The following is a 234,477-nucleotide window of genomic DNA, read 5'->3' on the forward strand; positions in this document are numbered from 1 at the left end:
GCTTTTAGGTGGGTAGAACATCAAGAGCTAAGCTTTGTATGCCCAAATTATTCTTGGTCTTAGATAGATTTCATGACTGTCTAGCATTCCTCTTTGTTTGAGAGTTAACCACCCAAAAACACCATTATCCAACCACTTTATAAACAACCTTTCCCTTAAACCAATTGAGCTTGATTTATTTTCCATTTGCAAGATCACACTGATGTAGTAACTTTCAATATCAATTATTTATCAATCCACAATTTGCAATCAATCAACACACCAAGAATGCACAAAAGGCTTAATCTATTCTTAATCAAGTAAAAGGTTCTTATGCCACTACTTATCTAATCAAAGTCACTCAAATAAAGTAAACAAGACAATGCAAACTCAAGGCAAACAAACTCAAATAGCAAATATACTGGAAATCAAGAATTAACAAGAGAACCTTGGGCAAGGTAATTGACTTGGGAGATAGCTAATCAATCCTAGATGTCTAAGTAACAATCAAGAATAATCCTATGGCTAGAACACTAATGCAAATCAATTCATTTCCATGATAGAGATCCTATGCTAATCAAGTGATAATCAACAATTTCCAAAGGTAATCACAAGACAAACATGCAGTAAGAATAAGTTCAAATACCACTAAGCACCCTAATCATCAATTTCCATTGGCTAGGAATGCAAAGCTCTTGAAAAGTATGGTTCAGGAATTTCATCAAACACCTTGTGGGCATGGAAATCCTAAAGTCTAGATTTAAGCTTGATCAAGGCTATCTAGCAATATTATCACTAATCAAGATAGGAAATGCATAAAATAAACCCTAGACATCAAAGATCAACCATCTATCTCCCTAATCTACCAAGCCCAAAGTTCTTAAGAGATCTACTCACTAATCATCATGATCACACAAAGGAAAGAGATTTGTCTTTGTGAAATCATAATAAAAGCTTGTAGATTAAGAGATTAGAAAGCCAAATTGCTATTAAAACTGGAAATCCACCAAAGATTCAACAAAACCAAGTATGGAAAAGCTTAAGAACCCTACGTGGCTGCTAAACAAAAGATAAGATAAGAGATATATCTCCTTAATAGGTTTAGAGTATTTATAGTAAAGGAGAAAAGAACCTAGGTCAACCCAAAACAAACTGGGTCAAACCCGGGTCAACAATAAAACAGGATTAGTGTGAACTCCATCGGCCATGGTTCGGCCGAGTGCTGCGGCCGCGTGTGCTCGACCGGTCTAGGTTTGGCCGCGTCGCCTGGCCGCGTGTGTCTTCGCGCCTTCAGCACTTGAACTCCATCGGTTGAGCTTTGGCCGGGTGGTGTGGCCGCGTGTCTTCTCGCGCCTTGGTCGTCTAAACACCATCGGCCATGGCTTGGCCGCATGTGGTGCCCGCGTGTGCCTTCGCACTTTAGTCATCTAAACACCATCGGTTGAACTTTGGCCGGGTGGTGTGGTCGCGTGGCTTCGATCGGGGAGCTCTTGGCCGCGTGGGATGGCCGCTTGTGCCTTCGCACTCTCACCTTTCGGCAACTACTCCTCTTTGCAATAAAACAGACCCAAATGCTCCAAATGTGTAGGGATCACTCCAAGAACCTGAAAGAATAACAACTAGATGCAAATGCTCCTAAAACAACCTAGAATGACATAATTATGCAACAAGATTATGCAAGAACAAGGCTTAAAACCCAACAAAAACACAAGATATCAACTCCCCCAAACTTATCTCTTGCTGGTCCTCAAGCAAGAACCAAACAAAAAGTGAGAGAGAGAGGTTTAAAAATGGGATTCAGAACCTAAAGGCATAAGATAAAGGATTCAAACCAAAGTCCTTAGATGCAGTTCAATGGTGCTAAGATCAATCAAAGTCCTTACAAATATTTTTCTAGGCTTAACACAATGCATCACTCTAGTTCATCTTCTATCTATTGGCAAAGACTTGCAATCCTATTGAACATCTCTCTCACACTCTTTTTGCAAGAGTACTAAGTCAAACTTTAACAAAATTTATTTAAATTTAGTTAATTTTAATTATATTTTTTCGGGTACCCGGTAGTTCGGGTACTAATTGGGTTCTGAAAATTGTAACCCAAACCGACCCGAACCCGGTACTACCCGAACCGAACCGAACCCAAACATACTAAAATACCCGAATGGGTTCTATTTTCCATTACCCATTAACCCGAACCCGAACGGGTAATACCCGAATCCAAACGGGTAACCCGAATGCCCAGCCCTATCGCAAACGAGCACGCCGCAGACCCTCAAACCAGAGAGCGAGAGCTTCTGTGAGAAAACTGAGCGACTCAAACACTTTTCCTAATGTTTTTACATTTTAATTCATAACTTTTTCTCATTTCTTTAGATTTCTATCCTGTATTCTTTCTACTCTACTCTACCATTTACTATAATGCAATTTTCATTCTTATTTGTTGTTTTGTTTCTTGTTATTATGTTCGAGTAGTGTAGTAAAGTTTCTAGGGATGGGATAGATGATTTTGTGTTCTTGATCGGTTAGGATGTCTTAGTTTGATTGTATGTGATTGATAGATTTCTTTCTAGGTTGGTGTTCTTAATGATGTCAACAGACCGAGAGGTTGAGATTAGATCTAAGGTGTTTTACCACCGAGAGGTGTAGATGAGATGCTTGAATCAACCAATGCTAGAGGTTTACTCACTTAGCCTAAGAGATTAGATGAGTAAGAGGTTTACTGACAATAATGAATCGGATTTTAATGCCTGCTTGGTCATGTTTCTCCAACGAGAGTTGGGTAGGGAAGTGATTCAAGGTTGATTGTTTCTAGTGCGAGAGTGTGGTAACAAGATTTAGAGATTCATTGTCTAGGAAATATTTGTTTGAGGCATGTAAGGCATTTGTATTGGTCAAGAATGCTTAGGATTCGATTACCCCATCCTTAGAAGCTTTCGTATTTTAATTGCTTGCATTTTCCTTCATCAATCGATCACTTATCCGATCAGGTACACGATAACCTGCATCGAGTAATACCTCGAGTTGTTCATATCTCATTTGCATACTCGATCACCCCACCCGATCATGTACTCGAATGCTTGCATCAAGTGCTTAGGTCGTGTGATTTCTTGTTTATATTATTTTCTTTTATTATTTTAGGATTGTTAGAACAAAACTCTATTTGCTTGGCTTGACTTGTACTGTTCTGATCATATTCTTCCTGCTAGTGAAAAACAACCATTTGGATTGATAACCCTTTGTACTACAACTGCATAGGGAATTGATACCCTGGGTGAATCATTGAGGAGACAATGAACAATCAAAATGGTCCACTAGCTCCTCAAGCACAGACCAACATAGGAGCAGGGGATGCTCCATCTACTCACACTTAATGGAATGGCATTGTGCCACCTGCTGTGCAGAACAACAATTTTGAGATCAAGAGTAGTCTCATCCAGATGATACAGAGTAATAAGTTTAATGGATTGCCAATGGAGGACCCATTGGATCATTTGGATGAATTTGATAGGCTCTGTAGCCTAACCAAGATAAATGGAGTTAGTGAGGATGGCTTCAAACTCAGGCTTTTCCCATTCTCTTTGGGAGACAAAGCACACATATGGGAGAAATCACTCCCCAAGGAGTCCATCACCACTTGAGAAGCGTGCAAGAAGTCATTCCTGGCCAAATTCTTCTCCAACTCCAGAACCGCAAGGCTGAGAAATGATATTTCCGGCTTTGTTCAGAAGAACAATGAGACGTTCAGTGAAGCTTGGGAACGTTTCAAGGGATACACTACCCGATGTCCACACCATGGCTTCAGTAATGCTTCATTGCTGAGTACACTTTACAGAGGAGTGGTCCCCAAGATACGGATGTTGCTGGACACCGCAAGTAATGGTAACTCCCTCAACAAGGATGTTGATAAAGGTTGGGACCTAGTGGAGAACTTGGCTCAATCTGATGGGAACTACAATGAGGAGTACGATCGCACTATGCGATCTACAGGAGAGGAAGATGCCAAGTACAAGAGGGACATGAAAGCCCTCAATGACAAGCTTGATAAACTACTCAACTAGCAGCAGCATGTTCATGCCATATCAGAGGAAGAGCAGTTTCTACAACGAGATGGGGAGACTGTACAAATAGAGGATGTCAACTTTATCAACAACCAAGGAGGTTACAACAAAGGGTACAACAACTACAAGCCAAATCCGAATCTGTCTTATCGGAACCCAAATGTTGCAAATCCTCAGGACCAAACTTATCCATATGCAGTTCAAGGGAACCAGGTCCAGCAGAAGCCTTTTGTTCAGTACAATCAAGGTTATGCCCCTAAGCAGCAATATTCTGGAAACTACAGCCAACCAACTGGATTCCAACAGCATCAAGGCCAGTAGAACTAATCACAGGAAGCTGAGTTACGCGGCCTACTTCAGCAAATGATTCAGAATCAGGCTTCAGCATCTATGGACATCGCGAAACGGTTTGCAGAGATGAGCAACAAAATCAACTCAGGATACAATGATTTGAATGCAAAGTACGAATCACTCAACACTAAGGTTAGATACCTAGAAGGCCACCACAACAACCAACCAGCTCCAAAGACAACCAACTCCCAGGAAAGGCTGTTCAAAACCCTAAGGATTATGCTACTGCCCAAGCCATCTTCCTTGATAATGACTATGAGGATTACCTCACTGGGGACAGTGATGGTGAAGATGGGGAGGATATGGATCTCCCAATGATAAATGAGGCCAAGTACTACATATCCGAGTATGAACCCGAGCCTTCACCCGAGGAGACTGATCGAGTTGATGATCGAGCAATGGTTCGAGAATCACAAATGGAAGAACCACCCGAAGCTGAACCCGATGACCTACCCGATGATGATGATCGGGTGATACATAGAGTAGATGTTGAGATAAGAGATCAACCTCAACTACCTGTACCAAAGGAAGGGGAGTTAGAGGAAAGGTTCAACACTGCACTTGACATACAGTTGGAGGCGCTTGCAGAGCGTATGGCTAAGCGTAAAGCTCCACCACCTAAGCTTTTGCCACCACACAAACTTCAGGAGAAAGCTGCCAAGGAAGCATTGGAGAATGAGGTTAAGGAAGCTGTCAAGGAAATTGGGTTCTAAATTCTCAGGAGTGGAGTGTGCTTAGATCCTGATCTGCGTATTGAGGAAAAATTGGACGATCCTGGCTATTTTACTTTGCCATGCTCGATAGGACTTCGGATTTTCAAGAATTGCTTGTGCGGCCTTGGAGCTTCAGTTAGCATTATGCCGCTGTCAGTAGCCAACAAGATGGGATTTACCAGTTTTAAACCAAGTAATCTGTATTCGGTTCTGGCTGATAGAACCGTGAGGCATCCGATTGGGATCCTGGAAAATCTGCCTCTCAGGGTTGGAAAAGTGGAAGTTCCTACTAACTTTATGATCCTTGACATGGATAAGGAACCAGACGATCCACTTATCCTAGGAAGACCATTCTTGGCAACAGTTGGTGTTGTGATCGAAGTAAAGCAAGGCAGGATCAGAATAGAGCATGGTGAGCACTTCAAGACGGAGTTTGATGTGAAGAAGGGGATTAAGAGGCCAACCATTGATGGTCTTTTCCACTAAGACAAAGCAGAGAAAAGTCAAGCATCTTGAGGAGGTCAACACTACATTTACCTTGGAACCTGGACAAAACCTAGAGAATCAGTTGAACCAGCCTGCTATTGTGGAGAGGATTCCAGAACCTCCTCCACCTGGATCCCATGCTTAAGGAGCATGAAGAGTCAAGCTTAGTGACTTTAAACAAGCTCACTTGGGAGGAAGTCCCAAAGGTATCTTTTGTTTGTTTTAATTTTGTTTTGTTTGTTTTATCTTATTTTCTATTTTTGAATTTTCATTAAAAAAAAAGGAAAAGTAAAAGAGGAAATTGAGGAACCTGAGGGTCAACCCGACACCGTACTCGACGCGCCTGATCGTGTCCCTGCTCGGGTGGCGAGTGGAGTCAGAAATCCACAAGCCAAGCCCACTCTCGGTGAAGCCCACCAACCAAACCCTACTCTATTTAACGGTTTCGAACCCTTCCTCCTTAGCAGCTTCGATAAGTTTCTCACAACCCTAGAATTTTTGTTCTTGTTTCCATACTTTCTATTCTCTCTAAAACTCGAGTTTCATTCGATTTTCTTTGGAACTAACCCTATTAACCTCGAGACTTAGCTTTTTCTTCTCAAGAATTCGAACATGGAGCCAATCGCAAAAAGCTACCAAAGGAACGGAAGAAGATCAACCTCAACCGCTGCTACAACCGGAGGTGACGTCGTAGAACCTTGAGAGTCCCAAGGGAGAGGAAACGTTCTGCATTCCCAACCGCTGGCTGGACGTTTCGCTTCCCCAACCCGATGCTCAACCCGATCCGTTGCTCGAGTAACTGATCAAGTAGACCACCGAGTTCGCTCACTGAGTCTGATGGCGAGTGCTGTTTGCCGCTCTCCTCGACGTAGGGACCGGTCTGCGTCCGAGAGGACTGTTACCGACCCCATGGAGGTCGATTCTGATGCTGGTGGAGAAGAGCAAGGGGAGATCCAAACCTCTCGATCAAAGAGCAGAGCTGCGGTTGCAAGAGGGAAGAGACCGGCTTCAGAGAAGGCTGAGAGGGTAGCTGAGAGAGCAGCCGAGGAAGAGGATCGAGATTCGGAGGAGGAGAACCGAGAGAGAGAAGAGGAGCAGAGAGAGAGAACACGCCAAGCCTCGCGGAGGCTAAAACAGAAGGAGGTGGAGACTCCGGCAAAACTCTTCAAGGTTTTCCGGAAGATGAGCTTCGTTGGTATTCGATACCCTCACCGTGAGACAATGAAGCAGTTGGGTATCGCTAGAGATGTTGAGTTTCTGTTTGATATGTGCCACCTGGGCCATATGATGCGAGCCCACCTTGAAGCATTTGAGGAGGAAACGGTCCACTTTCTCTCCACTTTGAAGCTGCACTACATTGAAGACCACCCGACCCTACTACCCGATGGGGGGATCGGGTTCATCACCTTCTCCGTGAGGAACAAAGAGTACCGGCTCACTTTCAAGGAAATGGAGAAGCTGTATGGGTTCAAAGCTTGTAGTGGAGAAGGAATGGAGGTTAACAAGGAGGAAATGAGGTCCCTATGGCTGACAATAGGAGACAAGCTCCCCTACAAGTCCACAAGCTCCAAATCAGCTCAAATAAGGAGTCCTGTCTTGAGGTATTTTTACAAGTCCCTTGCATGCACTCTTTTTGCTAGAAAAGAGACTAGGAATGTGAATGATCAGGAGCTCCAGCTGTTAGATATTGCATTGTGTGGAGTTTTGGACAATTCTAGGGATGGTACACCGCTAGTTGGAGATGTTGCGGATACTAGTATGGTGTTTGTGCTACTCGATCAATTCCTCTATCTTAAGTCGTGGGCGATGAAGAAAAGAGAAAGAGGCGGAGAGATCTCCATTGGAGGACTGGTCACACCGATTTTAGTGGCTTGCGATGTGCCCTTGAAGGGAGTGGTACACGATCCTAGATGGCTGGACGTTGACTACGTCGTGCTGGCGAGATTTTTGGCCCATGAGAGGCCTAATGATATGATGTTGTTCAAGTTCGTCCACCCAACTGTCGGAGCTGCCCAAATGATCCTACCTAATGTCATATGCACCAAGGTTTGGCTGGGGGATAACATCGACTTTGCACCACCTTTGGAGGAGCTGTACAATCCGGAGGAGGAATCCGAAGCTAAGAAGAGAGAGGAAATCGGGCAAAGACAGGGAGATAGCTCGGACGATTTCGATTTTGAGGAGTATGTGTGCTCTCAAAAGCAACCGGTTGGAGTGAGGGAAGCCCACAAGAGGATCGGATGGCTGAAGAGGATGAACAAGTTTTTGGTGAGGAAGGTAAAAGATCTTACCGGTTCAGTAAAGACCATGGGAGGTCAGATCAAGGAGCTGCAAGACAAGGCAAGTTGTGCCTCAGCCCCTACCTCAGCATACGCACCAACTTGGATGGGGAGAAACGGACCGTTAGGAGGAACACGAGGACTGCCACCTCAAGAACCTCACAGAGCATCATCATATGAGCCCCAAGCTGAGGAGAACATCACGCGACCAGAAGCATCGCGGAGAAGCCATTCAGACGCCTACCCGATGCCTAACCCGATGGGATACACGATGCCTTATCCGATGCACCCATCGAGCACCCAATCGGGTGACTACTCAGGACTCTTTCCTCCGCCTTACCAGATGCCATTCACGATGCCGTATACGATGCACCCTGCGAGTGGCTACACGGGTGATTATTCTGGACCTCTTCCACCATACCCGTCATACTATCTGATGCCCTACCCGATGAGCTACGCGATCCCACCTTCGATCAACCCCTCGGATGCTGGTTCGAGTAAGTCGTCCGTGCGTATTTTTGAGCTCTCTGACGAGCAAACACCGGCACCTGCTGAAGCCGGAGACGACCCTGGCTACACGTTGGCGAGTATGGAGGCTGCTGCAACCTCCTTCTTCACCAACCCATAAGGTACCAATTTCATCCGATCTTTGTATATAACATTGCATTTAGTTTTTCTTTTATTTTGTGTGATTCTTGGATTCTTTTTCCAATTTTACACAAGGGACTGTGTAATTTAAGTTTGGGGGAGGGTTTTAGAATGTATTTAACTTTGTGTTTTATTTTTTTATTTCAAATTTTTGCATGCTAGTTTTATTCATTTGAGTCTGCATCTACGTGCATTAAAAACCCCAAAAAATTTGAAAAATTTACAAAAAAAAAAAAAAAATGTTTATGTAGTTGCATTTACATATTAGGATTGAGTCTAGTTTGTTTCATATAGGACTGTTGCATATGCATCTTAGGAGACAATGATTAAAACTACCTTGTTTAAAATCAAACCTTAGGATTGAAGCTATAGCCCTTAGTCACAGTTCATTGTTGATAGATCAATCTTTGGAAAAAAAATGAAAAATCTTTGCTTAGAACCTTGTGTCTTTTGAATGCTTCCTCCACTTGTTTGAAAATTGGAACATATCTATATTATTGGATTTAATTTGAACTTTAATTGTCTTGCTTATGGAATTTGAACACTTGCTCATGCTAACTCTAAACTCGGGTTAGCACTCCATTTTTACCAATCTTTTCGTTTAACCCGATTTGTTTTCCCTACCCATGAACCCAAACCTTTTTGTGAATTGTTGAGTGAGGCCTTTTTCATTGTGCTATAGGTTGTAAAACCTTGAGAGTATTGAGAATGACAAAGAACTGCCTCTTGATTTAGCTAAGTTAGAATTTGAACTAGCTAATAGATTCGGTATTGAAAAATAGGTGGTTAGAATGTTTATTTGGGGTTGGGATGTGGAATAAAAAAAAAGTCCCTAAGATTAGAATCAATTAGCTCTAACTCTCTAAGTTAAAAAAAAAGAGAAAAGATCTTGATATTGTCTCCTAGAAAGAAAGAAAAAAAAAATATATATATATATATATACATATTAGGAGTTTAGCAAAGAAAGAAAAGAAGAAAAAAAACAAAAAAAAAAAGAGCTAGAAGTTTAAAGTCTAAAACTCTAAACCTTAGGGAGTAAAAAAAAAAGAGTTAAAATCAAAGATGTGGGTAGTGTAATTCTAGGGGGTTTGATATAAAAAAAAATGAATGAGAAAAAGGTAGATCATCAATAGTTCTCAGTCTTAGATAGTTTTCACAACTGTCTAGCATTCTTTCTTTTGAGAGAAAACCACCCAAAGAATTTGTTTGAAACCACCTTACCAAAAAGCCTTGCCCTTGAAACTGATTGAGCTTGATTCACCTTCCATTTCCAAGAATTCGCCAAACACTTAATTGAATGTGAAAGAGATGTTCTTTATCTTTAGTTGGAGGTTGAACTAGATCGATGCATGGTAATAAGCATAGAAAAATATTTGTAAGTATGTTGATTGATCTTAGCACCATTAAACTATCTTTAAGGATTATAGCTTGAATCCTTCGCTTACCATATTAAGGTGATGAGTCCCTGCTTTCAAACCGCACCCTCCTACGTCCTTGCTAGAGGACTAGCAAGATTTAAGTTTAGGGGTCTGATAACTCTCTAATTTACATATTTTTAGAATCCTTTTTGTCCATATTTTGCATTGTTCATACCTCTAACTTAGCATTTTCAGGTCATTAACTGTAGGAATTCACTTTTAGGCTATTTAGGGTGTTGCATTTTTGCATTTGCATGTTTTGGATGAAAACAGGTGCTAAAGAGCCTAAAATGGGGAAAAACAAGGACAAACCCGAGCATGTACCCAAAGGAGCCATCGAGCTGGAAGAACAAGTCCGATCCCCAACACGATCCAGGAGGATCCAAGAGCAAGAAGAAAACCCGAAGATCTACCCGAGGAGTAACCCGACTTCACCCTCGTGTACCCCATCGAGTAGACCATCGGGCAGGTCTGGGAAACTAGGTCAAAGGGGTTTCCTTATATAAACCCCTCCTCTCCTTCCTCGCAAACGAGCACGCCGCAGACCCTCAAACCAGAGAGCGAGGGCTTCTGTGAGAGAACTAAGTGACTCAAACACTTTTCTTTTTGTTTTTACATTTTAATTCATAACTTTTTATCATTTCTTTAGATTTCTATCATGTATTCTTTCTACTCTACTCTACCGTTTACTATAATGCAATTTTCATTCTTATTTGTTGTTTTGTTTCTTGTTATTATGTCCGAGTAGTGTAGTAAAGTTTCTAGGGATGGGATAGATGATTTTGTGTTCTTGATCGGTTAGGATGCGTTAGTTTGATTGTATGTGATTGATAAATTTTCTTCTAGGTTGGTGTTCTTAATGATGTCAACAGAACCGAGAGGTTGAGATTAGATCTAAGGTGTTTTACCACCGAGAGGTGTAGATGAGATGCTTGAATCAACCAATGCTAGAGGTTTACTCACTTAGCCTAAGAGATTAGATGAGTAAGAGGTTTAATGACAATAATGAATCGGATTTTAATGCATGCTTGGTCATGTTTCTCCAACGAGAGTTGGGTAGGGAAGTGATTCAAGGTTGATTGTTTCTAGTGCGAGAGTGTGGTAACAAGATTTAGAGATTCATTGTCTAGGAAATATTTGTTTGAGGCATGTAAGGCATTTGTATTGGTCAAGAATGCTTAGGATTCGATTACCCCATCCTTAGAAGCTTTCGTATTTTAATTCCTTGCATTTTCCTTCATCAATCGATCACTTACCCGATCAAGTACACGATAACCTGCATCGAGTAATACCTCGAGTTGTTCATATCTCATTTGCATACTCGATCACCCCACCCGATCATGTACTCGAATGCTTGCATCGAGTGCTTAGGTCGTTTGATTTCTTGTTTATATTATTTTCTTTTATTATTTTAGGATTGTTAGAACAAAACCCTATTTGCTTGGCTTGACTTGTACTGTTATGATCATATCCTTCCTGCTAGTGAAAAATAACCATTTGGATTGATAACCCTTTGTACTACAACTGCATAGGGAATTGATACCCTGGGTGAAAACCTATCTATCAATGATCTAGGGTCTCGTTTGTGTGTTGATGGTTATGTTATTGGAACCTTGGATAGAACTATGCTAGGTTGTTAATTAATGTTATAAGTTTCCGCTGTGCATGTTGTTGGTTGTTGCTAGTTTAATGATGAATTGTGGTTTGGTTGGTTAAATTAAATAGTATGGGATGTTTAATTATATATTGTTATTAAAAAAAAATGCGTCGGGGTGTTTCAGTTTGGTATCAGAGCCCTTACGGTTCTAGGGCGGGTTAATGGATGGTTTAGAGTGGTTTAAGGGAATTTAATTGGTGGAAATATTTTTCCTGTTTCTTGGTGCATGATGTTGTGTATGGAAATTGATTATGAGTAGTTAGTCAATTTGTTTATGGTATAGAGTCCTAGTATTATCCTCTTTGAGCATTCAATGAGATTCCACGGTAAGATGTGTGCTTTGTGTGTGGTTTTGAATTGTGTGCTTAGCCTTCTGTTCTGGATAGTTCAGATGGTTAGAGGTGATGTTGTTGCTGGTCGTGGACGCGGACATGGTCGTGGTCGTGGTAGGTTATATATCATGGTTTTTACGGTTTTTAACCATGATATAACTGTGCTTTTTGAGTCTTTTGATTTGTTTCTAGGTTGTTTTTGAGTCTTTACAGGTTATCTAGGATTTTGGCACGGATGGAGCAATATGGAACAATTTGGATCATTTTGGAGCATTTTACCGAAGGAAATCAAGTTGGAGTCGGATCAGAGTCCTATCATCGATCGAAACCACTTAAAAGGGCATCGATCGACACTCCTATTTACCCGACGAGTGAACAAGAATTGGAAGTTTTACAAATTTTCCCAAAGTCTTCTACAATTGCAACATAAGCCTCTGGACGTGTTTTAGGATGTATATATATTATTGTTGGGTTTTAGAAACCCTTAAGTTGTTTTCTAGCAATTATTATTTTCCTACAACCTTGAGAGCTTTGGAGAGAGAGAGAATCTGAACTGCTTTGTAGAGAGGAATTTCTTGAACTCCTTTACTCTTTTAATATCTATTGCATGTTATTCAGAAATATGATTTGTTCTTCACTAAACATGTCTGAGTAATTTGCTTGTTAGGTTTAGGGTTTTTGACAGGGTTTTTATGATTTCTTAGATCTGAGATTTTTAGGGTTCTTAATCTTTTATGATCTTCATCCTTGGTTGTTCTTCACGATAATTCTTGATTGATCACCTAGAATTGTTATCTTAGGGAAATAAATTGATATGAGAATATAATCGTTTTCCTGATTAAACCATTGATGAGCAGAATTGTTTCTTACAAAGAGATTTGAACTAATAATTCTGTGAACTTATCTAAACCTGTTCTTAAAGCTGATTTTTAACTTAGAATTTTACAAAGAGATTTGGACTTTCTGGTTTTAAATTTAGATATTATTTGCAGTGAGAACTGATTTAATTTACCAAAAGTTTAGAGTTCTAGATCTGATTTTTATTGTTTGAACCTTAATTATTTTATTGATTTAATATTTCATAATTTCTTGAGAAATTCCCTAGGCTTAACTCTTTTGATTTTCTGAATTCACAACACTTTAATTTAAATATTTGCATTGCTTTTTCATTAATTAAATTAACTTGTTTAGCGTAATAACAAAACTCTATAATCCATTGTGTTTGATCTTGAGTCTATGTGGATTCGACCCCTAAGTACTGCAGTGATCTCTTGTTTGAGAGAGTAGCTCTAGGGATTAATTTGAGCTTATCAAATTTTGGCGCCGTTGCCGGGGACGCTCTGATCTACCATTAGATTTGAGTTTTTAATTTCGTCTAAACTTTTCTTTTTATTTTCTACTTACACGTTTTTGTTTTTCTTTTCTTTGGTGTTTCAGGTGCATGCCTCCTAGACCTCACACAAGGAGCAACAAGTCTGGTCCTACTGTGAATCTTTCAAACCAAGAGTTGGGAAAACTTGAGCGTGAGAACAGAAAAGCAGCCAAATCTCTAAAGATGGTTAATCCGATCATTCTGATGCGTGATGAGGCTGGTGTTTTGAGGGATCAAGAGGGCCACTTGCGCAATGAGCTAGGCCAAAAGATTGATGCTGAAGGCAATGCGATTGCCTAACCTGTTGTCAACGAGCAGGCTGTCGTGAACCAGCAAGCTGGTGTCGTTGATGATCCGAATCTTGGTGTCGATCGACACCAACCAGGTGGTATCGATCGACACCCCCTTCCTGCAGACGGACGTGGAGCTGCCAACCACGTCCAAAACCCGATTCGAAGACAGGAGCAGAACTGAGACCTGATCCGGACCATTGCTGACTACAACCGAGCTGATATGATGTATGAGAACCGGTCCGCTATTGTTCCTCCTTCATTCCAGAGGAATGATTTTGAGTTGAAACCTGCGTACTTTCAACTAGTTGGGCAGAGACCTTTCTCTGCTTTGCCCAATGAGAAGCCCTTGGACCACATTGAGCATTTTGAGGATCTGGTGACTAGCATCAAGGCTAATGGGGTGACTGAGGACTACATCTTCTGCAAACTCTTCCCTTACTCACTTGCGGGAGAGGCATCTCAGTGGTTGAAATAGCTGCCAGCTGGATCATTGACAAACTGGTGTGATGTCAAGGTGGCCTTCCTCAACTACTTCTATGATGATGCAATGTCAGATGAGTTGAGAATCAAGCTGTCTTCTTTCAAGCAAAGACCAGATGAAGCTTTCAAAGCAGCTTGGGTGAGATTCAAGGCTTACCAAAGGGACTGTCCACACCATGGTTTCTCAAAGGTTCAATTGCTAAGTATCTTCTTCAGAGGGTGTGACTGGGAGTATCAGTTGGCTTTAGATGCTGCAAGTCATGGGAATTTCAAGACAAGACTGCCAGAAGATGTTTAATGTTTGATTGAGAACTTAGCTGCTAGCAATAGTACTAAGAGAGCAGATGCTAAAAGGAAAAGATTACATGGAGGATATGATTCAAACCAGTTAGCTTCTGTTAATGCTAAGCTGAATTCAGTGCATAATCTCCTTGTGGGTAAGAAATCTGTTCATTTTGCTGCTGAGGTTGAGACATATGAGCCAGAACCTGATCAAGGAAATCATGAGGAAGAGGAGGTGAACTATGTCTATGGGAACCAAGGACAGCGGTTTGGAAATCAGCAAGGTAGCAGACCTTACAGTGGAAACAGCCAGCGCAGTAACTTTCAGGGCAATTCTTCTGGTTTCACACCCAAACCTGAATATCAAAAGCAGCAACAAAACAGTGGATTCACAAGGACTTATGACAACAATTCATATCAATCTCCACCTCCTAAGTCAGCTGAGACTAGTAAGATGGAAGCTATGCTTGAGCAGCTTTTGCAAGGTCAAGAGCAAATGACAGTGACTTTCAATGGGAAGCTGGATAATGTCTACACTGATCTTAATGGGAAGTTTGAAGCTTTGAACATTCATGTCAAGAAGCTGGAAAGTCAGGTTGCGCAGACTGCTGGGTCTGTAAAAAGGCAAGAAGGTTATCTCCCTTCAAGAACTTAATCAAATCCTAAACATTCTTGCAATGCAGTCACATTGAGAAGTGGCAAACAAATTCATTCTATACCCCAGAAGAATCAAAGTGATGATCTACAGGAGTTGATTGATATAGAAGACGAAGAGGATGTTTCTGCTGAGCCAGTATCGACCGACACACATGGGCATCGGTCGTCACCCAAACCATCCGAAGTTTCGGACAAAATTCCAGAACAAGGCATCGATCGACACCAACAAGGTGGCATCGATCGACACCCTTCACGGACCGAACCTGAACTCGTGAAATCTCCTACTCCAGTTGCAGAAAAAGTTTACACACCTAAGGTTCCATTCCCCAAGAATCCAAGGAAGTCTAAACAAAAGCTAGATGATGCTAAGTGCAAAGCCATGATGGATAAGCTTATTCTTGAGTTGCCTTTGGTTGATGCTGTTAAGACTTCTCCAATGCTTAGGAGATATGTCAAGAGGATGGTAACCAAGGATTTTAATGCTGAGCAAGGAGTTACGATGATATCAGCCCAAGTTAGTGCCATCATTCAGAACAAGATCCCAGAAAAACTTCCTGATCCAGGGAGCTTTGTTATTGATTGCACTATCTTCACTCACAGATTTGCTAGATCTTTGTGTGATCTTGGTTCTAGTGTCAACCTCATGCCAAGATCAGTAGCACTCAGCTTGGGAATGACAGACTTCCAGCCTACTAAGCTCACTCTCATCCTTGCTGACCGATCTGATCGTATTCCAGATGGTGTTCTTGAAGATGTTCCAATTAAGATTGGTGAATGTTTGATACCTACTGATTTTGTGGTGTTAAAGTATGAGGAAGAACCCAAGGACCCTCTTATTCTGGGAAGATCATTCTTAACCACTGCTGGAGCTATAATTGATGTCAAGAAGGGTCAGATTGGTCTCAATATTGGTGATTTAAAAATGCGCTTTGACATGGAGAAGCTGGTTAAGAGGCCAACCATTGATGGCCAGACATTCTATGTAGACACATTGTCTAATCTGGCTGAAGATATATTCCATGAGCTGCATCCTGAGGATCCATTAGAGAGAGCATTGGTTGCTTCTGCTGAAGAAGCTGAGCATCTAGATTACATTGCTGCTGGGTATGTCAAACTGCTTGATGCTAATGAACAAGTGAAGAGGCTGGTTGCACAAGAGGAATTGGTTAGTACTTCTTCACAAACTGCAAAGGTTTCTGATTGGAGTCTTGAAAAAGCTCCAAAGCTTGATCTCAAGCCACTTCCTGCAGGTTTAAGGTATGCATTTCTAGGTGAGAACTCTTCTTATCCTGTTATTGTTAGTGCTTCCTTGAACAATGCAGAGCTCACTTTACTGCTAAGCAAGCTTCGCAAGTTTCGCAAGGCTCTTGGCTATTCTCTTGATGATATTGCAGGAATCTCTCCAGACTTGTGTATGCATAGGATTCATCTTGAGGAAGGAGCTAAGACATCTATTGAGCATCATAGGAGGCTTAATCCGAATTTGCAAGATGTTATCAAGAAGGAGATCATGAAGCTGCTGAATGCTGGGATCATCTATCTGATATCTGACAGCAATTGGGTTAGTCCGGTACATGTTGTTCCTAAGAAGGGTGAAGTCACAGTGGTGAAGAATGACAAGAATGAGCTGATCCCTACAAGGACAATTACTGGTCATAGGATGTGCATAGACTACAGGAAGCTGAATGCTGCAACAAGGAAAGATCACTTCCCACTTCCTTTCATTGACCAGATGCTGGAGAGGTTAGCTAATCATCCATACTACTGCTTTTTGGATGGTTACTCAGTCTTCTTCCAGATTCCCATTCATCCTGATGACCAAGAGAAGACCACCTTCACTTGTCCCAATGGTACCTTCGCTTACCGCAGAATGCCCTTTGGACTCTGTAATGCTCCTGCAATATTTCAGAGATGCATGATGTCTATCTTCACTGATATGATTGAAGATTATATGGAGGTGTTCATGGATGATTTTTCAGTTTATGGATCTTCATTCAAGAGCTGTTTGGACAACCTCTGTAAGGTGCTAGCAAGATGTGAAGAGAAGCATTTGGTGCTTAACTGGGAAAAATGTCATTTTATGGTTAGAGATGGCATAGTGCTTGGCCACAGGGTTTCAGAAGCTGGAATAGAGGTTGACCGCGCTAAGATAGAGGTGATGACAGGTCTTCAACTACCAGAGAATGTGAAGGCAGTGAGAAGCTTTCTTGGACATGCAGGGTTCTATAGGCGTTTTATCAACGATTTCAGCAAGATAGCAAGACCACTTTCTGCTTTGTTGTGCAAAGATGTCAAGTTTGAATTCACTGAAGAATGTCGCATAGCCTTTGAGAGGATTAAGCAGGAGCTTGTGAGTGTGCCTATTGTTCAGCCACCAGATTGGGATCTTTCATTTGAAGTAATGTGTGATGCTAGTGACTTTGCAGTGGGAGCAGTGTTGGGACAAAGAAAAGATAAGAAGCTTCATGCAATCTACTATGCAAGCAGGACACTTGATGAGGCACAAAGAAATTATGCAACAACAGAGAAGGAGTTGTTGGCTGTGTTGTTTGCTTTTGAGAAGTTTAGGTCTTATCTGGTAGGTTCAAAAGTCATTGTTCATACTGATCATCCTGCATTAAGGTACTTGATGCAGAAGAAGGATGCTAAGCCTAGACTTTTGAGATGGATTCTTCTTCTACAAGAGTTTGACATTGAAGTGAGGGATAAGAAAGGGATAGAGAATGGTGTTGCTGATCACTTGTCAAGGATTAGGATTGATGATGATGTCCCAATTTGTGATTGTCTACCTGAAGAGCATGTTTATTTTGTTGATACTGGGTTTTGAACTGAAGAATCGAAGGTTTTGTCTTCGGATGCATATGGTGTCGATCGACACCCTTTGCTTCCCGAAACATATTGGTCAAATGATGGAGATTTAGCTGCTGTGGCTAGCTCCAATCAACCTTGGTATGCTGATATTGCCAATTATCTTGCTGCAAAGGTAGAACCAGACAAATTTACAGGCTATCATAAGAAGAGGTTCTTGAGAGAGCTAAGGAGATATTATTGGGATGAGCCTTATTTGTATAAGCATTGCACTGATGGTGTTTACAGAAGATGTCTAGCTGAGACTGAAGTTCCTGATGTTCTATTTCACTGCCATGGGTCAGATTATGCTGGACACTTTGCTATTTTCAAGACAGTGTCTAAGGTTCTACAAGCTGGATTTTGGTGGCCAACAATGTTCAAGGATGCTAATGAGTTTGTCTCTAGATGTGATGCTTGTCAGAGGAAAGGTCAGATTAGTAAGAGGCATGAGATGCCACAAAACTTTCTCCTTAAGGTTAAAGTTTTTGATTGCTGGGGCATTGACTTTATGGGACCATTCCCTCCTCTTACAAGAATCAATACATCTTAGTGGCTGTTGATTATGTTTCCAAGTGGGTTGAAACAATTGCAATTCCAACGAATGATTCTGCTGTGGTTCTTAAGCTGTTTAAGACCATTATCTTCCCGCGGTTTGGAGTTCCTAGAATTGTCATCAGTGATGGAGGTAAGCACTTTATCAATAAAGTGTTTGAGAAGCTGCTGAAAAAGTATGGTGTTCAACATAGAGTGGCTAGTCCATATCATCCTCAGACCAGTGGACAAGTTGAAGTCTCCAACAGGCAGATTAAGGAGATTCTAGAGAAAACAGTCGGTGTTACAAGGAAAGATTGGGCTATGAAGCTTGATGATGCACTTTGGGCTTACAGAACTGCATATAAGACACCACTTGGCACTACACCTTTTCATCTGCTTTATGGGAAAGCATGTCATCTACAAGTGGAGTTAGAGCACAAGGCAGCTTGGGCAGTTCAGTTGATGAATTTTGATGCCAAGACAGCTTCAGAGAGAAGGTTAGTGCAGTTGAATGAGTTGGATGAGCTGAGATTTCATGCATTTGAGAATTTCAAGCTGTACAAGGAGAGAACCAAGGCTTATCATGATAAGAAGATCATCTCCAGACAATTTGAGCCAAATGACCAGGTGCTCCTTTACAACTCTCGCTTGAAGCTGTTTCATGGAAAGCTGCGTTCCCGCTGGTCTGGTCCTTTTACTGTTCAAGAGGTTAGACCATACGGAGCTATTGTGCTGTTGAACTCCAAAGGAGATAAATTTACTGTTAATGGCCAAAGGGTGAAACATTATTGGGCGAAAGCTGAGATACCAGACGGACACATTGTGCGTTTGGATGATGCACCCTCTGCCTAATCCGCTGCCAAGTCAAGCTAATGACTTAAAATAAGCGCTGAGTGGGAGGCAACCCACTGGTAGGAATTAATTATTTTGAATTTTTGCTTTTTAGGATCACTAACTTATTAATTTTTGGTTTTGAGTTTTTATTGTTTCAGAAAAAAAAAATGATGGGAAAAGTTTCGATTATCATTGATCAGAGCTAGCATCGACCGACACCATTTAAAAGGGCATCGGTCGACACAATTATGGACCAGAGACAATCAAACGGGCCATCGGGTTTGCTTTTGCTGGGTTTGAAACACTATTGGGCTTGTGATCGAAAATGGGCCGGGTTCGATAGAAGTAGCATCAATCGATGCCACTTAAATGAGCATCGGTCGATACCACTTAAACCCGTGGAACAGATGATTAAAATCGCGAGTCTTCTTCTTCTTCCTCCATTCGACACAATACGAGCTAACCCTAGAATCCTCATAACTCTCTCGATACAGCTCCGTTTTGAGTGATTCCAAGCCCTAATCCACTCGATTTTCTCTCCTCTACCTGGTTCCAGTGTCAATTTCGTGTTTTGGTGTGATGGTATCCAACAAGAAGGCTCGAACCGAAGACAGCAAAGCTTCCTCTTCAACTCGCCCACCTCGCCAATCCGTCCGCCGTCCGCCTCCGCCAGCTCCGGCGAGTGTTCCTCAGCCTCCACGACGTCCGACGACAACCCCCACCACCTTACCTGACCTCTCTCTTCCATCTCCCATTCACTCAAGGTTCCCATGGCCAAAAGAAGAAGGTCAACCAATTCCAACTGAGAGAGAATGGCCCAAGAACAAGCTTCCTGAGCTTAGCAAGCCTGAATTCATCAATAGGCCAGTGGGTGTTTGAGGATATTATGAGACAATGCTCTACAATGCATGGTTGGGAGTTGAGATTGAGCCTATAAGGTTTGTTGATCCTGTTATTCTTCATAGGTTGGGAATTCATGATGAGGTCTTGGCTTTGCTTGATAAGATGAGTTTAGGAACCATCTGTACTAGGCAGTATGATTTGTATCTGGACATAGTGCGACAATTCATGGCATCTGTTAGGATCACTTATCAGAATGAGCAGGCACCAATGGCAAGAGACGGTGAATTGCATTTCTTCATTAACGGAATGCCTTATAGTATCACATTTGCTCATATTTGTGATGTATTTCGTTGGACTCGTTATTATCAGAAAGTTGCTTTGCCCAAGCATTATGAGGATCTCTCTCCTTTGTGGTCTTACATAGGACTTGGTGTGTATAATTCCAAGAAGATGTTTCAATCAGAGGTCCGCCATCCTGTACTCAGATATTTCCTTAGAGCTGTTGCTACCACTTTTCAGTGTAAGATGGAGCCTAACAAGATGAGAGTAGCAGAGCTATACTTTTTGAGTTGTGGTGTTGGCAGTATGATTCCTTCTATGTCTATTGGTGAGCGTCGTGATCCTATGAACCTCAACTTTGGAGCTGTTTTTGCACACTACTTGGTTGATCTGCAGACCAAGCCATTTCTGGGTACTGGAGCTAAGAAAGAGGCTGTGGGGAGCCTTATTACTGCTATTCTTCAGTTCAAGAGAATTCCTACTGATGGTTATAGTGTTGTCACTAAGAGACAGCTTATGGATGAGCAGTATTTGAGGAGTGCACATTGGCTTAAACCGGGTTTGTTGTGGAGGTTTATTGATGATACAGGAGAGCACTTTGTTCGCCTTCCACGACCTGATCTTACCACCATTGGCAATGATCCAGAGCAGTTACGTTTTCACCCATCTGCAGATGACTATGTTGCTTTTGCTCCTTCCCGTCGTCATCGCACTCCATGGACTGCTTCTACTGCTGCAGCTGCTCTTAACCCTGCTGGGGGTTTTGAGTTTGGTTCTTCTTCTGAGACCGCGACATTTGAGTTTCCAGAGCCACCGCAGGATCCCGCCACTATGGACCAGGGAGCTCATCAGACTTATGTGGTTTCTGCTTTGCGTGCCATCTGGAATGGCATGGCTCGACTTTCTCAGTGTGGCTGCATTTGTCCTACCAGGCGTACTAGGCGCAGGTCACCTTCGCTATCTTCACCATCTGCTGATCCTGTCTCCGATGATGAGGATGATGATGATGTTTCTGCTACATTTTAGCTTCTGATCATGGTTTTTCTTTATCTTTTTCCCTTTTTAGGATTGAGTCATTTTTATTCTTGCTTTGAGTCAGTTTGTGTTTGAAATTTGTTTGAACTTATGAACTATCTATCTATCATGTTGCTTTTAACATGTGTTTGTGTTTGAGTGCTTCTTAACAGAATTAACATCAAAGGATTGATCCAACAACACACACAACTAACTGCAACTAACACGGAAATTCGGCCAAAAATTCACCATTCGCCGAGGGTGTTGATCGATGCTGCCTTGAATGGCATCGGTCGATGCCAATGGGTAACCCGAGAATCTGTTCAATTTTTCATTCAATTTTTCAACACATTTTTGTTTCTTAACTTTTCCCTTGCTTGATAACACTGGGGACAGTGTTGTTTAAGTCTGGGGGAGGTTAGTACTAACTACTAACTTGGTTTTTGTGTCTTGTGTCAAAACCGTATTTTTGTTTTTATTGAGTCAAATTTTTCAAAAATTTCTGTTGAATTATGATCTCTAACTGATGGTTCTTGTTCTTTGGCTAACACTCTAATGATTCTTGACTATGCTTGACCTCAGAACTGAAGTGTGGAAAAGACTATGAGCTGTATCAACAATCCTGAAAGCCCTTATTCAAAGGATATCTAGTTCAACCAACGCTGTCTCAACCTTTATCAGGATTTTAACCGGACTTAATCACTTACTTTGGGGTTGGAAATCAGTGGACTAGACTTCTTCTTCGGGCCATACAAGATAGTGCAATTTTTCAAAGTATGTCTCCCCTCTCTCTTCCATTCAGTGCTTAAAAAATATATATATATATAAAAGATGAGATGATTTTGATCAGTTTAGAGAGGTAGGTAAATTACCAGTGACCTCATTATTCTACTCTTGAGTCAAATGATCACACAAAGCTTGGAAGCGAGGGGTAGGTAAATTACCGATGACCCCGCTATTCGCTTACACCTTTGATTAGAAAAAAAAATAAGAAAAGAAAAAAATTGGAAGTGAGAAAAGGGAGAGGAAAGGAGATGTAAGAAGAATGTCTTGGCCTGAAAATAGTCCATATGCCACTGATGAATACACCCAAGGTAAGAACTCACTTGTACTTGCTTTAATTTATGTAATGAGATAGCAATGGTGAGACTAGAGATTCCAGAGGATTGTGGGATTTAAGTAAGGAATGTTGATGCTTTTCAATTGACAAAGTATATGAAGTAAGTTCTTGAGAGTCAAGGCGATGAAGAGTGCGAAGATCAGTTACCAACAGTTGAGTGAATTCTATGTTTTCAAACCTCTTTCACAGGTCTAAGTTTCTGTTTTGCTTGAGGGCAAGCAAAGGCTAAGTCTGGGGGAGTTGATATATCATGGTTTTTACGGTTTTTAACCATGATATAAGTGTGCTTTTTGAGTCTTTTGATTTGTTTCTAGGTTTTTTTTGAGTCTTTACAGGTTATCTAGGATTTTTGCACAGATGGAGCAATATGGAACAATTTGGATCATTTTGGAGCATTTTACCGAAGGAAATCAAGTTGGAGTCGGATCAGAGTCCTAGCATCGATCAACACCACTTAAAAGGGCATCGATCGACACTCCTGTTTACCCGACGAGAGAACAGGAATTGGAAGTTTTACAAATTTGCCCAAAGTCTTCTACAATTGCAACATAAGCCCCTGGACGTGTTTTAGGATGTATATATATTATTTTTGGGTTTTAGAAACCCTTAAGTTGTTTTCTAGGAATTATTATTTTCCTGCAACCTTGAGAGCTTTGGAGAGAGAGAGAATCTGAACTGCTTTGTAGAGAAGAATTTCTTGAACTCCTTTACTCTTTTAATATCTATTACATGTTATTCAGGAATATGATTTGTTCTTCATTAAACATGTCTGAGTAATTTACTTGTTAGGTTTAGGGTTTTTCACAGGGTTTTTATGATTTATTAGATCTGAGATTTTTAGGGTTCTTAATCTTTTATGATCTTCATCCTTGGTTGTTCTTCACAATAATTCTTGATTGATCACCTAGAATTGTTATCTTAGGAAAATAAATTGATATGAGAATATAATTATTTTCCTGATTAAACCATTGATGAGCAGAATTGTATCTTACAAAGAGATTGGAATTAATAATTCTGTGAACTTATCTAAACATGTTCTTAAAGCTTGTTTTTAACTTAGAATTTTACAAAGAGATTTGGATTTTCTGGTTTTAAATTTAGATATTATTTGCAGTGAGAACTGATTTAGTTTACCAAAAGTTTAGAGTTCTAGATCTGATTTTTATTTTTTGAACCTTAATTATTTTATTGATTTAATATTTCATAATTTCCTGAGAAATTCCCTAGGCTTAACTCTTTTGATTTTTTGAATTCACAACACTTTAATTTAAATATTTGCATTGCTTTTTCATTAATTAAATTAACTTGTTTAGCGTAATAACAAAACTCTATAATCCATTGTGTTTGATCTTGAGTCTCTGTGGATTCGACCCCTAAGTACTGCAGTGATCTCTTGTTTGAGAGAGTAGCTCTAGGGATTAATTTGAGCTTATCAGTAGGGGCAGAGGCTCAGCAGTTAGTGATATCGTGGACTAGAGTGTGATAGTTGAGGGCGTTGGCGAGTCGCATGGCTTCTAGGAAGAATCCACGAGTGTGGCCTGTGGTGGTGCTTATAGGACCGTAGGCGCCGAAGGGGTCGGTGTTGTTGGTGTTGGTGCCCGAGTGGCCGGAGATGCTAGGGTTCCGAGTGTAGGAGTCCCAGCAGGAGGATTCCCTGGAGGAGGAGTTGATCTTACGGATTTGTTAGCGTGAGTGCTAGAGCGGTTGCCGGCAGTGGCACTGGCTCAGGTAGTACCGCCAGTGGCGGTGGAGGTGCAGCAGCCAGTGGCTGCGGATGTGGGAGCTCATTCTCGTTTTGTCAGTATACTGAGGGAGATGGGTAACATTGGTACAGAGCGGTTTTCAGGTGGTACTGACCCTACCATTGCTGATGCATGGAGGGAGTTTTGGGTGGACATAAGGGTCCACAACCTGATCGGTTATGCTCAGTTGTGGTGGAGATCAGTGGCAAATAGGAGGGTGCAGAGGGAGATGTCTTGGGCTGACTTCGTGGAGGAGTTCAACCGCAAGTATTTTCCTAGAGAGGCATTATACCGGTTGGAGGTGCAGCTCCTACAGTTATCCCAGGGGATACGGTCGGTGCGGGAGCTGGAGTTCAATCGGCTTCTGATGTATGGTGGTCGGGCGATGGAGTCCATTGCAGAGGGAGGTTCATGAGGGCGCTTCGTGAGGACTGGAGGGTCCATTGCAGAGGGAGGAGTTACGCCACGAGGGTGGAGCTAGTGGAGACCGCAGCTGAGATCGAGGAAGACCTGAGGGAGCAGGTCGTGGTGGTTAGTCCAACAGTTCAGACAGAGGAGACGCTGGAGAAGATCTTACTGTCAAAGGCAGCAAGCCGGCGCAGGGACAGAAGAGGAAGCCAGAAGACATGTCAGGTATGCGGCAAGGTGGGCGAGGGTGTTTCAGTTGTGGAGGCAGGGATCACAGGTTGGTAGACTGTCTCAAGAAAGGTGACCCGTAGCTATATCGTCGACTGTGTTATCATTGTGGGGAGGAGGGGCATATCAGGCCTTTCTATCCTAAGTGGAGGCAGATGATGGTGGTTGTGGCGCAGGCCAACCCGAAGTTTAGTTTAGCTTTTGGTTCTCTTTCTTTCGTTTATGGATTTTTGTTTTGAGTTGTAAGCGTTATTGCATTTGAGGTTTTAATAAAAATGAAGTTTTTTGGATTTGTAATTTGTGGATCTTGTGAAAAAGGAAATCGCTCGGGAGTTCTATAAATGGAAAGTTTCCATAAATAGAAAGTTTTAAAAATATAAAGTTTTATAAATAGTTAGAACATGTCTATTTTTGGAAAGGGTGTGTGTGAACACCAAAGTGTTTTAGATGTTTGAAGTGAGGCCTGGGGGTGGCCATGGCAGTGGTGATATTCTGGGAGAGAATATGGTGTTGGTAGGACATTGAGATGTTCTACGCGGAGGGGTGGTCTCTGTTGGAGAAATGCTTATAGACGTTATGACCGTTTGCTATAAGGGCGGGGGGTCATGAACAACTCATGAGGAGATGGGAGTTCTCCTGAGGGGACGGGGGTTCCCTAGATATCGATAGCTCAAGGAACTACGGTGCTCAGGGTGGCAGAGGAGATGGGGGTTCTCCTAGTACCGAGATCTCGAGGGTGGCGACCTGAGGGTGAGACGGTACTGCTCGAAGACGGGGGGTCTGAAAGTGAGATCGGTATGGCTTAAAGGTTGTGACCTAAGAGCGGATGAGTTGGAGGCAAAAGTGTCAAGGATGTGGCAATAAGCATTGTGATCGATTGTAGATTTAAGAGATTGATGGGGGTTCAATCTCAGATTTTCTGTTGTGATCGGATGCGGATCTTGGGGTTGATGGGGGTTCAATCTCGGGGTTTCTGTGTGTTGACCAGGAGGGTAAGGTTATGCTGGCCAGGGGGGCAGAATTTTGATGGTTTGGAGAGTCTGGTTTGGGTCTACCGGTGGGGTCTGAGTTGTGTTGACCACTAGGGTTAAGATGATTTTGACCAGGGGTGTCCCGGTTGCGGCAGACCGGATGGTTGGATGGTGTGAACCGTTGCGACGGTGGTTGAATGAGTTTTGCGGACGAGTACGGTGTTCAGTCCGGTTGACGGATGTGCGGCCGTGGTGACGGTTGCACGGAGGTCTTTGGCGGATGGACGGTGTTGCGGGATTCAAGGATGAATCATTGTTGGTTGGGGAGAATTGTAACATCCGTGAACCAAATTAAGAATTTTTAGGATGGGTGTCAATCGACACCATGGGTAGTGTCGATCGACACCAGCTATTTCTGGTTCGACCAGATCGTTTTAAATCGTTGAATTGGTGTGGTTTGGTTTAAGGGAAATTCCAAACCGAGATATATATGTGAGAAGTCACCTAAAGGATTTTGGGAAGTTGTTTTGTCGCTGTGGTGGTGGTTCTTGGCTTGGATTGAGAGATCTGTCGCTGTGGAGTGAAGATCTTGTGCTAGGAACAAAGGATTGTGGTGGTTCTTGGCTTGGATTGTTAGAGAGAAGAGAGAGTGTTCTTGAGAAATTGTGGTGGTTCTTGGCTTGGATTGAGAGATCTATTGCTGTGGAGTGAAGATCTTGTGCTAGGAACAAAGGAGAAGCCTTCTAAGGGTTGGATTTGTTGTTGTTGGGTCAGAACTTTCTGCAAAGGAGGTGAGTGCATGACCATGTTGATCTAAGCCTGAGATCTCTTGTGTTTTGCTTGTTTTGTGCTGTTATGGTGTTTTTCTTGTTTGTGTTGGATGCTATAGGTTTCCTTTAGTCTCATGTGGCCTTTGGGCGAGTTTTGGGACGGATTGGAGGTGGTTAGAATTGGAGATTCGATGATCAACTTCAAGCAGAACGTGTCTGCGGTCCGTGTCGGTCGACACCAACTTGTCTAACGCTTATTTTTCTGGTTTGTTGTGTTGTTTGTGTTGCTTAACATTTGAATCTCAGTTGTTTGATTGTATAGCCCAGTAGATGGGAGGATTGTCTCACTAAGTATTTGTGATAATACTTACGCATCTCAATTGTTGTTTGTGGTGTGCAGGTATGTGACGTGGAATCATGGCGATGAGGAGGAGGATGATTTAGGGTCTCATTTATGTGTTGATGGTTATGTTATTGGAAATTTGGCTAGAATTATGCTATGTTGTTGGATAGATGGGTTAATAAAGTTATTGTATCGATGTTGTGTATTTGAGTTGATTAATGTTATAAGTTTCTGTTGTGCATGTTGTTGGTTGTTGCTAGTTTAATGATGAATTGTGGTTTGGTTGGTTTAATTAAGTAGTATGGGATGCTTAATTATATATTGTTATTAAAAAAACAGGTCGGGTTGTTTCAAGTGATGACAGATTTGTTTATATAAGACAGATTTTTTTGCACAACATATTTATTTTTGCATGACAAATTTTTTGTGACAGAATTATTTTGGACAACAGATTTTGCTAAGAGAAATGCCCTAAAATGCCACTCAAATAGTTTTTTTTCCTCAAATACCACACATTCCTTATTTTTCCATCAATACCATTCATTAATAAACATAATGACTTTTTTACCCTTGCATTTTATAAACACAAATTGTGTTAAAATTTTATAAACTCCAATTATTTCTTCGACGAGATACTGAAACAACCCGACCCTTTTTTTTTTCTTTTTAATAATTAAATACAAGATATAATTAAGTATCCCATACTACTTAATTAAACAAACCAACCCACACACGGTAACCAACCAATAATAAACCAACATCCAATTACATGCACAGCGGAAACATATCAATAATACAAAACCCATACAATAACATTTCTATCCATTCTATCCAGCAACCTAACATATCTCTATCCAAGGTTCCATCCTAAACAATATAACAAAGACCAACAACACACAAACGAGACCCTAGTTCATCCTCCTCCTCATCGCCATGATTCCACGTCACATACCTGCACACCACAAACAACAATTGAGATGCGTAAGTATTATCATAAATACTTAGTGAGGCCGTCCTCCCATCTACTGGGTTATACACACAAGCATATGAGACCCTCAAGTTTAAGCAAAACAAACAACACACAACAATACATCAAACCAGGAAAACAAGTCTCGACTGAGACCAGTGTCGACCGATGCCTCACGGTGTCGATCGATGCTACAAACAATGGTGTCGACCGATGCTGAACAGTGTCGACCGATGCCACTCCAAATGGTGTCGACCGATGCTTCCTAGTGTCGATCGATGCCTCCTCTGCAGACACGATCTGCGCGAAACCGAACATCGAACTCTCCTTCCCAATCATCTCGAATCCGTCTCAAACTCACCCAATTACCTCAGAAAAACACTGGGAATCACGAAAGCAACGAACCCAAGCAACAAAACAACACAAACAACAAAGAAAACACACAAACAAGAGAGATCTCATGCTTAGATCAACCATGGTCAAGCACTCACCTCAAGAACAGGAAGATTGGATTGAGAAACGTGGAAAACAACACCTCCAGAAGCTCCCCCTTCGTTTCCAGCAACAGCTAACCCTCCTACAGCCTCAGATCTCTCCAAAAACCCCAAGAACAAACCCAGAAAGTCACAGAAACGTTTTCTCTCTTTTCTCTCTTTCTCTTTCTCTCAAAAGCGGCGACTACCAACAAAATAACACGACCTAGGGTCGTTTCCCCCTTTTACACACGATTTAGGGATTTTAATTGAACCAAACTGAACCAATCGACAATTACATCAAACCCGACCAAACCGGAAAAACATGGTGTCGATCGATGCCACCAAGGGTGTCGATCGACACCCACACCAAATTTGCAAAAATTGGTTCGCGGATGTTACAATTCTCCCCCACCAATAAGGATTCGTCCTCGAATCCCGAAAAACCGTCCAACTGTCAAAGACCTCCGTGCCACCGTCAACACGGCCCGCACGTCCCCGACCGAACTAAATACCGTCAGCCCAGGTTTCCCGTGCACTGTCGCAACAGCCCGCACACCTCCGACTGAACCACGAGGTCTCCCTCTAGTCAATATACTCACATCAAAGACACTATTTGCTCACAACTCAGTGCTTCCCCCGTCCGTGGTCGCAACCAACGAATCATGCCGGCTCGCTATCAGGCCAACCGCCTTAAGCTACGGCATCCAGGAAGTCACTCACACACACACTCCCCCCGCTCTAAGGTCGCAACCTTCGAGTCATACCGGCTCACTGCCAGGCCACAGCCTACAGCTACGGTATCCAGGGAATCTCACCTAAATATCGTCAGCCAAGGTTTCCCGTGCACTGTCGCAACAGCCCGCACACCTCCGACTGAACCACGAGGTCTCCCTCTAGTCAATATACTCACATCAAAGACACTATTTTCTCACAACTCAGTGCTTCCCCTGTCCGTGGTTGCAACCAACGAATCATGCCGGCTCGCTATCAGGCCAACCGCCTTAAGCTACGGCATCCAGGAAGTCACTCACACACACACTCGCCCCGCTCTCAGGTCGCAACCTTCGAGTCATACCGGCTCACTGCCAGGCCACAGCCTACAGCTACGGTATCCAGGGAGTCTCACACGCCCACTCCCCCCGCTCTCGGGTCGCAACCCTCGAGACATACCGGCTCACTGCCGAGCCACGGCTCACAGCTACGGTATCCAGGGAGTCTCACACGCCCACTCCCCCCGCTCTCGGGTCGCAACCCTCGAGACATACCGGCTCACTGCCGAGCCACGGCTCACAGCTACGGTATCCAGGGAGTCTCAAAATCCCACTCTAAGGTCGTCACCCTAAAGCGCGCTCACGGATCGTCATCCGAAGCAAACATACCACTCCCACTCTCTGGCCACAAAGTCCATTGAGCTATCGGTATCACATGAGTTGGGCTCACAGTATCCTGAGCAAATAAGTCCGATGTCAACGAGTATCTCCCGACTAGATCTACCTCAACACTTTCCATTTCTGGAAACTTCTATTTTTTAGAAACTTTCCATTTATAGCAACCTTCTATTTATGGAAACTTCCCATTTATAGACTCCCGTGCTTTTTCCTTTCCACATGACTCACGAGTCAAAAATCCAAACGAACTCCATTTGCAATACATCCATTTACACAAGTCACCGCCAACGGTATTTCCCGATACCGGCGTGTTCCACCACTTTCCAACAACTTTTCAATAGCCAAATGCACCTCCCGCACAAGAAGCTAAAAACACTACACAACTAACAATACACAAAAACACTTACCGTGGAATCTCATTGAAGGCTCGAAGAGGATGATACTAGTACTCCATACCACAAACAAATTGACTAACTACTCATAATCAACTCCATCACACAACATCATGCATCAAGCAAAAAGGAAAATAATTCACCCAATTAAATTCCTAACCGCTCTAACCATCCTAGAACCGTAAAGGCTCTGATACCAAAATGAAACAACCCGACCCTTTTTTTTTTTTTTAATAATTAAATACAAGATATAATTAAGTATCCCATACTACTTAATTAAACAAACCAACCCACACACGGTAACCAACCAATAATAAACCAACATCCAATTACATGCACAGCGGAAACATATCAATAATACAAAACCCATACAATAACATTTCTATCCATTCTATCCAGCAACCTAACATATCTCTATCCAAGGTTCCATCCTAAACAATATAACAAAGACCAACAACACACAAACGAGACCCTAGTTCATCCTCCTCCTCATCGCCATGATTCCACGTCACATACCTGCACACCACAAACAACAATTGAGATGCGTAAGTATTATCATAAATACTTAGTGAGGCCGTCCTCCCATCTACTGGGTTATACACACAAGCATATGAGACCCTCAAGTTTAAGCAAAACAAACAACACACAACAATACATCAAACCAGGAAAACAAGTCTCGACTGAGACCAGTGTCGACCGATGCCTCATGGTGTCGATCGATGCTACAAACAATGGTGTCGACCGATGCTGAACAGTGTCGACCGATGCCACTCCAAATGGTGTCGACCGATGCTTCCTAGTGTCGATCGATGCCTCCTCTGCAGACACGATCTGCGCGAAACCGAACATCGAACTCTCCTTCCCAATCATCTCGAATCCGTCTCAAACTCACCCAATTACCTCAGAAAAACACTGGGAATCACGAAAGCAACGAACCCAAGCAACAAAACAACACAAACAACAAAGAAAACACACAAACAAGAGAGATCTCATGCTTAGATCAACCATGGTCAAGCACTCACCTCAAGAACAGGAAGATTGGATTGAGAAACGTGGAAAACAACACCTCCAGAAGCTCCCCCTTCGTTTCCAGCAACAGCTAACCCTCCTACAGCCTCAGATCTCTCCAAAAACCCCAAGAACAAACCCAGAAAGTCACAAAAACGTTTTCTCTCTTTTCTCTCTTTCTCTTTCTCTCAAAAGCGGCGACTACCAACAAAACAACACGACCTAGGGTCGTTTCCCCCTTTTACACACGATTTAGGGATTTTAATTGAACCAAACCGAACCAATCGACAATTAAATCAAACCCGACAAAACCGGAAAAACATGGTGTCGATCGATGCCACCAAGGGTGTCGATCGACACCCACACCAAATTTGCAAAAATTGGTTCGCGGATGTTACAGATACGATGGCACCAACTTTTCCGACGAGATCTTCTGGTAACGATTAGCTCCGTCGTTGTGTCCCATCTAGCTCTGATGTCAGTTTAGTGATCGATCCTGCTTAATTTGGTAGTGGTTCCTCTCGATTCGCAAGTTCAATTTGGTAGTGGTTCCTCTCGATTCATATTAAGATCTAGCCTCAATCGCAAGATGATCTCTAACCTGATTAGTGACTATGATTGAGTTATACTCTGTTTGTGGGGAGTGGAAACAAAATGATAGAGGAGTATGAGATTTTGCAATTGATTCTAAAAAAGGAGGATCTCTTAGTGAAGTAGATGAGAATATCACATATAAGGTTTTAGCTGAGATGGTAATTGAAGATTTTGGACTTGATTGTTTAGTGAATGATATTAAACTTAGCTATAGGCTTTCTTCAAGGATGAATTTGATGGTAGAAGATTCTCCACCAATGTATTTGCGAAATGATCGTCAAGTACAGACGTTTTTCAGGAAGTTTCAAGATGACCCTGAGTTGAATCGTTTATGTGTAACTGTAAGTGAATACACTGTAGTTTTCTTACTGCATTAGTATGTCTTTCTTATATTTGATGTTTTTTTTTGTTTTTTTATGTAGCTGCCTATTGATTCTGGGAATGTAGAAAGTAATACTATGTCAGCTACTTTCGAGAACAACCGATGCATTCAAGGTTTTCAGTTTTCGAATAGTGATATATCTGTTGCATCAGTTCGTTATCTAACAACCAAGGTAAAGTTGGCTCTATTTTTTTACTCAAAAAACAATGTCTTTCAAATCATAGAATACATATGTGTTTTTTGTAATAGGTGCTTGCTGTGAAGAATAGAGTCATATATATTAGAATCTTTCTTTGTGCATTAAGAAGGATATGGTGAAATGAAGTCTGATATTTATATGTTAGGAAAGTCATCCTAAAGTCTTTATCAGATATTCCCTAATTGTTACATTTTATATGTAGGATTTTCATGAACCAAGTGGAAGTGGCGCCACAGTTTCTGAATCACATGCTGATACCTGTTCAACTGCTGAAAAAGTGATTTATGATGGTATTCCTAGAGGTTTTTCACATCACACTCAAGGGACTGATTATATACATGAGGGGAAATATTTCAAAAACAAAGCAGAGTTGATGATGAAGATGCGGCTGTTTGCACTTGAGTTCAAGTTTGAGTTCAGATCTTTGTGGTCAGATAGAACGAGATTGAGATTGGGTTGTTTCGATCCTAGTTGCAACTGGAAGATGCATGCAATGAAGCTCAAGTCATCTGATTTCTTTGTAGTGATTAAGTATATGGGAGAACACAATTGTGATACAACATACAGGAATGCGAACCATAGGCAAGCCACTGCAAAACTGCTTGGTTCTTTATTTGCAGTCATTTTGCAGAAAAGAAGGCTGGACTCAAACCAAAACAGATAATTGAGAGAGTTAGATTAGATCATGGTGTTCATATAAAATACAAAAAAGCTTGGAGAGCAAAAGAGGCAGCTCAGATTTTGGTTAGAGGAACTCCTGAGGACAGTTACCACAACATAGAAAAATGGTTGTTCATGGCTAAGGAAAGAAATCCAGGATCAGTTGTTTATCTTGAGATGGATTCTGGTACTAAATTCAAATATGTGTTCATTGCATTCGGTCCATCGATAAGAGGTTTTGATTTGCTGAGAAGAGTGATTGCAGTAGATGGTACCTTCTTGAAGGGGAAATTTAAAGGAACTTTATTAGTAGCTACAACACAAGATGGAGATCAACACCTATACCCGATAGCCTTTGCTATTGTTGATTCAGAAAATGATAAATCTTGGAATTTGTTTTTAGGTGTCTTCGTACTATCATACCTGATGCCCCAGATTTGGTGTTTGTCTCTGATTGTGCATCGTCCATTGCAAAAGCACTTACAGAGTTGTATCCAACATCACATCATGGAATCTGCAAATACCACCTTGGAAACAACATCAAAGTAAGTTTCAAGGGTCAATCATATTTGCCACTTGTTGAATCTGCAGCCATTGCTTATACTCGTGAAGAGTTTGCTAAAATATTCATCTAGATTCAAGATGCAAATCCTAAGTTGGCTGAGTGTTTACAAAAGGCCGATTTCAGAAAGTGGGCTTGTTCCTATGCTCCTTCAAATCGTTACAATATTATGACAACAAACATTGCAGAATCATTTAATTCGATGTTGAAAGAACCACGAGAGTTGCCAGTTCTTTCTCTTCTTGAGACAATCAGGTTAACTTTGACTTCGTGGTTTCATGAGAGACGTGAAAAGGCTGCTAAACATGACAAGCTTGTCACGCTGCAAGTAGTGAAGAAGTTGGTATCAAGATTCTCAGATGCAATGAAACTTGACGTTTTCCAAGTTGATGAAGACGAGTTTGAGGTGAAGGACAACATTAACAAGTTTATTGTTTACTTGAAGAACATGCATTTCAGTTGCTGTGTTTTTGACATCGACAAAATTTCGTGCATTCACGCCATTGTTGCTGCGAAGCGTTCAAATAGGGATGAAAATAAGTTTGTTCATGTTTGCTACTTGACTGAGACATGGGCTAAAGTATATGCTGAAAGCATACACCCGAATGGAGATATAAAAGATTGGATTTTCCCTGATTCTATAGAAGAATTCTTTTGTGCACCTCCATTTAGTAAGCCAAACAGTGGGAGACCACCAAAAAAAAGAAAGCGATCTGATGGAGAATTTGGGGTGCCAGGTTCAAAGTCTCAGAGTCACAAGTGCAGTAGATGTGGCACAGCAGGACACAATAAGAGTACATGCCGACTTCCCATATGATTATCGGTTAGTGATAACTTTTATACAACAAAGCTATATGTTGAATCTGTGACATTTTTGGGATATGTATTTTAACATTTTTCATTCATTTTTTTTGTAGGTGTTGTAGAGGATGATACAACTAGGATGATGTGTTTCATACTTTACAGTATTCTATTCTTTAATTTCAATTTATAGTTTTCATTTGATTGGGTAGCCATTCTGTTATGTGAAACATTAAGACAACATACTTTTATACTGTAAAGGAATGTCATCCTGAATTTCAGAAACTCCTTCCTAAATATAATTAAGTTTTTTAGCAGATATAATTTGTCTTACCTTTATGTTGTTATTTATGAAAGCTTTCAGTTTCTTTAACACACATTCTTGTTTTTGTGTGTTTTTATAGGTTGGGAATGCATTTATGCATCATTATTTCTTAAATTACATACCTACACTATTAGGGATTGCTATCCTAAATAACAAAATAGCCTTCCTAAAATAAATAGCCTATATATTTCATCATATATATTAAAGCTTATAACATATTCCCGAATAACAGGCTTTGGTCTACTGGTTACTCTCCCACTTGTAAATTCTTGATGTTGCGGGTTCGAACCTCCTGGATGCGCATTTGAGGAATGCCATCCTTATTTTTTGTAATCCCTTCCTAAATGTTTGACCATATATATTAAAGCTTATTATTAATTCCCGAATAACAGGCTTTGGCCTACTGGTTACTCTCCCACTTGTAAATTCTCGATGTCGCAGGTTCAAACCTCCTGGATGCGCATTTTGAGGAATGCCATCCTTATTTTTTGTAATCCCTTCCAAAATGTTTGACGATATATATTAAAGCTTATTACTAATTATTGAATAACAGGCTTTGGCCTACTGGTTACTCTCCCACTTGTAAATTCTCGATGTCGCGGGTTCGAACCTCCTGGATGCGCATTTGAGGAATGCCATCCTTATTTTTTGTAATCTCTTCCTAAATGTTTGACCATATATAAAGCTTATAACATATTCTCGAATAATAGGCTTTGGCCTACTGGTTACTCTCCCACTTGTAAATTCTTAATGTCGCGGGTTCGAACCTCTTGGATGCGCATTTGAGGAATGCCATCCTAATTTTTTGTAATCCCTTCCTAATTGTCTTCCTAAATGTTTGACCATATATATTAAAGCTTATAACATATTCCTGAATAACAGGCTTTGGCCTATTGGTTACTCTCCCACTTGTAAATTCTCGATGTCGCGAGTTCGAACCTCTTGGATGAGCATTTTATTAATGCCATCCTTATTTTTTGTAATCCCTTCCTAAATGTTTGACATTATATATTAAAGCTTATAACATATTCCTAAATAACAGGCTTTAGCCTACTGGTTACTCTCCCACTTCTAAATTCTCAATGTTGCGGGTTCGATCCTCCTAGATGCGCATTTGAGGAAAGCCATCCTGATTTTCTATAAACCCTTCCTAAATAATTTTCATTCTTTCCCTAATCTGTACAAATACCATCCAAAATAAGAAAAGTTTCACAAAACACACCATTTACTAAGTATCTTTAACATTTAAATCATAATCCCAAAACACATAACTTATGATTCCAATAAATTCATTGTAAATTTATAAATCCAAAGAAAAGTCTACCATCTGAAAACAAAAAATCAACCTCTAAACATCTCAATCTTCTTAAGAATGATATCATGATAGATATCAAAGCATAACTTGGCTCTTATATCTTCTGAAACCTCTTCTTGAAGCTTACTCATCATCTCTTCTACGCCCATTGAGTGGCATTCCACCATTTTAAGGATGAATAATCCACAGTTTGCATCACTCTTAATGCGACGAAAGAACTTCTTAGGGCATAAGACTTTAAATGGAGACAGATCAATTGTTCCTCTGTTTCTTTCAGTGCCTAAGAGATAAGTATCATCTCTGCAATACACACAAATAGTTATCAGTAATATATCATAAGCATAAGATTCACATCATAATCAAATAAGTTCTTACTTGCAATTGGCTTAACATGAGTTTCCACCAAGTCACCTTTACTCTCATGAGTTCGACAATCAAAAACAGTAATCTTCCTGGACTTGAAGCTTATTTCCATACCAATGAACTGTTTGTATTTAGAGTTATAGGCAATACCATAAACTCCCTCGAGATCCTGCCACTTCTCAGTAGGAAGACAAACCGAAGGCAACTTCCCACTCACAATATCAGTGACTTCTTTTGGAAACACATGTTGTGATTTAAAGTTATCCTTCTTGAAACTGAAGTATCCAGCTTTCAATTTTAAAAAGAAGTCTGGCCTCACAAAGGTTGATTTTGCAAGTCTCTTGTTGTGAAAATAAATGGGATCCTTGTTTCTTCTCAACCAAAGTAATCCCAAAGCTGCATCAATATGCTACATTAAAAAAAAAAAAAAAATACTTATAGTGTATTAGGAGAAATAGACACGATAATAATTGATAATCTGACATTCAGGATAGGATTCATGAATCCACCCAACACAAAAGAAACTGAAACAAAATTTGTGAGCAGTACCGTTTCTTGCAATTTCTTCTCTGGTCTTCCCAGCAAATGTATCCAATGTGAGGTTAATGGTTCTGTATCCGTTATTACCCTGGAATTATCAAAAAACATTCTCTTATACTTGGATAAAAACTTAATTTTTAAAGTTGACAAGAATTGTTAAAACTTCACACTAACCCTGTTATGATATTTGAGCTCTTCCAAGAATTCAATTCTTCAATGTCATTGAAAGATGGAGACAGGAAAGGGTTGAACATTGGATGAATAGCAGATGTGGCAGGGTTTCTTGGTGCTTTATATGGAATAATGGTTGAAAATGATGGAGTTGTGAGCCGATTGCTTTGCCTTGGAACATGCTTCTCACCTTCACCATCATCTTTTTGCTTCTCACCATCACCATCAACTCTTTGCTTCTTTCTTGGAATTTCTTATCCAGCTTTCTCTTTTTTTTTCTGAAATCAAGATGTAACAAAGAAACGTGTTTATGAATGTCCTCTTTGTACTTTTTACAAAAATCAGCAATGATATATACAAAACAAACAAGAACTAAATTAAATTGACATACCTCAGGTGAACTAAAACATTTAAGATCAAATGATGGTCCCTCGTCTTGTGGATTCTGTTTGTCTTCTTTTTCATCATCACCATCATTTGGGCTCACTCCTTCTGGTACATGATCTTCTTATTTATCAAGACCATCATTTAGATTCTCACCTTCATCCGCATGATGACTTTGATTGTCATCTTCTTCGTCATCACCTTCCTGAGGAAGGTTCACTTCATCATCACCTTCCTGAGGAAGGTTCACTTCATCATCACCTTCCTGAGGAAGGTTCTCTTCATCATCACCTTCCTGAGGAAGGTTCTCCTCATCACCCTACAAGAAAAACACGTTTTAGAACCTTTTTTAGCTTAAGAAGACTTTCCTACAAAATTAAATCACAGGAAAAAGTTGTATAATAAATCTTACATCAACAGCTGAATCGAGCTTCTGGGTCATCTCCTCAGTGATGGTATTGAGCTTTTCGGTTAACTCCTCCGTTTGGGTTAACTCCTTCGTTTGGTTTTCCCTTGGAGTAAAGAACTGGATATGAATTATTTCACTTGTCAATATAATGTGTTAGAATATTTTTAAAAAGTTCTAAGAATCATTTCATTTACCTCAGTAGTTAAAACTTCTGGATTTGGTTCACTTTCATTCTCTCTATCGAAGAACCGAATTTGTTCTTCTCCAAAAAATTCTTCTTTCTTTGATTTGTCCATCAAAATACTGATTCCGTTTTCAAGAATTGCCTTCACTCTTCCTTTGCTCCTTTTGTTCTCATACCTAACTTCAACACCAATTGTATTTGAAAAAAAACATTAGAAGCTTTTAATACATTGATTAAGAATACTTCCCCTATCATTCAAAATACAAGTACCAAACCAATTATTACCTCCTTAGGAATCTGAATCTCAGAAGTCAGAGCCACATGCACTGTTTTTTGTTCAGTGGTAGACATGTTAGATGGTCGGATCCCATTACCACACTGCAAATATAAATGTTTTTAGGAAGCTTTAGTGCATAATTAAGAATACTTTCCCTAATATTCAAACTACAAATAAGAAACAGATTCTTACCTCCTTAGGAATCTGAGTCTCAGATGTATATTGTTCAGTGGGAGAATTGTTAGTCGGACGAATCTCATCACCACTCTGCAAGTACAAATCGTTTTTAGGAAGCATTAGTACATAATCAAGACTACTTTCCCTAAAATTAATTTACAAGTAAGATACCAATTCTTTACCTCTATAGGAATCTGAGAGTCAGGAATCTGAGAGTCAGGAACCTGAGTCACATGCTCCGTATTTTGTTCAGCGCATGGAGAACTGGGGAATGGAGGGTTTGAAATTTGAGAACTAGGAAATGTAGGCATTCCACTATCTTGGTGTAGATCCTACAACACAAAATGAAAACGGTTAGAAGTTACATTCATGAAAAAAAATTCTTAAAGAGAAAATTTGTTTTACCTGATCGTCTGTATTGGTAGGTTTATATCTTCCCAGACTCTCTTCTATTTTCGATAGCCTGCAATTGATATCTTTGAATCCATCTGTAACAATATTGTACAGCTTGTCTAGTTTCTCCATTAGTGACTCTCCAGAAGAGGATGGCTTTAGTCTCTCCTTGTTACGGAACTAGAAAGATTTCTTAGCAATATCTTCCATCACTGCACCAACATCCAATGCCTTTTTCCCCCCAGTCTTCAATTGTCAATTTGTATCCCTTGTTCACTACTTCTGTTAACATACTCAAATCTTGATCAGGAGTGTCTTCCAAGAAGACTGTATCTTCTGCATCATCATGTATCGATGGTAAGATGTGAATAACCTTGAGCTGCACACAAACAATTTCTGTTTAGTTAGACAGTCCTAAATTACTATTAGTCCTTCTTAAAATTAAAGAGAATATAACTTACATGGTTTGATGATTCAATGTTCTCCACTTGAGCAATCGATGGATTAACTGTATGTGTGTATTTTTCACACAGGTATGTTGTTGGTCGCTCAATTACACTCAATGTACTGAAAGCAGACTTTAACATAGGAACAGACTCAAGGATCCACAAGTGCAATGCCAACGGATATCCATGTATGTAATATTTATTCTTCCTCAGATTTAATTCGACATTCTTCTTTACTGATTTAATCAGAAGATTATATGCATCTTTTCCCCACGGATAATTAGCCAAAACATCCAGATGTTGAGCCCTCTTAAGGTTTTTTGCAGGAAGCCTGTTACCTTTGTACCTCTGAAGGAAGATGCATTCTATAAGGATCAGCATCGCAAGAGAGAACCTTTCATCTGCTTCCTCTGGATCAGTTTCTTGTAGAATATCCAAAAGATCTTTATATGTGTGAGCATCTTCAGTGTTAGCCCAGTTATAACGATTCTGCCGTTGATCTTCATCACCTCCCCATTCAGTGCATTTCAATCCAGTGACCATATGGAATTCTCTTATTGAGAATCTCATAGGCTGTCCTCCAAAATGCATCCATATCTCATTTTTCTTTGATACCTTTAAACTCCTGCTCAGAAAACAGTGCACCATTTTCCCTGACATCATCAGTCCTCTGTTGATAACCTTCAAAATTGGTCCTAGGAAGGAATTCTTGATCCTCTCATACTCTGCAACCAAGAGGATGCTTTTCACTTTTGTGATGCCATCATTGTTTACAAACTAGTTTATCGTCACGTCTGATCTCGGTTCCTCTCCAATGTTGAAACAAAGTTCAGGAAGTTTGATTTCTATAGGGAAAGAATCACCCATATCCTGCAACATATAAAAGAAAGAGAAGAAACGCATATCGTGTCAGGAAATTGATCCTAAATTATATAGATTCTTTCATGAATTTTAAAAACCTAGCATCGCCATTGTACTCAACAAAACGTGAGAACTATCATCCCCTTTGAACTCGCTCTTGGCCATGACTATCATCCCCAAAATTATCATCCCCATTGTACTCAACAAAACTATCATCCACATTGTAACCCACAATTTAGAATATTTTTTTACTAGAAAATCATAAGAATCTACTAAATTTTTCACCCAAATTGTTTAGGTTTTTGTTTCACACACAATTGTTTCAAATATCACAAACAATCATTTCAAATTACACCCAAATCATAAGAATTTACTAAAATTTTCACCCAAAATTGTTTAGGTTTTTGTTTCACACACAATCGTTTCAAATATCACTCACAGTCATTTCAAATTACACCAAAATCATAAGAATCTACGAAAATATCACACACACACACAATCGTTTCAAATTTCACAAAATCAAATCGTAAATCACACAATCGAGAACAATTCATTAAAATGGATCTGAAGCTTACTTATAAATGGCAATAAACCGATGATAAAGTGTCGCGTGGTGAAGATTGATCAAACAAGAAGATCAGCGGAGACGAGATTCAGCAAAAGCACTGACGACGAGGAAAAACAAGGCTAGATCTCGATCTGTATATAGAGGATTTTTTGGTGGTAAGGTGATCTCGATCAAGGTATTCTCGAAACAGCGACTCGAAGGAAGGTATTACCGAAATGGCGAGATATGCCGGCGACGAGAGTCCGATGATTAGTCTTTTCGTCTCAAGAGAGAGGAGACGCAAACGAGGGTTTGAGAAATGTGAGGATATTTTCGTCAGATGTTTTAATTAGAATTGTTAGAAATGGAAATTATTGGGTCTGGTGGTATTTTTGACCCAAAAACTAAAAATAATGGTATCCATGACAATTGCCCTTTTGCTAACGATAGTTACGACATATTTATAATTAATGGCATATTTATTTTTCACGATATACATATTTATAAAAACACCACGAACTTTCATAATATATGGCAAGTTAGATATAATATCTTACAGGTTTATTTTTCACAGTTATTTCAGATTTATATTTTTCATTAATTATCTATCATAAAAAATTTGTTTTCGGTTACTTCAGATTTTTGTTTTAAATCAAACCAAAAATCTATCAACGTTTTTAAAAAATTACTATAATAACCAATATGATGACTAATTAATAATACTAGGTAACAACCCATCACTATGTACGGGATAAATCAATTTAAAGAAAATTATTATAGTAAAGTTATTATCCTAGAGCCATTAACTGTTTGTGTCAAACATAATATGTAACTAAAGTTTTTTATTTATTTATTCAAATCTGCGTTTTCGTATAAATATATGTTTCACCCGTGAAATCTTTGATTGTGTAAGAAGTTTTATGGTAAATAAAATATTGATAAAATGTTACTGTTTATTGCAACATGTATTTTGTGTGGTTTAAAAATCAAATTCATACCTTTTATGTTTTATTTTGTAATCATAACTGTAACATACGCGAACCAAATATTGTATTTTTAGTGTGAGTGTCGATCGACACCCTTGGTGTATCGATCGACACCCTGTGTTACGGTTTGGTCGGGTTTGTTTTAATTGCTGTTTGGTTCGGTTTGGTTCAATTAGAAATCCCTAAATCATATTTTATAAGTGAAGGAGCGACGAATTAAGGGTTTAGAGAGTTTTGTTTGTCGCCGTTAAGTGAGAAAAGAGAGAAAAGGAGAGAAAGCATTGGAGAGTGGTTCTGTGAGTTTCTGGGTCTGTTCTTCACGTTTTTGGAAGGATCTGTGGCTGGAGAAGGAAGAGCTGTTGCTGGGAACGAAGGAGAAGGTTCCTAAGGTGTTGTTTCCACCGTTTCTCAACCCAATCTTCCTGTAAAAGAGGTGAGTGCTTGACCATGGTTGATCTAAGCATGAGATCTCTTTTGTTTGGGTGTTTCCTTGTTGCTTGTGGTGTTTGCTTGCTTGGGTTCGTTGTTTTCGTGTTTACCATAGGTGTTTGGGTGAGTTTGAGACGGTTTCGAGATGAATTGAAACGGGGGATCGATCGCGTTCGTGCAGTTCGTGTCTGCAGAAGAAGCATCGATCGACACCGTGTAGCATCGGTCGACACCATGTCGTGAAGCATCGATCGACACCGTGTAGCATCGGTCGACACCATGTCGTGAAGCATCGATCGACACCGATGTAGCATCGGTCGACACTAGTCTTATCCGAGACTTGTTTTCCTGGTTTGATGTATTGTTGTGTGTTTGTATGTTTGCTTAAACATGAGAGTCTCAAATGCTTGTGTGTATAATCTAGTAGATGGAAGGACGGCCTCACTAAGTATTTATGATAATACTTACGCATCTCAATTGTTGTTTGTGGTGTGCAGGTATGTGACATGGAATCATGGCGATGAGGAGGAGGATGATCTAGGGTCTCGTTTGTGTGTTATTGGATTTATTGGTTATGTTGTTGGAACCTTGGTTAGTGTTATGTTGGGTTGCTGGATAGAAGGATTAGAAATCTCCTATTAATAGAACTTTTTGGCCAAAAAGCTGAGGTGTCAGCATTACAGAGCTCAAGACACTCTTTCCTTTATTTGTCATCAGCTTTTAAAAATATTTACATTTATTTACCATTGTATTTTTTCAAAATTATATTTTCATAAAATCTTTAAAATGAATTTTAAGAACCCTTTGTTCATATGATATAATAATATAAAATTGATATTATAATAACTCTCACGTGTTAAATTTAATTATTATACAAATTTTTTTTATAAATATATACTACACAATCGAATTTTAAATATTTCAATTACCCATAAATATAATAGATTTTGTAAATAAAAATTACAGTAAGAACATTAAATAAATATTTTATACCGCACTATGTGCGGGTTGTTACCTAGTGTTATTGTATTGATTATGTATCATTGGTATGTTTCCGCTGTGCATGTTATTGGATGTTGGTTTACTATTGGTTGGTTTAATTAAGTAGTATGGGATGCTTAATTATATATTGTATATTATTAAAAAAAAAAGGGTCGGGTTGTTTCAATAACAATATTGCATGTTTCTTATGTAACCATAACAACATATACTAAATTACTCGGTAGTTTAATTATTTAATTTTATTATATATTAGTAACAGTCGTATTCTAAATTAAATTTCTGAAGATAGTCTAATTTATTGATTTGATATATTTGATTAGGCTATTTAAATATTTTGAGTTAGTCGGATTGTTAATATTTTCTATAAATGATGGATTATTATCAAAAAACCATTCTGAAAAAATTAATGAAATTCCAAAATCAACGTATAAGAATACATTTCACCCGTGAAATATGTGAACATCGGTAAAAAGAAAATATTTATAAAATGTTACAATTTATGGCAATATATATATATATATATATATATATATTGTGTGCTTTAAAAATTAAATTTATATTTATGGTTGATCGAGTAACTATAACAATTTTGTATAATCTAATAATCACTCATTTTAAATATATTATGATTTTTTTTGGCTACTAAGTTTATTTATAATGATAAGGGTTATTGTCTCATTCTTTTTAGTAGCACATAGATTAATGTACAATTAAAATGTATATTCCTATTCAGTGATCAATATTTCCATTTTTGATGAATAATCACACTAAATGTTGAGATTATTTATTTTACATACTTAGATATATATATAAATAATCACACATAATGATATCTCTTCATTTGTTGTCGTTTTTATATTTATTTATGAATATATATAAATATATATTTATTGGGAATTGAGTTTCTTTTAATGAGTTGGAGATAATTTAGGAGTAATATTCTTTTTTTATAATCAATTATAATAACTATTGAAAGCTTGTTATTTAAATTATTATGGTAATAATACTAACATAAAAACAACATTTTGTTAATAAGTTATATGTTCTTTATTTTTAGGGTATTAACTTTATATTAATTGATATGTTTTATAGCTTTTTCAGAATATTTTACTTATGTTAATTTTAAGAAATCAATATTTATATTTATATAACTTTAACTTGTATATTTGTAAGTAAATTTTAGTGAAATTTTGTCTTGAAATAGTATGTAATTATTTAATTAGTTTTAATATGTGATATTTAAATTTGTGTGAAAAATGATGACATATCTAATTATTATTCAGTTAATTTTTAAAAAAATAAACATAATGGCATGTTAATGTAATTAAGTAGAAAATTTAAGGATATTTTGCTAAAAGTGCACAAAGCTCTCTGGTGGCGACACATCAACTTTTTCAAAAGTGTGTTTCTCTATTAATATATAGGGGATGCGTAAAAGTGTTACATAAATTATGGTATAATGATTACCAATAATATAGTCAAACATTAATTTTGATAAATCATAAAGGTAGGTTTTTATGTTACGTGGTCAATTATGTTAAGTAGGCTGCAAATGCTGACCCCATAAGTAGGCACTTAGTTAAAGACAGAAGCATAATCATAAATAAAACATAACTAAGAACAGTCCCAAAATTATAAAGTCCATTTCACACATATACAAACCCCATTTTTTTTTGGTAACAGTATAAACACTATATTAGATCACTTAGACCATCATCACTTAGACCATCATTACTGCAGTAATGATGACATCGTTACTTTAAAAAAAATATTATTTTAATCATATATATATATTTATATTTTTATTAATGGCAACCATTAGAAATACGACACGTGGCTATTTGTTAAGAGTAACGATTCTTCAGCAAGTCACTCAAACACCGATTTTTTAATTTTTTTCTTCTCTTTTATTATTATATATTATTTTTTAAGCAATCCTCTTTCTGAGTAATCCCACTAATGATGCTCTTATTATTCTTATTTTATTAAATTTTTAGAAAAACATGATTTTTAATTATTTTTTGTTGAAGGTATAATATTATTGCCCTCGGTCAAATTAATTTCTAGATTCGACACTGGAACTATATATATACACATATCATAATTTAGTATAAGTCATCATAGTGTAAATTCTTTGGAGGTTGAATTGACACTTATATGTCAATTTCTTTATTTAAATATGAAAGTTACATTAGCTGGTCTACTGTGCTCTCAACACACCAAAACAATTTCATGAAATATTAATAGAAAATATTTGAATTTACTGAATCAATACCGTTTTCTAGTAGTAGAAAAATATCTACTGTGGAAAATGGTCACGCACCAATACGTATATATCAACTCTTTGGACTCTTCATGCAATAATTGAGTTAGCTTAGGTGGCTTCCACCAAAAGGAAACATGCACGTTTTTCTTAGAGTTAAATAAATGTCACTTTCTTCCTTTTACTAAAGGCCCATGCAAATTAATTTTCAATAATAGTAGTAAGTTGGATCAGTTATTTAAAGATGTTTCGCAATGCAACCGCTACTGAAAGAGAGAGAGAGAGAGAGAGAGAGAGAGAGAGAGAGAGGAGAGAGAGAGAGAGAGAGAGAGAGAGAGATATATATATGCTTCATAATTGTGCGGGAGAGAGCTTTTTATTAAAACCCAAAATTGGAGTTTGGTAGTGGGGAATGGGGGATACTCGTGGCCAGGCTAATTTCTAGTTGCTTTAATTTGAACCGACCAAACTAAATGATTAGTAAATATACTTCAAAGGAAATAGAGGATGTCACGCTAGATAAAAGAATGATAATAGGAGAGTGGTGGCAATATTGAAAGTTTGAAACCTCACCCTTAATTGCAAAAGACTAACCAATTGCATGCATGAAAGAATTCATAGTAAATCCTGAAAATTTTACATATGGAGCCAACGTGTGAGGCTTTTTTTAATTTTCACTTCGGGACTTTTGGTTTGAAATTTTTTTCATATAGGAAAGGTTTTAGTTCTAACATATGTTGGTGATATATAATATATAATCTGCAACATGACACTACATTATAGGATTGGGTAGATTTGTAATTAATTATGTACTTTAAACTTTTAAAGAGTTAATAAATAATAACTAGAAATGTTTAATCTTAACATATGTATATTGAAAGTAACCCGACTGATCCTCTTGGGTACACACCAAATATTGTAATGAATTTAGTGCGTCACACAAATCAGACAAGCTCAGTTCAGCTAGAGCCAAAGCTTTGGGCAGCCAATTGCGAGGTGGTCTGCTTTTTGTGTTTTTTCAAACGAAGCCGGGGGTCTTGCTTACTTCTGAAATGATTTTCTCCTTCAGTTCGGGCAACATTAATCTGCATAAACAAAGACCATGCATGTTGCAGCAAGAATTGTTATCATGCATGCATTGTCTCCTAGTGGAATAATATAATGCATTATGCATGCATCCCTATCACGTCTTCGGCTTCTCCTACAATGCTATACGAAAGATCGCAAAACACCTCTTGCTACTTTTTCAAGAGAGAACGAAACTTCGTACTTCACAGTTCATAAAAACGGCTCGTTTGAGACTCCCCTTCCGCTTTGACAGGGTTATACGCAACACCATATCTCCGTGACTTAAATAATTCCACTTGAGTCACAGAAATCTGATGTGCATTTGATTTTAGAATTCCTACCTCATTTAGATATATATCGTGCTAATTAATAGCTTACAATTTTGATTTCTTTTTTGTATTTCTGTATTAAACAAAAAATTTCTTATTATTTTTACATATTTTCTCTTTACTTTGTAGTTTTATACAGTAAAAAAACTTTACAGAAATGGTGTGATGTATTATTGATGATTATATTTAGTAATATTTTTTATTACCAATAATGGTAAAACATATAGAAAATTTTTTCAAAAAAAAAAATCAACCTATCTTAGGAGTTCTTGAAACAATGCCATTGATATCTAAACTCACAAAGACCCTGTCAATCCACCCGTCTCCTGCTCAATGGACAATCACTAACACATTTGGATTTTCTCTTTCGATCGTTATTATCGCTATTTCCTTACTCTCTCCAACTAGTTCTGGCCACCTAAACTTCTTACCTGGAAAAATATCTTGTGTTAAGATAGCAATAATATTATTATTGTTTAATAATGAAGTGAAAATAAGAGTGGAAGCAATACCAGCAGCTAGCCCTGAGACGGAGCCGGATATTCGGCAAAATTGAGTGTATCCGGATCCGGATCCGTATCCGGCGGATTCATAGTTTTGATATCCGAATCCGAATCCGTTTATTCGGATATCCGGTTTTCGGAGATCCGTTAAAAAACTCGGATATTCGCCGGATATCCGGATCCGAGAGACAAAAAAAACACGATTTCTTCTTCTCTTTGTCTCTTTCATTCTTTTCCGTAGAAATCGCCGAAGTAGAAGCACCGCCACACCGTTTCTTCGCAACTTGCGTTTCGATCTAGATATGCTCAACGGAGCTGTCACCGTCAAAAACCAAATCATACAACGGCGTAACGAGAACGCTGTAACGGGAACACACTAATGATGGCGGTGGAAACGGCTGGCCATCAAAGAAAGCCTTATCAACTATTTTTCGTCTGGGATCGTCACTAACATCACTGATTTCGGCCATGGGAAGATGAAGGAGTGGTTGACGGCGAAAAGAAAAAAAAAATAAAGGAGGACGAGGTTAGGGTGAAACCCTAATATCCAAAAACATTAATCTGATTATTGGTTTTAATTATGTTTCAGTTTTTATTATTTGGGTTATAAAAATGAAATTTACTACAGGCCCAACAAGATATATAAAGGCTGAATATGATATATAAATAAATATACAGGCCCAACTTTTAATATATATAGAGGTGCCGGATATCCGATCGTAGAATTTACACTATCCGGCTCCGAATCCGGATCCGGCCGGATCCATAATTTCACTATCCGAATCCGGATCCGGTTCAACGGATATCCGGTTTTTCGGAGTGGATAGGAATAGATGTCGGATCGGATAGCGGATCTCGCATAATAGGTCACAGGGCTACCAGCAGCACAACATTCTAGATCTTCACAAGAGCCAGACCAACATGGAGGATAGGGAGGCATCTCTTCTTCTTTTTCTATGTCAACCTAGGTTGCATGGAAAAGGAAACGGATACGCGGAAACGAAACGTTTCGGAAACGGGAAACGGGTTTTTCAAAAATTAAGTAATGGAAACGTGTAGGAAACGTATATATATGTATAGCTATATATATATATATGTATAGCTATATATATATGTATATATATAGAGAGAGATATAATGAATCCTCAAACATAAAAACCATATTAAAAAAATCTGAAACAACACAAATTCAAAACAGAAATATTAAATAGTTTAATTAAAAGTAAAACTGTAAAAAATAAACGTTCAAAATCAATTTTTTGACCATCATCGCAATAGATTTAGGGATTTTAACTTTTAAACTACTAATTATATTATATTTTTTATCATTATATGTATCATGAATTCTTATATTTTCAATTTATTTATTTATTAAATTTTGAAATTATAAAAAAGAGTTTCGGTCGAGTTTCCAAAACAGAAACGGAGTTTCCATTGTGTTTCCAAACAAAGATTTTTAGGAATCGTGTTTCTGTGACTTGTTTCCGAGTTTCTATGAGTTTCCATTTCCGAAACGTTTCGGAAACGGGAAACGCACCTCAAAAAGAGTTTCCATGCAACATAGTCAACTAATACACAACTAGATAGCTATTATTTTACTCTATATTGATGTTCACGTTATATATCCAACTAGATATTCACCCGCGGTACACCGCGGGACTATATTTATAAATAAAAAACAGTTTATATAATTTATTTATAGATTAATTATATACATAACTAAATTTTTTTATGTATCTATTAGATAGTGTGAAAATTGTTTTGTTTGAAGTTTATTGTTTTTTACTATAGGAACTATATCATATAATTTATTAAGTAGTGATTTCTTGAAGAAAAAGACTGTTTGTGTCCTTTTATTTTTCAATTTAAAGATAGTAGTATTGTTATTATGCTGTAATATTCTAAAATATATGTATAGTATAATTTTTGTATTGTAGTTTTGTATGTTTTTTAAACATCTGATTCACTCATTCATCTGAAATTTTGTTGATCTTATTCAACATTAGAGTAATAAGATATGTGAAATTATATACATTGAAGTAATATCTTATTCCCTATTGAAATTTTGGGGAATATATGTGTATATATAATTCCCCATTGAATTTTTTGGTTATTAAGTTTGGAGCCAGTATGTCTGTATATAATTTGATAGAAATAAAAAAATAGTTATTAGCAGAAAAACAACAATTGCAATATCACTATAATTTATATATATATATATATATATATATATTGTAATTGGATTTTTTTTTGTGAAATCGTAATTTGATTTTGTTTTTGTTTTGCCTAGATCACTCTAGTTTCAGAAAACAAATATATCATCTTCTTCTTTATTTTCATTGGTCCATTTCCGACATCTCCGCCGTTTTTGACTTTTGGTTAATCGATTTCATATCCTTATTTGTGATGATTTAAGAAGATCATCTTTTGACATTACTTTCCACACCTTGTAGATTTCTTTTACCATTCCATATGTTCTCTTTTCCAACACATACAATAAAGAGAAATGTCTTTCCAATCAGTTTCTTCACTGGATCATGCAAGTTTTCTGGATCCACAATTAAGAATAAAAAAAATATGGTTTAATAGTTTGACATAAGATAAATGATATATATATTATTGCAAGAACATATCTCCGAATAGAATAAACAAAAAAATCAATAACAGAACATTGATTTACTTGAGGCCATAGTGGATTGACATGGAGTTGAATACCATCAAAAGAATTAGATAAAAACTTAACACCTGTCATGATAAAGATTATGTAAGCAATGACACAATCATTGATCTTATTTAATCATAAATGAGTCTAACCGGAAGATGTGTTTACTTTTGTAGCCACTTATGTTGTAAAATTTGAGCAGACAAACAACAATACTTCCCTCAGATTTTTGACAGGCTCTAAAAACTTGATCGGCAAAATAATCCCACAACATACTCGCCATTCTTTGATTACTATGTCAAAATATTAGTATTGAAAATCAGAAAATATGACAATTATAACAACAAAATGAATATAGAGAAAACTAAATAGTATGCAAAGGTCACCTTTCATCCCTAAGCTCAAAATCAATATTCAAAGGTGTATCTAATAGTTTTCAGTAAGTTGTGGGTGTTATGTATTCGGTGATGATAATTCTCGTTTAGGTGTAAAATATTTATAGGGTCGATTATGATTTCTTCTCCAAGGCAATAGTATTTGAGTTAGCAATTAATTAGGGAGAAAAAATCTGTGTAATCAGTTTTATTAAGGAATATGCTAGGAATCACACATTATTACTTTGATTAGGAAGAGATATGATTTTCAAGTTTAGGGAATGTTATATTTAATTAATTAATTATCAAATTAGTAAATAATAATGACTTTGATTATTTAGGAAAGTTGCGATTTAGTGGGAATAATTGTTTGCAAAAATTGAAAATCTTATCATTATTTAATAAATCGTAAATTATAAATTAAAAATATTTAATACAATGGCAGGGTTGTAAATAAGTTGGAACTTGAGGAATTTTTTCATAAATGTTTCTGAAAATGTATATATAGATTGTTATGTTTTTACATATGAAAACAAATAAATGAGTTTGCATACGAGAATGAATTATTGATTTGATTTCCTTTGATTTAATTTTTTATATCCAAACTACAAGCATATTTGTTTATCTATAAAAGTATATACCAAAAAAATCATTTAGGCATTATTGAAAATCGTTTAAGAAAAAAGAAAGAAATCATATATTTTATAGGTTTGACCACGTTAACGATCTACCTTTATGATTTATCAAAATTAAATGTTGACTGTATTATATGCAACCATTTATACTATAACTAGTTTTCCCACAAAAAAATAGAGTAAAATTATGTAAAATAATATTATCTATTATAATATTTTATATAATCATTAATCTGATTTTTACTCAAATTTAAATGCATAAGTTTAACTGAGATAAATATTTTGTTTCCAAATATTTGAGATTGTGTGGTAGAGATATCGATAATAGGAAGTGTTTTATCATATTAAGTTGATTTTCTTTAGAAAAAAAAATAGATGGCTAGAGTACTGGAGATTATCAAAGACTTAGGGGGGTGTATTGAAAACAGAATATGGGAGGATTTGTGATTTTTTAAAAAATCTCTTGTTATTCAACTAGTGATTTTAAAATCACATTTCAAATCCACTGTTATTGAATATGATATTTGTTTAAAATCATTCAAAATCACTCACAATCCACTGTTATTCAATCAACAATTTGTAAAGATTATAACAAATCCACTGTTATTCAAAACCAAATTCTCTTTTTAAAAAAAAAATATAATACTGATTGTGAAAGACTTTGGGTATATTTTTGTAAGGAAAATCCTATTTAAAAGTCTCACCTTCCATTGGGTGTTTTTGAAGGATTGGTTTAAAAAAATAAAGTTATGAATTGCAAAATTCTGGTCTCTCTCTCTACCTTACGAATTGCAAAATCTCATCAAATCTCAAACGATTTTTTTTTCAAAAATAGAAAATAATAATAAATCCATCAAACTACCTTAAAAACTCTCTCTAAATCTCCTAAAATCCAGAATATCATAAATCCTTCAAAATCCTTCCAAATTCTGTTTTGAATACACCCGCCTTAGTTCCCTTTGAGATTTAGAAAAAAAAACTATAAATTGTTTCTAAAGGTTTTGGAAAAAAAATACTATCATAAAATCTTTAGAAAGATAACTTAGCTGGTAACTTCAACCCAAGTCGTTGTCAAAGAAAATGAAAGTCGATGTCAGGGAAAAAATAAAAAAAAAAATGAAAATACGCTTTTACTTTAGTTCAACACAAAAAAGTGGCCATGCTAATTTCTAGTTGCTTTGAAGTTTGAACCGACCAAATTAAACTAAACGATTTGTAAAAAAAAATACAGTATACGAGAATAAAAGAATAAAGGAAGTGACGCAAGATAAAAGAAGGGTGGTGGGCCTGGTGGCGATAGAAACCTCAGTCTTACTTGCAAAAAAACTAACCAATTGGATGCATGAAAGAATTCATAATAAAATCCTGAAAATTTTACATGTAGATAGATATAGCCAACGTGTGAGGCATTTTTAAATTTTCACTTTGGACCTTTTAATTTGATTTTTTTATATATGTTAAAGTTTTTTAGTTCCAACATATGTTGGTGATTTATAATTTGCAACATGACACTTATATGATTGGGTATATTCCTAATTAATTATGTAGTTTAAACTTTTAAGGGGTTATTAACGCTTCTGCCCGATTAACTGGGTTATACGCAACACAATCTCGCTTTACTATATTGTCGCGAAAAACTGATGTGTGTTTGGTTTTAGATTTCCGTCATTAAAAATAAAAATAATCATCAATACCATTTACACCATTTACAATAATCTCACATCACACCATTTACAATAATTTTTTTGGTCAAATTAAAATTTTAATTTTTAAAAAGAACGATTTACAATATAAATATTTACTAGACAAGTCTTTTTAAAAATTAGTAAATATTTGACGTGTAGATAAATTAATAAAATGTTATCGTTTCAATATTATTATTTCATAGAAATTTTATTGTATAAAGAAGGGAAATTACCTAGAATATTGCATAAAGTAGGTTTATTATTAGACTAACACGTTGAGATTTCTGTCTTACTAGAATAACACATAAAAGTTTGCAAATTACTTCTATACCTGAGTTGTGTGTTTTATTACGTTTTATGCCATTCTCTTTTAAAACGAAGATCTTAAAAGGGGAAAATAAAAAGATCATAAACCTAAGTCGATCCCTTGAATCTTTGTGTTGTTTGTCTCACGATAGTTGGGTTGAGATCGGCTATTTTTAGATAGCTTGCAGCGTGAAAAGAATCTGTGTGGAGGACGTTTGGCTGGAGGACCACTGACGGCGAGTTGACGGAGAGGTGGTTTGAAGTACAGGAGGAGGGAAATATAGCGATTTGCTCTGAGGTAAATTTCTATATCGTGGTTTAGTCTCTATTGCTTACTGTTTTCTAAGATTTCGAGTATTACATAGTAGGCCTTGTATTTTGTGGAAGGTAATTTCTGACGAAATTCATGTTAGTTTTCTGTATGATGTTGAGCTCTGTTTTTCGGAAGATATTTGTGTGACTTCATGTTGCTTCGTTGCTAATCTAAGCAACAGATGTTTTGTGATATTGAATTAATAACAAAACTAAAGCTTCTGTCGTAGATATCGGGTCAAGCAAGAGGTATCCAAGTAGGTTGTATGGGGTTGGTAATTTTCCACTGCCAATGAGAAGCATGCACCACGATTGTAGTTTGTCCAATCTTGCTGGTTTGAAAGGCTTTGTTGGTGATGAGGTGTACGACAAAATAAGAAAGAATTCGCAGCTGGGAGTTCTATTGGATCTAGCGGAATCTGACTACCTGCTTTGTGGGAAGACCATCCATTATCTATTGTCCAATCAATTGGCAATAAACATTCCATCGGAGGTATGGTTTTTGGTTGGAGGAAAGCCGCTGAGGTTCTCTCTATATGAATATGAAGAAATTAGTGGTTTGAATTGTGAGAAGATTGATGAAACAGAGTTTGAAGTCGATCATACACCTTTATGGGCGGCTTTAAAGGTGAAAGCTTTTAATGGACCCAACTGGGAGGAGCTAGTTGACGGTTTGAGAAGCTGCCGTGGGTGGTCTGATGAAATGAAGACGCAGATTGTTCGGTTGTATCTTGTTCATGTTGGAGTGCTTGGTTTATCAAGGAACAGTCGAATACCTCTGGAATACGCTAAAAGGGCGTTGAATGAAGAAGAATTTGAGAGTTTTCAATGGGGTAGGGTTGGATTCAAGAGTTTAGTTGATTCCATCAAAGTCCTTGGGTTACCTAACAATGCTTATACCCTCCATGGATGTGTCCATGTATTGCTGATATGGGCATTTGAGAGCGTCAAGGTGCTGGGGGCTAGCTACGGGAATGTAAGAGAAGGTGTAAATTTGCCTCTGTTAAGGTGAAGAGGAGGGAGGCCAAGGAAGGATATCGAAGCCTTCATATCCGGGAGCAAACTCCTTAATAATGGGGAGGTATGCCTTTAATTTACGTATACATTATTTGTCTGCATTTTTTCTTTGAGATAGAATATTAAAAGTTATGGTATCTGAAATGCAGCTTCAGGTGAAGCATTTAGTACCTAAACCTTTGGAGTTCATATATCCAAATTGGCCAGGAGAGTATTCTGTGTATGGTGTAGGGGAAGGTTTGAAGAAGAAACTGGATAATCTGCTGTTAGACGTGATCAATGGCGAAGTGGATGAAAGAGAATGGGATTGTGTAAAAAAAAAGGAAGGGGGAACATACGAAGAAGAGGGAGAGGAGGCAACATGTTGCAGGGGTAAGTGACGATGATTTCCTTGAAACAGACCCAACCAGCATCCGTAATGTTCCCAATAATGGGAAGGAGCAGAAAGAAAGTGTTGGGGACAAATGTTCAGCAGAGAAGGCGTCTGGAGATAAGCATTCAGGTGTGCAGGGTGAAGATGGTAGTGGAAGGTTATTTACTATGGTTGAAACACTAGGGGTGAAAATGGATAATATTCAGATATCATTTTCTAGAGCAATAGCGGAAGTTGTTTTCAAACTTCAAGGTATGGAGAGTAGGATGGGTAACTTTGAGAGTGACGTTCAACTATTGAAGAAAGTTGTTATCAACTCAACGGATGGAGGAGCGCATACGCAAGGTCCTCGTACATTAAAAAATGACGAACCAAATATAGAGGAGGTATGATCTGCGTACCGTATTGATAAAATTGTTATTATATATCTATTGTTCAGTATGAAGTCTTTGTATTTATCTATTCGAGGAAACAATATCAATTTCAGTATTGTAAAGTTGTATAATTTTGTAATTATTTTGATATATGATTTTTTTCGTACACACAATTTAGCAATTTGTATACTTTGTCTCTAGTTTAACAGCGTCATATTATATTTCAAATGTCTTGTATATAACGTCAAATACATGTCTTTTTCAAGTCATGGCTATATCAGATAAAGCATTCGGACAAGGATGGTTATAAAGTTGCTAGTTGTGTTAGGAATCCGTTAGCCATTAAGGATAAGGTCATGTGGTCTGGGAGTATTAAAATCGAACCAGAGGACAGTGTAGAGCGAATTCCAAAGCAGATGGTAGACAGTGTACAGCGTGGCAAAAGAGTACAGAGTTGGGAGACAGAGGAAGGTGATAAAAGAGCAAAGTATAATGACAAAGTAGATGGAGCAGGTGCTCAACCCGTTCCTATTAATGTTATCCATCCGGTAAGTGGTGGTAACCCTGGCTCGTCGGATCGAAAGTGCGAATCTGTTGTGGATTTAACCGAGGGGACCAGTACTCCTGCATCATCTCATACACTGAAAGATAAGGAGAAAGCCAGGTATTTTGCATATTTGTTACAAAAGGTGTTTCCTCCATCAAGAGAGCTTGATCTTCTATTAGTAGATCCAGTGGGCACTAACATAGGGTTAAACCCTAATGACGAATCAATGCGAGCTGCATTAATTACCCGACGTGAAAGCCACATTGTAGTCCTATCTCCCGCAGTGTACGATCCTTTTATTGAGGCAAGTCCTGAGAAAATTGCAAAGTTGATGTCCTTCCTAACTGATGATTTGTAAGTCTTCATTTAGAGTTGTATATAATTAGTGTCTATATTCGGATTTGAGGACTACGATCTATAACTGATTTGTTAATTTTGGTATTCAGGGCTAAAGTACCTTGCACTGGAAATGCCGAATTTAATTTTCGCCTCCTGACCCCTAAACAATTGTGGCCAACTACAACATTCGGCTGGTTATGGGATGCGGTAAGCTTCGTAGTTTTGTTCCATAACATTTGACGCAGTTAACTATGGTATACTAATGCCTGATAGATGTCACTCGTGTTGCAGCACATGGTTACAGATATGCATATATTCCGTATTAGGGGGACGCAAACGCCATCCCTATATAAAACAGATCGTATTGCTTTTCTCGATCCTTTGTTTGTTAGTACGTGGGCATTCGAATTCCCTCAAATGGAAGCCTTTAATAAATGGGTTTTTGGAGAAGGTTGTTTTGAGACGTACGTGGGAAGGCTGCCAAAATACGGAATGACACACAAGGTGTGGGTTGACGATATAGACACCCTGCTCTTCCCATACAACCTCGATAACAACCATTGGGTAGCCATCGAAGCTGACTTAGTCCAGCGAAGGCTACGAGTTTACGATAGCATAAATAGCGGTAGAACCGACGAGAGTCTACAGAAGAAGTGTAAGCCGTTCGCAAAAATGATCCCACGTTTGATACAAGCATATCACCGGAGGTACAAAGATGAGAATATCGGGGCGGCGGCATTTAGTTACTACCGGGTGAAAACACTCCCACAGAACTATCAACAAGGTGACTGTGGTGTGTACACGTTGAAGTGCTTAGAGTGTATAGCTCTTGGACTAAACTACACAGGCCTGTGTGATGCGGCCATGCCTTCGATTAGGATGAAACTTGCTGCAGAAGTGTTTGATGAGGTCCCAGACCGAGACTACTTTCTGCAACTAGATGCTACGTCGGAGACAATAGATTATCCGGAAGCTGAGTTCAACTCGGGATCCAAAAGTTGAAGAAGTTAGGTTCCATGTACATTATCGGAGCAGTATGTATCATTATGACGTCTTTCTAACCAGTATATTGCAGGGTCTAGATATGTATCATTATGACGTCTTTCTAACCAGTATTAGTATATGTTAGGCCTTTATCAAATGTGTACGTACAATCAACTAAGTAACGGCCTTATTATGGTCTGTGTACACACGTACATATATTCATCTGAGTACGTACAATCAATTCTCTAACGTTATAGACTTTATTTTTAGGTGCATGGTTGGTGCTTAGTTTCTCTCCATTTTGAGCACACTAACTTGTCCCTACTGGCAATCCTACGTACATTGGCAACATGTAGTTAGAGGAGCGCATACGCAAGGTCCTCGTAAACCCGAAGAAAAACAAAGAAAGCGATGAGTCGCGCTTATTAGAGAAGGAGAGAGGGGGAGTCGGTAGAAAGACGCAACTACCAGTGGCGACGTTTTTTTTTATTTAAATAGCATCACCCTGTCTCCTTTCCAAACCCAGGGTAGAAACAAGTAACAGGAAATTATCAGAAAAAACCATGGAGTTTAGAGTTGATGCCATCGCTGATCTTAGACCAGGAAAAACGAATTGGATTATCCAAGCGAAGGTCTTGAATTCGTGGTATGTTACTGAGTTCTTTCAAAAGCGGGTTCTGCTCCTTGCTGATACACGGGTTAGTCCACTTTGCTTTGTAAAATATTTGCACAAAGTTGTTAACCAACGCAGTGGTCTTATACACAATTGATATGCAATTTATAGGGTGACACAATCGAGGTGGCGTTTTTACCAGGGACCTACAAGAAAATGAGGAAGTATATCTATGATGGTGATTGGTATGAAATTAGGAATTTCAAGGTCATCCAGCCAACACTTAGGGAGAGGAATACACATCATCCTTTCCAAATCAAATTTACTGATGAGTCGACGATGGGCCTGCTCTCACCGGTGAATCAAAAACACTACTTCCGTTTCGAGGATTTGGGTGATATATCTCGAAGGAGAATTACCCATCCCATATCATTCGGTACGCTTATCTTCAATTTTCAATTACACAAATCGTTTGAAACAACGTTAAAAAACGTTTGCTAAATGATATATTAGTGCACATTACTAGTTTTTAGTCCTGATACTAAATAAATAAGTTAGTAGACAATTTCATATCAAAATACATAGGTCGTAACGTTTAAAGTATGTGTCTATCCCGAATCAGATGTCTGTGGGTGTGTAGTTGAAGTGGAAGACAGAAGATTGCTCGAGGGGGCAAATGCGGCCAATGAAGTTGTCCTCACCCTACTGAATGGGAGGTAAAGGAGATTTGTGCTACATTTTCAATACATTGGCATTTAAAGTTTTTTCCTATTCTCGTTCTATATTAACATGAGAAAACCGTATGAATGAAACCCTCAAGTGTCGTGCCCTAGATGACTATGCTGCTCGCTTCATAAATGCTTGGGAAGCACTCGGGTGTCATCTTACTTTTACATCCGAACCCGTCTTTTGTATTTTGCGGTTCTGGAAGGTTGGAAGCTACGAAGGTACGTTCGATTTGATAGATCAGATAAAGAAACTAGCCTTGTGAAACCATATACATCTGATTTTATAAATGTTCTGTAGGTGCTTCTTAACTCGTCAACACAACCGCCTCTTCGCAAATCTATATAAAACCAGATTTCGAGGGAATGGAACATCACAAGGCGATGTAAGCTGTTTGTTTTCCTACTAAAATATCTAATTGTATTTCTTGCTACTGTCAAATACGTTAATACACTTTCTATATTTACCGCAGATCTGAATTCCCTGGACGTTACTATATAGAATTTATAATGGAGCACGTAGGGGAGAATGCAGTACCTTGAGAATAAAGGAACTAGATGGGCGAAAGGGAGAGCTCAGGGAGTTTAGCATATTGAAAGAACCGCCACAGATCTATGCAATTTATTAACTTTTTGTTTTCCCGGTGTGTGTGTACTTTTGAGTGAACCCATTGTTACGCTGATTCTGGATAATATATGGTTATGTTTTGTCAACAAAATATAAAATTTAGTGTACACAACAATAGTTATCTACGATAAGTGTACATGTAAACACTATCCACCCCTCGCATTATGTCCTCTCTAAGAGCATGTGCATTGGTTGGGACAAAAATTTGGTCCCTCAAATATATTAATCTTATTTTCAGGGTTTCTTAATTTTGGTATGAACATTGGTGTCCCTCAATAATTGGTCCCCTAAAAAAATATATATTTTTTTAATTTTAAAAATTAATTATTTAAATTTATAAGTAAAAACATATTAAAGTTTTAATTAAAATAAAATATATAACATTGACATTAAAAACATAAAAAATTACAAAGTTATAAAAACTTGAAAAAAAAAACAAAACATACAAACCCAAACATACAAACCCATATCGTAGGTTGAGCCCATCCCCAACAAGATTTGGCACAACAGAACCTCCCACACCACCAACATAATCCTTGTATAATTGAGCTAGGATTGGTGGTTTAGCATTACGGCTACGGCCATATCGTTCCGTAAAAGAGCAAGTATGTTCACGACAATATCTGCGAATATGAAACACCGGCAAATCACCCATGGTTGAAGCCCGTATTCTCCATTTACAACCTTTTACCCAACACTCAACGATTAACAATATGGGCGTTGAATATCGAACATTGTAATCATATTTATCTAATACACTCATCACCCTCAACCTTGCCACCAACGTTTCTTTGCTATCAAACTTATCCCCCACAGCAATATCACCACCTCCGTTTTCTATTTTGCGAACCTCCTTCTCAATTGCATCAGCTGTAGAGTTAGTCTTGCGGGTACGGTTATTTGATTCTGTGTTACACACATTTTCCTCTAGACAAGACCCACCCCCAGGTCCGTCATCCAATGATTCCTCTGCTTCATCCGGGGCGAAGTTGGAGTACAGCAGATAGTCTTCATCCCTTGAACTTGCACCATCGCTGTCGTCACAGTAATCAAATCTACTGTTGTCCTCGTCATCTGCTTCATCTTCATCTACATCATTTCCTACATTATCTTCACCGTCTTCCTTCCGACTCTCGTACTCATCATCTTTCTGTCCCATTTCCTCTGCCATGCCTACGAAATCATCTACAACAACTTCAGGGGTCTTGGGTGTTGGTTCTGGGGTTTTCAGTTTAACTTCCTCGAACAAGGTTTCACCAGATTTAGCTTCGATCTCAACGCATAGCCGAATGAGTTCACTCCTATGCTGTTTGAGAAAGTTTTGAAACTGCCGACCATTCGAAACAATCACCGGTGGCATATAACATCCGCTTTTTTATATCTATCTAACATATAGCTCAACTTTATGGCGGAAGTTCTTTCACAGAAACCAAAGTCATCGTACACCATAGCAGTAAAGTCTTCAAACTTTGTTTCTTTATCGGCAACTATAATCCTGCACCCTTTGCTAGTATCAACATCAAACAACCATCGCTTTTTGTCTACCCTCCACCTCCCACACGCCAAAACGATATCTTGCTCTTTCATGGATGAACCGAGAGGAAAGATTAACGAAACTGAGTAGGAAAAAGACGTTTGCTCCGGCCGACAAACAGAACACGATTGATGAATCTGCTACAAACTTTATTACATGAACACCATAGATCGGAAGAACAGGAAAGGTGTTTAGATCTTCTTCCAATAAGTCTATGGCAACGCTCGACTGTCTTTGCCAGCTCAAACAAATTCGTGTTATTCTGGTAAGACTTTACAGCTGTCAATCTTGCTTACTAAATCTACCACGGACAAGAAGCCTACCACAACACTACGAAAACTATTTCAAAAAACAAACAAAGTATACCAAAAATATCTGTAAGGAGAGAAGGTTGTCGCATAAATTTGTCGCAACAGGCCATTAGTCTACCATAAATATCTTCCCACCCTTTTACGTTTGCCGCTACACGCGCTATAAACAAAAGTCTATCATCAAAGGGAAATTGCTCTACCAACTTAATCTAACGAATCGATTTTATATACGTCGACCGATAAGTGTACCAACACTACAACTAAGTGTACCATCTAGGTCGACGGCAAAGTGTACCAGCACTACAACTAAGTGTACCAAAAATATCTGACGTACACCTTTAATCAGTCCACGTGTATAAATCTACCATCAAAGGATCGGTAGACTTAGTCCCAACTTCCAATGTTTTTTTTTTTTTTACTAATGGCATTAGCCGTAATTACGTTTTTTCCCAACACTGGTTTCAGGGGTATTAAGGGTACAGAGTTTATTCTAGTAATTACCAACAATTGTGTGTTAGTTTTGTAAAAAGGAAGCTTTTATGTAATATTCTAGTAACTCTCCCTATAAAGAATGGAGAAAAGATGTAAGAAAAAAAGTTTGAGAGTTTTTGTGTATTACCAAAACACGGAAAAGGAAGAGTTTTGTGGCTCATGAAATAGACATTAGAGAGAAGTCACGCGCATGAATCTCACTCACGGTGATTTCTCTCTAAAAAAATATCATCTTCTGATCACAAACTCTTGCTCCGTCGGAGGGGTTCTCCGTTGATTCCGGCGACGATGAGAACCCTCTGGCTCATGGTGCTTCATCCGTAAACCACTGCATCACCAGGTAAAGATTTCAGATCAAAATCAAGGGAGAAGTGCAGGGAAGAAGCTTCTGCGAGACACTGTCGGTGAGAGCTCCACCGCCGGTGTAGCGACGCAGAACAGAAGAAGGAGATCCATGGCGAGGAATGAACGAGGATGGTGGTTAGATCTGAAGACTGGAGATTCTGGATGTTTCGTTGCGCCGTTGTTCGATGGGGAAGGTCGTCTGCGGCAAGGCGGAGCTAAGCCACCGTTGAAGGTTTCCAGATCTACTCCCTACCGCTATACCCCTTTCATGACAAAGCTTGGATCTCCTCGACAAAGACAAGCTCGTTTATCTTCTTCTTCCTCAACTACGGCTCTACGGTGGCGGGATGGCAACAGATCCTAGATCACCATCTCCGTTCGACTCGCGGCGTTCAGGCACATTGGAGGTCTTGTTCCGGTGTGTATTCGCAACCTGTGGACGGCGGCTCTGAATGTGTTTTGCATTCAGAGATTAGGATTTCCTGTAACCAGTTAAGGAAGCCAGGTCGGGTTTGTTTGTATGGTTTTTGTCTGGTTTGTTGTATTCAGTTTGGGCCCTAAGGGGATTGTAATGGGCCTAAATTCAGAAATAGCCCATTGAACACTTATTTATTTAAATTGAATACCCTTAAAAAAACACGGAAAAGGAAATTGAGTGTTATTCAAGCTATTAATTAGCACAATATATGTAACTAATGTCGGAATTCTAAAACCAAATGCACATCAGATTTCCGCGACTCAAGCAAGCGAGATTGTGTTGCATATAGCCCAATCAATCTGACAGTAGCGAAAGTCTAAAGCGAGTTAATAACTCCCTAAAAATTTGAACTACATCTATCTTAACATTTTTGAAGTACATTTTTGTGTCATCCTCTCTTATCTTTGTATCCAAACAATGTCCTAACTAAATTATCTACAATCCTTACAACCAAACACAATCATTTCTTTATTTGATAATTTTAATTTTCTAAAATCTATCTACCTAATTTAAAGCAATATGTTATATTAAAATAAGATTCTCCTTTCCCTTTTAATCTTATATTTAATTATTTGGATATTTAATACATAAAGTTAATAAAATTTTAGATTTTTTCAGCATATGATGTGATTTGAATTTTTATAAACAGATATATATTTTAAAAATTGTTTTAGGATTTTTGTAACCAAACAAGTATTTCCAGATATATATTATTTTACATTTGAGTTATTTTAATATAAAATTAATATTTACAATTGAAATTTAAAATAACACACAATAAAATTATATTGTGCGAACGATTTGGATCAATATGAATATAAATTTAGTTATCATTAATTTGGTGTTACACAGATAATTTATCATTTCATTATTTTGCTAACATTATCAATATTAGAATATTAGATATATTAACTTGATTAATTTATGATAATGCAGAGAATAAATTATTTTGCGGTAAACTGTGGGTTAAATCCTATAATTAACAGTCAAATACAATTATATAATCTTACACTAAACAAAACTAACACATAAATATAACTTAAATTTTGATCTATTTGTTATAAATATTTGACTTTTATTTTTTTTCAAAATGCACGGAGTTATTGATTTATAAAACAAACAAAAATTAAAAGAAATAAACATGTGGTGTACCACGGGGTAAATCCTAGTAATTAATTAGAAATCTACTCAATCATATAATATAGTGTCATGTTGCAAATTATAAATCACCAACATATGTTGGAACTAAAAAACTTTAATATATAAAAAAAAAAAAAATCAAATTAAAATGTCCAAAGTGAAAATTTTTAAAATGCCTCACACGTTGGCTATATCTATCTATATGTAAAAATTTCAGGATTTTATTATGAATTCTTTCATGCATCCAATTGGTTAATTTTTTTTGCAAGTAAGACTGAGGTTTCTATCGCCACCACTCTCGTTTGTCATTCTTTTATCTTGCGTCACTTCCTCTATTTACACTTGTAGTTGTAGTATACTGTATTTTATTTACAAATCGTTTAGTTTAATTTGGTAGGTTCAAACTTCAAAGCAACTAGAAATTAGCATGGCCTCTTTTCTTGGTTGAAATAAAGTACAAGCGTATTTTAATTTTTTCCCTGACATCGACTTTCATTTTTTTTTCTTTTGACAACGACTTGGGTTGAAGTAGGAAAGTTATCCTTTTAAAGATTTTATGATAGTATTTTTTTTTTTTTTTTTTTTGTAGAGATTTTATGATAGTATATGAATCCAATTTTATTTTCCAAAACCTTTAGAAACAATTTATAGTTTTTTTTCTAAATATCAAAAGGGACTAAGTCTCTGATAATCTCCAGTGATCACTCTAGCCATCTATTTTTTTTTTTTTTGAAGAAAATCAACTTAATATGACAAAACACTTCCTATTATCCCATGATATCTCTACTACACAATCTCAAATATTTGGAAGCAAAATATTTATCTCAGTTAAACTTATGCATTTAAGTTTTAGTAAAAATCAGATTAATAATTATATAAAATATTATAATAGATAATTTATATTTGACATAATTTCATATAATTTTTTTGTGGTATAAATGGTCGCATAGAATACAGTCAAAAAATAATTTTGATAAATGATAAAGGTAGATCGTGGTCAAACCTATAAAATATTTGTTTTTTTTTCTTTTTTCTTAAACGATTTTCAATAATGGCTAACTGATTTTTTTGGTATATGCTTTTATATATAAACAAACATGCTTGTAGTTTGGATACGAAAATTTAAATCAAAGGAAATCAAATCAATAATTCATTCTCGTATGCAAACTCATTTATTTGTTTTCATATGTAAAAACATAACAATTGGATATATAACGTGAACATCAGTATAGAGTAAAATAATAGCAATCTAGTTGTGTATTAGTTGACAGAGATAAACATATGTTAAGATTGAAAATTTCTATTTATTAACTCCTTAAAAGTTTAAAGTACATAATTAATTACAAATCTACCCAATCCTATAATGTAGTGTCATGTTGCAGATTATATATTATATATCACCAACATATGTTGGAACTAAAAACTTTCCTATATTAAAAAAATTTCAAATCAAAAGGCCGGAAGTGAAAATTAAAAAAAGCCTCACACGTTGGCTCTATATGTAAAATTTTCAGGATTTACTATGAATTCTTTCATGCATGCAATTGGTTAGTTTTTTGCAATTAAGCCTGAGGTTTCAATATTGCCACCATCTCCTTTTATCATTCTTTTATCTAGCGTCACATCCTCTATTTACTTGAAGTATATTTTTATTTACTAATCATTTAGTTTGGTCTGTTCAAATTAAAGCAACTAGAAATTAGCGTGGCCACTTTTTTGTGTTGAACTAAGTTGGCGTATTTTCCTATTGATTAGTAACTGTATTTAACTTACGTTCTTTTTTTTTTCTCCCTGACATCGACTTTCATTGTCTTTTCTTTTTTGTCAACGACTTGCGTTGAAGGAGCAAGATGATTTTTTCGGCAATTTTCTTTCAATTTATAACATGTACAAATATTTCTTTAGTTTTCTAAGAAATATTTAAAATGATAACAATAATTTTTTACCAAATGATCGAACTTATTGACTCTTAACTGCTTTTTTTTTGGTCTGTGTGTATCTTAACCTCTAACAGTTTTTAGTACATGGGTTTACTTTGCAATTTCCCCATTCCATGATTTAGCTTCCCACAAATCTAGGAAAGATATTTATGCTATGAAAAAATAATGATTTGAAAAAAAAAACTTTTTTATCAAAGACAATAATGACATATTTTTCTTTATCCAAGACAATAATGTTGAATTGATGTAGTCTAAAGATTTTGGTAGTGGCATTGTGAAAACTACATGTTGTAGTTCACTGATTACAATGTGAGCTAGGTAGACGTGTTGTAGTTTTCAAAATTTTAAAGAGAAAAATAAAATAAAAACAAAAACAAAATCTCTCCCTATAAAAGATACAACCTCTGCATTCTCTAAAATTTAACAAATTGAAAATGTCTAAATCTTATTTTTTCTTGGTTTGTCTCTCTCTCTTGATTATGAAGTTCTGCTCTGCAGAGAATGACCAAGAAAAACAGGTAATTGTTCCCCCTTATCTTCTTTCTTTTTTGTGTTAAAGTTACGTTGTTCCCCCTCATCGTGATATTTTGTTAATCTTACATATATACGACTTATGAGATAATGATGTTGATGATGTTGATCTTGCAGGTGTACATAGTATACCTTGGTGCACTTCCTGCTCTCGTTAACTATGGACCGTTGGCTCATCATACAAGTGTCCTTCAAAAGGTCACCGGAAAAAGGTTATAAATGTTGTAAATGTTGTAAATGTTGTAATACTTATCTATATATAGACGTATTTATATTTTAGTTTTTTGTGTTAAGATAAAAAGCCTACAAGAAAAAGATACTTGATTTCTACAACATTATTGTTACTCACCCGAACATTTATTATATTTTGTATAGCTCTGTTGAGCATCGCTTCGTGACGAACTATAAAAGGAGTTTCACCGGTTTTTCGGCCTGGCTAACTGAATCAGAAAGAGACCAAGTTGAACGTAAGTGCCATCACATTCACATAGATTATACGACTTTGAAAAACGTTTATTTATTAAAATACTACATTAATGAATATACTATATGGTTTGTATAGATACTAGTAATATTTATTTTTCTTGTGTGTGTGTACTGATTTGTAGAACTATCAATGCATCAACCCAACCAACCATTATAAAGAATACGCTGTCGTTTATGAATATTTCATGTACTAGAAACGTCCAGTATTAAACAGTGTCGTTTTTAAGGCTCACAAACGAGAAATCATAGAGTACTTATTGGGATTATGCAGTTTGTAAACTATTATTCTTGTGATTCTTAAAAATTAAAATTAAGATTATGTGTATGTTATAATAATTCATCTTCAAATATTAGGTATGGACGGAGTTGTGTCGGTGTTTCCGAACAGGATACACCAGCTCCAGACGACATCGTCTTGGAACTTTCTCGGTCTCAAGGAAGACGAAAGAGCACACTCAAACTCAACCACCGAAAGCAATATCATCATTGGAGTCATTGATACTGGAATCTGGCCAGAATCGGAAAGCTTTAGCGAGAAAGGCTTTTCTCCTCCTCCTAAGAAATGGAGAGGTGCTTGTGAAGGCGGCAAAAACTTCTCTTGCAACAGGTATGATATGAATCCACTCAAATCGATAGCAATAAATTTTCGTAAAGATGTCAATTTCTAAGTAGAAATGAATGTTAATTTGTTGTGTTACAGCAAGCTTATTGGAGCACGGTACTATGGGATGGAGTCAGCCAGGGACAACGATGGCCATGGGTCACACACGGCATCCACTGCTGCTGGGAACGCTGTGAAGCATGTGAGCTTTTACGGACTTGGAAACGGAACCGCCAGAGGTGGCGTTCCAGCCGCAAGAGTTGCAGTGTACAGCGTATGTGATATTCAAGGGTGCAGAGCTGATAGAATTCTATCTGCATTTGATGATGTAATAGCAGACAACGTTGATCTCATCAGCATCTCCATCTCTCCGTTCACTATTTTACGATTCGAGTTGGACCCAATCGCGATTGGAGCTTTCCATGCCATGGCCAAGGGAATCCTCACAGTGAACTCCGCTGGAAACAGTGGTCCAGCGCGTGGAACGGTCAGAAGCGTTGTACCATGGATCTTGACCGTTGCTGCTAGTAACACGAACCGCGCGTTTGTCACCAAAGTTGTTCTTGGAGATGGCAAGACAGTTGTCGTGAGTACCAAGAAACTCTTTTTTGTTTTAAAGACAACATATTTTGTCCTTTCTTTTAACATTAATACTTGTTGAAAAACAGGGGAAAGCAGTGAACTCGTTTGAACTTAACGGAACAATGTACCCTCTGGTGTACGGAGGATCAGCTTCAAGTAGGTGTGATGCTGCAACCGCTGGGTAACTTCCATCCCAAGACACTTATCTTCATATTTATTTTTGCTCTTCACATAGTAGATTTAAATGGTTTTTGCGGTTTCAGGTTCTGCACACCACATTGTTTAGACACTAAGCGTGTAAAAGGAAAAATTGTGCTATGCAACTCTGCTCAAAATTCAGATGAAGTTCAATCTAAGGGAGCCGTCGCGTCCATTGTTAAGAGCAGCAAAGTAGATTACGCCTTAATCTTCTCTTTTCCAGTCTCGGTCCTCTCGGAAGAGGACTATAACTCTGTCCTCTCCTATATGAACTTGACAAAGTAAACTTCTTCTCTCTGTTTTATTATATTTAATTCTTACAAATTATCCATCTTAAAGCTCGACTTGTTTTGGCTAGAAACCCTAAAGCGACAGTTCTGAAAAGTGAGACGATCTTTAACCAGACAGCTCCCATCACTGCATCCTACTCTTCTCGTGGTCCAAACACTCTCATCCCTGATATCTTGAAGGTACACATAGAAACCATAGAAGATCAATTGACTTGTATTGCTCTCTCTTGTGTCTAATTGAATGTGAATTTGAATTCCAGCCGGATATAACAGCACCAGGAACAGAGATCCTTGCTGCTCATTCTCCTATTGCTCCACCGAGCGAATCAGACACAAGACGTGTAAACTACTCTATCATTAGCGGAACTTCAATGTCTTGTCCGCACATTGCTGGTGTAGCCGCCTACCTAAAGACGTTTCACCCACGCTGGTCTCCTTCCATGATCCAATCATCCATCATGACTACGGGTATGCAAAATAAGGCCCACTCTTGTTTTTTTAGAGTACTCTGCTCATTTTATCTTGGTAACATAACGTTCTTGTATTGCAAGAAAGGGTTTGTCACACTCTGTTTTTTTTTTTGGGTCTCTTGCAGCTCAGCCAATGAATACCTCTACTTCTCCGGCCGATCATATGGCTGAGTTTGCTTATGGAGCTGGCCATGTCAGTCCAATAGCCGCAGTTCACCCTGGACTTGTCTATGAACTTACTATATCCGACCATGTCACCTTCCTTTGTGGCTTGAACTACACGGGAAAGAGTTTAAGACTCATTTCGGGTGAAAACAGCAGTTGCAGTGAAGAACAGAGCCAATCATTACCAAGAAACCTCAACTACCCTTCCATGACGGCTAAAGTCGCAGCAACAGAACCATTCAACCTGACTTTTCGTAGAACAGTCACAAACGTCGGTACGGCAAAGTCGAATTACAAAGCCAAAGTATTCGGAGGATCAAAACTCACAATCAAGGTCGTTCCAGATTCCTTGTCTCTGAAGTCTATGTACCAGAAGAGGTCTTTCACGGTTACGGTTTCAGGCCAAGGTCCCGAAGCTGACAAACTTGAGTCAGCACAGTTGATATGGTCTGATGGAGCCCATTCTGTGAAAAGCCCTATCGTTATTTATGCTACGAACTAATGTGTCAAAATCAGTGGATATGTCTCTACAAAACTATGATTAATAATAACATTTATGCTACGACTACGAACTAATGTGTCAGAACCAGTTGGTATCTCTATAAAACTATAATTGAATATGATGTTTCTGGTTCTCCACTCCAAGTTAGATTTTAAAGAAAAGTTAACAAAGCGAAGCAGCTTGAAACGCTGTCGTTTTGTAAGTGATACAGTCATACAGAGGAGAGACGACGATTCAAAGTTCACACCTTGGAGAGTCTTACGACCCGAGAGAGAGAGAGAGAGAGAGATGATAGCAATTCGCGTCTTCTCGCGAAAAATCCCAGCTTTCGCATCGATCTTCTTTCAAAACCTAACTAGAAACCCATCAATTCATCGGATTTCATTCTCGAATCTAAAACCCAAGACGCTACTTCACCCGATTCCGCCGAAACCTTTCACTGTCTTTGTTTCTCGGTTCCATGACGGGAGACCAAGAGGTCCTCTCTGGAGAGGGAAGAAACTGATCGGGAAAGAAGCCCTTTTCGTGATTCTGGGTCTCAAGAGATTGAAAGAAGACGACGAGAAGCTTGAGAAGTTTATAAAAACCCATGTTTTCAGATTGTTGAAATTAGATATGTTAGCTGTTATCGGCGAGCTTGAACGACAAGAAGAGACTGCGTTAGCTATCAAGGTGGGTTCTTTACTTGACAATTTCTTGATAGCGTCAATTTTTATTTGCTTCGGCTTAAATTTAGTTTGATTCCATGTTTTGTGGGAAATGATTGATCTGTGTTGATTACTACGATCGTGTTTACGTTTCTTTATAGTTTGATTGCAATGTTCTGTGTTTCTGTTCTACAAAAATGGAGTCAGTTTTTGTTAAATACAGAGTTTCATGGAGGTGCACATGAACTGTTCGACGAAATGTCTGAACAGAGCTGACTTTAGTGTAGTTGTATGCTTAAGTTTTGAGACCTTCCTTTGTAGCTCATATACCTACGTATATTCATGTGGTTCTGTGTTTTTCCTAGTTTGTAGCTCTTAGGGTCATGCATTTTTGTTGATGATTGGCTTCTTCAACTTATTACAGATGTTTGAGGTGATCCAGAAGCAGGAATGGTACCAACCTGATGTGTTTATGTACAAGGACCTTATTGTATCCTTAGCAAAGAGTAAAAGAATGGATGAAGCAATGGCGTTGTGGGAGAAGATGAAGAAAGAGAACCTCTTTCCAGATTCTCAGACTTATACTGAGGTTATCAGAGGATTTCTGAGAGATGGATGTCCCGCTGATGCCATGAATGTGTATGAAGACATGTTGAAGTCTCCAGATCCTCCGGAAGAGTTGCCGTTTAGGGTTCTGTTGAAAGGACTTCTGCCGCATCCGCTTCTTAGAAACAAAGTGAAGAAAGATTTCGAAGAGTTGTTCCCTGAGAAACATGCTTATGATCCACCAGAAGAGATATTTGGTAGATGCTGAGGTGTGTATGCACATAACTCTACTCTTCTATCTCAGGCTTCTCAGTGTTTCTCAAATTGTTCTCTTTGATTTAGTGTTCCTCTCCACTTATGAAGTTTTAGTCTTTTGGCAATTTAAAGTAGTTAAATCAAATCATGTTGTAGATCAGTCTTAGTCTTGAATTGAACCAGTGAGTAACGATAAATGTTTGCGACTGTTATTCATCCGTGACTTGTGTGCATCATGCAGGCTCTGAACAATAGCAACATGGGAAGTCTATCTTGATCAAGATCCAGTATGTGTGATGTTGAAGAAGTATCAGTAGATCTGAGCAAGTGGCGTAACAAACTGTTACATCACAAGACAAAAGACTTAGTTAAATGAACCCAGGTTATGTAGCGACTTCTAGTCCTTATTATGATGCTTTATAATATTAGGCAAAGACCAAACTTTTGTGAATCCATCATCTTTCTTTATGTAGCGACTTCTATTCCTTGTTCTGATGCTTCATAATATTAGTCCATGACCAAACTTTGTGAATCCATCATCTTTATAGTAAAGATTCTAAGTTGACAACATTTCTACTTTTTCCACATTTATCTTATCTGGCCTCTCATGTTGTTGAAGGGTTCTCTTATCATTCTAACTTCATGAACAACTTAATAAAAGCTTATTATTATTGATTTCTGAAATGATGCTTGTCCTTGTGGGCGTGCCGGAGTGGTTATCGGGCATGACTAGAAATCATGTGGGCTTTGCCCGCGCAGGTTCGAATCCTGCCGCTCACGTTTTTGTTTTCAGTACCTTTTTTTTGGTCATACATGAACATTACCAAATCAATTTGAGTATTTACAATAATATCTGGATAATCTGGATAATCTGAATAATATATTATACATAACTTCACCTTGTTCAAAAAGTAAGAACTGATATAAACATTATGGCATCATCCACTTGACGAGACAAGAAGAACATTTTTAATTTGGGATCAAAGATATTTGACCATTCTTTATTAATGTGACATTACTGGTGAAATCTATGAAAACGATGTTAAGATCTTCCGCCAAATCTTCTTTTTGAAAACAATTAAGACACCAGTGGACTAAATAAGCTCAAGTACAATTGTGTTTGGCTCTTTGTGATCAACAAAGGTTGGAAACATACAGAAAATGTAAATATTTTCTAAATCAACATAGTGGTGGGGGACTAAGTCTAAAAGCGGTAAAAGGTTTAAGTTTTTGTTCTTTGACTTCTTATATTATCATTGTAGCATTGTCTATTTGCCTATATATACACCCATGATCCTGTTGTGGCTATACACCTCAATACCTCATCACACTATCTTCTTCTACATCATTCATCATCATCTCTTTTCATTTCCTTCTAAGTGATTAGTAATAACACATTTGTCTTAGTAATAATGGAGGGTAAAGGACGAGTTGGATCATCATCGTCTTCTTCCTTCACCGCTCAACTCTTTGGCCCCAAGGAATCTACTTCCTCTGCCAACTTCAACTCCATTTTCCCTCCTCCTTCCAAGGTTCTATTACCATCCTCTCTTTTTATAGATTACTCTTTCTGATTGATTCTTGAAGTTCAGTTATCCTTTTCCTTTTTTTTTTCGAGTTTTCAGGGAACAGCAAGAAACATCCTAAGCTCCAAACATGGGTCCCTAGGTCAGTGGAAAGGCCTTTCTCCCACTGTTTTTTTTTTCCTATAAGACCTCAAAAAACTTGTCTCCCTTCTTGAAACAATTAATAATAAGCTAAGTTTTGTTAGACAGTGTTCTGATTCATTTGGAAAACTTGTCATTCTTGCTTTCAAAAATGGCTCAAGTTGTTTCATTTGGTTTGGTACTGAGTCAATCAAGAACATGAAGAACACAATCAAGATTGGTTCAAAATGCTTCTCATTTCTTGAAAATAAGCAAAAACCATACCATTCTTACAGATGATATCAGAAGAAACTCTAAATTACTCTGTTTTCTTCATCCATAATAAACAAGATTGCAAATTTAGCTATCTCATGCCAAAAACGGCTGAGAAAAACTCCATTTTTGCATTGAGATTCACTTTTCTTTTGCCAAGATAACAATTCCAATCCGGGTGGTCTAATGAATACATTATCTCGTTGGTTTTGGTGGTTTCTTCACAGAAAAACCTAAAGAATCTTCATCCTGCAATCTAAGTTCATCTCTTTACTACGGTGGTCAAGAGGTTTACTCTCAGTCCACACAGAACTATACTTACCCTCCAGTGAGTTATCATCCATCTGTTTTCCTACATGATTCATGCATGCAACTTTGATGTTTGATTATTTTTAAGAAGCGACAAAATCTCTGACTTTGCAAAACGTTGAATCAATCAGATTAACAAGGATCAGGAGAGAGACAACAATGATACCAACTCGTCGGACGCCTCAAGAGGAAACTGGTGGCAAGGTATTATATACCCCAACCAGATAATTTTGTTACAAAATTCATGTCTTGGTTTGTTTTCCTTCTAACATTTTCCCCCCATCTCGCCGTTTTCTTAGGATCACTATATTATTAGAGTCTTTCCAACCAGGCGTCTCCTAGAAGAAGAACATCAAGTTGAAACAGAAGAATTTTGATCCGTTGTTTGTTCTTAAGAAACTGTTTCAATGATGTCCTGTTTGTCTCTCTGTCTTATGTTAAACAAAAGATTAGATCTTTGTACTTCAAGAAACATTACTGAAACTTAAGTAAAATAACAGAGGATTCTATCCTGGATACAGAACTGATCGAATCTGAAACTCAAAGCTATTAAAAACACGAGATTGATGTACACACCCAAAAAAGGGTTAATAAAGAAATGCGTAGAGAACAAGAAACACATAGATAACAAGTGCGGAAGGAACAAGCACAACAAGAGGAACAATAGCCGCAAGTGCATGAAAGCTTCTCTTACACTCCAAAGGTCCAAGTTTAATCTGAACAAGATCCACTAACGCCATTGTCAAGAACCCACATCCCAAAACCGACGCAACACACGAAGCAACGATCCCAACCCTCAAAGCAGCCAAGTTCACACGGCCTTCTCCGGCATTTAACACACGCGTCTCATCCTCCTCCACCACAACGTTCCCGTTCCTTGTTGTTGTTGTTGTTGTCCTGATTGCTTGCTTGAGAGACATAGCGATGAGGCTGGAAAAGAGGAAGAAGCTGAAGGAGTAAACATGGCTTGAGACTAACCTCTCCGCTAATGCATTTCCTTTTGCGGCGATACACCTGCGGAGATGTTGGCTCTCGGCCGCTGAGGAGGATGAAACAGGGAAAGTGATGTTTCCACTTGTGGTGAGACCGAGGAAAAGAGCAAGCGAGAAGAGGGAATTAACGTTAACGATCCCGTCTAAAGCCGTGACGTGGATAAGCGTCGTTAGGAGGAGCCGTCTCCGGAGAAACTCTACGGCGCCGGTGGAAATTGCCATTAACTTTGAATTGTTTAAGCTATCTATACACAAGATGAATAATAGTACATAATTTTTGAGAGAAACAGAGATTAAAATTAATGACTAAAGAAAGGTTAGCTTTTAGTTGTTACTTTGAGGGAGAGACTGTGGGAAAATGTGTGTTAGCGTCAAAGCTAAGTATTGCGTGTCGTCTCCGCTGAGGAAAACGACGGACATGTAATGATGGGCAACGTGAATTGAACCACAAGGTACAAAAACTTTTTAGGCTTTGTATCGATACGTCGCCGTATGAGTCAAATTTATTACTATTCTCCTTTGTAAGGCTATCGATACATACGTCGTCGAACACTATTTTCTAAAGTTAAAATCATTTTACGAAGATCTATTCTGATTTGGAAAAATGACAACAAAACCCATCATATGGTATATATAACTTGTCTTTTAGGCCAAAGATATATAATTCGGATCAATAACCGTTCTTAATTAAATGATTTTTGTTCTCTAATTTCATTTCCGGATGAATGGACTCGGAAACCATTAACCAAATACTCTGTGTCTTTTTTACTAATTCAAATTCTAGAAATCAATTTGTTTTGAAAATATACATTTTTCAGGTTTTCTATGTATTTGTTATATTTATTGATGATAAATTGTAAACTTCATTTTGTTTTGGTTTGTTTGTTTGTTTTTTTTTTTTTTTTTGTTAAATTAAACTTCATTTTGTTATTATTGATTTATATTTATTAATTTTGTTAATCATAAAAAAATGGTGGGGATTCCAGGTTTAGTTCAGTTTTGGTTTGTGTTCGATTCTGTTTGGTTTTCATAAAACTCAACCTCAGTCAGTTTGATTTGGTTTTTGTTTACTTCGATTTAGTTTGTTTGATTCTATTCCGTTAAAAAAAAAACTAATTAATGTGATTAAACTATTGAAAAAATGTGTTTACTGTAATCTCTTAAAACTAGATTTACAGACTTTTAAAAATTGTTTTACAAAATTTAATCCTATTACCTAACGATATATTCAGTTATTCTTTTACTAAACTATTTATTTGACATACAAGTAAGACCTTTATGTTAAATCTGTGGTAGCTTTTCTCTCTAGTGCAGTTATGAATATTGTTGGACTACTTTGAGAAGTTCTAAACCAAGAATTTAATGAGTCAACAATTTCCTCAACCAATACCACAAAAGAAAAAAAAAAACTAATGTCATAGACCTATTTGAATTTTATTTTGAAAACTAAGTTACTATTCAAAGTTATAATTTTATCATCAAATTCTTAATACTCCGTCAAATAAGAAGAGGTATGATGCATTTTTTATCATGAAAATAAGGTAAACATATATATTTAGGGGATTTTTTTTTTCTTTCTTTTAATATAACGAATGTTTGTACTACACAAGAAAAATTAACAAGTCAAACCATGATGTACTTGTACTACAGTACAACACATTACACATATACATTTAAGAAAACACAATAAATACGAACCTATTCTCTCTTAAAACTTTTGTCTATGAACAGAATCCATCATAATACCTATATACCATTTTAGTAAACATGGATCACGATAACATGCATATGCCACCACCATCATCATCATCATCGATGTCGAATCATACCAAACCACACATGATGATGATGCACATGACATTCTTCTGGGGCAAGAACACGGAGGTTCTCTTCTCCGGCTGGCCCGGGACTAGCTCCGGCATGTACGCTCTTTGTCTCGTCGTTGTCTTCTTTCTCGCTGTGATTTCCGAGTGGCTCGCCCATTCTCCTTTCCTCCGTGCGGATAGCTCCACCAGCCGCGCCGCTGGGCTTTCTCAGACAGCCGTGTATACACTCAAGACTGGCCTGTCGTATTTGGTGATGCTCGCTGTTATGTCCTTTAACGCTGGCGTTTTCATCGTTGCTATCGCCGGATACGCCGTGGGTTTCTTTTTCTTTGGAAGCACTGCTTTCAAGAAACCATCCGATGACCGGAAAACAGCCGAGCTCCTCCCGCCGTCGTCAGGCTGCGTTTGCTAACAATTTTTTTTTTTTTTTCTTATAAAGAACTTTTCCTTTTGTGTGTGCATGGTTGGCTTAAAAAAACAAAGAAAAAAAATTAATATTTCATTTTGGTTAAGTCGATCTAATATTAGTGGACGTTAAATATTTTCAATCCATGTTACTTAGGTTACAAATAGAATCACACAATTAATTCCACAGGTCCATGGATAATTTGACTAAAGTTTTTGGAATTTTATGAAACGACATAGAATTCCATTCAAATTTTGAAGATGTCACTTTTAATTTCATGTATTATTGTGGTTAATAGTTGACCAAAAAAAATTGCATATATAGATAAGAAATTTTGAACCACAAATTTATGATAACAAATGCTGTCCATTAAAAGTACGTACTCCCATGTATAACCACCCCCATTGGTTTTAAGTTATAAACCCTGCGTCTCTGCCAGTGAGAATGTGAACTTTCATTGATAAAAAAAAAATACATTTTTCAAAAATATACTGTGGACTCTATTATATGTGACATAATAAATTGATCATATGTAAATTTTGTCAAGTCATCTATATGACTCGTAAGATCGGTCGGTCGGATTGATTTCAATCGGTGTAGATCTAAAACCTTACATATGTTTCTTTGTTTTGTAATCTGATTTCATGAAGTTTAAACATTTTTTTTTCTTTGTTTTGTAATCTAATTTTATGAAATTCAAAAGGAAAGCATGAAGAATAAAGAGCCGTCCAAAACAAAAGAACAAGTGATGCAATTATAAGAATAGTCCATGCACTATCCAATTACATGTAGAACTCTTTTATAGAACTGATATCGCAAAAAGTTTTATAATTACGCCGTCTCTGTAGGCCTTCTCGCTATTAAGAAATTACGAAAAATAACAAGATTGAAAAAAAAAAAAAAACTAGGCACCTTCGTTGACAAAACAATTAATAAATAGACAATATCTTCAGCTTAGCAATGCCAATAATTTAGTAAAGGTCAAACAAAAAACAAGTAATATTAGTAGCCAGTATACGTACGTACCACGAGAACGGGCAAGGTTCACGCCTTTTTTCTTAGGAAAGTAAATGGTTCGATTCCGAGAGATTTTTTTTTTTTTTTTTTTTTTTTTTTTTTTTTTTTTTTTTTTTGTCAACAAAAGCAATCAGCTCAGTTGAGCCAATTTGAGGGTAAATTGTTTACAAATAAAATAGGATGCGGATTAGAACGCGCTCGGCGTGCCAAGGAATCCGCTCGTACATTAGCATTTCTAGATATCTGAACCAAAGAGAAAGAAGAGAACTCCTCCCTGTCAGTCTTGATATCTTCTAGGTATGTTGCAAAGGCTGGCCTATCCTGAGGCGAAGACACCATCTTCATCAAGTCGGAGCAGTCCGTGTAGAAGACTACCTCCCGGAAATCATGTCCAATCATGCATCGCATCGCCCAAATAAAAGGTTCAACTTCAGCATGTAACGGAGACAGACTACGCTGGTAATTGGTTGCGCCGTGAATCGGTGGTGACCCTTGAGATGAAGTACAAATCCACCCTGCACCTGCAAAAACATCTGTTGCTTTCCAAGAACCATCCACAAAGCATCGATGCCATGAAAAACCGACGGAAAGGGAACATCACACCCCCCAGCCCGAGGAAGCCGCCCGCCAGGAGAAGAGGGAAACTCGTCCGACTCTGCCTCCACCTGTGCCTGCTGCCAAGTCTGTGCTTCCCCAACCGCCACCCGAACAATCTCATCAGGTCGTTCAACCTGATTCTCAAAAACCCGAGCATTCCATATATACCACATTATCCAAGGAAATACTGCAATGTGTGATCCCAGGTTTGTAGAACCCAAAAAATGATCCACATTTGCAAAAACAGACTCCGTAGGGAAGTGCTGTGGCCCCACGGGAACGTGTGCTAGAGCCCAGATTCCGAGGGACTAATAGATTTCTTTTAGAAGCAAAAATGTTTAAAAACTATTCTCCAAATATTCTATGTTAAAGATTCGAGACTAACATTTGATCAACTGGTTCTGTTACCGGTAGAGGTGGTTTAGTTTTGTTCTGATTAATTTAATCCGATTTAATTAGCTGACCTTTTTTTCATAAATTAGATATATACATTGATTAAAATCGGTCATTACAGAGAGAGTTGCTTAGCCAAAGAGGCTTTAAAACAGAGTCAGTGTAATATGGAGTATCATTACAACCAAATTTAGCTAAGGCATATGTCACCTTATTACATTCTCTCTTTGTGAAAGTAAAAGAAAATTGCTGTAATTTGGAAGTCCAAGCTCTTATGTCATGGAGAAGGTTTGTTAAAGAGACATCCAAGATTTGACCATTAACTAATTTAATTAGAGTTTCACAGTCCCCTTCAAATATAGTTAAGTGATAACCTCTAATCCATGCCTGTTGTATCGCAGCAAGAAGTCCTTTTGTTTTCGCCTCTAAGGGAGATCGTGCATAAGTTAGTCTAGTTGCACCCCATACAATAGCTTCACCTTGGTGGTTTCTAAAAATCCATCCTCGAGTGGCCTTGTGTGTGATGATCGTAGCTCGCATCGAAATTGCATTTAAGAGTCGGATGTGTTGGGGGTAGCCAGGTAGTTTTGTTCGTTCGTGGAATAGGCAACGGTGTCGATGTGTTTTGTAAATTGCTTATCCATTCTTTTGTGTCTGACTTCGCCTGTAGAACTGTCTTCGATGCACTCTTACGATAATTGTTGAAAACTTGATTGTTTCGTGCTTTCCAGATACGCCATAGGAGAACAAAGGGTAGAAGAGAATCATATATGTTGGATGTTTGTGATTGATAAGATAACAGTTGAGCAATAACATCCTCTGTATTTGAAGGTAGTTGAGTGATATTTAAGGAAGAAGTACTGGAAAGTCTCCATGCCATTATTGCAAAAGGACATGAAAATAGAGCATGGTGGATTGTTTCCTCTGTTTGAAGACATCTTGGACATAAGGGATCAATATTCATACCACGTGTTCGTAGTCTTGTTGTGGTTGGTATAGCTTGTGATAGTATGCGCTAGAGAAAGTGTTTGATCTTTGGTAGTAGACGAAATTTCCATATCTTGTTCTTGAGTTCAACTGATCCGTGAGGTATATTCAAAGCATCCCCTGGGTCAACATGATAGTGAGTAATGAACCAGTATCCAGATTTTACAGAGTAATCTCCTGATCGAGTATAGTTCCAAATGAGTTTATCCGGTTGTTCCACTTGTGAAAGGTGAATTTTTTGAATGATCTCCTGCTCCGACTGTAGGACCAAGGAAGAAAGTTTTTGTCTCTCCCAAGTTCGAGTATCACCAGCTTTGGAGATTATATGTTCGAGTGGTGTAGGAGATTGCAGGGATGAGGTTTGTACTAATCTAGGTGGTGCACTTCAATAAAATTATCTAATCCTATACGTATAGTTTTACCATCCCCCACAATATATCGAGTACCTTTCTTAATAAGATCTAACCCTATTAAAATAGAAGACCATCCATAGGATTGATTCTTTCTTTGTCTAGCGTCTAATATAGGATCATCAAGATAGTATCTATTTTTCATTAGTCGGGCAAAGAGCGAGTTAGGGTATTGAATGAGCCTCCACGCCTGCTTTGCCAAGAGGACATCATTGAATTTTGCTAAGTCCCTAAATCCCAACACCCCTTTCTTTTTTTGAACTCTGTAACTTTTACCAAGCAATCCATGGTATACTGGGTTGGTTTGAGCATTTTTCCCACCAATATTGCATTAAGAGTGATTCTATTTCGGATGTGATTCCCAAAGGTAATTTGAAACATGACATAGCATAAACCAGCATTGATAAAGCCACAGAATTAAGCATTAGCTGACCTTTCAACAAGGAGACAAATAGAAGAAGAATTAAAACTTAAGATAATGCATGGATTGTTCATATAATTGCTTCACAAAAAGGCATGTGTTGTTGACCAAAAAAAAAAGGCATGTGTTATAACTTAAGAGAACCATTATATTGAATTAATTAAGTAGCAAGAAATTGTCTATTTAATTTGCAGTCATTAAGAAAAACATAATTAATTTGCACCTTCGTTCACATCTATTTCTTCAACAGTACACTAGTTGTAAATAACAGAAGAAGAAACCATCTTGCTATGAATCTCATGACTTGATATATATACGCCACTTTTGGAACTTCCTTCAATATTAATTCTGTTATTTTCAGGAGAACCGAAAAGATCTAGTCGACCATGGAATCTTTGAATCATGGGGCTTCCCAAAAACATAGTTTAATAATAATAATTAAAAAAAACAAATAAATAAGCATATATTGTTTAAAGAAAAGTCGTAAACTGAATCAGGCTTTTAATAACATAAGCTCTCAAAATGAACCGAAACACTCACATTATATTCAGTGGCCTTCTTAAGCTCGGGACCATACAATTCTTGATTCAGTCCTTCAATCATAACATTTCTCGTGCTACTCGTCTTCAAATTGTAATAGACTAGACAAAACGGATCAGAGAATTGTTTTGGAATTAGACAAATATCACCGGTATGAAAAGTACCAACAATGTCGAAGTCAAGGCCAGGAACAGATTCGGGCATATGGAAAGTGTTCATGGACCATTCCTCTTTCTCAACATCTTCCAAAATCCACATTCGAAACCTACCCTCACGAGGATGCTCGACAACACTAACTTTCCCATTGTAGTTGATCAGAGTTTTATATGTATGCCACGTAAGCTCATAAACCACAGGTATGTAGATGCTCTTGAACGTTTCATTCCTAACATCGAAACTAACAATTACAGAAATATCATTTAGGTCCGTCCTGAGAGCCCCGTAGTAGAGTGTTCCGTTCATATACAATGCCCATGTTTTAGCAACATGAGGACATGCAACACATGGAGCCGCTCTCCAATTAACTTCTTCTCCTCCCAATACCACAACCTTGTGCTTTAATCTCGAACGCGATCTATCAACCGCGAGCACTTTGTATTGATCTCCAACAGGATCGTACCCTAAAAAATAGATGGAAGGCGGTTCACCATCACGAGGAATTTTTTTGAATATGATTGGGGGAAAAACATGGAGCTTCCAAGTGGTCGGGTTACATATCGCCACCCTCCGTGTAGTTCCAACGCATATCAAGCCACGAGCCGCATTGTACACCTTTCTCCCATGGAGTTTGAGTATGCTCAAATCTTTGTATGGTACACAACATGAAGAAGGTGAAGAGGAAGATGCGGTTGGGTAAGGTAACGAGAATAACAGGAGCTCTTTTCCGTAAACCTTGGCGAAAGTGATGAGGAGACGAGGAGCTGAGGAAGCAGCAAAGTTTAATTGCCGGTTTCTGAAATCTTGGCTGGTGATGATAGAGGACCAAAGCTTGGAGACGCATCGAAATCTCAGTAAAGACTTCACAGGTAATCTTAAGAGTGTATTAATCTGAAGTTCAAGAGGAATGTAAATCGGTATCATCAGATAGATCAGCGTCGTTGTGCCGTCAGAGAAAATAATCAAAATATATGAAAAAAGTTCATAGTCTTTTATAAGATGTGCAAGCTTAAAATATTAAAACCTTTAGTTGGCCGAGCAAACCCTAACTAACCTTAACCTAATTAAAGTTGGTAATTTTCTTTTCTATAATTTATTTCCGGGTATTTTAATCATAATTTTGGTTTATAAATCTTAAAAAAAAAAAAAATAAGAGAGAATAAAACAAACAAACATGGCTAGACATTGATTAATAGAAGATTCAAACGAAAGAGGAAAATAGGAAGACCGAACCAAATTTAAGAACAAAAAGTACACAAACAACACGCCATAAGACTAAAAGGATCCAGAGTTGTCAATACAAGCACTAAAAAACCTGCAACTGGTAGTTGAGGTTTTCATTTTTAAAAGAACAAGAAAAAAAAAGATAAGCAAATGACTAAATTGGTTTGGTTAAAGGTGGTACACTTACTCAGTACTCCTCCTCCTGTTGGTATTCTCCTTCTTCCTCATCCTCGTACTCGCCTTCTTCATCTGCAGTTGCGTCTTGGTATTGCTGGTACTCTGAAACAAGGTCGTTCATGTTGCTCTCAGCTTCTGTGAACTCCATCTCGTCCATTCCTTCACCTGTGTACCAATGCAAGAAAGCCTTCCTCCTGAACATAGCTGTGAACTGCTCACTCACACGCCTGAACATCTCTTGAATCGAGGTTGAGTTGCCAATGAAAGTGGAAGCCATCTTTAGACCAGTAGGTGGGATGTCACAGACTGTTGATTTGACATTGTTTGGGATCCACTCAACAAAGTAGGAAGAGTTCTTGTTCTGCACGTTCAGCATCTGCTCGTCAACTTCTTTTGTGCTCATCTTGCCACGGAACATGGCAGAGGCTGTGAGGTATCGTCCGTGTCTTGGGTCAGCAGCACACATCATGTTCTTGGAATCCCACATTTGCTGGGTGAGCTCAGGGACTGTGAGGGAACGGTACTGCTGAGAACCTCTTGAGGTGAGAGGAGCAAAACCCACCATGAAGAAGTGAAGACGAGGGAATGGGATAAGATTCACAGCAAGCTTACGGAGGTCAGAGTTGAGCTGACCAGGGAATCTCAAACAGCATGTGACACCAGACATTGTAGCAGAGATCAAATGGTTCAAGTCACCAACTGCAGAGAGAGAATGAAGATGTTAGTGAGTGTCCTTCTAGACATATAGACACTTATCACCACAAGCATATTAAAACAAGAGCATAACAGAAAACAAGTACATAAGAAAGCAGACAGTACACTTTGACAATCATAAAAGCAGTTTGACAATCAAGCTTTTCTATACAATCACTGCATTTTGCAAATCCCTTATGTTATAAGAAGTACCGGATATATACACATGACACTTAACAAGAAAGTATAACACCAAGAAGATTAGAGAACAGCAGTATAAGGATTAGTATGTGGTGATGACATAGACGCAGTTAACCAGGGAACATTAAACAGAATCAATAACACAAAACACTTCATATAGGCAAGAGCAAACCACTGAAACAGTAACATAACATTTCTGATGCAAAACAATGACCAAATCATGTTCACCATCTAGACAATGCATATCAGCCATACAACAGAAGGCATCTATCAATGCGACCATGAATCATAGAAGTACTTACAGCTAGGAGTCGTGAGTTTCAGAGTCCTGAAGCAAATATCGTACAAGGCCTCATTATCAAGAACCATGCACTCATCTGCATTCTCAACAAGCTGATGAACAGACAAAGTAGCGTTGTAAGGCTCAACAACGGTGTCAGAAACCTTAGGCGAAGGGAACACTGAGAAAGTAAGCATCATGCGATCTGGGTACTCTTCACGGATCTTGGAAATCAAAAGTGTTCCCATACCAGATCCAGTTCCTCCTCCCAACGAATGACAAACCTGAAACCCTACAAACAAACAAAAAAATCCCACAGTTCAGAGTAGTCCCAATAACACCAAAAACACTTCAACGAAAGCAAAATCAAACCCTAAAATCGAACAGATCTAGCGAAATTTTTACCTTGCAAGCAGTCACAGTTCTCAGCTTCCTTACGAACAACATCGAGTACCGAATCAATTAGCTCAGCTCCTTCAGTGTAATGTCCCTTAGCCCAGTTGTTACCAGCACCAGACTGACCGAAAACGAAGTTATCAGGACGGAAGGTTTGACCATACGGTCCAGATCTGAGACTATCCATGGTTCCAGGCTCCAAATCCATAAGCACAGCACGAGGAACGAATCTACCGCAACTAGCTTCGTTGTAGTAAACATTGATGCGCTCAAGTTGTAGATCTGAGTCTCCGGTGTACCTACCGGTTGGATCTATGCCGTGTTCGGCGCAAACCACTTCCCAGAACTTGGCACCGATCTGGTTACCGCATTGACCACCTTGGATGTGAAGGATCTCACGCATTTTCGCAAGAAGGAAGCGGAATAGAGATTGATTGAAAAGGATCCGAGATTATTTCGAGAATCGAAGGAAGGAGCGGGATTTAGGGTTTTTTCGGAAAATGTGAAGAAGAGTGAAGTGAGTGAGAAGAGGAGTGGTTTTATATAGAAAGAGTTAACCAGTTATTATTTCTTTTTTAATTTGATATTGACATGATTTTTTTGTTTTTTCGAAATTTAAAACTGGAACGTTTCTTTCTATCGAAATTTTAAAAACAATATAACTAAGATTTAACTTTATTTTATATAATTTTTTACATTTTATGTTTTCAAATAAAGTTTTGGTACGTTATATTAATCTATATATTGTGATATTATTTATAGTTATAGATTTAGAGTTAATTATATATCTTATGCTATAATTTTAATAATGTACGTTCTCCATTGGTTGAATGCTATTATATTGTGTAAAATTATGATTAATTTAATTAGTTTTTGTTTTAATATACTTGAGTTTTGAATTATTTCATATCGCACTAACCTATTATGACATGTGGTACAACACAAAATGTGTTTTTTTTTTTAAGATTTAAAATTGCAAATTTTTATTTAAAATAAATAATGTTATTCTAGAAAAACATATTTATATATTAATTTTGTTTAATATTAATTTTTGTTGCTGTATACAGTTTTTGCTTTTATTTTTAAAGAAACAAAATCAAAATTAAGGAGAAGATGTGTCACCAAAAAAATATGTCGAATGCAAAAAGAACTCTCTCAAATTTTGGTAGTCTAGGATCCATTTTAAAACTAAATCAGACAATAGACACGAAATAGTGTAATAATAATAGAGAAAATGGAGACACGAATAGCACATACACATACCAAGTTTCCATCGATGCTATAAAATTGCTTTTCGTGCCCAAATGCCTTACCATTCTATAGCATAGATTCTAAAGGCGACATGTTTTATGTGGATGCAGCAAAAAAGTATGCAAGACGAACATGCTTATCATTTGCAAAAGTATGCAATACTTAGTATTTTTTTTTTTACATATGAAGCATTATCTATTTGCGTGTGAAAATCTTGTGTGGTTATAGATTTAAAAATGGTTTAATTCATATGATATAGTTATCCTTAAGATTGTGGTCCTTGTGTTGAGACTTGTTCTTTGGAAGAAAGCTTTGTTGTACCCATGGACCGTAGTTCATTCACGATCACAGTGAAGCTTGGCCTCTCTGATGGTTCCGCAGACCAACATCTCTCCATCAGCAATTTCCAGTCCATGTCACAGAAGTCAGGAATTGGCGGTCGTAGCGTATTACTAACTATACCACCTGATTCAAAAAATTTGGTTAAGAAAATTAGAAATCCCAAAATAGAAACAAAGCAAACCCGTAAACAAGAATTATGTAGAAAAGGTTTCACCTATGATCGCCCCGTAGTGCAAGTCGGTGTAAGGTTCTTCACCGGTGAAAAGTTCCCAGAGCACAATTCCAAATGAAAACACATCGACCTGTAGTGTCCAGATTAAGGCCAAGGCATCCGCTAGAGAGGAAAATACATTATAGAGACAAGTACTGTAACCAAGCTGATATGAGTTGATTAGTTCACAAACCTTCTCAGAAACAAGGCTACTGATCCCATTTAGAAGTTCTGGTGCCATCCATGGGAGTGTTCCCCGGACACCACCCGATATTAATGTCTGACATTTCACCTTCGAGAGACCCAAATCCCCAACCTGAAATGATCACAAACTTCTATCAACAACTTTAAGGGGAAAGATAGCACATACAACCAAGTGGAATAATTTTTTATATGTTTTCCTCTGTTAGGAGAGTGTGAACTCTACTCAGAACTAATTCTAAACCTTATCTATGCTTATAAAATAATAATCCTGAATACCATTACTTGATTCCTCACCATTATCCCTTCTGATTATGAATCTCATGTTAAGAGTTCGATGCATATAGACAAAACTATTTAAAGAGACGAAATATAAAACTCGAGTCAATCTACCTTGCAAATTGGGCGATGAGGATCTCTGAGATTGACGAGTAGGTTATCACTTTTAAGATCAAAGTGTACTATATTCTTTCCATGCAAATACTCCATCCCAAAAGCAATATCCATCGCGATCAGCAGGCGCTTGCGCCTATCAAGACTCCTGAAAAATAAACCTTAACAATTAATGGCGTTCTTATAACCATGAATCTATGTGTCAACATAGCTATGAGGAATGTATACATACGATACCTCACATTCTTCTGCAACGCATTTCGTAAAGAACCGTTAACCATATACTCTGTAACAGTTGCCACAGAACCTCCAGGTGAATCCAGCACAACTCCATAAAAAGCAACGACGTTAGGATGATGCAAGCCAGCTAGGTTCTGTGCCTCGTTCCAAAAGTCATCGATCTGATAATTTGTAGATAAGATAAGACATCATTATGAACTATTCAACATATATCTAAACATGTTTTTTAAAGCACCATCAGCTGTACTGAGACAAACCATTCGTTCTTGCTCAGATGGTTTGCCAGCAAAACATCGATCATTGATCCGTTTGATTGCAACATCAGTGCCTCGCCACTTCCCATGATAAACTGTCCCAAATGTGCCAGATCCTAGTTCTCGCAATTCCTCAAGATCGCTGTCCTTAATAATCTATCAAAATATAACATGATTCTCACAATTCCTCAAGGTTGCTGTCTTAAATCATGAACGTAAGTAAATTAAGAATAAGGTTTCAAACCTGCAACTGATCCAGAGAATCAGAACCAGAATATCCTAAATACAATCTTTCGACAAGCTGGTTCCTGATATCCTGAGAAATAATAATATCAATTTCATCACTTCTGAAGCAATATGAAATCTAAAGAAAGGAATGACAAAATAATGAACAGTAAGCAACAGACCTTGAAGTGTGTGGACTGGTGTTTTATTTCATCATTACGTGAAAATTCACCTTTATCAGAAGCATACTCATCCACTTTGATTGGAGGTTCATGATATGAAGGTGTACTTGACTGTAAAACAGAAGCAGCCACTCCTTCAGCAACATTCCGAAGTTCTTGTTTGATGTGCTCCTCCTCCGAGACTTGCAGAGAGAAGCAAAGACCAATCAACAGATTACCTCAAGGATAACGACTTAAAAAAGTAGAAATGGAGTCATGTATAACAAGAAAAGCCACCTTTCGAAGAACTAAGTAGGTTAGGTTTGGTATCCTCCTTCCATGGGCCCTGGTTGCTAAAAAATGACGTTGATGATTCTTTGACGTCTGCACCACCAACACTAGATGACAAGGATGATGGTAAATTGGCAGCATCAGGATGTGATGATAAGGACGATGGTAAATTAGCGGCATCAAAGGAAGGTTCAACAGCGCCATAGACGGGGTTGCAGGACTGCGCTTCCAGAGAATCGAACTGCTGACCTCCAACCAATGATTGTAGATACAAACCAGGATTACCTAATAAGGGTGACTGTGTTGGCGCACATGATGTCTTAGGCTGAGATTCATGGTCTGGAAGAACTACTCTTGTTAGTGTCTCATTTGAGTCCGTGTGACCAATGTTTGGACTTACTGGAGATTGACCAGAGGTGTCATGTAAGAACATATTCTTCCTTGCCATTTGTTGAGAACTGGTACCCATAATATCTTCTTTTCCAAAATTTTCAACTGGTGAGACGAAATTCTGACAATTGGTATATGTTTCAGGAGCATGTATGTTAACATTATCCATCAATCCTCTTGGTTGGTATTGGCCATATGCTACTGAAGGGTCAACAGGATTTTGCTGCTGTCTAGATACTTGAACTTTTATCGGAACATCTCTCACAATCTCATTGAGTAGAGGATCAATTGTCTCGACCTGAGCACTCGCAACATTGGCTGTATGTAAAGTATCTCTTTCTTGATGATTAGGATGATTGAGGAAGCTTTGTTGACCCCTAAAATTATCCGTCTGTTGGATTCTGATGATATCATCTGGATGAGAAGCAGGGTAAGATAAGGTCACATATGGTACAAACATTGTAGAGCCATCATTTCTCTCCCGTATAATGGGATCAGAATGCATATGAGGCAAAGAAGTCTGGCACATTTGACAATCATCTACCCTTTGAAAACTTTCAGGCATAACTACTTGTTGATGCAAAACTCTATCAGGGAGAACAATATGTTGAGATGGTGGAACCTGAGTCCCACCATAACCGCTAGTTGGTATACCAGGAGCAACCGTACCTTGATATGCAGAGTAGCTCGGCTCAGTGGGAAGAGGGACTAACTTTTGAATCCCCACATTTCTTTCAGCAGGAAAGTTCCCCAACATGGAATCTTGGGTTTGCATTGCCGGGTTAATCAAAACTGGTGTGGCACCAATCTGAGCATTCAAGGGAGCCATTGACATTTGAGCAGCAGGAAGGAACTGGTGGGATGGGACATTCAAAGTACTTCCTTGAAAAGGTTGTTGGGAGAACAAAGAAGTAGTACTTGGCAGAAACTGGTTAGGTGAATGAACACTATCTGGTTGTCTTAAAACTTCTAACCGAGATTCAATATACACCGGTGAATGATGTTCAGATGGCGTAGTTATTGGTTGCTGACCAGCAATTGCTTTCTCTGAAACAGTCTCGAGCTGAGAAGAATGAAACGGATCAGCTGGAACAGTCATTGGTACAACATAAGCAGACGAACGCGGATCAGGAGGAACAAGTCTTGGTGCAGTATTCACATAAGTGTGAGGTGAAGAGGTACACGAGGTCTGCGTTGCAACAAAATCAGCCTGACCAAGTCCCAAGCTATCAACAACATCGACGCCACTAAAATCAGAATTCGGATTAGAACCACCACTAGCTACACTTTCCTTACTCGCAACAACACCATTCACAGCCTCAACAAATCTCTGACCAATGTCAACTCCATCTCCATACTCCGCAACTTCAAAAGTATCATCAAAGGAAGCAGCATCAAACAAAAACACTCTCAACTTAACAGAAGACCCATCTGAAGATCTCTCCACCAACTTATCAAACTCTTCCATCATGTTATCAACATCCTCATTACAAGAAACAGAGACCAAAGCATCAAGTTCCTCATCAGGAAGCTGGTACTTGATAACAACAACAGGCTGACCATAAACCTCGATCATCTTCTGTTCAAACTCATCAAATCTCACATTCCTTTTAACAGTAACGATCCTTGTCTGACCACCAACGTATCGTAACACCCCATCGCTTGGTCTAGGCATTATCTTTCCATTGTAGCTACACAAAAACTTCAACTTTTCACCATCTTCTTCACTATCCACCACCATATCATCTTTAAATCCAAGATTTGGATTGTTCCTATCTATACTTAACTGTTCACTACCGTTGTTACTTTGTTGAATAAACCCAAACCCAGTAGTAATTCCATCAGAGACACACTTATTACCCAAATCAGAGATATGATCAAACCCAGAACTGGGTTCATGTGCCATTGTTTTGTGAAAAAAAGCGAATTTGAAGCAGAGACACAGATAGAGTTGATTTCTCTCACCTGGTCAATCTTGAAGAATCTTATTCGGGAGAGAGAAGAAGAAGAAGAAGAAGAAGAAGAAGAAGAAGAAGAAGAAGAAGAAGAAGAAAGGAGGAGGAGGCAAAGGGAGTCGTTGGAAGTGATGGAAAACGACGACGTTCTTCGGAGTTATCAAACTTCAACTTGGATTTTCTCAGTTGAAGCAAATTTAGTTTTCTCGGGGAAAGTTCTTTTTTAAGGTAAACACGTGAGAGAGTGAAGAAAGATGAGAAGGGGCACGTGGTCTGGGCTCTTGATCTCTGGCCTCATGCAAAAGAAGGGAAAAAAAAAAGGTTGCGTTTGTTATCCAAACTGTGTCAGAGAAAGTGTAAATGCTCCATCACTCGACATGTTTTTTTGCTTTTTTTTAAATAAAAAAATTTTAAAAGTTCAAATAAAAAAGTTTGACACATGAAATTGTATGAAGAAAATTGTCAAAATTTGGATATCACTTGTTATTATTGGTTTGTGTTATTCTCTGGTTTGATCTCCTAGAAGCTTTGTCTATTGCCTTACCACTGAGTTATTGGGGGTCTTGTATCCCAATATGGGCCAGAAAAAAAAAACTAAAAATAAAAAAAAAAATGCGTCTGCCGGGAGTCGAACCCGGGTCTATTGCTTGGAAGGCAATTATCCTAACCGTTGGACTACAGACGCGTCTTTGCTTACACATTTGACTTTACATATTTGGCGTCAGACCATATAAAGTCAACAAGTAAATCTAAACAGAATTTAGAAAGCATATGACTGACATTGACAGATTAGATATTTGTAAAACGACATGGTTTTAAAGCTCTTCCGTGTTTTTCTTCTTTTTGAGTTTTGACCAAAAAACAATCTGAAAAGAATTTGTCTTCCCCGTTTTTGATTATTATATTTCTGGAACCTTTTCGTAGAAAAATCTCTCTCCCCAAAAGCCGTCTTGAGAGCAAACAACAACAAAAAAAAAAAAAAAAAAAAAAGCCACGAATTCGAAATCTTCCTCGTCTTTGTTGTTGGTTACCATTGAAAGCTTTCATTTTTTTTTCTCCTGTTGATTTCTCTCTTTTCACGAAAATCTATTCACCGGTGATTCTCTGATTCCCATTAGATTCTGTTCTCTTTTTTGAAAAAATCGTGTTTCAGGTATGTTGTCAAATTCTTCTTGTTTTATTTTCTCTGATTCATCAATGAAACAAGTCGTTTTCTTAATATACTTGTTGTTTGATTTCTATTATAGGAAGAAGGCATAATATATAGTTGTTGGTGCAATCAATTCACAATTCAATTCCGGCGACTTTTTTTTTTTTTTTTGGGTGATGATGTGTTGAACACTCTTACGTTTTTGGGGTAATTTTAGTTAGGTGTGGATTTAATGGTTGAGGAAGGTATATGGTGTTTCTTTATGGATATGAAAGAACTCTCGTTTCTGTGAGGACGAGGTTGTTGTTGGAGATTGCTGCTCATCTTCTTTACAAGTTTTTAAGTGTTTTGAGAGCTTTCTAGAGTAACCATGGATGGAGAGGCTACTTCTTGGATTAGGAGAGCTAATTTCTCTCATACTGTTTGTTACCGTATGATAAGCTTAGAATCAAATCCAGATAGGACGACATCTGGATTGAAAAGAATGCCTCTGAGTTCACCTTCTGATTTGAAATCACTTGTTGGTGGTGGTACTGAGATACAGAGGAATCCACTCACTAATAAGAAGAGGTCTGTTTCTCCTTCCCCTCATATGGCTCTTCCTCATTCTTTTCAGGAAGCCAAGTCTGATATTAAAAGGTTTTCTACTCCACATCCCATAAGAATGGAATCAGAAAAGGGTATTAAGGGCAAGGATTCCTCTGAGAGCAAATCGTTTCATCTACGGCCTCTGTCACACTCTGGTCCTATTAGGGATCTTAGTACGTTGAAAATTCAAGACAGGGCAAAGAGCAAGATAGACAAGAGGTCTTCCAAGTCTGTTGACTACAGAGGCTCTAAAGTTAGTTCTGCAGGAGTGCGTGAAGAGTACCTCATTGATGCGTCTAAGGTGTCTTATGGGGACAGGTTTACTCACGGGGTATATAGTCAGCTTTACCATGGACAATATGAAGGTAAAGCTGTTGCTCTGAAGATTATCACAGCGCCTGACAATAGCGACGACAGGTTCTTGGCAGCTCGTTTAGAGAAACAGTTTACCATGGAAGCCACACTTTTATCTCGACTAAGCCATCCGAACGTCGTTAAGGTGATTTATCTTTATGTTGTATTATGTCAGTTTAGTTGTATGAAATATGATTGATGCCTTTGGTGTGTGATTATTTTCTTCTGATTGATGATGTCCTGATACAGTTTGTGGGAGTCAGTACTGGAAACTGTATCATCACGGAGTATGTACCTCGAGGGTCATTAAGATCATATCTGCACAAGCTCGAGCAGCGATCTCTTCCTTTGCAGCAGCTAATTGAGTTTGGTCTAGATATTGCGAGAGGAATGGAGTATATTCACTCAAGAGAGATAGTTCATCGGGATCTCAAACCAGAGAACGTGTTGATCGAAAACGACTTCCACTTGAAGATTGCTGACTTTGGCATAGCGTGCGAGGAGGAGTACTGTGATGTATTGGGTGATAACACTGGAACTTATAGGTGGATGGCACCTGAAGTGATAAGACGGATACCACATGGAAGGAAGTGTGATGTTTATAGTTTTGGACTTATTTTATGGGAAATGGTAGCTGGAGCAGTTCCATATGAGGAGATGACTCCTGTCCAAGCTGCTTTCGCAGTCATGCACAAGGTAAATTCATTCTACATCTGCTTTGCATAGATATAAAGCTTTAGAATTGCTGTAGATTTTACACGAACTATGCCTAGATTTAGGATTTGATTATAGAACAGAAGACAATAATCTGATGACTGAGTTAGATCATTATTGTTCAGTTTGTTCTAAAACCATTTGGAATTTGTGTTTGATATTGGCCAGAATATTAGGCCGGTGATACCGAAGGATTGTCCAACGGCTATGAAAGAGCTGATCGAGCTATGTTGGTCGTTGCAAACAAACAAGAGACCAGAATTCTGGCAGATTGTCAAAGTGTTGGAACAGTTTAAGAAGTCTCTGACAAACGAAGGAAGACTCAATCTTTTACCTAGCCAGATCTGTCCAGAACTAAAGAAAGGTCCCAAATTCTGGATTCATAAATTGGGATCAATCCATCATCACCACAGCGGTGGCGGCAGCACCAGCACCTTAGGCTCAGCCTTGCCTAAGCCTAAATTTGCATGAAAGACCCTGTGACTGACTCTCAATTTTTTTTGTGAATAGGAAAAGAGCCAGTGGTTATGTTTTTGTTTATAATCAACTGTCTCCGTCTTTACTTTTCATTGAGTTGGCTTGGTTTTTGTGAAGCCATCTCTTTTCTTTTTTCTTCTTGAAATTGATTCGTTTTGTTTGGAATAAACAAAGGTTTTAAGATTTGATAAAGATAGTCTTAAAAAGATGGAAGCAAAGAGATAGATATTACAATAACGCCCACAAACTGTTCGACGAAATGACCCTAAAATTAAAAACTAAGACACATACGCTTCTTCAGACGCCGGTAGAACCAAAACCACCTTCACCACGAACAGTATCATCCAAATCTTCAACCTCCACAACATCAGGAGTCACAATCTTCTCAATAATCAACTGAGCGATTCGATCACCCAACTTCACTTCGAACTCAACATCAGAGTGATTGAACAAAATCACACCAACAGGTCCTCTGTAATCAGCATCAATCACACCAGCTCCAACATCAATCGAATGTTTCCAAGCCAAACCAGATCTCGGAGCGATTCTCGCGTAAGTTCCTTCCGGAACAGCGATGCTGAGATCCGTTGGGATAAGCGCTTTACCTCTCGCCGGAACTTTCGAATCCACCGCGCTTGAGAGATCGTATCCAGCGGAGAGAGATGAGCCTCTTGTTGGTAAAACAGCTTTCTCTGAGAGTTTCTTCACTTTGAAGAAAGGTGATGGTGAAGAATCTCCATGATGGATTCCGTTTCCATCGAGCTTTTGGATTTTAGGTGATGGTTCGTTGACGGCATCGGAACCGTTGTTGATCTTCGTCTCGACACAGGCCATTGTTGAAACTGGGAAGCGAAGTGTGGTGAAGGGTTTGTTTAAAGAGTTGCAGAGAAACCCTAATTTCAACTGAGGTCGAGTGATGAGGAAGAGGCGTCGTAGTTCCGCCATAAATGGAGTGAGTGAGTGAGTGCGGTGGCGCCAAAATTTCCCTCCACCCTAAAAAAAGATAGAAACTTAATGGGCTTTTAACCAATTCATGCATTTCGGCCCACTAGGCCCAATAATTGTTCTTCTTCCTCATAAACCCTTTTTTTCTTTTTTTTTTGTGGACCTCATAAACCCTAATTTCATTTTTTTTTTTCTTGAATAATCGAACACTGATCGATTCACTGGTTATTGTATATTGTCTTGCTCATGCTTTCTCTGATACTCCATGGAAGAAGGTCTGTGGAATTGCAGAAATGGCGTAGTTTAAGAGTTGCGACAGTAAGCATTGTGCAAAATGCAATTGCTTTGACCAACTCGTTCTCCTCTGCAACAGCTGGGGATGTGAGTACTACTACATTTACAGTCTCTTATCTGGTAGAATCATTGGGTTTAACTACAAGACTCGCTGAATCAATCTCAAGGAAGGTCAGTTTCGAAGACAAGGCTAATGCGGATTCAGTTCTGAAGCTGCTTAGAAGCCATGGGTTTAAAGATTCTCAGATCTCCACGATTGTTAGGTATTACCCAGAATTGCTTGTAACGGATGCTGAGAAATCACTTCGTCCAAAGCTCCAGATTCTGCAGTCTAGAGGAGCTTCAAGCTCTGAGGTAACAGAGATTGTTACCAAAGTTCCGGCCATCTTGGGAAAGAAAGGTGAAAAGTCTATCAGCTTGTACTATGATTTCATCAAGGGTATTATGCAAGGTGGTGAGAGTTCTTCCAAGTGTGTAGATTTGTTATGTCATTCTTTGGCAGAGGGTAAGAGACAGAACAAAATGCGAAATATATTGGTTTTGAAAGAATTGGGAGTGCCTCACAAGTTGTTGTTTTCATTGCTCATCTCTAGTTCTCAACCTGTTTATGGTAAAGGCAAGTTTGAAGGAACACTCAAGAAAGTTGTTGATATGGGTTTTGATCCAGCCAAAGCAAAATTTGTGGAAGCGTTGCGTGTTGTATACGAGATGAGCGATAAAACTATAGAAGAGAAAGTCAATGTCTATAAAAGGTTAGGATTAAGTGAAGTGGAGATATGGGCAATTTTCAAGAAGTGGCCTTTCTTTTTGAAATTCTCCGAGAATAAGATTGTTCAGACGTTTGAAACACTAAAGAAGTGTGGTCTGGTGAAGGAAGAGGTCCTTTCGGTGTTGAAGACTCGTCCACAATGCATACGAGCTTCAGAGAAGAAGATATTGGACTCTATTCAAACGTTTCTAGACTTAGGGTTCAGTAGAGATGAGTTCAAGTTGATGGTTATGCGATATCCTAACTGCACTGCCTATTCTGCTGAGATGATGAAGAAGAAGTTTGAGGTTTTGGTGAAGAAGATGAATTGGCCACTAGAGGCTTTGGTTTTGCTCCCTGCGGTACTTGGATACAGCCTGGAGAAGAGGATTGTGCCGAGGTGTAATGTAATCAAAGCTCTCATGTCAAAGGGATTGATCGGAAGTGAAAACCCTCCGATTTCATCTGTCTTGGTGTGTACTGATCAGATATTCTTGAACAGATACGTGATGAAGCACAACAAGCTTGTTCCTAAGCTTATGGCTATCTTCACGAGAGATCATGTTTCGTAGTTTCGTTTTTATTTACGAGTGTCTGTATCTGAAACCCATTTTTTTGTAGTCTCAATTCGACTTTGGATCCGACTGGTTTTTAATATACAATCCAATTGGGGAAAATGAGTTATTACTATTATAAGAATATGCAATAGTCGTAACAAACAACCACTATATTGGGTCAAGAAAGTGCATTAAGTGGTAGACTTTGTCAGACAGTAAATCAACATTGTTAATGGTATTATAGGGCTTTGAATTTCAGGTTATGTGACAAACATCTCTGGTCAGTTTCATATTCAAATCTTACACTCCAGTCACATACAGACTAGCCGCAAAGACAATGTCACGTTTTATAGCATTTGAAGCCAAATCCATTTTCTTGTGTAATGCCGAGTTACCCATAATGGCGGCAGCGTTCTTGAACTCACGGCATGTCTCATCCAATCTCACAATGGTCCGAACTATCAGACCTTCAGGGACATCAGTCAGTTCACATATCTCTGCGAATGGAGTCCCCTGCAAAAATCAAGCATACAATATGTTTAAAAGATGTGAAGTGTGAAATGTATAAATTACCGTGCTTTCTAGTTACAAACCTTTGCCCACTCATAGACAACTTCAACCAGACCAAATTTGAGATTCTCCTGGGCATATTCTTCAGGGTCTATTTGTAAGTTGTACTGAGCTTGAAGTTCACCAAGTCTGATTGCTGTATCATAGAGTCTATGCAAAAGAGGGTCAATGATCAGATTAGATCAAATCAGATCAAAAATACTGTTCGTAGTTATGAGAAGGGAAAGAGTGGTCGTAACAAACCTTTGTTTAGCTTTAGCTAGCTTAGGAGTAAGTGAAGGCGCTGAAGTGTTTTTCTGTTGGAAGACAAAGGCAGACATTATAGCCACTGCTTCTTCTGGTTCTAATTCTTCGAATTGATTCTCAAACAGACACACTGTGCATATCAACTCTTCCCCAGAATTCATCTCGCAAGCGACACGGCCTTTAATTTGAACGACGAGGTCTTCATCTATACACCCAATTTCCTTCAGAACATCGATCTGCAAGAAGAGATTAGAGCTCTACATGTTACTCTAAATTATCATACATAAAGAGTAAACAAAGATGGCATTTGGACTTTCTCATTTGAATGTACCCGGCCCTGAAACGCAGGCATCTGTAATAGGGCTTCATCAGACATTTGAAATTCTAGATCTTTGAGATCGTTCTTATGCTTCTTAATCTCCCTAGCTAACTTCATGTGCTCTTCCAGTTTGACACAACCGTGGCACTTATTCGCGGACATCTTTTGCAACAGGCTGGTCCATTTATAGTACGTCTCCACAAGCTCAGCATCTTTCAGCTTCAAATCTGAAATGGAATTATGAAATGAAATTTAAGGGAGAAATGATTTTGCAGCAGGGAAAACAGAAATAGGGCTATAATTTAGTTAAAGAACCTTTTATTGGGTCTAGAGCAGGAGGATACTTGTTTCCATTTGATTTCAGATCCAAAAGCTGTTGAACCGTCTGAGAAAAAGCTGCCTTGTTCCCATCCTCGAGTAGACGAAACTGATCAATCTTTATCTTGCTATCGCATATGCACAAGAATTCTTTGTTATCAAACCCTTTAACCTCGTAACCTACACCAGCAGCGACTCCATGGTACGGGAGCTCTATCTTGATCACAACGGAACCTTTACGAAAGCTCGGCTTCCTATAAAATTCTTCTTCAAAACCACGTTTTGACTTGGGCGCAATAAAATAACCTTGAGAGGGATCTGAGCTCTTCTTGCCAATGCTGACCATATTTTTCTCTGGTGGCGGTATTTCAGATTTTATTACCAAAACAATATATTGTCTATTAGTGTCGGAAGGTCCCTTCAGAACGACTCCGAGTAAATTGTCTATGCCCTGTACAATTACACACATGAGCAACCGACTAATGAACCAGAGAAAAGACAGACAGGTGGAGACTGGGTGCTCACCGTTTCAGCTTTCATGACCACTACTCTTCCTTGTACAAGAAAGTTCTGGGCATTAGGAGACTGCATTACTGCTTCTGACATCTTGCTGTTACATTCGTTTGCTTCCATATACAAGTCATAGTAATCTTCAATTGCCGATTCACATTTAATACATCTGGACAAATAAATCAATAGGTTAATTCTACGGTGAAGTTGAATGCAGAGGTAACATAAACAACACAACAGAATCAATGGATTTTTTACAATTCTACAGAGAGTACAAAAAGCCGCGCAATCACTCTTGAGTACGAAAATTAAGTAGGTTTGGCCTTACTCGATATTTTTGATTGGTAGAGCACGTTTTAGCATGAGAAGCTGCTGTTTCTCGGGCAATTTCTTCTGGGCATGGAATTCAGCAAAACTTCTTTTCAGCATGTCCTCCACCTTACAATAACAACCATTTGAAAATTAGCGAGTCAGAAAACACCAAGAAAAAACACATGGCAGATCAATGGTCCAGACATTTGAGATACCTTCAATTCTTCAACACGTAAAAGATGGAGGATCATTATGTAGGTTAGTCGGAACTGAGATTCTAGTCTTGTTGCGCTTCCAACAATTACACGCCTCAGATCACTCTCATCTGGAACTTCATCGCGACACATGACAACAACTGTGCCAGTTTTGTCAAGTCCTCTTCTGCCAGCACGCCCTGCCATTTGAGTGTACTCTCCAGGAAGCAATTGTCTAAATTCCTTGCCATCAAACTTTCTCAAAGCATCAAAAACGACCTGTAGCGTATATCATGGAAAAGTAAGTTATAGGTAAACTTCATAGAGTATGTGCTTATCAGGATACCCACATTTTTTAATTGAATACGTAAACCCTGGAGATTCTCAACAATCATAGACCTTTGATCCCCACCCGCAATAAACATTGTAGCACTGTATTAAAATCTGAAACAATATCAAATTAGCCTCACCGTTCTGGCTGGAGCGTTAACCCCCATGGCAAATGTCTCCGTTGAAAATAGCACCTGCAGAAAGATTTAAAAGATTACCTGAAGAAATGATGACAATAATGTCCACAAGGCAGTAACCAGAAGCACGAAAAACTATTAACTTGAGCATTGTATTTATCGTGTAGGCTCAGATAATAGCACAAGAATAAAGCCTAAAATTTTAAGCATACCTTAATAACACCACGGCAAAAAAGCATTTCAACAACTTCCTTTACTATTGGAAGCAGCCCAGCATGATGAACACCTATTCCTCTATGAAGTAAGCTTTGGACTCTGAGGACCTTTAAAATGTGTTCCCCCACAGTTCATGAGTATGAAATAAATGCAACTCTTTGAATTTATAATGTTGGAAACCAGGAAATATTAAGATAGCCAACCTGAGGTAAATTCCTATCAGACCCTTTCAATCTTGAAAAAGCTTTATCGCAAAAGACACGGATTTCACTTTTCTCAGAACTACTAGTGAGGTCAGTCCCAGTCAAAGCGTCAGCACATCTATCACAATAATTCTTCGAGAAACAGAAGACAACCACCTAATGGGAAATGAAAATAAAAGGGTTAGACATAATGACCAGAACTGACAAGACAGACAATAAGATTATATATAAGAAACGAGAAGCGACATCTAACATACAGGTAATAGGGACTTTTTTGAGAGCTTGTTGATAAGCAGTAACCAATTTGAAGCTGCTGATCTTCTAAAAGCCCCATTGTTCTGACTGTTACCACTATAAGAGGATTTTCCCAAATCTTTTGCACTTGAGTGTTTATTCTGCTTGCCACGAGAATGAGCTTCATGTTTCTGAGATTTGTTCCCATCTTGATGAGCTGAAGATCCTGTAAGCTGTTTAGGAGCGACACTAACTGCATTTGAATTCTTCTTCTTTTGTGAATCTTTCGCATCCTTTATCCCTTTAGGAATAAAAACTTCATTCTCACAAACTTTGTAGAGTTCTCCAGAATAAAATAGGCAGTGCTCTAGGGGAACTGGTCTTTTTGCCGTGCTGATAGTAAAACCCATATAATTAAGAAATCAAAACTTCAATATCAACCATTGAACTAAATGAACAATACTTTAACCAGGATATATTAAATCTCACCCAGTAACACGTATCTCTTTTTGTTTTGTTCGGCCAATCCAATCAGCAAATTCAAATGTATTTGGCACCTATAAGAAATTATTCATGTTATAAGTTCAGAGGCATATGGGGAAAAAAGAATGGAAAATAATGACTGAACCATGAAGCCATATATATCTCCATAAATGCTAGAAGCAGGAGGGTTACTTCATTAGGATCGCGACCAAAAAAAAAAATCACCTATTCCTTTCAAACTCATAACCAAAGATTAGATGCAAAGGAAACACAACAACACCTGAAAGAACTAAGATTTTCTTAACGCATGCACATAAAAGCATTAAGTAGTACCGTTGCAGAAAGGAGGACAAAATTTATATGCCTTGGCAACATGATGATAACTTCTTCCCAAACAACCCCTCTCTCTACGTCATTGACATAATGAACTTCATCAAATATAACCTGCCAGTCATAGGAACAGTTACAAGGACACGTGATTGAAGTTTCACACAGAGCTACAAAGGCTGCTTAGATATGGAGCGATTTGAGCACACTATTAAACACATAAGAAAGTAAAATATCAAAAAGCTCTTTTACCCATTCTATATCACGTATGATATCAGCACCACGATAAAGCATTGACCTCAATATTTCAGTAGTCATGATCAGACAAGATGCCTCTGGCCTTATGCTAACATCGCCTGTGAGAAGTCCTACGTCAAACTTCCCACAAAAATCTCTGTATTTTTGGTTGCTGATGGTTTTAATTGGAGCAGTATAAACAGCTCGTGTACAGTGCTGAACACGGAAAATAATGATCATCGAACAGAACAAAGAATCTAAAATACGAATGCAAAGATGTTTTTCATAAATATCTACCTTGGTGGCTAAAGCGAATGCATATTCTGCAACAACTGTCTTCCCCGCTGATGTATGAGCTGCTACAAAAACAGACTCCCCCTTCTCTAAACAACAGATAGCCTGTAGGCATAAGACACTTCGTTATTTACCGAAAATCCACATATAAAAGACAACCAAGCACATTTTTCAAACGTACGCAGATTTAAATTGTCAAGGGAAATACCTCCTTCTGAAAGTTGTCTAATTCGAAAGGGAATTCAATCGCCATGTCAGGAACAAGGTCATAAAACCGGTCGGCAATGTCTTGGCTATCTCCTTTAGTGGCCCATCCCTAGAAGAAGAACGCACCCAAAATCACGTTTACGAGAAGGGAAAATGAAATCTTAAAATGCAGAATCCACATTCTTACCTCTTTCCGTAGTTGTTTATTACTGTTCCCAGTAATTGCCTCTTCCGTCAATATTGCTGTTTTTGCTGATGACAAAATCTCATCCAGCACAGTGGCGTCAGTCTCTATTCCCTTGTTGGCTTCAGGTTCAGCTTCTGCCTTTAGAGACTCAGATTCAGCTGTATGATCTACATGACAGTATTGATTATCAGAAAAAAAAACAAATCAAATATATGTGAAGACTATCTATACAGACGACTATAGATATGAATGATTAAACAACCATCTCTCTCAAGTTCGGAGAAAGCATCTTCTTCCCATGCCTTCTTCAACAGATCATCAAACTGAATAGACAACGTACTCTGGAGGTATTCACAATGCACGGACAGTAAAAAAGAGTTATTGCCAAAACCAAATAACCAAATATAAACTAATTTTATGTACAACAGTGAAAATGATCTACAGACCGACTTTACATCTGAAGCATTGCCATGTGAACTCTGATCCTCATAAACGTTCCATGTTTGGGGATATGGCTTTAAAGTATAAAAATAAAACAGGAAGAATCAATCAACACTGAATCAATGAATTTATTAAGGTACACAATTTAGACAGTGATATTATAGGATAACATACCATCAGATCTCCAAGATCTAAACTCTGCTTAAAACTAGGAGGAACGGTTTGAACAGGACCCCCATTGAGCAATTCCTGTACCCATTGGCCACTAGAGACACCCTCTGGAAGGACTCTCTCTGAAGATTGTGAATCCTCCAAGCCACCTGGACGGAAAGGGCGATTATTGACACTTCCTCTCAGAAAATCCTTCGGAGGTCCAACCATTCGTGGAAAAAATCCAGAATCTTGATCTCCGTACATTTGTTCTGATAAATCCACCTAAGATGATATGACAATCCATTTCTCCAATAAGAGTCAGAAACAGAAAGCTAATAGCAGGTCAAATTACTGTCTAAATGAACTGGTTTATTTAAGATAATTCATTTTACCTCCACTGATTTTGGCTCCCATGCTCTGTTCTCAGTATCATCTTTTTGACGCCTGAATGGCAACTCCCAAGTGGGAACCACAACGGACCTTGGCAGAGAGGGTTGAAGTGGCACCTTCACCCTGGAAAACCAATCAAAATCCCACTGATTCTCAGCTTTCTCAGCAGAAAACTGATCCGGTTCCAGTCTCGGTAGGAGATATTTCTCCTCGATATGTTTCTTTATTGATCCTTTTGTTTCCTTGGCAAACGCAGGAGGCTGAGAAACACGCATATATGCAAACATAAGATAAGCATTACCAAAGCCATAAAGCTATACTAAGAACCAATACTTTGTCTTCTAATACTTTCAAATACATCATCAGCGTGCAATTCTAAACATGTAAGAGCATCCACCAATGGATACATATTTCATGTCACTGATAACTACCACTGAACAAGAATTTCGAAAGATCCATTGTATCCATTAGAATTGTTGAGGGAAACACTAAGTAAATTCACAATAAGACTTAGCTAACTACAAGACAGAAACAAACAAAATATGATATTCAAGAACAGAGAAACGCATAGGTATTAGCAAAACGAACTAATTAAGCATATCAAACGCATCAAATTGCATTAAAAAGAAAATAAATCAGTGCCTAAGCGAACCCAATTTTTGAAGACGTGATCAAGTTCTAGTCACTCTAAATCAGAAAAACTCACGGAAACGAAATCGGGAAGTGAGTTCACGGCGTCGTCTCTCTCCGCCGTGTACAGAGGCTCAACGCGGAGGTGTCCACCATGACCGGAGAAGCCGACCCGGAAGGCGAGTTCGTTGCCTGCTTGGACTCTGCTCATTGTGCTGTCCCTCTCTCTCTATCGTTAACTTCTTCGCCGTCTCTCGTTCCGAAGTTTCCTCAGTTTCTCAGCGATCGGTCTGGGGCGAATCCGGTGAAGGAACAACAATTTAGATTTCTCTCCGGTTGAGTTCTGCTGCTACGGAACGCCGTGTCGTTTTACTGCTAAAAGTCAGGAATGTGTGCTGTCTTTATTTATCTTATTATGGGCTCTGAATCTCTGATGTAGGCCGACTTGCTAACAAACTAGTTATTTTTCCCTTATTTTTACCCCGTATGCCAAAGTTAACTTTTGCCTGTGATTTAATCTTATATTTTCAATTTTACAAATCCTTAATCTAAATTTAAAATAATATGTATAGGTTTGCGTAAACCCTCTTCCAACAATATCACTTTATGTTATACTAGATTAAGAGCACGGGTTGAAATTTATTTTATTTATATCGTAATTTTTATATAAAATATAATTTATGTGATTGTTTTTAAAAGTTTTTTTTTGGATAAAATATTATGCAATAAAATTTATATGCTAAATATGATGACTTGAAAAAAAACATTTATTTTGTAAGTTCTATATTGTTAATGACTCTAGATAAGTATTCATGCTATAATACTGGTTAAATTTTATTTTATACAAAATTTTGTATATTTCCTATTTTAAAATAAAATTTTAATATGTTGTATTAATTTATGTACGTGAAGTTATTTCAACAATGTATATTCTACCTCATGACTTGAATGTCATTATAAGACATAATTTTGTGAATTTGGTTTTTAAAAAGCGAGTTATTATATTATGAGTAATTTAATATATTGTTATATTTTTTGTTTTAATATACTTGGTGACATATTATAGTGACATATTATTGACATTACTATAACAAACCAATTTAGAGTGTTTATAGTTTCTAATTTTAATATCAAGTTTCAATATTTTAAAAATATTTCAAAATAAATTATTTAAAGGTAATTGTATTATAAAAATTTATAAATTTCAACAAAAAAGTATGAAATTGAATTTAAATATTCAAATTTTGACCCATTACTCAGTAAAAAATTTTAATTCAATAGATATTATTTTTAAAGAATAATATTAATTAAACTTGAATATTTTATAGATTGAATCATTTATATTTGTTTTTAAAAATTCAACTTATGGTATATCCGGAAAAACACTATCTTTTAATTATAATAAATAATATGATAATTTATTTGTTTCACAAAATAGACTCATATATAAAAATTAGAGGTGATGTATAATGATAATTAACAAATTAATCTGTTAAGTTAGATATCAAAGGATTTTATTTGATGAATAATTTAATAAAGAAAATTAATATGGTAAGTTAGATCATATCTAATGATTACTTAGAATATTCTCTTTAAGATTTTTGGAAACAATAAATCCAGACTATAAAACTTAATCTATAACCTATTTGTAACCAACTTATTAAAATTATATAGTCTACAAAATAATGTTGTGTACTTTCATTTTATTATATAGGGGATTTCTCCTAATTTTGCTCTGATTATATAATCAATTTTGACATTTTATTAATTTTACATGTTCTTAAATGTAATAAGGTTATATGATGGAATGAATTATGATATTTAAACAATGGGTTAAATATAGAAGATGATTTAAAACTAATATAACATATCAAATTTTAAAAATATAAAAAATTATTCAAAATTTCTATATAAAATAAAGTTTAATCTGTGTTCTAGCACGAGTACTAATCTAGTTTAATATTATATTATCTCCAAGAATAATTGAGATCAACATAGTATTTGATCATTCATATACATACATTAAAGTTATATTTCAATCTGTCTGAGTTCAGCTTGATTCTACTTATTCAGTTAAGTATCAGTCAATTTTTATATATATGTTAATATGTATATAAAACTGAGTCAATTTACAAAGTAAACAATAGTCAAGAAGAATGAAACTCAAGTTAAGGTTTAAGAAAGTGAAAAACCACAATACAGAAAGATAATTTAAAATGAGAAAAGAAATCACTAAAACCAAATTTGAAATTTCATTCAAATAGCATTTTACATAACCTTTTGATTGAGCAAAATTAGAATATAGCAAACATCATGGACACACATACGGAAAGGTTCATCATTTATTTCATTTTGATTATATATGATAATATCGACTTTGGAGCTGTGTGATATGGAGATGTCTTGGTAAGGAAGGTAGGGAAGGTGCGAACGTAACCGGAACTTAGGGAACAGGACAAGCCTCAATGTTCCAAATCTCTTTGGCATACTGAGCTATCGTACGGTCACTGCTGAACTTTCCTGAACCGGCTGTGCTCAATATCGACATCTTCAGCCACCCCTTCCGGTCCCTGTCACAACACATTATGAAAACATTGTCACATTACAAAATTTCATTATTCATTTCGATTCAGTTTCTGTTAAAAAAAACCTATGAAAATGGACAAGTTGAGTTTAAGAGATGGACTTACTTATAAGCTTCATCAACTTTGGCCTGAGCGTCCATGTAACTGGGGAAATCATACCCAACCAGGAAGTAATCACCACGTCCAAAACCTGTGTTACCCTCAAGAGAATCGAGGAGGGGACCATAATCATAGCTCCCAAACACTCCACTTTTGACAAACTGCTTCGCCTCGTCAAACCGAGGGTCTGGTTTGAACTGATAGTTTCAACATGCACATAAACAGTTCATATTAGAGAAAGTACAGAAGCATATAGTGATTTCATCATTAGGCTCTTCATGGTATGGTCTATGGTGGCTCGTATTTGTTCCACAGAGACAAACATTATGCAAAGGAGAGAGTGGCATACCAGTCCATCTTCTCTTTCTTTACGCAGTCTAGGGACCTGATCGGCTGTTGCACCAAAAAGAAAGAAATTTTCTTCGCCAACCTCCTCTCTTATCTCAACATTAGCCCCATCAAGGGTTCCTATGATAAGGCAACCATTAAGAGCGAATTTCATATTGCTAGTTCCACTTGCCTCCATGCCTGCTGTGCTGATGTGTTGAGATAGCTCACTTCCGGGTATAAGCATCTCCGCTACAGTGACATTGTAGTTTGGAACAAATACCACCTAGAGAGGCATATTCGTCAAACCAGTTAGCCATGTTCAGGAAAATAAAAGGAGAAAAGTAATTCACTGCATTTGCATCGAAGTGGCAACAATAAGAAAGCTTTGTTCTCAGAAAGGATGCTTCAGTAGCATTAAGACTTAACCAAAAGAAACCAAGTTTATCTTGAGAGATGCAAACATCTGTAATATTTGACATTGACAGATCAGCAACAAACTCAGGCAAACATCACTATCACGCAATCAAGCAAGCATCGTGTTTAGCCATCTCTAAATTACACGTAAAACATTTAAGAAGACTCGGGCAATGTTACCTTTAAGTATTCGTTGACCTCTGGATCGCTATTAACAACGTCGCCGACATCATTCACTAGTTTCACTATCCGTTTTGCATTTGTATACGTTGCAAATGCTTTACCCCCAATCATGACAGTACGAGGAACTGTTTTCTTCCTTTCCTCAGGCTTCATCTCCTGTAACATTCAGCCGCAGAAAAGAATGTCACACAAAAAATACATGCATAACCTAAGCGATGGTTTATGGACATTTTCTTTTGGTCAAAGCATAAAAAGCTGCCAAAGAAGCTTTATGAGTTATTGAGTTTTGGCTAGAACCGACATGTAGAAAGCTCATAAAACTTTGGAAAATTTTGCCAAGGGAAAGGGAGTACCCTGAAGTTTCTCACTTATTTTTACTTGTTTATATAGCATTAGGTCTACCATAACTTTTTACGCAAAGGAAAAAACACTGATAAACTACTAGGAATCATAAGGCAAATCCAGATAGATGGGTAAGCTAACTATACCTTTAACTTTTTGAATCTGTAAATTACTCCAAGAATGTTCATCAGCTGCCTCTTGTATTCGTGGATACGCTTAACTTGTATGTCAAATAAGCTTGTCGGATCAATACTCACACCAGTTACACGCTCTATATACTGAGCCAAACGTTTCTTATTGGCTGCCTTCGCAGAAGCCCATTCAGATTGGAGTTCTTCATTGTCCGCAAACTAGCAGAAGAAGAGATAACATCAGCATGACAGCATAAAAACCCATTGCAACTCGTGGTTCTCAAATAAATAAAAATCAGACCTGCCGAAGACCAGTAAGTAGGTCAAGATCAGTGATCCATTTGTCAGTCTTCAACCACTTTGTGATTATATCACTGAGCTCAGGGCTGCAGAAACGTAGCCACCTCCGAGGTGTGATGCCATTAGTCTTGTTTTGAAACTTGTTTGGCCATATAGAGACATAGTCTGCGAATAACTCAGCCTTCAAGATATCACTGTGTAACTGAGCAACGCCATTCACCTGCAAAAAGGCTCTCATAATTAGCACTTCAAACATGAAGACTAAATGGTACTTAAATCAATATAATATAATCTTGACAGAGGGGACACTTACTGTATGCGAGGATACAACACATAAGTTAGCCATTCTCACCACAGGCTTTTGGGGATTGTTATCTAAGATGCTCAAACTTGAAATCTTGTTCTCGAGATCAACTCGTGTATCGCGAATGGTTTTCACAAACTGCAGAATGGTTATACTCTGTTATTGCAAGAGATGACAGAAACAAACCCTTAGAATGATCAGCAAAATACCCTCTTATCAATCTCTGTTATTATTTCCATATGACGAGGAAGAAGCTTCCACATCAAAGATTGTGACCATTTCTCCAACGCTTCAGGAAGGACAGTGTGATTGGTGTAAGCAACGGTCCTGCAAACCTTACAAGTAAGTCCAAACAGAAAAGTGGAAAAGCTTTGTTGGAAATACTGATTGGTTTCATGCACAAATGTAATACCTTGATGTCACATCCCAAGCTTCATCCCATCCAAGTCCATTTTCATCCATTAGCAATCGCATGAGCTCAGGGATTGCAAGAGTTGGGTGTGTGTCATTCATTTGAACAGCAACTTTACTTGGAAAGTCTGACCATTTCCGGCTGCCTTCGGTCGTGCTCCTCTCATGAAATCTTGATATAATATCCTGCCATAGGATCCCATATTGTGAAGAGGAAATATTAATAAAATTATGAATCACTTGAAAGTAGTCATTTTAGAATTCTTTTTCCAATTAATATGCTAACATGAAATAATTTAATCATTATATTTGCCAACAATTAATCATTTTCAGCCCATGATGACATCCATCAGAGAGTCCTAAGTTGATCCAATACATTATCGCTTAAGAATAATGAAGAAAACGAAAGGAACCTAATACAAAATTGACAGACCTGAAGCGAAGCACTGCAGAGAAAGAACTGTTGTTTTAAACGTAATAACTTCCCATTCTCGGTAGCATCTCCTGGATATAACACAGTGCAAATCTGCACATATATACATTCATTGTTAGAGAGAAACAGAAAGTCACAAAGCAAAAGAAGATAAAGCAGTAGGTAAAAGATAACCTGTTGAGCTCTAGAATGTAGCTGCGCAGCCAATTCATATTCTCCTTCGTTGAACTGAAAAAGATCAAGATCCTCCGCTCTAGCTTTTGCTTCCCAGAGACGGAGACTGATTGTGTTCTTTGTGTTATATCCCGGAATTGGCACGTCATAAGCAAGAGCTTGTACAACATCACCGCCTACCCATTTCCGTCTGCAAAATAGTCAATTGATCCATTGGAATGCTTAAGAGCAAGCTCAGTAAAAATTCAGAGAACACATAGCAAAACTCCTAGTGTATTACATCCACAGAAATTTCAAGTACTTAAGTTCCAACATTAATACTTACGATCCATCTGGATTTATCTCCACACTGCCGAAAAACCTGACAGGGAATACTACGTCGTGCCTCACAATTTCCCACGGGCTGAACTTCTGCAAATTCCCACTAAAACATGATGAGTTACAGTCTCAAAATCATATCCTGAAATCACCACATTGATAAACATCACCTCAAGCCAGTCCTCTGGAATCTCTTCTTGACCTTTCTGTGAGATAAGTTGCTTGAACAGCCCATGTCTGTACCTCAACCCATAACCCCAAGCAGGCAAGTTTAGGGTGGCCATCGAATCCAAGAAGCACGAGGCAAGTCTCCCCAACCCACCATTTCCCAGAGCTGCATCTTTCTCCTACAATTTCATAACAGAAAAGCTCAAAAACATTTCCAATGGGAAAAGATCTAAAAGAAATTATCAAAATCCCAAGCAACACAAAAAAGTACCTGCTCGGCTATCTCCTCAAGCTCATAACCGAGCTTACGCAGTGCATCAGCATATGGACCTTGAAGGTTCAAATTCCCAATGGCATTTGTCAAAGCACGACCTTGGAGATACTCCATTGACAAGTAGTATGTTTGTTTTGGATCAACTTTGTTAAAATGAACATAAGTCTCATTCCACAGCTGCAAAACAATTCACACATCCCCAAATTAGTATCACTCTCACATAAAACACAAATTAACACATTCATAGTTTCAGATCAACTTTGAAAGATCCCTACAACTGCAAATTCAGTTGAACCTAACCACGAGAAACCATAAATTAAAACACTCAAATCTACTTTACTGATTACCTGAATGAGACGATCGCGAAGACTCTCAGCAGTAGCGTAGAGAGCTTGCTCAGGCCCAAACTTCAACGGAGAGAAATGTGGACTGTACTTGGCGTGGTAAAGGATATTCCCAGCGATCTCCGTAGCTTCGCTCGCCTCTGGATTCGCCTTCGCCGAGATTTTCTCCGGCAAACTAGTCGCAGCTTTTCCATTCGTGTTCGCCATCGCTTATCTCCCTGAAACAACCACTTTTATTCAGAAATTATTGCCGAAGTAAAGAAAACAAAAACCAAAAAATTAGTGAGCAATTTACCAATTTTTGAAACTGTAATTTGGGAAAGAGATGAAGAGACACTTGAGAGAGCTTATATGAAGCAGAAGAAAATACTATGGAGAAATCAGTATATACTAAAAAAAGAAGCGTAAGATATTTTTCAGAAACGTTAATTTTTGTTGTTTTTTTAATTTTAGTCTCTGTTTTTTTTTTTCGTTTTGGCGATTTGATTTTTGATTTTTGATTTTCCGGAAGGATTGAAAGTGTGAGGATCACAAGAAAAGAGAGTGAAGTGAAGTTTTTTATGTGTCAGAGGAAGCTCAGAAGAGCTTTGTGATTTTTTTTGGTGAAAATATCTACTAGGAGCCCCCACATCTCTTTGTTTTTTAGTTAGAGAGACCCTTCATATTATTTTCGTATAAAAGAACACCCCTTGTATTGGGATTGGGGACCATTGATCATTTTCCTAAGAACTTAATTAGAAAGAAATTGATAACCTAATGCAGACATTCATTAAAAGAAAATAAGTGACTTTTAAGGAATTTGATGGAACAATGAGAATGAGAAAAGAAAAGAATCAAGAAGGAAGATTCTGAAATTTTTTTAGTTTTAACATTTTGGCAAGCGGAAGAAATTCAAAATATAGAACCAATCCGAGTAAAAAAGCCAAACGTAGTGGCTCGATTGCTTACGTTACGTATCAATACGGTAATGAGAGGACTAAAAGTGGGAAAGAGCTACACGAACACGTGTGTATGTATGTAAATCACGAAGTAGAGAAAAGTGCGCGCACCTCAAGGTACCAAATCACGGATCTGCACCTGCTGAAACTTCACTTTTCCCCTGCTTCCGTGCAAGTCATCAGTTAACTCAACATTGTTTTTCATTATCTTCTCACAGGCGTTTTCATTACACTCAATCATCAACAATGGAAAACTTGCTACATTTTTCATTTGTTTATCGAGGAGGAGAAGAATAATGTGGATATCTTTTCTAACTTCTATACAAGGCCGGATATATCTTGTTCCTTATATGTACGTACTTGAAGAGAAGTAGCTTGATTCTATTCAGATCTGCAACTTCTCTCCTGGCTGATGCAGCTCCATCTCTTATGTGTGGATTTGTCCTCCTTCAAGCTGCTAAGAGGACCATTTGCAAATTATTGGAACAATAAATCATTACAAAATAGAATCGAAACTGAACACCAAAAAGCAAACAGCCATAACTCAAGAAAACACCAACCTGTTGTGTCAAAATCGACTCTTTCTCCAGTTGCATATATGTTGTAAAAGAGAGCGGAAAGGAGATATAATATTGCTGTAAGAAGAATAAATCCTTGGAAGGAACCCAAAAGTTCTACAAAGAAACCAGCTCCAACAGTTCCAACTATTGCAGCCAATGTTCCAGCAGTAAGACACATTCCTATAACAATATAAAAGGTGAATACCAGTCAAACGATTTTCTAAGGCCAATTTCTTCTCAGAGGTACAAAGTAGCCATCGGTGATAATTGAACCAATAGGAACTCTGGAAACCAATGTCTATTAAAGGAGAATTAGAAAGTGTACCATGTAGAACACCAGAATACTCTGGAGCAATTTCCTGAAACAAGAGGAAATCAGATGTCAAAGATACTCAAAATTTGTAGTGTGGGTTAAGTATGAATCACACGCTTGGGTACCTGAAGGTTAATAAGAAACCCCAAATGGCTGAATGATTTTAGCCCAACAGCTAAACTGAGCCAGGCTGATGCTACTAAAGGTTGTTTTGCTGTCGTTAGACCAATAAGAGCAATTCCAGGACCAATGAAACCAATGGACTGCCAAATGAAATCCATCAGTCAGCAAAAGAAAAAAAAAAGGCTAAATGAACACTTCAACACCATTTTGATATGTATACAGAACTCTTCAGTCCGAGGGACCTCTTGCTTGATTCAATGAATTCAGTGAGACAGGAATCACAAACCTGCATGATTTTTCGCGTTAAGGTGATGCTTGTACCACGTCGTATCAACAAGTCCGACCAAAAACCAGCAAGGTATCCTGTGAAAGCCATCATACTCCATGGAACAGCACTAAACCAAGCAGCTTGTTTGAGGTTCACATGATATACCTGCAGCATGATATTCTCTTAAATTTCTTAAGAAGAGTAAAAACAACAAAATTTCTATTTAGAATTTGTTGGTGATAGGGCCTTACTGTATTGAAGTATATGGGCATCCATGAAAGAATCACAAAGAAACCCTGGAAATAAGTAATTAAGTCATAGTTAAATGAATTCCAACAGATAGGAAAACACCTGATCATAACAAGTCATAGCAGTTGGTGCTAACAATTTCACTTCAACAAGAAATCCTCATAGTTACAATAAGGAAAGAGTTGAATTGAGAGGAATCTTCATACATACCCAGCTATGCATAGAATTTGCAATTATAACAGCCCAAGTCGGCATCTTGGAGAGAAGGCGTCCAAAAGGAGGTATTCCACCTGTTATGTATTGTTTGTTCACCCTAGTAGACGTTTGCTGCTTTTGCTTTATATACTCAAGTTCAGACTTTGTAATCTGAGGATGTCGATCTGGCACACTCGACGTCGCAGAGAGCCACACAAGCAACCATAGGAACCCCGATAACCCAAATATTACAAAAGGGCCATATATACCGCCTTGAGACATAAGAATAGGAGACAACATGAGTCCTACAACATTCCCAAGCTGAAACCCCGCCATTGCAATGCCAACAGCTCTAGAACGTTCTGTTGGGGGAAACCATCTACATCAAAAGTACCATCACTAAGAACCCAATAACCAGTGTCTGCTCGTTTCAAAATCATGAGTGTGCCTCAATCACATTTGGAAATAGTACTGAGAAACATACTATCAGTACCTCGCAACCATGTTGTTCATACAAGGAAGAGCCACTCCTTCTGCAACCCCAACCATAGCTCTTGCAGCAAGCAGTGCCCACAAAGAAGTATCAGCTGCCCAAGGGGTAAGAAAAGTAGCCAACGACCACAGAGCCACACCCCACGCCATGACTACCTTACCGCCATAACGGTCCACCAAAGTTCCCCCAGCTATTGGTGAAATTAAGTATCCCCATAGAAACGATGACTACCAAAAAGAAACATTCAAGAAACTATGAGACCAACGAGCACAATGGTGTACCAGTAGAACGACTTAATACTGAATTATTTACCCAAAACAATATATGAAGGAATCAAAATCTTGAAAGAGTTGACCTGAACGATACCGGAAAAAGATTTGCTCCATCCACGGGAAAGCGAAAGAGGAACAATCGCAACGGACATCACAACACGATCCGCATTGCAGAGCGCTAGAGCAAGCGCGAGCATCGCAACAACCTTCACTCTCTCCGAAGTTATAAATTCCGAAAAATCAGGTTGCGCAATCACCTCTGCCGCCGTCTCTTCCGGCGTACGGCGAGCATCGCTGCAAGACACTCTTAATCGATGACGCGGAATAATACCACATAGCTCCACGGGAGTATTTCCGTCGAATCTCAAATCGCCTACGCCTCTCCCGGAGCAGAGTAACAACTTTTTCCGGCGATATCGCTCCGCCAACGACGGAAGCCTCAGTGTAGGTAAGCTCGAAGTCAAGACTGCTCGATCTCCATGGATTTTAAGAGCGTTGCGGTTACGGAAGTCTATTGAAGATTGTATAGAGAGAGAGTAACACATTTTCACCAATCGGAGCTGCTTAGTGATTAGTCCCGGGAGTGAAGAAGAAGACGAAGACGAAGATGCTCTCTCGGTGGTGGTACGAAATCGCGTGACACATCCGTATAGTTTTGGGCTCATTAGCATTTAACAGGCCCATATGTTTTGGGCTTTATAATTAGCATGATATAAAAGTGTATTAATGAAGTTTAGTTTTTCCTAGATATCTTTGTCCAGAATTTCAGAGTATTATCTTTAGGAAATATTGCATCCTAACACACTTTTCATACATTTAATTGCCCAATAGCACACTTTCTGTCCACAAGGCACTTTTTCTATATCTATTAACTTTTCTACCCTCTAGTTACAATTTTATTAACAACAATGCCATGACACTAAAAATCTCTTCTAGTTACCAAATTCACCTCCTTCTCTCTCCTTTATCGCTCTCATCTCTCTTTCATCGCTCTTCTCTATCTCAATTTTTCTGCAATTTATTGTTTACTACTTTGGGGAACTATGGTTTACTATTTCAAAGAAGATTATTTACCAATCTAACACCTTTGATTTTTGACTGTGGAGAACAATGTTTTTAATTACACAATTCTGGGTCATTTCCAACTCATGGTTGCGATGCGCAGAACAACGGTTGTTCCGTGACGGCGGTCCCGAAGCTTGGTTTCATCTTTGAATCGTCTAATTGGTTTTTCCCTTTCGTCTTTTTCATCATCTAGTGGTACAATAGCTAATTTCAACAAAATAATAACGAATTGAGCTTTGCGCCTTTGCGAGAATTTTCCTCTCTCATCTTCCTCTTCTTTGATGTACCTTCGTTTCCTGAGCATTTTTTTTGTTTCCTGAGCATTACAAGATCTTTTCTTTGATTTAAGCTAGATTTGGTAATTGAATCTTAGATTTAAGCTAGATTTGGTAATTATTATTTGGTATTTGCGTTAGCCGTCAAAATTAGAGTTCTTTTTAGTTTATTTGTTTTTATCAAAATTAGAAATTTACTCCAAGAATTAATTAAATGGATTTGAGATTGAATCTGGTTGATGAACACTGGTCAAAAGAATAAATGTCAAACTAAGGTTTTTGTAATAAACATTGTTGTAGATTTATGTAGACAAGAAGAATGAAAAAATTACAATCGAAATTCAAGACTGAGATCCTCATGACCAATGTAAAGTACTAGAACTAGTTAACTTTTGTTCTTTTATAGCCAGCCGTATAACTTTGTGATCTTTAAAAGGTTGGTATCCACATCATCATTTTTTTTCTTGTGGCTGTGTATGAGACCATCAATTTTTAAAACACATTTTTTTATGTCCACGCAATAACTATTATATGGTCAGATCCTTGTAGAATCAAGCAAGCTCAAAAATTGATGTCCACGAAACAATGATAATATGGTTTCGTAAATCTTCTGTTAAGGTCAAAATTTTCCAACTTTATGGGTGTCAGTTAGATTCGTACTAATTCATTTTCTTTTTGGATATTTTGATCATATATATCCATGTGGTCACAGTTTCTAGGATATGCTTAGATGTTCATTACAAAATTTTGAGAAAAAATTTAAACCAAAATATTTTGATGTAAACAATAATAAAATGTAATTTGTTTGTTCAAGTTATAATATGGTTTCTACTAAAAAATTCTTAAGTTTTAGCTAAGTTTTGTTAATTATGTCAAATTAAGTTTAGGGTCTAAGGTTTACGGTTTAGAGTTAAGGGTTTAGATTTTAGGATTTAGGGTTAAGGGTTTAAAGTTTACGGTTTAGAGTTAAAGGTTTAGGATTTAAGGTTTAGGATTTATGTTTAAGGGTTTAGGGTTTAGGATTTAGGATTTAGGGTTTAGGGTTTAGGGTTTAGGGGTTAAGGTTTAGGGTTTAGGGTTTGGGTTTAGGGTTTAGGGCAATGTGTTGGCTTTGTGTGTTCCTTGACAAGCTCTTCTTTTGATCCACATTGTCTAGCTCCTGCTTCTTGGCAGTATTTTATTGTAGTCTCCACATTTGTTCTTGCTATGATTTTCATTGTATACTTTCTTCTTTTTTTATGTCAAATCTTACTCTATGTCATGTGTGCATCACGTCACTGATCCAAATCATTTGGATGATGGAAGAGGTAGAAGAGTGGACAATAAGTGTGATGGTCGAATAGTGGACTGTATTTTTGGTAGCAATATACCAAAAACAATGGTTTTGTTAAACATTCTTGTGTCCATATAATAGTGAACAAATGATCAACCAATAATGGACAGTTCACGATCTCCATTAGTAGTTTTCTCATCTTACGCTTTATTTTCTCACATTCATATCTGAACTGAGAACAAATGTCATCTCTCACCCCATGTGTCTCTCTCTATATATGTACTTCGTTTGTAGCTTTACGTTTGTTTGATTTAAGATTACACATGATGCCACTAAAAGTAAATAAGCTTGGTTTTATTTACATAAGTTTTTCTAACGAAAAGAAGATAAGTTCTATTGAAAACAATATGATTTTCAGCATAATATGGATGGTTATGTGTCTATAAAGTGGTATAGAAGGATATATGAACCTAACTTAATAGATATGGATGAGTGGATAGGTTTTGTGTGGATGGTCGTATACTTGTATGAATAAACATGGATTGTTTTATGTGGATGGTTCTATGACTGAACATACTCGTTTAGGGTTTAAAGGTTTAGGGTTTAGGGTTTAGGGTTTGATATTTAGTATAGGTTAAAATTGCTATGAAATTAAATTTATGATTATTATTATGATCTAAGGTTAAGGATTATAGTTTAGGGTTTAGGCTTTAGGGTTTAGGGTTTAGGGTTTAGGGACGTGTATAACTCATCGTCCATGTGGACTTGATTTTAGAGTAAGTATAGTATCCACATAATTAGACATTTTTAGTGGACGTGTATAACTTTAGTTTATGGACATAAAATAAGTATCAACATAAATAACAAATAAGTATCCACATAAATAGTTTTTGGCGGACGTGTATAACTCATCATCCATGTGGACTTGATTTTAGAATAAGTATAGTATCCACATAATTAGACATTTTTAGTGGACGTGTATAACTTTAGTTTATGGACATAAAATAAGTATCCACATAAATCGTTTTTGGTGGACGTGTATAACTCATCGTCCATGTGGACTTGATTTTAAAATAAGTATAGTATCCACAAATAAGTATCCACATAATTAGACATTTTTAGCACCCACATAACAATTAACAAATATTCTATTATAATTGGATAATATATATTGTTTGATAGTTAACAATGATTATTTTACCAAAACACAAGTATAACTCATCTTCCATGTGAACTTGATTTTATGGATATAAAATATTTTATAGATTTGTCACAAATAATAAAAACCATTCCATTGAACTATTAGTATCTACAAATAAGTATCCACATAATAAGACAGTTTTTGCATCCACATAATTATAGTATATGTATTATAATTATTCACTTTAAATATAGTAAAATGGATCTTAAAATGTAGAAAAAATAAAATTATAATGAATCATAAAAACAAAATCAAAAATATATGTCATAATAATTAGATAAAATGATTACAAATAAAAAGAGAAAAAAAAGTGAAGAAGGAAGAAGAAAGAATAAGAAGAAGAGAGAGATGCAAATTTTTTTTTGTTTTTTTTTTCAACCATTCTAAGCCATTAGATCCAAACTAATAATTGAAATCCAATGGTCTAGGATACCACCAATTACACACTCATCTCTAGCCGTCGGATCAAATTCTTAGTTAGAATCGGACGGACCTTAATACAACTGTTTTTTTCTCTCTAGTTAAACATATGTTTACATGATCAGGGCTAAAATAGTCTAAAAATCACAAATGTTGGCCAAAAAGTGCCTCTTGGTCAGAAAGTGTGTCAAATGAACATACTTTTAGTAAAAGTGTGTCTCAGTGCAAATCTCTCTTATCTTTAGCTAAACAAATCAATCAAAAGCTTTCTGTTCAAGTCCTTTATAGTTAAATATATTTTTTTTGTGATAGAAATGTTTGATAGAAATGTTCAAGTCCTTCGGCGTAGCCTCACCCCTCTTCATGCCGAGGTTGAAGCCCTTATCTGGGCTATGCGTTGTATGATCGGGGCGGACAACCAATCTGTCGTTTTCTTTACCGACTGCTCTGACTTAGTGAAGATGGTGTTTTCGCCTTCTGAGTGGCCAGCCTTTACATCTTATTTGGAGGACATCAAGGCAGACAAAGCAGAGTTTACTTCCTTTTCCCTAACTTATGTCCCGCGTTCCATGAATGGCAAAGCGGATAATTTGGCGCGTCATGTTTGCACTGTTCCGTATCTAGCCACTTTTGTTAACAATGTTCCTTCACATTGGTTCCACTGAGCCAATCTTGTTTTATTGTTGTCAAAAAAAAAAATGGTAAGTTGGAAGAAGCCAAAATTCGGCAATTTTTTCAACTTTTTTTTTTTTGGGGTTTCAATTTGATTCAGTCATGTCACAAAAAAAAAAAGTATATGTACTAATATTGGTGCTTGAACAAAGAGTATTCCTTATTTTTTTAGTTTTTACTAATATCTTACTCTCATTATGCTTGGAAAAATAAATAAAAATTAGGTACTAACCCGCAGAAAACTGCGGACTGAATTTTTTCTTGATGAAAATTTGTAATAATTTATTTTGTTATTATGTTATTTATAATGATTTGTGATTAAAAATTTAGTTTGCTTATATTAAAATTTTTGTATTTTAAAAATGTATAATGAAAACCTATCAATAAAATATTTGCATGTAATGAATAAAATTGTTTAAACATTTGTCAATTAAACACAATTCTTGCTATAGTTATAAAATAAGTAAAAAGATATAACTAACATGTAAAAAGAGCAACTAAATATAGCTAGTGAAGGTTCTGAAAAACCTCTTTGAATAAGCACTTTAAAGCATTGAATATATTTAAATCCCAACTTAATTTTATTTTCCTAAAGAACGGTGTGGCTAAAAGAAGAATATAACCTTTTTAATAGATAAGATATCTCTATCTTTTATTTATTATATATTAATGTTTAAAATCTAAGCCGTTAAACAGAACTGTTATATATTTTATTATATTAAATTTTTGATAAAAATTTTAACCATTGCTGGAGATATTTTTTGATAAAAATTTTAACCATTGATGGAAATGTTTTTTGATAAAATTTGTGGTTATATAGATTTTATTCGATTAGATTTTTAGAATCTTAGCTGTTAATTTTTTTTTAAGTATGAATTAGTTCTGATTCTAATAGATTTTTTTTTTATTTTTCTACAATTTATTTTATTTTATGTGTCCCCAATATTCTTTTTTAATTAATTATATTTAATTAATTAATTAATTAATCTTAATTAAGTTTTTTAATGGCAATTGAATGTAATTTTTTACACATAGGTTAGTTTCATATTTGTACTTCCTAAGTAATATAGTAGGATAATTGTCATTCACTGTTTTATCTGTAGTAAACACGTGGAAGATTCCAATCTGTATCAGAAAATGAGAACAATCACAATAAATCTATACATGTCGACAAAAAGGAAAGGTATAAATTAGTAATATCATAAACAGTGTTTGGCTTCGGGACTTACTAATGTTTTTTTGGAAGAACACAGACTCTTCTCTTGGGAACTTGTCGTAGATCCGAATCTCTATGTTTTACTCGTGTTGGTCACTTTTAATTGTAGACTTGTAGTGATATTCTCTCGATAGATTCCTTTAAAATTTTGTAATAAATTAATTCAAATTACCAAAACAAAAATGTACTATAATCGAAGATAAACCTATTCAATCAATGAAACAGAATAAGTTGACCTATTGATTTGCAATTGGAGATATTTGATAACAGTATAATTGTTTGAGAAGTCATACAAAATTAACAAAAAGGGTTTAAGGAAGTGAAATTACCATAAATGACCCTAAAAACAACACACTATCATCGAGATCCTAAAAGTAGATTGTAGTAGTAGACCCATCAAACTTCACTCTCACACACACACTCTCTCTTAAGTCACCGCCGCACGCAAGCAAATCATTCTTCAGCCATGGCTAACATCAAACAAACCAATCGCCGTCGTTCCTCTTCCTCATGCCACCGTCACCCATCCGCTAAACCAACCGCCGGTTTCTGCGCTTCCTGCCTCCGTGAACGTCTAATCACTATAGAAGCTCAGTCTTCCTCTTCTTCCTCTTCTTCTCACCCCGCCGCCGTTCAAACTCCTGAGCTCCGTCGTATTAGATCACACTCCGTTCGCAACGCATCAGTCTCCGTTTCAACGCAGCCGCGACGGAGATCGTGTGACGCTAGGTCAAGCGCAAGCTCACTACACGATCTGTTCGTCGATGATGACGAAGAACGGTTAGATAGTTCGATTCGGAAACCTCTGGTTCCGGATTTGATAGAAGAAGATTACTACGATGGAGAAGATATCAAAGGTTTTGATGAAGGCAAGCCGAAGAAGATCGTCGAAGAAGAAGAAGGTGTAGAGAACAAGACGATGAAGGAGTTTATAGATCTTGATTGGGGAAACCAAATCAAGAAGAAGGAGATAGCATCGGTTTTGAGCAGGAAGCTTAAGATATTTTCATTGAATCATCATCATCACAAGGAGAAGAGAAAAGATGAACAATCAGATTCTAGATTTGGTCGTCACTCTTGTGATGTAGATCCTAGATTGTCTTTTGATGGAGGTAGGATCTCGTTTGAGAAACCTAGGGCTTCATGGGACGGTTGCTTGATTGAGAAATCATATCACAAGTTGACGACGTTGTCTACTGTGACAGAAGATGCTAAAGCTAATAAATGTCTTGTTGAAGAAGAGGAAGAGGAAGAGGAAGAGGAAGAGGAGAAGAGTCCTGGTGGGACAGTTCAAACAAAGAACTATTACTCGGATTCTCGTAGAAGAAGAAGCTTTGATCGAAGACAAGGATTGCTTGAGGTTGATGAGTTGAGAGGTATTTCAAATGCTAAGGTATCACCTGAAACTGTTGGTTTGTTTCATGGTGCTAAGTTATTGGTTACAGAGAAGGAACTTAGGGATTCTAATTGGTATTCGATCAAAAACGTTAAACCGGAGAGTAAAGAATTAGTTTCTGAAGGAAAGATTTGTATTGGTGCTGGTGGTGGTGAGGGGAAGAAGCAGGATGGTGTAGAGTTAAAGAAACGTAGAAAGAAATGGCCAAAGGGATGGAACATTTGGGGACTAATACAGAGGAAAAACGAGGCCAGGAAGAACGAAATCAAAACCGAGCAGAGTTTGAAACTTGAAGGAAATGCTGTTGAGGGTTCTTTGGCTGAGTCTTTGTTAAAGCTTAGGAGAGTAGGTAAAGGAGAAACCAATGGTGGTGTTAGTGAGAAGCTTTTGAAAAGCTATAGTGTAAGCACGAGAAAGTCTTGCGATGGTGTGTTTAGTGGTGGTGCTAATATCTTTGAAGGTGGAAGAAGCTCATGTGATGGTCTGTTTCATGGATCTATTAACAGTGTTGAGGTTGGAAGGAGCTCGTGTGATGGATTGGTTAATGGAATTGAGGATAAACAAAATCATCATCTACTTCAGACAAATGCAAATGTTGGTACTTGCGGCCGAGAGAAACCTGAGAATAGTTTGTTAAAATTATATATGACTCCGGCAAGGAGCCATAAGACTAGCAAATCCGGGAAGAGTAGGCTGAAGAATTAGTTTGATCTGACATTTGTGTTAACTCTTGAACTACTCTGTTGTAATTAACAACTAATGTATTTGTTACTTTGGTCTATAGATAAATGAACTAAGATTCTATTGCAATCCTGTTCATAGTCATACTGTTAAGATTACTTATTTTTCTTCTCTTACTTATTCCCACATCAACAATACATTGTTTTCAAGTACATTGCGTGTAATATATCATAAGATACCTCGCCAGTGTTCTGGTACATCAATCAGAGACCGGTTTTGAATTGAGACTCAAACCAAAAGGAAACAATGGGTCATACGAATTGGCATGAGCATCTAGTGGCAAATGCTCAACTCGTTTGAACCAGCTCACAGGTAATTTCCCCATAAATTCATAATCTCCAAAAATAACGTCAGCCATCCCTTGCCCTTCTGTTCCAGGTAACCAAGCAGCAACCAGAGCCTCAATCTTTTCAAGAACTACCTGCTCCAAAACCACAGGTCTTCCTGAGATGACAACCACCAGTGTCGGAATTTTCTCTGCGACTGCGGTGACAATGTCGCTACCATTAAAATGTATTGTGAGTTCAGAGTTATCCCCCATTGTCTCTGCATAGGGTGGTTCCCCGACTGCAACAATGGCGTAAGAGAATCCTTCACTCGACGCTAGGGTTTCCTTTGACGGAGTTTTCTCGTAGATTACTTCGGTTTCCTCTCCAACTACTGCTTTTATGGCATCCAAAAGCGTTGTTCCTACATTTCAGACAGACATAGATTCATGTTGATTAACTTTTCAGCAGCATCTTGTAGCCTCTGCTAAATAGGGTCCAATTAGTTACCGATAGTGATCCTGCCGCTAAGACCAAACCATGTCTTTGTCCATCCTCCACACTGATAACCAAGATCATCTGCGTGACTTCCAGTGACTAGAATCCTCTTGGCTTTGCGGTCTAGTGGCAGAAACGGTTTATCAGCATTTTTGCCATTCTTTAACAGAACTAACGACTTCCTAACTGCTTCCTGCGCCAATTCTCTATGTTCCTGCACACATGGATAAATCTTAGAATAAAGACAGCACTCTGGTCTAATGACATTTAATACAAGGGAGCTCACCTTGCAACCAACAGTAGGCAACAAAGAACGATCAGTGAGAGGATGCTCGAAGAGACCAGCCACAAATTTCACTCTGAGTATTCTTTCAACAGCATCATTGACCCGAGCCATCGGTATTTCCCCTGACTCTACCAGATCTTTCATGTCCTGTATGAATTGTTCGTATTTGAATGGTACCATCACCTGCAATAACATTTGATTATATAATCTCTCCACTCCTTCAATCATTCAAGATGATGCTAAGCTAAGATATTTCGCATAAGGGATTCAGAATCTACCATGTCAATGCCAGCATTGACCGCAGTTTTAATGCAGTTGCGGTAGTTTGATCCCTGAGGCTCACTAAGCCGGTCCAAACCTTCCCAGTCTGAAACTAGAAATCCCTGTTGACATAAACAAGAAAACTAGCTTAACGCATACACTTCTAGCTTATATCTATTTTTCATTGGTACTCAACTAAAGTTTTACACAAACCTTGAAACCGAGTTTTTCCTTGAGAACTTCTGTCAAGAGAAAACGGTCAGCGTGGAGTCGAGTTCCATTCCAACTGGAGTAAGATGCCATAACCGTGGAGACTCCCTGAGTAAGACACTTCAGATAAGGAGGAATATGTATCTTCTCTAAGTCTTCATATGACGCGATGGTGTTCCCTTCATTTATGCCCTTGTCTGTACCACCATCTCCAACGAAGTGCTTGGCGCAGGCGACGACATTACTTCTATAATCCAGTGAACAAATCCATGAGCCATGACATCAACTCCATGAAAGACCAAAATCAAATCACAGTGTAGTGATTTATTTGATACCTTCCTGCAACAAAAGGGTAACCATTTGGGTGGTCTTCTGGTGGCACGCCTTGTAGTCCCGAGACAAGCGAAGTCATCTCGCAGACAAGTCCAGTATCTTCTCCATAACTCTCGTAGCTTCGTCCCCATCTCGGATCTCTCAAGACCTATTAGAAAGACAACATTTCATTAACAAAATTCACATATCATTATGTTCAGTTTCAGTTGTTAGTTTTTTACATATAAAAGGGACTTACAGCCACACAGGGAGAAAACGCCCAGTGAGCACCACTAGCCCTTACTTCAAGTGCAGTTGCAGCTCCAATTCTTCTGACCAAATCTGCATCTCTACAAAATTACCAACAACTACAAGTGTTGTCATATTAACAACACAACAGCCAAACGCAGTATAGCTGCAATAGAAGCACCTAATCTTGAACACAATCAGATTCTAATCACCACTACTGCAATACTACTAGTCTCTACCTTGTAATCAGGAGCTAGTTGAAAGCTAATCAGAATATCAAATAGGTGAATAGGTTCAGTCAAGTTTCATAAAAAAGACAAAAACAGAACAAATCAACCAAGACCAATGCCACCATTACAGATCACAGTCCAAAATGTCAAATTCTCTGAAACTATATCTCATTCTGTCTCACCTGTTTGGAATTTTTAGTTTGCTTATGTTGTAAAAAAATACCTGGTGGCTCCGAGGCTGATGTTGTGGGGAAAGACGGTGGCGCCGTAGACATTGTTGTTGCCATGGACAGCGTCAGTGCCGTAGATGATTGGAATCCCCAAACGCGACGCTAACGCTGATCGCTGAAAACCGTCGATCATATCCGCCCAATCCGACGACTTGGCATCCTCGAACGGCGCACTCCCACCGGCGTTTAGTACACTTCCTGTAACACCAAATCTATAAATTAAATTTTTTTTTCAAAGAATCAAGAATCAAAGTGAAACAAGAAGACTGTGTTGTTTGTGTGTACCGATGAAAAAATCTGTAATGGCGGCAGGAGAAGCAACGGTACGTTCAATCTGAGTCATTTGACCGATCTTCTCCGGCAGAGTCATGCGAGAGAGAAGGTCCTTCACACGCGCCTCCACCGGCGCGTCTTGGTTCTTGTAAACGCATGAAGACTCCTCCTTGACTACCATATTCTCGCTCTTCTTCTCCTTCCTGGTGTCGTCTTCTTCTCACAAGTCACAAAGTCACAAGTCACAAATTTAAGTTCAGCCACTTCTCTTTATCTCTACAGCCAAGTTGGAGAAAACGAGACGTGGCACACTTATATTTGTCAGTCACACTCACACTCACACTCAATGGTTTTAAGTGAAAAAGTTACCCATTTGATTAACTTAATTAAAACGTGTGGGTTAGTTACAAATTGGTTGAACTAATTATAGATAAGTACAGTACATACATTTTTAATCATAAACTGTTATTACCCGACCCTCTCAATCAGACAGGTGAAGTTAAACCGGTTACAAATTCTGTCCCAAGTTGCAAGTGAGACCAAAACCAAGAGGAAACAATGGGTCATAAGAATCAGCATCAGCATTTAGAGGTAACTGGTCAACGCGTTTGAACCAGCTCACGGGTAACTTCCCTTGGAAGTCATAATCTCCGAAAATGACATCAGCAATCCCTTGCCCTTCAGTTCCAGGGAACCAAGCAGCGACCAAAGCCTCAGTCTTTTCAAGAACCGTTGGCTCCAAAACCATTGGTCTTCCTGAGAACAAAATCACTAGAGTAGGGGTTTTCTCCGCAACCGCGGTTATAATGTTGTTACCGTTGAAAGGTATTGTGAGCTCTGAGTTATCCCCTTTCATTTCTGCGTAGGGCGGTTCCCCTACTGCAACAATGGCGTAGGAGAATCCTTCACTAGAGGCTAAGGTTTCCTTTGTTGGAGTTTCCTCGTAGATCACTTCCGTTTTGTCTCCAACTGTTGCTTTTATAGCATCCAAAAGTGTTGTACCTACCTACATTTCAAAACAAAAACATATGTAAGTAAGTATTTAAAAATCAACTTTTCCAATATCATTTTTTGGCGCTACCAATTGTGATTCTGCCGCTTTTTGACCAGATTTATTCTTTGTCCATCCTCCACACTGATTCCCAATATCATTTGCGTGCATTCCAACCACTAGAATCCTCTTGGCATTGCGGTCTAATGGCAAGAAAGGTGCATCAGGATTTGTACCATTCTTCAGCAGAAGTAAAGACTTTCTAACCGCTTCACGAGCCACTTCTCTATGTTCCTGCATGCAGTTGTGATAAACAGAGTCAATCAATCATGCTTTCATACATCTTACAATAGTGGCCTCAGCTATAGAGATCTCACCTTGCAGCCAACAGTTCCCAACAAAGATCGGTCCGCGAGAGGATGTTCAAAGAGACCAGCAACAAACTTCACTCTGAGTATTCTTTCAACAGCATCATCAACCCGAGCCATTGGTATTTCCCCTGACTCCACCAGTTCTGTCATGTCCTGTATGAACTGTTCGTACTTGAAAGGTACCATCACCTGCAATAACAATGATTACCAATCTTTGTTAATCATTCAAGACAGTTGGAAAATATATTCATTACTATGTCGATTCCAGCATTAATCCCGAGTTTGACGCAGCTACGATAATCTGAACCTTCTGGCTCGCTAATAGTCTCCAAACCATCCCAGTCAGAAACTAAAAATCCCTGATAACAAAAGAAAAAACAAAGTGAATAAAACGAGCTCAATGCATACACCTCTAGCTAATTTAAGATTTCTTTTCATAGTCAATCAACCTTGAAACAGAGTTTCTGTTTGAGAACTTCCGTTAAAAGAAAATAGTCGGAGTGGAGTCTACTTCCATTCCAACTGGAAAAAGAGGCCATAACAGTAGAGACTCCCTGAGCAATACAGTTCAGATAGGGGGCAACATGTATTTTCTCCAATTCTTCATATGACGCAATGGTGTTCCCTTCGCTTAAGCCCTTGTCGGTACCACCATCTCCAACAAAGTGTTTTGCACAAGCGACCACATTGTTTCTATCACCAAATTAACAAATCCATGAGAAATTACAACTCTATTTATAGTTTATAAATAGAGTGCATCATACATATATGTTTATATACCACCATCTCCAGTGCATTATATATGTTTATATGTTGTAATTAGTATATAACCTTCCTGCAATAAAAGGGTAACCGTTAGGGTGTTCTTCGGGTGGCTCGCCTTGTAGGCCTGAGATAAGCGAGCTCATCTCACAGACAATACGAGCAGCTTCACCATAACTCTCATAGCATCGTCCCCACCTCGGATCTCCCAAAACCTAATGAGTAGACAACAATTTCTTCAATAGTCCACAAATCATTTCTTTCCTACAAATTAAGAATCTATCTATAAAGGGATTACTTACGGCCACGCAGGGAGCATACGTCCAGTGAACGCCACTAGCCCTTACTTCAAGTGCTGTTGCAGCTCCAATTCTTCTGACCAAATCTGCGTCTCTATCGGGTTACCACACAAAACTACGAGTGTTGTTACATCAACGACGACCAAACACGGTAGATGAACAGATGATCTTAAACACAATCAGACTCTAATCCTAGCCAATGCAGCTACTACTACTGTATGATCAAAAAGCTAATTAAAGAAAAATCTTGAGAAACTCCTACTAAAAAATATCAAATTCTTGGGGAATCCTTAACAAACAGATTCAAACTTCATACCAAATTCAAAAGCTTTAAAATGTCTAAAACCTCCATTACATACAAATCTCTCTGTCTCTCTTCCATCTTTTGCAGAAAATAGAAATTAAAGTTTGGTCTAAATGAATGAGAGTGGCGTAATCAAACCTTGTGGCTCCCAGACCAATGTTGTGGGGGAAGACGGTAGCACCGTAGACGTTGTTGTTGCCATGAACAGCGTCAGTGCCATAGATTATCGGAATCCCCAAACGCGACGCTAACGCTGAACGCTGAAAACCGTCGATCATATCCGCCCAATCCGACGACTTAGCATCTTCGAACGGCCAGCTTCCGCCGCCGCTCTGTACACTGCCTGTAATACCAAAAAAAACTAATTCATAAATAAAGTATTCTTTTTTACGTTACGAAAGGATGTGAAAAGTTTTGGTTCGTTGACCACAAACAAAGACAAGAAAAGAATGTTCAGTGGTTTAGTAATAATTAGTGTTATATATTACCGATGAAAGAATTTGTTATGACTTGAGGAGAACCAACGCTACGTTCGATCTGAGTCATCTGACCGATCTTTTCCGGCAGAGTCATGCGAGTGAGAAGGTCTTTCACACGCGCCTCCACAGGCGCGTCACGTTTCTTGTAAAACCATGAAGACTCATCAGTGTTTGTGTTTGCCATTTCTTTTTTTTCTTTTCTTTTTTTCTCACTAATCTACAAAGTGACTAAACCACTCCACTTCTCTTCTTTATCTAGCCAAGCCGAAGGACGACACGTTACACCCTTTGTTTACAATAGAATGCTTAATTTGCGTACACCCTCGACAGTCGACAGTCGACACTAATCACTTTTTTAGCTTGTCACTTACCTATGATTTTTTAGCTTGTCACTTATCTATGAATATATGCGTAAAACATTAAATTTATTGTAAACTAATCTATAGATCGATATACTTCAGTCACTTCACATAGAGACTTTGTTAAATATGTCCAAATTGTTGTAAAATATATGTGTATCCATCACAACATATGTCCCTCTTTATTAGATAACACTTGGAACACTTGTTCACCACTTATCCTCAACTTTTTATTGTCTCCTACCTCTATAAATAAGAGTTATGTACAAGAGAAGAAAGATAATGAGAAGTCTTACCATCTCTCTAGTTTCTCTTTAGCTTCTCTCTACCATCCCTCTAGTTTTCATACATTCATCTCTAGATCTCTTCTCTTCTCTTTTGATCCTTCTCACAATCATCTTGTTGCTTCCAAGCTTATGATATAGTTCACAACACGTTATCAGCACGATCAACTCTCGATCCGTCATCCATTTGAGAAAATGTCAAATTTTGAGATTGAGAATGGAGACATGTGTCTAGCAGACAGTGCTACAACACACTCAATACTTAAAGAGAAAAAATATTTCTCCTCTCTCAAAATAAAAGACTCCACTAGAAGCGTGAGAACTATATGTGGTAATGCAAATATTATTATAGGCTCTGGAAAATCCAGTTTTTCAATGCCAAGGGGAACAATTTCATTAGTTTCAGAGCTATCTGAAGAAATGGATATCATATAGAGACTCTGAATAAGAATGGCATTGAATATCTTTGCATAACATCTGAGGAGAAACATATATTGGAAGAATTGCCAATGTTATCATCTGGATTGTATTGCACAAAATTTAATAATTTTTTGTCTTATTTTACAGTAAACTCTAAGTTTACTAGTACATTTAAGATATGGCATGAAAGACTTGGACATCCTGGTTCTGTCATGATGCGAAAAATTGTGTAAAATTCCAATGGTCATCCATTGAAGAACAAAAAGATTTTTAGATCTGATGAGTTTTCATGTGATGTATGTTCTCAAGGAAAACTCATAATTCGGCCATCACCAGCCAAAATTGGGAATGAATCACCATTGTTCTTAGAGAGAATACATGGTGATATATGTGGACCTATCCACCCTTCATGCGGGCCATTTTGTTATTTTATGGTAATGATTGACGCATCTAGTAAATGGTCAAATGTGTGTCTATTGACAACAAGAAACACGGCCTTCGCAAAATTCATTGCCCAAATAATCAGGTTGAAAGTTCAATTCCCTGATTATTCCATAAAGAAAGTCAGACTTGATAACGCTGGTGAATTCACTTCACAAGTTTTCAATGACTATTGTATGTCAATAGGAATCGATGTTGAGCATTCGGTTCCTCATGTTCATACACAAAATGGCATGGCTGAATCTTTAATTAAACGGCTACAACTCATTGCTAGACCGTTAATATTGAGAACAAAGCTCCCGATTTCTATATGGGGTCATGCTATATTGCATGCTGCGGCATTGGTCCAAATACGACCAAGCGCATATAATAACTATTCCCCTTTACAATTAGCATATGGCCAAGAGCCAAACATATCCTATCTCCGTATTTTTGGATGTGCGGTTTATGTTCCTATAGCCCCACCGCAAAGAACAAAAATGGGACCACAAAGGAGATTGGGTATATATGTCGGCTATGCATCACCGAGTATAATTTGATATCTTGAACTGCAAACTGGTGATATATTTACGGCACGCTTTGCCGATTGCCATTTTAATGAAGATGAATTTCCAGCGTTAGGGGGAGGAATTAAACAAGTACCAAAAGATATTACATGGTATACACCATCTTTGATATATCTTGATCTCCCTACAAATCAACGTGAACTGGAAGTTCAGAAAATTGTACATTTACAAAATTTGGCAAATCAATTACCAGATGCGTTCATAGATACAAAAGGGTGACAAAGTCATATATCCCCGCTGTAAATGCACCATCAAGAGTTGAAATTCCTAGAGAAGAGTTCGATGGAAGCAAAGCTAATAAGCGACGCCATGGGAAAACGGCAGAAGCAAGTCAGCCGCCCAAACAACTTCCAAAGAGAAAACTCGAAGGAGATACCAGTTGATCTTTTGATTGAGATTTTCTCAAGATTGACGGTTAAAGACATTGCGTGGTGTCGTTGCCTGTCCACGCTCTGGTCGTCCGTACTGCGTCGTCGAGATTTAACAGAACTATTCCTGAAAATATCTTCGGCTCAGCCGCGTATGTTATTCACCTTCTTACACAACAGTAAGCGGATCTTCTACTCTCCGCACCTCAGCATCTACATCCCGAGCGTGCCCATGTACCTTTGATTCCATGTTATCATAGGTCTTTCGACGAAGGTATGAGTTCTCCCTATGTCTGTAAGATTCTTGCCCCTGTACGTGGGTTTCTTTGTACCAAAACTAGCAATCATGTGATCTATAACCCTAGCACAGGAGAGTACATAACTTTACCGAGAGTGAGAACAAAGAAGGCTATAAAAACCTATTCTGGGTATGATCATATCTACAAACTATTCAAGGTATTTTGTTTCCCCACGGCATACGTGTCGGAGGATTTTGCCAGTTTAGTTTCAACATTAGGAATGGAAAAAGTATCCTGGAGAATGGTCGAATGTTTGATACCCCATAGACCTTTACGTACTGAGATATACATCGACGGAGTTTTGTACTAGTTAGCTGTGTGCAGTGGAAATACAAATCCAACACATGTTATGGTAGTTTGTTTTGATTTTAGGTCTGAAACGTTCAAGTTTCTAGATGTGGAACATAATTTTTGGTGTCCAACTCTGATAAATTGCAAAGGTCAATTGGGCGTACTGTGGCCACAGACCATTGGACTTGGTGAACATACAAAAAGTCTTGAGTTGTGGGTTCTGGAAGGGGAAAATGTAAAAAAAAAACCCCAACTTTTAAATTTGGGACGTTTTAATCACCAACTTTCAAGATGCCATTTTAATCACAAACTTTCCGTTGATTTGGCCATAAAGTTGACCTCGCCGTTTTAGGCACGTCGTTTATTCTCTGTTAAAGATCTCAAAAATAGAGTAAATTGCATTTTATATGCTACCGATTAGCGTAAACAACAACGTTTTTAACGCCAAAACAATATCGTTAACCAAATTGAAGACACTAAATCCCCAAATCGATTACAATTTTACAAATACATAACCCTAGAAAGAAAACCCCAAATTCTCTCTACACTATCGATGGCACACCACATTCACCGATGCAACCAGATGTGTCAAAGCTTGAGCTTAAACTGATCGGAATAGAGAGATTGCAGAAGAGATTTGGATATTATAGAGAGAATTTGGGGTTTTCTTTCTAGGATTAGGGATTTAATAAACGCCGTGCCTAAAATGGCGAAGTCAACAGAACTTTGCTATTTTATGGTCAAGTCAACAAAAAGTTTGTGATTAAAATGGCATCTTGAAAGTTGGTGATTAAATCGTCCCAAATTTGAAAGTTGGGGATTTTTATGACATTTTTCCCGTTCTGGAAGATGCGGATGAACTGAAATGGTCAAAGATTGTCTACACATTGGCATTGTCGGGATGACTAGTGGAGGTGAAATTGTGTTATCAACATCCAATCTAAACGATCCTTTCTACATCTTCTACTACGGTGTCGTGCTGATCACTTTGAATGTAGTTGAAATCCAGTTTGGGAATATAGCTGAGAAGGCTAAATACTCAAGGATTTATACTTTTATAGACTATGTAGAGAATGTGGAGCGTCTAGATTAGAACTTTATAAACATATTTGTGTAGTAGTTTGGCTTTTAAGTTTGGGTTCGTAAACACTTTATCCGTTGGATTCCTCAAAATAAGGTTCTCATAAAATTTCTATTAATATTTCAATTTAATTTTGTCTATTTTTTTGTTTAAGTTTAACAATTCACAAGTTGATAGTTGTGAGCAGAGCATCTATACGCTTAAATCTACGGGCTTACTTTTCTTAATGGGTCTCACATCCTCTCACTAAACCCGTAAGCCCATCGATATCAGACGATCGGTTTGCTACGTACGGGAGGTTTTAAAGACTTGTTTACCGTCCCTAAAAATCACCACATGATCTTTTCCTATGTTTTCTCTTCATTCGCACAATTTGACAGTCAATTCCCAGAAGGTCACCCATCCTGAGACTACTCGAGCATAAAAACGCTTAACTCTGGAGTTCTCTCAAGACCCTTGACCAAAAATATTAATGCATTTTGGTGACTTATGTAGTCAAATCATTTCTTTTAAACCTCTCCATAAACCAGGGTGTCACAATTCATCCCCACTAATAGATCACAACGTCTTCGTTGCGCATCAATACATTCACCCCCAACAGTCTGAGCCTACTTGACTCCACACTCGTCTGGGTTCGGCTCTGATACCACTTGTAACGCCCCAACTGCCATCTTGCTTAATGAGCTACATGTCCACTCCTAGTCCATGGACTCACCTTTTTTAATGGGTCTCACATCCTCTTACTAGGCCCGTGAGCCCATCCATATCCGCCAGTCAGTTTGCTATGTCCGGGAGTTTTTAAAGACTTGTTTACCGTCTCTTAAAATCACCACATGATCTTTCCCTTTTTTTGTCCTCACTCGCACAGTTCCGACAGTCACTTCGCGAAAGGTCATCCATCCTAAGACTACTTCAGCTCAAACACGCTTAACTCTAGAGTTCTCTCAAGACCCTTAACCGAAAAGATATGTGCATTTTTGTGACATAAGTGGCCAAATCATTTTTTTTAAACTTCTCCGTAAAAGAAGGTGTCACAATATATCTAAAGAAGGTTTGGTAGTATCTTAAATGAGATACCGTCTCACTCTCTCTTAGACTCTTACCATAACCTTTTTTAGTTTATTTATTGCCTAGATACTAAGTTAGAACCTAGAACAGAGGTGTACTTCGTGTACCGATGTGTCTATCTTGTTCAGTTATTATATAATTTTTTTTTTCACAAGAGTGTTTTATTTATGATATAAAACCAATTAAATCAGGCTAACATACATGCCAAGTATAACAGGCCAACATTACATGCCAAAATAAACAAGCCTATAGAACAAACCTATAAAACAAGCCTAATAAAACAAAAGCCCAGGCCCATAAATCCTTTTTTGAGATTGAAGAGTTTGCGTTGACACACATAGCACGTGGCAAGAGAGAAACAAGAAAGCTGACACGTGAAAAGTCGAAGAGGGTAGAGTCTCCGATCACCGGCAGACGAAAGTAGCGCCGGCAAACTTTATTTCCGGCCGAAATCGTCGGAAAGTTACAAGAAAATCTTGATCTACGCCCGGAGAGTAAGGCGAATTCCAATTTGCTGAGAGTATGACTCCGCACAAAAGTTCTTCATCTTCGTCTTTAATAAACATCTTTTCGATCTTCAAGAAAATAGATCTACATCATAAACCTGTAAATCAAACAAACTCCATCGACCCATCAAGCATCCGCATAGAAGCAATCATCATCATTAATTACTTCGAAACAAACCAAAGGAATGATAGAAGCAATCAAAAGAGGATCCAAAGATAAACGAAATCGATTGAGACAACGGAAAAGAAACTAAAGCAGGAGAGAACTCGGATCTATGTCTAACCAAACACCACCTAGAGAAGGATGATAGATCTATTAGAGCAAAGCCAGCCAAAACGGTACTAAGATAGACACCACTGCGGAGAAAGAGCCAGCCAAAACAATGTTAAGATAGCCACCACTGCCGGATAAAAGCCAGCCAACCCCGTTGAGAAAAACAGAGATGCCAGAAGCGAAGCCCGATACACGGGAAATTGAGCCGGGAAAAACCAACCGGCAAACAAAAAGCTGATCGAAGAGTTTCTTTCTCTCTGAAAAATCGTAGAGAGAAAAGAGAGAGAGAAACTCACGTACGCTTTGTTATCTCTTGTTCCAGTTATTATATAACTGTTTTATGTTTTATTTTGACTTTACTGACAACTGTGTATGAAGATACAATTTTGTACAACAGTTTCTTGTCGAGCAAGAAAGAGACCAATTGACTTGTTATTGGATGATCGCAAACGTTTTTTATATGCATGCACACAGACCATGCATTACTCCATATATTGACTGACTAACAAGTAACAAACAAATCGGTAAAGTCCAACCGGTTTTGTGGTATTGCTGGAATTTCAACTGGTCTAAATAAAAGACATCTTAAAGAGATTAACAACCTTGGAAAAACAAACAACAGCATCTTTTTTTGGACATCAACGGCATCTTTTTCATAAAAGTAGTATTAATGTTTCAGACATCTTTCACATGAATGAATTAAAATTCATGTTTACATTGACTAAAATGTATGCTTCTAAGAAACTACCAATTATAATGAATTAAAACTTTAAAAGACAGATTTGACAACATATCAACACAATATCTTAAAAAACACTACACAATGTTAGAAAGATGTCATATTTCTCCCTCAGAACTATCATATCATACTAGATTTACATTAAACTTTGACCTTATTCTATATCTCTCTCAAACTTAAGTTCTCTACCTATTTTTTTCTGAATCGATAGTTCAATTGCTATTTATCCCCTGAATTATTTAAAATTTCTCATCTAGTTCTCCATCAATATGGTTTATACGGTTTATTGTTGGTTTAATATTTATTTAACCAACTAACAAATATTAATAACCAGATTAAACTTACTTTCAACCCGATTTCAAAATTAAGCTCATCAAACCCAAAAATTAGAAATACCTACAAACCAAAATTAAATTTCTCTTTGGTTTCTCCCTTATCTTCGAGTTGAGATTCCCCCACACAGCCATACTCCATGATCGTATCCAATTGATCATATCATGTATCTATCTCTTAAACAATGAAAGCAAGACTGAAGCAATCAACCATGAACGAACAAAAATCTCAGTCAAACTCTAATTCCTTTCGACTTAACTTCAAAATCAAAATCTCAGAATCTCAAAATTTCAATTCCAAATCAAAACAACAAGCTCAAAAATCTCAGAATCTCTCTCTCTCTCTCTCTCTCTCTCTCTCTCTCTCTCTCTCTCTCTCTCTCTTCAAAAATGTTCCAGATTTGTGCTTCACTATTTCACAGGAAAAAGGTAGAAAAGGGTGAACAAGAAGAAGATATTTGATTTGTTTACGGGTCGGTTTAAAAATTGGTTTCATACCGAATTTGCGTTGGTTTCTATTGGTTTTTGTTTGTAAACCATTTAACTGAGAAAATCGGGGAACTAGATGAAAACTATCGATTTGGGGAGAGATATGTGGAGAACTTAAGTTTGAGGGAAATATAGAACAATATCAAAGTTTTGTGTGGATCTGGTACAATGTAATAGTTTTGAGGCGGAAATAGGATGTCTTCCTGTCAAGTTAGTTATTGAAGTTTAAATTGTAGACCATCTTTTAATTTTTAAAGCATAAATGTATTTCTCATTTCGTTTCATTCAAATTAGTATTGCAATATGGAAACACATATTAAAAAAAAAAACTAAGCTAGCATGCGAAAAAATAACGGTTTTGCATTTTTTTTTGTTTGGTGAAAGACAGGGGTTTCCCCCTAGTTTTATTAGAAATTAAAAATAGAAAATTACAAACAAACGCGACGAGGCCATGTAGCCCCACCCGCATCATCTCTCAAGAGTGAAACAAACTCAACAGGAATCAAAGACAAAACATGAAAGCCTAATGGTAATGAAAACGCATAGTTAGCTAACCCGTCAGCCAGACGGTTAGTCTTCTTATACACATGAGTAACCCGAACTATCCAGTCCCTAGTAAGAAAGCCATGGCACAAGCGTACCAGGAATGACAAGGTATAAGAGTCACCAATCCCCTTTGTCAAGAAACGAACCACCAACTGCGAGTCAACCTCCAACTCCAACCGCGATATACCTCTCCCCCAAGCCGTATATAACCCGTAATAGACACCCCACAGTTCCACTAACGGTGCCGAGCATCGCCCAATGTTCACAGCGAAACCCCCATACCAACTACTAGCACTATCCCTGATAACACCCCCTGCCGCTGCTAGGCCCGGGTTCCCCTTTGACGCACCATCAACATTCACCTTGAACCATGCTTGAGTCCGTGCCAACCAACTAATGTCGCTCAGTACTCGGGCATTCTGCGGTTGTTGTACTCTTTCCCTCCGATTAGCTACAGTCACTTCCATTGCAAGATCTTTAATGAAGCGAACTCTGTCTCTACAAAGCCGAGTGTCACCAAAGACATTACTACACCGCCATTTCCACCCCCACCATGCAGCCAAAGCAAACACAGTAGACCAACCTCCCTCAGCCAGAACTAAAGTATCACTTAGGTTTGTTTGGATCCATTCAAATAGCAACTGGCCAAAAAACCTATGCCTCCGATTTGGAGGTACAATTCGAGCCCATAATTCCGCCATCGCAGGACAATCACGTAACACATGCATGATACTCTCCAATCTTCCCCTACAAACTGAGCAAACATCTGAGTCACTTAAATGCCTGCGCTTTCTCTCCACATTTGTCATAATGACCTGGTGAACCACTAACCAGAGGAACACTCTGACCCTCTCCGGAACTCCGACACTCCATACACGCTTAAAAAACACGCCATATTCTGTCGAGGAGTATTATCATAGGTCAACAGTGCATAAGCGGACTGCACCGTGAACGCACCATCAGGAGTTTCCCCCCAGGACATACGATCCTTAGAACCAGTGAAGCTATCCAGCACTATCGTGGCAAGCTCTAGCCTTTTCTCCTACGACACAAACGGCCCTATTCTCGCAAGATCCCAACCAGAGCCAACGTTCCATAACTCCCTTACAGTTACTGTCTCAAAACCTGCAGGTAAGCCACTCCTCAGATCCTCCACTAACGGTTTCCCTGATAACCACTTATCTGTCCAAAAACACACCTGACTCCCATCACCCAGAACCTAAGACAGACCACGACAAACCACTTCCCGCAATCCTATCCCATTACTTCTCCAAGTAGAAGACCAATAAATCTTAGCAACCAACCAAGACTGATCATTAATATCTCCCACCTTATACTTTTTTCTAACAACCTGTGCCCAGAGACTGTTCTGATCATGTAAAAATCTCCAACCCACTTTAGCAATCATGGCCTTATTCATCTCCTTTGCGGCTCGTATACCCAACCCACCTTCCCGTTTAGGTAAGCAAACTGTCTTCCACGCCACTAAGTGTTGCTTGCGCTTTTCTGCAGAGGAACCCCAAAGAAAATCACAGGCAAGTTTATCCAACCTCTCAAGAGTTGCCTGCAGCAATTTAAAGGTGCTCATACTATGCACCGGGATAGACGCTAGTACAGATTTAGTCAAAGTAACCCTACCAGCAAAACTCAACGTACGACTCTTCCACCCTGCCATTCTCGCTGAGACCTTTGCTAAAACCTCACCAAAAGTCTCTTTATTCACTCTCTTCTGGAGGATTGGCATACCGGGATACTTTCCTAACTCCGTTGTTGACTTGATCCCACTTTCCTCACTGATCATCCTGCCTAACTCCCGGGAAACATTTGTGGAAAAGAAGATCTTTGACTTCTCCAGGCTGACTTTCTGACCTTAGGCTAAGCAAAACGTCTCCAACACACCACGTATAACCTAAATCTGAGCCACTGACGCCTCTGCAAAGAGGATCAAATCATCAGCAAAGTAGATATGTGACAACCTTGGACCCGACTCTGACAACTTGATCGGTTTCCACTTTTTATCATTAATGGAGCCATCAATCAACTGACACAGCCGCTCCATACACAGGACAAATAGGAATGGGGACAAAGGATCCCCTTGCCGCAGTCCACGCAAGGGTCGAAACTCCTCTGTCCTCTCACCATTCCATAGCAAACTCATCGATGGACCAGTCACGCACTGCATAATCCAACGCACCCAAAACGCAGGCATCCCTACAGCATTGAGGGTATCTTCAAGGAAATCCCAACGCACACGATCGTAGGCCTTCTCCAAATTAAGCTTAAGCAGCATCCAACCCTTCCTACTTTTTTTTCTTCTCATTGAGTGCACCGCTTCTTGCACCACTATGATATTGTCCGAGCTTAGACGACCCGGGATAAAACTCGTCTGCGCAGGACCTATCACCCTCGTCATGATACATTTAAGCCTTCCCACCATCACCTTCGTAATAATCTTAAACAATACGTTGCAAAGGCTGATAGGTCGAAACTGTGTAATCCTCTCTGGCTTGCCAATCTTAGGAATTAATACGACCATTGCATCATTAGTCTCTGGAGGTAACTCGCCTGTTCTGAAAAACTCCAAGACAAACCGAATCACTGATTCTCCCACTACCTCCCAGTTCTTCTGATAAAACACTGGCTGATATCCATCAGGGCCAGGAGCCTTGAACTGTCCCATACTCTGTATGGCTTGTTCGACTTCTGAGGCCACTACAGGCTTACTCAAACAAGTCTGATCCTCCTGAGAAATACGCATGAAGTTCTCCGAGGTCAGCTTCTCCACCACCTGATCCACATCCTGCAGAGAATATAGCCTCTTATAGTACTCAATGGCAAGCGTCTCCAATTCCTTCCCATCTGAAATCCAAGCACCCACATCATTCTGCAACATCTCAATCCTGTTTCTGCGCCTCCAGATGATAGTAGATGTCTGAAAGAAACTTGTATTTCTGTCCCCATGGACCATCCACTTCTCTCTCGATTTTTGAAACCAAATAGTTTCCTCCTGTTCTAATACCAACTCAAACTCACCAAGGAGGACTGCTTCTTGCTGCAACAGAGTGTCAGTTTGGATCAACTCCAACTGATCCTGGACCAACTTAATATCTCGCATTAGCTTCTCCTTCCTCTGCTGAACATCACCAAAAACTTCCTTGTTCCATTGCTTATGAGTCCTCTGCAACCCTTTCAATGCGTCCTGCGTACTGATCTGCCCATTCCAAGAGTTCTTCAACAACTCCTGAAACCCCAGATGGGACAACCAGGCCGCTTCAAATCTAAAAGGACGTCGGCTTGGATCAGTTCACACCTCAGGGGACAATTGTACAAACAAAGGAGCATGATCCGAAGCTAGAAATGGGAGGTGCTTCACCGTTGCCTCATGCCACTTCAGTCTGGCCTAACCACAATACAAGACCCTATCTAGCCGCTTGGCTACAAAGAACCTCTCGTCTCTCCCCCTTCTCCATGTGAATTTATTACCTTGGAACCCCATGTCGATCAGGGAAAGTTCATTGATCCAATCCCCAAACGCGATTGAGTCAGCAGACAAATGACCATTCCCTCCCAACCTTTCATCCACCCGAAGTATGGTATTAAAATCCCCACCCACAATCATTGGACCATCAACTCCCCTCACCACTTCACTCAACAGACTCCACAACTCACTCCTCCGATTCGCCGTTGGAGCAGCATAAACCACAATCAAGTTCACCACATCCACTCCATTTATGACTCTTGCGTGAATAAAATGATTATGAGACACCACAATATCCACCTCACATATTCCCATACACCATAAGAGCCAGAGACCACCACTCTGACCCACTGCATCAACTCGAAACAAGTTCTCAAAACCTAAACCCTGACAGATCCGACTTGCACGATCCCCTCCTGCGTGTGTTTCGAAGACAGCCAAAACATCAGTGTTAAACTTCTTCAAGAGGTACCGAATCACTACAAGAAAACATGTGTTTAGCGACACCAACAATCATCGCTAAACCGTCGCAAAAACCTACTTTGCGACTATTATGCGACTATTTCAGATAGTCGTTAAAAAATGGTCGCAAAATTTAGGTGTCTCAAAATGGTCGCAATTTTACGACGGAATTATGACTGCTCTAATATAGTCGCTAATAAGCGACTCTTTACAGACTATCTATATTAGGAAGCTTCGATCGTAAACGTAGTTACAGTTCAGTTGCAAGTTAGTGATTAAGTTGTGTGACCATTTTCAGACTCCTTTCTGTCGTCGCAAAATAGTCCTCGTTTATTAGTAACCATTTTGCCACTAGTCTGATAATTTCATAGAAATAAATTTGGTCGCAAATTGGTGAGATTTTAACATATAATAAACCTGTTTTATCTATCAAATTTGGTATGAATCACAATAAATTACAATTGAAAACCAAATTACCACAAAAGATATCAAAATCATTCATTAAACATAAAGATTAGCATAATCATTGTATTAACCAAAAATATCATCCTAAAGCAAAAACAAGTAAATGTCTCAAACAAGCAATTCATGTTTTTTTAGATAAAAAGACAATGTTTATAACTTGGAGTAAGTGGAGAAAGGGGATGTGGTGGCTGGTCTTGTGTCTAACTTGGTGGCTGGTGAGTACCTGACACGGTGGCTGGTGGTATGTTGTCTTCAGGTGTGGAGTCTTCAGATGTGGTTGCTGGTGTTGTTGCTGGTACTCTTGGTTGCAAGGAAGCAATAATAGTATGATATGCTGGATCTTTCTCTTTCACGTAGATGAGAAGCTCTTGATGCTCCTTCTCACGTCGGGCATTCTCAGCATCTAGATGAGCTATCTTCTTGCGAAGTTGTTCATGAAGCTCGAGAAGTGATGGTTGAGAAGATTCTGCATAGCTTTCCTTCCTTTTCCCTTTCCTTACTGTCTCAACAAGAGATCCAAGACCAAAAAGGTTTCCCTTCTCATCTGTTTGAGTACACTAAAACAAAGAAAAACATCAAGGTTAGAAACATCAAGTTTAGAAAGTTATCATGAAGAATAATCATACACACTCATCAAAATAAAGAAACTAAGGAGTTACCTTAAGAAAGATATCATTCTTTTCATCAATGCTGAGAGTACGATGAGTTGAACGTTCATAAGAATTCATTGAATTTTCTGGACCATCATCGTCCACTTCACACAGTCTCTCCTCTAATGTTTTCTCATAAGTCTCAGCTACTTGTTTAGCTTTTTGATCAACAAACGATCTGTCAGCTCGAGTATGTGTCTTCATGAACACTTCAGCAAATGATACCGGACGGCCCAATTCTTCTTCCTACAAAGAAATTGTGAAATGTTAAAATCATGGAAACAAGGTGTTTAGAGTGTTATAATCATGGAAGCAAGGTGTTTAGGGTGTTATATCATGGAAGCAATGTTAAATTACCATTTCTTGATGAACTTGCACATATGATTTCTGACCGGCAAGGTGTTTGTGGACTCCAAGACCACCACGATTAGAGTTTCTGCACTGCGAGGCATTTGTGCTCCTCTCCATTACATCAGGTTCGTTCCAATGTTCACACATCTCAGCCAACAGTTCTGCACTAGTGATCCAAACAGGTTGTTTACCACTGCTTTTAGCTTGACTAACAATGCCTTTCATTCGCTTCTTGGCTATCTTTAAGAATCCCTCTCTAACAAGCTCAGTAATCCCAGTATCCCAATAGAACTTCCGCTACATATTACAATTGAGTTAAGTTAGTGATGATACTAAGTCAGTTATGAGAGATAATAAAACTTTGAAAGCTATAAGACATTACCGCAAATGTCCTGAAATATCTCTCTTGAATGTGTTTAGGAGTAACCTTCCAGCTGTAGTAAGGACCATCGAATTTCCTTCTAAATATTCCAGAGATCACGCGAGAAATTTTTCCTTTGTGTCTGTTAAACCTGTCACAAAACAAACACAATCAGTCTTAACCAATACAAAGTAACACAATCAGTATTATCGAAACAATCAAACACAACCTCTACTTAATGAACAATACAATCAATCTCAACCTACCACTAAGAGCAAAGAGAACAATCTCAATCTCAATCGCAAAACAAAACTAACAATCTCAATCTCAATCTCAACTTAATCAACAAAACAAACAATCTCAATCTCAAAACAAACAGTCAATCTCAACCTACCAAACAATAAAACACAACCTCTAACTCAACCTAACTCTAAGAGCAAAAAACACAACCTCTAACTCAACCTAACTCTAAGAGAAATTACCATAGAGTCTCAACGTCGGGGATGGGATCGACAGACAGAACTGGGAGATGTTGTCGGCCTGGAAGAGCTAGCATTGCATCTAACAAACCTTGGTAGTCTTGTTCGGCAGGATTAGGAATAGGGTTTTCTTCTTCGGCATGATTGGGATTAGGGTTTACTTCTTCGTAATCCTCTTCTTGTTCTTGTATAAGTGGAGGAAGAGGAGGCGGTGGTTGAGGAGCAAGAACCGGTGCTTGAGAACCAACCCGCGGTTGTTGGGAACCAACCCGCGGTGGGGGAGAAGCAACCCGCGGTGGTGGAGAAGCAACCCGCGGTGGTTGAGAAGCAGGAGGTGATTGTTGTGTCCTCGGCGGAAACTGGGACGGCATAGTTCTATATGAATTACTCACGGACTGAGAGCCTGATGGATTCGAGGAGTGAGATGATGTTCCGACACCACTTCGACCTCCGCGTGAAGTCGCACCATTGGAGGCCTGATTAACTGCGGCTCCAATGGGTTCCCTCGCACCATTGGAGGCCTGATTAACGGCGGCAGAACTGGGATTAGTCGCACCATTATAAACCCTAACACCTCCAGCGGATCTGGCTCCGCGACCCCTACCACCTCCAGCTGATTTGCCTCCGCGACCCCTACCAGCCATTAGAGAGAGTTTAGAAAGAGGAGAGATTTGAGAGAAGAAGAGGCGAGATTTGATCGATTGAGAGGAAGAGGAGAGATTCGAGAGGAGAAAGAAGAGAGAGTTGAAAGGTTTTCGAAACTTTGTCAAAATAGAAAGAGAGAAACAAGAGAATTTGTTGTGTTCTTTGCCTAGTAATTAACGAAGAGGAGTCGCAAAGAGGTTGCAAAAGAGACGCATACTAAAAAAATTGCCTAGTAATTAACGAAGAGGAGTCGCAAAGTGGTCGCAAAAGAGACACATACTAAAAAAAAGGGGGGAATATTACGCGCCTAAACCTTGGCAAAAATAATAAAATGGTTAAAATTAGTAACACAATGGTCACAGAAGGGTAGCGAAATCGTCGCAAATACAGTAGCAAGATAGTCGCAAAAATCAAGAGTCCCAAAGTTAGTAACAAGTTAGTCACAATGTGTTACCCTTTTGTGACTCTCGGACTTTGGTCACAATACAAATTTTTGGAATCTATAATTTTTGCACAATTCTATTGATATCAATCAACAATATGGACTCATGATTGTCTTATAGTGTATATGGAATAGTTTATGACCTTTAAATATTGTTTTTATATCTTTGTTTTGCAATTTTCATAGAATCCTAAACCTTCTTATGAAATAACATGTATACTCTTTACAATGATTTAGATATTATGAAATTTTTGTGTCTAAATACTAAATGGAAAGCTTTGACAAAGTTTATATGACTGATATTGATCAATTTAAAGTGGAAATGTGTATAGAAACATGTTAACATTTCTCTAATGTGAAATTTCAAATTCAACAAATCGAGAGTTGCTAACGAGTCGCAAACCAGTAGCTAATTCAGGTGTTAGTCGCTAAACAGTCGCGAAAGAGTCTCTACCTCAGGTGTTAGACGCTAAACAGTCGCAAAAGTAGTTGCACAGTGGTCGCAAATTCAGTAGCAAGATAGTCGCAAAAATCAAGAGTCCCAAAGTTAGTAACAAGTTAGTCGCAATGTGTTACCCTTTTGTGACTCTCCGACTTTGGTCACAATACAAATTTTTGGAATCTATAATTTCTGCACAATTCTAGTGATATCAATCAACAATATGGACTCATGATTGTCTTATAGTGTATATGGAATAGTTTATGACCTTTAAATATTGTTTTTATATCTTTGTTTTGCAATTTTCATAGAATCTAAACCTTCTTATGAAATAACATGTATATTACAATGATTTAGATATTATGAAATTTTTGTGTCTAAATACTAAAATGGAAAGCTTTGACAAAGTTTATATGACTGATATTGATCAATTTAAAGTGAAAATGTGTATAGAAACATGTTAACATATCTCTAATGTGAAATTTCAAATTCAACAAATCGAGAGTTGCTAAGGAGTCGCAAACCAGTAGCTAATTCAGGTGTTAGTCGCTAAACAGTCGCGAAAGAGTCTCTACCTCAGGTGTTAGACGCTAAACAGTCGCAAAAGTAGTTGCACAGTGGTTGCAAATTCAGTAGCAAGATAGTCGCAAAAATCAAGAGTCCCAAAGTTAGTAACAAGTTAGTCGCAATGTGTTACCCTTTTGTGACTCTCCAACTTTGGTCACAATACAAATTTTTGGAATCTATAATTTTTGCACAATTCTATTGATATCAATCAACAATATGGACTCATGATTGTCTTATAGTGTATATGGAATAGTTTATGACCTTTAAATATTATTTTTATATCTTTGTTTTGCAATTTTCATAGAATCCTAAACCTTCTTATGAAATAACATGTATACTCTTTACAATGATTTAGATATTATGAAATTTTTGTGTCTAAATACTAAAATGGAAAGCTTTGACAAAGTTTATATGACTGATATTGATCAATTCAAAGTGGAAATGTGTATAGAAACATGTTAACATTTCTCTAATGTGAAATTTCAAATTCAACAAATCGAGAGTTGCTAAAAAGTCGCAAACCAGTAGCTAATTCAGGTGTTAGCCGCTAAACAGTCGCAAAAGAAGTTGCAAATAAGTCGCACATGTCGTAGCAACTTCGTCGCAAAAAATAGGAGTTAGCAAGTTATCGATAAATAAACTTGTGACCCGAGTATACGTTGCAAAATCGTTGCTAATTTGTGACTCTTTGTGTTTTACAAATTATTGTCACTGAACAGTCTCAAAATGCGATTGTTTTGCGACTATAATGTTTCCGTCGTAAATTTGCGACTGTTTTGCTTCTTCTTTACATTTAGTCGGGAAACAGTCGTAATTCAATCGCTAAGTGGTTGCTATTTTTTGCGACTGAACAAAGAGTCACAACTGGTAGTCGCTAAATGCAGGTTTTCTTGTAGTGAATCGATCGACGAAAATTGGGCTTATTTGCCCCACGACAATTCCAAAAAATGCAATTAATCATCTCTTCTATAAGGAAAACTAGAACTACCGGGGGAAACCGCTAATCTGAACGGTTCTCCTTCCCAACCTTCAACAACCCCTCGCAGGGACCGATCCCCGTAGACGACGACTTACCCAATCCCAGTCGCACATTCTCTTCCTCCTCCAAACTACCCAAGCCCAGCTCCATCAAGACCGGTTTCTCAACTCTCTCTCCCGGAAAAGATCCACCTGCTCTCCCGATACCATCATCCTCCACCCTCAGACGTTTCCCATTCACCGAGACTTCTGATTCAACCTCATTTGGGCCAAACACTAAACCCCGAGTGGTCTGAGGAGTTTTAGACGAATTGGGCTTAGGCCCATTATTCGTCAAAGCCTTCTGCTTAGCAGGCCTTCTATACACTTGAACTTCGCGAGTATTATTGGACTTTTCCTTCCACGACAAACCAAACACCAACGGCTTTCCTTGAGTAACACTCTTCCCTACACTCCCTCGGATTTTAGAGATCTCAGTTTCCTTGTTCACTACCAGGGGAAGAATATTCTCACTTTCCTTATTCCCCACTACCGCATCCCCAACTTGCCTTACCCCAATAGTTACCAAATCCACCTCCAAGTTTCCAAACCTATTCGACACTGCAATTAATGCGGGATCGCCGATCATCGGTGTATCTCGGTGAGGACTTCCTCCAATACTCCTCCCTGTTTCTACCGCCGGCTGGGCTGTAGATTGTCCTCTCCGTCCCCTGTTCTTAACCACCATGAAACCATCATCTACTCCTGCAGACACTCGGTTTTGCATTGGTGATTCCATATATTATACACATGTAAAAGAAAGACTACTACTTTTGGTAGGTTCATGAATTATTAATATACATTTGGTAATGTCTCGATGTATTAGACCTGTATTTTTTCTTATAGATAGAAGATTAAGCATGCAACTTCGGATAATACGGTTCGGTTTGGATTGGGTACTTCGGTAATCGGGTATTTACAGAATTTTGAAGTTGTGCCAAAATTTTGATTTGGCTCATTTGGTTTTTAGATTAAAAACCTAAAAATAACTGAATTTTTATTATTACTAGGTGCTTCCCCACGCAACGCGTGGGTTGTGGTGTAGTTGGCACTTTTTTTTTTTTGGTCTTTTTCGTTTTCTCTTTTGTATTATTTCATTTTAATTAGGCATATACAGGCTTTGCCGTCACTTTTATTTATACACTATATGTTTATACCATTTCGTTCAGATGTGTATAATTGTGGCGTTTACTTTTTATGAATTATGAAGATGTTGTTTCTTGCTTTTGAGGATCCAATCTTATCATTGACTGATATTGTTTCCAATACATTTATTGTATTATAGATTTTCTAATTAACTGCTTACGTAAACCCTTCATATGTTGATGTTGCAATAATAAGTTCTTTTTTTTAAAATATCTTCCGTGTAAGTGATTTTGTTTGTATGCCCATGTTTTGGTCTAATATCAATAAGATCGTTTCTGTTTTTCTTTAGTTGGCTTTGAAACGAATATTGAGTTAAGCAAATAATGGGTCGAATTATAGTGTTAATAAGTAATATAAATTCTTATGTATATATATTGTATATATGTGACTATAAATTTAGCTAACTAAAAAATTATGTAATATTTAAATACAATCTTGAACATATATATATATATATATTTTTTTATTTGTGGGAGGAATGTATGAAATTATTGGATAGAAGTTATTTTTGAGTTAAATGACCTTTAATGTCTTTAAAGTGAGTTAAATATTAATAAATTTTTATATGTGTCTTGACTTTTTTAAAAAGAATACCAAGTGTTTCCTTCCAAATTTGAAGTGATATAGTATTTTAGTTTTCTTATATGATTTTATGAACTTCAATGTAAAAGTTTTTCAAAGTAATAAGTACACTCACTGATTGAATTATAAAATTTGGAGAAATGTTTATTTCGTTTAATCATCTGCTATTTTAAATAAATTAAATAAGTATGTTGTTATTCCTACAAATAGGACAACATATATTACACATTGATCGTTTAAAAATGAATATGAACATCTAATTCTCAAATAAAGTTGATTGTTTTGTTAAAACCAACATATGTGAATTTAAATTTAACTATGTTTATATAAAAAATAAATATGAATAGATTAGAAAGGCAAGAAAGGCAATAAATTTAACTATGCAAATTTATATTTTTATATAAATAAAATAAAAATTGAAAACAATGTTAAATATATATAATACTTTCTACATTAAAATATAGAATCAAACTCTTACAAGTTACAACACATATGAGATATAACAACATTTGATATTGGTAGGAGAGGAAGAGAGAATATTTACTATAAGATGGTAATCCAAATTAGATAATGGAGATGAATCTTTAAAAAATAGAACAATGTAATATCTATATATATATATAATACTTTCTAAATTAAAATATAGAATCAAACTCTTACAACACATATGAGATATAACAACATTTGATATTGGTGGGAGAGGAAGAGAGAATGATTACTTATAAGATAATAATCCAAATTAGATAAAGGAGATAAATCTTTTAAAATAAGAACAATGTAAAATATATATCATGTAGTCTCTAAAATTAAAATTTAGCATTAACAATTTACAATGATATTTCATTTTTTTTTACAACCCATACAACAAAAATAAGAAATAAAAAATAACAAAAAAAAATGAAAAATGATTTGAGGTATTGTAGAAGAGAATGAGAGAATGTGAAAATGAGATAGTAAAAGAATGTCAATATGAGAGAATGATAGATTGAGAGAATGCTTATTTATATGATAAGAAATGATGGAAGTTACATTTAGAACTATGGAGTTACAATAGTAATTCATTGTGTTTGAATAGAATTGAGTGGTAGATATGATTAATGCATAATTTATTTTATTGACCAGTTATAATTTTATTTTAATGTGTGAGTTAAATGTATTGTGTTTATTGGATCTTAAATATTGTTTAAAGCAATTAGAAAGCAAATAAAAAAATAAAATAAATTAGAAAATATTAAATGAAAATCAACCAATAAGGAGATACCAAAACCTTACTTTTATATATATGATATATTGCTTTAAACTTTGAAATGAGAAATATATTATAAACAATAATTTTACATGAGAAATATATTAATTTAGCCAACCAAAATATGAATATAAGTTTAGCCAACCAAAATAAATAAAAAATATTAAAATTTAACCAAAAATAATTTCTCTTGAAAGATAATAAGTTAGTAGGAGGAATGAATTAATGTACAATTATTGGATAGGAGTTACATTTGCGTTAAATAGAGTTACATGTCTTTAATTATAAATAAATATTTTAATTTTTTATAACCTAAAATAAAAGGAATACCAAGTGGCTGAATCAAAATTTACATGATTTGGTTGTTTGTTTATATAAACTCAACACTTACACATAATATTTCAAAATAAAAAATATTACTTTTTAAGTGACAAACTAAATTAGTTTTCTTATAAAATTATATGAATTCTTCAATCTCAATAATTTTTAAAATCCTAAGGATAACTTATATTTTTTTGGTTTTCACTCATCAATTTAATTTATAGTGCTAGATTTCATACTAATGGTTTCATCTTTAGAGAATTTAGTGAAATGATATTTTTAAAATTATATTTTATTTTTACATTTAAGTTCCAGTTGAATATGTTTTGTTTTTTGGATCATTTTTTATTTTGATTAAAGACACAAAAAACCAATTGTTTAATTATGTTCTTTTTGTTTTCAAAAACCTCAAATCATAAAAAAAAAAAATATATATATATATATATATTATATTGATCTCTGCAGATTTAACAATTGGATCACAAAACAAAATAGTCTTTATAAATGGATAAATGGATAATTATATTGATCTTTAAATATTATATTGATCTTTATAAATTATTTAAAATGATACATGAATATGTGAGATAACCAGAGACATAATAGATAATTACATATGAATCATTTCAACTTTATGATCTTATTGTGTGGTGAATATTGTAAGGAAGTATGAAAATAATGACTTATAAGATGTTAATATAAAATAGAAAATGGAGATAAACATTTTAAAAGATTAAAATAAATATATAAGATATACATATCATACATACTCTAAAACTAAGCTTTTACAATGATATTTGATTTGGTTTTTTTATAACCCATACAACAACAATAACAAAAAAAATACAAAACAAAACAAAACAAAACAAAAAAGAGATTTGAGAGTAGTGGAAGAAGATAAGAGAATAAAAGAGTGATAGACTAAGAGAATAAGATAATGAGTATTTATAGGAAGAGAAATGATGAAAAATTACATTTAGAAAAATGAAAGTTACAATTCTAATTTATTGTTTTGTTTTAATACAATTGATTAATACAACTTAGTGGAGAAATAAAGTTAATGCATAATTTATAGGGAGAAGCTATAAAGATTTCAGTTTTATATTATGTGAGTTAAATGTGAAAATTAATTATTTTAAATTTGTGTTTTAATATAACTTTTTTTTTTGTTAAAATTGCATTGCCAAATGGACCAATAAGGAGAGACTGAAACTCTACTTTTATATATATGAATAAATTTCCAGGTTTTAGTAACATAATTTTGTTTTTAAAAAACCCAACAGAGAAAACACCCATGAAAATACAAGCCCATCAGCTAAAACAATTAGGGTTTTTTTTTTTCTTTGAAAAGGTGGCAGCATTGCCAGTTCATTCAGGCTCCTGTTGCTGACGACGGCGGTTTATTCAGGCAGCGGTTCACTTAGACTCAAGTTGCGGACGACGCGGTTCTCTTGGGCGACAGTAGACGAAGGCAGACGAAGACACACCATCATAGTAAATGTCAGTTGCCACTGTTGTAATTTTTTGGTTCCTTTGATAGATTAATATAAATTCAAATGACCAAAAAAAACATTAGCCAAAGGTCTTTAAGAGATGATTGGTTAGTGGCTGTGAGAACTTTTGCTTAATTACACAGCTTTTAGAGTTTGTTTTTATCTAGTGAGGCTTCTAAGTTTTTCTTTTTTTTATTTATTTTAAAAGTGTTAAAAGTGTAACTGCTTTTTTGAGACAAAGTGTAACGGCTTATTCTCTTTTTTAATAAAAGTTTTAAAACCCAACTTTTTAAAAGCTATACAAAATATTTTATCTCACTTTTTAGTTTTTGTTCGATGGAATGATCACACAAGTATTACATCATCACCATTTTTGAGTAAGATTAAAGTATATCATCATGAACTAAAATGTGCATGAGATTCGTGTTTGAGCCTTTACTCTGCTATTCTAATAATTTTTAAATTTTTAAAAAAGGATTAAGGTATATGACTCATGATTAAGGTATATGACGCAAATTTTGCGGACGAACATAAATACTCTCATATACCTTGTAAATTAGGAGTAAATTGGTATATTTTTGTTATTGTGCTTTTTGCAATGTTAGGTGAAGTTACAAAAAAATTAAAAAGTGAAAACTGAGAAAATGTGAATGATCGATCTCATTTGTCGAAAATAAATAAATAAATGTTTTCTCATTTTTTGTAATTCAAATTAGTATGGAAACGAACGTTTTGGAAAATGACGCGCGAAAATATCATTGCCGATAAAAATAACGGTTATTTTTATTCATAAAATGTAACTAATTTACATGATGAGAGAATTTTTCTTTTTAATCATTTGGTAGATTCAGGAACTAAATTATGTTTGAATGAAATTGATAACTATCAAGACAATATCTCCATCAGTTACACCAGCTGTGGTCCTCCTTAAGTCCTTATAAATAGAAAATGTGAAAACTCACTGTGTCCACACACACCTTCGAAATCAGAAGAAAAAAGAAAAAAAACAAGCCAGGTTTGGGATTCTAGGGTTTAACGCCGCCATGGAAAAAAGGCAGAAGCAAGTAGTTCCCAGCCCAAGCAAGTCCCCAGCAAGAGAATACAAGAAGGAGATCCCAGCTGATATCTTGATCGACATAGTCTCAAGGTTGCCATTGAAAGACGTCGCAAGGTGTCGTTGTGTGTCGAAGCTCTGGTCTTGCATGCTTCGTCGTCGAGACTTCACCCAACTGTACCTGAAAGTGTCATCGGTTCGTCCGCGTATCTTATTCACCTTCCTATACAAGGGTAAGCGGATCTTGTACTCCTTGCCTCAGGATCTAGATCCAGACCAAGACTACCCCATTGTATATCCCCATTACCAGATGCAATTCCCTAAAGGTTTGGGTTCTTCAGATGAGGTGTGTCCATCTATACTTGGTTTCATCTGTACCAAATCTAGGAAGCCGATGATCTGTAACCCTAGCACAGGACAGTACATATCTTTACCCGTAACGACAACCAAGAGGAAACAGATGAGTAGACCCTATTTCGGGTATGATCCTATCGGCAAAGTCTTCAAGGTATTGAGTGTGTCTGATGATTATGTGTGTCGAGTTTCAACATTAGGAACAGGAGTAGTGACCTGGAAAAGGGTCGAATGTTCGATACCCCATCAACCGTTACATACTGAGGTATGCATTCATGGGGTGTTATATTATTTAGCTAAGCGCATGGGCCGTGGAACTCCACCAGGTTATATGGTCGTATGCTTTGATGTTGAATCGGAGAGGTTCAAGTTTCTAGATGTTGAGTTACCAATTTTGGGTTCAGCTCTCATAAACTACAAAGGTAACTTGGGCATATTGTTGCCAGATTCGGGTATTATATATGAAGGCACAGAAAGTTTTGAGCTGCGGGTTCTAGAGGATACTGATTATGAGGTCAAATGGTCGAACAATGTCTACATATTGCCATTTTATTGGAAGTATGCAGTTTCACATTCCTTCCTATACATTGCCGGGATGACTAGTGCAGGTGAAATTGTGTTGTCGACAAGCTTTCTAGTGGAGCCTTTCGAGGTGATCTACTACAATATTGTGGAGAATACCGTGGTAAGAATGGAAATCAGTTTCGGATTTGTAGATAAGAAGGCTCCCCCCCGCTCAAGGGTTTTGACTTTGGTAAACCATGTAGAGAATGTGGAGCTTATGGATTAGGAGTTTATAACATATAGCTCCGATCCCCTTCTATATAAGTTTGTGCTCTTAGTAGATACACCCTTATTGTTGTATCCATCTTGTATCAATGTTTGTTGAAACTTGTAAGCTTATGTTTTAGCTATTATATTTGAACTTTTTCTCTTCTTGAACAACCTATTTTTATCTTCGTAAATTTTACTATAACTAAACATAGAATTTGATCCATTGTCAGATTGTCTGATGAAAGAGAGGGCACACAACAAATTTGGTAACCTCAACCTGCACGCATGTAACAGTTAATTAATGATAATTCTCATCATTTATTTCTTCTCACCATCAAACAGTTGATGATGATTTTTTTTTTTTTAATGGAATTACCATAAGACTCTATGAGTTATCAGATCTACTGTCTAACGAAGCTTCCTCTATAGAAAGTAGAAACTAATAAAATCAAAATTTCGTATGTTCATAATTAATATCACAAATCAAGCTACAGGTAAACCCTTCCCAGAAAGAAAAAAAAAGGTTTAAATCTGGATCAGTTTCTCTTTATCGGAAAGAAAAAACAACGCAAATAGGAAATTTGTACAACAGTTTATAGTTTCTTGTCGAACAAGAAGGCAAGACGATGACGAAGCCAAACATGGCTCATGAACCACTGGCCTTTCTCAGGATCTACATATAGAGCGTGCCCTGTACATTTGGTTCCCTGTTATCATATGTCTTTCGCCAAAAGTATGAGTTCTCCTTATGGTTGTGAGACTTGTGCCCATGTACGTGGGTCTCTTACTCTCTTTGTAGCCAAACTAGCAAGCCTAGGTACTAGTGTTGGATCTAGATACAAGCCTAAAAGCTAATTTAATTACGAAAAGAGTATTGCAACACACTTGTATTGCTTAAAAAATAGTTTAGCTTCCAATGTGGAATTCTAATACCCCTCCCTCAATGTCATGACTGGACATTTGGAATGTGAAATTTGTAGGACTGGACATCTACGAGTGATAACTCACTTTCAAAAAATATAGATCTTGTTTCTAATACAAAAGCTAGTTATGGGTTTAATTCATACCCAAAATTAGCTAAAGAGAGGAAGATTGTTACACGCTATATATGTTACCCATACAATATTTTATCTCCCGATTTGGAACTCTAATACTGGGATCCATAACCCTAGCACGTGAATGTACATCAGTTTACCTAGAGTGAGAAACAAGGTTGAGATGAAAATATTTCTGATTTTATAATAAGAAGCTAAAATTTAATTAAAAACATCTTAAAAACATTCTATTTCATAACCGAAAATCCAAATTATTTTTGATCTATTTAACTATTTATCTCCGTGAGTAAAAATCTTATCTCACAAAAAGATGGCTCTCAGCAAGTGTTGGTTGATCGTTTGATTAGACAGCGGTCTACCATGTTCTTCTTATTTTTTGATCCTTGAACCCGCAAATAGATTTGATAATTTTCAAGACTGTAAATCAAACAAATATGACAACATCATCATCATCTTTGAGAAAAGATTAAGGTATAACACTCATAATTTTAAAATATATTGATTTTTCAGTTGTTGGTCGAGTAACAAATATTTAGTACTAGTATAAATTATAATTTGTTTGAATTAAAAAAATCGATGATTCAAATGTGCTTTCATTACAAACTAGAGAATGGATCCGCACATACGTGCGGGATTAATTTATAAAAAAAACTAAGTTTGTAATTAGGTTTGGACTATGCAGAGTTACATTTGTAAATGTATTTATTAAAAATGTTATTAACATTCATAATCCAACTTTGTACCAATTTATTTTCAGTTTGGTTTAGAAAAGAAGATGATTAGATTTAAGTAAATTAAAAAATAGTAAGAGAATGATAGTATATCAGTTTATGTCTGTTTCGGAACCCGTCCTGTCCCATATACGGTATGTCCTGTTTTTTTATGTTATAACCATAGTTTTAATAATATTTTATAAATTTGAGATTGTATATTTTAGTCCAACAAATAAGGAAGTAAGTAAAAGATTTGCATCCACATAATATTTTATTTGTAAATATAATTATTTAGTATAACATTTATAACATAAACTTATATTGGTTTACCTTCATCAAATTTCTAAATGTTTGAAATAATAACCGCTTCACCATAAATTTTGGATTCACATGAAATTTAATTTAACTATCGTAATTTTATAATCTCATCTTGATATACTTATTTCTTGTTCTTTTTTCTATGAAAATTATAATGTTGTAATTTTATAATTTTTCTTCCTACCCTAAAGAAATCAAAGTAACAAAAGAGAGCTTGTTACCCTACAAAAAAATCATTTATACACATAAAAATATGTTGAAACCCCATAAGCCCCCAAATATATCAACCTGCAATAACAACAACATTTGATGTAAATTGTCTTCACATCAAAAGTATATGTAGGATTATTACCATACTCCTTTATAACCATTTTACAATCACCAAAGCCCAAAAATAAATAACAACAACGTTGTAAGTGGTGGATCCATTCGACTGAACATTAAGAGAAATAGAGGTGACACAGAAAAAAAACATATACCGGATTTAGAACAGTCCATCCGAGAGTACCAAACTCATTGAAACCATTAGTAAAATGACTATGAATAACTTACAATCTAAGCCGATCAACAACCTGCCATTGCCAACACAAATTCTCCTTGGATAATCATATATAAAGCCAAACTCCAAGGCAAACGTCATAGGGAGTGACTTCGTAAAACCCTAAAAATCACAAGAATAAATCACATTAGTCTCTAAAACTTATATTAGCATAATGTTTAATGAAAAAAAAAATGATAATAGAGAGGAAGAGAGTACCTTACCATCGTTAAATTAAAAGTATTGACATATATTTGCCTTTATTTATAAGGAGAAGAAGTGTGTCCAACAATTTTAACAAATAAAACTTAACAAAATATTTGATATCACCATTCAATATCTTAATTGTTTGTCAAAATCTATTTATTGTTTGTATCCAAATTCAAAAAGAATTATTTCTAGATATACATGATTTCTGTAATTAATGATTAATTACGCTAATATTATCAGATTTCTCCGTTTTTAGGTAATTCAAATTGATAAATCTTAACAAAATATTTGATATCACCATTCAATATCTTAATTGTTTGTCAAAATCTATTTATTTTTTGTTTCCAAATTCAAAAATAATTATTTCTAGATATACATGATTTCTGTAATTAATGATTAATTACGCTAATATTATCAGATTTCTCCTTTTTAGGTAATTCAAATTGATAAAGATATGGGAAAGTCTCGGAACATATTTCCATATTTTTTATTCTCATTAATCTTTTCATTTTATATATTAGAAATATTACAAAATTGATGATAAATGTTTTAATATAATTATAGTGTTTGTTTTTGTATAGCTATATATATATATATATATATATATATATTTTAAAAATTATATTTTACGAAATATTTATTTAATTTCAACTAATTAGCATCTCTAATCAATTTAATGTATAATTTTAAATGAGATTTAATGTCATGTTTTAATTTGTAATCGTGTTTTGAAAAAATTGTATAAGTCTCTAACTATTTTTTTTGCAACAATCTCTAACTTTAGTTATTAGAATATTTGTTAAAGATTGAGATCTCTTATACTGAATCATTAATATAGTTTCCTAAAATATTTTAATTTATTATTTATACTGAATATAATTTCATAAAATATAGGAATATATCATTTCTAGTTAATATAGTTTCCTAAAATACTGGAATAATTTGAATCAAATTTAACACACGACTAAATGTGTTTAGAAAACTATAAATATTTAATATTTAATTTAGAAAACTATTTGGAAAACTTAATATATTCGAAATAATTTATTTATGGGTTATAATCATATCCAAAATTAGATCTGAAATCTAAGGGGGGTTATTGGATCCTTGATTTTAATGGATTTAGAAATCCAAGTTAAATCATGTGTTATTCAATCATTCATTTTAAAATCTTTATTAAAATTCTGTGTTATTGGATCTATGAATTCTAAATCCTAATTAAAATCACCCCTTATTCATTATTAAAGATTTGAGTATGGATTTGATTTCATATTGGATTTGGATGGATTTGAAAATATGTTTTACTTATAAATATAGAGATTGAAATCCTTGGTCTCCACCTAGTTATTTGGGTGGATTTGGAAAAAAAATCACAATACGTAATAATGAAAGAAAGAATGACATGATAATAATAAAAAGCATAAAGAGTATGTTCATGCACAAACATAACAATACGTATCGGACATGATAAATTATGAAGCACCTAATAAAAAATCAAGGGGTTCGAAGACAAAAAATCATGAAGCACCTAATAAAAATAATTCAACTTATAAACAGAAATCAGAAAGGATGATCCCCTAATAATATTTAGCACTCCATGACGTTACGCTAAATCCAACCATAACGCTCATCAGTGGACATGCTAACAAATACTTCTTTCATTCCTAATTGGTGAATCACTTTGACTGCATCGTAACGAACGTTTTCTTCCAAATTAGGAACTTCTTTGATAGCTTCCCATACATTATTTCTTTTATTCTCGACCTCTCTTTGTTCAGCTTCTCTTTGTTGTCTTGTTTCTCTTTCTTGTATTAGATCGAAGAGTTTATGAGTTACTGTTGTCAATGAATTCATCTCAGCATGGACATCTGTTGAACCTTCAGATTGACTTGATGGTTCACTTACATTGTTAGTATTGCTTCTATGCTTCCTTCTTAAAGGTAGTTTGTCTAGAGTGCCCCTTGCATTGCTGCATACAAAAGACAAAGGTGTTTCATAATTTTCTGCGAAAGTTTACATAATTTTCTGCGAAAGTTTTGTCGAACGGATATTTTTCCAGAAGAAATCGAGAGTGCAGAAGAAGTTGTCGAAGAAATTAATGACGATGATAATGCTGAAGTACTTACAACCCAAGAACAACAAAGAGAATATGCCAATGAGTGGAGAGAGACAATAGCATCAAACATGTGGACTGATTCACTTGAGAATACTACATAAGAGATTATTTTTATAAGTTCTATTTCTTTTATAATTTTTGAATTCTATTCTCTAGGATTTTCAAATCCACTTTCTTTGACTTTCAAATCCACATTATTTGATTTTCAAATCCATATTATTTGATTTTAAAATCCATGGATTCCATATGGATTTCCAAATCTTATAAGGATTTCAAATCCATTAAAATCAAGGATCCAATAACCCCCCTAAGTATCCTTCGTTATAACCAATTATGAAAAGAGTTAATCATTTATTTTTTTAATAATTGTTACCATTGTTTTAGGGAAATTTAATTATTATTTTAATTATGTAGGCAAGTTGGTATGTTTGGCAACATGGATATATGTCATGTTTTATTGTTTTTTTTAATCCCTAAGTGTACTTCCCAATTAATAGTATAGATAAAAAATAAGCAATTTACTAGTGAGAATATTAACTAAAGCCTCACAAGTTGAGTATACCAAGATATTTTTTGAGTGAAACAAATCCCTCACAAATTAATCTTTCCATATTAAATTTAATTTTTCGCCTCTCAATATTTGTTCTCATATACCTCTTAAATTGATATAAATGGGTATGTATTATTTTATTATCGTGTTCTAAGCAGTTATAAGCTGTATCAAAGAAAAAATTTTGTGAAAACGGAGAAAACATATACAGTATGATTTCTCTCATTTATCAAAAAAAAAAAAGTTAATAAATGATGTCTCTCTTTATTTATCATAGAAAGTACGATATATTACCGTTTAAAATATATGAAACAAATTTTTTTAAAAATAACACTGTCAAAAGATAATGGTTTTTACCCTGATGTTTCCATATTATATATATCTACATTTGAAAGAACTTTTTTTTTTTTTTTGGGTATGTTCATGATAAGGTAATATAGGTTTGGATGAACTTGAAAATTATCAAGACAATAATATCTCCATCTATCAGACCTGTGGTCCTCCTTATAAATAGAAAATGTTAGAAGTCACTGTGTCCACACCTCCAAAAAAAAAAAAAAAGTCATGTTTGGGATTCTAGGGTTTAACGCCGCCATGGGAAAAAGGCAGAAGCAAGTAGTTCCCAGCCCAAGCAAGTCCCCACCAAGAGAAAACTTGAAGGAGATCCCAGCTGATGTCTTGGTTGACGTATTCTCAAGATTGCCATTGGAAGACGTTGCGAGGTGTCGTTGCGTGTCAAAGCACTGGTCGTTTGTACTGCGTCGTCAAGATTTCACCCAACTGTACCTGGAATTGTCATCGGCTCGGCCTCGTATCTTATTCACCTTCGTGCACGAGGGCAAGCGGATCTTCTACTCCATACCTCAGGATCTAGATCCAGACCGCGACTACTCCACTCCTATATCTCCCCATTACCAGATGCATTTTCCTATAAAGGTTTGGGTTCTTTTCATGATGCGTGTCCCTCTATACGTGGCTTCATCTGTAACAAATCTAGGAAGCCGATGATCTGTAACCCTAGCACAGGACAATACATATCTTTACCCATAGGGACAACCAGGGGAAATCAGATGAGACCCTATTTCGGATATGATCCTGTCGGCAAAGTCTTCAAGGTATTTTGCGTGTCCGATGATTTTGTGTGTCGAGTTGCAACATTAGGAACAGAAGTAGTGACCTGGAGAAGGGTCGAATGTTTGATACCCCATTGGTCTTTACATTCTGAGATATGTATCGACGGGGTGTTGTATTATTTGGCTGGGTGCTTGGAAGATGGAACTCGTCTAGGTTATAGGGTAGTATGCTTTGATGTTAAGTTGGAGAAATTGAAGTTTGTAAGTGGTGTTGTTGGGTCATTAATTATGTATTCATCTTTCATAAACTACCATGGTAAGCTGGGCATATTGTTTCCGAGTTCGAGTAACATGGAAAGTATTGATCTGTGGGTTCTAGCGGCTGTTGAAACCAAATTAGTGAAATGGTCGCATACTGTCCACGAATTCCCAGATTGTTGGTTTGATTTTGTTGCCGATGTCGACATAAAGATTGCCGGGATGACTAGTGCAGGTGAAATCATACTCTCGACATGCTCTCTAGTGGAACCTTTCTACGTGTTCTACTTCAATGTAAACAAGAATACTCTTGTTAAAGTAGAGATCGATTTCGGAATTGTAGCTAAGAAAGCTTCCAACTCAAAGGTTTCGACATTGATAAACCATGTGGAGAATGTAGAGCTTATGGATTAGGACTTTATAATATATGTAGCTTGCCTACTATATAAGTTTATTGTTGCATCCATCTTGTATCAATGTTTGTTGTAACCTTGTAAGCTGGCTATGTTTTTAGCTATTTGAACTTTTTTCTCTTCATGAACATTGAATTTTACTGTTAAGTTGTATAATTAAACATTGAATTTGATGAAATGTACAAGCCAGCTTCTCTGAAAGAGATGGCACACATGTTAACTCGGAATGAATGATTCTCATTATTCATTTCTTCTCACCAACAAACATAAGCGGCACATGGTTTGTAGACGTACTTGTAGTAGTATATGAGAATCAACTGTCTAAACAAAGTTTCCTCTATTGAAACCAATAATATAAGAATTTTGTCTTCCTATAAATTTCACAAATCAAGCTACTCGTAAATCAAGTGTCCATTTATTGCAAAGGAAAAAAACAAGACAAATAAAACATTTGTACAATAGTTTCTTGTCGAACAAGAAAGCAAAGACAATGACAGAAGCATCACTCCATGCATTTGCTGTGAATTATTTAAAAATAGAAATTTACAAACGCCACTCATACTCCCATCATATCAAATAAATTTCACACTTGCACACATTTCAACAGACCGGATTTTAGTTCTCGGCCAAATGGTAGTTCAGACCGAAACCAAGTGGAAACAATGGATTCGAATTGGCATCAGCGGTTAACGGCAACTGGTCAACGCTTCTGAACCAGCTCACTGGTAACTTCCCCTCGAAGTCATAATCTCCAAAAATGACATCAGTCATCCCTTTCCCTTCGGTTCCAGGAAGCCAAGCAGCAACCAAAGCCTCAGTCTTTTCAAGAACCAGTGGCTCAAGAACCAATGGCCGTCCAGAAAACAAGACCACTAAAGTGGGTATTTTCTCTGCAACCGCAGTTATAATGTCGTTACCGTTTAACGGCACTGTGAGTTCCGAGTTATCTCCCAATGTCTCTGCGTAGGGAGGTTCCCCCACCGCAACAATGGCATAGGAGAAGCCTTGACCCGAGGCTAAGGTTTCTTCAGAAGGAGTCTTCTCGTAAATCACTTCGGTGTTTTTTCCAACTACTTCTTTAATGGCATCCAAAAGCGTTGTCCCTGCATTTTTCAGACCATATTAGATACGTTACCATTAAAAATTTCTAACAACATTGATTGAAGTCACTTTAATTACCAATTGTGATCCTCCCGCTTAGACCGAACCATGCCTTTGTCCAACCCCCGCACTGATATCCAAGATCGTCAGCGTGAGTTCCAGTGACCAGAATCCTCTTGGCATTACGATCTAAAGGCAGAAATGGCTTCTCAGATTCTTTTCCATTCTTTAGGAGAACTAAAGACTTTCTAACCGATTCACGCGCTATTTCTCTATGTTCCTGGAGTAATGGAAAAACACGTCAATCATGTTCCCAACAGGTCCCAACACTCATGTCTAATTAAAATCTAGTGGCATTAAATCTGTGTACAGGAGATCTCACCAAGCAGCCAACAGTACTCAATAAAGAGCGGTCCGTTAGAGGATGTTCGAAAAGACCCGCAACAAACTTCACTCTGAGTATTCTCTCAACAGCGTCATCGATCCGAGACATCGTTACTTCCCCTGACTCCACCAGATCAGTGAGGTCCTTTATAAACTGTTGATACTGGAAAGGCACCATCACCTGGAGTAACATTGATTAACTAAATCTTAGCTCTTTGTATCATCCCAGAGAGATGAAAAATCATTAACTAGCTAGGAGTTTTAGAATCTACCATGTCGACTCCAGCATTAACTGAGATTTTGACGCAGTTGCGGTAGTTTGAACCGAACGGCTCGCTAAGCCGTTCCAAAGCCTCCCAGTCTGAAATGATAAACCCCTAAAAATAAAAATAAAAGGCAAAGGCAACACAGCTTTAAAATCATACACCTCTTGCTTATATAGCTATTTCATATCCAAATCAAATTTATTGGCTAACCTTGAAACCGAGTTTCTGTTTGAGAAGTTCGGTTAAGAGGAAATAGTTGGAATGGAGTTTACTTCCGTTCCAACTGGAGTAAGATGCCATAACCGTAGAGACTCCCTGAGCAAGACAATTCAAATATGGAGCCAGATGTACTCTCTCCAACTCTTCGTATGACACAATGGTATTCCCTTCGTTTACGCCCCCTTCGGTACCACCATCTCCAACAAAATGCTTGGCGCACGCCACCACGTTGTTTCTATCACATCGTGAACAAATCCATAAGAAATTACATCAAATCCACAATATATATCTAGCTAGAAGTATATGTTATATACCTTCCTGCAACAAATGGGTAACCATTGTGATGTTCTTTGGGTGGCTCGCCTTGTAGGCCAGATACAAGCGTACTTAACTCGCAAATAACGTCAGTATCTTCACTGTAACTCTCATAGGATCGTCCCCATCTCGGATCTTTCAAAGCCTGTCAACAAAAAAAAAAAACTCAGTTTCATTATTTTCTTCCATTCCTCTTATATATAATCTTGATTTTCACTACGCCTGTATAGGCAGACGTCTAAGGATTAGGCAATAATCTCATGTATTGAAATATAGCTCATACTCACAATGTTGTTAAGACATGAGAGATGCCAAATAAAACATATTCTCAAAAGAACACTCAAAGGTATCCACCAAAGGCTCCATTCAATTGAGTAAGCGATTAGGAACTTACGGCCACACATGGAGCAAATGCCCATTGAGCGCCACTAGCTCTAACTTCAAGTGCTGTTGCAGCCCCGATTCTTCTGATCAAATCTGCATCTCTATCACATTTTAAAACAACCACTTGGTTCAAAATATACTTCTAGGGTAAGAATCCAATCTAATTGGAACAACACTATAACAATTAACACCCTAATCAAACACACAACACTACATCTCAAAGTGTGAAAAGAGAATGGTAAAAAAAAAAAAAAAAAAAAAAAAACCTGGTGGCACCGAGGCCGATGTTGTGGGGAAAGATGGTGGCTCCATAGACGTTGTTGTTGCCGTGGACGGCGTCAATGCCATAGATGATCGGGATACCCAAACGCGTAGCCAACGCTGCGTTTTGGTAGCCGTCGATCATATCAGCCCAATCCGACGTCAAGGCGTCCTCGAACGGCCAACTCCCTCCACCGTTTAGTACACTACCTGTAACCCCCAAAAAAGTTTTGGAACTTGGGAAACTAAAAAGTTTTGGTCGTTGACTTGACCAAAACAGAGAAAAAAAAAAAACAAACCAATGGAGTGTGGATTGTTTCGTATATACCGATGAAGTAATCTGTAATGACGGGATGAGTAGTGACGACACGTTCGATCTGAGTCATCTGGCCGATCTTTTCCGGTAGAGTCATACGAGAGAGAAGGTCCATTACACGCGCCTCCACTGGCGCGTCTGGATTCTTGTAAACGCATGTTTCGTTGCTTCCTTCCATACTAATTTTTTTTTGCTTCTTCCTTTTTTGTTTTGTTTTGTTTTGTTCTGTTTAGCCTTCTGTTACAAGTTTTTGCAAACTTAACCTTTATATGTATATTGCAAAGGTTTAGGATATGTGGCGTGATTCACACAAAATGTTACCGTAGCCGACTAGATAAAGAATAAAGAAGTAATGATGTGAATCTTTCTCCAGTTTTATATTTTTTTTTTATGTTTTTTTTTCAATTATTAAGGGAAAGCTTAAATCCTAAATTTTGAATAATGATCAAGTCAATCTAGCATAAATCACAACCTAAATAGAGAATTAAAATAAGAATCCAAGTAGTCATCATCTAATCATTTGAACATCCTAATTCCTAATCTAGTCTAATTCATGTTTCAGCAAAAAGTATACTCATTAACATGATGTGAATTGATGAAGATTTCAGTTCAAAATGTAAATACAATATTTAGTCTTGATCTTAGTTAGACGGAGGAAAACTTAGGTAAAAACTGTCAAAAGATTGTTTAAATACATAATAAGTTTGGATTGGGACCCAAGTTTAATCTGCGTTGGATCTAATGAAAATGGCTCGCAATGACTTGTTGCTTGACGGTTTGGATTGACAGCGGTCAACCATTTTCTCATGTTTATAAACGGTGGTTGACTGTTTTGGTCATGTTACTGGTTATTGGTTAAACGTGCTTGTGATCCTCGTCAAGTTGTAGTCTTATAAATTGTTTTATGAGCAACTTTGGTAGATAACCATGAGTTTAAAAAGAATAGAGAAAATAGCCTTGTGTCAGAATTTATTGATAAATAAGGTTTTGTGGAGTGGAAGAAATACTAAAATATCCCTACGTTATTTTGTTTTTACAAAATGGAACACTTATCACTTACGAGATCTGATATTATATGATTCTAAAAAATCACATGATATATTGATATAATAGTGTAAGATTATTAAAATTCATGTGATTCTGTGATATAACATGATATATGGACAAAATATCTATGTTGTTGTGTAGAATTGTTAAAACTCATGTGATTATGTGAAATAACATAATATATGGACAAAAACATCATGTGATTTTATTTCATAGCATGAAATTTTATACGTGTTTTGAATATCAGATCTAATTTTAAATGTTACGTCGGTGAGTGGCGGAGAATTCCCGACGAGAGGAGAAAACAGAGAATAGACTGTGATGAAAGAAGGATAGATTTCCAAAGAGAAAGAAAGATAAAATTGGTGGTAAAGAGATCTGATGAAAGAGAGATAAGAGAAAAAGAAAAAGAAAAAAAAAGATTAGATCTAAGGGTGATAGCGAGAAGATAAAAAATTAAGAGGAATTGAAGAGATTATGAATATGGTAGTGGTGGTGGCTGGACACTGGCATAAGAGAGATAGATATGGAGGAGAGAAGATGACAGAAAGAAAGAGAAAAAGGAGAGAAAGAAAGAGAAAAAAGGAAGAAGGAAGAAGGAGAGCTTCCTAATTTTAAGTTGCATGGTCGACAGAACTACATGGGTCATAGTTATTTTATGAATTAATTCCAAAAGTATAGTCATCTAGTATATATACTCTTGTTTTATCTATGCAACTTCTCAACACCTAAAAATGAAATAAATAGGAAGAAGACAATAAAAAGACAGTTTACACACTTTGACAACTAAATGCAAAAAATCACCAAAAATGACAAGCACCCCATAAATTATGCATATATGCATTTAGGATTTAATATTTGCCTCACACAAACAACCCCTTTAACCTTTAAGGAAAAAAAAACTAAGCGTTAATAATCCCACCAAAAGTACTCCTATGATCCTATACCCAACCGCATGAATCCATATATCTTGATCCTATTTTCTTCTTTTTTTTTTTTTTTTTTTTTAACAGCTTTCTTTCATTTATGTTGAAAAGAAGTGATCTTCATGGAGGAAAGTTACAATACATGAAGGTACAAAATGGTGAATAACATATTGATCATTAGTTGGAATAGGCTGTTTTGCTAGGCAATCTGCAACTTTATTGTTGTTTCTTCTTGTCCATTGGAATGATGCATGGTGAAACTTATCCTTCCAATAATGAACCTCTCTTATCCAGTTGTGTACTCTGAAATTTTTGGTCACATTATTAACCAATCTTTCCATCATTTTGTTGTCCCCTTCGAAGATAACATTCTGATAACCTGCAGTCCACATATGTTTCATAGCTGATATTAGGCTCTGCAGTTCTGCTTCTAGTGCTGATGCCACGTTAGTTTGTCGACTTTGTCCTGCTATTAGGTAGAAACCTCTATCGTCTCGAGTAATCCAAGCTGATTGTCCATTCTTTCCATTTCGAATAAACTTGCAGTCGTAATTGCACTTGACATGATTCTCTGCAGGATGTTTCCATTGTGATCTTGATGCGTGGTTTCTTCTCCTGGTTTCCTCTTTCTGTAAATTTAATAATGAGTCTGCCCAAATATCAATCCATTCTCTAGCCTCATCTGCAGCCAAACTTAAATATTGTTGCCAAGTGAATCTTTTTTGCTGAAATGTGAGTAGGTTCCTGCTCTTCCATATTCTCCACAATATCCACAAAGGTATATGATGCTCAAATAATGTAAGTGACTGATCATTGTAACAGTCAAGAATTGCTTGAAATTTCATCTCAAGCGGAGTAATAGGAGAACACAAAACCTGGTTTAGATATCCATTACGTCTCCATAGGTCTTGTGCATGCTGACATTCAAAGAAAATATGTTCTGTTGTTTCATCACTTTGGTGGCATCTTTTACATAAAGATGAGGTTGTTATCCTCCGATGTACCAGCGTAGATCCAATGGGTAATGATTTTGAGATTATTCGCCAAAGAAAATGCTGAATTCTTGGTGCTGTGTTTATCTTCCAAATGGCGTTCTTTATATTATGTGAACCCGGAATATTCTGCACTCTATTTCGTTCCATTGAGAGGTTGTATGCTAACCAATAACCTGACTTTACTGTGTAGAACCCTGAATCAGTAAAATGCCACCCTAATAAGTCAGAGCAATCAGTAGGGCTTAGTTTCAACTGTTGTGATATATCATGGTTTTTAGGTGTTTTTAGCCATGATATAAGTCTTAATTATAGAGTCTTTTTGGTATTTTTAGAGTCTTTTGAGTCTTTAGAGGATTTAACATTGATGAGAGCATAATGGAGCTAAATAGGAGGATTTGGAGCACATTCAAGCATTGAGGCTAAAGTTGCAAAGTTGGGAGACATGTTCAGAAGAGTGCATCGATCGACACAGCATATGCATAGATCGATGCTAGGCCAAAGTCGAAATCGGAAGTTTTCCTCACAAGTTTTGAAGATTTACAAAGCTACCCCAAAGTTTTCCATATTTGCATCATTAGTCCCTGGACGTGTTTAGGAATATAAATAGGATTTTTATGGTCATCACTACAAGAAAAATCAATATTCATAGCACACGATAAATGCTATCGTACGTGTTTAATAGCGTTTTCATAAATGCTATGTTATCGGCAGCTATCTTAGGTGTCACCTCTATTATAGAGTTTTTGACATGTGCTATTATATGTCATTCTTTTATAGCACTAATCAAATGATATAATAGTTTTCCGTAACACATATTTTCTGCCATTTTATATTATGTCATAGCATTTTTATTTTGCTATATGGAAAAATTTAAATTTTAATTTGATTTTTATAATTTATTTATTTGACCCCAGTTTTGCAGACTTATTTAAATGGATTGATATAAAAAAGTTTATTTCATAAATATCATCAACATACATAACATTAATTTAAACAAGTCTTACATATCATACAAGTAATTGTACTATGCTGCCAAGTTTTATCCAAAAAAGCTAACATTAAAATTTATAAGGATTGAGACAAACTTGTGATATCTTCCGTCTCTTCTCCTCTATCTATTTCGCCTTCCCATCAAAAGCAGTACACATGTCTGAAGAACTGTTCCAGTTAGCATTCCCATCCATATTCCCTGTAATCATGTGTATCCACAATACTAAGGTGCTTTTGTGGTAAAGTAAAGAAAGATATTCACGAATCTAAAACATTGACAGATAGAATAAAGACATTTTAGCTCAAACTCAAATATCTGAGACTTATGGATGAGTAGAATCAACATTAAGGTTTTCTATAAGACAAGTAGAGAATCAGATAAACAAAGCATTCACCATTCTGATAATCAAAACAAAGCATTCACCCTTCTTAAACAGCTATCACAACTTATCCATACAATGGTGCAAATAAGAATGATAATAGATGGGGTAACATCCAACTAAACATGCAAACATCCACTAATGGAAAGGTAATAAGATATATATAATTACCTCTATATGGGCTTGTCACCAGATTCTGGCCATTCCACAATCTCTGCAGGAGGGTTTTACTGAAAATAATTTCTTCTGTTACCACTGATCAAATGGAACAATAAAGTCAGATGGGCTCGTCCTGTATCAAACAAAACAGCAGTGCATGAACATTAAGTAGAGCAATTCACTGCCAAGCATCAGACAAATAGAGACAAACCTTGAACATGAAACTGAACACATGAACCAGTAGGATATCAAACAACTAACGATTCACCAATTGATGTTTCATAAACCAAACCAATTAAACAAGTTTGATGCTTACCTTCACTATCAACCATCTCTCAATGCAAAAACCTGTAACATAGTTAAACGTTTAGACAAAAGAAGAATAATCACACTAATGTACTAACTAACCATTCAAAATACTAACATGTCTTGTGATTAAAATAATAGAGAAGCTTCTCTAACTCTAGAACTTGGAGCACACAAGAAGAAACGAAACAAAGTTCAGCAGTTTTAGAAAAGAGAAGCTTCTCTATCTCCATTAAAAGATGACAGTACACACCAAAGCTCCTAAATTTGGGTGAAAAACAACAAAGCTAAGAGTAAAAAAATCCTACAAACTTTTGGACTGAAGAAGCAGACAAATTCAAAGAACCATAAATAAACCCATGTAAGAAACACCATGGAAACAAACCAAGTTCTTAGATCCTCACCTGCAAACCATAAATAAACACCTTTATTACTTAGCTTGGCCATCAAATCAGATGAGAGTAGAAGAAACACCATGGAAATAAATAAAGTCCTCTTCACATCCTCACCTGCAAAGACACCAAAACGACACCTGCACCACACCAACGATTCTAAGAACCATTATTAGTTTTTGAAGTCTAAAATAACAGTCAAAGTTCAAACCATAAATCCCACATGTATCAATCTTAAAATCCAAGTGAAAAAGCTTCATACCTTCTTAGACACTTCTTTCGTTAAAGCAATTGAAGATGTCTCTGTATACCTGCTTCATACCAAATTAAACGAAATCAAAAACCAATACAAAAAGTAAACCTAAATTGCTCCTATTTAAGCTATAAGACATCTTCTTAGACACTTCTTTCGTTAAAGCAATTGAAGATGTCTCCGTATACCTGCTTCATACCAAATTAAACAAAATCAAAAACCAAGACAAAAAGTAAACCTAAATTGCTCTTATTTAAGCTATAAGAAACTTCATCCATTAAGCTTAATCAAAGCTTGCTTCATCATCCACTCATCCCCAATCTTCATTCTTGTCAACGAATCCCTAATGTAAAACCTCATATCGTCTCTACAAGTTTTATCACTAGGCTTCAAGACAAAAAATACCTCATTTGAAATTTACAAAATCAAGCTCGTAAATACAAATTCATCATTAAAGATAGATGGAGATTAAGAGGAATTTGATATGTCTATATTTTGTCTCTGCTAAGCATGTTTTTGTCACGCATCTAGTTAGGATAACTAATTGTTTTGCATGAATTTCTACTCTCTTTTGTACACTTTTTATATTTAGGTAGTTCTTGCATTATCTTCGCATACCTCGTGCATTTTGGAGTATTTCAGGTATTTAGGAGACTTTGGAGCCAGGCTGTCTCGAGTCGCGCCATCATTCCGTCATCACACATCCGCTCGGGTCGCGCCATCATTCCGTCATCACACATCCACTCGGGTCGCGCCATCATTCCGTCATCACACATCCGCTCGAGTCGCGCTGTCATCCCGATCAAGTCGCGCTGTCGTGCCGATCGAGTTGCCGTTCGAGTCGCGCTGTCATGGGATTCAGCTTTTGACGTCTTCATCAAAGTTGTATAGAATTGAGTCATCTTTCCAATTCCGTTTATTTCAAGCCAATCGGAGGTATGGTTCAAAAGTTATCATCGTTTTAGTGGAGGCGTATACATCCAGATCGAGTCGCGCTGTCGTGACGATCAAGTCACGCTGTCGTGCCGTTCGAGTTGCGCTTTCGTGCCGTTCGAGTCGCGCTGTCGTGTCGAGCCAACGCCATCACTCCACTCGAGCCAACGCCATCACTCCACTCGAGCCAACGCCATCACTCACTCGAGCCATTACTCGTTCGCACATGTCAGGGAGACGTTCCATCCTACACGCTTCAGGAGATTCCCAAACCGACGCTTGATCTTGTCGTTTTAAGTTTTAGGGATTTTATGTCTTTACTATAAATACGTTTTGTTAAGTCTTTGCGACATCATCTTAGTTTTTATCTCGTTTTTGTTTTGTAAGGTTTCCCTAGCCACCAAGAACCGTTCTCAGACTTTGTATCCAGATATCTTTTAAGACATTGAGTATTTGCATTTGATTTCTTCTACAAACTTGTTTATCTCATTTTTACCTATCTAAGAATGCTTGTTTCAATGTTTTCTGAGTTTGTATTGTTGACGATGATTTCCAGATCTGAGTAGTGCGTTAGTTCTTGAGGATAGGATAGATTAGGGGGAGGATCTTAGGATGTAGGGTGTTTAAGCTTGATTTCTATGATTCCCTTCTGGACTAGAGTTAGAATTACTAGTTTCTCTCTGATCAATTGGAACTAGGTTCGAGACATTTCCACACCCAAAAGGTGTTCGATGAAATGTCTGACCAACTAGTGCCAGAGACTTACGTTCCTAGCCTAAGAGATTAGTTGTCTAGGATGTTTGTTGATGTGAATGAACTTGTTTGTCATGCCTGCTCGACCACGTTTCTCTAGCGAGAGCTAGGTATGGAAGTGGTTGAGTCTGAGTAGCTTTTACCAATAGATTGGATTAGCTAAGTTGTGATGTTCGTTGTTTAGGGATAGATTGCTTGTGGCATGTTAAACACTCTGTAGACTAGGATACTCCACCGACATCAATTACTCCCATCCTTAGGACTTTTATCCTTTTGATTGATATTACATTCCTGAGATTGTTTCACTTCTTGCTTTTTAGTTCATGCTTAGACTCGTTTCTGTTTTTATTAATTTTCATTTCTTGTCTTGCATTCTCGTTTCTAGTTCCAGAACACATTTCCGTTCGCATTTTTGTCATTCTAGGATTGTTAGAAAGAACACTCTTTTTGAATTGGCTTGACTTGTGATTCCTTGATTGCATCTTGATTGCTAGCAACATCCCATTTGGATTGACACCTTAAATACTACAACACTTAAGGTTAATTGAACCTGCTAGGATAAGACACACAAAAAATCCTAGTATCAATTTGGCGCCGTTGCCGGGGAGGATTTTGGTCAGGATGACGCTCAGACGGAGAACCCAGACGAAGCAGTCAAAGACTCGGTCGAGCCAGTGAAGCAATCCGAGCCTGAAGCTGTTAAGGAGCCTGCTGTTCCTGAAGACAGACCTGCGAGGTTCATCCCTCCACCGTACAAGCCTCCTCTACCTTTTCCAGTGAGGTTCAAGAAGCAGCTTACTGAGAAGTACAAAGCCTTGTTCGAAAAGCAAGTCAAGGAGATTGAGTTGAGAATGCCATTGCTGGATGCATTCGCACTTGTTCCTCACTACCAGAAATTCCTCAACGACTTAGTGATGGAGAGATCAAAAGAAGTTCAGGGCATGGTTGTACTAAGTCTTGAGTGCAGTGCAATCATCCAGAAGAAGGTTGTACCCAAGAAGCTCAAAGATCCTGGATCATTCACTCTACCCTGCTCCATTGGACCTATGTCTTTTGAGAGGTGCCTATGTGATCTTGGCGCTTCAGTGAATCTGATGCCATTCTCTGTGGCTAAGAGGTTGGGTTTCACAAGGTTTAAGGGATGCGACATTTCCCTCATCCTGGCAGATAGATCAGTGAGACTTCCACATGGTATCTTAGAGGACTTACCTGTCAGGATCAGAGACGTGGAAGTGCCAACCGACTTCACGGTTCTGGAGATGGATGAAGAACCTAAATATCCTCTGATTTTAGGAAGACCCTTCCTAGCGACTGCTGGAGCCATCATTGATGTCAGAAATGGCAAGATTGACCTCAATCTGGGCGACAACTTCACTATGAAGTTTGACATCAAGGATACCTTGAAGAAGCCAACGATAGGAGGACAAGTCTTCTACATTGAAGAGATGGATAAATTGGCTGACGAGTTGTTGGAGGAACTAGCTGAAGAAGATCATCTCAAAACCGCTCTAACCAAGGATGGAGAAGAAGGGTTTCTGCATGGGGAGACCACTTGTTACAAGAATCTGCTAGATTCCCACAAAGAAACGGATGGATCAGACGAATTCGAGCAGATATCTGACGCAGAGGAGGTATGTGCAGTTGAGACAGAGAGTTCATAACGTGATATCTGCCGTTCGACCGACGTCAAGACCCGACTCGAGACACCATTGTCCCGTTCGATCGAGTCGCACCCCTCTCACTCGACCGCGATCATTCAAGACTCCCGTGCTGACGACTGGTCGGAACTGAAAGCTCCAAAGGTAGAACTCAAAACTCTTCCTTCCGGGCTCAAGTACGTCTTTCTGGGAACCAATTCAACTTATCCTGTTATAGTGAATGCTAGGTTGAGTGATGATGAATTGGGGGTGCTAGTAACTGAGCTAAAAAAGTATAGAAAGGCTATTGGTTATTCTTTAGGTGATATCAAGGGAATTTCACCTAGTCTTTGCACCCATAGGATCAATCTTGAAAATGAATCATATGCTAGTATTGAACCACAAAGAAGATTGAATCCTAATCTGAAAGAGGTAGTGTAGAAAGAAATCCTAAAACTACTTGATGTTGGAGTTATCTATCCTATCTCTGATAGTACTTGGGTATCTCCAGTACATTGTGTACCTAAAAAGGGAGGAATTACTGTCATCAAAAATGATAAGAATGAGCTAATCCCCACTAGGACCATCACAGGACATAGGATGTGCATTGATTATAGGAAGTTGAATGCTATATCTAGGAAAGATCATTTCCCTCTTCCTTTCATTGATCAAATGTTGGAAAGACTAGCTAGTCATCCCTATTATTGTTTCCTTGATGGGTATAGTGGATTCTTCCAAATCCCTATCCACCCAAATGACTAGGAAAAGACAACATTTACTTGTCCTTATGGCACTTTCGCTTACAGACGCATGCCATTTGGTTTGTGCAATGCTCCTGCCACCTTTCAGAGGTGCATGACTTCAATTTTCTCGGATTTAATTGAGGAGTCAGTGGAAGTGTTTATGGACGACTTCTCTGTATACGGTTCCACTTTCTCCTCCTGTTTGTTGAATTTGTGCAGGGTATTGACGCGATGTGAGGAGACAAACCTGGTGCTGAACTGGGAGAAGTGCCATTTCATGGTTGAGGAAGGGATCGTTCTGGGACACAAAATTTCTAAGAAAGGGATTGAGGTTGACAAAGCTAAGATTGAGGTCATGGTTCAGCTTCAACCACCTAAGACAGTGAAGGACATCAGGAGTTTTCTGGGACATGCTGGGTTTTACAGGAGATTCATCAAGGACTTCTCAAAAATTGCAAGACCTTTGACAAGGTTGCTGTGAAAGGAGGTTGAGTTCGAATTTGATGCAGCATGTTTGGAAGCCTTCAGCAAGATCAAGGAAGCCTTGGTATCAGCACCTATAGTGCAAGCTCCGAATTGGGATCATCCTTTTGAAATCATGTGTGATACTTCAGACTTCGCAGTTGGAGCAGTTCTGGGACAGCGTATTGACAAGAAGCTTCATGTCATCTACTACGCGAGTCGCACCTTGGACGAGACCCAGGGAAGGTATGCTACCACAGAGAAGGAACTCCTGGCAGTTGTGTTTGCATTCGAGAAATTCAGGAGTTATCTTGTGGGTTCGAAGGTCATTGTGTATACCGATCATGCCGCTCTGAGACACATCTACTCGAAGAAGGATACCAAACCGAGACTGTTGAGATGGATCCTGCTTCTCCAGGAGTTTGACATGGAGATAGTTGACAAGAAAGGAATAGAAAATGGAGTTGCGGACCACTTGTCAAGGATGAGGATCGAAGATGCTGTTCCAATAGATGACTCAATGCCTGAGGAACAACTTCTGGTCGCCCATGTTTGTGAGCAGATGCATGACGCCGGGGTTGAGAACCTAAAAATCAATTGTATGGCGATCACCTCGGATACTGCGCCATGGTATGCTGATTTCGTGAATTACAAGGTCTGTGGAGAAGTTCCTGATGACATGGATCCCTACAGGAAGAAGAAGTTTTTCAGAGAAGTCAACCACTACTTCTGGGATGAACCCTATCTGTACAAGAGAGGTTCTGACGGTCTGTTCAGAAGATGCATAGCAGAGGGGGAAGTACAGGGAGTGCTTGAGCACTGTCACGGCTCCACCTATGGAGGTCACTTCGCCACATTCAAGACAGCTCAGAAGGTTCTCCAAGCAGGTCTCTGGTGGCCAACCTTGTTCAAGGACGCTCACAGTTTCATCACCAAGTGTGATGCTTGCCAGAGGATGGACAACATCACGAGGAGGAACGAGATGCCCCAGAACCCGATCTTAGAAGTTGAGATATTTGATGTTTGGGGTATCGACTTCATGGGTCCTTTCAACTCGCCATCGAATGGCAATGTCTATATTCTGGTGGCAGTTGATTATGTTTCTAAGTGGGTCGAAGCCATTGCCAGTCCTACCAATGATCACAAGGTTGTTCTGAAGCTGTTCAAAAGCATAATCTTTCCAAGGTACGGGATACCCAGAGCAGTGATCAGCGATGGTGGTACTCATTTTGTCAACAAGGTGTTTGAGAGTATGCTGCGAAAATACGGGGTGAAGCACAAGGTGTCTACTGCATACCACCCTCAGACCAGCGGACAGGTAGAAGTCTCAAATAAGCAGATTAAAGGTATCTTGTCAAGAATTGTTGGGGTTTCGAAGAAAGATTGGTCTGTGAAGCCGGACGAGACTCTTTGGGCATACAGAACAGCATTCAAGACGCCAATAGGCAGAACACCTTTTTAGTTGATATATGGTAAAGCATGTCATCTCCCTGTAGAGGTCGAGTATAAGGCACTTTGGGCTATCAAGTTGTTGAACTTGGATATTGACGCAGCTCAGGCTAAGAGGACTCTTGATCTACATGAGTTGGAAGAAATCAGACTTGACGCCTATGAGAGCTCAAAGATCTACAAAGAAAGGACCAAGAATTTTCATGACAAGAAAATCGTTGTCAAGGAGCTTAAGACTGGGGATCAGGTTTTGCTCTTCAACTCCAAACTTAAGTTATTTCCTGGAAAGCTTAAGTTTAGGTGGTCTGGACCTTTTGATGTCAAGGAAGTTCTGCCATTCGGAGCCATCACTCTCCTGAACAAAGATGGTAGTGAATTCACTGTAAATGGACAGAGAGTCAAGAAATATTTAGCTGACCAAGTCCGACCAGAGGGGTTTTCAGTTCCCCTCTATGAACCCCCAAAAGCCTAAAAAGCTGAAAAGTCAAGCTAGTGACTTTAAACAAGCTCACTTGGGAGGAAGTCCCAAAGGTATCACTGTAAATATTTTTTTTTTAGGACTCTTGTGTTTTTAATTTTTGTTTTTGGTTTTCTTGAGTTCAGGAATCTACAGAAGGGAGTCTAAGCAACAATAAAAAAAATGCAGTTAAAAGAGTGAATTTAGAGTGAAGTCGAGTATAATGAGTTCTACAGAAGAGATTGGGGATAAAAAATATATAAGGGTAAAAGCAGTTCAAGGAGAGACTGTTGGTTTAATGAGGGAACAGAAGACAATATGGAGAAGGAGTCTTAATTATTGGTTTTATCAATCTTCTCCTCTCACCCACGTGCCCATCATTTCACCTCCTCTCACCCTTTGTTCCCCCCCACTAGACAAACAACCTTTATGTCTCATCCTCTCACATCATCCCACCACCACTCTCTTTTCCTCTCCACTTGCACTCTCTCTTTCTTCTCCCACTTGCACGACATCTTCACCATCCTCATTATTTAATCAAAACTCTCCTCACTCTTTACTCCCACCAACCAAACACAATTCTCTCACACCTCACCCTCTCTCTTTGTTTAATTTTCAAGACATCCTCACGAAAAGCAAAGGCACTGCGTTTCAACCACCGCCAACCCTCACCGCCCCAACCGACGACCCAAGCGGTGAAGCTGCATCACTCGAGCCAACATTTCGAGCTCCCTCTATTCCCCGCTCGAGCCACCATCGAAGTACACTCGAGCCGTCGTCTTCCACTCGATCCCTCCACCTCAAGTCACTAATCAAGTCACGCCATCAAAGCTCCGTCACGCTCTCCACTCGACCCTCTCCGGACTCACCTCGTTCGAGTCGCACGCTCTTCACTTGACCCTTGCCGTCAAAATCTCGATCGAGTCGCGCCATCACAGCTCAACTCACGTCCGCTCGAGTCGCCGTCAAATTCTCCCTCGAGTCGCGCCATCACTATTTCACTCGATCGGTTTTCTCGCTCCATCGTCACCGCTCGATACACTCGATACACCGAAGTCACCACCGTTCGATTCGACCGAATCCGACTCCGCTCGAGTCGCCGTCAGAATCACGAGTCGACCCCCGCCGACGTTGTGCCTCCGCTCGAGTCGACCTTTTCTCCACTCGATCCACACGGCGAACTCACCAATCGATCCATATCCGACTTCCAAGTGAAACACTAAGTCACGCCGACGACACAACTTGATTTACTACGTTATCGGTTCACTCTCTCTTTGCACTTATTATTTTCTCACTAACGTATTAACGTTTAATTTTTAGTTTACATGTTTCAGAGAAACAGAAAAAGTATTGAGCTTATACACGAGATGAGAGATGCATATGGTTGTATTGCTGGAGAACGTTCATCCCCAGAATCCATGGCGAAGCATTTCATGAAAATGAGAAACATGGTTGACGAGGTTGTTGGGGTTCAGAACAACTAGCGGGTTCGAGCAGACCAGACAAACCGCTTTCCAAGAGCAAGAGTCGCGGGAAGAGACCGGCCCGAGTTTCCCTCTCCATAGACGAAGGCAGTGACTACGAACAGGAAGAACCTGCGTCGCGTCCAGCACAAGAGCCAAGAAAATCTGTACTACGACGACAATATGAGACGAAGCTGACTCCCAAAGAGTACTACGAGCTGTTCCAAAAGTGCGAGTTTAGTGGAACAAGATATCCACATCCTGAGACGATGGAGCTACTAGGGATTGGCGAGGATGTTCAGTACTTGTTTCGGCGATGTCATCTGGAGAGAATTATGAACACCCCCAAGAGTGGATACAGAGAGGAGACAATTCAGTTTCTTTCTACCTTGGAGATGCACTGGTACGCGGATGAGCCAGGCATGATGTCTGATGGAGGATTGGGCTACATTACCTTCCGCGTTCATGGCCAGTTCTGCAATCTTACATTTCGAGCCATCGAAGAGATATTCGGTTTTCCCAGCAGAACAGGCACCATGCCGCAGTTTGACAGGAATGAGATATCTGCTCTCTGGGCAACGATCGGAAGCACGCCAACATTTACTACATCAAAAACAAAGGCGACGAAACTGAGAAGCCCGGTGTTGCGTTACTTCCAGAAAGCAGTCGCAAATGCCTTTTATGCCAAGGAGATTAAGGGATATATTACTTATGGCGAGCTTGAGATGATCGATCTGGCACTTAAAGGACTCTCGTTCACTTCCATGGATTGTACTGCGCTGCAAGGCGATATGTCCAACACCTCCGTCTCGCTCTACCTTCTCAACTACATCATGTCATACAAGACTTGGGTCTTGAGACTCACCAGCAACCGCACTCCAGGAGTAATGTGTATGAGAGATATAGTGACTTGGTTTCTTGAGGCTGCAGGCGTTGCTCTATAATCCGAGCCGTACCCACCACGCTGGATAGACATAAACAACTTGCGGCAGCTACGCACTTTGGACTCGGGTTTGAGGAATGGACGATTGCTATACAAGTTTGTGCATCCTGCGGTCGGACCCTCGAGATTACTCCTCCCTTGCGTCGACCTGACTACAATCTTGAGGGGTGAGCATGTCGAGTTCATTCCCCTTGCGGATGCATTATACCACTCTGATGTGGAAGAGCAACATGTCGACGTCGCAGAACCAGGAGAAGATCCGATGGAAGAAGACGCAGTTGAGTACCGCCCTGAGCAATTCTACTTTGAAGAGTACACCGAACCGAGAATGAGCAGAGGGGTCAAAGCAGCTCATGACCACCTCAAAAAGCTTCAACAATGGGAGAAAGCCAGAGACAAGGTGCTTAGCAGCCTTTCCAAGACTGTCAAGAACCTCGTGCGTTTGTTTAGCTGCTCGACTTCCACAACCGCCGTCCCCAGGTTTGTCCCCGAGGATAACAGACCAATGTCAGGACGCCCTTCCACGAGCCTAGCGCGAACACCTTCCCCGAATCCCTCTCCAGCGCATCAATCTTCATATGTGCCACGGCAGCGTCAGCCTACACCCGTCCCTTCACGCCATTCGTCACATGAATCTAGGGAGAGAAGGGGACAAGGTTCGCGTGGTTCAGGAGCCTCCTCAAGTCGTCGATCAGCGCGCTGTTCTGCAGCTCATGCTGAGCAAGAGGTTGAGCAACAATTTGGGCAGCAAGGTGATTATCAGCCTACGAATGTGGTAGTATTAGTCTCGGACCATGGCGAATCCAGAGTCGACGACATGCAGTGCGACGAGCAGCCGAGCACTTATCAGAACACGCAAGCGGTTGAGCAACAAGTCGACCAACCCGGTGAGACCACTCCTGCGGATCCCGAACACGGTGAAGGACAGAGCCAGTACCACGCACCAACTCCTTGGGCGAGCTCCGACTCCTTCTTCTACTACTGAGGTACTCCTACCTTCCCTTGTATATACCATTTCATTTGTGAATTGTTTCTGTTGTGATTCTTAAATTCTCCTGCAAATTTTTCTTACACAGGAGACTGTGTAATTTAAGTTTGGGGGAGGGTTTGAGATGATGTATCTGATGATGTTTTCTGTGATTCTTATTTCAAATTTTTGCATTATATCATGTTTGAGATAGCATTCATCTATTTGCATAGAAAAACCAAAAAAAATTGAAAATTTTTGAAACTTTCCACAAAAACAGAGTGTTCATGTAGCTTGCACTTGCATATTAGGATTGAGTCTAGTGTCATTCATATAGGGTTGTTGCATTTAGCATAGGGATTGATGATGATTGTAACCTTGGTAGCATGCTGAATTCAATAGGATAGGATCAAGGCCCTTGTTATTAGTTCTTTGATGCATGTTGATTGAATTTGAAAATGTAAGATTGAAGCATGTTCTGAATTAACGTCATTTCCTATCTATCTGAACCTAATCCTGACTTGCAATTATCTTGTTATGCATTGAAGTTGAACTCATGGATACCATATACATACTTGGATTGTCTTTCACATTTTTACCACCCTTGTCAATCCAAGTAGCTGATTTCCATCTTTGGAACAGTTTCCCGCACCCTTAACCAACCGTTCTTTCAAGCCAATTGTATTCTTGAGTGTCAGGTCTTTTCCGAGTTGAGCTTGTTAGAAAGTGCTAGGTTCTAACCGACAAGAGTAGGATCCTGTGTAGCTCTAGTTCGCGTTATCCGGACTAGTAGGACTAGGTGAGAACTTGACATTGGGTATTGGGTTTGGATTTGTGCAGAAAAGTAAAGGGTAGAAAGTCTTAAGGAAGGGGATGTGTTTTCAAGGTTTACACGTCTAGTAAAGGATTTGGGGTGAGCAAAGTAAAAAGAATAATTGGTTCTGGGCATGAAATTAAAAAAAAAATTAGACAAAGAAAAGAAAGTAAAAATGCTTAAGATGTCTAGAGTTTTCAGAAGAAAAGAGAATGAACCATAGTGATATTAGAGTTTTCCCAATCCGCTAGAGCGATAAGAAGTGAACTCTTCCTAAGACCAAATCTAAAGAATGAAAGAATGGGTTTGAGATGAAGTTTATGATGAAGGATAGAGATAGGTCCAACTTCGGTTTGGAATGTTCTTTGGGTAGACAGGGCGCTGCTCTTGTATGCATCAGTTGGTTTCAACCTTTAGCCTTCTCTTAAGCTCAACTCTTTTCATGAGAGAACCTTTTTATGTATCGATGGAACCACTTGAGAAAGAGACCACATTTGTCTCTAACCTTTCACCCTAGCCAAATGAGTTCAATGACACTGCATAGCTTGATTCATGGTTCTTTGTTAATAAATGTTAAAGGGGATGATTGATAGGATTGCATGTGTAGATCAAACGAATGAAATTCCTTCACCACGCATCATAGAACTAAAAACAAGGACCTTGATTCTAACTACTCTATTCAGCATGTTATAGGTTCTGAGACCCCATCTTCACACCTCTTCTCCATACCTTGTTCTTGATCGTTTGCTTGAGGGCAAGCAAAGAATAAGTTTGGGGGAGTTGATATGTCTATATTTTGTCTCTGCTAAGCATGTTTTTGTCACACATCTAGTTAGGATAACTAATTGTTTTGCATGAATTTCTACTCTCTTTTGTACACTTTTCATATTTAGGTAGTTCTTGCATTATCTTTGCATACCTCGTGCATTTTGGAGTATTTTAGGTATTTAGGAGACTTTGGAGCCAGGCTGTCTCGAGTCGCGCCATCATTCCGTCATCACACATCCGCTCGGGTCGCGCCATCATTCCATCATCACACATCCGCTCGGGTCGCGCCATCATTCCGTCATCACACATCCGCTCGAGTCGCGCTGTCATGCCGATCGAGTCGCGCTGTCGTGCAGATCGAGTTGCCGTTCGAGTCATGCCGTTCGAGTCGCGCTGTCTTGGGATTCAGCTTTCGACGTCTTCATGAAAGTTGTAGCCAATTGAGTCATCTTTCCAATGCTATTTATTTCAAGCCAATCAGAGGTGTGGTTCAAAAGTTATCATCGTTTTAGTGGAGGCGTATACATCCAGATCGAGTCGCGCTGTCGTGCCGATCGAGTCGCGCTGTCGTGCCGTTCGAGTTGCGCTTTCGTGCCGTTCGAGTCGCGCTGTCGTGTCGTGCCAACGCTATCACTCCACTCGAGCCAACGCCATCACTCCACTCGAGCCAAGGCCATCACTCACTCGAGCCATTACTTGTTCGCACATGTCAGGGAGACGTTCCATCCTACACGCTTCAGGAGATTCCCAAACCGACGCTTGATCTTGTCGTTTTAAGTTTTAGGGATTTTATGTCTTTACTATAAATACGTTTTGTTAAGTCTTTGCGACATCATCTTAGTTTTTATCTCATTTTTATTTTGTAAGGTTTCCCTAGCCACCAAGAACCGTTCTCAGACTTTGTATCCAGATATCTTTTAAGACATTGAGTATTTGCATTTGATTTCTTCTACAAACTTGTTTATCTCATTTTTACCTATCTAAGAATGCTTGTTTCAATGTTTTCTGAGTTTGTATTGTTGACGATGATTTCCGGATCTGAGTAGTGCGTTAGTTCTTGAGGATGGGATAGATTAGGGGGAGGATCTTAGGATGTAGGGTGTTTAAGCTTGATTTGTATGATTCCCTTCTGGACTAGAGTTAGAATTACTAGTTTCTCTCTGATCAATTGGAACTAGGTTCGAGACATTTCCACACCCAAAAGGTGTTCGATGAAATGCCTGACCAACTAGTGCCAGAGACTTACGTTCCTAGCCTAAGAGATTAGTTGTCTAGGATGTTTGTTGACGTGAATGAACTTGTTTGTCATGCCTGCTCGACCACGTTTCTCTAGCGAGAGCTAGGTATGGAAGTGGTTGAGTCTGAGTAGCTTTTACCAAGAGATTGGATTAGCTAAGTTGTGATGTTCGTTGTTTAGGGATAGATTGCTTGTGGCATGTTAAACACTCTATAGACTAGGATACTCCACCGACATCAATTACTCCCATCCTTAGGACTTTTATCCTTTTGATTGATATTACATTCCTGAGATTGTTTCGCTTCTTGCTTTTTAGTTCATGCTTAGACTCGTTTCTGTTTTTATTATTTTTCGTTTCTTGTCTTGCATTCTCGTTTCTAGTTCCAGAACACATTTCTGTTCGCATTTTTGTCATTCTAGGATTGTTAGAAAGAACACTCTTTTTGAATTGGCTTGACTTGTGATTCCTTGATTGCATCTTGATTGCTAGCAACATCCCATTTGGATTGACACCTTAAATACTACAACACTTAAGGTTAATTGAACCTGCTAGGATAAGACACACAAAAATCCTAGTATCAGAATTACCATGGCTGCTTCTGGGTTTCTATAGAAATGGATTTTTGTGCAGTGGAGGTAGCCAGATCTGGAGTTAAGGTGACAAGAAATGGTGGAAGATGAGAAAGGAGGACTGAGTTTTGGTTGAATCGGGTGGGTTTGGTGTCGCGGCGGCGGAGGAAGACGACAATAAGAGAAGAGAGAAGAAATCTGGAGACGAAGAGGAGATCTGAATACGATGAGAAGAGGAGATCTGAAGAGGAAAAGAGATTTTGAGACAAAGAGAGAAGAGAATATCTGGAATCGAAGAGGTGAAATTAGAAGGAAAATAAAATAGATAATGGTTTTTTTTATATATTTTTTATTCCATTTAAGCAGAAAATAATTTTTTTTTGGCTAAGTATCACCCGCTTTTTGTGGTTTTTGGTTCCGACTCCCAAATTTAGATTCCCGCTTAGTCATTTTTAGGTTTAGCGTTTTTATAACGCTATTACATAGTCTCATTTTTTTTTATCATCAATGATAGCATTTACGAAAACAACGCTATGCTTTTCTGCTATCAATGCTAATATTTCTTGTAGTGCATTGTTTAGACCTAAGCTTTATTTTTCCCTGCAACTTTTGAGAGCAAAACCCTGAGAGATATTTAAAGAGCTTTTGGAGAGAATAATCAAGACTCCTTCAGAGAAGATTCAGCACTCCTTTATTTCTTCCTTTAATTTCTTAATGCAATTTATTCAGAAGATGTTTTGTGTTCTTACAATTATGTCTGAGTAGATCTGCTTGTTAGGTTTAGGGTTTCTCATTAGGGATTTCATGGATTGTTAGATCTGTTAATTTAGGATTCATTATCTTTTGTGTTCTTCACCATAGGTTGTTTTTAATGCTAGATCTTTGATTATTCATCTGGATTTAGATCTTAGGATTATTGATTTATATGAGAATATAATTGATTTTCCTGATAAAAACCTTTGGTGAGCAAAATTACTTTTTTACAAAGAGATTTGGATTAGTGATTTTGTGAACTTATCTAAACCTGATTTTATTGCTGGTTTTTAACTTGAATTTTGCAAAGAGATTTGAATTTTCTGGTTTTAAAACTTAGATAATATTTGCAGTGAGAACTGATTTATTTTATAATTGTGTTTAGAGTTCAAGAACGGTGCTTAATTGTTGAATCCTGCTTACTTAATTAATTGATCTGATTTTCTATGATTTCTTGAGAATTTCCCTAGGCCTAGCGTTTCATCCTTCTGAATTTACAACTCTTTTATTTTCTGTTTTATTTTACAATTTAATTAAATATTTCTGTTTAACATAATTAAAAGATTATTAAATCTATTGTGTGAATCTAGAGTTCTTGTGGATTCGATCCCTAAGTACTACAATTGATATCTTAATTTGAGAGAGTAGCTCAGGGTTAAATTTGAGCATATCAAATTTTGGCGCCGTTGCCGGGGACTCTTTTGATTCACCATTAGATTAAAATCTTTGATTTTGTCTAAATTTTTCTTTTTCTGTTTTACTCACACGCTTTTGTTTCTTTTCTCTTGTGTGTTTCAGGTACATGCCTAAGCCTAGCACCAGGAAAAATCCTACTGGTCCAGTTGTTAAGCTTACAAACCAAGAGTTAGGACAACTAGAGCGTGATAATACAAAAGCAGCCAAATCAGCGAAGATGGCCAATATAATCATATTGAGACCTGATGAGGCTGGGGTTTTGAAGGATCAAGAGGGTAATGTGCGCAACGAACGTGGCCAAAAACTTGATGTTGAAGGCCAGGTTATTCAAGAAGAACTCGTTGTGGCCAATGGGAATGCAGATGGCGTCGATCGACGCAACGATGGCATCGATCGACGCAACCAGGAAGGCATCGATCGACACAATGCTGGTGTCGATCAATGCAATGCCAGAGGCGACGGGACAACAATGGAGAACTTTTCAAGACTCTTGCGGACTTCAACAGACCAGACTTGTTCTATGAGAACCGCTCTGCAATTGTCCCTCCTCCATTCCCAAGGAATGATTTTGAGCTGAAGCCTGCCTACTTCGCTCTTGTTGGACAAAGGCCATTCCAGAACTTGCCAAATGAAAAGCCTCTAGACCACATTGAACACTTTGAGGACATAGTCACAAGCATCAAGGCTAATGGAGTCACAGAGGACTATCTCTACTGCAAGCTTTTCCCCTACTCTCTTGATGGGGAAGCTTCTCATTGGCTAAGGCAACTCAAACCAGGATCTCTGACAACCTAGCATGACATCAATGTGTCATTCTTGAACTACTTCTATGTTGATGCAATGTCTGATGAGCTGAGAATTAAGCTCTCCACCTTTAGACAAGGACCAGCTGAATCTTACAAAGCTGCTTGGGTAAGATTAAAAGCATACCAGAGAGACTGTCCACATCATGGGTTCTCAGAGGTGCAGCTGATTAGTATCTTCTTCAGTGGTATTGATTGGAGATATCAGATGGCTTTGGATGCTGTTAGTGATGGGAACTTCAAGACAAGGTCCCCAGATGAAGCTGAACAGTTGATTGAAAGGCTAGCATCCAGCAACAGTACTAAGAATGCAGACTTAGAGCGGAAGAGAGCACATGAAGGCCATGATTCAAATCAGTTTGCTGAAGTGAATGCTAAGTTGGATACAGTGCATAACCTTCTTGTTGGAAAGAAGTCAGTCCATTTTGCTGAAGATGTTGAGATTTTTGAGCCAAAGCCAGAGACTACAGAAGAAAATGTCAACTATGTGTATGGAGCTGGGTATCAAAGTCAGAGATTTGGTCAGAAGAATTCCTTCACAGGAAATTCAAACAACAACTTCACTAGGAACTATGGTTCTTCTTCTTACCAACCCCTCCCTCCACCCAATTCAGAGAGCAAGATGGAATCAATGCTTGGACAAATTTTGGAAGGTCAATAGAAGTTAATAGTGGACTTCAATGGGAAGATTGATTCTGTATACACTGAGCTGACTGGGAAGTTTGATGCATTGAATACTCATGTCAAGAAGCTGGAGAATCAAGTGATTCAGACTGCTGGGTCTGTTAAAAGACAAGAGGAACTTCTTTCTAGAAGAACTGAGAACCCCAAGCATGCTTGTAATGCGATTTTGGTGAAGGAAGGAGACGAAGATACGTCACTTGATCCAGCATCGACCGATGCAGCTGCTAAGCATCGATCGACGCAACCCACGGTGGTCGTAGAAGGGTTGACTTTGCAAGACAGCATCGACCGATGCAACTCTAGCATCGACCGATGCAATGTCGAGACCGAGAAGGGAGTTACGAAAGCTCCGATTCCAGTTGCTGAGAGAGTGTACAAGCCTAAGGTTCCTTTTCCTAAGCCTAGGAGATCCAAACAGGAGATTGAAGAAGCTAGATGCAAGGCTATGATGGACAAGGTAATGATTGAGATGCCATTAATTGATGCTGTCAAATTTTCTCCTGGGATTAAGCGGTATGTCAAGAGAATGGTCACCAATGTTTTGAGTCCTGAGGAAGGAGCACTGCTTACAAAGGATGTCAGCTCAATTCTGTTGAAGCAGCCTCCACAGAGGAAGAAGGATAAGAAGCAGGAGGTGGTTGTCTCTAAGGAAGTAAGTGTAGTGATTCAAAATAGGATTGCAGAGAAGTTACCAGATCCTGGAAGTTTTGTGTTAGATTGCTCTATCTCCACAGGAAGGTTTTCTCACTCACTTTGTGATCTTGGTTCTAGTATTAACCTGATGCCCCATTATGTTGCTGTGAGACTTGGGATGACAGATTTCAAGCCAACTAAGATCTCTCTTATCTTAGCTGATCGGTCCCGCAGAATCCTGAAGGTGTCTTAGAGGATATTCCAATCAAGATTGGAGATTGCATGATTCCCACTGACTTTGTGGTGCTGGAATATGACAAAGAGCCAAGTGATCCTCTCATTTTAGGACGCTCTTTCTTGGCTACAGCTGGTGCTATCATAGATGTGAAGAAGGGACACATATCTCTGAATGTGGATGATTTGGTCATGAACTTTGAGATGGACAAGCTGAGAAGGGCTCCCACCATTGATGGTCAGACATTTTCTATGGAGATTGCTTCTGATGATGATCTGATCATAGAGCTTCATGAAGACATTACTGCTGGGTATGTCAAAGAGTTGGAGACTCTTGAGAAAGTGAGCAAGCAAGTTTTTAAGCTTGAAGATTGGATTGGAGATCATCTAATCAGTACTAGAGATCATGATGAGCATCTGATGCATAACAAGTCGCTGGTAGATGACGTTTTTGTGATGGAAACACGGATTGCTGAGAAAAGCTGCGGAATCGTTGAAGAAACACGAGTAGCAGGCCAAGCATCGATCGATGCAGCTGTTGCATCGATCGACACTCCTTCCAGAGACAGTTTGGACTTGTCCACAACCACATATTCTCCCGTTGGATCCTTAGCTGCAAGTCCTAGACCAGTTATAAAGCTGCAATCTCACCATTCCACAGTCCATAACCCACAGTTAAGGCCAAGGTATGCATCTCCTTCTCCCAAACCTTCTCCATTCATCAATAAGAATTTGAAAGGTACAAAAACTGTTGTGCAGTTAACCAAGCCACGAGATTATCGTAGAGCACTTGTTTCTTCTGTTGATGATTTTGCAGGACAGAAAAGAAATCCTCCCATACCTAAGTCTCGCCCTTGTCCTGTTCCTCACATCCTTGGCAGATCTCATGCACATACTGCCTACACACCACCTTGGATGAAGAGGACATACTCTCGGAAGCATTCACTGCCATGTTCCGATCCACCGGATGCCAGAGATCCGACACAGTCAAGCTAATGACTGAAAACAAGCGCTTAGTGGGAGGCACCCCACTAGTAGGTTTTTCTTTTTCCTTGTTTTTTTTATTTTCATTTATTTTTATTTTATTCGCCAATCTCTTACTTGATAGCACTGGGGACAGTGTTGTTTAAGTCTGGGGGAGGCAGTTACTAACTACATTTTTGTTTTGAAAAAAAAAATGGTTTTATTGAGTCAAAATTTTGTTGGGAACTATGATTTTTCTTTTTAGTGTACTGCCTTGGTTGATTAATGCTGCAGATTGAATCCACAAATCCGACTAATGAAAATTCCAATGGCTGACCAGTGAACCAGAGACATCCGAATTTCCAACAGAATCCATAAAAGCTTGAGGTAATTTCTGTACTTTCCTTTTTACCTCATCAAGGAGATTGATGTTCATAGAGCTTGACTCCTTGTTCATACCTGACAAGTAAGACTTCAGAAAAGAAAAATTTTGGTACTCTTCTCCCTTATTTAAGTTTAAAATATTTTTTCTGAGAGCATTGTAAAGAAAAGGAGAATGAAAGATGAGATGATTTTGATCAGTTTAGAGGGTTAGGTAAAATACCTGTGATCCCATTATTCTACTCTTGAGTCAAATGATCACACAAAGCTTGGAAGCGAGGGGTAGGTAAATTACCAATGACCCCGGTATTCGCTTACACCTTTGAAGAAAAAAAAAAGATAATAAAAAAAGCAAAGCTCTAAGGAAGAATAAATAGAATAAGTCTGGGGGAGAGAAAGAGTACCACATGTGGTAAAAAATATGTCTTGCTTGTTATAGTATTGTACGGGAATTAGTCTAGAAGGTTCTTGATATTGTTCAAATTGATGAGACTCACCGATGAAAGCTTAATGGAGGAAGTAGTGAAATTTGGTTTAAATTTGGGATGCTATGAAAGTCAACGGAGAAGTACATGGTGGTTCGATTTGGATTTATCTGCTAAGCATGTGGATTTAGGTTTGGATGATCATGGCATTACATTAAAAAGAAAATGAGTTCCTACGTTTTCAAACCTCTTTCACAGGGCTAAGTTTATGTTTTGCTTGAGGGCAAGCAAAGGCTAAGTCTGGGGGAGTTGATATATCATGGTTTTTAGGTGTTTTTAGCCATGATATAAGTCTTAATTATAGAGTCTTTTTGGTATTTTTAGAGTCTTTTGAGTCTTTATAGGATTTAACATGGATGGGAGCATAATGGAGCTAAATAGGAGGATTTGGAGCACATTCAAGCATTGAGGCTAAAGTTGCAAAATTGGGAGACATGTTCAGAAAAGTGCATCGATCGACACAGCATATGCATAGATCGATGCTAGGCCAAAGTCGAAATCGGAAGTTTTCCTCACAAGTTTTGAAGATTTACAAAGCTGCCCCAAAGTTTTCCATATTTGCATCATTAGTCCCTGAACGTGTTTAGGAATATAAATAGAATTTTTATGGTCATTGTTTAGACCTAAGCTTTATTTTTCCCTGCAACTTTTGAGAGCAAAACCCTGAGAGGTTTTTAGAGAGCTTTTGGAGAGAAGAATCAAGACTCCTTCAGAGAAGATTCAGAACTCCTTTATTTCTTCCTTTAATTTCTTAATGCAATTTATTCAGAAGATGTTTTGTGTTCTTACAATTATGTCTGAGTAGATCTGCTTGTTAGGTTTAGGGTTTCTCATTAGGGATTTCATGGATTGTTAGATCTGTTAATTTAGGATTCATTATCTTTTCTGTTCTTCACCATAAGTTGTTTTTAATGCTAGATCTTTGATTAGTCATATGGATTTAGATCTTAGGATTATTGATTGATATGAGAATATAATTGATTTTCTTGACAAAAACTTTTGGTGAGCAAAATTACTTTTTTACAAAGAGATTTGGATTAGTGATTTTGTGAACTTATCTAAACCTGATTTTATTGCTGGTTTTTAACTTGAATTTTGCAAAGAGATTTGAATTTTCTGGTTTTAAAACTTAGATAATATTTGCAGTGAGAACTGATTTATTTTATAATTTTGTTTAGAGTTCAAGAACGGTGCTTAATTGTTGAATCCTGCTTACTTAATTAATTGATCTGATTTTCCATGATTTTCTGAGAATTTCCCTAGGCCTAGCGTTTCATCCATCTGAATTTACAACTCTTTTATTTTCTGTTTTATTTTGCAATTTAATTAAATATTTCTGTTTAGCATAATTAAAAGATTATTAAATCTATTGTGTGAATCTAGAGTTCTTGTGGATTCGATCCCTAAGTACTACAATTGATATCTTAATTTGTGAGAGTAGCTCAGGGTTAAATTTGAGCATATCATGCTGTATCAGCTCTTTATCTTCCTCGGCAAATAATTCTTCAATCAACTCCATATTCCATCGAAGAGGTTGTTCATCAAGCATTAACTCACTGACATACCGCAAATTTGTTTCTATGCCTTCTTTACATCGTGGTGCTCTTGGTGGATTTGTTGGTAACCAAGGGTCTGATAAAATACTTGTAATCTGACCATTTCCTATCAGGAATCTCATACCCTTCTTTAATAGATCACGTCCTTCCAATAGAGATTTCCAAATAAACGATGACTTGTTGCCATTTCCAGCGTTGAATATATTATCATCAGGAAAGTACCTTGCTTTTAAGAGTCTGGAAACTAAACTTGATGGAGCTTGTAAAATACGCCATACTTGTTTCCCCAGTAGAGCTAGATTGAAGTTTTCCAAGTCTCTAAAACCAAGCCCCCCTTCCTGCTTCGGCACACTTAATCTATCCCATGAGAACCAATGAATCGATCTTTGTCCGCCCTTTTTGCTCCACCAAAACTTAGCCAAGGCGCTGTTTATTTCTTCATAGACTCCTTGTGGCAACTTGAAAACATTCATAGTATAAACCGGCATTGCCATAGCTACTGTTTTTAGCAAAATTTCTTTTCCTGCTGGTGATAAGTATCGATGAGACCACCCATTCGTTCTCTTTTTAACCTGCTCCACCACATAGTTAAACACATCTTTTTTCTTTCCCCCTATCTGCTCTGGTAGTCCTAAATACTTTCCACAACCTCCATCATTGTGAATATTAAGAATTCGCCGTAGTCTTGTCTTGACATGTTGGTGAACTCACGAGCCGAATGTAATTGCTGACTTGTTGAGGTTAACTGCTTGTCCTGAAACTCGCTCATAATCTGCCTAGATCTTCATGATTGTTGAGCAGGATCGTGTGTGGGCATGACAAAAGAACAGAGCGTCATCAGCAAATAACAAGTGATTGATCGTAGGTCCTGTTGTGCTTATCTTCATGCCCTTCAGCTTATTCTCTCTTTCAGCTTTCTGTAACAGATGACTCAAGACTTCTGCACAGAGGATATATAAGGTGACAAAGGATCACCTTGTCTGATGCCACGTTCTGGAGAGATCAAACCTTGAGGAACACCATTTATCAACACCGAAAGTTGCACTGATTTCACACAGTCCATTACCTAATTGATCCAGTTGGCACCAAACCCCATGTGATGCATAGTGTCACGTATAAATTGCCACTCCATACGATCATATGCTTTTGAGATATCAGTCTTCACGGTCATATAAGAATTAGCCCATCGTTTCCGGTTTTTCAACGAATGAAGCATCTCATGAGCTATGATCACGTTATCCACAATGTTTCTACTAGGGATAAAGGCTGCTTGAGTCTCAGAGACAATCGAATCCAGATGCTTCTTCAATATATTGACTAGGATCTTTGAAATAATTTTATAGCTTACATTGCATAATGCATAATGCAATGGGCCTAAAATCATTTTATAGCTTACATTGCATAATGCAATGGGCCTAAAATCACTGATAGATTTTGGAGTATCTATTTTTGGTATTAGGCAAAAATTAGTATGGTTCATCGTACCTCGCAAAGATCCTTCCTCAAAGAAATGGGTGACCTCTTCAATGATGTCTTCTTTAATATCTGTCCAAAACTGTTGATATAATGTAGCTGTAATACCATCTGGGCCAGGTGCTTTATGTGGACCAATCTCAAAGACAGCTTTTTTAATTTCTTCTTCGTTACCTCTCTTTGTAGATCCCTATTCATCTCATCAGTAACCTTTGATTGAAAACCTGAGAAAACAGCCGTGTCGTCAACATTTTCATCTCTTGTTGATCGGAATAAGTCCTTAAAGTAGTCTTCTGCAACAATACCAATCTTGTCATCACCACTATGAATCAAACCATTGTTATCCTCAATTGCTGTTAACCGATTCCTTGCCATTCTCTGCTTTGCTGTAGCATAGAAAAATTTCGTATGTCGATCTCCCAACGTCATCCAACTGTTTCTACTTTTATTCCGCCAATAGTGTTCCTCCTCACCATAAGCAGTATTTAACTCTGATTTGATGGTGTTAATCTCGTGAGAAGATATTCCAGCAGTGATGGCTTGGTCTAACTGTTTCTTCAGAATCCTGATCGTTACTGAAGCATTTAGGCGATTCTCTCTTTTCCATTTTGCCATATGTCGTCTACTGTTTTGTATCTTATCACATAGATTGTTTGAGCTCTCGTCATTCTTCCATGCATTCACAATCTTTTCCTTGAACCCCTCTTTCTGAAACATACGACTATCATATTGAAAGATATGTGGTCTTTGACTTACCAGTGGACATATACTTGCAACTAAAGGTCGATGGTCTGAAGCTTCAAAAGGTAAAAATTCTACTTGAGCTGATGGGAATAGGGCTAGCCATTCGCTATTAGCCATAGCTCGATCCAAACAGCACCAGATGTCATGCGTATGTCTTTTACCAGTCCATGAGAATCTATTACCCTTGGCCCTGATGTCGTGTAGATCACAAACGTTAATCATGTGTCTGAACCCTGCAAATGATCTTTCGGGTCTTCGTGGTCCTCCATATTTCTCATCATTGCTCATTATCTCGTTAAAGTCACCCATCAAAAACTAAGGTGCAGTTCTTGTGTCAGACAGATCTTCCAGCTGTTCCCATAACATATATCTCAAACTTTGGTCTGGGAACCCATACACAAACGAGCAGTAGAAAGGAATTCCATTGAAAACAACATGCATATTTACAAGATTTGCTGAAAGGGAAACAACTGAAACTGAAACAGAGTTCTTCCAAAGGATTGCAATTCCACCACTCATACCTTGTGGTGAAACTGTTACATAGCTAAGGTAACCTAAATCATCAGCAACCTCTTTTATCTTGATGTCACCTTGCTTTGTTTCTAGTAGGCATATCATGTCTGGGAGATATTGGCGAGATATCTCCTTTAGGCGTCGAACTGTAGGGTCTACGCCCAGATCCTGACAGTTCCAGCAGGCTGTAATCATGGAGGCTGTGGTGGTTTAGGGCCCACCGCGCCTCTGCACTTTGTGTCCTCTGCAAGAGAACCATTTCCTACTTCCCACGCACTGCTAGACTCATTACGAGGTTTGCTCTCGACAGACTGTTGCAAATACTCTTCTAGCTTCCTCTTTCCCTTGTCTTTTGATCTGGTCCCCTGTGCATCCATTCTTGCTTCCATGACCTCTGGTCTTGGTGTGATCCTCGGTGTATCCATTTCCATTTGGAGACCATGATTTGTAGGGTTGTCTTCCTCCCAACCAGCGATTCCAACCAGAGCATCATGGTTCGGATCAATATCATCAAGATCATCTGCTTCCTCCACTATAGGTTGATCATTACCCTGACCCATTTCCTCTGCATCTTCCGCTTCAGCATCGTCATTAATCTCTCGAATTCGTACACCCTGGTTTGCAGGTCCCATAACTTGTGGTTCAACATCATCTTCATCATCAGAATCAGCCAAACCTTTTCCACCCCCATTCTGAATAAGACATGCTCCTGAATCATGTGTGAGCATACCACAAACTTCACAGAAACCTCGCAGTCTTTCATAACGAAAGCGAATCAAAGTGTTGACACCCTCTTGAAACTGGAAGTTGCGTTGAAAGCGAAGTGGTTGCTCAATGTTCCAGTTGACACGAACCCGTACAAACTCTACTCTTGCTGCAGCCTCTACATCATAGTCTACTTCCAAGAGATTTCCCAAGGCACGCCCCACAACACTAATGACTTCTCGATTGAGGACTTGGAATGGAATTCCACGGATCTGGATCCAGAAAGGTATGAACGGTAGCAAAGGTGGGTTTTGGAGAGGAGTCCACCGTTGAAGTATAAGCATACGATCATTGAATGCCCAAGGACCTCACCGAATCACGTTCTCAATGGATTCTTCAGAAGGGAAGATAAACTGAAATTGGTTGTCAGCCATGATATGCCCATGAACTAGTCCAGTTTGACCCCAAACTCGTGGCATATATGCAATGAGTGAACGAAGATTCTGCCGACACGACATCACTGGTTGTCCCAGAAGGATGAAACGGTTTTTCTCCACGGCTCTAGCAACAACCGCTGCCGGAATTGCAATAGGTTCCTCTTCCGCCCCCAAATTAATGTTTTGAACTGCTCTCCTTAGATTATCCGCTATGAGTAAACGAATTTGATAGTATCGAAATGGGAAAAGCAGAGTAGATTTGAATTCTTGGTTACGAATAATAGAAACAACGCAAATATGACTGCGTTTATATAGAGAGCCTCTTATAACCGCAACAATTGCATCACACTGAAATCAGGGAACCAATGTGGAGATAACCGCCGGAGTGGTGGAGTGGTTGCTATCCAGAACACTGGAAAAACCGCGACACAAGTGAGGGTTCTAATCTATTATGATAAGAAACATGTACCAATCAATACAAATTATAAACATTTGTATGAAATACTAGCTTTTGTCAAAAATGTAAACCGTAAGATAACGTTTTTTAAAAATAAAAAATATTATTTGAGAGACAGCGCATAGTACTACCAAATTCTCTATAAATTTAATGAATCAACTATTCAAAATTTTAGTTGAGAGTTAAAACCTTATCGCTACATATGCAAACCTTATCACCATATCGGTTTGAAAAAGTCATGTAAGCAACATTGCATTTAACAATTTTGCACTCAACAACCAGGAAATTTTCCGGATACTGCATAAGAATTTTTGAATCTATATTTAAACTTTGACCAGTAATTTAAAAAAAAAACAATAACCAAACCTTAAGAAATCTTCTTTTGCAGGCCTTCATTTAACTTTATCATCATAGGATTTAGAAATCCTACAATATATAAAAATGAGCAGTTAGACTTTAAAAGCTTAAAAAAAATGAAAAACATGATTGGTAAATTTTTGATTTTTAAGATTTTTAATTAAATTGAAAACTTTTAAATCCTCTCCCAAAGCCTTAATATATCGCTAATAAATGTTTATTTATTATTTATTATGAAATAAACAACTATGATCATAATTGGTAACTAATGTTACTTTTGGATATAGAGAATATCCAAAGCTAAATTTAGTTCCAGTTAATGTTCTATTTGATGAAATTTATCATTCATATACAGCATCCAAAATCGTCGTGCCTACGTTTACCTTTTGTTACCAATTCGATTCTTCTGCTTGGGCCATATTCCAGTTTTTTCTTTATTTTTTATTTTTCGTTTTGCTAAATTTCTAAATTTTAAGGCCTACAGCGACAATTTGGCTGCAAGGGTTAAAATTTTGTTCAGCATATTCCTATGTTTAGAGTCACCGAAGTGGTAATAAAAAACAACAAAATCACTTAACCGCAATAACCGCTCCAATTTAATTATCTATTTCAATTAATTTTTGATTAAAAGCTTTTTGAATTTTTTTTTTAAATGTTAAACAATTCCCTGAAAAAGTCATCAATCAGTTGACCTTATTCATATCTAAGGATTTTTAAATCATATATATAAAGAAGTACTGTATAATGTGGGTTGAAGGAAGACTACCGAACCCAAAATATATAAAGAAAGACTGACTAAATATAAAATTACAACTAACTCATAAAATCTGTTGGTTTTTGATTAATTGAATACAAAAAGCATAATAGTTGGAACCAGTTCCTGCGGTGGGAGAAACTAATGTAGAGATAATGTAGAGATAATCAAGGACTAAAATAACGTATGTAATTGAGACGCTAATTAATATGTCTTCTAAAGATTGGCGAACGTATTTGAAAGACCAATCTTAGCATATAAAGCATATGAGAGAGACATTTTTGTGAATGAAATCCACCACCAACTGATCAAAATGTATCTCCAAGAATTACAAATGAAATAGATGAAGGACGTATGACGCATCAATACACACACTTTTCATTAAGAAATCCAATATCGAGACGACAATTATTCCAATGTATGAACACCAAAGTTTTGAACCGTTCAAGAAGATCATTTTTTAACAGAAAGAGTCCCTTGATATTCAACAACAAGTTCAACCCGTGTTAGAATTGTCCACCGAATCACGATTGAGACCAAAACCAAGAGGAAACAATGGCGATACCCATTTGATTCAATGTCTAGCGGCAACTGGTTTTCGCATTTGAACCAGCTCACAAGTAACTTTCCTCGGAACTCATTATCTCCGAATATTACATTAACAATCCCTTGGAATTTAAGGGGGGGGTGTATTTTTTTTTTTTTCGTCTGAATAATTTCATTGATAGACCACAAATAGGTTACAACAAGATGAAATACATGAGCTGGCAAGGATATCAATCCTTGCAGAGAAAGAAGTCGGCGAGCACAAAACTCTCCCGGAGACAAAGAGGAAAAAACCCAGAAAAACTTAAAACATTACATCCAAATAGATTACAACCCGAATCAAGATCTAGAGATCCAAAAAAAAGACAATAAAAACTTAAACCTTCTTATAAATTAAAATTAAAACAGATCTGAGATAAGAAAAACCACACAAACGGATTTAAATACCAAAATCTCCTTTACCACAATACTTGACCTGGATTGAAGTGCCGTGCGATCCTCTTTTTGTTGCTCCGGCGTGGAACTACGGAGGCGGTGAGACACCTTCAAGCCCTAAAGACTCTTCAAGAGGAAAGAAAGGGATTTAGATCTACGATGGTGAGATTTCTTCATCTGAGACAGTGAGCGGAATCGGTTGAAAGCTGTCTCTGCCAAGGAAGGAACGGCCAGATCTGCAACTGTGCTTGACTGAAACACAAGAACCAAACGACAAAGCAACAAAGCTAAGGATAAGAAGATATAAGCTTTTTAAAATCTAGATCTGAAAACTAGATCTGATGCCGTTGGGAGAAAGAAGATGGATGAGCCGAGATATAGAAGAAACAAAGCTAAAACAAAAGAGAGAAACCGACTCCGGTGCTAAGGAAGCCACCGGAGCCGGTTAACATAAGCGGCGGCGGCGGTTTTAGGTTAGAGAGAAGGCAGAGAGGTTTTTAGGTTTTTTGAGAGAGAGAGCGAGGTTTGTTACTTGGTTTATAGTGTGCTGTTCATGGGGGGTGTATTCAACTTGACATTTTAAGTAATTTGTGTAAAATTTACAAATCCTATGTTATTCAATTATGAATTTTAAAAAATCTTATGAAATTCCCTGTTATTCAATCATGGACTAGGATAAGACCCGCACGTACGTGCGGGAAATATTTTTTAATTTTATTTTTTGGTTAATATTGTATCTTTAAATATATTGTATTCTTTGGCCAAATAATATAATTTATTTGAATATAATTACATTTGTACAAAATAAAATCAGTTTTTAATGGGCCAGAAATCTTAATGGACCATAAGTGTATAACTGTTAGTAAAAGTATATTTGGGTTTTCCTGAATTTTTTCTGCGGCCCATTAAAATCTTATCTTCTTCTCAATCGATTTCCGGAAACCAAAGAGACAAAAAAAAAAAAACCGAGATACAGAGAGAATTGTCTGATGTTGCGAAAGAATCGATTAGAGCAATATAAATCGGATATATCCGATAATCTCTGAAGCTTCTTCTATTCCCAGTTTGGAATCACACTTAAACCAACATGATCAGATTTATTGGATAATATGTCTTATTGTAATTCTCTGATTTCGACTTCAGTGGATAAGGTAATAAGTCGATCTTTTATTTATAGATTCGTCTTTCAATTATCAAGATTCGGCAAAGATTTATAATTTATCTGTTCTATTATGCATGTAGCGTCGATCTGGTTTCCAAAAAGATTGAATCGAATATGGATCACCTTCTTCAGGTTTGAATCTATTTCCAATTGGTTATTTTTCCTTTTTTTGTTAGATTTGAATCAATCATTCTATACTATTGAATATTCATGTATTCCTCTTTGTTCATTTTTTCTAAAAAAAACAGGAAACCAAACGGTCTGAAGCGTAAAATAAAAGATAAGCACAAAACCCTTTCGATTTCTGTTTATACATCTAGTATGACTTATTTCGAAATTATAATATTTTTGATATTGATTTCTTGTTTACTTGTTCTATTATGTATGTAACATCGGTCTGGATTGGATCGATAAAGGATCTTCTTCTACAGGTATTTTTTTTTGATAATTAATATTTGCTTTTTATTGAATTTTTATATTATGATTAATATTGAATTTTTATTTCTCCTCTTTGTTGGTTTGATCTTAGCTAAGGAAAACAACTAAAGAAGCGTTAATAAAAGATAAGAAAAAACTCTTTCGATTCGTGCTTATATTGCTAGTCTGATGAATTCAAAACTCTAATATTTTGGTTTTGTTTGGTCAGTCTAAAATTTTCTCGAGTTAGACGGTCATTGGACTTGGCAATTGGATTGAAGGAGGTGTTAGTGAATACTGGTGTATCTATACCAAATTGCTTTGCATAAAGTTTTCAAATGAAAGGTAAGAAAGCAAATAAATTTTAGTTTAACCCTTACTATAATGTTCATTTTCTTTTAACAAAACTAATGTACCATTTTTTATTTGTGCGAGTAAAACTGGTGTTTGCCTAAGTTTCAATAATCACAACAAAATGGGACGTGTAGAAAAGAGGAAACCTATACACAATCCTGGTAAGTTACTATCCAGATAAGTTAATTAAGTTTTAATTCGTTGTAAATTTGTGCTTTCAGCTAGTATTGTTCAGTAGTTATTTAAAGAAACCTTAAACCGTTTCTGCTGATATCTTCTCATATCTATACTAAACTGTTGAATTTTCTGTATTCTTGTTTGTTGATTTGTTCTTAAAATACAGGAAAACAAATAAAGAAGCCTAAAAGGAAGATAAGAAAACAAAACTCTTTCGAATTCTGTATATACACTCTTTGTTATCTGCTTTTTGGTCATTATTGATGTTTTTGTTTTGTCTGGACAGGGTTAAATTCTTTGAATTAAAAACTCATTGAACTCAACAATTGGATTGAAGAAGGACTCTGAACATACTGGTCTATTGAATACCTTTTGCTTTGCAAATGGTTTTTAAATCTATGGTAAGAAAGCAAATTTACTATAGTTTAACACCGTCTCTATTAATCATTTTCTATTAACAAATCTAATATCGAATTTGTTTATTTCGCATGGTAATTCTGGGTTTTGCGTAAGTTTAAACAACTTGGTAGTTTCGAAGGTGGAGATTAGTACCAAGCATTACACAATCCTGGTAAGTTAATATCCTTGTAAGTTATTCAAATTTTTATTCGACATCTTTGTTTTTTTAAGGTATTGGCAATTGGTTGTTTAAACTAAGTGGTTTCTGTTTTCAATTTATAAAAGTTAACAATAGTCTTTATTATAAAATTCTATTAAAGAAAAGTTTCAATAGTATAGAAAAAAGTTTGAGACTAAACCTACTGCTGACACAGTATGTTTAGTTCAAACATAAAAAAACCATACTAAATTATTACTGTCTCATCCTAAATCTTTAAAACAAAACATCTGCTCTAAAGCATACCAATCCACAAACCTCTTTCACTCATTTAATTTCTCCACTTCACCATCCTCGTCTGTCTTTTCCTCATTTATAAACTTCCTGTAATTATAACACAGCCCAGAATTAAGTTTTCCTAAACACATTTTAGACTTAAAGTACATATTTATCTATCTATAATAAAATTGAATGAATAACAGTTACCTTCGGAAACGACTTTGTCCTACATAAGCCGACTCATTTCCAATTCTGAAACACTTCTTTTAATACGACGTTCATTGTTTCCTTCTGAGGTTTTCCTTCTTTATCTACAATCAAAACCTTCAATCCTTTTTTATTAGTCACTCTTGAAACTACCACATAAAGCTGACCATGTGAAAAACATGGCCTAGGCAAATACAACCCAACATAATCCAAAGATTGTCCCTGACTTTTGTTAATAGTCATTGCAAAAGCAACAACTAAAGGTAACTGTCATCGCCGCATTTTGAATGGTAGTTTAGTATCTGAAGGAGTGAGCAATATCCTTGGAATGAGTACTTTGTCGCCGACTCTGTCTCCTGTAATCACAATAGCTTCCAAAACAAACTCAGCCAATTGTGTGATCTGCAACCTTGTTCCATTCATTAGCCCTCCTCTTGGATCTATATTCCTTAACAACATTACTGGACAACCCACCTTCAATCTAATTTTATGATTTGGAACTCCAGATACCTTTAGGCTATTTAAGAAATCGGGTGTAAGCACTGGATTATTTTCAAAACGTTTATCAGCTGGATCAATAGAATCTGAACTTAGGTATGTTCTTTCCTCACCTACAAATCAAATTCCACGTTTAATAAGTGTTTGTATATATATTAGATCTTTGAGAAAACGTAAAATATTTTAGAAACATGAATATTTTAAAAACAAATATTACTAACCTTCAAGCTGATCAAGCATATACTCATTGATTATGCCAACATCCTCATTGGTCGGACATAAGATTGCTCTTTCTTGAAAGAATTTAGGATCATCATTATCTTTCAAACATTTAGGATCTCCATAAACCTCTCTGCTTATTACCTCAATAGGATCATCTACCGATGTGATTAAAAACTCTTTGGGGATATCTATCATCACTTCACCATCGTTAGGTTTAGAAATCTTTCCATCACCAACTTTTAGTATCCATTATGAGAAATCCTTTATCTCTTTGGCTGCTGTAGGACTCAAATTATTCGCAAGAAGCCTCATATTCTTGGTCAACTTCAATACTTTACAATTCTTCCACAGATAAGAAGCATTTAGTGCACTCATACAGATTTCTGCTCTTCCTGCATTTGGGATGATGGGTAACACCTGCCTGAAATCTCCACAAAATACAACAACTTTTCCACCAAAAGGTCGATTACCAGCTCTTTTTATAATATCCGACAGACTTCTATCTAACGATTCAAAACAGTGTTTGCTCATCATTGGAGCTTCGTCCCATATTATCAAGGATGCTTCTTCCACCAGCTGTGCTTGATCTGAACCCGGACTCATTGTATAAACACTACTTTCATGCGGATTAATAGGAATTCCAAACCTAGAATGTGATGTCCTTCCACCTGCTAACAATAGAGAAGCAATGCCACTGAACGCAACGTTTAAGACGATTGATCCTCTCGCTCTTAATCCTGCTGATAGAGTTTTATATAGGAAGGTTTTACCAGTTCCACCAAATCCATAGACAAAGAACACACCACCCATGTCGTTATCCACTGCTTCCATGATCTCTCTGTATATTTTTTTGCTCGTTTGTCATAGACTTTAACCATGAATCATGTTTTTCTTGCTGCTCTTTCCGGTCATAGTCTCTCTCATCAACAATCAACACATTAGTATCATCAATTATATCTTCTGGAAGTGTAGGCATTGTGGCAAAGGCTGACAACCTTGTTCCATTGCCCTTTAATATGCTGTCTATTTCGAGTAAACCAAACCTCTGCTTATCGTCATTGGATAGAATAAGATCTTCACAAAATCAAAAAGAAAATCCTAAATCAGACCTAGATTATAACTCGCACATAATAGACACTGTAATGATCATAAAAGATTGATGTTTTACCTGTTCGGTTAAAGTATTCTCTCCGTCTCATCTCTATATCTTCAGTTAAAAGAGAACAAGTTTTTTCCCAAACAACTTCTGGTTGAGATAAACTAAAAGATTGTAGCATTATAGCGAATAGACGACGTAAGTAGTTTCCAGTACCCCAAAAACTTGTTCTCACTATATCATCTATATATTTTTGATCATTGTCTAGCAACCCTAAAGCAAAACATGCCTCTTTCTAAGTTCCATAGACGACTCCTTCAACAGTTTTAATGTCATCAAAACACTCAGGTCCTGTGATAGTATTAAGAAGGACTCGTAGATAATATCCATCTTCGAAACCAATTGGAACGTAGTTAATCCTTCCAATCGTCGTACCTGGCCTCTTTCTTAAATTAAACTTCTTTTTCTTCCCATCCCATGTGAAAAACTCAGGGATTTGCGCATATGTTTTTGTTTTCGCCAATTCACTCACTTTGCATAACTCAAACCAAGCGAGGAACATAGAATTCACTAACTCCCCCCTCTCCAAAACTGTTTCTACTTCATCATCACCCTTTAAATATATTAGGTGCTTTCCTTCTAGGTGAAAAGACAACCTTTGAACTGATGTCGACCTGTAAGTTATGGGATTTTTTAATATTCTCCAACCAGCTTCGCAAGCTGAAACATACCTGCCATTAAAAATTCGGTCATCATATGCTAAATTTTTTTCAAATTTCTGGTCTGATTCATTATGGTCAAATAATACAGATAATATAAATATTTACCTGCCATCGAAGAAATCTTTTATTTCATCAACAGTACCACTACCTTCAGTATTTTGAACCGGAGTCTCCTTTCTTACATTCTTAGCTTTCCTGTTCAGTGCTTTTTCTGTCGAAGATGGCTCAACAACAACTGATACACGATCAGGCCCTTTAGTAATGTACTTAAATAAATATTTGATAGAACCTGTTTGGTTGCACCACTCAACATTAAGATGAGCCCGATATCTTAGTAACAACACTTTGTTATATGGAATAACATAGCGATTGTCACACTTAAAACCATTCTTCTCAACAAAATGTTTTGTTTTCCGCCTTCTGTAAACTGGAAATCCTTCTTTATCAACTGTTGTCTCATCAACATTTTTTTTGGGGAAAAACTTTGTACATTTCCCTTCGTCCATACATGGTGAATTCATATTGGCAGCCCCACATGGTCCGTGAATCATCATTTCCTTAACCATCTCATAAAGCTCGGGTTCTTTATGCTTGTCTGGGATTTCAACGGATATAATCTTGTCGATATCTTCTGATTTTGGCAACTTAGAATCTGGGTGCATCCATAACAAAATGTGCGCATGGGGAAGTCCTCTCTTCTGGAACTCAATGGTATACATTGCTAAAAAACACGCAAACAAATCCATATTAATAAAACATCAGAAAGTTAGAAAAATGTATAAACACAAATAGATTCATACGGAGACTTACATGAGACTGTCCGTCCTAACATATGTTTTTTTGTTAGATCATCCATTAAAGAGTTGAGCTTCATCTTGAACACTCTGCTAATAATCTCAGGCCTATCATCAATATTCAATTTTCTTGCTTCACAAAATCGAACCAGCTCAGGCCATTTAGGGTTGCAAGTGAATGTAATGAATAGATCAGGAAATCCATAATACTTACAAACTGCCATTGCATCTAGATACATATTTCTTATATATCTAGGTCCACCAACAAAAGAAGCTGGCAAGTAGCATTTGGTCCCTTGGTCATTCAAATATGTGTTTCATTGATTAGCAGCATCTTTCACCGTATTATAATTAGCAGCCCTCAAAGCTGACTGATTTAGCTTGAGAAAAGTTAACATGTTAGTCTCTATAGTCGTATAAGCATCCACTAAGAATTGCTGGAACAATCTTTTGGACATTAACAGACTATGTGATTCATTCTTCCTCTCCTGTATACGGAAGGCAAACCATTGGCGCATACTGATGCACTTCCTCTCTTTCTCCGGATCTCGATTCTTTTGATTTTTTTTGCAACCACCAGGTCCTTTAGGAAACAACAATGGATATTGTAGAGCAAGATAGGCTAGATGTATTTCACTTATTCTTTGTAATTCTCCTGATTTCTCTTCAATCACAATGTTCCGAGTAGGCATTGCAACATGGAAGTCTCCTGGAATTAATGCAGCAACAACCTCTGATGATGTCGGTACATCATAGTTTCGTCCGTCTTTTTGACGATCACTAACAATTCTCATGTGAAAACTTTCTTCAGGATTAGTATCTAGCCGCTCTTTAGCTGATCTAAAGTTTTCAACATAAGGGTTCACAGCATCTAGCATCTTGATTATAGCATCAATCACATCATGTCTTAACTTCTGTTTCTTTTTATATTTTCCTGAATTTTTTGCTTTACTGAAAAAAGAAAACAATCAGTTAACTATCGTAATTTATAATGTGTAGATGTTCATTGACATTGGTGTTTAACATACCTCAGAATGCCAGCTCTGTTTTCAACCTCATTCTCTATATCTACAATATACAATTGTGAAAACTTTAGAAAATCACTGTCTGTAGGCTTCAAACTACCAAGTAGATGATAGTTCTCTCCTTGTATCTGGAACATGTTAGGACCATGACCTTTGACAACTGAGTTTTCGCAACACCCACCAAGTGAGGTGAATGAAAAAATTATGTTGTATGCTCTGATATTTTTTCTGAAATTTCTACTCAATTCGTCATCATTTGTTAACAACGCAAATAACAACTCAGGCTGATTATGTAGAAAAGGAAGTTTAACAGATCCTTGCAAACAACATTGTGTGAAAGTAGGATTTTTATCCCTCTTGTGCCTATTAATCCGCTCCCCATACCACATAATAGCTCCACAATATGAACATGTAAAATCAGGGTCGCCATGGTCAAGATACTCTACATATAGTATAAAACATTTGTTAATATTACAAAATACTTAACTCATAACTCATCAATACTAACAATCATAGCACATATTAGATGATATCTACCTGTCGCTTTTTTCTTAGCTTTAGGTGTAGGAGTCTTTTTTGATTTGGATCCAAATGATTTTATCAAACTTTCATCTAATATGTCCAAAATCTGATATCCTTTCATAACATCTGCAGGAACATCTTCAACCCCATTTTCGCCTTCTGAGTCTTCTGAATCACCATCGTCCGAACTGCTACTACATTGGTATGTTTGTTGCTCTTTATCTCCATTAGCTTCTTCATTTTCCATTTTCAAATGAAGTTTGTATTAAAAATAAACTTGCAACCACGTAAAATCAATATTTATGTAAATCACATATGACTTCTTACTTGTGTTCATTCCTCTTTGTATGTGTTGGTTGTCGATGCTATCGTCTCCTTCTGTGAATGTTGCAGCTGGAATCGGAAGAGCATTTGGTTTCTTTTGCCTAGCAAGGAATTTTGCAAGACGGAACTGTGTTTTTGGTCTATGATGTTCATATATTTTACCATGTTTTCCCTTAGTTTATTCACATCTTTTGCATCTTTTGCTATCCATTTAGGCCATTATTGTGTAGCTTTAGCACTAATCATGCATTAGAGTTTAGTTGCATTGCATTTGCATCTTTTCATGCATAATCAGGTGATTTTGGAGCTTAAGGAGCACAGAAGCAATGCTGAGGAGAAGTTAGCCAATCATGAAGGGAAAGCAAGAGAGTTAAGGCTGAAGAACCAAGGTCCATAGTCCAACTCGACCGCACACTCGACCAGACACTCGACCGTGTGCTGAGGAGGACTCGACCGAGTGGAGAATGCACGAGAGAAGCCAGCTCAACCTGTCACTCGACCGAGCACAGGTCGAATTGACCGAGCCGTTGACTATTTTGTCTTTTAGCGTTTTTAGGGCTTCCACCTCCTCTCCTATATAAAGCCTTGTACCTGCAGCCACCAAGGGGTGCAAACTTCTTAGAGAGTCAGAAACCTAGTTTTTGCTTTTTAAGGAATTATTCCCTTTGCCTTTTTATTTTCTTAGATTTTGTACCCCTTTTAAGAAAACTCTTAGATTCTTCAATATTGTTGGTTCCATAACTTTCAATATATTAAGAATTTGGGTTTGATTCCTTTTGCAACATTGTAGATCTTGTTCTTATCTTTCATTTGATGCAAGTTTCGAGATTTTCTGGGTTTATGACTTTGATGTTCATCATGTGTTCTTGTGAGTAGTGTTTAGGATCTTGAGGATGGGTTAGGCTAGGCTTTGTTTGAGGTTTGTTTGCTTTGGTCAAGCTTGATTGTTGTAGATCTCTTCTAGGGTAGATGTTCTTAATGCTGATCATATATCTGAGAGGGTAGGATCTGATCTCAAGCATCTTAGCATCACACCAATGTTTAAGAGGCATAGATAAGGCTAGATCTAGAGCCTACCATCATGCTTGCTAAGAGATTAGAGGTTTTGTTTGGTATGAGACATATTGCTTAATGCCTGCTTGTGTAGATTCTTTACTTTGTGAGAACAAGTCTAGAGATGCATAGGTTTGATTGATTCTTGCCATGAGAGTGGAAGAAGCTTGTCTTAGATTTATATGTCTAGAGATTAGCTCAAAGCTTTACTTGAGATTTGTTGGCCAAAGTGTGATAACCTCATTCATTAGTCTAGCCCATGAATCCCTCCTCAAGGCCTTCTTTGTTTATTGATTTTTAAGTCTTAATCATGTTGTTTGCTTGTTGTTTGATTCATATTTGCATTGCTCTGTTTTTATTGTGTTGCTCTGTTTCTCGGATTTATCCAGCTCGACCCTGCACTCGACCTACACTCGGTCGAGTGCTTGCTTGAGTTCATCCCCAGAACTCTTGTTTATGATTTGTGATTGTTCTGTTTCATTCCTATTTGCATTACTGTTTCATCTACTCATTGTCCTGTTAATTATTGTCTTGTATTAGTTCATCATAGTAGTTTCTATTTCTGTTCTAGCTTCATATAGTCATAATCATTCTGTTCCATTCACATTTAGTTCTTAGTTCTTGTAGTTTTACTTTCTGCATCTTTACATTTTCATCTTAGGATTGTAGTGACAAACAATCTTTGCATTTGGCTTAACTTAGATTCATATACATATCTTAATTGTTCACAAACACTCATTTAGGATTGACACCTCTTATACTGCAACAGCATAAGGGGAATTGAAACACCCATCCATCTATCCATTCACATCTCACCATTGCATACATTCATCATTTCATCATCATTCACCACCCATGAAAGATACTTGTTTCAGTCTAGTCTCCTTTTCATTTTGATGCTATAATAGAGACAGATTAGTTAACTATAACAGTAAAGATGATTACCTACTAAGTGAACAGTCATAAGACATTTTCAAATCACTACTGTTGATAATAATTATGTGTAATACCTTGTTTGCTATTTACTGATGGAGAACTAAGTTGTTTAAATATCCTGCTGGTTTGTCTTTGTTTGTTAGGTGGAGTATCTTCCGCAATTTGTGAATGGTTGGGCAAGGTAATATCATGAGGAAGGAAGGTTCCTGAATACGAATAACACTTAGGTGTAGCTATTAGACGATAGCTTTTATATTAATGGTTATTTATGAACTAACACAAACCTTGTATAGTAATTGCAGATTCAAGCTTCCCATCTTTGATACTGACTGTATTAGCTATAAGTTTTGCTGCTGCCGCATGTTTGTCACGGTTGGGACCGCCAAGCAGGTTTGTAACATCTGACAACACTGGTCTTGATTTAGATGTAGTCCTAGTAGAAGATCCTATTAAAATAAACAGTTTTAGATAACATGTTTAAATAATTTCTAAGTATATTTAACATATCTACTATGGCCATACCAGATTGGAAGCTAAACACATGTGGGTGATTCGGGTGAAGATGAGAAACCTTTTTTGCATAATCAGGTTTGTGATTCAAACCATCGAAAAGTCAGTTGAAAACTGCTTCAACTTGAATTACTGCACTTTGATTACTGACTGTATTAGGATTTAGGTTTTCATCATTGAATTGTGACTTTCGTTTTTTTATAAAACTGCTTTGTGTGTTCTTTTGAGATCCGCATTGGAGCTTATTTTTTCTCTTCTTCATTTTGACAATGTTAAAATGAATTTTTCCACGATGAGGAAGCTTATTATTTTTTCTAATGTTTTTAAAAACCTTAGAATCTGAAGAATTAGTTATGGCATATCAATTTAGTTGTTTAGAAAGCATCTTAATATCTGAATTGATTTATTCCCATAATTAGTTAAACAGATATAAATTCTTCTTTCCCGCCTCAATATTATGTGATCACATAAATTCCTCTTTCCCGCCTTAATATTATGTGATCATTGCTAATATTGTTTTACTCGTAATCTGAAGAATTAGTTATGACATATTAAATTAGTTGGTTAGAAAGCATGATAATATCTGATTTGATTTATTCCCATAATTAGTTGTTGACATAAATTCCTCTTTTAAGCCTTAATATTTTGTGATCATTGCTAAAATTGTTTACTCGTAATCTACTCAGTTAGGGAAGATATTTTCCGTGATTTTCTGTGATCATCTTATTTAAAACAATTTTCTGTCGACACTTCATAAGTAATTTTTAATTACACTTTAATTATTGTTTGTTCTATGGAAACTATAGAAATTTTTTTTTTTTTTACGAAAAAAGATGGCTAGCTACACGAAGTATTGGTGAATACATGGTCACACATGCCAAGTATATTATTGTATATTCAACTACACAAAGTATATGTATTACATGACCACATGCATGAACTATATGACGTTATGCGGTCAACATCATAGACATATAATCCAGTACACCGGTCAATTGACTCCGGCAAAGACCGGCGTTGACCAACACTTAAAAAGAAAATTCTAAATTAAAAAAATATATATATTATAGTAAATTATTTATGGGTTTTCATGATTAAAAGACATTTTCTATTCAATATCCAAATATTTTTTATATATCTCTAATATATTCATTCTTATAATTAATTACTTTTTATTTTTCAAGCTAAAGTAAATAGTTAAATACAAATCATTTATAATTATTTTTAAGATATAAAAAATTCATTCATAATAATCTTCAAGATATAAAATCATTTATAATTATGTTCAAGATATAAAAAAAATTATAATTATTTTCAAGATATATATATATATATATATATATATATATATAAATCTCTCATAATCAGATTATTTAATTACTACAAAATCAATAAAATCAAATTCAACTACATTCATTAGAAAATAATATGCAAAAGATTGAGTATATGACTCTTTACTCTAAATTTTGCATGGTAATTGTTATAAAAAAAATTAGACACTCTTTACTTTAAAATTTACATACTCAAAATAACATTTAAACAATAAAAAATTAACAATATTTACTTTTAACATATGAACATTTTCATTTTTACTCTCTTTTACACAATTCCAATATGTTAAATTAATTTTTAGAAATTGTTTTTTTAAGGTTTGGGTTCTCTATATTACATTTAGGATATATTTAGGAAATATTTTAAAAATATCTTTAGATAGTGAATTAACATATAAACAACAACAAAAAAATTTACAATGTTTACTTTTAACATATGAACATTTTCATTTTTACCCTCTTTTGCACAAATACAATATGTTAAATTAATTTTTAGAAATTTTTTTAAGGTTTGAGTTCTCTATTTTACATTTAAGATATATTTTTGAAATATATATAAAATATTTAGATATTGAATAGAATATTTTTTAATTAATAAAAACCATAAATGATTTAATATAATAACTTCTTATTTTTTATTTTTAATTTTAGAAATTTTTTTTTGGCCAACGCCGGAGTCAACACCGGTTTTCACCGGAATTAATCAATCAGTGTACCAGATTGTATGTCTATGGTGTTGAACACATAACGTCATATAGTTCATGCATGTGGCCATGTAATACATATACTTTGTGTAGTTGAGTATACAATAATATAGTTGGTATGTGTGACCATGTATTCACCTATACTTCATGTAGCTAGCCATCTTTTTTCCTTTTTTTTATGTTCTGTGGTTTTTATTCAATTATGCTTATGTATTTTAACTGCAAATATTCTACTAAACTTGTTCCTCTATGTAGGATTATGAGTTCTTCGCAAAGGTCTTGGTACATTCAGCTTTATATTTTTTCCCGAACAGGTATGTTTGAGTCGACTACAATCATTATTTTTTTTTCACTAATGTTAATAATACCAGTAAGTTTTTATAAGCATAAATGATTCTGTTTTTTTTTTGTAAATCTCATTAAAATTAAATGTAACAACGAAAACTTAGAAATGTCTAGCATGGAAAAAAGCTTAAACTTAGACTATTCGGAAGAATATTCTAAATTTAAACTAAAAAAACCATCCTAGTTTATTTGATGCTAAACAGAAAACCAACTAATCAATTAAAACACTTCACGATCCGCTTAAAAAATTAAGGCCTCGCGTATTCCTTTCCTTGAATCTTGTCTTCCTCTCCTTGAATCTTTTCCTCCTCTCCTTGAATCTTTTCCTCCTCTCCTTGAATCTTTTCCTTTGCTTCTTCTATTGCCTGATTGATTGATGGTAGACACTGCTTCTTTGATGTTGAAGATTGTGTTGTGGCATCATCATTCGAATCCTCTTTACGTTTCGATGAGGGTGTGGTCACAGATGTCCCAATAACATTGCTATTCGTCTGATCCTGAAAATTGAGATGTTTAAATCAACGAACATGTTTCATTTTTTTGAAAAAAACTTAAAGAAAACGTTTTCTACCTGAACTTCATTAGAGATCATATCCATAGGATCATTCTGTTTTTCCGATTCTTCAATATTATCAAAAATCTACTCTTGTCACCCATCTCAACATAGGACACCTTATAAGTCTCTTTACCATTAACAATGTTAGCGGTTTCAACAGAAGCTAGGAATAAGAATGACTTTCCAACCAAAGCTTGCAAAGCAGGTGGCACAATAGTAGGATCCTGAATCTGGGAATATATTAATAGTACAATTTGTTTGAATTATTATTATCATGAGAAAATGGTCAATTGATAGCTAAATAACAATCAGTTACCTTATCATATTGACCCCCAAGTACATCTGTAGTAGTTTGATTGACTATCTTGATAGCATTGTTGTCAAAAAGAATAAACTTTGACTCACCAGAGCTATCCATGACATCAAGCACGAGTTTATACCTAGCATAGGCCAAATCAATAACCAAAGGGTCAATAAACATTTCCTTGATCTATATGTTAACAAAGCTATAAATATAAAGTATAGAAATCAAGTACCTGCATACAACCTTCGAAACATCTTGGTTGCAACTCTTGCACTCAAAGAGACTTTTTTTTGTTTTTAGTAATGATTTCATTCTCTTTTTTTGGTACCCTCAAACATGTTCCCTTACACTTAACACACGTAAAGTAATACCACCCAAACTCCATATCGATGTGGTAGATACTACAATAGATTTTGAATTTCCCCTCCTATAACACAGAATAGCAAATCAGAAATGAAAAAAATCAGCACTACATCTAGTTAATAAGCTATCGTAATTACCATCTGAGCTTCAAGAAGATCTGGTATAGAACTTCGTGGGAACTGGTTGATGTAATCATCAACCTCATGTTTAGGCTTTAGACAATCACAATTCCTTTCACCGAAAGTAATCTTCAAATCATCTTGTGGAAGCCTGTTTAGTAGTAAGAAAACAATTGTATAAACATTGATTTCTATATTATTAATAGTATAGATTGATGCAATAGTATAAATTACGAAATGTGGAATAGTACTTGATGACAAAATCTTGAACAGTAGGGTAGTCTTCAGCATTGATTAGCAGCAACGACATATCAAAGGCATTTGAAATGGTTCTTTCTCCTACAAATATTAGATAGACATCATTAAGAACCCTACACATAATTCCGTAAAAACAAAGTACAAATACTCTATAAATACATACCATTGTATGTGTTAATCTTTGCACAGCGGATCAAACAGGTGACTATTGCCTCATTTGCCTCATGACATGTTGTCCACATTTTGTCTGCAAACTTCCCCCAAAGGGTGCATGACAAACGTTGGTCACTGTAATACCACAAAATTTAATACACACGTTAGTCACTGAGATGATTAGTTAATAAACAAAATATCTATTATAGTCTTGTTACCTTGTATCTCGAAGGATGACCTCTAACCTCTTTTTGGGGTTTGTCATTAAGCTCTGAGGTTTTTATTTCTCCAGACGAAACAACCTGTCCAACAACATCTAAAGTAGGGGAATTTATATTATTCAGGTAATAACATAGGATAGTAATTCAAACCATTAATAGATAACTAAACCATATATTAGCGTACCAATTAGAATGTTTTCATTCAAACCATCATCAGCGAGTATGTTATCGAAAGAAGCTAGATCCAAATAAAAATCATTTGAAACAAAATCACATCGGCTTATGATGGTGGAATTCATGATGGTCATTCTGTATTGATGCTTTGTTGCCCGGAACTTCCCTGTTGATCTTGACAGCTGAAAGTTCTCGATAATTCGCCAATCACCAAAAACAATAAGTCTTTGGTGTTTGTTGAATTGCTGCTTCTTAATAGTAGCATGAATGAGGTCTCCCTATAATAACATAATTGAAAAAACATTAAAACATTAGTTAACTTTCTGGTTTGAAGTATATATGTTTATAAGTTATAAGGAGAAATCAAGAAACTTACTTTAAAATCAGCCAGAATCATTTCTATAGTTTCTCCCGCGTATGTTGTGTATTGTTTCCATGTGTGGACAATCCTGACTTTGATTTTCTACGTTTTCTTGTAGGCTTTGAGATCCAAAACATGTGTGAATCCATTCACCGCAGCCATGACTTAATCGAAGGTAAATTTCTATTCTTTTTTCGTAGGTTTGATGAGTTTTAAGATTTGCAATGTATTCTATGGTTTATATAGATATTTGAAGTTGGGTTTGGTTTAAATGTAGAATATTCGATGCAATGAATATAAGATATTCTCTTCTTGATTTGATTTTGGGTTTAATACGATATTTCTGCTTTTAGTTTTGATTGTTGATAAATGCTATTAAATAAGTCATTATAAAAGATAATGAAATCGAAATGGTTGTTGTGATTGTTTGATAAGAGAATATTTGTGATTAACGATTAATATTTGCAGTTAATGTTTTGATATGATCTTGATGATTGAATGTTTATACGTATGTTATTTTGAATGATGATTTGAAGATTATGGAAATGATAGAATCTGATTATGTTAGTTTTGGAAATACTTAAGTTTCGGGTTTTGATTATTCTTGATTTGGGACTTTAATTTAAAAATTAAAACTGGTTAGTTGCTATAAACGAGATTTTCGAGTAATCAGTTTTTTTTTGGGGTTTTAATGGGATCAAACCGTTGATACGGTTGTTTCCTAATTATCTGTTGTAATTAGCATATTTATCTCATGTTTAGTTAATTTGCTCGCAAGTATATGAGAAAGAATGCGTTTGGATACAGTTGTACCTTAAACATGATCCGAATGAGATTATAACAAAGACTTAGGATCCGCGTCTGTTTTCATTTTTAATTTACCTTGTTGCCCTTATTTTTTTTTCTTTCTTCTTCCTTGTTTTCTTTGGTAGGGGTATTATATGGCATTTTTTGCCAAAAGTTTGTTTTTTTCTTTTTTTTGTACTCCCCAATTAATAGTATAGATTTTAAAAAGTCTCCTGAAATCCACTGTTATTGAATTAATGATTTAAAAATCTATCTCAAAATCCACTGTTATTCAAAATAGTCTGTAGAATTGGATTTTAATAATTTTTAGGATTTGAGAGGATTTCTTTAGTTAAAAATACAGAAATCCAAATCACATGGTTTTAGATGGGATTTGAAAGAATTTTACAACAAATCATATCAACTTCCCTAAAAAAAAAAAAAATTAAAATCTCATGAAATCTAAAATCACTTGGAATATTAGTTTGAATACACCCCCTAAGTGATTTTGAGTGGTTTTTTTTTTCTTTTCTAAAAGAGTAGGATTGAGTAGGCCTATTTTTGGGCTTCCTTCGGCCATGAAACTGTTAATCCACGTGTCCTCTTTTGCACCATTTGGTCCAGTGCGCCGTGTCACACTGGATTACTCGGCTTTGCCGGTGCCCGGTGTTATAATTTAGTCGCCCCTCGTGATATCGACGGTCGATTTTTAATCTAACGATCGATCCAACGATCAATATTCGAAGTTGAATTTCCCAGCGAACCTCTGTCGTCTTGAATTAGACAGATGGATATATATATAAAAAAAAAATATGAAATGTGCGTTCTTTGATTTCCCCAATTTCTAGGGTTTCGAAATTATGACTACCACTACTACAACATTCGAATTTTCTCAACCAAGAATCAACTACCACTACGCTAGGTTCAAATTCGCTACTTGTGTTAGTCATAATACTCTATTGTACTCGAAAGCTTCGAGCTTTTTCAACCATCGTTGTAGGGTTTATCTCCAGAACCCGAATCGCTTCGTCTCCAACTCAATCCCGCTTCCTCTGGAGAAGAAGAAGAAAGCTGTTACGGTGTTGAGAAATCAAGAAAGGTTTAATCTTTTTGATGGGTTTTCAAGGAAGACGAGCAGAAGAGTTGTTGTGGATTGTCAAGAAGATGATGATCAGATAGAGGGTTCGAGTGAGAGTAGTGAGGATGAAGAAAGAAGCCAGAGTACTCCGGGGAAGTCGGGTTCATCGTCGAAGCAAGGGGAAGATAAGGTGTGGTGGTCATCATCAAAGGGGAAGAAGAAGAAGTGGCAGTGGCAGCCTATAATCCAAGCTCAGGGGATTGGAGTTTTGTTGTTGCAATTGGGTGTTGTTATGTTTGTGATGCGATTGCTTTGGCCTGGGATACCTTTACCTGGCTCGGAGCCTCGAGTTCAGACGACTTTCGTGAGTGTGCCTTATAGTGAGTTCTTAAGTAAAGTTAACAGTAACCAGGTTCAGAAAGTGGAGGTTGATGGGGTTCAAGTTTTGTTTAAGTTAAGAGATGATGGAAAGTGGAAAGAGAGTGGAAGTAATAGGTTGTCAGAGTCGTCTGAATCGCTGCTTAGAACTGTGTCTCCCACGAAGAGAGTTGTGTATTCCACCACAAGACCTGGTGACATCAAAACACCATATGAGAAGATGCTTGGTAATAATGTGGAATTTGGATCTCCTGAGAAACGCTCTGGGGGCTTCTTCAACTCTGGATTGGTAAGGCAACTGGTGCTACACCGCATTTTTCACTATTTGTGCTACTCCTTAAATAGGATGGCCTTTTCTAAAGAATGGACTTCATTTTCACTTTTGGCAAGCATTTATTCGAAAAGTTTCTCTCTTTTTATCTGTTGTTGCAGATAGCTCTTTTCTACATAGCGGTGCTTGCAGGGCTTATTCGATTCCCTCTAAGCTTCTCCACGGTTTGCATCTCCAGTATATTTCAGTATGGTTGTTTAAATTATTTCAAGTTCCTAAAAAGACTATGGCTGTACACAGAATACAACTGGCCAGCTTAGGACCCGGAAGTCTAGTGGTCCTGATGGGGGAAAAGTCTCTGGTGGAGGTGAAACAATCACTTTTGCAGATGTTGCAGGTGTTGATGAAGCAAAGGAAGAGCTAGAAGAAATTGTGGTAGGTTTTTCAGTCCTTAAAGACTCTGCACGTACTTATTGTTAGAGCATTGTTCTCAGTCTAGTATTTGTCTTTTTACACATGGATTAATTGATGCAGGAATTTCTTAGAAATCCTGACAAGTATGTCCGTCTAGGTGCACGTCCTCCGCGTGGTGTCCTATTGGTGAGTTATATCATTTGATTTCGCTTTAAACGTTTGGTTACAATGGCTCTCCTCTAGACTTTGATGCCTTTGATTCTTTTCTTTTTAGGTTGGTCTTCCCGGAACAGGGAAAACCCTTCTTGCGAAGGCTGTCGCTGGGGAAGCTGAAGTCCCCTTCATTAGTTGCTCTGCAAGTGAGTTTGTAGAGCTGTATGTCGGCATGGGCGCCTCACGTGTAAGGGATCTTTTTGCACGGGCCAAGAAGGAAGCTCCATCAATTATATTTATTGATGAGGTTAGTATCCGTAGTCAGATTACTTCCAGTACGTTATATACCTCTGGGCATCTTAAACAACATTTTCTATTTCCTTTTCTCCAGATAGATGCTGTGGCAAAAAGCCGTGATGGTAAATTCCGAGTCGGCAACAACGACGAACGGGAGCAAACTTTGAATCAGTTGCTTACGGTAAGTCTTCTCTCATGCACATTTCCTGCATAAGTAGCACGCTTAATTTTTCTTTGAATCATTCATACGTTGGGAACTTTTCTGCAGGAGATGGATGGTTTTGATAGCAACTCTGCGGTTATCGTTCTTGGAGCTACAAATCGTGCCGATGTCTTAGACCCGGCCCTGCGTCGTCCTGGGAGATTTGATCGTGTTGTTACGGTTGGTAGAATGGATTAACTCTATATATTTGTAAATAGTTAGGCATTTTGATAAGGTTCTCTCAAAGGCACTGATGCATTTTTCAGGTGGAAACGCCAGACAAAATTGGAAGAGAATCCATTTTGAGAGTCCATGTGTCAAAGAAAGAGCTTCCTTTGGGACATGATGTCAACCTTGGTAATATTGCCTCAATGACCACTGGTTTTACGGGGTACAATTTTCTATATTATCGCTGATTTGAATTTACTTCAGTTATACGTTTTTGGGTGTATAGTATATATCATAAACACTTTTTTCCTATTTTTGCAGGGCAGACCTTGCAAACTTGGTAAATGAGGCTGCCTTGCTAGCTGGAAGACAGAACAAGGGGACTGTTGAGAAAATTGACTTCATTCAAGCTGTGGAGCGATCAATAGCGGTACCTCTATAACTTTTCTGTTCTATTGATTATTTAAGGCAATTGTCAAAATATGATTTTTACAAAGCATCTGTTTCAGGGCATAGAGAAAAAATCTGCAAGACTAAAAGGCAATGAGAAGGCAGTGGTTGCAAGGCATGAAGCTGGGCATGCAGTGGTTGGTACTGCTGTTGCAAATCTTCTTACTGGACAGCCACGCGTGGAGGTAAAATGCAAAAAAAAAAAAAAAAAATTATATATGTATGCTCATTGTCTCTGCTGTTTAATGTGTGTAGATGATTCAAGTCTAACTCATCTTCATTGTCTTGTCAGAAATTAAGCATATTGCCAAGAACAGGAGGGGCATTGGGATTTACATATATTCCTCCTACCAGTGAAGACAGATATTTGCTCTTCATTGATGAGCTGCTTGGACGTCTGGTTACCCTTCTTGGAGGTCGTGCAGCCGAAGAAGTTGTATACTCAGGGCGTATATCAACAGGTGCCTTTGATGATATAAGGCGGGCGACTGATATGGCATACAAGGCCGTAGCTGAATATGGTCTTAACCAAAAAATCGGACCTGTGTCTGTGGCTACACTTTCTGGTGGTGGGATTGACGACTCTGGAGGCTCACCATGGGGAAGAGATCAGGTTACAGTCCTTTTACATTGCACTTTCCTAGGTTTCTATAATATCCCTTGAAAGAATGCAAGAGCTAACCTTCCATGTTACAACACAGGGGAAACTAGTTGATCTTGTTCAAAAAGAAGTGACAATTTTGTTACAATCTGCTCTCGATGTTGCACTGTCTGTTGTACGCGCTAATCCAGAGGTATTGGAAGGGCTTGGTGCTCAACTTGAAGGTATAGTAGTATAAGGTTATTTACTTTCATCGAAACAGATTTTGAAAACGTTTAGGACACTATAAGATATCATCGCTAAAAGTTTTGTTCTTCCATGGCTTTGCTTGAGTTTGATGTGATAATTGGCTCATTTCGATGAAATGTCATGTTTTGGTGCAGAGAAAGAGAAAGTAGAGGGTGAAGAACTGCAGAAGTGGTTAAGTATGGTGGTTGCACCAGAAGAACTCGCAGTCTTTGTCAAAGGAAAGCAAGAGCTTCTACTCCCGGCACAAGCTAGCTCCAGTTAATAGCTACTATGTTCTATCATCAATTATAACCATAAAGACAGTTTCTAACACGGTTTATCAGCTCTTTCCTGGCTGCCTTCTGGTATCTCCAGGTCAGGTCTAGTTATCACCATTGCCTAAGCATAGCATTCATGGTTCCAGCATGCGTATAACACTTGAATCAAAATTGGAAGAACCATATTGGAGTATGACTTTGGTGATATAACTCGTAGATTTTGTTGGATGTTTGTTATTCTTGCTAGATACAGTCTCTTAAAGAGAACTTGGCAAAAGTATATAATTGATTCGGATGTATAAAAAGCCTTTACATATTATATCTGCTTTGAAAATAGTGTGAATCACACTCTTGAATTCCTACAAGGTCCTCTTTGTATATGAATCATCCCTTTGCTCTGTTCTTGAAAGGACTGATGTATGTGTAAAGCAACTCTTAAAGGACCCTCACTAAAGGTTGCATTACCATTACTCATTTTCGTCCACAAAAATTTGCATTAGCATTTTACTCATACTAGTCTATTAATCTCAGATTTCTCGAAGAAGTGAGTGAATCTTGATTAATTGTTCAGAAAAACAATAACTAGATCATGTGATGTCAAAGAAGATGAAGAAAGAGTAGCTTATATATATAATTGAAATCCGAAGAATTATAGAGAATAAAAACAGAGGCATAAACAATGCAAATTACTATACATGTTTCTTTTATTTTTTGAAGAGGCCACCTAAGCCACCAAATCCACCTTCGTTCTTCTTGGGGGCAACAGGCGTTGGAGCTGAGTTCTTACCACCGCGAACGCTTCCTCTGCCACTGGTAGTGCCACTGCTTTTGGTAGCTCCTCTGCCACTGGTAGTGCCACTGCTTCTGGTAGCTTGCTTCTCCTCCACCTTCTTGAGAATTGGATCAGTCTCGTAGAACTGATCTTGCTTTGTCATAAACCCAAGAACAAAGTCGAGGGGATTCTTCTCCTCCTTTGCGGGGCCTGAAGCTCCCTTTGCGCCTGTGGCGTAAACCCTGACGGTGGCCGGAGCAAATGACAGAAGTGAAGAAACCATTGTTGCTTATCTCCTCTCTTCTTCTTCTTCTCTTTCCCTGTTTTTTTTTTTTTTTTATCGGAACTGTGTGTGTTTGTCTGTCTGTCTTCGTGTGGCATTTGTTACAAAAGGATTATAATGAGGTTAGGTGAATCTGAGCCGTTGGATTTTTCTTGGCACAAGCTCTCCACAAGTGTCTTATCCTATTTCTCTTTCCCCTTCACACATTTTTCTTAAATTACTTGGATACATTTTTATTTTGGTTTTAATATTATTTAGATATATATGGGCACAAATATATGTAGTAAACAGGTTATTGTGATTATATTATTTGTAAGAGGTTCTTTAGCTTAAAATGGAAGATTGCACATAGTCAAATTCTCCCATTTGTCTGATTTATTTCTTCAAATGTAACGTATGAATGAGGAAGAGACACGTCTTGGTTTTTTGAGTGTGCGATGTTGTCACAATACATGGCTAAAATTGGGCCGAGGCCCATTTATTGGAAAAGGTTGTTCAACGCTAGAGCGGTAGACTCTTGTGTGTGAGTCTCTGTTTGCACCACAACACTGCTGAACGAAGCTCAAAGACAGTAACAATTACATTAAACGATGCAAATATGCTCACTTATTATTTCACCAAAAGCAATGCTCAGTGATTATTATTAGTAGTGTTGGATCTACACATGTTCTTTCTTATTGGACGCATCCATGATCAGTAAGCCAATGGAATCTACGACCGTATTTACTACTGAGTGGAAAGTTAGGCAAAAGCCAAAAAAACAAAAAGAACCAAAGAGAAGCAATGCTCATCAGCTGCACTGGTTCACTCAAAAACACTACTTACAGTTTTCCTCTTGCTTCTATCGTGTACCTAAGTTCTGTCCCTGTCTCTCTTCACTGCAGACTGCTGCTAACAAACCACATCATTCATTCGTTCCTAAGCCATTTCCTGAGGAGACTCAGACGATTCTAATGGGAAGCATGTTTCTTCACCACCCGTTTGCCAGAGGAAGTTGGCGTAGTTGGCGGCGTAGAAGGAGTTGGTAGGGTCTGCAGATATAGCTTCTAGAAAGTTCTCCTCAGCCGCCCAGAGATCGTCCCGAACTTTCCACAGGAAGATAGCATATTTGCTGTACGCTTCCGCATCTACATCTTCTGACTCTATGGCTTTCTTGAAGCAGTTCTCCGCTCTAATACACATCCAAAAGCAAACATCATTTGTCAAGTTCCAAAGTTATATAGAATCATGACCAATCTACACACCTTTGACGTTCAATGAGCAAAGTGCAAGGATATACTTCACAATGTACAAGTAATAAACTCTTGAATGTTAGATGTAAGAATAGGTCAAGGATATATCACCTGTCGTAGTCTTGAGTAACGAGGGAAAGGAACTGAGCGTAGTTAGCTAGGAGCAGATGGTTGTTCGGCTCTTGAGCCAAACCTATCTTATATAAAAGCTCTGTTCTAGTGTAATTGGCATAATCATCCAATTCAATCCTTGCACTGACCGGTGAAACAAAGCTCAATCTCATGTCACGGTCAATAGGGGAATCCTGCATTCGATTTGCTACTTCAACCATAGAATTCCACAGACTCAGCTCCTCCTCTCTCATCCCTTCTCCTGAAACCGAGTCTCGATGTGTCGGTAAGTGGGAGCCCTTGTCAAAACTGATCGAACCTAACCATTTGGACTCATCAATCCCTTTACCATCTCTTCCACTTACACTAGACTCCTTAAATGAAGAAAAATCAATCCTTTGATGCGTCTGATCTGTACCTTTACTACCCAATGGCACGTCTTTTGTCTCTGAGTCTGGAGGACATGCTGCAATAGGTAGGTTTGATGCAACTGAATGCACAGTGTAGTTAGCCAATAGAACCATCACATAAACCATCAAAGTAGGTGTCTGAGAGAACACGCGTTGGAAAATCCAAAGCAAAGAAGCATGCATCTCCTTCTTAACCTGCCTAAGAACACCCACCCTAGTCTGCAACGCAAAGCTATGTAGCTCCTCAAACATGAAAACCATAGAAGAAAAAGCTCTATTGATAGAACAATAACTAGATGCACTAGCTTCTTTAAGCGCTTCTTCTTGTAGCTTCCTCTTTATTATCCTAAGCGACAGAGGCAAATCAACACTGTTTGCCTTACGCTCAATGCTTGAATGGTTAACCATCTCTGCCCATGGTGCCTCAAGAGAAGCTAAACCCGGAACAGACTCTTGTAATAGCTTCACAGAACCAAATCTACGAGTACCTACTGGTTCTGATTTGTGTTTGTTCTCTTCTTCGTCATCTTGACCTGCAATCCTGAATTGTGAAGCTAACTCCTGCATCTTTACAGAGAAGGCTTCGTCCGAGAAGAAACCAGAGCTCGCACTACAAACTCTCCTTAACGGACTATTATTTCTCTTGACCACATCTGTTGTTGTTGTTGTTACCTTAGAGAATTGCCAAAGCTCACAAGATTTAGATCGGTTAAGCTTCCCAGATTGTGTTCCAAGAAACGTGGAAGGTTTCAGTCTGCTCTGACAAGATAAAGAACCTCCAACAACGGAGGAGGCATCTCCGGCTCTTCCACGAGAAGAACGACGGCGTTTAGAGGAAGTTAGGGTTTGAGAAAACGACGGACATTGAGGAATCGCCGTGTGATGTCCTGACCAATGAAACGACGTCGTGGTAGCTACTTTCACCTCCATTGTTTTACGAAGAGACGCAAAAAAGATCTCAGAATCTGTATAAATCGAGAAAAAAAAAAAACTACAAAGATTAAAGACAAAATTGATTACGAGAAATTGAAAGATAGAGAGAATGTGGGAGAGAGATAGAGAACCTTCTTGGTGAGTTTTCAAATTCGTTCGGTTGAAAGAGATTTTCTCGGGAAAATTTTGGGTTGTGAGGTCAAAATCGAATTCAGTGGCTTATACGACGAGCTCTCTCCTGAAATTTGTTTAGAAACAAAGTAGAAGGAGAAGAAGAAGATAAAAAGCCCTTATACGTAAAAATTAGCTAAAAATATATATAATAATAGAGATTGGCCAAAAAAAAATATATATATATATAATAATAGAGTAAATTACCGGATATAGCCGGTGAAAAAGGCGTGTGCTATTTTAGAGAAGAGAGATGATGTTTTTTTTTTAATCCACGGGTAGAGACGGTTACAGGTGATGAATGATAAAACTGAGCAACGCGGTTTGTTCGGGAGAAAAAGAAAAAACCTACGGATGGTAATAAATCACGTGTTGGGTTTGATAAAGCTGGCTTGATAGTATTTGACACGTACGGGATTGGAGATGGGTTCACGGGACTCCAGGCCGAGGACATTGTAGAATAATAGTACTAGTAAATTAAAATTTGGTTAGAAGTTGAATTGAAATACATATCTTTTAGACTTTAGTGACTAGTAGTATATTAATAGATCTAAAAAGTACATATCAGATGCAAAAATGAAGTACATGGCACCACTTGGCTTTCTTGATTTGGAGTGCTATGAATTTTAAATTTGTCGTACACATTGTTCACGTCGATAATTTTTAGTATAAGCTTGATATAAGTCCAACAAAATGGATTATCATAACAAATACAGAGGCCATGCAAGAACTAATTGGGCTTTATATATTCTTAACCCAAGCCTTGTTCGGTAAGATGATTTTAATGGAGGCATTACATGTCTTTTTTTTTTTTTTTCCATCAAACACTCTATAGGTTTTACGAGCTTCAAAAGAAGTCAAATACACCAATAAACTTACATAGAAAGACAAAATAAACTACAAACATCGATCTTAAAACATGATAGTCTTAAAACATCGATCTTAAAACAGGAGGCATTACATGTCTTCTCTGCCAAGAAATTGCAAATATTGTAGTCTTAGTTTCCAAAATCATGATAGACCAAGAACGTAGCAGTTAAGACAATGATTCCCAGGGGCGGACGCAAGGCATTAAAGGGTGGGGCACGTACCCCACACTGTTTTTTTTTCTTTATACCATTTACTCAATTATCAACACGATCCATACACTTTATGACAGTAATGGCGTGAGAATAGAAGCGCAACAAGGCATCACTGATCACTGTGTGAAGTATTTTGAGAATCTCCTGGGAGCTGAGGTAGGCCCCTGTTTACTTGAGCAGGAGGACATGAACCTCCTATTGTCGTATCGCTGCTCTCCTGATCAAATCAGAGACCTTGAGCGCCTCTTCACCAAGGACGAAATCAAGGAAGCATTATTTTCTCTACCGAGAAACAAGACGTGCGGTCCAGATGGCTACTCTGCTGAGTTCTTTCGAGCAACATAGAGTGTCATTGGTGCTGAAGTCACTGAAGCCATAGAAGAATTCTTTAGCTCGGGTAAGCTTTTAAAACAGTGGAATGCTACCACGCTAGTCCTTATCCCTAAGACCATGTATGCTACATCCACTGCTGATTTCAGACCAATCTCGTGCTTAAACACTCTTTACAAGGTCATTGCGAAGCTCCTCACAGGCAGACTGCAAAAGCTTCTTTCCATTGTCATATCACCGGCGCAGTCTGCTTTACTTCCAGGTAGGTCGCTCGCTGAAAATGTCCTCTTAGCTACCGAGATGGTCCACGGTTACAACTGGAGAAACATATCACCCAGGGGCATGCTCAAGGTCGATCTTCGCAAAGATTTTGACACGGTACAATGGAACTTTGTCATAGCTGCCATGCGTGCTCTTGCCATCCCTGAGAAATTCATCAACTGGATCCATCAATGCATTTCCACAGCATCATTCTCAAGCGCAGTTAATGGTTGCAGTGGAGGTTTTTTCAAGAGTTCTCAGGGTTTAAGGCAGGGAGATCCCCTCTCGCCGTACCTGTTCGTCCTTAATATGGAGGTTTTCTCCAAATTGCTACACTCTCGCTTTGCAAGTGGCTATGTTCACTACCACCCTAAAGCCTCTGAATTGGACATCTCTCATTTGATGTTTGCAGATGATGTTATGATTTTCTTCGATGGTGGTAGCTCCTCCTTGCACGGAATATGTGAAACTCTGGATGACTTTGCTTCATGGTCGGGTCTACAAGTGAATAAGGATAAAAGCCAACTCTTTCTTGCGGGTCAGGATCAAACTAAAGTATCAACTGCGGTCTCCTACGGCTTCCCACCTGGCACCCTACCTATAAGATATGGGCCTCCCTCTCATGTGCAGAAAGCTCCGTATTGCTGAATATGAGCCACTGATCGATAAGATTACTCGAAGATTTAGATCCTGGTCAACTAAATCCCTGTCTTTTGCGGGTTGCGTTCAGCTGATCTCTTCGGTTATATTTGGCACCATCAACTTCTGGATGACCTCATTTATCCTCCCAAAGGACTGTATCAAAAAGTTGGAAAGTCTTTGCCAGAAATTCTTATGGTCTGGAAATATCGAGGAAGGTAAAGTGGCAAAGGTGTCTTGGAAAACCTTATGCCTGCCTAAGGAAGAGGGTGGACTTGGTTTTAGAAGTCTCTTAGAGTGGAACAAGACCCTTCTTCTAAGACTCATCTGACGGTTGTTCGAGAGTAATGGTTCGGTCTGGGCTGCCTGGCACCATCATCATCATATCAAAACCAGATCCCTCTGGGAAATAAATGCTTCACCATCTGACACCTGTACTTGGAAGATGCTACTTGGCTTAAGGCCACTTGCGGAGCAGTTCATTAAGACTTAGGTGGGAAATGGCTTAAAGGCATCTTACTGGTTTGATAGCTGGACCTCTCTTGGTCCTTTATTCAAGAAGCTTGGTGACTTTGGCTATCGGCATCTGAGAATTCCGCGGGAAGCAAAAGTTGCAGACGGTTACAATAATGGTGAATGGATTGTTCCCTTATCTAGATCATCTGAAGCTCGTGATATTCATGATCACATCTCCTCTCTCCCGGCCCCGTCCCCTGAGTTGCCTAATGATGCCTTTGTTTGGTCGGTGAATGATGTGATTTGTCAAGGGTTTTCCTCTGCAAGGACTTGGGACGCTCTACGACCTAGGGACTCTCTGATGAATTGGGTCCCTTCTGTTTGGTTCAAGAGTGCAATACCCCGGTTTGCTTTCCAAATGTGGATTACCACTCTTGACAGGCTACCTACCCGTCAAAGACTTGCTGCTTGGGGTCACTTACGATCCTCAGAATGTTGTATTTGCACGATTGAGTCGGAATCTAGAGATCACCTTATGTTGGCTTGTGAGTTCTCCGCACAACTTTGGAGGTTGGTTTTCAGTAGACTGTGTCCCCGGTAACGGCTATTCAGCTCCTAGAACTAGCTCCTGTCTTGGACCAGACAATCCACCACTTCTGCCCCTGTGTTGCTCAGAAAAGTGGTAACTTAGGTAGTCATCTATAATATTTGGAGGCAGAGGAACAATCTTCTCCATAACTCTTGCAGGCTTCCCCCTCCAGTCATCTTCAGGATCATCGACCGGGAAGTCCGCAACATTATCACTGCAAGAAGGCTGCAGAAGCATTGGCAAAATCTCATGCTCCACTGGATCCGTTAACAACCCAAATCTTTTTGTAACTCTATAGTAGCTTTGTTTTATTTTTTTTGCCAGAGCTGCTATCTTGTAGGTCTTACCTTTTTGTAAAACTTTTTTCATTCTAATGATATTTACATATTTAGCCAAAAAAAAAAAAATTATAATCAGTTCAGTAGGTATTTTTAAAAGGTGGCCCACTCTAATTTTAAACAAAATATGTGCCTTAACCCCAAACGGGCAATCAGTTCTATTAAAGAAGGAAAAAAAATATCTGAACCCAAAAAATTAAGTAAAACACCCATATAAATGCATCCTACAAATTTTATTTTATTTGTGCAAAGGAAGCCTGCAACGATGGAAGAATTATATATAGCAATATAGCATCATTGACCTTTATATTAAGTAATTATTTTGTGATTAATTTATATTATGAAAAATTCTCTAGTTAGAATAATTGTTTTTTTGTTTAGTTTTATAAAACTTTTTTCTATGCTTAAAACTTATGCATTATGTTATTTTATATTCTAATTGATAATTTGTTCATATATCAATATTTTAATCCAAAATATAATTAATGGTTTCTAAAGAATAGTCTAATTTTGTCTAATTTGTATTGTTGATAAAAAAAATTGATAAATGACATGATGAAAATGTTATTTAGTATAAAAAACCTATTATAATTTTATAGGTTTTTAAACTTGATATACAACTTCTTTTCATGTTTGTATGATTTTTTTTTCGTTATATTGTGCCCCATACTAAAAAGGTTTTCAACTTCTTTTCATTGATTCCTCCTTTACTTTGAGTCACTGAGCTCGTATTGACGAGTTGTGTGTTAACACATGTACTTCACTTTTTGTCTAGATTATTATTCTTCCTAGAAAATGTAAAGCTGGAAACACAAACATTTTAATTTTAATCTTGTCTGGAAACAAAAGAGAGCATAAACAGAGGAAACAACACAAATTAAACCACACATTATGAAAATATGATATTTATAGAGAAAACCCTTTCACACTTCAACGTCTGGTTGTTCTCTTAAAGAACCTGATAAGAGAGCAATGTGGGAGAGAAAGAAGCACGTGTCAAGAGCTAAAGAGAAGATTATAGAATATAAATAGAAATAGAGTACGATGGTGAACATCATCCTGCGTGATCAACATTGTGAGTTTGTTAGATCAGAGCTGCGACTCTGTTCAAGGTGATAAGAGAGGAGAACTGTAACTCCAATCTTATCAGTTAGGGTTCATAGTTTGTATTGAGGAATTGAGAAGAGATAAGAGAGAAGATTTCTTCCTTCAATCTTAACAAATGGTGCGCTTGGGAACACGGATCGAATCAAACACTGAAGAAAGTTAGGGTTTTTACAATTTGGGGATTTTAATCACAATGTGTCTTGAGGGATTTCCAATCATCGATGGTGTTTCTGGTGAATTGTGACCATGGCTTTCATGGATAGAGGATTTCTTTATCCAGGAGGCTTTCATGGGAGATGAGAAGCTGAATCTTGCACAGAGTCTTCTCGAAGGTGACACTGAAGCTTGGTTTTACTGGCGACAATCACTTTGCACTTTCTCAAGCTGGCAGAAGTTGAAGGAGGCTTTATTGTTTCAGTTCGGTGAAGATGACGATCCAGAGAAGCTTCGATTGCAAGAAAGGAATGACCGACTCATCCAGCAATGGCGTGAGAACAAAATACGTAGGGATGTCACGACGATCCAACAAGAATCAATTCCTTCAGTGGCCATGAGTCAAGAAACGAACACCGATGAGAGATTCCATGTTCAACATCAAATATCACCGGAGCAAGACGATGAAATAGCGGAGAAGAAGAAAGAAGTGGATTTGTGTTTGGGGAAGATCACGTCGCAACCGTCGGACATAATGCAATCGCAAGAAGTATTAAACTGGAATTGTAACATGAACACAAGTGTGACATTGATTAGCCCTCGGTTAATCGATTCTGATTTTGAGAAATTGCAAAATGATGATCTAAGGGAAGTGGAAGCCAGTTCTGTGTTAGTCAAGCTAGACAATGTTGTCAAGAATAGGAACCAAGAGAAAAAAGCCATCCATAATACTGAGAGTAATCAACTGGAATCGATTCCACAAGTATCTCATCAGCTTGTAGAGCTTTCACATCTTCAGGTAACAATCCCGACGTTGGAACCTAGCCTTAGGATTCGAAATGTATATCCAAGTGTTCTTGAGGATTGGCCATCTGCTAGTATGAGGTTCAATAGTTCACAGTGTCTTGAATGTGTCAATGGCAAGCAATGTACACACCATGTGTTCGACAGATTGTGTGAGAGAAGGAATAAATTAAATCAACATAAGAAGTTGAATTTGTCTCGTAAATCATGGATGTTTAAGTATAAAAGGAAGCATGAACGGTTTGTTAGCTTTGGAGAAGCTACTGGAAGAAAGCACAGAAACAGAGTGCTTACCATACACCAAATGTTTACAGCTCCACTTATAAGGGAAATTCTTCATACGGAGGAAAATAAACTGGTATTGGAACAGTTGGGTGACACACTTTGTGAAGATGATAGGGTCGTGTTGCAATCTAATATTGAAGCTACTGTCTCTTAATCAGAAGCACTTCTACGACATTTGGCCACTTCTGCTATCAAAGTCACCAAAGTTGTACCTACATCGCATAAGATTCATGATCTTGACATGGAGAATAGGCCGGATTATATGCTTGAAAGGGTACTGGAGCGGATCATGAAAAGAGACATTCATATTATGCATCTTACTCCATTTGCAGGAAATAAATCTGGAGAAACTAAGAGTGAGAGGATGCAGGTTGTGTGTGTATTTAGCTTCCAGGTAAGGTGCATCTGCACTAAGTTTTGTATGCTCAAGTGTCACAAAAAACTTTATTTTTCAGTGTGGCATTGTTGGAAGAGCAAGGCTGAGGAGATCCAGTCAGTTTCAAGGCTTTTATGGTTGGGATTGACAACTACAGTGTTGAAGCATATATTACAGATATATCTCCGGTTGAAGAAGCCAAAATTGGTCAAAACTTGGCATTACAAGTACAAAACTAAGAGCCATGGGATAGACATGGAAGTGACTATGCAACAGACATTGCCTCTCAAGTGTGGCCACATTGGAGAATGCTGCATGACACTAATCATGGGTTTATTGCATAAATTGTATTACATGCTGTATGTGAGCAGATTTTACAAAAGACTTGAGAGAATAACGGGTTCAATAAGTTCTGCAAGTGCCTGCTCCATCAGATGGCCCATTTAAAGTAGTGACTTGTTTGCAGCCGGCTGCAGTTTGGCTGTCCTTCCCTCATGCTTCGGGAATCTCTATGAGGTTGCTTCCATTCTTGTTTCTTCACTTGTACCAAAATGCTACGACACAAGCTTGAGGACAAGCTTGTTTAAATGGGGGGAGTATTGATAAGAGAGAAATGTGGGAGAGAAAGAAGCACGTGTCATGAGCTAAAGAGAAGATTATAGAATATACATAGAAACAGAGTACGATGGTGAACATCATCCTGCGTGATCAACAATGTGAGTTTGTTAGATCAGAGCTGCGACTCTGTTCAAGGTGATAAGAGAGGAGAACTGTAACTCCAATCTTATCATTTAGGGTTCATAGTTTGTATTGGGGAATTGAGAAGAGATAAGAGAGAAGAGTTCTTCCTTCAATCTTAACAGAACCTTTCTCTTATTGAGATTAACTCTTTTCTGGCTTCACTAGTTGCCAAACAATTCGTAGGTGATTCTTCACAACACCGAAGTCCTACAGCAAAAACCAGTGTCAAGCACTCAACAATAGGGAAAATGACCCTCAGACCGCTCTGGAAAATCGATTTGTCTGCAATGTCCAATATTCTTTCTGGCAACGCCGACTTTGCGTAGCTGTGCAGGGTGAAGTTTTCACCAAATAAATCATTGGTTGGCTGTCTTCCAGTGAATATTTCCAAAATGAGAACCCCAAAGCTGTACATATCACCATGTATTGATGGTTGTCCTCCCAATCCATATTCTGCAAAATATTTCACATAAACAAAATTGGAGTACCAAAACAAAATACAATAACTTTCTTCATTTAGACATTACAAATGTGTGATAAACTTACCAGGTGCGGCATAGCCGATGGTACCTCTAACAGCGACTAAGCTTAGTTGGTTAAAGAACGACTCATGAATTTGAGGAGAAGACGTGTGCGACCAAAGTCGCTAACACGGGCAGTCAAATCATCATCTAGAAGGACGTTGCTTGGCTTTAGATCACAATGCGCTATTGGTTCATGGCAATGAACATGAAGATAGTCCAAGACAGAAGCCACATCTATCGCTATGTTAAGCCTTTCAAAAAGTGTCAATGTTCTTGAGGGTCTATAAATCTCTTTCATTTCCTCTGGATGCAGCCACATATCTAAACTTCCATTAGGCATGAACTGATTTCTTTGAAAATCAATACTCGAACAAGCCGTCACTAGCTTCATAAGATTACAATGCCTTATGTCCTTGAGCTCTCTGTCCATAAAAACAAGAATCTATATAATAATAACAATCCGAATAAATGTGACTAACAGTTGTGTTTTTTCAATCGTACATTTTGGATATTTTCTGAAAAGTTGTGATGGATCATTAAAACGGTTATTTATAAAAAGTTACAACAGTGAAGTTGTGTTGATTGGAACATTCATATCTTTTGAAATATATATATATATATATATATATATATATATATATATATTTGTCTGTTTGAACTGTTTTCATTTTTTTTGTTGTGACACAAAGTCAACTAAAATTTCAGTCTCAATGGTTTATGCATTTTTTTTAATTATTTTCTAGCATTCATTCTTTTAAAAGTCAAGAAATTCCTCTAATTCTTGATTTAACAAAAGTTTTTTGGAATGATGAATCTAATTTACATCTTTTAGTTAATTTTAAATATAAAAGTTTAATAAAAATACCTAAAGTGTTTTTCCTAGAGTTAGATGGATTACATAGTGAGTTTTTGGATTTGACTTTTCAATATATTTATACCTAATCCCAATAAATGCCACTAAAAGTTGTGTTTTTTCAATCGTACCTTTTGGATAATTTTTTTAAAAAATCGGTAAAAAAATTTAAATTGTATGTTTTACAAAAAGTTGTGATTGTTCATTTTAATGGTTTTTTTGTAAAGTTGCAACTGTTCATTGTAGAGTTGTGTTTATTCGAATATTCGTATCTTTTGAAATCTATATGTTTGAACTGTTTTCATTTTTTTTGCCATGACACAAAATAATATAAAATTTTAATGTCAACAGTTTTGCAGCTTTCTAAATTATTCTCTAGCATTCATTCTTTTAAAAATAAAGAAACTCTTCCAATTCTTGATTTAACAAAAGATTTTTGGAATGGTGAATCTAATCTACAACTTTTACTTAATTTTAAATATAAAAATTTAATGTCTAGATATAATAGCAATCCGAATAAATGCCACCAAAAGTTGTGTTTTTTCAACCGTACCTTTTGGATATTTTAAAAAAAAAAAATCTGTAAAAAAAATAAATTGTGTGTTTTACAAAAAGTTGTGATAGTTCATTATAACGGGTTTTTTTGTAAAGTTGCAACTGTTCATTGTAGAGTTGTGCTTATTCGAATATTCGTATCTTTTGAATCTAGATATATTTTTCGAACTTTTCTCATTTTTTTTGCCATGACACAAAATAATATAAAATTTCAATATCAACAGTAATTACACATTTCTAAAATTCTCTGGCATTTATTCTTTTAAAAGTAAAAATATTCCTTCAATTTTTAATTTAACAAAAGATTTTTGGAATGACGAATCTAATTTTACAACTTTTAATTAATTTTAAATATAAAAATTTCATGAAAATAACTAGGATTTTTTTTTTCAAGAGTTAGATGGATTATATAGTGAGTTTTTAAATTTGACTTCTTAATATGGTAATAGATATGTCTTCTATTTAAAAGCAGTGTATATGGGTTATTAGGTGAAATCAAGTGCAGACACAACATTTACGATTTTTTGTAGCACATTTTCATAATTTTTTTTTTTTTAAATTCAAACGATTGTATCTGTTCATTGTAAAGTTGTGTCTTTTCACTATATTTTATTTATATCTTTTCATCATAAATTTTTGGTCTAATAGGTGTATCTATTTAAATAGTCATGTCTTTTGAATTCTCTTTATATTTGTCTCTTCATCAGTAACTAACAAGTTCGTTGAAACAAAAATTTTCATTTTATGTTGAATCTAAATAATTAAATATTAATATCTAATATTCAGCGTTATTCTATAATCTAAATAAAATTTTAGAAATGATTATAGCAGTAGAGAAATTTAATACAACTTAATATAGAATTTATAGTTGCCACTATTTTTACCGTAACTTTTTGTTAAAGAAATAGTTTAATATTTAAAAATTAGAATAACAATTTGAATAAATACAAACAACAGTTGCGACTTTGCTTAGTATTTTTTTGTAAGAAAATTGTTTTTATTCCTTTTTTTAAAACTCAAACAGTTGTATCTGTTCATTTTAGAGTTGCGTCTTTTCACTATATTTTATTTATATTTTTTCATCACAAATGTTTTTTCTAATAGGTGTGTCTATTTAAATAGTCATGTCTTTTGAACTTTCTATATATTTTTCTTTTCATCCATAACTAACAAATCATTGTTCGTTGAAACAAATTTTCTGTTTTATGTTTAATCTAAATATTAATATCTAATATTCAACGCTATTCTATGATTTAACTAAAATTTTAGAAATAATTATAGAAATTTAGAAATTTAATAAAACTTAATATAGAATTTATAGTTGTGTTGCGTCTATTTATCGTAACTTTTCGTTAAAAACTATTTTAATATTTAAATTTTCTATTATTTTGTTTTTAATTATAATTATTTAATAGAAAACTATATTTACTCATTACAACCATTAGTTCAATATTCTCAGTTAGGATCACTTTGTCATAATGATTTTTTTAATTGTATCTTTACCATAATTCTTCATAAAAAAACATTATATTTATAATGCTTTAAAAAATATTTTTTTACAAAATTGCCTCTATTCTGTATAATATTTTTTGTTATAAGCTTTCATTTTGATGATTGTGTTTTTAGTAACAGTTTATGTTTAATGTTTATGTCTTCAAACTATTTTATTACATTCCAAAAATTTCATGTATAATTTTAAATTCTAACTTTTATTTATTTTTTTCTAGAATACTGGTCGAGTCCTAGTAATAATAATAAATAAGAAAAAGGTTTATTACCTTTTTTTTATCAAGTATTTATTCAAAATCATTTGTTGAGTACATCATCATCCAAATATTTTAATTGGCTCATATATACGTATAAGGTGATTACGCCATTGCTTACTTTTTCATCATGGGAAAATTTGCAAGATCACCACGAGTACATTCTCCCCTCTGTAAAGCTCTGCATACACCGCGAGCCTCTGTGTTCTGCCATTACGTCCTTTCATATTTTGTAGAATAGTAGTGAATATTACGGACTAAAATCAAAAATCAAAATGTATGTACCTTGTGGTGGTAATGCAGCTCAAAGATAACAGGAGAGTAAATATATTTGGCTCAAAATCACATTATAAATTTCCAGACCGATCCAAAATAGCATGAGGACTCTTGCCCTGTAAGTATATAACTAATAGAACAAATTAAAATATAATCGCTTCTTTGAGCTACGATGCATTAAAGTATATCTTATATAATAAGAGAAGGTTTCTTCTAAACTTTGTTTGAAGTGATGACATCTGGCGCTTTATATAGTTGACACTTGTCCATTGCTAAGAAAATATGGTCACAATTGTCAACTCAATTCCTTGGTAATTACAAAATATGCCTTAACAAACAAACAAATGGGATCTGAACATGCAGCAGCCCTTGTGTTTCTCTTCCTCCCATATGGTATTTAAATTGAAGCTCGAATTTAGTTTTAGTTTTGTATTCTGCTTTTGAAAACGTAACGTCTTGCCATCAAAGTAAATTAAGTCATTTGATAATTGCTTACTTATTTATTTCCAATTAAATATTAGTAATCTATTTTCCATAAAATTATAATCCAATAGAATTTAATTTCTGATTACTTTTATTATTACTAGGTGTTAGCTCACGCTACGCATGAGTTATTACATAATACGCGTGAGTTATTTCATAATCACTATTATATTTTGAAAAATTAATATAAATTAACATGTTATTATTATTATTTTTTCGGTATACATCAAAATGTAAAGACTACATAGTATGAATTTAAATAAAATAAATTAATCAAACTTTCTTTTGATGATAATATATTTAGTGCAATTAAGTCATATTGTATCTTACATGCCATATGCCATATATTTTTGTAGTTGTAGTCATATTTCAAAATCATTGAGATATATATATTTCATAAAATTTATTTTGTGGTGTTAGTTATGCATTTTTTTTATAGTGATAGCTTAAAAAGATTTAAAATGTTTCAATTAAGACAAAATCAAAATGATAAACAGTACGTTTGCAGTGTCTCATACATATATAACTAAGTGAGCCTAACAATAGAATATTAGACTAATACATTTTCCATTAAAAAAAAAACAGCAACTACTTCATTCGGTTATTATCTTGAGGTCTTTAATTCTGCTAAACTTTGATTTATATGAAATGATAATGTTTCATATAGAAAAAATAATTAAACTATATATCATATATTATATGTATATCTTATTCAAATAAACTGAAATGTTTATTAAGTTAAGATATCATTGGCCAAATCAAGAAAAAATAATGATATTGAATAATTTATATAATTATGTGAGATTTGAAATATGAGGCCATGAGGATTATAATGAGATATGTGTCTTTTTCTAATAGATAATACAGAAATCGATGTGTAACTACATAATATGTAATTTAAAAGTGATTGTTGGTGGTTCCATAATTAAATGGGTCTAACTACATAATATGTTACACATTGATCATTTAAAAGGAATACGAACATCTAATTCTCAAATAAACTTGATTTTTTGTTAAACCAACATATGTGAATTTAAATTTAACTATGGAAATTTTTTAAAAAATATGAATAGATTAGAAAGGCAAGAAATATAAAAGAAATATTTTATTTTTATATAATTAAACTAAAAATTGAAAACAATGTTAAATATATATAATACTTTCTAAATTAAAATATAGAATATCAAACTCTTACAACACATATGAGATATAATAACATTTGATATTGGTGGGAGAGGAGGAGAGAATGATTACTTATAAGTTGATAATCCAAATTATATAATGGAGATGAATCTTTAAAAATAAGAACAATGTAAAATATATATCATGTAGTCTCTAAAATTAAAATTTAGCATTAAAAATTTACAATGATATTTCATTTTTTTTTTGTAACCCATACAACAAAAATAAGAAATCGAAAAAAAAGATTTACAATGATTTGAGGTATTGTGGAAGAGAATGATAGAAGTGGAAGAGAATGAGAGAATGTGAAAATGAGAAAGTAAAAGAATGTCAATACGAGAGAATGAGAGAATGAGAGAATGAGAGAATGAGAGAATGCTTATTTATATGATGAATCCATGGAAATTACATTATAGTAATTTATTGTGTTTGAATAAAATTGAGTGGTGGAATATGATTAATGCATAATTTATTTTATTTTCAGTTATAAATTATTTTAATGTGTGAGTTAAATGTATTGTGTTAAATGGGTCTTAAATATTATTTAAAGCAATTAAAAAATTAGAAAGCAAATAAAAAATAAAAAATAAAACAAACAAAAAATGATTTGAGGTATTGTGGAAGAGAATGGGAGAAGTGGAAGATAATGTGAAAATGAGAAAGTAAAAGAATGTCAATATGAGAGAATGAGAGAATGCTTATTTATATGATAAGAATTGATGGAAGTTACATTTATAATAATAATTTATTGTGTTTGAATAAAATTGAGTGGTGGAATATGATTAATGCATAGTTTATTTTATTTTGAGTTATAATTTTATTTTAATGTGTGAGTTAAATGCATTGTGTTAATTGAGTCTTAGATATTGTTTAAAGCAATTAAACAATTAGAAAAAAAAAAAAAAAAAAAATAGAAAGCATTAAATGGAAATCAACCAATAAGCAGAGACCAAAACCTTACTTTTATGTATATGATTATAATCTCTCTCCCTCAATCTACTGGGAATCAACACTCCCACCCCACACACTAACTACGCTTTTAAAAGTGTTACAACCTAAAAAAATTGCTCTCTACTCTACTCTAGAGTTACTCTCTAACGATGACCACCGGTAAAAATATGATTGTTTTTGGGAAGCTTCATACTTTAGAAGAAACAATCTCTTACTCAGCTTTAAATGTCTCTTTCTAGATGAAAATGTAAATCAACTACCTAATCCACACTACAACTATCTCACCTAATGTATATTGAAAACTTCCTCTCTAACTAATTTTTTACTTACTTTCAGACATGCAACTCGCCTATCTAAGTTCGAAGATCTGTTGATTCGGGGAAAGCAGTTTCTCTCTTTGGAAAAAACTTGCAATTGAAACACATGCCAAACTTCTTACACTCTGGGCAGACTATTTATATTTGAATGCAACATCGTCAACCCAATATTTTTTGAACTCCAACAATTCCGCAAAAAATATTATATTTCATATACATCTGGTTAATTCTGTATTTGTTTTTTCCCCATTCTCCAACATGTAATATATATTGCTTCCAATTAAATCAGTTTTTGTCTTACTTTTCACATCAGTTTTTCCCAATATTCGTACAATAATCTTTTAAAATGAACAACAATCTTATAATCTTTAATATTTTCTCCAGTAACTATTTCAAGGCAAGTAATGTCCCGTCAATTTTAGTTGGCAAAATTTATTAAGACCTAAAAGATTTGTACATGATTGAACAAATAGAGACTTACGTCAAACAACAAGGATGGAGGCCAGGTAATATGACCAATTTATATTTTATATTTACTACTATTACTTAAAATATCATCTTGATATTTTTAAGGAACATTTGTTTTTGGTGTAAAGCGAAAGTGGTTGAAGTTGTGTATTGTGCAATAGATGGCACTACATTTCATGCACTAACTGTAATTTGAAAATGAAAAACTCTGGTTTGACCTTGACACGTCACACTTTCTCTCCATCCGAAGCTGTGGGAATACTCCATTGTGTTGTTTTCAATGAGTCCGGAATGTGGCAATCCGTTGTTTCATACTCCCTCTGTCTCCCAAAGATTGATGTTTAGAAGTTTTTACACATTTTAAGAAAACAATGATTACTGGTTTAAAATAAATTATTTTCTCTCACTAAAAAATATATTTTTTAATTGTAGACCAATAACAGTTTATAAATTAAAATGTTTTCAATGATTATTTCTTGAAGTTTACAAAATATTAACTTTAATTAATTCAAAATTGTAGAAAACCAATCTTTGTGGGATAAAAAAATATCCCAAAACATCAATTTATCAGGGACAGAAGGAGTAGTTCTTTTCATATGTTTTTTATTTTATTTTATTTTGTGTACTAACTATTTGAAGGTACTATTCAAACTAAAATTACCAACCCAAGTCACTTTTTTATTCTTAGGCCAACTTAGATGAATTGGACGACGAGGTGGCTTAGCTCATCAAAGACTTAATAGGGAAGTCATTCTATTCAAATATCAAAGAGTCTACATACAATTTCACGGCTTTATGTACGAGAATTTCACTGTCAGTCTGTCACATTTATCAAAGACGATCAACACCACTTACCCTTAGAACTTGAGACACACATGTAGAAAAAATTTCAACAAGGAATCATAAACCATTTACGCTTGAATTTTAACATTTTCAATTTTACATTTTTCCCTTTGTTATTTTAATAGATAATTACTGATGATGTAAACCAAATCTTAAAACTGAGATTAAAGTCTCTCCAAGATTTGCAAGGGATAAAGTCATTGATTGGAGTTTTAACATTACTGGTCTATTGTTGAAAGGAAATACAACAACAAAAGTAAAACAACTTATGATGTTGGGAGAAACCAGCAGGAAAAGGGAATAAAATCACTTATCGTTTCATCTGCAAAGCAAAGACAAATACAAGCCACATAAAAAGAAGACAATATAAATTTCAAATTTCACCGTATATGTATTACAAATTGGTAGCATCCCAAAACAACACATTCTAATTGTAAAACAGATAGATATTATAATC

General features: G+C 37.2%; 28 protein-coding genes, 4 long non-coding RNA genes, 4 other non-coding genes and 11 pseudogenes across 52 annotated transcripts; 19 read left to right on the plus strand and 28 right to left on the minus strand.

The window, feature by feature from the left end:
* Positions 1-3,671: 3,671 nt before the first annotated feature.
* Positions 3,672-3,778, minus strand: LOC147938577 (small nucleolar RNA R71). The gene has a single exon (XR_015567483.1). It is a non-coding gene; the product is annotated as a small nucleolar RNA R71 (small nucleolar RNA).
* Positions 3,779-14,148: 10,370 nt separating this feature from the next.
* On the minus strand, positions 14,149-14,249 carry LOC147938578 (small nucleolar RNA R71; annotated as a pseudogene).
* An 18,453-nt stretch (positions 14,250-32,702) lies between these two features.
* Positions 32,703-34,386, plus strand: LOC147938579 (uncharacterized; annotated as a pseudogene).
* A 1,516-nt stretch (positions 34,387-35,902) lies between these two features.
* On the minus strand, positions 35,903-39,054 carry LOC104711148 (uncharacterized). Of its 3 annotated transcripts, none has more exons than XM_087464227.1 (7): positions 38,072-38,209; positions 37,881-37,994; positions 37,476-37,787; positions 37,088-37,362; positions 36,923-37,001; positions 36,386-36,782; positions 35,903-36,310 (listed from the first exon to the last, which is right to left on the minus strand). In XM_087464227.1, exons 4-7 carry the CDS (start codon positions 37,165-37,167, stop codon positions 36,291-36,293), a joined length of 576 nt encoding a protein of 191 aa, XP_087320353.1. In that variant the 5' UTR covers positions 37,168-37,362; positions 37,476-37,787; positions 37,881-37,994; positions 38,072-38,209; the 3' UTR covers positions 35,903-36,290. The 3 variants fall into 3 exon arrangements, with proteins under 3 accessions (XP_087320353.1, XP_087320355.1, XP_087320354.1); XM_087464229.1 differs by lacking the exons at positions 35,903-36,310; positions 36,386-36,782; positions 36,923-37,001; positions 37,088-37,362 and adding exons at positions 38,347-38,439; positions 38,531-38,605; positions 38,698-38,847; positions 38,921-39,054 and having other exon boundaries at positions 38,072-38,237; XM_087464228.1 differs by lacking the exons at positions 35,903-36,310; positions 36,386-36,782; positions 36,923-37,001; positions 37,088-37,362 and adding exons at positions 38,347-38,439; positions 38,531-38,605; positions 38,698-38,847; positions 38,921-39,054 and having other exon boundaries at positions 38,072-38,241.
* A 47-nt stretch (positions 39,055-39,101) lies between these two features.
* LOC147938580 (uncharacterized) lies at positions 39,102-43,475 on the minus strand. Its single transcript, XM_087464226.1, has 3 exons — positions 40,791-43,475; positions 39,370-40,224; positions 39,102-39,287 (listed from the first exon to the last, which is right to left on the minus strand). Exons 2-3 carry the CDS (start codon positions 40,015-40,017, stop codon positions 39,102-39,104), a joined length of 834 nt encoding a protein of 277 aa, XP_087320352.1. The 5' UTR covers positions 40,018-40,224; positions 40,791-43,475.
* A 3,512-nt stretch (positions 43,476-46,987) lies between these two features.
* On the minus strand, positions 46,988-47,950 carry LOC104711150 (uncharacterized). The gene is made up of 2 exons (XR_755213.3): positions 47,352-47,950; positions 46,988-47,270 (listed from the first exon to the last, which is right to left on the minus strand). It is a non-coding gene; the product is annotated as an uncharacterized LOC104711150 (long non-coding RNA).
* Positions 47,951-49,554: 1,604 nt separating this feature from the next.
* LOC109126604 (uncharacterized) lies at positions 49,555-50,632 on the minus strand. Its single transcript, XR_002033476.2, has 4 exons — positions 50,391-50,632; positions 50,173-50,297; positions 50,023-50,087; positions 49,555-49,890 (listed from the first exon to the last, which is right to left on the minus strand). It is a non-coding gene; the product is annotated as an uncharacterized LOC109126604 (long non-coding RNA).
* Positions 50,633-53,608: 2,976 nt separating this feature from the next.
* Positions 53,609-54,328, plus strand: LOC147938581 (uncharacterized). Its single transcript, XM_087465680.1, has 2 exons — positions 53,609-53,809; positions 53,891-54,328. Exons 1-2 carry the CDS (start codon positions 53,609-53,611, stop codon positions 54,326-54,328), a joined length of 639 nt encoding a protein of 212 aa, XP_087321806.1.
* A 136-nt stretch (positions 54,329-54,464) lies between these two features.
* On the plus strand, positions 54,465-56,968 carry LOC147938582 (uncharacterized). The gene is made up of 5 exons (XM_087465682.1): positions 54,465-54,642; positions 54,734-55,092; positions 55,362-55,981; positions 56,074-56,173; positions 56,258-56,968. The coding sequence occupies exons 1-5, from the start codon at positions 54,465-54,467 to the stop codon at positions 56,966-56,968; spliced, it is 1,968 nt and encodes a 655-aa protein (XP_087321808.1).
* Positions 56,969-57,513: 545 nt separating this feature from the next.
* On the plus strand, positions 57,514-58,767 carry LOC147938583 (uncharacterized). Its single transcript, XM_087465683.1, has 5 exons — positions 57,514-57,648; positions 57,735-57,999; positions 58,186-58,279; positions 58,590-58,674; positions 58,762-58,767. Exons 1-5 carry the CDS (start codon positions 57,514-57,516, stop codon positions 58,765-58,767), a joined length of 585 nt encoding a protein of 194 aa, XP_087321809.1.
* A 6,758-nt stretch (positions 58,768-65,525) lies between these two features.
* Positions 65,526-69,117, plus strand: LOC104711153 (subtilisin-like protease SBT4.5). Its single transcript, XM_019229727.2, has 10 exons — positions 65,526-65,674; positions 65,805-65,899; positions 66,063-66,154; positions 66,528-66,780; positions 66,874-67,360; positions 67,443-67,537; positions 67,620-67,835; positions 67,913-68,024; positions 68,105-68,312; positions 68,440-69,117. Exons 1-10 carry the CDS (start codon positions 65,591-65,593, stop codon positions 68,979-68,981), a joined length of 2,184 nt encoding a protein of 727 aa, XP_019085272.2. The 5' UTR covers positions 65,526-65,590; the 3' UTR covers positions 68,982-69,117.
* Positions 69,115-70,999, plus strand: LOC147938584 (protein THYLAKOID ASSEMBLY 8-like, chloroplastic). The gene is made up of 3 exons (XM_087467665.1): positions 69,115-69,653; positions 70,053-70,443; positions 70,671-70,999. The coding sequence occupies exons 1-2, from the start codon at positions 69,270-69,272 to the stop codon at positions 70,440-70,442; spliced, it is 774 nt and encodes a 257-aa protein (XP_087323791.1). The 5' UTR covers positions 69,115-69,269; the 3' UTR covers position 70,443; positions 70,671-70,999.
* Positions 71,000-71,127: 128 nt separating this feature from the next.
* TRNAS-AGA (transfer RNA serine (anticodon AGA)) lies at positions 71,128-71,209 on the plus strand. Its single transcript has one exon. It is a non-coding gene; the product is annotated as a tRNA-Ser (tRNA).
* A 500-nt stretch (positions 71,210-71,709) lies between these two features.
* LOC147938586 (uncharacterized) lies at positions 71,710-73,175 on the plus strand. The gene is made up of 5 exons (XM_087464054.1): positions 71,710-71,961; positions 72,055-72,097; positions 72,576-72,676; positions 72,789-72,861; positions 72,957-73,175. The coding sequence occupies exons 1-5, from the start codon at positions 71,842-71,844 to the stop codon at positions 72,971-72,973; spliced, it is 354 nt and encodes a 117-aa protein (XP_087320180.1). The 5' UTR covers positions 71,710-71,841; the 3' UTR covers positions 72,974-73,175.
* LOC104711156 (uncharacterized) lies at positions 73,107-73,993 on the minus strand. Its single transcript, XM_010427837.3, has one exon. The coding sequence runs from the start codon at positions 73,869-73,871 to the stop codon at positions 73,245-73,247; it is 627 nt and encodes a 208-aa protein (XP_010426139.2). The 5' UTR covers positions 73,872-73,993; the 3' UTR covers positions 73,107-73,244.
* Positions 73,994-75,317: 1,324 nt separating this feature from the next.
* On the plus strand, positions 75,318-76,016 carry LOC147938587 (copper transporter 2). Its single transcript, XM_087463806.1, has one exon. The coding sequence runs from the start codon at positions 75,417-75,419 to the stop codon at positions 75,885-75,887; it is 471 nt and encodes a 156-aa protein (XP_087319932.1). The 5' UTR covers positions 75,318-75,416; the 3' UTR covers positions 75,888-76,016.
* A 4,092-nt stretch (positions 76,017-80,108) lies between these two features.
* On the minus strand, positions 80,109-81,546 carry LOC147938588 (putative F-box protein At3g47150 pseudogene; annotated as a pseudogene). Its single transcript, XR_015566554.1, has one exon. The product of XR_015566554.1 is annotated as a putative F-box protein At3g47150 pseudogene (transcript).
* A 267-nt stretch (positions 81,547-81,813) lies between these two features.
* LOC104711158 (tubulin beta-2 chain) lies at positions 81,814-83,776 on the minus strand. The gene is made up of 3 exons (NM_001302995.1): positions 83,383-83,776; positions 83,000-83,269; positions 81,814-82,502 (listed from the first exon to the last, which is right to left on the minus strand). The coding sequence occupies exons 1-3, from the start codon at positions 83,774-83,776 to the stop codon at positions 81,814-81,816; spliced, it is 1,353 nt and encodes a 450-aa protein (NP_001289924.1).
* Positions 83,777-84,744: 968 nt separating this feature from the next.
* LOC104711159 (RAF-like serine/threonine-protein kinase 24) lies at positions 84,745-89,543 on the minus strand. 2 transcript variants are annotated; one of them, XM_010427841.3, is made up of 10 exons: positions 88,002-89,480; positions 86,949-87,746; positions 86,673-86,854; positions 86,510-86,581; positions 86,269-86,421; positions 86,009-86,172; positions 85,772-85,919; positions 85,371-85,493; positions 85,181-85,268; positions 84,745-85,089 (listed from the first exon to the last, which is right to left on the minus strand). In XM_010427841.3, the coding sequence occupies exons 1-10, from the start codon at positions 89,236-89,238 to the stop codon at positions 84,890-84,892; spliced, it is 3,165 nt and encodes a 1,054-aa protein (XP_010426143.1). In that variant the 5' UTR covers positions 89,239-89,480; the 3' UTR covers positions 84,745-84,889. The 2 variants fall into 2 exon arrangements, with proteins under 2 accessions (XP_010426143.1, XP_010426142.1); XM_010427840.3 differs by having other exon boundaries at positions 86,949-89,543.
* Positions 89,544-89,900: 357 nt separating this feature from the next.
* Positions 89,901-89,972, minus strand: TRNAG-UCC (transfer RNA glycine (anticodon UCC)). Its single transcript has one exon. It is a non-coding gene; the product is annotated as a tRNA-Gly (tRNA).
* Positions 89,973-90,086: 114 nt separating this feature from the next.
* On the plus strand, positions 90,087-92,776 carry LOC147938590 (serine/threonine/tyrosine-protein kinase HT1-like). Its single transcript, XM_087467216.1, has 4 exons — positions 90,087-90,440; positions 90,535-91,524; positions 91,629-92,075; positions 92,262-92,776. The coding sequence occupies exons 2-4, from the start codon at positions 90,808-90,810 to the stop codon at positions 92,562-92,564; spliced, it is 1,467 nt and encodes a 488-aa protein (XP_087323342.1). The 5' UTR covers positions 90,087-90,440; positions 90,535-90,807; the 3' UTR covers positions 92,565-92,776.
* Positions 92,724-93,559, minus strand: LOC104711162 (deoxyuridine 5'-triphosphate nucleotidohydrolase). Its single transcript, XM_010427845.3, has one exon. The coding sequence runs from the start codon at positions 93,513-93,515 to the stop codon at positions 92,868-92,870; it is 648 nt and encodes a 215-aa protein (XP_010426147.1). The 5' UTR covers positions 93,516-93,559; the 3' UTR covers positions 92,724-92,867.
* A 117-nt stretch (positions 93,560-93,676) lies between these two features.
* On the plus strand, positions 93,677-95,234 carry LOC104711161 (uncharacterized). Its single transcript, XM_010427844.3, has one exon. It carries the CDS (start codon positions 93,762-93,764, stop codon positions 95,127-95,129), a length of 1,368 nt encoding a protein of 455 aa, XP_010426146.1. The 5' UTR covers positions 93,677-93,761; the 3' UTR covers positions 95,130-95,234.
* Positions 95,235-95,330: 96 nt separating this feature from the next.
* LOC104715352 (DExH-box ATP-dependent RNA helicase DExH11) lies at positions 95,331-102,499 on the minus strand. 2 transcript variants are annotated; one of them, XM_087466557.1, is made up of 23 exons: positions 102,129-102,499; positions 101,425-101,682; positions 101,054-101,314; positions 100,885-100,953; positions 100,701-100,779; positions 100,439-100,605; positions 100,253-100,360; positions 100,048-100,149; positions 99,766-99,966; positions 99,520-99,630; positions 99,193-99,260; positions 98,727-99,096; positions 98,470-98,625; positions 98,263-98,373; positions 98,054-98,107; positions 97,605-97,862; positions 97,406-97,515; positions 97,093-97,246; positions 96,565-97,018; positions 96,262-96,476; positions 95,928-96,166; positions 95,708-95,834; positions 95,331-95,627 (listed from the first exon to the last, which is right to left on the minus strand). In XM_087466557.1, the coding sequence occupies exons 1-23, from the start codon at positions 102,261-102,263 to the stop codon at positions 95,415-95,417; spliced, it is 4,020 nt and encodes a 1,339-aa protein (XP_087322683.1). In that variant the 5' UTR covers positions 102,264-102,499; the 3' UTR covers positions 95,331-95,414. The 2 variants fall into 2 exon arrangements, with proteins under 2 accessions (XP_087322683.1, XP_087322684.1); XM_087466558.1 differs by having other exon boundaries at positions 100,894-100,953; positions 102,129-102,476.
* Positions 102,500-104,281: 1,782 nt separating this feature from the next.
* LOC104711165 (alpha-glucan phosphorylase 2, cytosolic) lies at positions 104,282-109,555 on the minus strand. Its single transcript, XM_019229241.2, has 16 exons — positions 109,158-109,555; positions 108,866-109,080; positions 108,516-108,695; positions 108,247-108,423; positions 108,084-108,169; positions 107,759-107,948; positions 107,585-107,677; positions 107,153-107,337; positions 106,950-107,067; positions 106,750-106,878; positions 106,438-106,656; positions 106,152-106,355; positions 105,661-105,819; positions 105,086-105,349; positions 104,743-104,933; positions 104,282-104,622 (listed from the first exon to the last, which is right to left on the minus strand). Exons 2-16 carry the CDS (start codon positions 109,067-109,069, stop codon positions 104,496-104,498), a joined length of 2,526 nt encoding a protein of 841 aa, XP_019084786.1. The 5' UTR covers positions 109,070-109,080; positions 109,158-109,555; the 3' UTR covers positions 104,282-104,495.
* A 428-nt stretch (positions 109,556-109,983) lies between these two features.
* Positions 109,984-112,933, minus strand: LOC104711167 (putative anion transporter 4, chloroplastic). Of its 4 annotated transcripts, none has more exons than XM_010427850.3 (9): positions 112,357-112,933; positions 112,002-112,228; positions 111,524-111,887; positions 111,316-111,360; positions 111,083-111,229; positions 110,799-110,936; positions 110,686-110,719; positions 110,361-110,540; positions 109,984-110,257 (listed from the first exon to the last, which is right to left on the minus strand). In XM_010427850.3, exons 1-9 carry the CDS (start codon positions 112,816-112,818, stop codon positions 110,250-110,252), a joined length of 1,605 nt encoding a protein of 534 aa, XP_010426152.1. In that variant the 5' UTR covers positions 112,819-112,933; the 3' UTR covers positions 109,984-110,249. The 4 variants fall into 4 exon arrangements, with proteins under 4 accessions (XP_010426152.1, XP_087320406.1, XP_010426153.1 ...); XM_087464280.1 differs by having other exon boundaries at positions 109,984-110,254; positions 112,368-112,916; XM_010427851.3 differs by having other exon boundaries at positions 109,984-110,254; positions 112,357-112,911.
* A 5,827-nt stretch (positions 112,934-118,760) lies between these two features.
* On the plus strand, positions 118,761-120,601 carry LOC104711168 (uncharacterized). Of its 2 annotated transcripts, XM_010427854.3 has the most exons (2): positions 118,767-119,252; positions 119,298-120,601. In XM_010427854.3, exons 1-2 carry the CDS (start codon positions 118,862-118,864, stop codon positions 120,494-120,496), a joined length of 1,590 nt encoding a protein of 529 aa, XP_010426156.1. In that variant the 5' UTR covers positions 118,767-118,861; the 3' UTR covers positions 120,497-120,601. The 2 variants fall into 2 exon arrangements, with proteins under 2 accessions (XP_010426155.1, XP_010426156.1); XM_010427853.3 differs by having other exon boundaries at positions 118,761-120,601.
* Positions 120,602-120,621: 20 nt separating this feature from the next.
* Positions 120,622-123,726, minus strand: LOC147938591 (uncharacterized). Of its 2 annotated transcripts, XM_087463647.1 has the most exons (9): positions 123,360-123,726; positions 123,068-123,272; positions 122,625-122,715; positions 122,389-122,534; positions 122,057-122,300; positions 121,861-121,965; positions 121,583-121,765; positions 121,309-121,510; positions 120,622-121,222 (listed from the first exon to the last, which is right to left on the minus strand). In XM_087463647.1, the coding sequence occupies exons 1-9, from the start codon at positions 123,526-123,528 to the stop codon at positions 120,732-120,734; spliced, it is 1,836 nt and encodes a 611-aa protein (XP_087319773.1). In that variant the 5' UTR covers positions 123,529-123,726; the 3' UTR covers positions 120,622-120,731. The 2 variants fall into 2 exon arrangements, with proteins under 2 accessions (XP_087319773.1, XP_087319774.1); XM_087463648.1 differs by lacking the exon at positions 120,622-121,222 and having other exon boundaries at positions 121,301-121,510; positions 123,360-123,673.
* On the minus strand, positions 123,698-126,787 carry LOC104711170 (uncharacterized). Of its 4 annotated transcripts, none has more exons than XR_015564965.1 (9): positions 126,563-126,787; positions 126,213-126,417; positions 125,774-125,864; positions 125,541-125,686; positions 125,159-125,402; positions 125,017-125,068; positions 124,716-124,898; positions 124,429-124,632; positions 123,698-124,353 (listed from the first exon to the last, which is right to left on the minus strand). XR_015564965.1 is itself a non-coding variant. In XM_019229242.2 (9 exons), the coding sequence occupies exons 1-9, from the start codon at positions 126,735-126,737 to the stop codon at positions 123,856-123,858; spliced, it is 1,851 nt and encodes a 616-aa protein (XP_019084787.1). In that variant the 5' UTR covers positions 126,738-126,781; the 3' UTR covers positions 123,698-123,855. The 4 variants fall into 4 exon arrangements, 3 of the variants coding, with proteins under 3 accessions (XP_019084787.1, XP_019084788.1, XP_087319771.1); XM_019229242.2 differs by having other exon boundaries at positions 124,964-125,068; positions 126,563-126,781; XM_019229243.2 differs by having other exon boundaries at positions 124,964-125,068; positions 125,774-125,856; positions 126,563-126,772.
* Positions 126,788-128,932: 2,145 nt separating this feature from the next.
* On the plus strand, positions 128,933-130,674 carry LOC147938592 (E3 ubiquitin-protein ligase SGIP1-like; annotated as a pseudogene).
* Positions 130,675-143,955: 13,281 nt separating this feature from the next.
* LOC147938593 (uncharacterized) lies at positions 143,956-144,711 on the minus strand. Its single transcript, XM_087465684.1, has one exon. It carries the CDS (start codon positions 144,709-144,711, stop codon positions 143,956-143,958), a length of 756 nt encoding a protein of 251 aa, XP_087321810.1.
* Positions 144,712-149,661: 4,950 nt separating this feature from the next.
* LOC104711171 (F-box protein At3g47030 pseudogene) lies at positions 149,662-151,113 on the plus strand (annotated as a pseudogene). Its single transcript, XR_015565819.1, has one exon. The product of XR_015565819.1 is annotated as an F-box protein At3g47030 pseudogene (transcript).
* Positions 151,114-157,002: 5,889 nt separating this feature from the next.
* Positions 157,003-158,310, plus strand: LOC109126546 (F-box protein At3g47030 pseudogene; annotated as a pseudogene). Its single transcript, XR_015567111.1, has one exon. The product of XR_015567111.1 is annotated as an F-box protein At3g47030 pseudogene (transcript).
* A 269-nt stretch (positions 158,311-158,579) lies between these two features.
* LOC104711172 (uncharacterized) lies at positions 158,580-162,973 on the minus strand. Of its 2 annotated transcripts, XM_010427857.2 has the most exons (9): positions 161,445-162,973; positions 161,122-161,326; positions 160,866-160,956; positions 160,471-160,616; positions 160,148-160,391; positions 159,944-160,048; positions 159,670-159,852; positions 159,366-159,567; positions 158,580-159,289 (listed from the first exon to the last, which is right to left on the minus strand). In XM_010427857.2, the coding sequence occupies exons 1-9, from the start codon at positions 161,608-161,610 to the stop codon at positions 158,802-158,804; spliced, it is 1,830 nt and encodes a 609-aa protein (XP_010426159.1). In that variant the 5' UTR covers positions 161,611-162,973; the 3' UTR covers positions 158,580-158,801. The 2 variants fall into 2 exon arrangements, with proteins under 2 accessions (XP_010426159.1, XP_087323554.1); XM_087467428.1 differs by lacking the exon at positions 158,580-159,289 and having other exon boundaries at positions 159,358-159,567; positions 161,445-161,726.
* A 530-nt stretch (positions 162,974-163,503) lies between these two features.
* LOC147938594 (uncharacterized) lies at positions 163,504-165,584 on the minus strand. Its single transcript, XM_087465685.1, has 3 exons — positions 165,545-165,584; positions 164,410-164,594; positions 163,504-164,322 (listed from the first exon to the last, which is right to left on the minus strand). The coding sequence occupies exons 1-3, from the start codon at positions 165,582-165,584 to the stop codon at positions 163,504-163,506; spliced, it is 1,044 nt and encodes a 347-aa protein (XP_087321811.1).
* Positions 165,585-165,936: 352 nt separating this feature from the next.
* LOC104711173 (uncharacterized) lies at positions 165,937-167,010 on the minus strand. The gene is made up of 4 exons (XR_015565210.1): positions 166,890-167,010; positions 166,661-166,767; positions 166,246-166,277; positions 165,937-166,062 (listed from the first exon to the last, which is right to left on the minus strand). It is a non-coding gene; the product is annotated as an uncharacterized LOC104711173 (long non-coding RNA).
* Positions 167,011-169,825: 2,815 nt separating this feature from the next.
* Positions 169,826-180,187, plus strand: LOC147938595 (uncharacterized; annotated as a pseudogene).
* A 2,187-nt stretch (positions 180,188-182,374) lies between these two features.
* Positions 182,375-182,481, minus strand: LOC147938596 (small nucleolar RNA R71). The gene has a single exon (XR_015567678.1). It is a non-coding gene; the product is annotated as a small nucleolar RNA R71 (small nucleolar RNA).
* A 7,704-nt stretch (positions 182,482-190,185) lies between these two features.
* LOC147938597 (uncharacterized) lies at positions 190,186-191,343 on the minus strand (annotated as a pseudogene).
* Positions 191,344-195,376: 4,033 nt separating this feature from the next.
* Positions 195,377-202,696, plus strand: LOC104711175 (uncharacterized). The gene is made up of 5 exons (XR_002033458.2): positions 195,377-195,779; positions 195,962-196,196; positions 196,309-196,366; positions 201,849-201,918; positions 202,110-202,696. It is a non-coding gene; the product is annotated as an uncharacterized LOC104711175 (long non-coding RNA).
* LOC147938598 (uncharacterized) lies at positions 197,552-198,437 on the minus strand (annotated as a pseudogene).
* A 4,471-nt stretch (positions 202,697-207,167) lies between the features above and the next one.
* Positions 207,168-209,464, minus strand: LOC104715353 (uncharacterized). Its single transcript, XM_087465686.1, has 10 exons — positions 209,444-209,464; positions 209,078-209,345; positions 208,891-208,988; positions 208,683-208,773; positions 208,513-208,600; positions 208,280-208,412; positions 208,108-208,206; positions 207,792-207,965; positions 207,592-207,705; positions 207,168-207,416 (listed from the first exon to the last, which is right to left on the minus strand). Exons 1-10 carry the CDS (start codon positions 209,462-209,464, stop codon positions 207,168-207,170), a joined length of 1,335 nt encoding a protein of 444 aa, XP_087321812.1.
* Positions 209,465-210,389: 925 nt separating this feature from the next.
* On the plus strand, positions 210,390-215,870 carry LOC104711176 (ATP-dependent zinc metalloprotease FTSH 7, chloroplastic). Its single transcript, XM_010427858.3, has 13 exons — positions 210,390-211,959; positions 212,103-212,165; positions 212,242-212,376; positions 212,476-212,541; positions 212,630-212,815; positions 212,900-212,986; positions 213,074-213,187; positions 213,274-213,398; positions 213,497-213,605; positions 213,685-213,810; positions 213,918-214,238; positions 214,327-214,450; positions 214,610-215,870. The coding sequence occupies exons 1-13, from the start codon at positions 211,075-211,077 to the stop codon at positions 214,735-214,737; spliced, it is 2,469 nt and encodes an 822-aa protein (XP_010426160.2). The 5' UTR covers positions 210,390-211,074; the 3' UTR covers positions 214,738-215,870.
* Positions 215,340-215,868, minus strand: LOC104711177 (uncharacterized). Its single transcript, XM_010427859.3, has one exon. The coding sequence runs from the start codon at positions 215,785-215,787 to the stop codon at positions 215,437-215,439; it is 351 nt and encodes a 116-aa protein (XP_010426161.1). The 5' UTR covers positions 215,788-215,868; the 3' UTR covers positions 215,340-215,436.
* A 529-nt stretch (positions 215,871-216,399) lies between the features above and the next one.
* LOC104711178 (uncharacterized) lies at positions 216,400-218,974 on the minus strand. Its single transcript, XM_010427860.3, has 3 exons — positions 218,605-218,974; positions 217,131-218,505; positions 216,400-216,958 (listed from the first exon to the last, which is right to left on the minus strand). The coding sequence occupies exons 2-3, from the start codon at positions 218,468-218,470 to the stop codon at positions 216,706-216,708; spliced, it is 1,593 nt and encodes a 530-aa protein (XP_010426162.1). The 5' UTR covers positions 218,471-218,505; positions 218,605-218,974; the 3' UTR covers positions 216,400-216,705.
* Positions 218,975-221,401: 2,427 nt separating this feature from the next.
* On the plus strand, positions 221,402-222,271 carry LOC147938599 (uncharacterized; annotated as a pseudogene).
* A 3,649-nt stretch (positions 222,272-225,920) lies between these two features.
* LOC147938600 (putative LRR receptor-like serine/threonine-protein kinase At3g47570 pseudogene) lies at positions 225,921-226,759 on the minus strand (annotated as a pseudogene).
* Between the last annotated feature and the right edge of the window lie 7,718 nt (positions 226,760-234,477).

This window comes from Camelina sativa, chromosome 9, assembly GCF_030686135.1.
Source record: "Camelina sativa cultivar CO46 ecotype springtype chromosome 9, ASM3068613v1".
Lineage (NCBI taxonomy): Eukaryota > Viridiplantae > Streptophyta > Magnoliopsida > Brassicales > Brassicaceae > Camelina > Camelina sativa.

Coding starts and splice junctions, on each gene's coding strand:
- LOC104711161 (XM_010427844.3), top strand. CDS start 93,762: ATGCTTTCTCTGATACTCCATGGAAGAAGGTCTGTGGAATTGCAGAAA.
- LOC104711156 (XM_010427837.3), bottom strand. CDS start 73,871: ATGGCAATTTCCACCGGCGCCGTAGAGTTTCTCCGGAGACGGCTCCTC.
- LOC104711159 (XM_010427840.3), bottom strand. CDS start 89,238: ATGGCACATGAACCCAGTTCTGGGTTTGATCATATCTCTGATTTGGGT. Junction 86,855..86,948: donor CCTACTTAGTTCTTCGAAAG/GTGGCTTTTCTT, acceptor TCTCTCTGCAAG/TCTCGGAGGAGGAGCACATC. Junction 85,920..86,008: donor GCGTTGCAGAAGAATGTGAG/GTATCGTATGTA, acceptor TTTATTTTTCAG/GAGTCTTGATAGGCGCAAGC.
- LOC104711165 (XM_019229241.2), bottom strand. CDS start 109,069: ATGGCGAACACGAATGGAAAAGCTGCGACTAGTTTGCCGGAGAAAATC. Junction 106,879..106,949: donor TAACAGAGATTGATAAGAGG/GTATTTTGCTGA, acceptor ACCATTCTGCAG/TTTGTGAAAACCATTCGCGA. Junction 104,623..104,742: donor AAAGTTGATGAAGCTTATAA/GTAAGTCCATCT, acceptor GTGTTGTGACAG/GGACCGGAAGGGGTGGCTGA.
- LOC104711170 (XM_019229242.2), bottom strand. CDS start 126,737: ATGGCAAACACAAACACTGATGAGTCTTCATGGTTTTACAAGAAACGT. Junction 125,687..125,773: donor CGTATGCTCCCTGCGTGGCC/GTAAGTAATCCC, acceptor TCTACTCATTAG/GTTTTGGGAGATCCGAGGTG. Junction 124,633..124,715: donor TGGGAACTGTTGGCTGCAAG/GTGAGATCTCTA, acceptor AACTGCATGCAG/GAACATAGAGAAGTGGCTCG.
- LOC147938584 (XM_087467665.1), top strand. CDS start 69,270: ATGATAGCAATTCGCGTCTTCTCGCGAAAAATCCCAGCTTTCGCATCG. Junction 69,654..70,052: donor AGACTGCGTTAGCTATCAAG/GTGGGTTCTTTA, acceptor AACTTATTACAG/ATGTTTGAGGTGATCCAGAA.
- LOC147938580 (XM_087464226.1), bottom strand. CDS start 40,017: ATGATGTCAGGGAAAATGGTGCACTGTTTTCTGAGCAGGAGTTTAAAG. Junction 39,288..39,369: donor ACATTGAATCATCAAACCAT/GTAAGTTATATT, acceptor GTTTGTGTGCAG/CTCAAGGTTATTCACATCTT.
- LOC104711167 (XM_010427850.3), bottom strand. CDS start 112,818: ATGTGTTACTCTCTCTCTATACAATCTTCAATAGACTTCCGTAACCGC. Junction 112,229..112,356: donor CTTTTTCCGGTATCGTTCAG/GTCAACTCTTTC, acceptor TCTTTTTGGTAG/TCATCGTTTCTATGGGGATA. Junction 111,888..112,001: donor ATGAACAACATGGTTGCGAG/GTACTGATAGTA, acceptor CTTTTGATGTAG/ATGGTTTCCCCCAACAGAAC.
- LOC147938594 (XM_087465685.1), bottom strand. CDS start 165,584: ATGGATGGGAATGCTAACTGGAACAGTTCTTCAGACATGT. Junction 164,595..165,544: donor GAACAGTTCTTCAGACATGT/GTACTGCTTTTG, acceptor TTACTGATTCAG/GGTTCTACACAGTAAAGTCA. Junction 164,323..164,409: donor TACCCATTGGATCTACGCTG/GTACATCGGAGG, acceptor TTTGAATGTCAG/CATGCACAAGACCTATGGAG.
- LOC104711148 (XM_087464227.1), bottom strand. CDS start 37,167: ATGTTCAACCCTTTCCTGTCTCCATCTTTCAATGACATTGAAGAATTG. Junction 36,783..36,922: donor AGAAGAAATTGCAAGAAACG/GTACTGCTCACA, acceptor TTTTTAATGTAG/CATATTGATGCAGCTTTGGG. Junction 36,311..36,385: donor TCATGTTAAGCCAATTGCAA/GTAAGAACTTAT, acceptor TGTGTATTGCAG/AGATGATACTTATCTCTTAG.
- LOC104711162 (XM_010427845.3), bottom strand. CDS start 93,515: ATGGCGGAACTACGACGCCTCTTCCTCATCACTCGACCTCAGTTGAAA.
- LOC147938586 (XM_087464054.1), top strand. CDS start 71,842: ATGGAGGGTAAAGGACGAGTTGGATCATCATCGTCTTCTTCCTTCACC. Junction 71,962..72,054: donor TTTTCCCTCCTCCTTCCAAG/GTTCTATTACCA, acceptor TCGAGTTTTCAG/GGAACAGCAAGAAACATCCT. Junction 72,677..72,788: donor AGAACTATACTTACCCTCCA/GTGAGTTATCAT, acceptor TGAATCAATCAG/ATTAACAAGGATCAGGAGAG.
- LOC147938593 (XM_087465684.1), bottom strand. CDS start 144,711: ATGGAATCACCAATGCAAAACCGAGTGTCTGCAGGAGTAGATGATGGT.
- LOC104711168 (XM_010427853.3), top strand. CDS start 118,862: ATGGCTAACATCAAACAAACCAATCGCCGTCGTTCCTCTTCCTCATGC.
- LOC147938591 (XM_087463647.1), bottom strand. CDS start 123,528: ATGGTAGTCAAGGAGGAGTCTTCATGCGTTTACAAGAACCAAGACGCG. Junction 123,273..123,359: donor CATTACAGATTTTTTCATCG/GTACACACAAAC, acceptor TTGGTGTTACAG/GAAGTGTACTAAACGCCGGT. Junction 122,301..122,388: donor TACCCTTTTGTTGCAGGAAG/GTATCAAATAAA, acceptor ACTGGATTATAG/AAGTAATGTCGTCGCCTGCG.
- LOC104715353 (XM_087465686.1), bottom strand. CDS start 209,464: ATGATTCTGGCTGATTTTAAA. Junction 208,774..208,890: donor GTCATCCTTCGAGATACAAG/GTAACAAGACTA, acceptor CTTTGGGGGAAG/TTTGCAGACAAAATGTGGAC. Junction 208,601..208,682: donor AAAGATTAACACATACAATG/GTATGTATTTAT, acceptor TAATATTTGTAG/GAGAAAGAACCATTTCAAAT.
- LOC104711172 (XM_010427857.2), bottom strand. CDS start 161,610: ATGGAAGGAAGCAACGAAACATGCGTTTACAAGAATCCAGACGCGCCA. Junction 160,392..160,470: donor TACCCATTTGTTGCAGGAAG/GTATATAACATA, acceptor ACGATGTGATAG/AAACAACGTGGTGGCGTGCG. Junction 159,568..159,669: donor TGAGTACTGTTGGCTGCTTG/GTGAGATCTCCT, acceptor CCATTACTCCAG/GAACATAGAGAAATAGCGCG.
- LOC147938587 (XM_087463806.1), top strand. CDS start 75,417: ATGGATCACGATAACATGCATATGCCACCACCATCATCATCATCATCG.
- LOC104711178 (XM_010427860.3), bottom strand. CDS start 218,470: ATGGAGGTGAAAGTAGCTACCACGACGTCGTTTCATTGGTCAGGACAT. Junction 216,959..217,130: donor GTTACTCAAGACTACGACAG/GTGATATATCCT, acceptor GATGTGTATTAG/AGCGGAGAACTGCTTCAAGA.
- LOC147938582 (XM_087465682.1), top strand. CDS start 54,465: ATGGTATCTGAAATGCAGCTTCAGGTGAAGCATTTAGTACCTAAACCT. Junction 54,643..54,733: donor GGATGAAAGAGAATGGGATT/GTGTAAAAAAAA, acceptor TCCTTGAAACAG/ACCCAACCAGCATCCGTAAT. Junction 55,982..56,073: donor TCCTTCCTAACTGATGATTT/GTAAGTCTTCAT, acceptor TTTGGTATTCAG/GGCTAAAGTACCTTGCACTG.
- LOC104711158 (NM_001302995.1), bottom strand. CDS start 83,776: ATGCGTGAGATCCTTCACATCCAAGGTGGTCAATGCGGTAACCAGATC. Junction 83,270..83,382: donor GAACTGTGACTGCTTGCAAG/GTAAAAATTTCG, acceptor GTTTGTTTGTAG/GGTTTCAGGTTTGTCATTCG. Junction 82,503..82,999: donor GAAACTCACGACTCCTAGCT/GTAAGTACTTCT, acceptor CTCTCTCTGCAG/TTGGTGACTTGAACCATTTG.
- LOC104715352 (XM_087466557.1), bottom strand. CDS start 102,263: ATGAGCAGAGTCCAAGCAGGCAACGAACTCGCCTTCCGGGTCGGCTTC. Junction 99,097..99,192: donor AAAGAGATACGTGTTACTGG/GTGAGATTTAAT, acceptor TTTTACTATCAG/CACGGCAAAAAGACCAGTTC. Junction 97,019..97,092: donor TGGTCATGAAAGCTGAAACG/GTGAGCACCCAG, acceptor GTAATTGTACAG/GGCATAGACAATTTACTCGG.
- LOC147938581 (XM_087465680.1), top strand. CDS start 53,609: ATGAGAAGCATGCACCACGATTGTAGTTTGTCCAATCTTGCTGGTTTG. Junction 53,810..53,890: donor CAATAAACATTCCATCGGAG/GTATGGTTTTTG, acceptor AATTGTGAGAAG/ATTGATGAAACAGAGTTTGA.
- LOC104711177 (XM_010427859.3), bottom strand. CDS start 215,787: ATGGTTTCTTCACTTCTGTCATTTGCTCCGGCCACCGTCAGGGTTTAC.
- LOC104711153 (XM_019229727.2), top strand. CDS start 65,591: ATGTCTAAATCTTATTTTTTCTTGGTTTGTCTCTCTCTCTTGATTATG. Junction 67,538..67,619: donor TGTGATGCTGCAACCGCTGG/GTAACTTCCATC, acceptor TTGCGGTTTCAG/GTTCTGCACACCACATTGTT. Junction 68,025..68,104: donor TCATCCCTGATATCTTGAAG/GTACACATAGAA, acceptor TTTGAATTCCAG/CCGGATATAACAGCACCAGG.
- LOC104711176 (XM_010427858.3), top strand. CDS start 211,075: ATGACTACCACTACTACAACATTCGAATTTTCTCAACCAAGAATCAAC. Junction 212,377..212,475: donor AAGAGCTAGAAGAAATTGTG/GTAGGTTTTTCA, acceptor TAATTGATGCAG/GAATTTCTTAGAAATCCTGA. Junction 212,816..212,899: donor CAATTATATTTATTGATGAG/GTTAGTATCCGT, acceptor CCTTTTCTCCAG/ATAGATGCTGTGGCAAAAAG.
- LOC147938583 (XM_087465683.1), top strand. CDS start 57,514: ATGGAGTTTAGAGTTGATGCCATCGCTGATCTTAGACCAGGAAAAACG. Junction 57,649..57,734: donor TGCTCCTTGCTGATACACGG/GTTAGTCCACTT, acceptor TGCAATTTATAG/GGTGACACAATCGAGGTGGC. Junction 58,280..58,589: donor CTCACCCTACTGAATGGGAG/GTAAAGGAGATT, acceptor AATGTTCTGTAG/GTGCTTCTTAACTCGTCAAC.
- LOC147938590 (XM_087467216.1), top strand. CDS start 90,808: ATGGATGGAGAGGCTACTTCTTGGATTAGGAGAGCTAATTTCTCTCAT. Junction 91,525..91,628: donor GCCATCCGAACGTCGTTAAG/GTGATTTATCTT, acceptor GTCCTGATACAG/TTTGTGGGAGTCAGTACTGG. Junction 92,076..92,261: donor CTTTCGCAGTCATGCACAAG/GTAAATTCATTC, acceptor GATATTGGCCAG/AATATTAGGCCGGTGATACC.